The following is a 288358-nucleotide window of genomic DNA, read 5'->3' as shown; positions in this document are numbered from 1 at the left end:
TTCTGCGCTCTTCACTGTGATGTTTGTTTTCTTGTGTGTGGCAGCGAGACACATGACAAACTGTCATCTTTTATACCCTGTCAGCATGATACCGAGTTTGAAAGACATTATGTCATTGTGTCTGTTTCTGTCTAGACCATATTTTTGTCAACATAACAACTCAATAGGTACATGATAGTAGCTTCGTACTTATATAACAAGTGCCCCCTATAATGTAGGTGACCTTATCAGATTTTTGGAGTGCATTACCACATACATTTGCACAGTAAAGGATATATAGGATAACTGTTGATTCATTCTGTTGATTGGAGAGAACATGAGTACGTGCTTTCACCTTTTAAATCACAGCTATCTTCTATGGTATTGCTGAGATCTGATTTGATACTTGAAGCGTCTTACCAAATAGATTTGCATATTAATGAGAACAGGCTCAAGTGACTCTTGTTTTTCCTCCATACAAAATTAGATTGTCTCATCACAAACTTGTAAATGCTCATTCAATTTTTTTCTAGTGGACTTCTTGCAGACTGATCAGGTGGTCTGCCTCTAGTCGTATAGATGAATATTGCAACTTTTTCAATTGCCTCTTTATTGTCATCAAATTTGCTCATTTTTAACAGGGGGATTATAGTTTCGATTTAATAGAACTGCTATTAGGCTATACATATTATTATATATTAAGCATCTTAATAATGCTTATTGTGCAAGTTAGTTAGTTACAGTAGTTTTGATGGTATAAACTTTACCTTGAATAATGTAACTTTAGCAGCTGAGTGCGGTGCTGTCAGTGCAGGTTAATTTCCTCACGTTACCTGCTCCACCAAACATCTATAGTAAAAACGATATCTGTAGTCATGTCTCCACTAAAATATTTTGTTAGAGAGGTGGCATGGTCTTGGGGTGTATCTTCATCAGCACAGACACTACTGAATCATGAAGGTGACACTACTCTATAGAGGTTATAATACAGAATATAATTGAGTATTTATAGTATATAGTTTAGAGAATATTATAGATCCAAGATGAAACTGACAGAAGGGCGGGACTGAGAGAAAAGGTGCAATCACAAATACGTCTGCTCCTTCTACTGTACTCACAAATGTTTAGGTTTGGCATATTTTCGAAGCCCATGCATATAACCATTTTATTTTTCATTTTCATTTTCATTTCAATATATATATTTCATGTAATTCTAACACAAACATTTGGAGACTTGATATGTTCAAATTCTAAACAGAAAACAGGTAAAGCATGAACATTTTCCATATGTTATTTTGACCTGCTTCGAGGTGCATTATAATATTTATCTAAAATGTCCTGCAACATGCCTGCCTGACAGTCTGCCCAAGGTTGTTGCTCTTTAATTTGGCACAGACTGTCTAATCAGATCATTGTGTGAGAAGATGGCTGTCGCTGATGTCAAGGAAAGGACAGCTGACAGGGACACAGAGGTTGATAGACGACTGAAGTGAATAAATATTAGAGGCTTTTGAGAAGAAATATGAAAAGAAAATCCACTGCTAATGATCACACAGTACAGCTTGCAAGATTTATAGAACATATTGCTGTTTGAATGAATGTATTGCTGTTTGGGGCTCACCATAATTGCCATAGGTGCTTGTTAGCAAATCTGAGAAAGAGGTTCATTATTTTTTCATAGAAAGAAACACATTATGTCTTAGTTTTAATAGTTCCCTAGTGTAATTATTAGATGAGGTATAAGGACATATAATGTACATCATACTTTGTAAACATCCTAATTTCATTAATTATAGCTCTCATCACTTTTGGTGTTTGTGTAAATGGCTTTCAAGCATTTTGAGAGCCTCGGAAAGCAGAAATAAGACATTTCTAGATGGACATTTTGTTTGCACTCTCAGCGAGCAAAAGGACGGGCTGTTAAAACACTTCACAGTCTGAACTTGGGCCCGCCTCTCATCCAAAATCCTGCAGTTCTATCACATCAGCAGACCGTATTACTATCATCTGAATCATTAAGCCAAATTAATGATGCATAATATTCAGTGTGCTTCTCTGTCCAAGGTTCTTCCTCGTGGAGGTTAAACTCCTCTAATACTGTGTGTGTGTGTGTGTGTGTGTGTGTGTGTGTGCATGTGCAAGTTTTAAAAAGAAAAAAAAGTGGTCAAATCATGGATGGGGTTTATTAGATATTAACCCTAGGAAAGGGCTGATCTTAATTATATCTATCAAAGCAGTTCAAAGGATCTTTTTTTTTTGCTTGCTTTGGCCTATAGCTTCTTTACCTTACAGTCAGGACTATATTTTCAGTGAGTGACATTATATGTGTATATGTTTCTCTTTATCTATGTATCTGGTTGTGGTTTTACATTGACACATATACTCAAGTGACCTCATTAGCCGTGCAGATTCAGTAGTTATCAGACAGACTCCTTGTAAGAAATGTAAGACCCACCACCCGCCTTCATATCATCAGCACAGTTAACTTTGGAAATGCCCCTGTAGATTCATGTCTCAGTTTGCTTTGTGTGTCAAGGTCATGTCAATGATATATTGGACGGTGCTTTTGTGCCTGAATTTAGACCCTTTATCTCTTTAAATCACTGCCTTAAGGCTCCAAATTGAGAAAACAGTTAGGGTCTCATTTCCAAAACCATCTGAGCATAATAAGTATGAGCTGTCCAATGGCATTTATGTGTCGATCTGCTGGAGTGCAGAGATGGAGAGCAGGCGCCGCCAAGGACCCATTATTTCAGACCCCCACAGTTTCAGGGAATTGCAAAGGTGCCTCTCCACATACCTCAGCACATTTTCATTTGCTCCATTATCATAAAATGTGTGTTTTAACCCATTTGTACTCAAACACTATTTTACTAGACTTCATGAATGCAAACATGCTCAATGATATGTTATGCAGGGTAGATCTGGAGCTCTCCATCAGGGCAACAGAAACTCTGATGACCTTGTGTTTTCGAGGTAAAAGGCTCAAAAGAGTTCACATCACAATTTTAACTGACCTATAAATATGTCCATTATATTCTATACGATACTACCAGCGTAGTATTCCCCTGTATGTTGTCAGTGTTTCTCTAACATCAGTCTCCCATTCACTCTCAGTGGAAAACCTCCTCATGTTGTCGACAGGTGGCATACCAAAAGAGATATTTGAGATTTCTGTTCTCCTGTTCATGGCTTTGGAAAAGATATTGAATTTTGCAGATCTACGGGAAGTTTATGTTTTACATAAATGTGCTCACTCTTTCGGACATTTCCACCTCATTGCACAGGTCTCCAGTACTCCAGTATGGTTTGCTGTCCAGTGCCTTTTTCCTTAGCACCTTAATGGGTTAACAGTATCATATACAGGACAGAATGAAGAGTCAAGAGGCTGATCACATAATTCGTGCAACACAACAGATACATAATGACAAAATATTCCATCCATTCTGATATGAACTTTGTGGCTTCAATCAACTATCTACATCTATAATTCATCTCTGCTCTATTTAAAATAAAACTGAAAATCTCCTCCTCTATTCTTGGTAAGTCAAGTCCTTTTGTATTTTGTATTTAAGGGTTGTGAAATCTTTTTCCATTACCCATGGACAGTGTGGTGCTGTTACAATACTAACAACCCTAGATTTAATCTTGGATGTATTTCTTATCCCTAGACAAGTCATTGAACATCAATTCAACTTTAGATTTTGCTCAGCTTTCATTATGAGGCAAAGTGCTATGTGGGTTACAAAGACATATATTGTTATAAAGCCTGATTCAAAGTGTCTCACACATCATGAAAAATGGGGGTGTTAATGAGCACAATGTAGGCTGCAGTTCTCCAATACAAAGAATGTTATGATCTGCTCTCTTTGGCTGCTGCAGAGCCTTTGACCCACTCTTTGTTTATCCCATCGCAGTACACGATTCCCACCTCGCCTTGTTTCACGCCAGTGGGTTCTTCATGTTATTGATGACAGGTCTGGCCTAAGAGAGGGTACTTAACCAACAACTGGCATTTGGCACTGTTTTATCATTAGACACGCATGTCTCTAAAATGCAAGCTCCAAGGAGCAGAATAATTATACAAACCAATTCTCGCTGTTGTTAATTAGTCTGATCTAAGGTTGGGTTGAAGCGTCACCATTGCAGGTTGGAAGATGCAACTTCCCGGTGGTGGTTGATAGAGAATCTCAGCATGCTACTAAAAAGCTGGTAAGTGCTTCTTCAAGCCCATATGCTTCATGTAACCATGTCTGACTCATCATTGTCAAACCCACTTTGCAGGTGCATGTTTTCTTTGGTCTCGTGGGTTTTGAAGCTATAAACTCAGCATTCAGAGTGAAAATGCAATGTTTTGAACAATAAACAAGCGGAATGAGATTATATGGTGATAAAATGCAACTGTTTTCTGCATAGTTTTGTAGTTGCATGTATATTTAAGTAATACAAAGTAAGTTGGGTTTTTTTTTTTTTACAATTAAAGCAACATGCAGAAATATTATAACATGACAATGAGAAATATTGTGATGAATAAAGCTGGCCAACTGACCAAAGAAGACCTGATCATTTCATACGTTTTGTTTTCTCACGATTATTCATTGTGTATTTCAACAAGCTTTGTATTTATGTGATAATGAAATAATTGTTGCCTGATGTTAACATTTCTTATGCTTGTAAAATTTATTTTGGGGACCTTAAGAAATAAGTTGGTTATCCTTAGATCATGAAATCTGTTTTTTTGCGACCATGAGAAAACAAAATTTTAAACAACATGCAACTGCAACTGATGATTATTTTCATCATTGATTAACCTACTAATTTTTGTTTTGTTTATTCAATCAAATATTATGGTCTACAAAATGTCAGAAAATATTGGAAAATACGTATAATAATTTCTCAAAAGTGATGTCAAATGTCTTCTTTTATCTGATTAACAAAAATATATTTAGTTAACAAGGATATAAAAGAGAGAAAAGCAGTGAACCCTGGCACTGGAGAGGCTTGAACCAGAGAAATACTGACATTTTTGCTTATAAAACCACACCTTTAAACCACATCTTCAGATGCCCTTCTACCTTTAACTCAACTCAACTGTATTTATACTGTACTATATAGTATACACTATAATGTTGCAGGGTGCAGTTGTTTCTGGATTTTCCGTCAGAATAGGATACCAGCTATAGTTTGAATTTTGACTTACACTCTGTTCTTTTACCTAATATGAATTGTAACTTTCCGTTGTCATTTTCTATTCATTCATATTAGATATCTGAATGGCTGTCTTGGAACACCTTGTCCTGCCCACCTTTGTTTGATTATGAATTCAAAGCCTTAGTTGCTGAGCTGGTGTTATGATAATGCATGGCACCCCTCTGTGATATACAAAATTGGTTTTGACAACAGGCTAGCTTTTAGATTCACATTGCCCTAAGACTGTAGATTTAACATATAACACACATCACACGGACTCCTCTCCCCTGGTAAGAGTGGAGGAGGGGGGTGGGGGTGAGTGGGGTGAGGAGGGGGCCTAACTATTCCTGAAAGATGTGCGTGGCCAAGAAATTCATAAAACACTGTCGTTTTCACTGACACATACGCTCGCTCGCTTCTCCCTGCGGATCTCCCCTCTAGTTGAGGGAAATGTGCCCTTGACAGTCCTAACGTCAGCTGTGATTTCATCACTCAGTGGGCGAAATACATTGTGGTGCTGCAGACCTCCTGGATGCTAATAACTAGAGGTGCTAGTCTACCCTCCTGATAACTCCACAGTCTAGTGAGAGTTATCAGCTCTTTAACAACTTTAACAAAGAAACCCCGGCAGTCTTTCAGGTGAAACATTGTTACAATAGGCTCCTGTACATCTGACTCTCATTATATTATCCGTTGTAGGCCATACAGTGTTACACAGAATCTTAACTAGCTCATTATTTTTGTAGGTACAGTGAGTTTCCTCTTTTTAGCTACAAACAGCTGCGTACTGAAGAAAATTAAAGCAACAGCTCTCGAGTGCATACACAAAAGAGGTTGCTGACATCGGTGGAAGGGGATGTCTACTTCACTGAGCGGCAGAGGTGAATCAACAGATTTGGCTTCCAATCGAAGTCTGAAAAAAGACAGACATATACAGACACACCAACCTGTGAGAGGACATCAGTAATGGGCTCACATTTTCCTAATCTCCTTTGATGGATTCAGGCCATGATTTTCATTTAGTCCAAAAGAGATAACCAAACTGTCAGCTGTGCTGCTGCTTTGCTTTAATCTCCGCCTGCAGCCAATAATCACCCTGCAACCCGCAACCCTTTGTCAATTGTTAATCTTGTATTGAAGACATTTAGATGCCAGGATGGTATTCTGCATCCTAGGATAATCCAGGAGGCCACTGAGGAGAAGCAAATTGGATTCATTATTAAATTTTGCATTATTAAAAAGACAAATGAATTGAGTTCTCAAAAGAATTTGTGGAATCAATTTAAAAATAATCATTAACATGCAGATGCATGTAACGTCTCCTGCAGACTGGCAGACTGATTAGCAATCTATGCACTTTAAATACTGAGACAATCTTCCTTGTATTTAAATGACAGCACACACTGTGTTGTTCCTAAGGGGACGTGTTAAGATGAAGGATCCCATGGATCCCTACACAAAACATCTGGTTTTAAACAGATCTTTGGCCTTACTGCATTTGTAAGATATTTTACATTGCTTTTGAATGACAATTATTTGCAATGTGTTGTATATTATTATTAGTAGATGACAATAATAGTTCCTTACCTGAAGTGAAACGTGTGTGCGCAAATTACATTGTACAGCTGAAACACCCAATAGGACTTGAATGAATCTTGACATTCACAGATAAAAATCCTACAAGTTTAAAAAGTGCAGCCCATGCGCTTCAGTTAATGGAACAACAGTCTGGTTAAAATGAATCAAACAGAGATTGATTGGAGGGTCACTCATGGCAATTTCGTAGGTGATTATATTAGCAGAGGCCTTCACATTTAAATGAAAAATCTTGAATAACTTCCCATTTGCTATTTGCCTTCACTGTGGAGCATACAACACAGGATATGCCGAGGCATGCTCAAACACAAGAAAGGCAAAGGAGCCTGATTAAAGTTTATCTTTCAGGGCAATAAGTCTACTGGCATTCATTATTGCTTGTCAGATTGTAAATGGTCTGTGGGAAAGATATTATGCAAGCTCACACACGCATGTTAAAGGGAATGATTTAGTCACGCTGTCCAACCATACTCTAACCTGTTTGTCCCTGGGTGTGTTAATGATCAGTCTGACTGGAGACAGCATCTAACAAAACATTCTACATGGACGCTGTCTGCAAGATGTGCCGTACACATCTTTGTGAGTTTTATTCATGAGAGGAAATTAAAAAATCTCTCTGTAAATTGGGAAAGCTTCAAGGAATTAAGAACCCATCCCCAATGACCCTAAAACTATTATTTGGGAGAAAATTATACCAGAAAACCAGAAGCTTTATTATGACAGGATTATCTCTGTCAAACTATTAGGAAGTGCAAAGGGAATTTTTACACGTGGATGTCAACCAATGAGTGAAAGTCACACCCGTACGGTATAATACTGTACTCCGGATGTGGTGTGGGTGGACGAAATGTGTTTCCCAGAGAAAGTAGAACATCAGTTCATCAAGAGCATTGTTTAAGGTGTTCCCTGTTAGGAATATCTTGGTACTTTATTTAAAGCAGGACTATGGTTTTGTTTTCTTGCTTATCGTTGCCTATTCTTATATTAAGTCAATTTCTTTAAATCAGTTTCCCTTACACATGTGATACAAATTCCATTTATGTTACTTGTTCTTACTGCTGTGATTGGATGGTAAGCTGCATCACGACTTGAGTTGACAAGAACAACAAACAAGAACCAAGAATCAAAAAGGTTCTAACTAATTGTAGCATCTAAAGCACTTTAAAAACACATGAATAATCTGTGTGCTTGCATTATTGCTTGTACAACCAATGTACGGTAAATACATAATAATAATTGCACAGCTTGAACAAACAAATCCCACCTGGTCACTGGCAGTGTGCACAGTGCCCACGAAATATTAGATTTGAAATAACACATTTTCTTGCTGTGTGAACATACTTGTTGCTTTGCTGCGTTCTAGAGAGAACATGGTGACAGAAATTATAAAATCAAACCTGGCCTGAACTGACTGGTTTTGATTAGCTGTGTTGTCTGAGAAAAGAGAGCTCCCAGAGTACAGCTGCTCAATAAAACTCATTGTCCCCAGGAACATAATGTTGAAGTTTACCCTGCGCTCAGGCAGTCACTCGCTCCCATAGATTTTTGTAATGTAATACTAGTGGCAGCACACACATCATATTTGGCCTGGGGAAGTGACTCATGCATGTCTATCAAAGAGAGTCGTGCTTTGAACTTGTTTATTATATTGCCTTGTGTGCTCCTGCCTTACAAGCTTGGGACCAGCCTGCGATTAGTCTTGTGGATGCAGGAGTGTGAGACCCTGCTGAAGACCCCGGAGCAAGTCAATAAAACATACAAACAACAGGTCTGTGCTCTGATTATCGCTCCCCTGGCTTTAGGGGCATACAGTACAACACGATGAACAAATGTTTTGGTAAACTTTCACAGCCAAAGTGTTAGAACTGTGGGCAGAACATGTTGTAAAGAGCTACACCTATAATTTTTGTATTTTCTACTTATTTGAAGAAAAAATTTTGTTGTGGGACTGAATGTGATACAGGGATTTGACCTCAGGGCATTTACTGTAAACTATTGTATACAAGGCCGTAAGCCATGGTGTCGCTGGTATAACACACTGCACTCACTCCACATTCTTAGTTAACATAGTATGATAGGTTTAAAGGTGATGCAAAATTCAGACTCACATACTGTACACACATAAATACATACACATACACAAAATGTATTCATTTTAAGGCGGTACAATATGTTTAAATGCCTTTTAAATTCAAATATTTCATAACTGCATTGGGCTTCTGACCTGGAAGCATAAGGGCAGACAGCAGTGTGTCCAAACACTGGAAACTTTCCAGCAACCTCCGTCTGCAGCACACATGTTGGCCTCTAAACAATATCTGAAACCGATTTGCTATTGGTGTAGAAATAACCTTTGGAACTTAAACAAACTAACAATCCTTGCCGCTCGGTGTACTCGGCCCTTGCTTGTACAGCTTGCAATGTTCCACAAAGACAGCTGTATGAGATTTGAATAGGATACACTGACTGTCTTCCTCGATATCTTGTAGGAACCCATGTACAGTGGCAGAATTTAAATCAGTTCATGAATATGGAACGGTCCAGTTGGAATTTCCGTACGGTAAAGCAGCTTGTCACTCAGAACGTCAGCATCAACTTTTGCCCTCACAAGCCTGAAATACAAAATTCAGAGACTATGATAAATCTGGCAGGCCCAGCTTCCTGACAGCTATGTGGGGCTCCAGAAGAATGACCTGCTAACTGTGTACTGCATGTATAGGGGGTTCTGATCCACTGCCCCTCAGACAGAAGACAGAGACACACACAGACAAGGGAATTGGGAGGGTCTACATGCGAATACAACAAACCAAGCATGCGTTCAACTGCATCCCTTGGGCTTGGAGGTTGTCAATGGGCTTGTTTTTCACCCTTCAGGACTGTAGTTTACTTTTCAAGATTAGAGAAGAATAAAATGGTGCACACAGAGAAAGAAAAGTTGTATTTTTGAGTTGGGTTTTAATGTGCCAACTGCAATTTCTCACAGTTTGATTCTCCCCTTTTGGCTCAAGAATAAAACTGGCATTGAAAGAACATCCTTGATTTTGACTTTGTACCTTTATGAAGGGCAGATGATAACTATCAAAACCCCAGTATGCCACAACCGAGAACTTGAAGCAATGATCAGTTTCTCTCATATGGGGAGACACTGCTTTAACAAGATAAGTCAATCTCACAGAGTGAAACTACGGTACTTTCTTCTCTTCGTCTAATGCAGATTATTGTATTTCTGGTTTAGACTGTCATAATAATTCCTCATGTCAATACGATTACATTATGCAGCTGATCCAAGTTGATCCAGAAATCCTAATCCCAAAGCCCAAGAATGCTTGGTTTCTAACACCCCCAATCTTCTTAGAAGTAGTCTAGCCTACATCCGGGGCTGTAGCAGGGCTGTGGCTGCCTTGTGGGAAAGCCAGTGTCTTACTTGTTCTGGGTCTGAGGGGGGGGGGGGGGGTCAAAGCATGTTCCGCCATTACGTATTCTGCACCCATCTGTACCCCAATAATTAGACTCATTCCCCGCCCTGCGAACTCACAGTGACCTGTTTTTGCAGAGGGAATCAAGGCTGTAGGTTGTTCTTGGGATATATCCAATCCAATTGAGTGGATGAGAAGTGACAGAGGCATAAAAGCCCAGAGAGCCATGCTGCAGATTCTGAACACGTAATTAGCCATGTCCCAGGAGGACGTGCGGTGAGTCTGCTTATTCCAGACCATACATTAGCAATGACATCCTTCTCCAAGTAGACAAGTGCAAAAATGAACATTCCTGTACAGAATGGGGGGAAAAATATAAAATAATTAGCACACATTAGCATGAAATTCATTTCTTAGAGCCATAAAACTGAGCAAAGTTAATATGAATGGTTCTGTTAGATTTTTTTTCTTTCCATGGCGTTCCTTCATGAAGTGGAACATGGTGTCTGCGCTTACACCAAAAAATGTGAAGAGCATAACAGATTGATTAACTGAGTGAAATTAAATCATTGCTACAGGTTTGACAGCAAGCTTACCTCCGAGATATGGCTCATTCTAAAAGCAATCAATCCTTAATTGTTCCACTCCATGAACACATAACAAAAAAAAGAAGTGCAGATTAGCATGGCAGCAACAATGATTATGTTTTCATTAATTTTCTCATAAAACTATCTGCTTAATTAAAATGACTGGGTTTCTTTGCCAATCAGCCCTTCTTAAAATTATTTTTCCCCATGTTTGTTTATGTTAGCTGTATGTTATGTGTTTTCCAATGCGAGTCCATTTGAAATTGACTGAAGTGGTCTTTAATTTGTGACTATGTCTCAGTGCTCACTTAGCTATTTGTAATCTGTTTAACCTGTTGTACTGTGATCAGAAGGCTGTTTCTTTCTTACAGCTGAGGCTTTGGCCAAGCTAGGGAAGCATCTCTCAGTTGGAGATTATCCTTTACCCTTGAGTGGGATTCTTCACTGAAGGGATTCAAAGACGGGGCTTGAGGGACACAGATTTCCATCTCGTTTTCAGCTCTCCTGTGCCTCGTCTCTCCCCCGCTTTCTCTCAATTTTTTTTTTCACTTCCTCTCAATGTTGACTCTGAAACATGGAGCTTACTTATTCAACCCATACTGTATGTGAATATGTTTAAAAAGGTACATCTTTAATAATGCACATTAACATCTAATTGAAAGGCAGCACACGACAGAATTGTACTGTATATACAGTGTTCTGCTTAAATCAAAGAGCTCTAAATGCATGAGCTGTATCTCATTTACATACTCGTTTGGGTCAATGCCATTGAGAAATCTAGGCTGTCTGCCAATTCACAGCAAGAAGAAATCTGTTTTAGTGTGAATAAAGGTGTGAGTGAAAGCAAGGATATCAATGTGAAGAGCAAGATATGCTTTAGCCTTTCAAAATAAGCTCCCGCAAACTACTGCCAAGATCAAAACTGCCACAATGTTTCAGTAAAGCCATACTCTACTACAAAGCATGCACCTCATTTTTTTCCTGTTCATGCTAGTTCTCATTGCCTGGTGGCAGTTGTCGAGGTTGTCTCCTGTGTTGACGCTAATGCTAATCCTGGGCGTCAAACAAATTCAACTTACTGTCCACCGTACAGAGGAATAACTAAGAATATTATCTCTCAACACAAACGGAGGTGCCACGGTGTTCATCAGTGTGAGCCCTGCTTAAATATTCAGCTCCTTCACTGCACATGGGGAGGCTCGTTTGATGTTTATGGTAGAGATTTCGTGTCATGAACAGAGTATCAGAGGAAAGGTTGGATGTAGGTAGAGCATAATAATAGGCAGTATTGATTACGAGCATTTTGGTGGAAGTTTAAAAGACAGTGTACGCGTAATGTTTTTCTGAGGCAAAGACATCCAAAGATAGAAAAAAAAACATATACTTGATGCTCAAATAGTTTGGGCTTTACGCAGCAGGGAGCCGGAGATGCAAGACTTACAGACATACAAAGAAAATGCAACAGCCATGTGTGCGCTCTCACAAGACTCCAGCTTGCTTCTGAAGCCATTTTTAATGTGCATCAATCTGTGCAATCTCCAAAAAGTCCATCTCACCAAGCAAAGGAGATGAATAAATGAGTGTGTCTGACAGAGCAGTCATAGTCAAGATCAAAGGAGAAGGAGATAATTAACAGCAGACTAATTGGTAACCACCCCGAGTTTTCATCAGATATGAAAAAGACTGCAGCTTTGCTGGATATTAATTGGAGGAGAATGTGCATTAAATATGTTCGGGTGAGGCATTTTCAGTAGTAGATGGCTTGACACAATCAGACGGTGCTGCAAAGTATCAGGAATAATGAATGAATATAAATTAAAGTAAAAAAGAAAACTAATTTTCAATGAAATATGCCCCAATAACAGCAGTTTCAGATGGAAATAAATGTGACATTTTGTGTGCTGCAGTTGTTGGTTATGGTGACATGACAATATGTCTGTGTGTGCATATACTGTATGTTTGTGTTGGCAGTCTGCTGTAGGTATTAGGGCTTGAGATTTTTGAGGACTGTTGAGATCCCCCTAAGAGTATTTTATATATATATATATATATATATATATATATATATATATATATATATATATATATATACTGAATGATCTGTCATGGTCTTCATACTTTCGGCGAAAATTGTGTTCCAAGTCTTACAATGCCAGACCACACATTGCCAGAGCACTGAGTTCTGTCCAAAATTTAGTAGCAGTCATCATAAATATTTGATGAGAAATTTTGTAAAAATGTTAATGGACAAATGTTAATGGCTCTCATGAAATTGTTCACTTGAATTGTAGGGTTACGCTGTATTTACCTCCACCATTAATGTGTGTGTAGAAGCTTCTGTGCATGTATGTTCTGTCTGACAGGTCCTGTAGCAGAGGGTACCAGAGCTGTGAGCAGAATGGCAGCTAAATCAATAATGGACATGACCCATGAGAAATTTTACTTTTGTACTATGGTACTTTTGACAGCATGAGAGTATATTGAGAAAGTATTCCCTTTTACAGGGAAGTGTGGAAGACACAGCCGTACATGAAAGGAAAGATCAAGTATATAGGCTTGTAGTACTAATGAGTCAACACAGGCCTAATAAACACCATGTATCAATTTATCATTTTATCTGCAAAGACATGTAGAAATACAGCCTGGGGGAGGTAGGCAGGTGGGACATTAAAAGCAGTATTTATAAGGCTGAAAACGCCTCATTCGGCTATGAGATATGGCATTGTTAGAGGCACAGAGCAGTGGTATGCCCTGTGGTACTATTGTGAAGTAATACTCTGCAAATAAAATACATACTGAGATCTACTTAATCTATTATTACATTGTAAGGGAAAAGCTTATAGTATATCTTCACCAGTTCCCCCCCGAAAAGTACAACACATAGCTATGTATCAAGCTGTGTTTACTGCAAGCTTGACATTCTCCACAGGTCAGGTGAATATAAATCTCTGCATAATGACAAATAAGTCTGTCTGTGCTGGAATAGTACTGAAATGTTACTAGTTAAAATAAAACAATTACCAGTACTAACATTAATATCAGTGAAAAAAATACAGGTGCTTTAGTTACTATGATGATATATACACACATAATTTGTGCACACAAAATGTACACAATTGCACACTGGATAACTCTTCTGCACTTACACATAGTACAGCACAATATAACTTTTATTGAATGACAACAGTTGCTTTTGAATAATCTTGTAATATAAATGTGTAAGTTGAGTACACAGTCTGAAAGCAGACTGAGGACATGAACATTAACCAAGGACATTAGCCAAGTGCTTTTAGACTTAACAATATTCATGCTTTCATTGTCACATATGGATGTTATTGTAAAGTAAATAAAAGAAAACAATGACAGTGAACATCTTGTAGATCCAATATGGACATGTTGCATAAAGTGTGTTAAGCACAAAGGCATCTTTACAAACTGTTGAACTGAACACTTTGCAGATGCATTAAATATGAATGTTTTCTTGGTATGCTGATAAAAAATGTAATCTGCGCAGCATTATATTTCTTCTCAACTATTTTTAGCTAAAAAAAAACCCCACCTTTACCTGTGATAAACATTTAAAATTTGAGAGTAAAATGAGATATGAGTCAATCAGCAAAACACGTCCCTGACTGAACTGTTGTACAACTTTATTAACTACCAGGCCAAAGGCATGTCTTCGTAGCAAGACACCTTGTCTCTCATTTTCTTTCTTTCAAATTTGTGAATATGTATCCGGTATATGAGATAATTCTCATGTGACCTTCCATGGTGATGCTGACAGTGGCTGCGGTTAGGAAGCCTCTCAATTCCAGTTGCAGGCTGAATTTGTTTTTTGAAGTCTGAAAAGGCTACAGCCTTTGTAATTGGGCCTTGGAAAACTGTCATTCATTGATAGAAAACTATTGCCATGACATCCATAAAATATCTGATGGTTCCATTTGAAATTTAATCTTAACAAATATTACCTGAATAACATACCCAATGTTTACTTACTAAATGGTTATAATGCAGTTGTGCCTTATGTTAGTTTTGACAACATCAACTTTATATTATATTTGATAATCATAGCGATGTAAGCTGCATGTGACAATATAAACAGACATCAGGCAAATAAGAAACTGATCTGTTTATGCAAGGACAGTATGCGCTTAAAATGGCTCTATTATTATTTATCTTGTGGTCTTACTGCTTAAATACATTCAGCTACCGAATATCATTGACATTGCTCTCTCCTCGCCCTCCTCCCTTTTGCACCTGTTCATGGGCACAAACCAAACTGATGATCTATTATATGAAGCAATGTTTGTTTATGCAGCACATATAGGACAACTGCAACTTGTAAACAAATCATGGCTCTGTGTTCTTTGAAATGCCTTCGTTTCCTGAACAGTTGCTTACAAGCCAACAGTGTAATAAGTCCCCAGGGAATGCTACTTTGCCCAATTGTAGTGGTAAAAATGTTTTAAAAAAATGTTAAATTAGGTGTGTGGATTATTCAGGTAGAAGTGAAAGCCATTGCGGTCGTACTTGACAGTGAGTTATTTAGCTGCTGGTACACACAAACACAGAATTACACGCTTACAACCCCCACTGGGAGCGGTGGGTCTAAAAATGAAAGGCCTAACAACACACATTTAAATCTCGGAGGGACGCAGATGTCTCCAGTCTTTCTTGAACTGCGCCAGGCCTTGTTACATCTTCCTCTGAAGTTGTGTGAGTCGTTGTTTTGTGTATTATTCTGTGTTGTTCACAATATTGTATGGCATGTCTGAGCTGTGATCCCTGAAGTCCGTGAGACATGGTGGAGATAGGGCCTCAGGGACCTTGTGAACCAATACAAAAACATCTGCTTGTTTGCACAGTTCCATATACAATTTACCTTCCCTGATATACCCACTGAGATGTCATAAAAATTCAAGAAGAGAGGCAAAGGGGAAGATTCAGGACAGTAGTTAGGATAGGATGCTACCTAGTTCTAGCTAGGTCATTGACTTGGTTCTCATTATCAACAACAACCAAGTCTCTTCATGTACACTGAAACCACACGTACAGTATATACACTTATTATTAAGGCTGTGTGCTATAGATATATTCTCATCAAGTACTGTGGCTGTGGTTGGTCAAATAAAGTGATGTAAGGGAACAGCAAACAGAATTGGATCCATCATAGAAAAATATTTAAAGGAATAGTTCCACTTTTGGTTGAAAACGCCAGCGTTGCTCTGTCCAAAGTTAAGTCCCTACCAACACCTCTAAAGCTCACTAATTAAACATTGTATCTTGATTGTTTAATTCATACACAAACAGAAATGTAAAAATGACAATTTGAGGTTTTAGGGGGGTCACATCCTGTAACGACCGACAGCCAGGCACAGTGACTGAGGGGAGCTTCTCAGAATCATCACAGTAATGTTGCCAGGTCTGGTGCCATCGTGCCTGTACAGAGACCTATACCAAAACCTGTGCTCATTGACTTTATCTGGCAACCAGAACCAGAGACAGTGCACAGAAGTGGTAGGTGGACAGATAAACGTAGTTACAGCACAGTTCGTCTACGTTTATGGGCATTTTTTTGTGCGGAGATTAAACAAAAAGAATATAATTTGTGGCTTATTTTGTAACTTTGAGCAAGGCTAGCTGTTTCCCGTCACTGCCAGTCCTCATGCTAAGCTAGTCTAACCATGTCCTGGCACCAGGTCTGTACTTAACACATAGACATAAGATTACACTCTGACCACTGTCCTGGTCTTGGATTGGTCACGTCTGTTTGACTGCTTCTCCAATATCCGTTTTGATTTTCTTTCTCTCCCACCCTCCAGGACACTGTGGATACTTTATGAACACCAATCTTTCATTGGATATGAATGCAGATATTGAAAGCAGTATGCAGCAAATAATGTGGCTTATATAGATATGTTCTCTGTGGATCTTTGAAAATCCCCAGGACCCTGTCTTGTCTTTCAATCCATATCCCCGCTAGGCATATAGTCCATTTTTTATTTATTCATTTTCCCCCATATACTTCATTTTATTTATTTATTTTTTTGTCAATATATTTCTTCCAGATGAGCAGATATCATACCATACTATGAGTAAACAAGGCAGAACAACAATAAAGAATTGGTATGGTAGATGCCAGATCTACCCGTCGTCTCATTATTAGCAATTATGTCTCCAATTTTAATAGGCAGCACATTGGCTTGGCACTGCAAGTAAATATCACACATTCACAAAAAGCATGTGAAGCATCTGATTCCAAAGTACCGTACTATGCACAAAGAAAAGATAAACAAGCAATGAATCATTTCCTTTCTGGAGGTTAAAATGTTTGAAATGTATTTGAAATGTACCAATGATTAGATGTTGGTTTGGTGTTTATCACTGAATGTGAAAGTCACTTGTTGGAGTTAATTTGCAAAACTTTTTCTGTGACACATGTAAAATGTCACAAGTTGCAAGCTAAAATCCTTGTCCTATCTCGCCTACTACCTGGCAAACCTGAAATCAATCATCCAATCAAGCAGAACAACATTTGCCCAAAACTGGAGCTGATAGCTGGAGGGCAACTTTCTCTGCAAATTACAAACCTAGGCAGCACATCTGAGACTCGTGGAGTTGCTGCTCAGTATTTCCATTTAAATTCGTATTACTAATTGTTTTCTTTTTTTTTTATGTTTTTGTGAGACCTCATATTGCATAGTAATTAATAGTAGTTATTATCTACCCATACAAGTAATTCTTCATTATTTTGCAATTCCTTAATGGACTATATGAGGAGTTCAGATTAGATTAATAGTCATGCACTAAATGAATCAATAGAATGACCCTCAGATAGCCTGTTGAGAGATTTAGGAGGAATTGCCCTGTTACCAATCAACAAGACATAATATTTTTTAATGTCTTAAAATCTACTGGAATATCAAAATAAGAATGCTGCTGTAAAAGTTCAATATACGCAGACTGCTCCTGAAACACAGCATGAAATAGTTAAACGTTCACCAGAGATGTTGGTTTGAGCAGTGCGGTGGAACGTGCCAATGTTCACAGATAGAAGACAAACAGTACACCAAGGCATTGGTGTCAACAAAACGGCAGGAAAAGCTTTATCTTTTCAAATGCTGGTGCCACAGTGAGGACAGGGCAGAATATGGAATTATAGCACAATAATACAGATTGGCTGGTAACAAGGTTAGAGGCTGATAGGATTTGGGGAGAACCTTGTGCTGCATTTTTGCGCAAGGGTGACTGGAGTATCAAGCCCTGGTTAAGAATAATGGTTTCCCTTCAGGAGGATGTGAAATTGGATTGCTCATACAAAGTGCTTGCTGAGGATAAACCTGTGTTATCCAATTATCCACCTAAACTACATAAAAAAAGCGGAAGGTGTGGAGTCCTGGCAACATTGTTGCCCTGGACTGAAAATACACAGAGAATATACAAATAGAAAGCAAAGGCTCGTGTTTGCACATAAAAGTCATTGTGTTTTTATATAAACAGTGAAGAATTACCCTGTGGAGAATGTGCATTTACTTATTTTTCACATTAAATAATGTGACAGTGGAGGAGAGATGTCAGTCTGCCTCCTCTGATAACCTCTTCACTGCATGCCAGTACCAATGCAGATAGCACTGTTGCCCAACAGAGGGCAATAGTTTATTGCATAATGCATTTTACACCCAAGCAAAGATTTGTAAATTAATATCTCTTTAACTTAGGAATTCTTATCGTCACTTTCATAATGGTCATCTTTGCTGCAGCTGTGACAATCTCTGCAGAGATGGTCTTTGATTAGTGTTACACTGCTGACAAAAGGTTGCTGCAAACTGGCCTTGAAGAATCTGTGCTTTTGAATGCAGCTAGCACTTAATAGCAAGATGCTTTAAACATAGACATTTATGTGACACGACCTGGAGCATTGTTTCTGAGCTATTGCTAACAGAGCCTCATGTGTGCACAGCCTCTGTCCTGTTTCTCTGACATTTACTGACATTCTTTTTTTCCTGTTTTGATCCTTAGTAAAGCATCAGACATCAGAAAAAGTGACATTGTCTGCCAAGATCAATTCACATCTACACAGATGCACAGTGAAACCACATACATACCTGTTTGCACAGTTTCAAAGTCATCGAATCAAATCTCTTCTTTTATAACAATTATCATCATGTGGCTTCAAATGTGCAAATGTGGCACAATGATGTACATAGCAAGGCAGTTGTGAGTTGCTTTTGCAGCTCATTTAGAAGAGGAATTTCCATTTCCTAATGAGAGTGATTCTCAATAGGAAATACAAAAGCCTTTCTACTTCTAAAAGAGTCAGTCAGCACACATTTGCATAAAAAAGCCTTTGATTACGATAGATATTGCCTGCAGTCTCAAAAACAGTGGCCTGGGGTGGCTCTCCAGTCAGTTAGCCTCCAGTTATGGCTGATATTGTTCTCTGATATGAAAAATTATGCACCACATTGCTCTGCTTAAAAACATGGAAGTGACTCGTCTTACTCATGTTCAAATGACTGAAGATTACATACTAATTAGATACTAATCTAAACACACAAACACACAATTATATAACTTTTCTGAGCATTTGCATTCGTCCACATGGGAATAAGTTCAGAGATGAAATTCATAAAGTTCATAAAGACAGTTTTATTGTTTGCAGGATATATAAAACACCCAACATGGGACTAGGCATCCAGACAGACCGACGAAGTAAAAGATTAAAAGTGAAACTTCTAAAGTGGGAAATAAGATAAAAAAACCACTGGGTTCTGAAAACGAGAGAGGACCAATGAATTAGTTATCAACCATTACTGACAAACCCAGTCGACTTCATGCCTCTTAAAACGCAAAGAAGACGAGGGGGGGGTGGTGCTGAGGATATGGAGGAAGGGTAGGGTGGGGGGGTTGAGGGAATTAAAAAAATATTCTACATTTGCTGTCATGCTCTTTAGAATATATTATTAGGTACAAATGGGGAATGTAAAGCACTGCAATCCAAGGATGGCATCACCAAGGAAATGAAGGCCCAGTGCTGTAAGATGTTTTTTTTTTTTCTTTTGTCTTCCTAAGTGACAGTACTGTGGACCTCCCACTGTATAACGGATTGTCCTTAAATACAGTAATTAGTGTGTCTGACGCTGTGAATACACATTTATTAAAAGTAGGAGGGCTGTGTTACTGGGGAGCAGGAGTCTGGCCTTGCCTAGGGCTTTGCCCCCCCCGTAGGGGCATAAAGTGTCGGTAAAAATGCTCAGCAGGCATGAGAAGCACCCTGTGCCAAGTGGGGTCTGGTGGAGAAAGGCAGCAGCACTGTGAGGAGCTCTCTTTGAAGGGCGCGGCAGTGATGACCTGTCCTCATTGTGTGGCCTCCAGTGGCGCCGAACCCTGCCATTTTCGATGCAGCTTTCTGATTAGGCCGGCAACTGCCACCAATGCAAGGGAGGGGGGATCACAGGCTCCGGGTCAGTCTTGTCACACTGTTGCACCGGGATCGTATTGGGCCTCTGACAGGTCTGGTGTAAGCGGAGGACATAGAAGGGAGTCCAATCGCCCGTTGGCCCCCTGACACCCACCACCGTGTGGGCCCGGGATTCCCTGCAGCAGAGGGATGATTATCTGCATGACAGAGCCTGGTGCATTTGCAGCCAGTGACTATGATAGTCCCTGGCAGCAAGCATTTTTTAGTTCACTGTCTCATGCTCCTGTTAATTTGATGACAGTGAGTCCCGCACAGCTGCAGGAAAGGGTGTGTGGTTGCATTTCATAAATAATATCACTTAGTTAAACCGCTACATGGGATGGATGTAATGCGAAAAGAAAAGGATCACAACGAAACCCACCAGAATATGGAAAGGTGATTTAAATCTAATGCTTCTCTGTCGAGTTTTTTACTCTGTTGCTTTTACCCTGGTGGATAAAGCATACCAAAGGTTATGTGCTGTATGTGGAGACTATCATGATTCAAGCCCCTACAAACATGACATGAGCTCTCCAGAGGGGTGCACGACATCTTGGCAGCATGAAATTACAATGTAATGACTAATTTTCTGCCAACAGCATTGTATAAGATAAATATAATGGGGTTTTCATACTGTGAGGGACACTGGTGAGAATGCTGAAATCTGTTGGTTTTTACAGTTACAGTTTGTTTGATAAAGCACAGAAAAGTGGGAACGGATAACATTTGGTTCAAGTTTACAATGGTCATATTCATCTCCCATTCTGCATCTCATATTCTCTGATAAGAAAGAATTCATAGTGGCAAATCATCAAAAGTGAAATGAAGCGGAGGAAAAAAATATCATGTTCTGGAGAGTTATTCTGTCAGAATAAATGATAGCAATTAAATAATAGATTGTTGAATTTGAAAGAAAATGGGTTCATTGTGGAGAGGCCTCTCTGTGATTACAAAGAGATGAAATCTTTCTTTACATGTAATGTGAAGTGTCGTCACTTTGCCCAGGCTGCAAATCCTAGACAGGTCATAGCTGGAAAATTCATTTCCCCGTGTCCCAATTAGAGCCTAGAGGATCCTAAAGCCTACTGTGATGTGACATGGCTTCATATGAGCTCAGAGGCAAGGCCCCATACTGCACAACACTCCGGGTATGAACAAAGCATCAGCTTCTGATTATACTTTCTGGTATTGCCCTGAGACAAACTGCAGTTGTTTTGAGGAGTTTTCTGGCTATGCAGATGTTTCAGTGCGCACGAAGCCTGCGGTGATGGTGTGAAAGAGGACTGAGCTGCCACCAGGGATGTAGCATGTTTTCTCAGCTATACTTTCTCAAGCGTTATTTTGCATCTCAGCCACAGAGGAAAGTCTGGCGTTTTAGACTCCAATTCAAATGCAAGACCCAAGAAATCAGTCAAAATCAAATTGAGTATAATTTAACACTAGATCTAGATCACTTGTATTCCAGTTGAGTGCCACTCAACTGTTATTACTGTAAGAAACAATGATCAGGTTTCAGAGTTGAACTTGTCTTGTTGGACAATACCAATAAGGTTAAATGGGTTCTTTCTTTTTGTCCACTGGTTTTTCAACCCTTACTCACAATTTTTCTTTTGTTTGTAAAAGATTTCAAAAAACAGCTGAAAGATGTCCACATCATGACATCATCTCCAGCATGTGACCAGTGATGTCTGTGTTTCTGCTCTCCCCATCGATTGATCTGTGTCACTGTTTAGTGAACTGACAGTAACTCAGATCGTCCACAAGAAAAGGCATCGACAGCAGCAGCAGTGACTGAAGCTCTACGGTATGTGTTCAACAAGCACCTGCAATGCACAAATACATTATTCATTGTCTAGACATCTAAAGCAATTTGATTTACTGATGTGTTTTCTATAATCTTTATCTTTTCTCGCTTAATTCCACTGGACTGCTTTTCTTTGTTAATTTCCTGTCTCCATTGTGTGTCTAACAAGGCACGGCGCAAAACAATATACAGCAGAGGCCTTAACAAATCATATTCAAATTCCTGTGAATGTTCAGACGTTAAATCATAAAAAATATGATTAAGCAATGCCCAAAAGTGACAGGGCTTTCTTGTGCATTGCTCTCATGTTGGTCATAAATAAACAAGCAGCGCTGGAACACAGAAATCAGCTGGCCGAGGGTAAAAAGAGTTATTTGTGGCTTTCTGAATGACAATGCATCTCAGACAACATAAATATGATTAATGTGGTAGACTAAAAGGGACACTGTAAAATGGCATGCCAATAACATTTCAAAGCAATTTCATCCTTTATTGTGTAGGATGCTTCTAAATGCCATGACAAGCATATTGTAGGTCATCCGTGTTCGCTTGTGTGTTCAAGCGGGGGAGGGGGAGGTTCAGTAATATTCAATATTCAGAAACATATTTAACATATTTTTCATGGATGTCAAAGATGTACTCTAAACCTAAAAGTTAGAGCAGGTGAAAAAATGATTCACAACAAGTCGATTAAAGATTTAGATCTCTATTGTTTCTGCATAACCTACAATAATGTGACTGGAATTCACTCACTGCAGTCCATTTCATCTGCCGCATTTTCAGCCTGGTGTCAATAATATGTTGCAAATTTACTGGCTTATGGTGTTAGGAAAACAAACCATGCTGATCAAATAAAAGTCTTATAAATCTATTTCCTGGATTCTTTCTGGGAGGGATGTAAGCGAAGGACAGAAACAGAGTGCAGGGCGGCCATTGTAAATCCAGGACAGTTACTGCTCGATACTATCAGCAGGGGCAATGGAGGTATAAATGGTCCCAATAAAGGTTAGAGGTTTTTTACGGTTGTGTCTATGGCAACCAATTGGTTCCAGAACAAAAGGTCTCTCATCATCTATACTATAGAAATACTAGTTTCTGACCAAAGGGTTTCTTATTATTTCTAATACCAATTACAATCGTAAATACTGCGTGTTGCCACCCATACCTTTCAATACTACTGATGTTGAAATGTAATAAAGCGAAAACCTTTCACCGTGAAGCACTGAGTTGTATTACGCGTCCTGGCGTGATACAACACTTTATTGACGTATTGTCTGGTGAACTCTGCGGGATAATCTAGTGCTTCTAGCTAGCTATGTGGAAAATGTGGCACACTAGCTAATATTCTTCCCAGGGGTTTAAGTGGGATTTGGAAGGTTGGGGAACACTAAGAACCGTTGGTGGATGATGCGACGGGGGAAAATGACTTACCTGAAAATAACTGTCAAACTGGCTCTCACAGTGAGCTCTGACAATGCTCTAAAATATATTATGAAATGCTCGATGGGTTGTATTTATTAGAGTGCAGATCAAATGCTGTCTCTCTTGAAAAGACAAGTGTGGTGTGGCAAGTGACAGAGAGTATCATCACCCCTTTAATTTACTGTGGCTACTACCTGGTCCAGTCACAGCCACAGTGGTGAGGAAGAACATAACATACTTCAGTCTGGTATAACATAACACACCAACTGCATAAGTTAATATTTTCCTACCACGTGTGTGCATGAATATACAATATTAGTGACACATCACATAGCAGCATCACCAAACAATGCAAAAGCCAGTAACCTATACTCACTCACTGCAATACTTTTGCAAAACCAAACCCTGAACACTTGTGGTTGAGGTGTGTACAGGTTCTCATTGTTGTGATATTGTGATTTGCTGAGCAAGTAAAGCAGCCCTGGACTGCAGAATATGAAAAAAAGGAAAAGGACAGACATTATTGTGTATGAAACTGTTGCATTTTATGTGTGTTAATCAAAAGTATTGAAACAGCAACTGGAATATGATCCCACCTGTTTAAGAACAAAGTTGCCTATATGATGCAGGCCGGTGCTGCATTGCTTTTCAGCCCTTAATTGTCTCCTTCAGATTGAAAACCGATGCTCATATTCTCCCTGTTTTAAATGGGCCTTTTCTGCTGCACATCAGGCTTGTCTGTGCTTTCTACTCTTATTGGTTTCAGCTATTGTGGCTGCTATTACTTTTCCGCAGTCTCATCTTGATAGCCACAGCTCACTGCAGGCTGCGTCCCTATGACATACTCGCGTAGCAAATGGCCCAAAACATACCCCGAAACATCCCCAGGACTATTAAAAAGCCAATTCAGGCAAATGGGGAAACTTTGGCACACAAGGTGGTAATCAGACACAAAGTGCTAATGTATGATAATATTTTGAAAGAAAGTGGATAGTGTCACTGAACTTCTATCTATCTATCTATCTATCTATCTATCTATCTATCTATCTATCTATCTATCTATTCTTTTTTTAACTTAACTTCACTCAGTACCAATGGGTTGTTTTGACCCAGTGTTTAATTTGTGTATTTGCTTGCAAGACTTATTCCGACCAGAAATAAATGAGTCACAGAGAATTATGGAGGATAAAATCACACTATGGAGGTAAACTGAACAATGAGCAGGTCGAAGGTTAGGACAGAGCTTGAAAATCTCTTCTTTGGGCAGAATTATATTTATAATATATATATATATATAATATATTATTATAGAATAATAATATTTTCCTGTTGCTTTACTGATTACTAATTGCTCCACATTAGAGACATTAGATTAGAAGCCAAACATCATCTAACTTTAAAACAGAAAGTTTGGGTGGTATGATTGTGTGTACGGTGTACGGCCTAAACCTGACTCTTTGTGAAATTACATGAACTACCAATATTCAGCATGAACATAATAAGCATCTCAAGTGCCTAACATGACTCATTTGCTTACCACGACTTGAGTGGTGGCATCACGGAAAACATTAATTATTCGTAACACCTGAGCTGGTAATTTGTAAGTGGTATGTGTTTCTGCATCTGGATTATGCATGGCTGTTAAAAATACCTCAGCAGCTACACAGTACACACTGCAGGAGTGGATTTCATCAACATGGCCTGCTGTAAATCCTCGGCTCAGCAGAGGCTACAGTTTATCACAAGCACAAATCTGCTCCCCTTTCTTACTTGATCCATTCACTGATACGCAAAGGAATTCAATCAGGCCAAGCTTCCTGACATAAAAAAGGATTTCTCATTGCAGTGGCGGGACTATAGTGCTGAACTGACTTCAATAGCTCTCCGGACCTTTAAGGATGGGCTTTTGTTGCACAACATTAAAGGTGACCCCACACCTTTATCCCAGTGATTGAGAAAGTGCTAATACTCATCATAGGTCTGAATTGAAAGATTGCTTGGCGACATCATACTTAATTGAGAACAAAATGGGAAATATCCTCTTATTTTCTCAGTTCACCTCCAAAATGACTGCAGCAGAGTGTCTTCCCTGATTTGAATCTGCAGAATTGCAGTTAGGATGTATTGTTGCTGGGAAAAGCATTTTTGTATATACAAAGACATCAGCTGGAACACATTGTGTTGCCAGGAGGAAAGGTTGACAGGAATACACCTAAAGTTGTTTAAGAGTCAATACACAGACCTGTATGGACAAGATGGACTTAGAGTGATTTTGAGTATCTGTCCAGCAACCTTTGTCAATTTTGAGTTTTATTCAGCTGCTCTGAGTTTGCAAAAAGCTTCGAATTTTACGACCTGCAGTATGTTAATATAGAACGGATGTTTTGGTGATAAGTTATCAGCAAGATGCAACAAATGTTTACCCATTTTTTCAGCAGTTGAAGAACAAGATAATTGAGGCTATGAATTCCCAATCTTTAGGATATATTAGAGCTCCCCCTAAATTTTTCAAATCAGCCTTACATTCTGCCTCAGTACATATAGGGCACACTACTTTCTTCTTTGGTACCAAACATTTGTATAGACTTGTAAAGTGGAAGGAGTTATTTTGGGTCCCACTTCTATGGCTTGGATGGATGACTGGACATGAAACACTCCCGGTGGAAATATCATTGCAAAAGATGGACAGTATTATTAGAAAATATTTGGTTCTTTAATAAAAAGGTACCACCCTGTGTACATCAAAACTTTGGGGGAGAAATTAACTACAACTCCAAAGGTGCATTTGTGCAAGGCACATCCAATCACAGAGCTTCAAATTCCATTACGTACATACATTTGGTGAAGAAAGTCTTTGGTTGCTATTTTCAGTGTTAGTCTCAAAAGGAAAACGTGATGAAGATCTTAAAACAACACTTACAGATTACAAAGAGATTAATTTGAACTATACGACTCAAGTAATGTACCATGATATTTCTGTGTATCACACTCAAACATGCAACATTAACAAGCTTGACCGCCACAGAGAGAGCAATTCCTGTAACATTACTACAAGTTGCACTTGTGCATGTCTTACTATCAATACATGTGTGCTTTAATAGATATTTTGAGTGGTGGGTGATGCTTTCATAATGCTATAGTGAAGCAATTTCCTGGTGCAAATTCTGTCAGGAAGTAGGAAGCAAAACCTCAAATTGAATCAGCATCACAACAATGGAAAAACATGCTTCCATAAATATTGATTCCTCGACTGTGGAATTCCACAAATACAATTTAACTTTGGGTAGAATGAACACCAAACACCAGTTTAGTCCATAATCTTACACAGGCGAGGTAAACTGCAGGGTCTGAATGTTATTTGGCTGATGTTGGGTGACTATGAGATGAGCAGGTCAACAGAAATGTAATGCTTTCACTCAAACTCATAAAAAACTTAGACTTTTATGGTAGGTTCATCCCACAAACAAAGTTATGAGTTGCACTAACAACTCCCATAGGCAATGAAAGTGCTGTTACGACTCAGGTTCTCCTTTGTGTTCTGTAAAGAAAGTATTCCTATTATTGTTTTCTTCCAGGCAAAAAGGATACACAGTCTGGCTACATACCAGCAAGAAGTCCTGGCCTTGCCCACAGCTTCAAAATGAACATTTCTTTTCTTTCTGCTTTTCTAACCGTGGTGGCTTTCATTTCATGCCTCATATTTGGATTAAGCAGTGCATGGCACTACATGTAAATAAGTTTCTATTTCAAGCATTTCTCCCACTCACGACTTGTTAAAGTTAAGTTATTTTAAATTATTTTATTTCCACGCCTTCTGATGAGCCTGAAGTTTTCAACTTTGTATCTGCTCATGTTAATAAACATCAAGTTCTGATGAGCTGCCATGCATAAAGCCAGGTTTAGGAGTTCAATTCGTCTTGAACAAAATCATTAACGCAGAAGATGACTCCGGAGCTGCAATTGTCCACTCTCGCCTTTGATTAGACAGAATTTCCAATGATAAATTGGTGAAAAAGACAGATAATTTTATTACTTTTTTCAGCATTTTTTTTTTCTCATGTAGCTCCTTTGAACACATTTTTGTCATTGAGCTCAATGGTAAGCCAGGTCATTAAGAAATAGCAAGCAGTGCAGAGGGCACAATTTGAGTGCACATGCTGCAAAACAAAAATAATTGATGTTGATTGATATCAACTTTTCATTCTAACTCCTCCTAACTTTATGTACTTTTAATACTGCAGATTTACATTTGTGCTTTGACTCTGCTCATTATTGGGAGAAAACAAGATATGGACTTTAATTCCCATACTGTCCAAGACCTTGAGAGCGTTCTGTGCCTGAAGCGTTCCTCCTGTCTGTGGGGTGCCACAAATGCCAGTGCCTTGGACTGTTCTTTTGGCCACAGGCTAAATTCTGCATTAACACCCAGATTTATTCACAGCAATGAAAATATTTAACAATGGCAGTCATGTTGTCGTTATGGCTTGCTCTCCCATCATTGATCACGGCATTTATCTGCTGAAATGTTCCTCCATGCCTCACGTAAAAGAGGAACTTATCTCAGAAACAGCGCCAAGTAGCATAATTTGATTGCATTAGTGCCTTGGCATTTCCAACTGCTTTCTTCTAACTTTCCCCTAAGCGACTGCATGCTGTGTGTGCATCTGTAAAAAAAGATGGCATGACTTAATACAGCACTGCTGTTTTTCATTCAGTTGCTCTATTAACATGTGATTCATTAACACACCATTTACCCAGTTTAGTGGGTCTCGAATGTCACAGCACTGATGGTAAACCACTAGCTATGAGGATACTGGATGCACATGATGGTGGCACAAGTGTGTGATATAATCCTGCCATGATGTGCTTGAGAACAGAAAAGAAAGGCAAGAAGTGCGGCTGGGGCTGAGGGGGCTACTAACAGTAGCACCAGCCCCTGCTGTGGCCACCATGCTGGCTTTATTAGTTTAGCGTCTCAAGCTTCTCTCCGTAGAGAGTGTGTATGTGGCAGGATGGAGGGGAAGGAATGCTTTGTTTGCCTGTGCATATGTGTGTGTGGGCAAATGGGCATGTGGGCCTGTCTCCTCGTATGTCTGTTTGTGTTTGTTACAGAAGAATTTTTGCAGTATGCTGTTCCATGCATTTATTCTTCTGTATGAGTGTGTGGGCAGGAGTTTGTCTGTCTGTGCTGTGTGTGTGTGTGTGTGTGTCAAGCCCTGCGATGTTCCCAGCCCCGCTCTCTGATAGACATGATTCTCCAAGAAAAAAAACAGACGTGACGCAAAGCCCTTGCAAAGTAATAGCCTGTGAGGACCAAAACAAAACAAAAAATAAAAACCCTTTAAATGGCAAGTTCCAAAACAATGCTCTAATAAAGAAGGCTGACCTACTGAATTCTAATTATTGCTTTAAAAGGCCTAATTTGAATTTTCTGCAACCTAGAGGTTGTTTTCTAAGAATGTGGGGAATTACTGCAGCAGTCTATTCAGATGCATATATCTTTGGGGTAGAGACAAGGCGCAAGGTGCACTTCTTCAGGCATGAACACCAAATAAGAGAAAAGGTGGGGTAGGTGTTGCAAAATTGAACAGCTGCAATAGTAAATAAGGTTTATGTGGCAAGGGGAGCGCAGTCTTTCATCGGTCACCACGGTAACTGTGAATGTTGTTGATCCCTTGGGGAGGAAGAGGCCTCTCTTTCTTCACACCAACACACTCACCTCCGCTGCTCATAGTAGCACCGTGTCCAATTCTAATCTCAAGTGTTAAACAAGGGTTTCTTCCATAAACAATGCAAAGCATCTGCGCTCAATTAGATGAAGATTCAATTTTTTTTATCTATGCTGTGAGGGAATATAACACACAGGGAAGTGAGTTTCATGGGGAATAAGATTTTGGTTGTTGACCGGGTGGCAACAAAACTAAGAGACCTTGATTCAAGTGGGCTTAAAGCAGTCAAGCTGATAGTTAAACACGGCGTTGCTGCCAGGAGAGAAGCAGTAGGGAGCCAGCAAACTATCGTCTTTTTTAAGACATTTGCCAAGGAACTGGCTTTGGACCAAAATCCCATTCTTGCTATGAATCTGAAACAGCCATTATTTTCACTTTGCGGTGTGTTTTATCATGCGTACTGTGATATGTTTTCAGAAAACAGATGGAAAGAATGAACTGTTAAGGTTTTGATTTTGTTTGTTTCAGTGACACCTTCTTTGCTGTGATTTTTGCTTCTAATAATAACAACTGATTGTCGTGCAACATCCTTTATCCTTTATGACTAAGGGGGAAAACAAAAATGCCTTCAACAAATTCGGCAAAGAGAGGGGAAACAAAGTAGGCAAAAAGTTCCACTCCTAGAGACAAATTTGACATAAAACTATGTGAAGTTGCCTTTCATTCATTAAACGTAACAGTGTTTTGGGGGATCAGCATTGACTGTCAAATCAGTGCAGGGGAGAGCAGAGAATACTAGCTAGTACAACTCCCCGAGGCGGAAACGAATGCTCCTCTTGTTTCCCTGTTGATCTCTCCCTGGTTGACATGTCCTGTTTTCCTCTCCGACTCATTCAAAGGCTAACAGGCTCATTTGAGCCATTTCTACAGGGAGACATGGACGTAGTCATTTGAATAGAGTTGCTTGGACCAGACTCATGGTGGCATGGCTTCCTGCGCATTCAGGCCAATTCATGATTGCCGTGCAGGGAGCCATTGTAGATTTCTCCACTATCCTTTGCATCCAGGACAAATCAGCCATTCAGTGAGCGTGTGCTTTTGAACTTCATTTACCCTTTTAAAAGAATAGATGCTAGAGGAACGTGCCACAATAAAATTAACCTGTTAGGCTATTCTGATGTAAATGATTCATGTTTTTATAGGGAGGAGGTTGTGTGGTTTTATTATTACACTTTACCACTTGCTTGTGCTATTTCTCGTGTCTTCTCTTTAACTTTATGAATTCTGTCAGAGAGAACATCTTTTGTTAAGTGCTTTCAAAACGTGTAGTTTCTCTATGGAAAATAATTGAAAATGCCAATTTAAAAAAAGAATATACAATTCCGTCTACAGTGTAAAGTATTACTTGGTGTTGCCAGTATACCTGAATATATTATTTCAGGAGACCTTGCACTGACGGACCTAACAGTGCTTGAAGAGCCTTTCTGCTCTTTCTATCAGTTTGCATTTCATCATACACTATACAAGCAGGGTTATATTGAAAGCTGTGAGCATGAACTGACATCCTGCCATTCAAAATTAAATTTGATTTCTCAAGATGTATCTTTAGAAACCAAATAAACCACACTAGCCTCAAACAAAGCCTGTCACCAGTTCTTTTGAGAAATATTGTGTCTCTCTGATGTGTATGACTGAGAGTCTCTCGCTTTGACGCAAATAACTGAAGGGACATGACAGAAAATCATGCAGCAAGTTGTGTGATATTACTTATATGCAGTGCATGTCCTGCTGGACATAAAACAAGTTTCAACATGTGATGCTGGCCTTGTATTTTACCCAGGCAAAACAGTCAAAATATCAAGTGATTAAAAGTGTAAACATTCAACTTTTTGGAGAAAATATAATTATATCAATTCCTGGCAGAATTCCTTCCAAAACATAATCTTGTTTATACTGTTTTGCAAGAAAAAATATTGTTGAATCATAATATTCTCAGTTTATTGTTACACTTATCATTTGCATACTTTCCTCTTTTTTCCAAGGTAATATTTGCCATCAGGACTGCGTCAACTGTGTCTTACAAGGTCAAAGCTCTAGGCTACTCCTGTGCACTTAAAGCCACATGGTAAGTAATTCATCACTAATGATTCCTTTGAGATTACAAGCCAATGCATAGTTGAATTATTTATCATTGGTGATAAAATAGATGGCAATGGAACAACCACCATATTTATGCATTTGGTATAAGGACATAAAACAAGCTAGCTGTTTGGTAGCTTGTTTCTTGCGCCTCCGGCCATGTTTTAATAAAAGTCTTGGCGTTCTAAATATACGGTGAATAAGAAGTGTGGTGAAAAACTGGATTGTGATATTTCAGTCTTCATCTGATTTCAGGGTCTCCCCCACTGAAATGGACATAACATTTTGGTTCTCGTCTGGTGGAGCTCAAGGACTCAAAGTTGCCATGCTTTGGGGTAGGACACCACCGGTCAAAATTAGACACGAGAGGTCTCATTTTATTTTACTCCTCATCTTGGAATGTAGGTGAAATCATTCATTTTAAAACTGCTGCTACATCAAATATCCATCACAGAGCTTCCTCGGGATGTGAAGTGATGATCCTAGGATGGAGAGAGGTCCCGAAAGCTGAGGCATATTGATGAATTGGAGTGCTACATTTTAATAAAAAATCAAGTACTTTCAAGGGCATCTATTTATTTTCAAAAGCTTTTAAGGTTTTAGTTTTTAGGTTTTTTTAGTTTTTCTTCAAATCTACAAACTTTCAAGGATTTTCAAAGCCTGTGGAGAACCTGGGATATTAATGTCCTCTGCATTTGGAGAATTTTGGTAGTAATGGTAGAAATATGTTGCCCTCCAAGTTAATAAAACAAAATAAAATAATAATAAAAAGTTTTTGAGATCTGTGAAATGAGATGGTGCAGTGTGTCAGCATGCTTCAGCAGATAGGACCTGGAGCCTTGGAGATACCATAGTTTAAACAACTGATACTGTTTCAGTCAGCATTGTTGCAGTTAACATGTCATACTAGTTTTCACTGGTCCATCTCAGTTGTTTTATGCACAGTGGAAGGTCTATACAAACTCAGATTTGCCAAGCATATCAACTTATCTTAAACACATTCAGCAAACTCACTGGATCGTGCCCACGCTTTCATTATGGGTCTCAAACGGATTGCTGGAGAGAAAGCGGGGTTTTAAAGGGAGTTCAAATTCAAATGCAAGTTTATATCTTTTTGTATAAGACTTACTGTATGCACATTAGCATACCACAATACTCTGGGTTCTACTTATTAAGCCACTTCTGTTGCCCTCACTCCCTTCATTCCCACAAATATGACTGTAGGAATATTAATAATAAAACAAAAACACAGAAAATAAAATTATAGCTTATAATTGCATTGACTTTATCGCTGCATTGTCGTCACTTAAGTTGAAAGCAGAGTTGCTGCCGGTGCTTTAATAATAGGTCAATCAAAGATAAAAGGCAGTATTTACATAATTTAATCTGTCCTTTACTAACCATAGCTCGAGTGCTGGCTGTTGCAAAAATCTATATTGCTGCCTGCTATAGCTTGTTTCTTTGAAACCTTACAGACACTTCAGAGAAGAATGGCTTTGGTTTGCAGTATCATTTGGTCAGTCCTGTTCATCTCAAGCTAAAACACGATATGAGTAATTGGTTGGTAAATCTTTTAATGCAAACACAGTCTGATGGTGTTCACTCCACTCAACAGAACGAATTACATCGAGCAATGTCAGCCTGACCTGTGATTCTCAGACTCAGTGCTCCAATCAGCCTTCTCATTACTAACTCTCAGTACATCAAAGTAGCTTCACAGTCAGAGTTGAAGACAAAAACAACCAAGCAGGAACTTTCCACTTTCAGTTTGTATTGCTCTAGAAGTGCTGCACAAACTTTTCTTAGCAGTGAAATAAGATTTCTCGGTCCTGGTTTGGCCTTAACTAAGCGCTACTGTAGTTTTTTTTTGTGGCATGACACATAACAACAAAGCCACAGTGCTGCAAATAATGGTAAACTGGCAGAAGTGGCTGACATGCAGGGTTCCACTTCAGAAACCTCACTTCACTTGTGCCCTGAGGAAATTTTTGAGTGAAACTTTGGTTTGACCTGATTTAAGTGCGAGGGAAACAAGAACAGTGGAGCCGCTCTTGAAAGTGACCTCTTCCCTTTCTGCTTATTTTTTTTATGATCCTCTCTTGTGGAATTTGTTCTTGTCCCTCTCCACAGGGAGGTCAGAGTGCGGGGTCAGACATAAAGCCATGCCCATGTAGTTGGGGGGGGATTCAGTGTCTTACTGGAGACGCTTAAGCAGGGCAGGTTACAAGGCTGGTTATAGGACGGTTCCTCGTCACTACGCCACCCCACTGACCGTAAAGCTTACAATGACCTTTTAGAATGTCATATCCACAACACCACCACTGTGAGATAATGGGCCGCACTGTCACAAAACCCACCCTCAAATAAAAAAGAAAGCATCCCATATCCATATCATGAGAAGCATGCAGAAATGAAAATGAAGCTGTGCTGGAAATGATCAAGCAACACTTAATCCTGACATGAACTGATCAATAGTCAATCTGTCAATCAATTTTAGGCTAACAAGTCTATCAATATGCTGACACTGACAATGATCCAGACACTTGACCTTTTCCATGGCTTAAATCTTGGCATGGGGGGCTTGAGAGGGGTCTGACAGTAGAGTGCGTTGAGAAAGATGGGATGAATCACAATTTGGATTTTATTGGCAGGGTCAGAAATTAACAGCAGCGCCGGGGAAAAAATATCCTTGAACGTTCAGAAAATGCCCGTGAAATTAAAAATGAACATGCGCCCCTGATGGTAATGGACACCTTCTTTTGTATCTCACCACATCCACATTACATTCATTGAGCTGTCAAATATTCACATGAATGTGCAGAATGGGTCGTTCGTGGTGATTTCTAGCGGCCTGTAACAACGTGATTCTACCCAGAGCATCTTGGACAAGAATAATGGAGCTGTTCTTGATCAGAAAACAACCAAGCACACACATACAGCCTGCAGCAAACATTTGATTTTTACTGTTGATGTGAAGGCATATTGTCATTTAAAATGTGGCAAATCTTAAGTGTGCCAAATTGAGCGTTTAATTACCAACAACATATTCAGATACACTACTGCAAAATACACTGATGAAGTGAATACAGGTAATAGCCTCTTATTGATTCTCCTTTCTAAATTTACACACATCTCAAAGGATGGGATTAAGTTTAAGGGAAGCTGACAAGTTACAGAAAGACTTTGGGACAATTGACATGTGATTTAGCAAAAGGGTCGGCAACTTAGTATCAGGACAATTCCCCTAAACATTTGTTCAATCACTGTAGTATTTCATAGTTCGCACAATTTACCCCTGAAAATGATCAAAAGGGTGTGAACGGGGGTAGTCAGATCAGATCAGTGTGGGAGGGAAAAAGAAAGCCCTCTCAAATCAACAAAAAGCCTCGAGAAGAATGATTCCCAATGATTTACCATCACTAGTCAGGCAAACTGGGCCATCATGCTCATGACTTTTATTTTCACCGCAGTCAGATTTACAATCGTGTGCTTTGATTGTTCTTGTTTTTACAGCAAATTCTACGTGGGGAAGTGCATCAAGCCATTGCAGGTATAATTTATTTGGTGCATCCGCTGACAGATCATTTCACAAAACAATTCAAATTGCATCACAACTATGCATCGGCATGCTAAACAAATCTATTGAAAAAACGGAGGCAAACGTGTTCCTTGTAACAGCAAAAGATATATATATATATATATATATATATATATATATATATATATATATATAAATAACAGAGGAATAGGATGTTGACACAATTACAGTACACACATGAATTTGATCAGCTTTAATCAGGCATTGCTTTCCACTTGTTAATACATTGCTTCGTGCTGGAAAATTAACTTTTTGAAAAATGAAAAGAAATTTCTACCCTTTTGGTAAAAGGAAATTTTTTTCTACCCAAAAAAATGCTTTCAACACTTTCACAATCACTGTGAGTGCAAATTTGTTGTTTATTGGTGTGAAATGCTGTTTTTTTCTTACTTTCTTCCTTTTTGACCTTGAAAGTGACCACATGCCATGTGTAGAATAAAAAGTTATTTTACAACCATTTATCCTTAGAGATGTCTTATATTACGTGGACAGGCCGCCTCTATGAGCGCTTTGTTAGCTTGTTCTGTATTTTTCACCTGTGCAGTGTAGAATGTGTCATTAATGACATGTGCTACGAGTGGATCTCCTAGATTTATTGTAATGCACTTGCAGAATAATACCTAGCTGGTAGTATAACCTCCAACCAGTTAACACAGGGCCATGAGAACAATTTAAATACAATGGTTCAGTGGAGGCAAAGACACGCACACACCCTCACACACACAAACACACTGGGGAGCAACGAGACAAATGCAGGTAAATACCTGATATGACAGATCCAATCCTACTTGTGTAACACAAACAGGGATGGATAGGTGCAGGGCCAAACAAAATATTAATAAAGAGTTGTGGTTCTGAGATGTGACGAGAGCTCCAGCATTAGACTCATTCATCTTTCACTTTGCTTTTCCTCCAGGCCATAATATTTCTCATCAATCAGCAAGTTAGGTGTCAAGTGAGAACAATTCAGCACAAAGTGAATGTCAAGCTCTCTTCACTGCCCATTTTCCAATCTGGCAAATGAATGGCTCTCCGATGCTGATGAATATGTATTGATAGTGTGAAGATGGTATGCAACAGGGGCCAGACGACCTCACATGCTAATGTGCAGGAGACATCTTTCCTCAGAAGAGGAATAAATGAAAATCTTGTCCTGGGTAATGTGCGAATATGCATGCAAAACCACTTAACTGCTTATGCAAAAGTTTAAAGTTTAGACATACTAGCAATGTTCCACATTATTTTCATTGACAGCCTGACACCGGACCGTCTTTTCTTGTTAGTTTATCTCATATTTTCCACTACCTTTCGCTAGCACATAATTGCTGTTCTACAGTGTATCCATGTATAAATGCAAAGCAACACAAGTGTGGAGTTGCTGTGCTCATTAGCAACTTTGCCCTAAAACAGTCATATACACACTGTGATACTTGAGGGATTACATTGTTGTTTAACTTTTAAATTAGCAAAGCCGAGCTTGTTTGCGTCTCTGCTTGATCGTCACTTTTTAATTATGTTTTAATGTTAACAATTAGTACTGAAGTGGAGTCAGCAACACTTGATTGGAATCCTTCATAAACAAGGCACTCTAAATATGTTTTATTGTAAAGAGTAATTCAATAAGAAAACAAAAACAACTTCCTTAACTGTAGGAACAGAAGGATTGTGAGTTTTTTAAAAAAAAATTTAAACAAACTTCATGTGTTTCGTATTCATTCTTAATCCTCAAGATAAAATTTCAGTCCAGAGTGATAAATTAAGCCCCTCTAAAGATGAAAAAATAATAGCACTAAGTAGGCTTTGAACTACAAGATAACTAACACGCTGTGTGAATGACACATAGTCATGACTTATGGACTACCGTCAGCACTTTGCAGAGCATATGAATTATTGTGCTGTTTACACGTCAAGCCCTGACAAACATCAATACTTTATTACCTGGGAAATTATTTGCAATCCATTTTTATGGTGCTTATGCTGTCTGATTAAGCTAAAAGCTGCTGTCAGTGGACAACGGCCCCTAACATCTTCAGATGAAGCCTTCCATCATATATCTTTTGCATTGAGACCTGTTGTAACTGATCCTCAAAAATATATATCTTAAAACAAAGTGTAAATGTGTATCTCGGGATAGCCTTGACCGTTTCCTGCACGCCTAGCAGTACGTACCATCATTCTTGAATTCTATTTTAGGGATCATTTCTTGGCTGTCAGCGGCACTCCACTCTGGTTTCACTCATCACTCAGAAACACATACATTGGGATGGGAGGAGAGGATTGGTCATTTGATGCTGTCACTTTCTTTTTACACTGGCCGCTTATTTCTCACCACGTCACTCTGCAGAATAGCAAAGTAAGTGTCACCAGTGAAGTGTGTTCCTCTAACCTAACCGCACACCCACCGGTCCACCCACCAATCCATCTCATCCATCCATCCGTTCATCCATACAATATATGTCATGCACTGAGGAAAAAAAAAAGAGAGAAGCATCTGACAATGACATGCTGACCATCTGTTACTCATCTGTAAAAATGGAAAATTTGTTGTGTGTGACGATGGAGGTAGTTGTTAAAGTGGAGGTTATGTGGATTATCTCATTCCATTTTAAGACACAAGTCCATCCAAATCATTGTACAACATAAAATAAGAATCTATCTATCTATCTATCTATCTATCTATCTATCTATCTATCTATCTATCTAACAGAGCACGTTGAGGAGAGTCACATGTCTGGTGTTTGGTGAGAACTTCACACATCTCACTCTGTAGATAATGTCACTGAGTTTTGAGTGGAATCTGTTTGACTCCCTCCCAAAAATGGCTGGTGTTAAAAGACAGGCAAAGAAGTTGTTTCTTGTAAATTAAGTTAGACTTAACATGATGATTTTTAACTTTCTGGAATTTAACTATCAACTCCTAACCTGTCTACGACACCAGAGGTGTGAATTGGCCAACCCCCACCGCTCACCATGGAGCAAACCTGCATGAACAACAGACAGACATGTTCTCTTTTTATTTTGCTTCGCTTCGGTAAGTAATAATACAAATAGGTGCTTTTATCTGTGCTTATTATTCTAGGTTTCCTCAAAACTACAGTAAAAGAAGTTTTGTTTTCCACCATGCAACTTCTGTGGTAAGTCATTTCTAGTGAAAATATATTGGCTCATGTTCACTATATTCTTTGTCCTAAATTGATCATGGTAATAATCTGAATGTCTGTATGCCATGACAAATTTGATTAAAATGTTGCATATTTTCAAAAGATCAGTGTGGTGCATGTTTTAAGAAGATGTGTCTATAGTGTGTCTAATCACACACTACAATTCACCCGGTTTTGGTCAGTATAGCACTAACTAATACTTTATTGGTTGTTTTGACCCAGTGTTAGTTTTACTTTTTTATATTACTGTTGGGTTATTTAGATTTACAAAATAAAAGTTGGTACACAGGTTTAAAAGGAGCTAGAGTTGATTATAACAGTTTCCCAACCATGCCATATTTTATCTATCTAGATCATTTAGGGTCACCCCTGCCTATTTAGTGCCTCATATATATGCTGTTATTTCATCACATCTCCTCATTCCAGCCCTGTAACATGTTGGAGAAATGCAGTTTAGGTGGCAGTTAAAGATTAAGTGCAATGATTTTAATTCCACCAGGAAATGCTTGCTCTGTCTTTCTAACACGAGCACTGCCTTTGATGGCCCATTTAATTTGTCACTGTTTCTCTATGCTCAGCCAATTTTCATTAGACTGAGGCAGTGTGGCCCTGGTCGACACGCGTACTAACACCCATTTCTTGTTGGCCATCATGTCCGAAACATAAGCATCTAGTTTGTATTCCCTCCCTCTGCCTTGGCGTCTGCCTTACTCGCTCACTCGCTCAACCATGACAGACCAAATCCCTCGCTTTTTGCTCATCTTCTCCTCTTAAATTTAATAGTGTGAAAGAATAATTTGCATGTTTGAGATCAAGAGATAAGAGAGAAATGGCAAAAAAAAAACACACATCATTGTCATCTTACCCCAGAATACCTTGCTGTTGCCAGTCGCCAAGGAAATCTTCCTTCCCCTCTCTTTCCTCCACTCTCTTTGTGCTGTTGTCTGACAGAAGACAGGACAACTCTTTATGATGTTAACCTGTCAGAGTATTCATTAAAATCTGCATATATTTGAGGTTGTTTTCAGGTCATTTGAAGGAGAGTGGGTCAGTGTGTCTCGTACTTACATTTTAATGAGAATTATTGATGACCATACAGATGATATGTACACAGCTCATACGGATGAGTTACGTTTTTTATCGCAATTCTGTAAATAAGACCGCATAATTGTGCAACATCCTGCTGATCTGTGCTGCAAGTGTCGCCAACCTTTTACATCCAAAGATCACCATAGAAACTGTAACTATTAGAAACTAAAGTGAAATAAATTACATTAAACTTAAAGTGGCAAATGGGGTGAGGATCAAGTTAAAACTATAGATTTATGTTTGTTTGCTGTTAAATAGCCCATTATTGAAGCCATCCATAGTAATGTCCAATTAAAATATGTGGATACTTTGCATTTGGAGGAAATTTCTATGCATGCTTGTTTAGGAAAGGCTTGTTACTAAGTGGGGTTTTTATTTACAGTGCAAAATAACAAGCGTCAGAGATCCATTATGATCAAAAAGGAAGTCCGGGTAATTTATGTGTTGTATAAGCAGACATTTTTTTCTAATCAAGACGTACTACAGTAGCTACATGGCAAAGTGGAGTATTCACATCTATAGCCCCAAAGTTTTCCCCTGGGTTAGAGCTCTGTGAGAGTCAGAGACAATTTGGGTTTAAGATGGAAATTGAATCCGCAACAACAGAAGTTCCACTAATATATCGTAGTCTCCATATACACCTGCTATTTACCTGTTTAATTTTGATAATTTGATGATAATAGCATGACAAAACAGCATGCCTGTCTTTATAGAAAAAATACTGTGAAAGAAATTTACAGAAATTCTACTTTTTGGTAGAAGTCACCTTTATGCCAAAAAATGTATTTTATGGCATTAATGTCTTTGGCATGTAATCCTCTTTGAAACAGAGGAGAGAAAGTGAGGCGAAAGCATCTCATGAAAGCTAAGCCAATCCCATTGGGACTTTGCTTAAAGCCTGGCAGAAGTCTAACAAACTCTGACTAATAACTGCATCTTGCAGTTTGAGTTTTTCTAAGGACAGCGAGCGCGTTGAAGGAGAAACCCACATTCAGCAGATTAAGCTCAACTCTTGATCCTCAGTTAAGAGTTTTCATTCTATTCCAGGAAATTTCACACTGTAAAACTCTCTTTCAATACCTTCTAAAATTACTTTATTCACATCTATTGTTCAGACATAACCAACCATTATTGGACCGAAGTGTTTACACAAATTAAATGTATCTCTTCTATACAAAGGTCTGTAAAAGTAAAAAGCTTTAAAAAGGTGAGTTAACTTTTCCAGGAAAAGAAAATGCCTGCGTATTGTTTTGGTTTGGCACAGTGTTTATGCAGTTATACACCGTGGGCATGCTACTAGGCAAATATCCTTGGCTCCTGGTGCCTTCTCCATTGAGCACAGAGCATTGCAGCAGGCAAGGCCAGAGGCCAAGCAAATATTGCCCACCTCACCTATTCACATGAATTATAGAGTAAATTCTGCATGAGCGCAACTGAGCTCCCTGATATATAAATTTGATGGGTAGTTCTTGCAGGTAGTTGTACAGAGTAAGAAGTGCATCATTCATGACAAATAAAGTAATGGCCCGAGTATTTAAATAATTAAAGTTGCTATCATCTCAAAGCTTAATTTTGCTTCCTCAAAGAACAGTGAAGTTTTCTTTTGCCAGGTGCAATTTGTAATTGAAAATATACCTCAAAGAGTTTGTCAGAATAATACATTAGTGACATAAATTCACAAAAGGCTTTTATTAGAGGAAATAAATCAGTGTCAGCGACAAATACGTGTATGGTGAAGCCAGATAGTACGTCATCAGCATATTTCCATAGGGAAATAAAATTGCCTCATTCTTTGGAGTTCTAGGTGAGCAAAGATAGAACTGAAACCTTTCTCTCTTTCTCTGCTTCACTGGTTCAAGATAACCATTGTGGAGACCGATGCTTTTGAAATCACCCTGGTTGCCCAATACTGGGGAGTCTCTTGATTTAAGAGGTGAGAGATACAGCCAAGCTTCACTGTTCTCAGTGAGCCCAGAATAGACAGGGCGTAGCTGTAGTAAAGATGACCAGTTAAAGGGCTCATCAGCTATTTATTGGTTGTATTACAATAAGTTACTAATTATTTTCTATTAACTATTTGTACATGTTAGCTTTAGTGTCCATTCTTAAACTTAAATAGGGTGTGGCTGACACAAGTTTGACATCGTCACTGGTCACTTACAGTAGTAGTAGCTTCATATTTCAGTTCTGTACATGCACAGTCAAAATGACTACTAGAGGGAGGCACTGATTGGCCCCACAGATTTGGTGACGTGCAGTGAACAAAATAGTTTTTTTCACTTTATTTTTTCTGTAATCGTTTAACTCACTGATTGCAGTGGCTGGATTAAAACCGCATTGAACCACTGGGTGTTTAACAGCCCCAATCATAACAAAGCTGTAAGACCCCCATGTCCTTTATGCAGATACACCGAGTATGTTTATCATGGATCTGTTTGTATTGACACAAAAGGTAATACAACCATAGACCCTGCTCTGAACTATGCAAGTACTATATTCTTCCTGATTAATGTCTGTCTTCCTTTCTGCACATACAAGGACAGACTGACATGCCCTCACTCTGGGTGAACATTAGGACCCCCCGACTGTAGATCCAGCCTCACTGAATTTGAATGGAGATATAACCATGGCTGCTAACCAGCATCAAACGCTGATATTTTTCTCAAATGAGCAAATGAGCGAGTTGAGGAAGAGGTGAAAAGAGCTCCTTGAATTGTTCTTTTTCATTCATTTTGAGTTTCCCAACTTCAAAGAAGAAAAATCATAAAACAAACCCCAGTGCTTAAGTATGAGAATGGTGAAGACGAACAATGCTGTTTGGGACCTAAATTTAATAAATTCAAAAGCTGTTTTGTTGATATTTGTTCCAGCGATGCCAGCCCTCAACTAGGCTGACTAGGGAAAATGTCAGTGAGCCTCCAGTCCCTTTTTTAATGAAAAGCACAGTCCTGAAAGCCTATTATGATTTTCTAATGTGTCTGACAAAAAGCAACAATGTTGCATATTATGTGTATATGCATATTAAGAAATGAAATATTGCAATAAGCACAGTCACACTCTTCGCTTTGACTGACAACACCTATAAAGAAATCCTAGAGTTTGAAGACGTTTGTCTAGGAGAGCAACGCTGCTCTATTTCCTGTTGAATTAATGTGTCTAATATCAATTTAAATGTACTTAATTGTGTAATATCGTAACCTAATCGTTGTTGTTTTTATATATTGTGCTGTTTAACAATGTCAAATGGCCCAGAGGATCTTAAGATATAAATAAAGGCAGCAGTAAAAGAGTGCTGCATATGAGAATCCACCTGAAGGAAATTAATGACAAGCTCATGTCAATGTGTTGTTGCTGTGAAGCATAAACATAAGGGGAGAAAGAGTGGGAGAGAGAGGGAGACAGAGCGAGATCCATCAGTCTTTTTATGTGAAGGAATAAGGTTAGATTATAGTTATGTAAGGGTCGGACCTGTTTGTGTCATGTTTGTAAAGTGCCGCTCAAATGTACTGGAACACGATGAATGGCAGCCTGGTATTTATATTCTCCAGCACATACTGAGATGCACTCTGACGATGACGGAAGTTCTTAAGGTAACAGGGACACTTTGTCCTCACCCATTAGTGGGTGACTAATTGACTTCTGAATATACTGTGTAGAAAATCACCAGTAATGGGATTTGTGTGCCCGGTGTGTGTTTAAGGCCTATAAATGAATCCTTTTTTGGCCAGCAATGCCCACTCAGCCTAGCAGGTATCAGGGCAAACTGTCTGATTATGTGTGACAAATAAAGTAAAAATTCACTTAATAATAACTTTGCACAAATTAACAAAACAATCGGATAAAATGTTAAAGATGGCACATTGTTATGTTCAACACCTTATCTGCCTCAAGTGTCCCAGTGAGATTGTTCACGACCCGACAACTTTTACTGTTGGCTGCACCTTGCAGCCAAATCTGACCAGCGAAGAGTTAACCAGTGCCTAACAGCATGAGAGAGAGAATAGTCCAACTGAAATCACATTTAGTCATCCTTTTTTGTAGTCAAAATTAATCTCAACGTGTTTTTACATTTTTTTGTTAATAGTTTTTTATCATTAAAAGGAAGGAAAAAAAACGGTCTTTGGGGAAATATCAGAAATGCTACTTTTCGTCAGCCAGGTGGAAGGGTTTGTCTGTGCCATAGTTTGATTGACAGCTGATGGCAGAAGAGATGGGAATTACGGCTCTTTGAAGAGAGCCGGATCTTATGGCTCTGTTCCTTTCCGAAAGCCGTTCACCGTTCTTTTTTTTTTTAAACTAGGTTTATCTACGGAATAATCACAAGAATGTTAATAGGGTAAGATTTGGATCATATTCAAACTTCCATCAATCAAATCACCCCACCAACATAATTTCATCCTGCATGTGTAGACTAGGTTTAGCAGCACTCAATTACTCGTGTTTCCAGACCGCATTGTAAACACATTACACAAGGTGATACCATATCCTCTTTTTCTGCTTCGTCTGTGAATTTATCACTTTGAATTTACCCTCTATATGAAATGTATTATGTAAACAAAGTTGCCTTGCCTTGTATGCAATTCATACAACAATGACTGGCTGATTCTCACTACTCATGTAAAGGGGAGTGGATTTAAGGCAGGCAGTGAAATTTGGGCACGACGATAAAAAGAACGATTCTCACCAAGTACGACTCAGTTCCTTTTGTTCGTACCAAAACTGCTGGTGTTTCACCGCAGGGAACGAGAGACGAAATAAACAAACATGTTGCAGCTACATGTCATGTTGTTAGTGGTATTGAAGAGTGAGGACCACACCAGCATCTAACGGGACCAGAGTGTCATTTGCAGGTACGTTTACATGCTGTTTAATGTGCTGCAGCTGAGCAGTTAATTAGCTATCCAGCCTGCACACAATTTAATTTCAGCTGGACTCTGGCACTGAAAATGTGAAGAAATAAATTCAGTAACACACAAAAATGCAGCTGCTAGCTTAACGCTAGCACACTGCATCTCGCTAACTGTCTGGAATAGCTACTTGATGCTGTTAATTTGAGGGAATGAACTGGATTATCTGAGGACACAAATGATTAATTAAAGGGCACAAATTAAGTAATTCATGCACACAAATTATTTATTCACCAGACAAATTTACTAATTTGTGCACATGGATTTAGTTTCAGGGACAGTTTACTAACTTGTATGCACACATGATGAAAGTCTATACAGACTAACAGCATCACTAGGTTGTGGGAATTCATACCACTACATCAAATATAAATATTGTGTTTTGAATTATTAAAGTGCAGTGTTGAGTCTTGCTGTAGCTAGTAACATTATAAGAGATGCTTTTAAAGAAAACATACAGTAATATATAATTTGGTGAATCAATAGCAGCCAGAATATCCCAAGCAATTGTGTGAGTTGTGTCAAGGGGTTGAGAACTGTATGATTTTGTCATCAGTAATCAGAGAACTACTTTTGTTGCAGTTTGATTTTGAGTTTGTCTGCTTCTGTCAATGCTGCATAAACATCGTATTTTCTGGACCCAATGCATCACATGCCTGCACTGTTTCAATCTGACCTCTGCAGCATGGTGTGTATTGTACAGTGTAAAAGAATGACATTCATCAAACGTCCAAGTTACTGGACCAGCCTGTGTAGAATAAAAAAAGGTATGTTATGCTTGTTGTCAATTGAGCTTATAAGACATGTACCTGGAAGTTTGTAAAAAAAGTCACCAACCTCATTAGCATTAGCTAGAGAATTGTATTTTAATCAAACAGTGATTTATCATGAAACAATTCTGTCTGCATCCAGCATCCAAGATGCACTGAGGAAGATTTTTTATTATTACCATACCACCTTTAGAGGTGATCTGAGATGCATTTGCATTAACAACAAAGAGTATATACAAGAGAATCTTTCCCCAGTTCACACGTAAGAGCTACATAAACAGAACTAACAGTCCGGGAGTTTTTGTTCCAAAACAGAGCACGGCTTATAAAGTGAGTCCTTAATACTAGAAATCCCAACACCTGCAGTAATCATTGAGTCATTGGTATTGATCGACAACCCTATTAACACCCTGCAGGTATACTGTGGTCAGTTTGGGGTAAGTAAAAAGCTTGATGCAGGAAAATGCATGAAAGTAGTTTCACTTTGTTGCTCACAGCTGATGCCACTGATTCTTTCACACTTGTGCTGTTCAGAATTGTTCATTGCCTCTGGCTTTCCATTTGTTGCTAAAAGACTACCTTAGCTTAACGCCATGACGGGAATTAGGGTGGATTGATTGACAGACAAACATACTCCACTGGGTAATGACCTTAGATTGGTTACTGTGTGAAAAAGGCATGCACACTGTGTTCTGTTCTGCCATGAATTCTGCAAAAAGTGAGCCCTTGTGACAAATGATCAGGTGGTAAAATTGCTATTTATTCTTTTCCTACAGTTCCATAAAACCATACTTTTCCCCCCATTTTTATCCATTTGAACGTACACATTACATCCCGTTTGACACTCTGCCCCCCCCCCCCCCCCCCCCCCCCACACACACACACACACACACAACCCCCCCCCCCTCCGCACATGCTCTTACACACATGAGTGGAATAGAAAGTGACATTTTTTAGCAAGCTTTGTTACCCATCAGTCATTGTTAGTGTGTCATGGAGAAAAAACCCTCAGTGCGCTGAAGGAGTCCAGGCTGGCGTGGGGAACAGGGGCCTTTGAGTGTATGGAGAGGACAAAGGAGCAAGGCTGGCTTTAACGTGTGCACATGCACACATCCACCTGACTTTGGCTGAAACTGGCAAATCATGGTCACCAATGAAAATGCAGAACAGCATGCTTCAGTCTTAAAGTAGAAATGGATTTGCCTAAAACACATATTCTACGTAAAGACCAACAAACAACAAACTTGTTGCAATTGTTATAAACAGCTTGTTGATGTCTTGCTTTGTTTTTTAGCATCTTGAATAAAATTCACAGCTTCATTTTTAATTTTTCATGTCCAGTTCCAACCAGCACCTATTTCTTACAGTTTTTTTTTACAGTCACTTCCCCTTCAGGCAATTAGCCAATATCACACAATGAAGCTAAATTGATGTACTTTTGTACAAAGATTTTATGTACACAATTAGAAGCTGCCCTTGTTAAGACCATGCACAGTGTGATTACTGGTGAGGGGATCTAATGACTTCACTGGTTTATACAACCAGCAACATAATGGCAAGCCACTTTTTCGATTTCTTACAACTAATTATTGGTCTTTTGTTTGGTATATGATGCATAGATTGTAGCCTAAGATATACTGCTGTCCTTCCATAGGATGTATAGGCCTGGAAATAAGATTTAGAGGGGTCTCACAGGTTATACACTTGGTTGTTCTTCCACATTTATAAGTTCAGCTTATCAATATAATATCAATTAAATGCATCAAAGTTACAAGTCTTGTGCATTTAACCAGTACCAAGAGAATCACTGGCTCCCTGAAGTCAATGCTTGAGATGAGGAGGTTTACTATTATAAGGTCTTAATATTTCATGATATTTCCGCACACTCGGCCTACTGTATTTTAAAATTTGCATGAGACAAACCACATCTTGGCTCACCTAATCAGTGATTAACACTAAATGGATGCATTGCATGGGCCATTTTAATAAAGCATAACAGCTCTCACTGCTTTGTTAGCATGAACAGCATGCCTTTTCCCTCAAACAGTGGTAGGCTAATATTGCCAAGTAACTGTCAGCAAATATTGGCAGCTTGATTGCTTTGATAGCCTCTTGCTTGTTCTTTCTTTCTGAGGCGCTCGCTCACCCCTTTTCAAATGTGTATAGGTGTGCTTACCATATGAGGGAGAGGGGGAGAAATACATTTAAGGTTTGAACATGCAGGGAAGGGAATAGTCTTGTTTGCACAAATAACACGGAGGAGGAGGAGGGAGGAGGGTGATAAAGGAGGAGGCTTTAGAGAAAAAAACACGCCGTCTTTAGATTTGCACATTGTTATCACAGCGGTGTCAGTGCTGTGACTGTGACACGGAGAAGACAATGAAAATCTTTACTTCTAAGCACAGACATCCTTAAATTCAACTTGCCAGACAGGATTTTTTTTTGTCCAAGCACACAAGTCAAATTTCCATCCCTGGTGATAGCTACATTTTGTTGGAGGGGTCCTGTTATTGAAAATTAATGAACACCCTTCAGCCAATCAGAATAGCATATTCACCCAGGTCATGTTATAATATAAAATATGTTCTACAATCAATGCATATGCACACTGCAATAACTGTAATGAAAATGAAGATAATAGTTCAGTCTGGAATAAAGACGGTCTTCACATTGCTGCCGGACCAGATCCTATCATCATTATGACACCTGCGAGAGAGTGAGATTGAGGGAATGAGGGAGAAATAGATTTAGAGAGACAGAGAAAAAGAGAAAGGAAAGATGAGGAGGGGAAAAAAGGAGACCTACAGCATCGACATTATTGTTAAATACATACAATCACAGCCAGAAAAATGCCCAAAGACCTGCTGGAGTGGCAGTACTTGACTCACCACTCTTATACCCCTCATCCCTCCAGAATCACTTTCATAGCGGGTGTACTAGTGCATAAAGTCTTCCATGGCTGAGACCTGACAGCCTCAGATGCCAAAAATCCATCTTCCAATGCAATTTAGCACAGAGGGAGCTGGGAAGATGGGGAAATTATACAGGACTCGAGTCAGAGTTTTAAGGTAGCAGTGGAGGCCCACAGACACATTTGAAATGATGACAGGTTGCAAGAATCTGACAAGTCAAAAGTTAGTGACTCCAAAAATAAAATTTCAGTCACTTTCTTGAGACCCTTGTGACAAGGCAAAGTATTGAGGTGCTGTCGCGCTCCTTGTCTTTGTTTCCATATAGGCTCAAGATAACTAGCCGCCCGACCAATTTTCTTCTGAAGCCTTCTCATTCCTCACCTCAACTCAGGAAAATGACAGAGATAAAGTAATGCCAATTGCTGAAAATTGACTCAGTGGAATGGAATCTTATTGTACAGTACAGTATGAGTGAATTATGAAAAAAAACTGCATGAGTTTTATATGTGGATGCATCTTTCCAAACGACAATGTGTTTTCACTGTTCTGCATCTCTCAGGCTTTTGTTTGGTGCAAGCTTTTCTCATTTTTGAATGCACTTACAAAATTGGCGGTATGATGCTCAGTAATATCCAGACAGAAATATGAATAAAACCCCATTGAGGAAACTTTAAGGTTCACTTACGATGAACATTTACTGTTACTGTAGCAGTGAAAGAGGTCTTTTTTAAGATTCTATTCTAAAGGTCATTCCGTAAAATACGTTTGGATATTTGGGTTCAATATGCAATTTGAATCAAAACTCAAGCCCTTCCTCTCAGATACAAAGACACCTCTCACATACTCCTGAATTCAGCAGAAGTCAGTCTTTCCAGTAATAACAGTATCTCAGGCGGCTGATCTCCATTGCGGATAAACATTCATAAATCTGCTCACGAATTTCAGAAAAAAACACACTCCAGAATTTCAGATCTTGCTTCATTATCATCACGTTTAGACGTTTTCTTCAGTATTAAAAGTAATCCAGGTGATTAGCAGCTAATGCTGAATGACTTTCATGGCTGACTTACAGTCAACTCACTGGCTCCCCAGAAACATTGTACTTCCTGTTTACATTACCCAAAGCAACGGGAAGTGTAGTGCTAAAGCTAAAAACATGCATATCTCAAACAGTAATATGAAAAAAAAGAAGAAACAACAGGACTGACAGAATCCATAAATATTTGCTTTTTTTTCATTTTGTACTGTCTACTATTAGTAGATTTATTTTTACATTACCAAGGCACAGAGTGTTCCTTCAGTATGATTCCTATATCTCTGGGACACGGACATTCTCCTCTCTACATTTATATTCAGGTATTTGCTTTGTGTTGAAGTCATGTGAACATACAGGCAAAAAAAACCCTGGTTTTCATAAAAACTGTCCAACAACATGTTCAAAACCCCTGACATGTAACTTGATGGCATTTCTAAGCAGATCAGCTTATCCTGAAAACAACAATGTGTGACATGTCTAGCTTAGACATGTGACTACTGTATGCCATGAGAATAAATGAATACACACATTGTTGTAGTTCCACACAATGTTGTTTGCAATAGCAAAACCTGAAAGCCTGGCACATGGTAGATGTTACTTCCAGTACCAATAGGTTTGGTGTATCATATGACTCTCATTGTGTGTGTATTGGCCTTTAGGTGTTTTCACATTAAGTTATGTGACAAGGAAAAGACACACTGTCCAAACTCACAGAGCAATTAGTACACTTGTCTGTTCCTAAATATACTGCAATACTATATCCCCCTAGAAAAAAAGTAAATACCTTTAAAAAATATGGATTATTTCTGTTGTGGGAGAAAACTTGTTGATGTTCTGTCAGCTTTACTTCAATTTTGACATTTTCAAAGGTGGTACTCGATAGAGATTGAGGAAATTATCTGCTATTTTCTTATTTTTAAGCATTAACTTGAAAGTATTCTAAGAATCTTGGTGAAACGTCTGCACATAAATCCTTGTTGGTTGATGTGAGGAAAATGTTTTAAATATTTACCCCTGTGAAACGTTTTGAAGAGATCTCTTCATTCATTTAAACCTTTGATGCTAAAAATACCAGCAGTTGAATATATTTTGGAAATTAAACTCTTCCTATTTCGTTTCTGAAGGTACCAAAAATTATGTTCATTGCAGACAACAACTTAGCTGGTGTGAGTCAGGGCAATTACTGCAGATCAGAGCCAGGAAAACACATCACTTCACATAGTGGTGATAATGGCTGAACACAATTGGACTGGACATATCAATGATACAGCGTGGTGGTAAACAGATTACACAAAACCACTGAAAACAAATTGATTACCCTCAATGGGCATTAACATGCATTTCAATGGCGGTTAATTTGAACATAAAATACACGCTTTCCTTCTGGGGCTCAACACAGCAATCTGTGAGAAAGCCAAGTGTAATGTGGGCAAAGTGCTCGTGTCCCTCAGAGGAACACATGACCCAACTGTCAGATGCCAAAATGCCAAAGGCTTGATTGACAGTCTTGTGTTAAACTGCATGTTTGAACTCATTAGCACATTAAGGCCTTGCTACATGGAGGACCCAGTCATTGTGTATTAATGTTGTACTCTTGATTCTTTCAACTCGTCACTCAACACAGCACTCTTGTGGGAACGTGGAAATGTAACCGTAATACATTTTTAAAAAGGCTTCAAAAAAGGTTGTTTGATACTTGTATATAAGAGATATCATTTATTGGTGGAAAGAACAGGTTATATACTCTGTATCAACACAAAAGCTTTACCACTTACAGGCCATTTAGACTAGTGGTACAAACACATACATTTGCATACATACTGTTCATGCATAAAGTGATGCCCGTAGCACATCAGTCTAAAGTCAGCACGGGTTCTTTCTTCACAACAGCTGTAATTCCAGTCTCAATCATAGCACAGTGCTGAGAGCTCAACATCAGTCAAGTCCACCCACTCCTATTCTCACATCTGTCACATCAAACAATCATGTTGAACTTCAGGGTTCAAAAAAATCTTTCAAAGCTTTGCTACAAAAAAAAAATGGGATATGGAACAGTAAGGGACATATAAACATGTGTGCGTGCCAGGCTTGTATGTGGTGACAAAAGGTTAGCTCTGGGACGGAAGTGCAGAAATACTGGTACATCCTTGCTGCGATGTGTAGACGGTAATACCTAGGTACAGCGCAGGTTACAAAAAGGCTTTGCTTTTCAAAGACGAGTCCTTGCATTTTCCTTTTTAAGTTGTGACTGTCACCGTAATGCATCTTTCATAAAAGTGATTGACGTATGGTGTTATCATCCTCAGTGGCATTCTAAAGAGGGCTAGTGGCAGTCTCAATGCACTCTTCATTCTTAACTAATAGGGACAGCACATGGCTGGAAGCTGTCGCCTTGTTGGTCCCCGTTTGACAATGATGCATTTCTATCCCGACTGAAAATGCTTGGTCAATAGCCAGCTTCAGTATATGCTGTATATACTGTGCATATGGCTGCATTTTTCCTTTGATTTTCTTTGAGATAATGTGCTCTGTGCCGCATTGTGTCATATGTGCAGCAGAAAATCACAGTTTTCTGTTGTGCGAGACATTGTACCTGTGTTTTTTTGCAATATGAAATATTCTCATGATAATGATAGTCCTGAGGAGGATGCTCAGACAATTTAGTCCAGTGAGTGACAAGAAGATGCCCTTTAGCATAATGAGACTTTGACAATTAAATTCCACTCTGACACACTTTTCCACCCAGGTTATAAATAATTAATTTGAAGAAGTAAGCAGTCAAGAGAATGTCACGTCTCATTTGGTTGCGCTGAGCGACAATGACGAGACTGAGACACGCGGCTTACAGGATACTATTGGAGGGCTAGATATCCTGTTTCACAGTGACACAGACGTGTTAGTGAATCTCAGTAAGAGGAGTGATGTTCAAAGCAGGGATTTATTTTTTGTTAATTCTCTTAGCTCACATTAAGCGTTTGTTAAATTAAGTGCACTCTCACTTTTTGAACTTTTAAATCAATGAGAATGACTGAATATGCCATAGAGAATCCTTAAGGAAGCTATTAGTAGTTTAGGGGAGAGTGAATAGCAGAGGAGATACATGTCTTATTGAGTGTAGTCCAATGCTTAGTTATGAGTTTAGTGATAAAAACACATTTTCAACATACTTATTGTTATTCTTCATTCTGTTTCGTTTTGTTCTCCAAAACAACATCTGACCTCAAATGACAAGAAGACATAATCAACTGAAATTGCAAGAGTGACAATATACACTTGTCTTATGAGGCTTGGAAGTTGTTGACGTGCAATCAAAGGCATATCAGATGCAAATGGCTTGCACATTATTGTCTTTCACAGTGAATTGTCTCAGAGCAATTCCAACAATCATTCTTTGAAATAATCTCTTTCCCAAAGATTTTGGGAGTAGACTGACTGTATTGAGCCTTCAATATAGATGAACATCCGTCTAACCCACCATTCAAACTCACTGTATGATGCAAGTCAATGCAAGTCAATATTTTACGGGATTTCACTGAAATTACCATGCATGTCTTACAGGGTCAACATACTCCAAAAATCCTGAGCTTTCCCCGCCTGTGTGAACGGCAGATTCTCCCTGCAATTTGGTGATGGAAATATATTCCTCTTTCAGGCTGACATGGAGTATCGTACAGGTCATATCAGTCTTTTGATCCAGCAACCATTAATAATCATGGGGCATGAAAAAACTAGACTTGCATATAGTCAGTCCCATTAATAAATGATAGCTCTGATCCAATTAAAAGGCCTTGCAAAGGAGGGTTTCTCAGGGTGTCCTCACAGAACATTTTTTGAAGGCACGCAGGCCTGTAAATAATCAAGCCTGGGGCGATCCAGCCCTCAGTACCCAGGAGATGCAGGCTGTGTCAACAGTGTGGCACTGTGCTGTCACCACATATCACTCCTGAGCCTTCTTACAGCCCTTAGCCATGTAAAAACACCACAGCCCTTATCTTTTCCCTCCTTACCACGCCGCCATGTTAGCCGTAGAGCATACACACCGGAGCCAACCAACTATACAGATTCCCGTTTTGCTTCTTTTTTTTTAAACACCATGTTTGCCTGCTCCATTTGGCTTCCTTTCTGTTGTGTTTTGAGCTCTGAGTTTTGAATTGGTGGATATATCACCATGAATACAAGCAGATATATTGTAGAACTTAGCAACTTGTCCCGCTCCATTACAATTAATCCCTTCCAATTTTACAATAAAATGTGTTTATGCAATATAATGTTATCAGTCACTCATGAATAAATACATTGTTCTGACTGTGTCTAAGCCACTATTCCTGCCGATATCCGTAAGAGCTTTAACTATAATACAAGCTCGTCACTGTTCTTGCATCATCATAAAACACTTTTCTGTCACTGAAAATGTGTGATTAACGCCACTGCAGTTGTCGCTGGTTACACGTGTTTTTTATGCGCTGCACAGACTGTTTCTTTAAAAGGGAACGCATGGAGATATAAGGCTTTAGATGAAAATTCATCTGACTTGCCATCATTAGTGGAACGGACATGCTCATCCAGGTTGGCGTTTAGCTTTGTGCCTGAGGCTTGATGATGCCCTAAAATATGAGCCATAGTGTGTGTAGAGCAGGCTGTGACCTTCTTATACAGAAGCGTTAATACTCCAGAACAATATGACGGAACATGGGAACAAAATGATCTTAATTAGGAGAGGAACTCATTCTGTCTGACACCAGCAGAGTCACCAGTCTACCAGTCCACTCTGCAGCACCTTATTATCACGTAATGACTTCCATTGAATTAAACATGTCAGCCCAACTTTAAATGCAGAATCACAGACAATGCTGAATGTAATAGAGTGGTTGGTGACACTGCGTTCATGCTGAAGCTGGGATTTGAAATTATTAGGAATGAGCAGTTTTTGTGTATAATGGCCTCTCTCATTGAATGAAATGTTTAGCACAGAATTGCATTATTTAACCATGGCCAAATTAGCATTTCTCATTTACCAAAACATGCAAATCTACATTTGGAGCTGGGAAGGGCTGCCACTCATGCATCAATTTGACATTGTCATTACTAAGAGTGGCCTTGACTTTCAAGTGAATATAATTCCATTTTGATGTTTGACACACAAGCAAGGCATTACGTAAATGATAGCCCACAAAGTTTTTCATTTCTGTAATGTGCCACAAGCTGCTGAGCAAACCCTCTAAGGTAAAACACTGCGATTATTTTGCATTGACCTGAATTAAATTTAAAATTAATTTGCCCTAAACCCCACAATGACAATGTTATATAACAAAAGGTTAATAATGAAACACTTTGAATGGCATAGTGCTTATGATTCTTATGCTTCTATTATATTTCAATCAGTGTTGGTTGACAAGGATGCGAGCAGTGCGAATTCAGTGTTTTTATGGTTGAATACATTGAACCGTGAGCTAATGTTGGGGTTAATTAAAGCTTCTAATTCACTTACAACAAATTACAAAACCTTCAATGGCAAAAATTTGATTTGATTGAGGTGAAACTATGTCGACAACAAGACATGAAGACATCTTTTTCCTCCCTGTACATCCTACTTACACCAGTGTAAACTCATTGCAATTCATGTGATAATATACCTGATTACAAGCACACATAGTTGCAGGTCTCCAGTACAATTAAGATGCTTGTTCTTGATGACTTATTTGCCCCATACAATAATTGACATATCCCTAAAGTGCAAGCAAGGCATTAACTCAGGGACAAAAATAGATGCGAGTGCTATGTATTTATTGATGAAATAATCATCAAGCTGCAGTTCATTAGACCCTGCTTTATGTTTCAGTTTTAATTATTGGCCCTGGAAGATGTAACATGACAGGATCTTTAATCACCTGAGACAGAGGCTGGCTTCAAAAGGACACCTTGCTGACACGCTGAGCAGGGAATGTGTCTGCAATGCAGATTCACTGATCTCTATGAGTACATGTGTCACATCACCTTGATAATTAACAAAGGGATGTGTCAATTACCACCGGGCAATCAGGAAAGCCGTGCCAGCAGGTGGGTTCTAAGGACGGGGATTTCAATCGCAGTTCAGGCATCTCTGCTGCCAATCACAGGTGTACTCACCTCTCTATATAGGTGGGGAGAACACCAGCAGCATTCCCACAGCAAATATTCAAAGAAGGGCAAATTGGACTCAGTTCAGTGGAGCAAGGAGGGCACAGAGAGAACCCTTCTACTGCCTTGTTGTGCACATGCGTACTGCGTGTCTTCTTTTCCCACAGAGATAATCTGCATTTCAGCCTCGTATGACTCACCCAAGACTAGAGGTATACGACAAGACTTATAACCCTTAACCAGTTTTGAAATGCATTGCATCACGTAATGATAGATTTCACAGAGAATCACCGTGAGATTTGTTTTTGTCTTAAATATGCTTGCAACCGGAAAATGAGGTGTTTCTGCTGTCTGTACCTGTCACTGATGATCCTGCTGTGACTGTTGATCTAGCAGGAATGCAGATGATGAATAACATGAATAAGCATATATTAGTATGCACTTCAAAATGAATGGAGAAAGGGAATTTGGGCAAAGAGGTCCAGTCAAATGGACACTTTTAAGTAGAAATATAGGGGAGCAAACATAGAGGAATGAAGGTAATGGTGCTGCCGTTAAACCAGTATTTTATTAGTTTTAGAGAAGGAGTTTCCAAATTGTTCTCCCCTTTTAATGCAATCAGTGATTGGAATTGTGATTTAACATTTCTGGGTCACTTCATTCTAATCTGGGCTCTCATTTGCTGTTGGCAGTCCTCACTGAAATAAATCTCTCGTTCCTCCGCAACACAAGACCAGTGCAGATGTGGGCTGCAACGCTTGTGACCGAGGCTTTGATTGAACAGAAATACACAGTAAATTACTCTGTGGATCTGAATGTGTTTCATGTGAGCTATGCGCTCTATTGGCTTGGCCTCCTACTGAGTCTTTTCCTGAGGAGTGCTGCAACCCCACCCTGCATGCAATGTTCATCCAGCAACTAAAAGAGCAACACAACATTGACACATTCAACCCCAGTCAGGGATGACCTCATCTGTGGTTCATATAATCCGTATGATCTGTGCATGTTTGGTGCCGCACTAACTTCCCTCACCTCTCGGTGAAGTAGCTGCGGGTTACAGAGGGCGGCTATCAGGCATTATGTATCTCTCTACCGGGCAAGATGTATTACTATGGCGCCAGTAGATTAGAGTAGTAGCTGTGTGATGTCACAGTCTTCACACTGCAGGTTGAACATTGAGGGACCCTTTTGCCTCTTCCCATGTCTATGCTGTAAAAAGGTCTGTGGTTGTTGAGGCATTTGCTCTATCTTATGATGCAGTGCAGTTGAGGGCGAGCCTGTGTGAAATAGAGCTTGATTTTCAGTACAACATTTTCTGAAAGGCTGATGAATCTGTCAACGTTGTTGGACATCAGCCGAAACCCTGTCAATGCTTTCCATGTACCATTTAAAGTGACATGATTTATTCATTATTACTGGCTCTATTTATTAACAAATGTCTGGAATAAGTTTCAAGATCTCATGCTTCTATGAGGCTGCAGCATCACTCAGGTTTAGTGAAAAGTTGCCTCACTGAGCAACCGTGCCATTCAGCCAATTAAGCGAACATCATATCTGGTGTGATTTTTCTCAAAGTGATATGATTGCTGTTTGGTTACAAAGCTGAAAGTGTCGATTAAGTTGATAAATTTGGTGCCTTCACTTGTTCACTTGTCACAAACTCTGAACAGCATTCAATTAATGAGCTAGGTTGTCACATATTCTGCCTGATAAAAACAGTAAACATGCGTGTTATGACAAGGATTATGATTCACAGTTTTGTAGAACTACAACTTTAAATGAAAAAAATATATCAAATCAACACGACTGTAGTCACAATGAGTGGATTTCTGGATTTATTTGTATTAAATAGAAGTGAGTAGCTGGTAGATTGGATGGATCCATCCCTCTTTCTCTATTCCTCTCTCCATCTCTCCTTCTCTTTCTTTCAAACAATGTTCAATATTATTAGTTTACTGTCATGGATTGTTTTTGTTGGCTCTGGAGATAAGTCATTTTTATCAGTGGGCTCTTAACAAACTCTTGATGACAACTGAGCAGACTAAAGTCATTTACAGTAGCCATGCAAGTACATAGACTGGCAAGTAAAAGCTACATACATGGCCCAAGGCTGTTACACACATGAAATAAGCCGGTTGAGGACATGATTCTCATTCATCACTCAGTTTTTTATTTCCTTATCTGTTTTTTTTCAAAAAGAATGAATGAGACAAAAAAAAGCCTGCATATGGTTCATGAAATGAGAGAAAAGATACACCTAATAATTGAGATAATTGAATGACTTCAAAACAGAGAGAGATGTTGTGCTGTCATGTAGTCTGAAATATCACTGTTCAGAGAGCTGCCAGAACTGGAAAACATCTCACTCACAGATAGCAGGTATGTGAAAATTCATTAGAAATCATGTCAGTACCGTAGACCCAAAAAAGTGGCTTGTTTTATGCCATATGCCATATTAGTAGTAAATAATTTCTGGTGTTATATATATGCTAAAATGCTGAATATGAATAGAAAAAAAGTTAATCAAAATATGGAATGTTTTGCATTTCCCATCATTAAACCAGTTCAAATTTCTATTTCATTAACTAGAACCTGTTTTGTTAACTTACCAAAAAGGAAACAAAAAATAAGTTCAAATCTATGCCTATCATCATTTCATGTCTATAGGTTTTTCTGTACCTTTCAATACAACCACCTACACAAAACATAATAAGATTGTCAGCAAAGACTGCAGTCTTTAGAACAGAGCAACACTGTGGACCCATGCCCATACTACTATTTTTTTAAGTCGTCTCATGTAATAAACAATTCAGTTCAGAATATATAAACAAAAAACAATGGTGAATTCAGCATAATGTTGCATTAGTGATAGGATCTAGCAGGTCAAGGCATCAAATTACGACTGAAAGGGAGCTTGTGAAAAAGGTAAATATGTTGAATGATTTGACTCAGCTGTTAACATTATTATCATGTGTTGCCTGGCACCTGTCTGCATGTGAGGAGGCAGCATATATGATTACCATCCATGTGGGAGGACGTTGATGAACCTCCATGACATGTTTTTCACATTCAGTTAAGATCCGAACTAAGAAAAAAAAAAAATAATAATAATAACATATATATATATATATACAGTCATGGAAAAAATTATTAGACCACCCTTGTTTTCTTCAATTTCTTGTTCATTTTAATGCCTGGTACCACTAAAGGTACATTTGTTTGGACAAATATAATGATAACAACAAAAATAGCTCATAAGAGTTTAATTTAAGAGCTGATATCTAACCATTTTCCATGGTTTTCTTGATAATAACCAAAATCACTTAAGTTCTTACATCAATAGCTTTGGCATTGTACTGCCAAAAACAGTGCTTTTAGGCATTCCATGTTTTCTTTTCTGTCTGTTTTAGGCACATGATACACACAGGAGTTAGTACTTGATTGCATAACCATTGTTTTTGATGACTGCAGCCATGCGTCTTGGCACGCTCTCCACCAGCTTCTGACATTGTTCTGCTGTCACAGCAGCCCATTCCTGTTGCACAAATTCAAACAAATTTGCTTTGTTTTTGGGCTTGTGGTTCTCCATTTTGAGTTTGATGATTTTCCACAGGTTTTCCATTGGATTTAGATCTGGTGATTGAGCAGGCCAAGGCATGGTTCGAATGTTCTGGTTCTCCATCCAGGCTTTAACTGACCTTGCCGTGTGGCAAGGGGCAAATCCAGTCATTCGAGGCAGGAAAGAGTTTTCCAGCTGATGGAAGAAGACTGTTTTCAAGAGTAGCCCTGTACATGACCTGGTTCATTCGCCCTTCACACAATTGCATTTGCCCTGTTCCACCCATACTGAAACAACCCCAGATCATCACTGATCCACCCCCATGTTTTACTGTAGGGGCAAGACAGTCTGGTTTGTAGGCTTCTCCTCCTAACCAGTAAGTTGGCTGGAGTGGGCATCAAGTCAAAATTGGATTCATCACTGAAGAGAACCTTAGCCCAATCATCAACAGTCCAATCCTTGTGATCCATAGCAAAGAGTAACCCTTCCTCTGCCTTTCGTTGATGAAGAGCTTCTTCCGTGCCCTGTGTGACTTCAGACCAGCTTCAAGAAGTCGGTTTCGAACTGTCCTTGCCGAACAAGTCACATTTCTCGACAGTGCCCACTCATTTTTAAGGTCCCTGGAGGTCTGACGACGATTCCTGACACAGGAACGGATGAGTGCACGGTCATCTCGTGGGGTAGAAAGACGTTTCCTGCCTCGACCAGCTAGCAATTTGGTAGTACCATGTTCGGCTTGTTTTTTCTTGGTGTAATGAACGGCTGTCTTGGAGATCTTCAGTTTTTTGGCTACCTGTCTCTCACTCATGCCAATTTCCAGCAGTGCCAAGATGGCTGCCTTTGTGGCTTCACATAATTCTTTTGTTTTAGGCATTATGTGAGAGCTGACAACTTCTGAGTTGTGCTACGGCTTGAATGTAAGCAGGAAACCACTCCAGGCCTTTGCATGTGCAGTGCTGCTTATGACATGAAATGGCCTCTTATATACCCTGGGAATACAATTAAGCTTAAGCATGTCAAATAGGACATAAAGTATTATGTAATCAGCTGCATTTTTTGTCGTGTTCATTGTATTCTTCAGGTAATATACCTTTAGTGGTACCAGGCATTAAAATGAACAAGAAATTGAAGAAAACAAGGGTGGTCTAATAATTTTTTCCATGGCTGTATATATATATATATATATATATATATATGTGTGTGTGTGTGTGTGTGTGTACAGCAGAGTAGAGAGTGCACGGTGATGTCTGACAGTCAGATAAACAAATATAACTCGCAAGTCCAATAAAGAAAGTAGCAAGCCTTGTCATACCAACAGGCTATCTACTTTATTAATTGAGTACACTTGTTGATCTTGTTGGTGGCTGAGACACATTTCACTGTACCATATGTAGAGAAACATCACATTCAATCTCAAATCATTTAAATCAGTGTGAATCAAGGAAACTGCCTCTTCCAAGTGTTTCCTTCAGTTCTGTAATACTGCAGTGCGTGCTGTCCAATAAAGTTGAAGAGCCATGAAGTCATCTTCAGCATTTAATGTCACAAAGCATAAATCTTTCACTATCACATAGGATCCAAAATTCTAAACACATCCAGGCCTGAGATACATTACCCAGAGTCCCCAGCTGAAGGCCTGGCTGCTTCAGAAGTGGAAAGCTGTATCTTTGAGGAGAACACAGCCTCCTGTACTCATTCTGCTTCAGGGGACAACAGTGAGCTGATGCAGTCCCCCATCTGAAGTGACAATCCTGACAGAATAAAAGTAATGGCAGCCCTAAACAGTGGGCAATGGATCTGACAAACATTTAGATGCTATCTCCCAGTTACAGTGAAAAACTGCGCTGCCACTCCTACCACACCAGTGTAGCCACTGGCAACACCAGCCAGACACGTAATCCCTTTGGACAAGAGACCACCTCATCAAGCACAGGCCCAAATCAAAGTAATTGACAAAAGCAGGGAAATAATGAATAGACCGCGAGTGGATAACCAAGCGTTTGTATCGGAGTAAAAGCTTTAGCTGCGTGTACTGTGCCGTCCAACCCAAAAACATTGAAGGCAGTGATTTGGGAAGTTAACATGGCCAGAATTGTAAAAAAAACAACATTTAAATGTGTTTGTCCATTCATTTTTGCCAGACAAATTGTCTGTTTTATAGATCTGACGTTATATATATATGTGTTAGAATACAAATACAGATTCAGTGCTATATGTTTATTATAGTGTTGTCTGTTTTTATCTTTTTCATTGACTGTAGTCTTGATAAATGTAAACAATAAAGTATATGTGTCAGGCTAAAATGACTTTACTACTGCATTCTTTACACTTGTTACCCTTATTGTAGTTGTAAGGAACAGTAAGCCAAACAATATTTCCTCATCTCGTTTATGTCCCCTCTGGGTCACACTCAGTATCTTGGCAAAGACATCACATACACACACACTATTTACAGATGCAATTTCATCCCGGCTGCTGCGAAGATAATTCTACGTTGCTTGCTTGATCATGTGTTCATATCCATTTTCATGTCTGCCTGTGTCACCCACCCCCCTGTGTGTCAGCAAGGCTGAACCAAAATTTTAATGAGGTCGAATAGTGCATAGCCTTAGAAGGGGATTGTGAGGGTCCTACCCTAGAGACATTTTGGCCATTTAAAACCAATTTCCTGCAATTTTACAATAGATTTGCATATTTTATGTCCATCACAACCTGCACAATTGACTTATTGTGCAAAAGTTCTAATCATCACTGCAGCCCGGTGGTTTAGTAATTGGGGTGCCGATTGTTCCTTGAAATAAAATTATTTTTGGCACCACTCTAAGAGTTTGGCTCTGTGTGGTTACATGTTACATTTGTGTGTAATACTTTTGTCCAATACATAGTACTTTGGGCAATTACAGAATGTTCTCTTGACATGCGGAGATGAACCCATTCTCAGTCCCAGTTCTTACAAAAAATGCATTGTGCTTGTATACTGAACACCAAACCTCCTTCCCCAAAGAATTATGTTCATTTTGATCTATTTTGCACCTAAATATGTTCTGGTGGAACATAGGGGCACCTTGGCTATCTTTTATATCAACCTATCAGGCAAAACCTTACTATTGAAAGTATTGCAAAATGTTAATGTTTTTAAGGCTTTTTTTCCCAATTATATCGACTTGTAGCAATTAAAGCAAGATAAAGAAAGGGTTATAATCATCTACCATCCACCTTTACTGGCCTCTTTAGTCAGCAGAAATGTTTCACATCACTCCCGTGCTCATGCACGCGCACATGCATCCTTGTGGTCGAGTCTAAAACATTGTTCGAGAAAACATTCCTCAACCGCACCAATAGTGGTCAAAAACTCTACAGGGAACCTTAAGTGTAAAGTCACTCTGGTGCTGACCTGCAATCACATCCAGTTAAGCCAACAGACAAGCCAGTAAAAGGATGTTTCATTAAGTACAGTACATAAAATAAAAATTCAACTAAAGCTCGATTTTACACAACCATAGCTTAAAATACCCATCCAATTCTTTACTAGGGATATCTGGAATAGAATATTTGCTTCTGATAAATTAAATTGCAAGTGTCAGCTTGTTTATTGCTCGATTTTCACCACATCTAAATGTTTCACAAAATGTTTGGCATGTAAAATGGAAGTGGGACTGGAATGACACCCTGAAGGTTGCACCTTTCCTTCAGAACGAGTGGAAAGATGACAGGAAATAAAGTAACCTTGAAAGAGATAACTAAGTTTCCACTGTCAGCAAGTGTAGAGATCACAGGGGTCGAGGTGTCTCGCTTGTTTCTCTGCCTTCAGTGTAGCTTTCATGCAATGTTTCACCTCATTACTGTAAATGTCCTCTAACAACTCCAGCAATCAACCCATATCTGTCTCTCTGCACGCACTGGTACAGTAAGTTTGATATATTTCCCTTGCAAAAAGCTCATGTGATGTGGTTGCCTCATCTGCCCCAGTTTCAGAAGTATCACTTGATGGTCAGAAATCATTGAGGGGGGGGGGGGGGGGGGGGAGCAAAACAAATGAAACAAAGCATTCAGATTCAGCTCAGTTTTTCTTAAATGTACTTATGCAGGGAGAGCAAAGTGAACCTGACTTGCTTACATCAAATGTACAGTATTAGTGGTTGTCTTTGAGAAAACTTTACTAATTCTCCACGTACAAGTCACGAGACTTGCAGCCTCATGGCTCCACCAACAATCAAAATACCTGCTGCAAAGAAAAAAAGGTAACAACAAATTGTTTATTTAATTGCACTAAAGAGCATGTAGTAGAGGTAAACATCTAAATACTATCTTCACATAATAGGTTAAATTAGACCCATCATATGTAGTAAAAGCTGCTGAAATCATGATGGTGGAAATAGAGCACCTCATCAATATTGTGAAGTCTAATTTTGTTCCCATAATAGGATATTAATTCCAAAGTGGACAGATGGCACCATTTGCATGTCTACCAGCACTCTTAGGGATCAAGCAACAATTTTGCACTTCACTGCAACTGTCTCATAAGAAGGTCATCCATTAAGTTATGCGAGGCTTTAAAAGCCTTTTCATGTATTATGAAATTAATTTTAAAAGGGGGGGGGGGGGGGGCTAGCACATGTGTCTCATTCTTCACTGGACTAGCTATATCTGAATTAACACATTTAGTTGTTTTGCACAGAAAAAGACACAATTATTATAATGCAACCATTAAAATGTAGCTTTATTCCAGTAATGATGCGCTAGCAAGCTTGACACACAGTGGCTTTGCTCAGGAACAGAAAACACCAAACTGACCTTGAATAGTCCTTTCAGCTCTAAGTACACCTATTTGGGGGCAATGTTAAGGACTTTAGCTCATTGTCATTACAGAGGGGGGAAATGTTTGGGGGATCATCTACATCTCTGATTTAATGATGCATAGTGAAATCTTATGAGAGTCACTTATGTCCCATAAAATCCCTGGACAAAGCTGTAAAATCAATGACCTGTTTTGTTACTTAATGAGTAGCTCAACTGTGGAAAGGTTGGACCGCTCTGATTCTTATGCCCCACCCCTTAAAGTATAAACTTTGCTGTGTTGCATCAAAAACACATTATTTAGTTTTTTTCCCTCATGTTTTGCCTTTGACAACCCTTAAAGGCACACTGAACTGTAGTCTAAGGTAGCATGATTACACAATTCTTCAAGTGATAAGGTATAATCTAAGTTCTAATCATTTTCCCTATTATAAACTATATTATGCAAGTTTGGATATTTTGCTGGCCGCTGTACAGTACTGTGGATGCCTTCCATAATATTGTACCTGCTAATCTCAGCGGGGTATTAAAACTGGAATGATTGGTATGCAGCCTTAATGTGGGAGAGTTAAGAGTTAGGGGTGAGAGAAAGGATATAAAACCAACCAGGGGAAAAATTAATATGAGGCAAGGTAGTGGAACTGATAGTATTCTATAATGTGTTGGCACCGAGATTGGAGAAAAAAAAATGTCACCAAATATAAAGTGATGAAAGTTTGTAGATTGTTTGGACCATTTTCTTCTAGCACAACAGAAGATGCTATGAAGCTCACCATGAGAGAATCTTTAAACTCTTAAACCGTTTGATGATATTCAGCGAGTTTGTTTTCTGGAAATACTTTAAAACAGTGAATTAAATTGTTCTTTTTCCTCCTTTTTTCCAACTTTCTCTGGGAAAGTAACAGCACATAGTGAAGCTGTAGATCCAGGTGAGGTGTGATTATGTATTCTACCCCATCCTTGTAAATCCATAATCATTAACATCTGCTCCAGCTTTCTTTATTGAACTATTTCGCCCATGTGTGGTCCACTTATCCTCGTTAACTCCACTTTAGCCAACTCAGCACATAGATCGAAGGATAGATAGAAAGAAAAAAGAGGGAGAGACAAACAGAGAGAAGAAGAAGGGACAAGAGGGCACCTTTTTGGAAGATAAAATAAATAACTTCTGGCTCTATTTTAAGCTTTTAGGTCCAGGCATGCTCACTGCAGACATATCTTACTTTCCTGTATTTTGTCCCAAGGAGTAATTCCTTAGCCTACTGTATTTTGACAACTGACCCATGGATTTGCTGTCTGGTTGCAGGATGTCTTGAAATAATATCTATAATTGCCTCTCTACAATATTGATTCAGACAAGGATAAAATAAGAGCACAGCATGTATATTGAGAATTTGTTGGCTGCTGAAATTAAAAACTCATTAGAAATCCCATTGACCTTGTCCCCATGATAAACTTACGGTAAAGCCAGCTTTTTCAGTCCAATGCATGAACTGCTGTGCTGATTTGTTATTATTAGTACTAGCAATAGCAGCAGCAGCAGCAGCAGCAACAGTAGTAATGTAGTGCAGTGGTATGGTAAAGCATGGTGGGCCACCGAACATCCAGGTCTGTCAGATCTGTATGACCTATTGATATCAAGAGACACTAGAAATCAATATGTCCAGGCCTGTCAATATCCACAACACCCCGTACAGGAGATGTGTTTTAGTCCTAATAATTACATTCACATGCAATTATTTTGCACAAGTAATTACAATTTTGGGGCCTTTTGCCGACTCGATTAGATCTTGAAGGTCATAGCGTAGCTGAACAGTGCAGATGCTGGTGTATATGTATATGCATTTGCCTTCGACACCAGCGTCCTTTGTCTCATACTAGTAATCAGCATTGACATTTTTCTTGTTTGTCCATGACCCTAGATTTTGCCTGACCTTGACAAAGGGGTTTGACTGCCTAACCCTTTGAAGTTGCTGTCACAGATACCACAGGAATAACCAACTGAAGGGAATTTTGTGTTTACGTTGGATGAAAACATAATGTGGGTGGCATTCATTTTCCGCCAAATAACTGCGCATGTAATTTAGAAATGTGTTAGTTAGTAACACACCTCCATAGTGGTGATCTACGGAAAAAATATTTTCTTGAGTCTTGAAATATTCGGCTTTAAAAAATGATGGAGGTCACACAGTACTTCCAGGTGACCTTTGGGAAGTACAGAGCAAAACACTTTGATGTTGCTACTTTGATGTTGCTGGACTGACCAGCTTCGACACCCCCCAAACAAACAAGCATGGGCTGTTGTACTAACATTAGATCCTTAGACATCAACACTGCATTTACTATTAATGCTGCAACCTAGAATGAATGCTAATAACTATAATAACGTTGTATTCACTACAGCTACTACAACCACATATGCATTGATGCTCGGTTGTTGTGAAAGGTAATATAGGCGTTCATTCATTTGTAAATATTGTCTTGAATAGAATACAGCAGTTTCTATGTGATGGTGTATTTCTCCCAGGAAAGACCCGCTTGACACTGGGTGTTCAGAACTGCACACGTAAAAGCTACAAGTTGAATTCCTTCTGTGTTTTATTACTTGGGGATTGAGAGAATCAAACCGTTATTTATCCAAAAAGTATTACAAATGATCACTGAATTGTTGCACCCAAAACCGAGTTGCAAAAAAAGATTGCCGGAATTATTCATCAATTGCAATTACATTTTACAGTATTTTAGGGCACAGACCCTCGATACATCACAATTTTCTCTAACAGACAAAAAATGTTACACGATTCAACCTAAAAGGCAATTTCAGTATCATTGCACTTTCATGTACACACCTCTTAAATTGCCTTTCAATTCACAAAAAAAAAACAAGCTTTGAGCAAAACACATACGTGAGTTCTCTTTTAAGTAACCCACTCCAGCCCCTCTCTCTCTCTCTCTCTCTCTCTCTCTCTCTCTCTCTCTCTCTCTCTCTCTCTGTCTCTCACTCTTTCTAGCAGGTGATGAGGGCCATAACTAGAATATTATTTACTGGCTTGGCAATGTTAAAGTTAATGTTGCAAAAATTCCCTTTCTACAGTCGGATTCCGGCTCTAATGAGGCTTTACTGATACGGCGTTGATGGCTCTGCAGAGGAGACGGGCGCTTCTGGAGGAATGTCAAACACCTACCTCTACATTCTTGTGCGCCATCATTAGGGTCATTTCGCATTTCCATTGAATCGCTCAGCAGAAACCAGCAGCAGCAAAGAGCAAGAAGTCCATGAAAAATCACCTTGCGCCTTGCACGTGTAAGGGACTCAAAGTGTGTTTGCATGTTCGAGAGGGAGAGTGCAGGTTGTATCTGGCTTTTCAGCTCTTAGTGCACACGAATGTATTGATTTTAAAGTCATTTCAGTGATCAGAGTCACTCGCAGAGCCGCATTACAAACCATGAAAAGCTATTTTGAAATAGCAGAAGAAGAAGGATTCTTGTTGAAGTGTTTTTCATGTTTTCTAACTGCTGGTTGCTTTTAGTGAGTTTATATTCAGTGTTGGTGTTATGCTGTTTCCGTGGTATATTCTTTCACGAGAGAGAAAACCTTATGTGAAAAGTCTGCCAGGTATCATCATTTATGAAAATACCTCAACGTGTTCGCGTTAGGTTTGCTCCATTTGATTATGTGATGGCATTTTGAAAGTCCTTGTGGAAGGCAGTGCTTTGACATCTCAGGTCAGCCGGACTGTCGTGACATTTGCTGCTGACAAGTGTTAAACCTGTGAGGAGGATTGTGAGGCCACTGACTGACATTACAAATTAACAGCTGGAAGAAAACACCTCTTGGTGGAAAAGTTGAGTGGACAGTCAGGCAGTCCGCAAGTAATGTATTCTCCATCACTCCTTGCTCTTTTTTTCTGATTGACTTTGAGATTTCTTCTTTCTATTCACTTGCTTTTCATCAAATCCATTTGAGGACAGGAATGCTTCTGTGCTGAACTCCTGCCTGTGTGTGACCCATGGACCCTACAGTTCAAAGTACAGGAGGGCTTGAACGTTTTCTGCTTTATATTTTTTGACAGGTAAGATGTGATCTCAAGCAAAATGTAATTTTCTGGGAAAATGTCAGTACAGGTACAATGACACTTTGTGTTGAAAGACATGACGATGACAATGGCTTCCAAGAACCAATCTCATCAAAATGGAGTGAAAATAATCCAAATTATAATTATATAATTATATCTTATGCTCCTCAGATGTCGTATTCCTTTGAAAGTGGAAGACCTGGACCCCTCAGCCATCCATAGGTGATCCCCTCCCATCCTCACACTCACATTTTCCCAATTTCAATCCTCCCACACCTCAAAATCCATTGAAATTCAGCTTCTGATGTGGCACTACGGGTTAGAATGACCATTCTTGTTGAAAACCTGCCACCAACCCATCAGATGATACGAGTCACAAGTGATACATCCTGATGACATTTTTAATTTTAGAAATTCATAAACATAAGTTATCTAGAGTGTAATAGATAAATGTTGTTTAGGTCACATCTCTCAAATCACTGTAGGTGACATTTGATTAATGTTACCAATAATACTATTTCATATGTTTGTGCATGAATTACATGATAAGTCGTAAGCGTGTTAAATCTATATTAAATTCAAAATCCACAACTCGTGAAATTTTCATCAGAGACTTAATAATGAAGAGGGCTGGTTTCCATTGATGCAGAGCTTGGGATCATGTATTTCATTAATGATGATTTTAGAATATCAGAGGATTGTGCTGGTTCTGTATGAGGAAGACTTTGATGGAGGTGGAAATATATGCGTTATGATACAGTCTGGAAATGTTCCACCACCTTCAATAAAGCAGCTAAAACCCATATCCCAAAGCTCTCCAAACTTTTACCTGCTGGGATCTGTCAGAAGCATTTAGAGTTTTAGCTTTTACACTTCACAGAGAATTATACATTGGCTTTTCAACAGTGTAGGCTCAACATCATACAGACCTAATACATCTATGTTAAACAGTTGTCAAGATTAACACTGCCAAATATGTTTACATATCTTACCTTCGGCGGGTAGGGGAACATCTAAGCTAAGGTTTCAGTGTGTGACTTTGTGATGTCTGTGTGATATTGCTCGACATCATGGGAACTCTTCGGCCTGTTGATGAAAAACTGCCAAATCTTTCATTTTCCTCTAGAAATGCATGGGCATGAATTTCCCCCTCACTCTTTTCATGTTATCCGGGGGACTTGTGGCCAAAGTGAATGATCTTGCCTCGAGGCAACATCTTACACTTATGGAAGTTTGAAACTTTTCACTAGGTCATAATTTTGTTTTGGACAGGTTAATTTATACCCTTGTAATCAAGTTTAAAACCCATAAAAGACTGTAACTGTCAGCATGGTGTGTGTTTAATGTGCATGCGTTTGTGTATGTTTGGCTGTGTGATTGTGTGCGTAAGTATCCCCTACAAATACAATTCTCTTATGCCTCATATACCCAAAAGCCATCATCAAACTCTTTGTGTGTACTGCATTGTCTCTGTCATTAGTCATACATTTCTATAAATATTCAATCAGCTTGACTAGCAGCCGAACACCAAGTTTCTAAAAAACAATCTCACCACCCTTTACATTATTTATTTCTGTGCCCTCTTATGAATTATTTTTCTTCTTCAACTATCATGCCTTCGTTCTTTATGTTTTACTTGCCTGAATATAAACCTCGGCAAAATAAAAGCCAAATCTAAACCATGCTTCAGCTTATAAACTCAGTCATAAATTCACATGTCGTGTGCCTTTGAACGTGGAGGCTGCTCTGGAAGTTTACATTAACTTTCTGATGTACACAGGGAGATATTTGGTTTACAGGGACACAAGAAACAATGCTCCACTTTGACTTGCAGAAGAGTGCACATAATTAAAGAAAAATATTATTTGACTTTGGAATGTCTTTTTGCATCAGGTATACCATAGTGTGGAAGTAAATATTGAACTTTGAAGGGAATCTGAGTATTTACATATATTTTTTCTCATTCTTTCCTATCTAATTTAGCCAGGTCTTTTTAGAAACAAAGAAAGAAACAAAATTTTCATGTGTCATTTAGCTGGGCTTATAAATACCTTCCACAATATGTCAGCCTTTTGAATACTATTCACTCTTGTTTGCTTGTTAGCTCTGTGCTCCATCATCAGTGGACCACAAACATGAGCCCATTGTTTAAGGCTGATATTCAGCCTTGCAGGCCATTAGTCCCTGTCTGTGCCATTGCTCATATTCAAAAACCCATGTTCTTTTCATCATTCAGCCCATTTGAGCTCCATTTTCCAGAGTCATTTTTTGGTGATGAATTGGCCCCAACAGTGGCACTTCAATCAGCCTTGATTTTCTATAACACGTTAGAAAATGAGAGAGAAAATGATATGGAAATAAATCACATTTTGCCACTTGATCAGAACCACAGTCTGAGCCTGAGCTGCTCTCTGCCTTGAGTCAATTACTCATTACACACAGCTATTGACCTTTCTTCCAACAGGAAGTTCACTGAATATCTCTGCAAGGATTGTAATTGACAAGATGTCTCTTTTAATAGAAAAATGCCCACATTTCCTCACAAGTTAATTATAAATTCAATAGCGGACCCAACGGCCACAGCCACTGAGAAAGGTTAGTATAGACATTTGTACCTGCCAGGCCACCCATACATGAACACATCATTTATTCCTGACAGAGAACCCATTAACACATGTACTTTTATGCCATTTAATACTTGACAGTGTCACAATTTGAAAATTCTCATCCATATACAGAACATAATTCCAGGAGCATGTGACATAGAAAATAGAAATAGACACTTTTAAGTAATTTGTGCAGCATGAAGTAGCAGATATACTGTGGCTGTGTTGAACGTTAGACTGAGTAGGCTTGTCAGCGCAGCGCATACTTTACAGAGCTTCAATTTCCAAAGTGAAAATGATGTAACCGCCGAGCGATTTAGTCCCACATTATAGGACAATTTAGAAGTGGCAGCACATCCGTCAACATAAGGAAAACATGACAAGTCCCCGCTATGATGCACATAGATCTGCCCTTCATTTGCCCTGGAGCCTCTCCCTGAACTCGGCTGAGTAGTATGGCGATGATCAACATACAGCGAGTCCGATGGTAAACTATTTCTTTGAAAGCATTTTATTCTTATCTGTTGGAAATTTGTGATGCATCCTGACACATAAACTCCAGGGGTGCCCGTGGATGTTTCTAAAATCCCATCACATCAGACATCGCAACCTTCACAACCCTTTCGCTTATCTAAAGTGAGGCTGATGGGACAAAAGGAGGAGATGACAGCTTGTGCGTGTCTTCTTTCAAAAAACGACACACAAACACTAGCAAACACTTTACAATTCAACAATATTTACAAGCAAATTCAATTTTTTTTCTATTTTGTCTGCTTAAGTGGAAAGATTTAAAGAAGCACTTAATGGTATCATGCTGACCATAAAGGAAGTCAGCCTGAAGACTTACAACTGGGAGCCACTTTGCTGACTGGCACCTCTGAATTCTTGTGGAGAAGAGGGGCTAAATGGAAAAGAAAAAAGATAAGCCAAAAATATTTTCCGACAATGAATAAAAGCCACACAGGAAAGCATTGCATTAATCATCCTTTTTTGCTGTAATCACCTTAAAGGATGACACTGAGCTATACCGCCAATCTTCATCACTTCTCTTTTTGTGGCTCACTTAGACTTTTTCTTTTTTACAGCAAATGCATCGATTGATGTGAATTGGTCTGTAAAGTTTCTGTTGCCTTCTGCTTCTCACGTTGTAAGATTCAATTCTGCTTTATCAAGTATCTGAGCTGATAGATATCCTTGTCAACCCGCAGCCATAATTCATCCATGCGATGTGAACAGTGCTCCATTTTTGTAGCAGTGTGGTATGGTTTACCATTCAGGCAGTAATTTTGATATCTGGCAGCAAATTCCAACTGGCACATGAATCAAAGACAGCGGCAAGAATAATGTAATTCATTTTGGATTTGATTGCTGCATTTGTGACATAAACAGTGCCAAGTGAGCACAGATTGCCAGCTGTCCCTTGTAAAAGTGTGTAAAAGTTTTACCTTGTGTCAAATAAACCATCAACCACAATGTCTTTATATTTGCATGGATAGTTAAGGATATAATTTATTAACTGCAGTCAATAAACAACATACCCACCATATTAATATACTTTTAAGTTGGCTTTCCATAAAAAACAATAGGCTTTGACAAAACCATGTGACCCAATGACACAGTGCAGCCAGTGACCTTACAGAGTTCTACTTCTTTCAGCTGAAAAGGTTGCTGTGGTTTCGGTGGACTAAGGAACAAAACACTCCACTATATGATTGGAAATACAGATGAATCCTGGTTCCTGCTGTTCCAGACTGATGAAAAGACTAGAGTATGGAGGAAAAATCCACATGAGTACATGCATCAATCATGCCACACATTGGGCCGTGGCACGGTGATGTGTGGTCTTTTTTCCCTGTGGCACATATTTGGACCCTTGATAAAAGAGAAGCGATGGTTCAATGCCACGGGATAGCGGAGTGCTATTGCCAATCAGGTGCATCCGTAACAGCATGGAAGCACTGCAGAAGGATTTTTTCAGCAGGGTAATACCCCATGCCACATGAACAGAATTGTCCAGGAACGGCTCCATGAACATGACAGTAAATTCAGCTTACTGCAATAGACTGCCCAGTCACAAGATTTCAATCCAATTGAGCATCTGCTGGATGAGATTGAGCATTTGGAGAAGATATCTACTTCCACTCAACTTGATGCTACTGTGGGAAGCACTGAAGTCAACATTGGCTAGCATCCCTGTGAAACCCTTTTGACAAGATGTGGAGGTTGTTACCTAACATGCTGACACTGTGAAGGGGGCAAGATGGGATGTGAATCTAAATTAATATCTTCTAAGTGTATTAATCAAATGGTGGAAACATATCTTACTTAATTAAAGTGGAAGGTGTAGTTTTGTTCTCATTGTCGTTTTTACTGTACACATGTGTAATTCCAAGTGGAGTATTTAATATACTTGTGACGGCCCCAGAGGCCTGTTGCCTTTGTCCTAGGTACTGTGTGTGACTTGTGTGTTTTGCAGGCCCTTGGCTGGGTGGAGCTGAGGTCTCATTATGCTGACTGACAGAACACCTGGCCTGTGTCCCTTGGTGATTCAAGCCTGCCTGCTCAGTCCCTTCACCAAGCTCTGCATGCTTCTTTTTGTTGCATTGCTTTATTTTGTTCTACACTGATAACAAGCACCTCACATTAGCCACTGCATTCATGCACCCTCATTCACCACTGATCCAGACTTCCACACCTCATCGTAAGTATCATTGATTATTTTGATAAACTTCAGTTTGTTTTGGTAAGTTTGGGTGTATCTCTCCCTTCTTTGTCGTAACATACTTTAAAGAAATAACTTGAATTTTTGGGAAATATCTGATGCCAGCAGCAGTTTAGCTTGGTTTAGCATTGCCAGGCAACCAGTAGACATTCCAGGAAGTTAATGGTCTTGGCCAAGAAATTGTCCAGCATATAACCCCCTGTAAAATGACAAGTTTTAACATTTTTACACTTTTAGATTTTCATACAGATTAAACAAACAAGATATGACACATTAATTAGGAGTTTTAGAGGTGCCGGTATGCAGATTTTTGTTACCTTTGGACAGAGCCAGCCTAGCTGTTTCCCCCTATTTCAAGTCTTTGGGCTAAGCTAAGCTAAGTGGCTGCTGGTCCCAGCTACAAATTTACCTTACAAACATGAAAGTGGCATCAATCTTTTCATCTAACTCTCATCAAGAAAGCAATTAAGTGTATATATGTCAAAATATCCTACTAACATTTCATAAAGAAACTGCATGAAAGTGTTTCTTACAGATGTCATTGTGCACTTACATCTGTAATGGACACTCATATCCCAACCATTACAATACCAACATTTATTCATATACTAGCGAATACACTATGGCTGCATAATCTCAACAATATATGCTGTATTTGTTATTGCAATAACATCCAATAACCGAGACTAGTCTACTCTCAGAGTCATTTAAGTGTGGTAAAGTGATGATGCATCAACATTCATCTTTCTTTTCAATTGCATACTCTGGAAATGCATCTCTTGGGAAGTTGAGGGAACCTCTTGACACAATGTTCCTCTTCATTACCCAACCAGCTGTTGTTCCTAATGAGCCTAAAGGCAATCTCTCATTCTCTTATATCCATGGGTCTTGTGCAACTGGTGACATATCGTCTGTCCACAGAGTGAGGACCAGCCACCAGAAAATGAAGTTTGTTGTCACCACCAGTTTGCCCACATTTTCTCGAGTATTACTGAAGCGCAGCAAGAGCTTCACTGGACTACGTAAAACTGTTTCCAAGTACAAGCAGTGTGGATTTATTCAGATGTATTCAAATTAAAGTACACATCTACAATCTTTTTTTACATTTCTTTAAGAATTTAGAAAAACCCCTCTTATTATATTATTTTGAATTAAGCTTATAGATACGGTGTCCCTGAGAACGCAACACACTGCAATTTATGAAAACACAAGAGACAAATTCAGATAACGCGACAAACTACAGAGACGCACTGCAAATAGAGAAAACTCCAAAATAAGAACCGCTTTTCCCCCCTAAATGCATTGTCTGTCTTTGCAGTGTTTCTTGGTTGTGTTTTCTGTTTTTGGAGCACTTTTCTGTATTTGGTTGTGTTTTTCTCACTTTGCAGCGTTTTGTTTTTTTTCCAATGCGGCCCATGTGCTGTCAAGTTGATGAAGGTGTTTCCTCAATTTGCTTGTCTGTTTGTTTTCTAAAGTTGAAGTGTATTGAGCTTTCAGGGCCACCATATACATATATATACATATATATGTATATATATACATATATATACATATTTATATGCATATATACAAAGCTACTCTATGGTGTTGGAAACAATTCTGCACACAAATAGTTCCAACGTTATTGCAGAGTAATCACTTTTGCAATAGGACAGAAAAAGTTAATGACGTGTTGATTTGTATACAGTGTGCAACAGCCCATCTCAGCAGACTGAGACAGAAAATATATAGGTGCACGGCCCTTTAAAGTCAACATCATTCTGAGGCTTTCATACATGAATGAGATCACATTCTCAAATCAAAATGGCTTAATGCTGCATAGTCTTGTTCCTCCTTGTTTTGGTAAAAGCAGTACTCCCTCATTACTGCTTACAAAAACAAGAACAATGCACAAAGGGAACATTCTCATCTGTACAATTTAGCTTCTATGTCTGTATTGGGAATATCAACACCTGAGCAATTTATCTGTACATAGTCACAGGTCTTTGCAAATAATCAGCATCAGTCTCTGACAAGGGGCTGCAGGTGTAGATTAGCTCCCACTCAGATTACAGCCTCATGAATCCTCATAGATAGGAGTATGTACCCTGACGACAAGTGAGTGAAACTGCTTGTGGTGTGCCAGAGGAGAATTACTCCCCTGATGTATCACATTAATATGTGATAAACAACCTTGCATTGCTAGATTACAATAAATAATTCACTGCCCTTCAGAGGATGTGATATGTGCCTGCACGGATTATTTACAGCTTTGAAATTATTCTTTTAATCTCGTACAGCAAGCTGCCAAGGTGAACCCGGAGTAAATAATGCATGGCAAAAGTTTATTCCTGCTATATATTCTTTTTCGTCTGTTTTCTATTATTTCTCAGTGAATGGGTGAATGACTGGAGAATTGTGGGAGTGTGCACTGGGTGTTTTGTGTTGTTTTGTTTCTAATCGAGTTTGGGATAATTTGAGGGTTATTTAATATTCTTCTGTGTTACTCCACAGGGTTCATGCTCGGTCCACAGCTAACAGAAGTGTGGAAAGCTGAATACAGATACTCTCTCAAAGAAGAAAAAAAAATCGAGATTCTTTACCAGAAAGTGATTCTTGGGCTTATAAGAGTTCAACAGAATTTTGTGCTGCGCTTTAACCATTGCAGATATTTACTGTATGTAGGTTCAAGTATGGCATGCACACACCATCAGTAGTTCAACTGGTGCTGGAAGTAGTTGCTTTTTGTACCATCCTTATTGATGAAGTAATTTCTTAAAGCATCAAAGAATCTCTGAAGTGCTTCTGATTGCGGGGAACATGGAGCAAGTTTGAGTGCAAAAAATTTAAACATAGACACGTGAGTTGGAGGGGATCACGGATGTAGAAACTGGAAGCTCTTCTTTGTGCAAGCGAAAATGTTACCCCTTGATGGGCGAGCCGCACACATCAGCAGACTTTGCCCCCCATCTTTAAAAGACAAGTTTCCACCTCAGGAGTGCCTCTGTGAACATTTTGGAAAACAAAAAATGTTGTTTTGTCCCTGTTGAGTCCAGAAGAAGGAGGCCAGAGAACAGCTGCCGCCTGGCAGTATTTTCTAATCTCAAAGCTCTACTGCAGACATTATGATTCACAGCTGGATTGAAAAAATTTCAGCATTCTCCCAGAGTAATTAAGAAACAAGTGGAGTCAGATGAATTTGGATATGTGATGCCAGAAAGAGTACCAGAAAAAAATAAAAAGAGATGGTGACGCTGTTTCAAATATCAAAGACAATTGCAAAGGGTCGCAGTCTTTGCCCATTTATCCTCCAGTTATTCTTTATTTCACAACTGAAGGAAATGGTGGAGTAAGATGTCAAAAATATACGAAAGTGACCAAATGCTTATAAGTAGAAGCCCTTGTAGCCCTTTGGTAATTGCAGCTAATGGTTGGTGTGGGTTCTGCATGGCAACTGACAACTGGCAATAAAGCTGCGCAACTGCAAAGTGTGTGTATTTTATCTGAGAAGTAGATTATACAGCGCAGTATTGACCACGTTACCATGAAGTTACTTGTTCTGCGGAACTGCGAGCAGCTTGTTTATTGCTTGTTTTTATAAACTAATCAAATGGTGTATAAATGAACAAATGTAAAGCTTGTTTGTATATGGTTTTGCTATGAGGCAGTGAGGTGTATTGTTAGTCTTGCCCGCCTTCTCTTCGTTTGGTCAAGTTCCTGCCCCAGCAGTTGTCACTCATCATGAAAAGGCTTCTTGCGGCAGAGGCAAACAGCATCCATGAATCCACCTGAAGTGCTGAAGACAATAATCACATTTGGGTTCTTTTCAAAAAGCATGCTGTGACTGATGGTTGCTTTGATCTAACCTTGATAGTGAGCTCGGTTCACCTCAGGCAACATGCAAATGTTGTACCGCAAATATTACTGAAAAGCCAATTTTGGATTAATCATTTTTGTACATATGGGTGTATTCAGGTATAAACACAGCTAAAGAGGAAGGATCATTTTCATATGCCAAAAAAACAAAAGGAAAAAGGTAAAAATGAAAAAAAAGGGTGTGCAAAAAAACTGTATGTCAGTCAAATTTCTTGTGTGCATTAGTTAAATTGTAATACTACTAGTAATAATAATTTACTAAATATCTATTAGAAACGTTAACATTTTTTACATTTATGTTCCCCTATCATAAAATGAATCGCCTTAGAGAACTTAGGGGTGACAGGTGGATAAAATCAAGCTAAAGCTTTACAGCCACCAAACCCTTAGGCTACTTAGGCTACTTATATCATCCGCCCCATGAATCTGTAAAGCAAAGCACCTTTACTGTTGCCTTTTTTATGTACAACCACCTTGGTTGTTCGGTGCCTGAAGCTACTGTGTTTTAACTTCAGGAAACACTGCTGCCATGTTTCAAACCTTTCAGATGGGAAGATTAGTGTGTAAACGCCTGAGGATTACAGTCAATGCTCCATCAGCAGTTCTCTGTCTACAGCCATTTACTTGCATGCTATGATTGTTCCTCACTTCCACAAGAATCTACACAACAAGAGATTTTGAGATTTACAAAAGGCACAGGGAGGAAGCTGTGTTGCTTTATCAGTAAAGGAAAACTTAAATCAACTGCTTTAACAGCTTGTCAAAACTATATATGTTCAAGTTTACTATCATCGTCAACATCATCAACAATTGTTAAGACATGAAAAAAACAGCTTTTAGATTTAACATAATAACCTTTAATGTTCTCGGTGTTCTCAAAGGCAGGTATGTATGCATGCAATGAATGACAATACCATTAACTATTTTTCCTTTATCTGTTTTTGAAGCAATGTCATGCTTATAAATACATGTATTATCAATAAATAATTGCATCAAGTCCAGATGTCTCACATACAGTATTTTTTTCTCTGTAATTCAGCATAAGAAACACTGTGACTCCGGGCTGTGCTCGGCCATTCATTTGTAATCATGAAACTGCAGTGGGAGAGACACGGTTTAAGAGTTAATTTATTGAATGGAAAAGTTCCAAGGACATCGGCAAAAGATATTGTGCACGTCTCAATAACTCATTCAATTGCATTTCCAAATTTGATGGAAAGGCAATAAATGAAATGTAGCTAAATACAAATAAATTCAATTTGTGTTATTAAGAGTCATCACCATGGTGCACTGTGTTGTCATGGTGGCCTCTGTTAACACAAAAGGCAAACTCACAAAAAAGAATAATATCCTTGGAGCTTGCGCACTTCTGTCTTGTGCTGCCTGTGTGTTGTGTGAGGATAACAGTGTTGACAGAAATATTTTGTAATGACTGCAATAATTAGCTTGATCAGCTATCTACGTAATGTGATGTCTATTGTAAGACATTACAGAGGTAATTTTTTTAAAAGTTAACTTTAATTAAGATCATTTTCAAGACTGTCTTTACCAGAAAAACAACTGCATTGGTTGTTGTTTAATGCTGAAAATGACCTCTTGCGGATGTGAGAATGACTGCCCTTTCATAAGAATGAAAGGTGGCAGTAGTATGATGTTGTCACACAAAGTAAAACCTGTAAAAGGTCAGGGATGTTTTCTACCTCACATTAGCCTGATCTGCATGTGCTGCACCTGTGCAAGTTTAACAGATAGGTGAGATACAGAGAAACAATTAGACATGCCGGTCTTTGATACTTATTCATCAACTGCTGACATGAAACATCAATTCCCTTTGCCAATTTTAATTAGTCATCTCCCTTAGTGTGAGCTGCTCTGATATTACCGTATGTCTCTTTTATTAATTCACATAGGTTTCTCTAATGTCAGCATATAAAATCTTGACAGGGGAGTCATGTTTCAACTGGGAGTAAGTCAGACAATTATTAAAGGGATATCACTCATATTGTCAAGTGGTAAGAAATGTTAATTCAGCATTTGGTACATAATGGAGTTTCTTTTATTCAAAGGGCAGTTCTGTGATGATATGCTGCAAGACTTGCATCTCAGATAAAAACATACAGTATGCAGTGTTTTGGTGGTGTATTATGTATTTTTGTAGACATTATTTTTCAGAAGCTGCACAGGTGTATTATCTTCACGGGACGTATTCTTTGGCTCGGAGATTACTTCAGGAATAATGTACAGCAATTTCAGAATTTATTCACACCCAGATGCAGCCAGGCAAGGCCCTGCCACTTCAGAAGACAATTTGCTCGCCTTAAAAAGAGGAGAATGGTCCAAATCTCCAAGGGCTTGACTCCTCACCGTAACCCCCGAGAATGATGACACAGTAATCTATGGAAAATCCCAGACCTCAGCATTTTTCTCAGTGTAACTTGAATTTGATGGTAGCGTTTCACAGTGTGACAATACGGCAGGGAGGGATCCTTTAAGATATGAGCAAAAAGGACAAAAAATGGCCTTTCAGTGATGCAATAGCACATCTTTGCATCCAAACTGTTGCAGATTGATAAAATATTTCTTTTGTTTTTTGTTTTTAAATAACCTTTCAAGAAGAGAACTTTGATACCACAGTAGGTGAAAAGGATGATAAAGCTTCCCAAAACCACCATACAATTACTTGTCCAGTGCTTTGAATACCTATTCCAAATGCTGTGAGTAATGTTTTTCATCTATTTGTCATCCCATCATGTATTTCATGTCTCTTAGGCCTGAAGGCAGGTGAAGAAGACGGCTCTCTGACATGATTAGCAGTGCTTTATCTCCCATAAATCCATCTTTCTCTGATCAGGGTGAAATGACTGCTGGATGGGTTTACAAAAGGAGTCAATTTTCTGCTTTTTTCTGATTACTCTTTCAGAATCATTAACAAAATCTACTCTGGTGAAAACAATTATTCTGGAGACAGCATTGTCATTCAGTGTGTCGACTTCTACAAGAGTATTTTGTCTTTGTGTCTGTATTTTTGATGTCATTCACAGACGCTGCTCCCGCGCAACTGATTTTAATCACTGAATTTTATTGACAGGATCGTACAACAAATGGATCAATGTTATATGCATGCCAAAGCGAAAGTTTCTTCTCTCCTTCACAGTCACTGCCAGGATAAGACGGCTGACGGCAACAGCCATACAATCTTCAAGTACAAATACAGCTAAGCCGCTAAGCTGATGATTGGTGTGGGAACACAGTATGTAAGCAAATGACTTTGAGGAGAAGGAGAGGGCCCTGCTGATTTCTCAATTATACTTCCTCCTCAGGCTTGGGAGAGACAAAAAAAAAGCTAAACTCCATCATTGACAGTCAACTGGGCCAGACCAAACTCTTACCCTGAGGTATTGTGGTCCAACAAAAAAGGGTAATAGAGCTTGTTCCTTGTGAAGACGGCTCACGCTGCTGTGGGACCACAGAGAGCAAGGTTACACATTTGAACAATGCGACAACTGCACACATTTTTCTCTCGCTTTCAAGACAACTTTCTTTTGTGGTGCATGGAGATGGAATGATCTGAAGCTGTTTCACCATGAAATAAAAATGCACAAATATGTATTCCAGTGTTTGTATTGCACTGGGTAAATATGCCAGGTGATGCGGACACAAAAGAAGGAAACCATAAGACATACAATTACCACATGACATACCTCAGATAGCGGTAGGCACACACAACCAATTGTTAAAAACTGAAATATGGTCATTTTTATTTTTGTCTTTCTTTTTTCTTTCCTTCATCAGGCCCCTCCCGAACACAGCCATATGTGCTGGGAACAGACGTGTGAAATTCAACTAATGTTTTAAACATGCAGGCACACTGTAATAAACATCAGCATTTGCATTCATACTGTGGTGATAAGTAGGTTACCCTAGAATAGGAATACATCCTCTGCGGTGCACCATTGTTGTTAAATACTTAATGGTGCTGCCAGTATCTTCAAGGAGCACCTGTCCCGTTGTTTTGTTAGTCTGATTAGAGTGTGAAAGAGCTGTAGGGAAAAAGAATCAATAGGGAGCTCCGTGTTAAGTCAACTCTGCGTGAACATACTTTAGAATTGGCATATTTGTTTCTACAGATAAATGGCCCCACAAGTGTTTTTCAGCCATTATCTCATCAGGTACTAAACTACGTTAGCATTGTAAGTAAGAAAATGCTATCTGCTGAGCGATTAAAGTCCTGGAAATGATGACAAAGCAATAATAACAACTTAATCTTAGTGCCTCACCTGCATGAAAATAAACATGTCTTTTCAGTTTGTCAGTGTCACTTAGCAATGTTAGCTACCACTCTAGCATGTCCATGCTGTGGAGTTGCTGAATATGTTTTATGCTTGCCAACTGAATAATTACTGTCTATTGTTATTACTAAGTTATAACATTCACACCACCAGGGGATACATTTACATGCACAGAGTCGGCTGTTGGCCACGCTTAAGAGTCTTATTCAAGTTTAATTACACACATGTGCCTTTGATATCCGGTGATGGAGTGCACTGTTGCTATGAATAAACCAATTAACAGAGTAGTCATTTCTACCTGAGGTGCCCCCTACATGGATTCAACTCTTCAGCAGAAAAGTATGAAAAGGTTCAGCTCAAAGCTAGACTCTTTGAGCAGGAGCTTAGTCCTTATATTACATTTATAATCCCAATAGTAAAAGTGTGAATTGCTGTTGCAATGTTTTTGTTGACATTAAACTGTACCCATAATGCCGTGCGAATCTGATTTTACAAAGACAACAAAAGACAAAGTGAAAGAAAAAAGACTGTTCATGCCACAGTAAGCAGTTTATCAGAGAGAGATGAACGACTAAACCAGGTTTTCATAATCAAAGTATGAGTTGTTCTGAGTTTTGACCGAGCTTACTACAGTAACTGGGTTAAGAGCTGACTTTTCATGTAAATGTAGCAGCGTAAATGTAACAGCAGTGGCAACAATGAGCTCATATCTGAGATGTAAGCGGTAGTCCAACTGGAATCGTCTTTACATGTTTCCTCAGATTAATCCAAAACACCTCTTTCAGTTTAGCTCAGCCCGTTTAAGTGTGTACAGACGTGCGTTTGTAGCTATTCAACAGATCAAAATATCATTCAAGTGCACAGAGATGCAGAATGCAGAAACGCACCATTCAAACACCCGGTAGAAAGTACCTGTCATTCTCCCTCTGTGAAGGGTGTGGGAGTTCTCTCCCTCCCTGCCGAGCTCTTGTCTATTTTCAGTGATATGGTTTCCAAGCCAGCAATCACATAATTAAGGCCCTTCATCATATTTATTCATCCTCAAAGGTTTCTGACAACCTACAACTGTTTCCCACCCCCACTGCTAAACCTTGTACAAACACGAATACCCTTGGCAGTATCTTGATAATTTGATGCATTTTGTCTTTGGCTTGATTCATCTTTATGAGCGTGAAAACACTCGCTCACACTGTACATTGACAGTCCCAATAAATAAAGGAATCAAGGTTTTCTTTCTGTTGTCTCAGGCAATGCACAATGAAGTTGTGTCGTGTATGCATGACAAGACTCATCCATTCTCAACTCCAATGTTTCTGTTGGCAGAACCTGCTTCACTGAAAGCCTCACACTCAGCTGGCTGGAAATGGTTTCAGAACAAGACTAAGACCTAATCATTAATGTATAAATCAGGCATCCCATCAGAGTAATACACTATCATTGTGCTTATTATTAAAAGTTTATAAGGCGGTGTCTGTGGCCACCTTAAGAGCTTTCGTGGATTATTTATGCAGGACCAGAGAGCAATGTAAAGCCAAGCCTATCAACTTCACTCCACACAGTTGTATGGTGTCCATCTGATGCCCCTCGCATGTGAAATATTGAACTAAGTTTATAATAGACTTCGTGCAAGTCCCCAGCAACAGCCAGCTGAAATCTGTGCATCTTTTATGGCTGACTGCTGTGAAAACCGGGAAATAGAGTATGTGAAAATGTCTTACTTCCATTTTAGATCAATTTGAGGTAGAAATGGGGACATTGTATTAAAGGCAAAGGAGAGTCAACAGTGAAAGTGAAATCTGTTGGCTAAATGGTTTTAGAGAAAGCTCTCCCTAATGCTCTCCTCATCTTCCTTTTTCTTCATGGCCTCATCATGCAAATGTTCAGACGTCCGTCATCATTATCCATTTATGTGCTGTGTGGGCAAAGATATGTGGGATAGCAAGGGCTTTGTGCGTGCATGTGTTTAGTATGGTGGTTAGTTCTTAGAATAATTCATATTGGCCATCATACAACAGATGACTGTTTTGCAAGGTGTCAGCCAGTGTTTGTAAAGCTGCAGCATAATTCCTATCAAAGGACAATAACTGAGTTGGAGGTGTGGGACACCCTTGTTGAGCTATAAACCCAGTGCAGCTGCATTTCAGTGCAACACTTCAATCATCTGTGAAGCCGTCAGAGGAAAGGTCTCATTTATATCATCTAATGTAAACAAATTAAAACCCAAAGAGCAAGTTAGATATAATTAATCTGAGTAGATCACAAGAAAAAACTGCACACATAGCCCTAATGGCTGCTGGGTAAATGACTAAATAAATATGCAGCGTTTAAGAACGAGAGTGGGTTCACTTCCAGTTTTCTAGAGTAGTGCGCCACAGTTCTGGTGGCTAGGCATGCTGCCAGCACAAACTCATGAGGGTATTGTGTCGTTAACAAACAAGCCCCACACAGCTCCATTCTTTGCCTCCTACAATTTAAAACACAAGATGGGAGAGTGTGCCAATGACAGAGCAGGGAGTGATGCCAGAGACTGCACAATGTGGGGGAAGTGCTAATGATCAACAGTCCCTCCTAAAACACGCAGCTGGAGCGGGACGAGATGAGGGAATTGTAAAAAAAAAACTGTCTTGTTCTAATCTAAGAATTTCTTAAGTGTTAATTGTGAAAATCCCATCTATTTGCAGTATCTATCTATCTATCTATCTATCTATCTATGGGGATCCAAGGACTGAGGGTGTTGTATGCTGTACAGATTGTAAAGCCCCCTTGAGGCAAATTGTGATTTGTGATATTGAGCTATATAAATAAAATTTACTTGACTTGACTATCTATCTATCTATCTATCTATCTATCTATCTATCTGTCTTCCTTCCTGCCTTCCTAGAGTATACTCACTCTCCTTCTGCATGTGCGCTGTGTGCCACAGAATGGGCATGATAAGAATGGGGACATATCATTTAATATTTTACTATTTCAGTTGCCTCATTCTTCGAATTCTGCATTAACCTAATTTCAAATCAGATTAGATCAACTATTTTCTTCCACTCAGTTTCTTGTGTGTTGCAAATCAAATTCAAATCCATGAATTAGAAATTCAAATTTAGCAGCAGCCCAGACTCCTGATCTTAATTGACCCCAGTCTCGCCACATATCACTTGTGTTTAGCCGGCTCTCTCTCGTCTGGAACAACCTGCTATTTGAGGCAATTACCCCAGAGGACAAAAGTGTTTTCCAATACAAAAACAAAGTGAATTGCCATTGTTATGAACAAGGCACAATTTTCCAAAACATTTGATGCATAAACACAAAGTCCATGTATAGTCTTGGGCCACTGGCTATCCTTATGTAGCTGGATTAATTCATTCCAAACTTTGAGAGAAACACCATTTAGAAATATACACACTGAACAACCATTGTTCACATCCTCCTGTCTGGATTGCAGGGAAATTACTATTGTGCACTGAAGGCAAGTGTTGTTATTGAGATGAATTTAATTAGAAACAAGTCTTCTGTAAACAATTTTTTATGGTAACTATACTCTACAAGGGACAGCCTTCAGAGGAGAGGGGTTCCAAGTTTACTTCACCTCTCTAGAGAAGATGTCTGTCATGCTACTAGCGCAATAGAAATTATTATGGAATCTTCAGCTTCACACCAGCAGCCCAATAATGTGTCTGGTGATAAAGTTCTCGAGTTATAACATTATCTGTTTAGATCTGTATGGCATCTTGGTGAATCAATTCTGTGTCATTAAAAGTCACTCTGCGTGTTGCTGTGAGATGCAACGTAATATTGCATTTTAAAAGTCAATTACACAATCAATAAGGAGAAAATGTTTTAAACAGGATATTAAGAAAGATAAGATGCCATGCTTTCAATATTATTAATAGCAATTTCAGCTGTGTCCCCATGGATGCATTGTTAAATGCTCTGAAATACTCGTCTCCAAAAACGCCAAACAAGTGTCCAAGCTACGATTCTGAAACTTAAAAAAAAACAACACACAAGCAAACTTGGTTCTCTACAGTCCGTGTGGTGGCTCGGCATTGGCCATGATTGTTACTGAGGTTCATATAACTGCTGAAGTCAGGCTTCTTCCTGAGCATCAAGTTTAATTAGTTGGATGGACTGGGGATGAAGAATGAACTTGTGTTTAAGAGTAAGAGAGTTATAGTGACACACTCCTTGATCCCTGGCCCCGGTCATCACCTGAGGGAGTCCCTTTCTAAGACACAGGAGGTGAGAGAGTCTACTGATTGCCCTCAGGAGGATCACAGCTGCCTGCTTGCAGGACAGGACATCTTGTTGAGGCTCGGTGGCTCACAGGGAAAATGAATGGCCCCCCACACTTGAGTGGGAATTTCAGGATAGGACCCCGGCAATACCTAACAAGCCAATCACAAAAGCCAATTAGGGCCGAGGCTTTTCTTAGGGGATACAGAGATTCCAGGGCTTGGGGAAGTGATTCTAGGCTTGGCCTCCAGTCTATAACCTGGAGGAAAATTTCAGTGTTGTCGGCTGTAGAGCAAACTCCGGCTCTGGATCAATCTCACCAGTGGACCGAATCAGATTTCCCTTGGTCCAGTGTGCATGGACTGAATGCAACATTACTTTACTTAACTTAGTGTTTTGACAACTTTCCAAGGCTTGTCAACAAGATCTGCTCGTGTGTGTACTTGAGTTCTCAGTTGGTCCAATTTTTTTTCTTTTTTTTTGAAAGCACTGCTGAAGAAAGTGCAGTTAAGTTTACCTGATTTGATCGTGCAGAGTAGAAGATCAAGGAATGGATTATAATGTATCATGTTGATTATTCACACATTGTATGTCCACTTTGTAATTTTGTGTATTTCTACCTTATTTGATTTGACACAAGTCACCTCTATTGACAATTGTCATGAGTAACTTCATAGAGAGAAGTTGAAGTTGACAGCAAAAACTAAATGATCCTTTCAGGAAGTATAAACCTGTTTTCGTGTTTAGTGTGGCACACATCTGTATAAAGAAAGGGTGAAAGCACACAGCCTTTACAAGAGCTCATAAAGGTTTCCTCAGCAAATCAACAAAAATGAAGGTCCACTGTAAAATATTCCATGAATCTCATGGCTGTAAGGGTGAATAGTTTTAAAGGCAGATGAAAAGTCGATGAAGTTTTACTTGAGCACCATTTTCAGATGTTTGTATAAGATGTGAAGCAGGGTAAAAGGTGGCATCCTCAACTCCTCTGTTTGATCTCAGTCACACTGCACAGAGGTTAAGAGCATGCTTGATTCTCTTTAAAAGGCCTGCCCTCATAGATTTTTTTAAATAATAATCATTGAGATGGAAGTGAGGTCAGCTGGGCTGAGATCATTAAAAACCTTAGGGCAGCAGCTTTGTGGTGTTGATATTACTAAAGCCTTGTTACACAAAGATGGCACATGTTAAAGACTCAAGGACATATTACAAACATAAAAGAAAATGATAAGTCGACCAAACTGCTCAACACAAGACTTAAATGGTCAGTTCATCCAAATTATGCAAACGCATTCAAACACACACAGACAACGTAGAGTATAATTCCCAACTTTCCCTTGGTATCTATGCTTTCAGTTCTTGTTTTATTTGGCCAGATGTTAAGATATCTGTCACAGAGACTACTGCTGTCTCCCCAATACGACTGAGGTGAATGAATTTTGTGGTTTGTTCATTGAAAAATTACATTTGGAAAATTCAACAGCAAGGTGCCTTTCGAAAAACTCAGAATGATTCGCAGACCACCATTTCATTGGGAACTATTCTATACCGAATATAAAAAGTTGTCGTGGCCACAGCTGTTCTATCCTCTCCTCCATTCTCTGCCCTCACTCCTCTCTCCTTGCTGTTTCTGATTTTCTGTTTTTCCTGGCTTGGCCATTCCTCTACCTGTCCAGCAGGCATCCTATGTGTTTTCCCCCCATCCTGGACACCTGTTGCTCATTCTTATCAGCGTTGATCTGCTTCCTGCCTTCCCACCTGCTCCTAATCTCCAATTAGTGTCTGTGTGTATATGTAGAGGCAGTTTTTGTGTTGTTTGCTTGTCAGCATGCTGTTTTAGTGCTCAAGCTATTCCTGTTTTTACCCTGCCAGTTACCTTCTTCCCTGTTCTGATAACCTGTTGCTGCTGCCCAACCTTCCCGCTAATTTCCTGATGTGTTTGCCCAATTTCTGCCTGCTTGGTGCCGACTGTGAATCTAAACCTGGACCAATGTTAATTACCTTTAAACAAATCTTCTGTGTCAGTGTAGGTCCTCTCACCTGTTGCTAGGTTCATGAACTGTTACAAAAACAGTGAGGAATTTACCACAGTGAGGGCATTCAGAGTGCAATGCAACAGCAACAGTGGTAGAAAGCAGTGAATAACAAAACAACAGCTTATTAAATGTATTGCAGACAAAACATAGTCAAAGCCATAGGTGAATACCAGCATTTGTATTCATTCTTATGCAAAATGCAGGCTTTTGCCATCTGATTCTCCAGTCGTGGCTTTCCAAGAGCCACTTACAACAGGCGCAGGCAAAGTGATGAATGACAACTGTTGACCAACTGAGTGGAGGAGGGTGGAACTAACAAATGTACTATAGCTGCATTGAGTCAAAAGATTGAAAAATGTAGCTTTAGGTATACCATGAATATATCACCACCACCATTGTAGAGATTGCAGACATTCTTGGCATAGGATGCAAAATGTATGTAGAATTCATTAGCGTCCAAATACTTGCAGACTGCACGGTAGCATTCTTGAGCCCTTCTTGTGACGTATGATTATTATTATCTTTTTTTTTTTTTGTAGAAGTATGCTGTCGCAAATGTTTCGTACTTAAAAATAGAATTTGGCATGGGTCATCTGGGAAAAATAATTGTGTGAAGTGATGCTGTCAGAAGCACATAACAGTGATTTGCCACAGAAAGACAGAAGAAACAGCTAACTGAATAAATGAACATAACAGAAAACAACTCTAATAAAGTATATTGGTTTTCCAAGTATCTCTATACAGAATTTGTACACACCTCCACTTGACAGCATGATTCAATTTAATTTAGATAAAACTAATTCCACATTCTGAACAGAACTGAAAAAGAGCTAGTTGGTTATCGTGCTTCCATTCGTATATTATTGCAATATGCTGCACATGTATCTTGTCGTCTCAGGATGAACCTCTTTTGACGAAAGGCGGCACTTGTTTCTGTTTGGAATTCCTGAAAGTGAAGAGCATTTTTATGAAGGGATTAGAGGTAATTGAGTCATCTGTGCCTGCTTATATTTTATTCCTTCAGTTTAAGTTAACACTAGGGTAACATTTTCATTTTGTAATCTGCCGAACCAAGTAAAATGAGCTTGGAGCCCTTCCTGTTGATGCCACACCACATTACCCCTACTCTGTCGGTGGATTATCCAAAACTTTGTTGTTGACCATGAAAGCAACTCAATCTTGTTATCGCTTATGCACCAACATCTACTTAACAATAGACTTCCCAAAGCCCTTGCCATGGTTCAATCTTAATAGTCTTAGCAGCATTAGACTGAGAACAGCCACAAAAGGAAGCTCACTCTTCCCACCCCCACAATTAAAAAAAGATTAGGGCATGCCACAAATCCACTGCATGTTTACAACATGTGAGACCTGCTGAGATTGCCTGCTAAACAGAGGAACTTCACACCAAGATAATGTTAACGTGTTTCTTCTGAAAGAGATGTCACTATAATCTGATGTTTTCTAAGAATTAGCAAGGCATGTATTCACACTTGGTTTGATAATCACCACCTTTTTGTCTAAACCAATGGGGGATCATAACAAACACGAACAAACCAATGGACATGCTAGACTGGTTAGCAAACAGTGCTTCAAAATAGGAAAACAAAATCACCTCAAACCTGAATGATAAGGATGAATAAAAAACATAACAATGTTTATGATTACCGACATTACAGACAACTACACTTGAAACAGCCCTCTAGGACTTACATTAAATCATTCACATGCAACCTGTATAGAGAACAAAGGGACATTCCATACATGTCATTTACATTACCACTGATTCAAAGCAAAACTCTACAGTGACCCAAAATAAGGACAAATATATATTGACATATTTTTCAAATTTTTATTTCAGCATGCAGGCAATGTACTAACACCTACAAATGAATGCAATTTGTCTCAACTTGACTAATGTGACTGACAATGTAGATCAGCATGTGTGCATCAATTAAGTCTCTGCGTTGAAGACTGGTCTGGGACATCTGGAGGTGATGGCATAGAAGCAGGTATTTTTCTAACGTACCCCCACATAATATTATAGTTAGCTAAGGACATGCCCCTCGCCTTTGTAAATAACGAGCTTTCTACTGTGGAGAGTAGGCTAGTAAGCTGAGCATGCTAATGTTTGCAGCTTACTTCAGAGCAAATAATCACACTGTTTTGTCCGTTCCTTACACTTGTGTTTTGGTTTTGGAGAGCTGATTAAAAACGACACCATCGTCCAAACTCTTTGGACTTCAAGTATTGCTCTGAGAGCTCCTTGTACGCCATTTTGGCATGTGGAGAAAGACAGAGCTAAACAGGCTTGCCTTGCCGACTTTCGATTGCTAAACTACGACTGAACAATCGCTTTTCAGGGGCAGGGTGTTGTAAAATGAGATAAAGAAACTGAAAGATGAAAACTGACAAGCTCAAAATCACAAAGTTGCAGAAATAGTAGCAACAAGCTGAAATGACCAACACACAATTTTACCCTGTAAATGAAATGAAAAGATATGTTTCCTCTAATTCTGAGTAAATGAAAATCATCAAAATGATTCCAAGGAGGCAAGCAGCTACCAAAAACGGTATTTGACTTAAATTGAACTGTGCATTAATCATTCATTATGACTCAGAATTCAACGTCTTCAACATTTCAAAATGTTCCACAATGATAAGTAAGCTGTAAGCATGATACTATTTGTGCCCATTCATCATATAATGAATGTAGGTCCTATAGAGAATCACAAGTTGTCTTTTTTTCCTCTTTCGCTTTTATCTGAAGTCTTGACAGAAAACATTGTTTTTTAGTGGTACAAACTAAAAGTAGGTAATTTGTACTTAACTGACGTAGTGATTTTGTAAATTTTTTTTTTCAGCAAATAAAATCTGAGCAGTGAGTTCAGAAGGTCTCAGGGGTGAGATTTTTGATGATTACTACCATCAAATGTATTTGTGCACACACGCTTCAATTCAATTAAAGGTGTCAATGGGATCTTTAAAGGTTTCAGAGGTGTTTTGTCCAACACAATTGGCTAGGGGATGCATGAAAAGGACAGTGTCAATCCTTATTTAACTACTATACAGGGTCAACTATCTGTGCAGTCTGGGGAAATTTTAAGGTTTCTTTGTCAGCTTTCAACTGAGTGTAGTAGCCTCTGTCTCTCCATTTGAGCAATAAAAATAAAAATAAAAAATTCACAGTTTCTGCTTCTTTATAATCTAAGCCAGCAGTACAACAGAGGAAAATATGAAGGGGTGAGAATTGCGCACATTTATCTGAAGATCATTTTGACCATACATACTGAATAAAATATTTTTTGTGTGACACAGCATCAATCCCAGAGCAAAATCTGCATTTCTAAAAGAACAAAATGATTCAGTTTACGTAAATGTTATACTGACAGCATATTCATTTTGGTTAGTGCTATTATTTTACAGGTACTGCAAATAATAATGTAACACAACAAAAAAACTGTAAATGGCGGAGGGCTTAAAATAATCCCTCATGGTTTTCAAAAGCAACATTGAAATATGTAAAGAAATAGTTTACAGTATATTGTGTGGCAGTTCATATTTTGTTTAAACAGTGTGAGTGTGTGGATACTCTACTGCACTAAAGTAGCCTGAGTGGAGATGAATTGACACATTAGTGCCGGGGCTCTTTAACGATTTGTCAAAGGAAATTAGAGCGACTGCTCTTTATGATGGTGCTGCATAGGAAAGTAACTGGGGGAGAATAATTCAGTCTCAATTCATTTTACGCTGAAGGCAGGTCAGGGTTGAATTGCACCATTTGGCTTTCGAAACTAATGTCCATGCATATCTTGATTGCCTGAACAAAAGCGCAGGGTGGCCTTTATGGGTCCTGGAGGATGGGTGTGGGGAGGGCTTAGCCTGTAATGCTCATTGCTGGAGATGATCACTGACAGCTATAACCTTAAGGCACTATTACCACCAGCAGCAACCATCATTTGGTTATTACATTCAACAATGTAGTCTAATGGGTTTGCCATTGTAGCTGTGTTACAGTATGCTGCCTTACCAGGGTAGGAAATTCCTGACAACTTTGTGTCCTCTTACTAAACACTAAGTGAATTAATGATATCAAAGGCATTTAAATAAAAACAAAATCATAAATGAAGTCCCATATTATGAAAATAACATACTAATGGAACCCTCAACAGCTGGTTTGCTGCTAGCGTGGTAAAACCGTGCTCAGCTTGTGAGTCAACATAAAAATTAACAATTCGGTAGCCTAGAGGGGCCACTGTTAGGAATGCAAGTTGTAAAGCTTCTTGTGGAGACTTATGGGTTTTATATGTTGTTGGGATGAAACAGTCTTAAATGTTGTGGCATTATGCTTGACTAAACAATTACCCGGCAGAATCAGAAATAAAACTGAGAAACTCTCATGCATTACAGCCTAAACATTTTATATTAAGCCAGTAGATTCTCAAGCATTTAAAAAGCAATCGAAATTCTTCTTTCTAGTTCAACACATTTTATTTGGAAGATGAGGCATCCCTTAGAGGACCAATGCACCCAATGCAGTCTACGATTAGAGTTCACCCTTCACATGGTACAGAACAGGGTGATATTGACTGCTTCCACTTCAGTGGAGTTTGTCAAGATTGACACATAATGAAAGCACAGCGGGGAATAGAAAACAAGTATACATGCTTTCTGTGGGCTTTCAAACATCTGATTTCTTTACCATTTACTGTAGTTTTAAAAAAAAATGTTCACCATCATTGTAACTTTAGTTCTATGAGCACAGATAGAGCCCTTTAGCAGGCTATTAGCCAGCCCACCTGTTCCTGTGGAGCAGCACACTGATGTTTGCAAGTAATCAGGATGAACCAATCATGATGCAGACTGGTACTGGTTGTACAAATGGCCATTTCATCCACAGAATCAGCACCTCAAGGATGAGGATCTTGTAGAAATCGGGTTACAACTTAATTCACTTTGAAACAGGCCTCTCTCATTTCGCCTTGGAGGGGACAACAAGATAGGGTCACGCTAACAAGAACCACCACCTATTACTACTTCCAAAATTGGACAAGGTGCGGCTGGGACTACTTCTCTGGTGGTACCTGAAAAATACAGACAGGATGAAGTGCCTGGGTACTGGATACATACCACACCCAGGGGGAACCTAGAAACACTACCATCTTGGAGTGGAACATTCTAAAGATGGCCGCATGTGGCCATCAATCATGATGACTTGCAACAGGGAGGAGGCCAACAATTTTTGCTGATCTTAGATCAGTAAGACTGTACAGTTCTAGCAACCACAGGTCTCTTTGAAACACACAATCCCTCTTCCTGCAGTGGACGAAGCAGGTTCAGCTGACCACATAAGAAATGATTGTACCTTCTGCACAGAGGAAGGCATTACCTGCAGAGCTGACATAGATACATTGACCAGGTTCATGTTGCTGCTGGCTACAGCGATGATGAGGTAGATTTTATTCAGGTATTTTACCATCTCTTTATCACACTATTGCAGGAGAAGCAGAACATCTACTGTTTGACCAGCTAGCTGTAGTAGGGACAACATACTGTATACCACCACATCTTCATCCATATAACCAACACTAGAGTCTAATTTATCAGATTTGCCTGACTGTCTATTGAAGTCACAAAAACTGGAACCTGGGGCTTTTGCTGCAAGGTCTCCTGCCAGACTTGGTTGACCGACTGCCAAAACTTGCCCATGAAAGGAGCATGAAACACCAACTTTCCTGAAGTCTGTCTGAAGTCAAATGCACACAGAAACATGGGGCCAAGTTTGGGCAGAGATCTGTGCGCCGGCATGGGGAGGTGAGTGCATTCTGCCATTGCTGAGATATTAACTGGGAAGTCTTTTTGCAAGGACAGTGGGGGAAACTCTTTGAAATCTTCAATTCAACAGGAGAGGAAGGGTGCACTGCTACCCACTTCAAGGTCACCATCTTCTGAAGACGACTGGAGAGACAGCTGGATGTTGCCAGCAAGCACGGCTTGTGGAGAGGCAGGGAACTCTGTGTCGTCATCGTTATGCCATAAGATCTTCAGCCTCAAAATCTTTCCACTGCTGCAGCTGGTGAATTTACAGAAACAGCCTGCAGTCCAAACAGACAGGTTCTACACGAAAAAACTAGGGAGGCTGTTGGAGGCTGAAGCCTTTGTGAAATATAACTGCAATAATCATCTATGTGATTGACACTGGCAATGCACAGAACAAAAGGACACAGTGATACTCACAGGAAGTAGGCTGAGGTTATAGGCCTGCCATTGGCTGACTATTTCAGTCGTCAATCTCCTCCCCTTCTGCTATCTACCACTATCTATTTTGCAAGGGTACCGTTGCTGCATCCTGGGCTTAGTGCCGCCCAAGACGATTGTGATTGGTTTAAAGAAATGCAAGCAAGCCAGAGAGCCCCCCCCCCCCCCCCCCCCCATTTTACCAGAATGATGTAATGGGTTCAGCCAGACCTTTCTTCAGCGCTAGTGTGGATATAGCTCTGGCTATGCGAGACAAGCTCAGTGATAATGACATCAGAATCAAGGCAGAGCATTTTGGGCTCTAATATGTTAACGTACAATCAAAAATGATCATAACTTTACACTTACATAATCACCAAGTGAGTAAGATTGTGCTCAAAACACTGAATTCCTCAATATAAACAACTGGATGGATTCAATTGGAAGCCTTAAAAGAACGACATCTACTTTATCATTAATGTTTTATCACTCTATCAGGAAACTGACCTGCTGTCTCAAATTACTGCAGATGATACAGTCTGAGGTGTAATTAAAAAACAATTAGGAAAATGTGGCAGGCTAAGAGCACCTTCACCTCCCCTCAGTTAAATGAGGTCATTAAGCATGCTGGATATGACTTTTAGGCGATATCCAGGTGTGTGTGTGTGTGTGTGTGTGTGTGTGTGTGTGTGTGGGCAGAAACCATCACAGTCCCACAAAGAGCATCTTAAATTAAGTGCCGCAAAGCATAAAATGTTATAATATGGAACTCACAAAAACAGCATAATCAAAACAGTTGATGAAAGCATAATTTCAGAAATAACATTTTCTCTTTAACTTGTTTGGATAAAGAGATGTTTAATTTAATTGGAATACACTTGGTTTGATAACAGCAGAGCCAGTGCATTTTTAGTATAGATATAGTATGGTATTGTTTCTTGTTTTGGGACAAATATTCTTATTGTTCATTGCAGACTGTTGCACTGATGTGAAAAATTGTATTTTAATGTGTGACCTGTAATGTTTTTTTCCAAATGTCTGTGACCCTTCAGCAATCTAGATGTTGTTGCAAGCTTCTCATTGCCATATGCCCCAGCTAGTGAGCTAGTCATGTCAGACATGTACAGCTTGGGGTTCACACTAATTTGATTTTCATCAGTATTTTCATTAGCAATTTGAGATTTATCAGTATATTTCAGATTTTTTCTATTAAACACAAGCGCTGTTTTACCTTTTTACATTCATTAACCATATTTACAGGATAACAGGTTATTTTTGTCAAATGACAAATTATTAATTCAAGGGAGCAAATTAAACAATTAATCAACCACACACAAATTATCAAAAAGTTTACCACTAATACCTGCCAGGCTCTGTATTTTAATATATTATGCTTCTTTTTATAACTTCAGACAATGAAAAGCAGCTAAAAATATAAAGGTGCAATCATATTACTAGTCACTCTTCTGCATTGCTTGGAGGCATTTTAAGAAATCTTTGGAGACTTTCTGTTGAAACCTGCTTCCTTATTGCCCTCCTTGTTTAATTTTTCAACCCAAGGAAATGAAGAGTAAAGGTTTTTTCTTTTACTCCTTTTGTCTGTTCTTTTTGTCGTTGTCTTCATACCCTCCAGCTCTGGTAAGGTCCATAATTTCGCTGGTGTATCACACAGCAGCCTTCTCTGTTTACTGGCAGTTCTTTTTAAATTAAAAGTCACAATCTGGCTGTCAAGCAATTGTTTCTGCCTTGTGGCAATAAAATCATCAACTATTTTAAGTGAAGATGCACCCCTCTTCCCTGTCGGTGCTCTGTGCGATTAAACGGCAATTGTCTGCCAATATCACTTTGCATTAATTAGACTGTAGCCTGAATTTGGTGGATCACAACATATGTCCTCACACATACCCAGGCACAAATTGGCTCCTGTGTTTGTGTCCGTTGCACTCAATACAGTTCCTGCAAGATGCAGTTTTTCAATGTCACACTACTACCTACCGGCTTTAATGATGAAATATACTGCACAGTCTAAAACAAGCTTGAGCTTTTGTCAGTGATCTGTTCATGCCCTTTAAGCCAATATTCATCCACACAGTGTGACCTACAGTATACTGACATGACAGTGACATGGCTGGGTGTTTCACAGCACGACATAACGCCTTCGTGGAAGACAACTATACTCACTCTACTTTTGTTGTAAAACTTGATGATAATACACATGCCTGAAATGTAAACTGCTTTAAGTGCATTTTGGGAACTCTATGGAGTATTAGATAATGTAGTAATGATTTTTTTATTGAGAGGAGTCTAATCACAATAATGCAATTGGTGCATAAACTCAGGCAGTTGAATCCAGATGAGCAAAGCGCTTCACTTGTTACCATGGAAACCATGCAAACAGAGAAGCGCAGAGGAAGTGAGTGGGAACAAGAAAAATAATCTCATCTTCCTTTTTAATAGGAACCTATGGCAATGTAAAAGGTTGTGCACACTCAAGACACCTTCTCAAGGTCATAGGGTATTCAGAGGCTTCTCTGCAGTGTTGGTGAGCCTTGTCCACCCATTTGAGATGTACACTTTAACCCAACATCTGGAAAACTGACAATATTAGGACTAATGACGGTGCAAAACAACAGGTAGTAATTGTAAAGTCATAAGAACAGACAGGTACTTGTGTCATGTCCTGCAGTCCAGCGTAGCCCAAATTAAAAGTACATTTCCTTAGGAAACGAACATCGTTTTACTCAATCAATGTATTTTATTGTGAATTGTTCAATTGCCATTCTAGAGAAAGAAATGCTCCAAAATAGAATAGGAATGCCTTTTAATAATTGTGACTTTAAAAGCTTTACCTTGCAATTGAGTATCTCTGTATCAGAGGCAATATTTTGCTGCGTGTGCTTTTAATTCCCTCAAAATGTACCACAGACTTACCATATTAATGTACAAATTGGGTTATCCTTCTTTCAAGGTCTCCAGCCTTAAATTAATATGACATCTTTGGCAAGGAAACCGGAATGGCTTTTAAAAGAATTTAATAAAAAGCATCACTGATGAAATTAGCTAATGCCCATTGACATTTTATCCTGAGCATTATAAGAATAACTGGATCCAGTGATCATATTTCCCATGGTTTCTGATGCTACCGTCTGATAGATTTCAATTTAATTTGTAAGTGAAAAGTTAGTTTTAAGGTCATGTGTGGCACCAAGGTTTATTCTGAGGCAGGCGATAATGCAACTATACTGCATCTGGGGGGAAAAAAAAGATTAATTGTTTTCTTTGGCAGCATTATTCTCTCAGTAGCTGGTCCTGAAATATTGACAGGAAAGCATTTAGTGGGGTGATTGCCCGACTCAGACTGTAGATGCAAGATTTCACAAGATAGTCTCTGCCTGATATGATGATACAGTATATTTTGATCTCCAGTAAACATGTGCATGTCTTCACACAGACTGCTCACAGCAAAGTGCAATTAAAAACATGGGTTCCCTGCCATTAGTCGTATTTGAATCTTACATTTTCTACGCACCAGACAAAAACTAGTACAAATCCCTTTGCTTGTGTTATATCACATGTCAGCTATAATGATGGAGGCCCACACAGAAGATTCCAGCAGACAAAAAAGCAGTAACCGTATGTCTCGGTAAACCCACGAGAGCAGCAGCCTGTGAAACAAAGCAGCTTTCGCTTTTATGTCCTCTTTTTCTCTCTGTGGTTGTTGGTAAAGTTGCATTAAATTTGCCATTAAAATGGCAGCAAGAACCATTTGAGCTTCTCAAGCCATTTGAAGAATTCTTGTTGGTGTATAATGGTAGGAATGCTTGGCTTTTTCTATGCAATGTTGTTGCTCAAAGATGGATGAAAGTGCTGTGTTTTTAGAACATTATTTATTTCTTTCCTTTAAAAGTCTATTTTTCTCGCGTTATTTATACATAAAAAAACATGATGTATTCTACAGCTTGTAGCAGCTACTCTTCAAAGACACTATTGTTTTATTGTGATTAAACTAGATAAGGTCATAATGACAACAGTGCTGAAAGTGATACATTTAAAGATGCCTGCCCACTTTATGTGTGATGAAATATCATCTATGGCCTGTAATGATGCACCTTTGATGCCACTGTCGCTTTGGAGTTGGTGTATTGTTTCCATGCTTTTTTTGAGGCATGCCCAAACTTTTTTGACACTTAATACAGTATTGTTCTGATACAAATGACACATTGTCTCAATATAATACTACTTTACAACATCTTTTTGTTTTTTGCCTCACTAGTCATATACTGACAGTGTTAAAAAAGTAAGTTTGTCATTTCAAACACAGAGGCACAAAATCAACACTTTTCCCTTGTAATAGTCTTCAAGGAGACCTTATTAAAGCACACTTCAGCGGCATGGTTAGCTGACTTTGAGCCATCCTATCAAAGATTTTGACAACTCCCCTAAACCTGATTCCACAGTCACTGGCTCACTGAGCGTCCAATTAGTATGAGGGAAAGAATCCTACATCATACAATCAAAAACAAGCATTATAACATATTGAATGATAATAATACATATTGAGTTCTTAAATTTGTTGTTGCAAACTCCAGGCTGTGTGTGGTTATTAAACAGCAGTTATACCTTTTTATGTACATTGTTTCTACAGTACATGTAATTTACTGTAGAAACAGTAATTTTCTTTTCAACACATAGTATTCTAGTGCAGTGCAGTGCAGTCAAAATATGTCTGGAAGAGAAAAAAAAGGTGAATGAGAGTCAGCTGCCAGTCTGGCCGTGAACTGAGACGGGAACGTTTGAATGCCTTGGTTTTATTGACTTGTGTTGGGCTTCATTATGAATAACAAATATGCAAATATTAAATTAACACTGATTCCTGGCACATACTTTCTAGTTTGCCAGCTCTTGGCAGGTGAGCCAAAAAGCAAATTTTGAACACTTCAGGAACTTGGCAAGTTCATCCAATGCCTTTTATCATTATGGCTAATGTATACCCTGTGTAGGTTTTCAGATCTCTTAGATGCAGATCATTTGTGTAGCTGAAGTACATGGAGTATTTTATAGTTTGTTGGCCTGTTTTGTGTTATTTACTACCAACAAACCAAGCATACCTGTGTCCATTTTTCAGATTATGGTGATGACAAACTGGAAGGCATATATGGCTGCTTGTGTTTTACCAAAAATCATAATTTATCCAGTATCACATACTTCTTCTGAGCAAGATACACTGTTTTCCAGCATTTATCTATTTTCTTAGTAAGCATTCAGCTGAAACATTTACAGAAAGCACAGCAGCTCATCAACATTACAAGCAATTTGTGCAGGAACAGAATCCTCTGCTCTGATAACAAACGTAACACAATATTATCATGTAAAAGAGCTATGAATCATTTTGTTTTCTATTTTATATATAAAATATATAATATCGAAAAGGGCTGAAATTCCTATGTTCAGACCTCAGCTTTGTTGCTATCTGTGTTGAGTTTTCTTGTTAAGGATGTGGGTTTCTTCCCATGTAGCTCAGGTGCCCTCCTAATTGTCCATATGTGTCTGTCGATGTATAAGCCCTGTGATGGACTGGCAACCTGTTCAGTATATGTCAAGGATGTATCCTTATTTTCTGCCCCGTGCTTTCCTGGAATGTGCATCTCCAGCCCTTCACCAGCCAGACCCTGACTAGGAATGAGCCTGTAAAGGAAATAGAGGAGCATATGGGACATTGAGGTGCGTTTAATTAAGTTTCTCCTGAAGATGTTTTTGAGCTTTTTACAGAACAATCCTGCAAAAATGTGGCCAATGTTTGGCCAGACGTTTCCTATAGCCCACTGCCAGTTATGTTAGAATTCAACAATATATTTCTTTGCTTGTTTTGTTTGTTTGTTGTCTCTTTCCTTCCCTTCCATTAAGTTATTGTTGGACACCATCAAACTGGACTTCTCTTCCAAGTGTTTGTAGAATAATAAAACATGCTACATACAAAAGAGCAACGATCGTGATAGCCTTTAAAAAAATGCCCATTCATGTATTCATAGATAAGGTTCAGGTTTTTGTTTCCTTTTTGCAAGAAGAAAATTGCAGTCACACTGTGCATGTGAGCCCTTGTAGTAACATAAATCAGCAATAAATAGATTACCCTCCAGTAACACTTGAGCTCTGTCTAGCTCTTCTGTAGTACAAGACAACACATAATTAACACTAGTCACAGAAACCAAGGCACCCTTAAAGCTGTTATTATTGCTCATATGAGCACATGCACCTATCCAGACTGATAATGTGTCACCAGGGCAGAAATAAGTGGTGAAATGATTTGAGGTTCACAGCGAGGTAAGGGATATATTTCTAATTATGATGACCCAAAGAAAAACAGTCACATCGAAACTGCGACAGTCACTTTAAATAAGTAAAACACCTGTAGAGTCCATTTGTCCAAATATAATTATTTTTACATTAGATTAGAATTTAATCAGGATCACAATCTTTCAGTAACCTTTACCAAATAGTTTCAGTTGCACACATTTAAGGGAAACATTCTGCTGATGTGTCCAGCTGAGGAGGGTTCATTTTGGAGTGCACTGAAAAACAACCTAAAGTATTTTGTTTTTGTGTATGACGGACTGCTGCTTTTCAGAGTGAGACAAATATATATAAATAAAAGAAACATACAAAATAGAAGCAAAAAAAACTGTGGCAATATCTCCGCTTAAATTAAATGAACTTCAGATGCTCTGATTAAATATGGATAATCCCCAAACCTTGGTTTGATAATCCAATTAAAACCACTTGCAATTATGCTCAAGGGTAATTGGTTCCTTTTTGTTAAACATTAAGCATCGACTTAAACTACATGTTTCAGTGCACTTTCACTTGAGCAATTTTCTAAAACAGCACTTGTTACTGGAGAAAAAGCTAAAAAATAAAATCCTTTTGTCTGCATAACAAAAACCCAAGTCAGCAAATTTCCAAGAAAACAATGAAAACACTAAACAAAATGACACAATCACATGATACTGACATAATATATATGATTTTAAGTGCACTAGATGAATGTATTTCTAAAGGAGACATTCAAGCTTGGTGTTCATCAGATAATCTTTTCTTAAACTTAGGAATAGTCTATATCTTTAGCCCATTTGACTGCTATCAGGCGATTGAATAGGCATCACACATCTGTCCCAAATATATGTAAGGGCCTACTAAATCTATTAGATTCAGGTGGCTGTTATCACCCATTTATTTCAGTGAGTCATGTAGCATGATCAAGTTTTAAGTTACATAACGTTACTTACATGAGTTACGTGAGTTCACGTGTCACTCATGTGTCACATGACTCACATAAGACTCATCCATAAGTGACACCATGATCTTTTCCTAACCATAACCAAGTAGTTTTGTTGCCTAAACTTAATCCCTCTGAACCTACTAGTAGGTGAAGCAGGCCCCTTCTAACCCATATCACCATAACGCCCAATCGGGTGAGGGTCTATACATTTAAAAGAGTGAAAACTGATGTTTTCCTTGAAGGTTCACTTGTTTATGAGGACAAGAGGCAGTCCAGATATACTTGGATAGCACTTTTGAATTACTCATTATGTTTGTCTATTCTAGCCATGATATATGAATATTCAGGATTACAGGGCTTCTTTCAAATCTGGGAAGAATCTACTGAATGCAATGTGATGAAGTGCATGGGGTGAAAAAGAGTTAAAATAGTGTAGATATATAATATCTTACCAACATTGTAGCCATAATGTACTGTCTGAACTGGTTTTCAGATTTAATATTGTTTGGCTTGTGTACACCAGAGAAAGAAAAGTAGCCTGTGTCACACTAAGTAGGACGCCAGCATAGATGTGACCGGCCTCATAGTCAGAGGAACATTTTTGGACTCCAACCTGTATGTGCAAGTCAGTATATACTTTTATTTATTGTGTGTTTTGTGATTTTTCTTCTGTATTTTTTACTCTTTTTTTAGACATTTCACCTCCTTTGCAAAATGCAGAAGGCAGGAAAACTGTAACCGGACGTCCTCCGCATCACAGAATTTGAGGTCATCTTTCATTGCGCTCATCTTGCCCTGGTTTCTAACGGAAGCAGATGCCTTCAGAATCTGCAGCGAGATACCAGGTGTGAAGGTAGTAGTAGATTCCAGAACATAAATTACAAGAAAAATATCAAAAAAAAAAAAAAAAAACACGAAAAAGGCCTCTGGGCAAATGTCTGTTTTACACAGGCTGAGCCTCTGGGTCGCTGCTGGCAAGATACTTGACAAATGACAGCACTTGGTTGGTTGTTTCGAGGCTTCGAGGCCATTTGCCTTCATGTGACAGGTTTTGTATCCTTCTCCACATTCTCAAGAATTGACTGACTCTACACTTTTTTGACCACAATCAGTGGGTGATGAGATGGCACTTTGGCAGATCTGTTTTGTAGTTTGTGCTTTTGGAATTTTTTTGGGATTTTCAATGTACTAACACTACAGGTCTGTAATACATCCTACAAGGAGCACATTTCTGTGCCAATCAAATGAAGAACACTCAAACCTTCCATCTGGTAAAAGTATATTATTGAGATTATTTTATTATGACTCTGGTAGACCAAAGGGAACAATTCATTTGCCTTTGACCAATCCATCCCCTTGAGGCGTATTTTTAATCACCAGCTGAACAAAGATTGGAGCAGATGTTTGTATAAGAAACATCACATCTCATATTTCAATCAGTTCTTCAAACATTACAAAATCCAGCACAACATAAAGACAACACATATGGTGCCGTGAAGAACCACAAAACATGCATCAGGCTGCATGCACAAACAGCTAGACGCTTGAAAACTCCATAAAAAGCCGATAGCATCTCTTAAATGGGACACTGTAGACAGCAACAGTGACCATCCACCAGCAAAAAATTGAATCAGCAAGGCATTGTTCCTCAGAGAAAGTCTTTCTGCTCCTGTGCTTCTGTCTTTCTGGGGACAAACACTAGATTTTATGACCTGGCAAAGGTTCTGCAAATACCTCCCCTCCAGTGACTCACTTACACCCATGCTGTCTGCAATAAACAGGATAAACAACAGCATGGTAGTATTTGCAACAACATAGTATGTGCTTTGTTGTAATTGGCAGTAATCATAAAAAGTATGTACATCTACATGGGGTAACAATAATTTAGTACTCTAGCCTATGGACTAGCATACATGTGTTCAAACAAATTGCTGCACCCTTACAGAAGATCCTATTAAACAAATATATGTGAAGATATTTTACTTCAATATTTTGTTATTTTCAAAAATAGATGCTATTTTTTGGGAACTTCAGATGCTAATCCTTAACATTTAACAGCACACTCTAAAATATATTTCTAAAAATGACCTGTTCATATCTTTTAAATGTACATAATATAAATCAAATGCTGTTTTAAATGTGTTTACAAGTCTGAAGAAACTGACTCAGTGGCAGCATAGCGGTTGATGAGTGGCAGTGGAGTGAAGTGATAGGCAAGATTGGTCAGTGCTTTCATTTCTACAGTATTGTAGCTGTATATAGCCTGCAGTAGCTGGATAGAGAATTATTACCCATCAGCAGCCAGCTGCTACTCAGCGTCTGACACTGCGCTCCAGTCTTGTAGTGTGGATGATGTGCCCTCTCTATTCGCCGGGCTCTTCAGATGTCTATCCTCCTACATGTATATTATATTCATAAAGCTGAGGCACATGCATGAGTGCTCCAGACTGGCTTTTACACATCTGTATGTAAACCAGCAGGGAAGGAGCTCGGATCAGGCAGACACTCTGTAGCCACTGTCACAGCTGTAGGCCGGGTCCCTTAGGGAGCGCTCCACCAGCCACCCTGTAAAAAAGTGCCAGAGCACATCTGGGTCCCAGCAGGTGCTCTGCAGTCCCATGATAGATTGTCATTTGCTGCTAAACCTTTAGACTGGTGCCCTTGTGCATCACTACGAAGCTTTACGATCAGTTTGGAATACACTTCAAGCACTGGAATAAGGGACAGGTAACACACGACGATGTGTGCATAAGCGCAAGTACTGTAGCAGCCAATAGCAATTGTAGAGGGAAACTTATTATTAAAGTTGAAGTGATTGTGACTGATTGTCACTAGGATGCCTGATGGCCAAATATCAGTCCTGTAACAATTTAATTTTGTCTCAATGTGTTGTTTTATTTTTATTATTTTTTACAATTAAATGATCAACTTTGGCATGCTGTCTCCTACCATCCATCCATGTAAATTATAATTCTGTTGTGTCAGGAGTTTTTGGCCTTTAAGGGCAAACTGTAAACATTGTTTACATTTTTATTGAAGTGGGGAAAGGACAAAACAAGGATAGCCAAATGTCATCCTGTCTCATCATTATTCTGCGCTGCCATGTGCCAATATCATCATAGATAAGCAAGTGCAGAGTAATTGCAAAGATAACTTTCATTTAAGCAAGCTCTAATATAGTCTGTGGTTCTTAATTGTAGATGTGCTCTACAGAATGTCGCTGACCTTCGTATCCCCTATTATTTATCAGTGAAGCCATCGAAATCGTATTTGAAGAGAATTTGATTATCTGTGAGGAGCAATGATAAATGATTTGATTCTGGAGTCACAGAGTCTAATTACTTTCTATAAATGTAAGAAAACAAGAGGATGTTTTTGGGTGATATGCAAGATGCAATGCTGAAGTGGAAAATACACCCCTTCCCAAATGTGTTAATTAGCTAGCTCTTATTAAATGTGAACTAATGTGCAGCCATAGTTTCCATCTTACTGCATTTTATGTGATGACTTTTCTCTTAAGACTTTTCTCTTAAGGAGAAATTAAGTCTTAAGTCCAGAAGGGTTCTTGTAATCCCCTCATCAGTTCATGCAAGTGTTGTCTCTGTCATCAAATAATGTTTTTATACAAGAACTCCACTGCCATTGGGGAATTCTCAATGAAGAATGAGTTTGAAATCAATAAGAAATGCTACACACTCAAACAAAAAATAAAAAGACAGGGAAAGTGAAAACAAAACATTAGGAGAAGATGCATCTCTGGCAGATGACTTTTCAATCAGGAAAGACAAAACTAGTAAACAACAATGCAGATGTCTGATTTAAATAATTCAAAAGTCTTTTGGCATCAGTGCTGTTGATGAAATCATGCAAAGATCCCCCGTGGGAATCCATGGCCTTGAGCTTGACACTGGTGGGGTGAAGGTGGGGCACAGCAGCAATTACTGCAATGACAGCAAAGAGATGTAACAGTTAAGGCAGAGTTATACTTCTCTTGGGATGATCATCTGTCGCCAGAAGAGCCTGTGAACACATGCTCGGGAGTTCATTGTGTGATGACTGAAAGATGGAGACCCAGCGAAAAAAGGAAATCAGAATAAGATTTAGGATAGATTTGTCTATCTCTCGGAAAACAGGGCCAGATCCCTCATGGTTATTGTAACACCATTAAGAAAGATAGATAAAGATAATCAAACCGGAGGACCAGATACAGTTGGAGTCTTTTTATAACATATAAATAGAACGTTGTGAAAAAGACTACAAAACAGTGGTGCAATTTGAATAGAAATGTTAAGAGGTTTGTGATTTTGTGAACGCAAAAAGAGAAAAAAAATGTTAATGACAAGTCTGTCCTTTTCTTGTGACACGCCAATTCTGATATCTTAAAATGCTGCATACTTCCATTTTCAAATGACATGGTTATCTAAAAAGCATCAAACGGTGGCTTGTATTTAATATGATTGAGGCTCTATATGTCCCCCCCCCCCCCCTTTTAGAGGGACATGCATATGTATATGCATTTTTCTGAGTTGACATCATAGATTTACACAAGTGGGTCAGTTACAAGCTTGGCCGTCCCACTTTGAGGCAGAACAAGGTGTTGTGAAAAACAATTTTACATTGAGAGCAGACCCAAGTTTGAAAATAGCTAAGTGGAATTTGATTTGAGCTGCGTTCTTCCACCTCCAGGTCTGAGAAAAACACAGTGTATGTTTGTGCATCTGAATCCTCTCCCCTTCAACTTGTCTGGGCTTTGATTTCTTGACATATTCCCTTGCTGCTTTTTTGCTTCAATGCTCCGTGCACTATGTTGTCTCCCATCTTCTTGTATCCGTCTCCTATCTCATCCCACATGTGCTTCCAGGCAACGCAAGGCTCACAGCCTGCTTTCCATAAAGATAACATTGCTGAGTTAAACAGATGGGGTATAAATGTTCTCTCAGTGATAAGTATTGGCTTAGATACACCAAGAGATAGAAAAGATTATTCATAGTATCTTGAATTTTCAACAAATATATGAAATCTTGAGAACAGTTTGAGATTTGGAGATGTGCACAATGCATGTAAGACATGTTTCATGTGACTGTTTTCATCATGAATACAAGCCTCCATTCCTAATACGGGAAAACACTCTCTGAAATGTGTTTGTCATCATGAATGTGTCTCTTCTAAAGCTTAAAGCCGTTACAACATCACTGTCATTTTTGATGTTTTCTACCAGTGCATCTGTGGCGCCATACATCAGTTTGACATCAGATTAAAGTGGACTTTGTAGTGAATGTTATGAATTTTCTTTCAGTAAAGAATCCATCTGGCATCTTAACAAAAAACATGCAAGATCTGGTGATAGCCTATAGAATCTCTGTCTTTTAGAATATAATAATTACTAAAACAAATTCAAAATAAATCCCAGATTAGAAAATAACCCACTCACGCACTGTACAATGTGGATCCAGTGTCATGCTCCATTGTTTTTTTTTCTGAGACCAAAAAAGCAAAGGCATGTGATATATCTAAGTTAATGTAAAAATACATTCTAATATCAAAATGTGCAGATTAGAGGGTCACAGCGGTCCTGTATGGATTTGTTTATTTCAAACAGGACTTTTGCTTTAATTGCTCCATAACCAGATCCTGTAATGTGGTCCACCGCTTTAGAAATTTAATCTCAGCTAAAACAGTTATGTATTAAAAAAGTATGTACAGAGTGGGCCACGTAACACAACTGTCCTTTTCCTGAATCTCTGCTCTGGTGGCATTTTTATTCTATCCTGGTAGTTGCAACTTAATTCTAAGTGTTACTGAACTCCCTGTCAAACATTGTGTGTTGATAAATCTCCTAGTTATACTTAAATCAATATGGGGGCAAGGTGGAGGGTGAAAAACCTTTATAATCCTTGCCCTCAGCAATCCTTTGCACGCAGGCCAATTTCAGTCTGGTTTTATCATTTGAACCTGACAGTTTGCAGTATGTTGAGTGGACCCAATCCATATTGTTTGATACTACTCTTGGCCCAAACCCATAAAGTATTCCAATCAAAGTTGCTGGAATGTGATTTTAGTGTCGGAGGAAAACCTTGTTTGTTTATGCACTTGTAAGATTTCCACATAGCAATATCAATGTGGGAGGCAATCGAGCAAGTACTAATCAATTTTTACCAACATGACAAATGGTACAGTAGCCTACTTAACGACAGGAAATATGATTATATTCTTAATGTTATTATTTAATTACTAAAAGACAAACAGCAATGAAAGGGAAATGAGAATTATCTGTATAATTATCTATCCATGACTAAAAAACCTGCAAGAAAAGGCCACAGGATGATTTTTTAAAATCATCCTATCTGTGTGACAATGTAGGTCAATTACAGCTTTATTAGTTTACAGATTTTGATTTTATTTATAGTTTCCCAATCAGGGTCCTCAGTGTAATGTTTGTTAAGTACCACAACACAATGCCTCATCAGTTTTTATTACAATTTTATGAATAATCACACAAACAACTGATATATTTATCTAGTTAGGCATTTACTTCAAGCAGCTTATGTTAATGTCTATAGATGATATATTTTGAAACATGTTTTTACTGATCCTATTAGTCTTGATATTTTCACCTGTAACATGTTCATTATTCATTATTCATAAAATATAGTGCATTTGTAATGTTCTCTAGACAGTCCAACTAGTTGAAATGTCACTAGCTGCCAGCCTACGGTGTATCAGCAAAAACATGAGAGGCAAAACATAATGGTGGAGAATATTAAACAACAAAGTAGTTCACAGTTTACTAGCAGTTATCAAAGTTATCGGTTAAAGAAATAAGAATCTTTCCACTGCAGAAAGATGTAAAGTGGGGTAGGATTGATTGCAGAGTGACAAGGATGTGTGTCAGTTTGATATTTGAAGGACTAAAATGGGTCTTTAAATTATATATTTCACGGGACACAGCAGGTGGATCTGCAGTGACAGGAAAGCTGCAGTGGTTGAGCAGAGTGAAAATGTCAAAATGGAATAAAAGTGTTTCTCTTTAAATGTACTGATTTAGGGTCAGTAAGTCAAGTACATTATGAGGTATTCTGCAATCCCTTTAAATTGTCTGCAGGACAACCTCTGATTTAAGTCCTCCTTTCAGACACTTTAACACAAGCAAGCAAATGGAAGAATAAACTTCTTTGGAGGTTCAAAACAACATTTACGTCGTCGTTTTTCTACGACCACACATCACATTAAGTGACAAACAAGACAACGCTATCTCGCGGCATGTCAAAATGTGACCATACTCCATCTCTTCTGTCTTATGTAGATTATTTGCAATTTAGCCAGGCAGGTTTGCATGTCTTCAAGGTGCTATATTGAACATCATTGGGACATCTTGTTAGCATTTCCCCAAATTGAGGCCCATCTCACAGGTTGCAGGAGACAGAAACAATCTTGAAAAGCTCCTCCTAGGCTGCGAGAAGCAGCATCAAATGAGTGAAGGATCAGCAAACCAACAGTTAGAGGGAAGCCTCAGGGACATGTATAAAATTGGATCTGCCATTTTCTGAAAAATGTGCTGTTGATTTGATACTTTTCGAGTCCAGGTTTTGTTCCTGAGGATGTCCATAATAGTTGATGAAGACAAATTACAGGTGCTTCCTTCTAAAGGAAAAGAAAGGAAAAGAAAGGAAGAGAAAACAGTTCTCAGGGGAGGTCTATCTCATCTCCTTATATATTCAGAGAAGACTGCCCGTATACTGTACACAGAGCATAGCAGAATAGATCAGGAAAAAAGGCTTATTAAAGGGTAATGCCAGACATTTTAAGTATTCATAGATTATTTCGGTGTCCCAGGACAGTTCAGTCGATGTCTGTGAACTTGCATCAGTCTTTCCTAAAGCTAGAAATCAGTGGCAGAAGCCTTGAATGTCACTGGGGTGTAAAATCAGGGGGGCTGCTGATTTGTGCACCCTGACTATGTGCAGCCACACTTAGTTCACACCAAAATGAAATTAAAATTCTAGCTCTGTGAAGCAGAATATCAACCTCATTTGGGTGTAAAACTCTAAAAAAAATCTTATGACTGCACAAAGTCAACATCCCAGTCAAAGGCAGCTTCTGACTCCACTGTCCGAGGGCAAAAGAGTAGCATGCAGTTTGGAAATAGCTGAAATGTGTGGCATTCTTTGAAAATTACGAACATAAAATGAGTTTGTTGGCTGTTGAGTACAGTTGAAAAGCACTACGCTTCATTTAAACTAGTGCAGTCCAAGCCAATGGGGGTTAAAGAGAGATGATTCCCTTATGATACTTTAAGCTAAGACTGAGCTATTCTTCGGTAAGGGGTGTGTTTATACTCATGCGGGAAAGCCCAACCCAAGCCAGAGAGCTCTCAAATAACTACATATTTGTCTGCTTGTGCATGCTCGTGTGTTGTATAATTTTCAGTGCTGGAGTGTGTTTTGAGTGAGAGTCTGTGTTGTGTTGTAGTGGTGGCTGACAGCCTTATTGGCATTTTCTACGGTGATTTCTATGAGCTTACTCTATTAGAATCACAGAGGGCTTCCATCTAGTTCGCAGCAGCCTGCATGCAAAAGAAGTGTCCCTGGAGCCTCTGTTTACCAACCAAGTCGGATTTGTTGCTCTTATACGCAGCCAGGCTAAAGCTCAGCTACCCAGCAACCCCCTCCAGTGTCCCTCCCTCTGCCCTCGCCAACAACACCCCCCCCACACACACACACACACACCATCACCCCCACCCGCCGGTCCTTGAGGCTTTCATTTTGTCGCTCATCCTTAGTCTACTTTTCGCCAGAATCTGTTCAAAACTTTCCAGACTGTGGGCTTTTTATGTAAATCTTGTGGCACAAAAAAGTGAAGCCATGGTTACAAGCCAAATCTGCATCCTTAAAAAAAAAAGAGACACTTCAAACAGAATTGTTTAAGTCTCAAAATAACAAAATTGAAGGGGGATTGTATTGTGGCTTTGACAAAGTAGAGGGAGGGACTTCAAGAGCTTGTTAATAAACATTGAATGCAAGCCTTTTTGCCTGAGTGAAAAATGTCTTCAGTCTGCTTCAAAATAGAATACAAATATTTAAGTTATTTTTTCATTCATTCACATGTTTGAAGAGTTTGAGCGTGAGGCAAGTTTTGTCATGTGCTTTTATACTATTCTTTACTTTTTTTGTTTTGGCACTTTGATATTCCCAAACAAAATCTTTCTCAGTGGGTGAGTATGAAATAAATTGTTGTTGTCTCTAAGAATTGCTTCTTGATGATAAAGAAAACAATCCAAAGACGAGACAACAAGGGAATGTGTCTGTCTCAACCACACAGCTCTTCAGGGAAGAAACTTCTCACAGTTGATAAAGTTAGTCAACAACGCTGTACTTCTGCTGGGGTGAAGATGTCAGATGTTACTTTTTTCTTTCACAAACATACTGTACTGTATGTGCGTGAAAAGAAGGGGTGTTCACTTTGAAACTGTTTTTAAAGGCGTACACCAGCATTTTAGTGTAGAACTTCCATAAGGTTTGGGGACTCACAAGAGACAACTGTATAATTGTACCGTAATTGAAGCAGCCATATCGTTTGTCCTCCAAAGACACTGATTCTTAAATTTCCCATAGTGCACCTGGATAGTGTCTTTCGTTAGACACCCATGATGACATCATCAGGGTTTTGTTTTTTACTTTTGAAAGCTCCCTGCAGAGCCACAAAAGACATTTTACATCTGTTTTCACAGGCCTAGTAGTACTCCTTGTGACAAGTAAACAGGATGTAAAAAGGATGATATGCCCCTTTAAATATGAGATGTACAGTATGCTGTGATTATATATATACATATATATGTGTGTGTGTATCTATATATATATATATCTTGTAACTAACAGAAAGAAACAGCATAATGGCACAAATTAATTCTACACTTCACCATGATCCTCGTTCATCACTTCTATTTGGCAGCTAATATTTAGCATTTAACTTTGGAACACAAACTTGGCTCTGTGTTTATACGCCCTGCCCTCTCTATTTGCCCTCATTATAAAGGTCTGACCTGCCAACACATAGAAAACAATAAAAAGTAAACATCAACAGTCAATAAGCAACAGGGATGGCAGTGTACCAAACATGAAAACAGGACAAAATTGATACCATCATTTTCATTATTCTTAGTTGTTTTTTTTTTTTATTTCTTGGCAAGAAGATGAATGCGAATTTACACAGAGCTGTTGTCTTGGCATCCTCGATTGGCAGACTGCCACAAACTTGGCATACTACTCTCATTCTTCTTATCAAAAATAAGCTAGAAGATAGTTATCAGTTCAGTGATGCTACGTTAACTAGTTGGCACTCAGTGTTCGCATGACAATGTCAAGAATAAATTGTTCTCTGTCTTTACAGTAAACATCTGCTTGATAGTTTCTCTGTGCACCTTCAAAGCTGTTTCTCTCTCTGCTTTTGTCTGTCACCAAAACGGAGCTGAGTCACTGACTGTCACTTCCAGCTGCAGTCTGTAGGCTCTCCAGACATGAAATCAATACTCAACATTTTCCTCCTGATGGACACATACTGGGGACAGACAGATTCCCCTCACCAAGACTGCACTTGATTGAGCCCCACTTAGATTGCTAATGTGACTGATGGACTGACACAGACAGCTCTACAGGAAGTTACTGTGTGATCTATGGTGACAATCTCTTGCTGACAGCAAGGAAGTGTATTCGAAGTTTGTGCTGTTGTCTCCAACTGTTAAATGCTCTTTGCTTTTGTGCCTCCCCCTTACTTCCTTTTCAAAGGTTCACATCTTGCCACGACGGATGATTTGGTTTTAAATCTGAAGACACATCCAACGCTGTATTCATACTTTTACCATCGCTTGTGTTTAATAGACTCTAACATTAAAACAAAAGACTTGAAAGACAAAATGCTCCAACAAGAGGACATTTTTGGCTGTGTCTAATTGGTAATAAGTCCAACAATGAAGTAACTGCACACAACAGCGTGTAACAATGCAGGCCTTCATCTCAAGTGAAGAATATGAATTGCAGAGTAAAAATCCATTGTTTGAGGCATTCATTAACTACAGCATCTGGCATTGTGGGATGAGGCCATGATCATGGCTTGCAGTCAGTTGCTTGCAGACAACTCTGACACGCAAACACTGAAACTAAAATATTTTCAAAAATGATAAATTTAGCAATTAGCTTTTATGAATGTATTAATCTGGGAATTGTGGAGTTTTTTTGCTTCTTGCACTACTTCTTACAAATATTTATCAATCCAAAGCAATAGAAGAAAGTGATTTGAAAGAGATTGTATTTTATAACCAAATAATGTGTTCTATTCTTTGTGCCTCACCACACAGCAGCTACTAGATGAGAGGTTTCAGGACTCCATTATGCTGTGTAAAAAAAATACAGTCCCAGAAATTATCTTTGGGTTAGGGTTAGGGTTAGGGTTACAGTAGCAGCCCTGAGATTGACTGACAACCTGTTTAAGGTGTACTCCACCTCTCACCTCTTGCTCAATGTCAGCTGGGATTGACACCTTACTTTAACCCTAACCTTAAACAAAAAAAACCCTCTTAACTCTAAAATGTAATGGTTTACCTGGTGGGGACCAACTTTATGTCCTGAATGAGAGGGGAGTCCCCAAAATGACTCCATTATTTTGGCAAATTCCTAATTAAACAGTATGTAGACATTTATTTGGCCTATGGTGGATTGTCTCCCCTACAGCATGTTGTAAAATGTCACACAACAAAAACTTGTTTCCAGTTTGTCTGCGCTGTCTTGGGGGCAAACGATCTTCATACTGTTTTATTAAAGATTAGCCTAAAGCAAGTACACAAAATATTGTAACCGCCACAAAGCAACAGTCTTATAGTCCAAGCCAGTAGGCTTGTTTTTGGATCTTCATTTTAATTTGTGCCTTCCTTGTATGTAGGTGTGTTTGACTTCCATCAGTGTATGGTGCGGTACACTGATGTTGACTTCAGAGAGTGCAAAATATGCACATGCACATATAATTTATTTATTTTTACATAGGGCCATTTCACAGCATTCAAAGATCATCCTTTCATTTAGCTGTTAGACTTTAATTACAGTGCATAGCATGAATTCCTATGAAGGAAAGCAACACAGATGGCAGCAGTGGCACTGAAGCAAGTTGCTGTCTACCGCAACAACAATCTGCAAATGCCATTGATGTGGACACATTTTATTCATTTGGTCATCAATGTCCTGACAGTGGCATCCAGCCTGCTGCCCTCCGTCCATTCCGTTACCATTCCTCTCCCACTTCTCTTCTGTCACCCGCCTGCTATTAGACCATGTCACACTAATGTGGGTAGTTCTGAAAACATATCTTTTTCTCAATGATTTGGCCTTGGCTCTGTACTGAGCTGGCATTATACAACAGCGAATTGATCCAATGCAGGAGCTCAGGCATTACTGTGTGTCTTGGTTAGCAGGTTGTAACATAACATCCTCTGCGTTAGTCTTGTCCTATTGTCTTATTTTATGTTGTATGTTGCACATTTCCAGCATGATTACCTGCCCCGCCCTGATTAGTTTCACCTGTCCCTCATTAGTTACTCACCTGGGTGTATTTAGTCTGCGTTCCCCCCTCTTTCTGTGCCAGATTGTCTTTGTCCTCTGTGTCAAGCGATTCCCCAATGTTAGTATTTATAGTTATGTGGTTTTTGACTCACCTTTGCCCGATTATGCCTCTGCCTGATCTGACTGCCTACCTCTGTACCGAACTTTGCCTGCCTCAAGTAAAGACTGCTTTTACTTACGAATCCCTGCCTGCGTTGAGTTGTGCTTTTGAGTCCTTTCCTTGTGCACCCAGTCGTTAACACAGGTAGTGTTTCACAAAACAACCCATTAAGTTATTATTTGACCCTAAATTACAAAAGAAAGATATGTCAAGGAAAACATCTTTATTTGACATCACAGATATTTGACACGATCTTTGTCTATATCTTCACAATGCAAAAGCAAGAACAAAGACACAGAATGGAAGATAAACACTGCAAGGGCAAACAGAGAATTCAGCCGGGTTATGTTTCACCCAGGCTTTGCCATCTATTAGGCTCCATGGTCTAGACCACTCTCCTGTGTGGAGCAGTGTACTACTTTTCCTATATGGTAATTTTCCGAATCAAGACTAGCTATAGTCTTTTCTTGTGGTCTTCTCTCATTTCTATATGAAGAGTATTATGAACCAACAGGCATTCTCTTTGATTTAGCAACTGAAATAGCACCACCTTCAGATGACTTACTGCCAGTCAAGGAGGACCTTGTCTCATCTTTATGCTATTTGAAGCTGCCCTTCCTGTCCAGGTCTCATAATGGCAGGTGTTCCTCATCTGGCCAGCAACATCTGCCTGAGAGCTCAGCAGCTGCTGCTTGTGTCTGGCATCATTGAGGTTGCAAGATGCTACCCTTAGTCTCTTACTCTTACCTTAGGATCTAACTGTGATGAAACCTGCAGAAGCATCTTAACACTTGAGACTGCCTGGTCCCTGCCAACAACTCCAGCTCTATCAAAGAAATAATACCTGGGAGAAGGGAGAAGGAAGAAGGGTGCCTTCCATTCCTCCACCAGGCAAGCCTTCACCTTGGTACAATATGTTTTGCTCTTGCAGCTGGGAGTCTACAGGTCCTTCTATCCACATTCCTGAAGTTTGAATTGTCTGCTGCCCAGCAGGGGAGCAAAGTAGCATGCTACAGGCAATTAGCATTTAGTTTGGTGTGAGCTGCTCTTCTCCTCACTCTGTGCTAGACTGGGGAGCATCAGTCGGAGCAGGTGAACCCAGCCATTTTGTTTGAACCCCCGTCTTCTGACAAATGTCCCCAACCGAGGCAGAGTGTTGTACATATTCTGTGAAACAAACATGCTCTTTTTCTATGCAGGAGAATGTCCCGACTGCAGAGCGACACCCCGCTGTTTGTTTCACAAAGGAAGGCTACTTGGTTCCAGTGCATTTTTGCGGCCATCAGTAGTTAAAACACAAATTGACACAGGCAATGTGTGTCCCAGTCTGAGATAGCCTTCAACTTTATTTGGCAACTTTTTCTGGCTCTGTATTTCTCATCCTTGGAAAGTTTTCCTCTGAGTACTGATGGTGAGTACCCTCATTGTTCACTTAAATCCTATTTTGGCTCTCTGTTTAGCAACCCTCTTGCTTTTCTTTTTTTGTCAGCCAAGTATCTCAACTGTTTATCTTTGATTTGCTGGTAAACTCATGTCTTCCGCAACCTTCTTCTCCTTTCGTTCTGAATAGCAACTTTGTGTAGGAGCTTCCTTCCTTCCTGTCCCTCACGTGACGTCATGCCGTAAAGATTTCAGGAAACAAATCTGAATGACTGTCTTCGATGATATGCATAAGGCTCTACTGCCATGCCTACGATTCCCCAGTTCTGGCACAATGGGAAAGATGCCATGTTTGGCTCAGCCATCCATGGTATGAGACTTGACAAGCTGGGAAATCTGGTTTTTGTCCCCTTTATTTTTGTTGACAATCTAGAGTGCACCTTTCCAAGCTCTTTCCCAATAGCCTCAGCTCCACAATGTTTCTTTCTCATAGGGGTTTTCTTTCCTTTTGGAAATGTTTTTTGGCAATACTCTAAGCTGAATGGGTATCTACTGTATTGACTAGTAAAATGTGAATATCTCGTAATTTTAAGATGCATCATTCAACTACAGTACAGCTTCCACGTGAGGGTTTAATAGTGCACATTTGTCTTGTAGACTTGTAGGAGGTTGAATGTATGAGGTTGAATGTATGCTAACAAAAAGGCGTCAGTGGGGTCAGACACAAGGAAGAGGCCAGCACAGGTTGACAAAGGTGCTGCAAGACCACAAGTTTGTTTGTTATCTTCCTAGGTCAGTGTTTGTACCATTGAGGCCAGGGGGCCAGGCATGCTCTCTAACGAATGGTACATATTAATATGTCATGTTGATGCCACAGCTGGAGGTGCCAAATGTCAGTATTTTCCCCTAGACTACTAAGCTTGTTAAAGAGCAAAAGCTCAGTGAAATAAAATGACGCTTACCCATTGTAAGCTGGTCTATAAGCACATGCGCCAGCCACTAGTTTCTTTTGACTAGTGTCAAAAGAAAGGACTAGGCATATTGTTAGGCACATGCAAGTTTAAGTGTGGTCTCAGTTTGTGTTCATAGGTTTAAGGATGGAAAACATTTCAATATGTGAAAAGTGTTATTCCACATTAGTGTGGACATCAAAGTAAGTGAGTGAGAGAGCTGAGAAAGAAATTACTTCTTTCCACACATAGTTTTACTGTTTTACCTTGGACTGTTTTTACCAAGGTGAGTGTTTGACTCTTTCAAAATCTGAAAGAGTAAATAAATGTACTCTTCACATAAGGGGTGCATAAGATGCATGTTGTCTTTTATGAGATTTTAGATGGGAATTTCATTGACAATTTGAACCATTTTATTATCACTATTCCTGTTAAACACAGATATTACATCAAAATGCAAGCACTAAAGCCCATCATTACACTCCACGTTGAATTTAAGATTAATGGATATTCATTCTGCACATTTTAGCTGTGTTTAGTGAAACAATAAAAAAAAAACTGTCAGTTAAAGCAAACTGTGTCTCCTCTTCTTCCCACCCCAGTCAAAGAAATGTTAAAAAAAAATTGGTATAACTGATGATTAAACATGCTGATTCCCTCCTAACGACTAAGTGACAGCAAAGCAGGTTTGAAGAAGTGTAGCTTGACACACTTCTTCAAACCTGCTTTACTGTCACTTAGCCTTTCTGCTCCACCAGTCTCCTTTAAGAAAAGCCTGTGCACTGTATCTCCTTTATGTGAATTGTCTCAGACATATAGGGTGATTCTTCCAGTGAGATAACACCACCTCAACTGTACTTAGCAATAATTTAACATCCTTGTGTGACAGTGGGAATGGGAGAAGAAACCAGTGTATCACCTTGGGGGCCATTATTAACTATGCTTTGCATCATTAACATTTATACATTAGATCAAATCGGCCTCTACAAACATATACACAACATTACTCCAGATTTCTCAGGGAAACATCTTGTGAAGTGGGAGAGCAAGCTACTTGCTCCAAAGGGAGCATTAGCTAAAGTGGTCTGAAACCGTAGGAAAAATATAAACACATCTCAGAAATTCTGTAGTATATGTAAATTACTAAATGATATCGCGCCAATGATCAAATCTAAGCAATTGGTAGGCTGTAACAGCAGGAGCTGGTCAAAAACAAGCATACAATATTTATAGCAAGATACTATGGCACACCAAAAACTACAAAACAGCTTTGGAAATACAAAGATATGGTCTTAGTTTTCTAAATAAGTTGTCGTGGATGACTCAGTGTACTGTTAAACATTCATTTTGGCACTATATTTACTCTATGTTTACTTTTTCAGTGTTGGAGCCGTGCATTCAAAGTTACAGTTTGCCCAGATATTCTTTAGCAGCTGTTAAACTCTGACAAGAATGCTCTCGCTGCCTCAGTGTGGGATATCAAAGTACTGAGGTTTGGAGAGTTTGTATCTTGGTAACGTCTCGATCAATATGTCTGCTTTTTGCAGATGATACCATCTTCCTGACTTCACAGGAATTTGCATTGAATAAGTTTGGTGGAGTATGATGCACTGAGTAAGAATCAAAGTACAGTACTTGGGCAAAACTACGTGGACCCACAAAGAAATTATGGGAATACCAGAAAATTATACTTAACTTAAAACTTAACTGTAATTAAGGGTCAGGGTAACTGTAATGACAGGGTCATCTCAGTATGGAAAAAGGTGGCTTGTCCTCCATCATCTGGTGGACATATACTGTCAGACCCAGGACAAGCTAGAGGGACAATATCTGCCATCTGGGGAACGATGTTTGGGAAAACTGATTGCACTGTTTGCTGCTGTGCTGCCATTGTGACCCTGCCCGGGACAACAAAATGGATACATGAGTGGATAGATTGATGGATAAATGAATGGATGGATGAGTTAAGTAGTTGGACATTGATTGATAGTAGTTATGCTGTATGCATGTTTGATGCTCCTAAACGCAGCAGTGAGAATGTCTGATAAAAAATAAATAAAATGAAAGAAATGTTAAAGATTTTCTCTTCGTGGTGCTGGCAGAGGTAGTCATGACAGATGAGCAAATCTGTTCTCTGTCAACTGACGGAATAAAAAAAAAGAGTTAGACGTAAACTACAATGCCACCTAATCAGTGGCAAACAAAACCATTGTAGTGAAACTATAAAAGTTTTCAAGCTTATATAAGTTGTCTTTTTTTTTTCCACATATACAGTCTGCTTCCTCTCTCAAGCCTCAAGCTAAGGAGCATGAAGTCTCAAGAGTGCAAAAGAGATGTCTGCACACATTGTCTTTGCAGTGCCATGTCTTTGGCAATGGGGTATCCACAGTTTACGAGGCTTGCCTTCAATTTTACTCATCAAACAATGGTTGTGTACACAGCCCATTCAAGGCAGGGAAAATGCAACACAACGTGACAAGAACATCAAGCATTCGGCCATCTGGGGAGGAAGAGTGCCAAATAATGACTCCTTAGTGATTATGGAAGCACTATTCTTTTTCTCTCCTGTCACACCCCAAAAAATAGTGGATGAAGGAGAAATATGTGTGAGTATTGATCTTACCATGTGTTCCTGTGACAATGGCCAGATTCCCCTTTCCTGTGTGAAAAGAAAACAGCTACGTGAAAACATGGAGGAAAAAAAGCTGCCAATTCGAAGACGTTGATTGATTTAAAACCCCTCCTTCCACCCTTAACTCACTTCCATGCAATTTATTTTCCACTTGCTTTTGTTGCTACCAGGGCCAGTCTAGTTCCTGACCTCACAAAGGCTCGTCATTAAGATTGAAATCTTCACCACATAAAATGTTATTTGAAATCAATTCAGTGACCTTCACCATGCAAAGGCAAACACATTGTCAAACACATCCCGCTGTGAGGCACCGTGTTAAACAAGTGTTGCATATCTTTATTAATCAGTCCTCTGTGAGTGACATCGAAGAGGTTAAAACTTCATCATGTTCGTTTTTTCACTTTTAAGGGCATGTAGTAACCTTTGTAAACAAGCATTTTGATTGAAATATTTAATATTTAGCATGTAGAGTGATTAAAACCAACAGTCCAAATTGTTTTGCTCAAGGATTATCATTTTTGTCCCAACTATTGTGCGAATTAATGAATGCACAAATGCACATGAGTACAGGGTGGAACTTTATGTACAGTATACAGCCAAGCAAACCATTCTCGTCTGACAGTGTTGCCCCAGGCTCTGTTTCACAGTCGACAGATGGAAGGAAACATCACCACAGCATGTACAATCGCCTTCATCAAACAACACACAAAGGCTGTTTTAACACTCAGTTACTTTTTAAGAAAGAGAAAGCTTTCCAAGAAAGCAGAATTGAAACGGTTTAGGCATCCATCTTAAAAAGGAAACACTGTCACATTGATATCTGTTCTTGTTCCTCGTGTATTTTTGAGCATTTGTAATATTTGTGTTTATTTTGAGCAAAAAGACAGACAGATAAAAGTGAGCAGGTGAAACATTTGTTCTTCTTTTGCACTACAAATTGATCCTGCACTGTACTGTTACAGGAAGCAGATGTGTGATGTACATGAAACGGAGCAGAACAGCAACACTTCTACTGTTTCATTATTCATTTACACACAAAGCAAAGTCCCACCAACGTATGTTGTCATTAACTGACATTTTTCCTCCCATTCTTTATCATACAATGATCACATTTAGTTTGGACTATTTATAACAAAACATGGAACACATTTTAGCACACAGACCTTATGTTTTATAAATAGGTGATTCCTAAATTATGAATTAACATTGTTGATTTTGCGTTGAAAGTCTTACCCTGACTTTTTTAACATTTGTTTTTCTTTTTGGCCAAATCCTGTCATAACCACATTTTGCATTTAACCCTAAAGTGAAATGTTTTAGCATAGTAAGTACCCTTACTTGTTCATTTGCCAAAAGCAATTAGCAGTCTGGCACCTATCGAGGACAAACATGACATGACGAAACCACAGAGTAGTCAACCAAACCTGTACAATGCTTGTATATGCAATTAGTAGTTTTCCATAAGACATTAACACACATTTGAATCAGCCCTCATGTAACAATAACCTGTACCTCTCTCACACACACATATTAATTTGCCAGTAGAACATTAGGTGAGGACATGTCAACTGACAATAATGGTGGTTCACAGTGCTGGCTGTAGTCTAATTGGTGTGTTGCAAATACACGTCACTCAATGTTAGACCCTTCATTAGCCTCAAGAGTTCTGTGCCTTTTTGAAGAATTCTGCCTCATCCTGCTTTAGCCATGCTTCAACTTCATCTGACAGGATATTATTGACAGTGGTCCTTTCAGCGAAAGAATCCCATGTCAACTTGAGGCAGACTAGTTGATTGAGACCAAATATGAGGACGTGTATAATGTTTTATATGCAAATGAAACAGTGCTTATAGGGAACTTAAAGATCATGTGTTAATAATATGAATTAGAACAACAACTCTACCCTTCTGTTAATGTGAAACAATTTGGAAAAGAATGATCTATGATTATTTAAAATATTTATAGTCAGGTATCACATGACAAGCCAAGGTGTGGGTTTTAGTTCCTATATAGCATCACCCATTGGAGTGACAATAACTTACTGTAGGTGTCTTTTTAAGTACTTAATTGATGAAACCATACAGTGCAGATTCTGTGGAAAGTGCAATAATAACACAATAACTTTTGGTTTCTTCCTAAATCGAATAACCACTAGGGTGTGATTTGCAATTGAGAACTACTTACAAATTATACACAAATACAAAGTAGACACAAAGTATACAGTAAATTAATTGTATTTCTCAAAGTGATGCTTTTGGCACTCTGTGGGTTCAGGTACCAAGAGCAAAAATGAAATGTGGAGACTTCACATATTTTAAATAATTGATAATAATCAAAGCAATAGTCTGATATGGATGACACTCTGATGCCTTATCTCCCTGTTTTTAGCCATTTTGCCCCAAACATGACAGACTGTAATTGTCTTGCCTGAAGACTTTTTATCGTCCTCACTATCTACACCTCTGGATGAAACAACAGTCATGCATGCTGCATATTCATACTGTATGGAAAAGTTCAAATATTATTTCATTCAGGGTGTCTTTTTGTCTATCTTCGGTTTCTGCACCATTCCTCTGAAATCCTACCTCTGTTGCCAATAAGGTAAAAGCAAATATTGAATTGTCCTCACTCTGTCCACTCCATCTTTCTCAAATCTTTTTCTTTCTCCAGAGATCCTTGAGAAAGTGGGAGAGAAAGAAACAGACAGAAAGAAATGAGGCAATAGAGATAGTTTCAACTCATTGTGGTAAATCTCAGTGGTTCTTGAAAGTTGCCATGGATACCAACCCGGCCTGTATGGATAAAATCAAAAAAGTGTTTTGTCAGGATGTCGCCAACTCTTCGTAATTGTCTACTGTATTTCTACAGAATATTCTGGACATGTTTGCACTGATATCTTTCTGAGTGATATACTTTTTACTGCTGGAAAGATCAACCAATAACACTTTAGTGTAAAAATGCAAATGTTAAAAAAATAAATTAATAAATCCATGAAAACATTTGATGGAGTGCTGAACATCAACGGTGGTACAGCAGCAACGGCACTGTGGTCTCTTTGGACAAGTAATGCTGTTTAAGCTGAAAGGATAATGCAAAACCACAGAATGGCATTGAATGGAGTATGGTCAGCTAAGAGTCTTTCTTAAAACCTCTGGATGTTAATACATGGCGACCTTGCAATTTAGCTCTGCAACCCCTTCCTTCACCCATCCCCTTGCCCAGCTGTGCCTGACTGATAGGGTATATTAGTGAGGGTGCGCTTTCTTCCAATTATTTCTTTTACATGTGCGCATAACAAGTCATCGATTCAGTGGGAGGCCAACAGCAAGCATGATTAAAGACAATGTTGAGGAAAAGGTCCATTTGATCATATCTTTTAAAAAACAAAAGCAAGCCTTGCTTTTCTTTAAATCTGCCAGTGAGTCCCTCAGCATGGCATAGTTTTGATTTAACAATGTTGGAAACAGTTGTTGTATTTGACCGTTCAGACAGAAGACTCAGTCAAAAGTTTTATAAATGTCTTAGTTAGTCAAAGTTAGCATTTAATGTTATCGCTCATGATCTGATACAGTTTCTAAGGTCATGTAAGGGAAAAAGATAATAGTACATTCTCTGATTTTGATATAGCATGAGATATGTGATAGCGCTGTCACATCCCAACTTACTGTTGATGTTTTGAAAAGTGGACCTTTAAGCTAATCTTCTGCTCTGGTTAAGCTGCTGCAACTTTACAACTGAGGATTTTTTTTTTTTTACCATGAATAATTAATCAAGGTTAAAACAGTAATCTCCACCAGTATCAGACAACTTTTACACACAAATAGTTTTATTTCATGTTGATGAACTATAACAGCAACTTTATAATAAATTCTAATAAATTTGACAATGCATGTTGTAGATTTCTTCCAATTTATTAGAAATGCCAAAAGATTCCTCTGAAAGTTAATTTTGAAAATATCAAAATGGCCATATGCATCATGCATGAGGAACTCTGGGCCTTCTGACAGATAATATTGCTTTTTGGCTGTCAAATTCCTTAAACAGGTCCTTAGGAAATCCTCAGAGGCTAACGGTAAAATTAAAGAACACACACACACTGTAGTATGCTGTGTTTTCTCACTGGAAAAATAGACTAGTCAAGTATTATTTGGCCTAAACAGAAACAATCATCTGGCTCTGCCTCTTTGTCTTCAGGGATGAGTGTTTTGACATGAAATATTGTGGAAGGAAATGTTGAACAGGTGAAGAATGCTGTTGCTCTTGCCAGGGGCTAAACTTGTTAAAATGCAAAGTTACAGCCATTTGTTGTATGAGGTGAGTGCAAAGGGACAAGGGTAATCAGCTGTAACATGGTGGTGATGTGACCTTTGTGTGGCCATAACCCTTTATGACCCCCATAAAAGCACCTGTTAGAATCCACTTTAGGGTATTTGGGGACGGAGCACCCATTCAATTTGCCCACAGAAAAGAGACAGCTTGATGATTTGTGATCAGTGATTTTTGAGCCAGTCGATATGTTGGGTTGATGTCTGACATTGTGCCCTTCAGCTGCAAACAGATTTGTTGATGTTTCACCTCAGTAGGTTTTATGGTTCAAAATACACGCTTTTAAACAACTTTTAGCACTTTGCAGATACTAAATATCTAATTCATACTTTAGTATCATTTTAATGAGGTATTTGAGTTACCCTGTCAATTTTTATACAGTGACGTTTTCCCTCAATTTTCCAGGTAATCCCCTTGATGCCATTTTATAATTTCTTGCATTTCAAGTGCTCAGCGTGTTCGTGGGAAATAAACTGAACTGTGATAGGCTCATAATTTGAGACCATTTTAAACATGGAGACTGTGAACAAATCCATTATCAGGCTAATTTCTCTCCTCATCCCTGGTAAGAGCTCCGCAATGGCCTGTTGACACTCTCGGGAATGTCTGAAAGGAATTTGAACGTCATCATTATTCAGAGGTGCCCATGATACAGGAGACCTAATTGGGAATGAAAAGCAGAAACAAAAGCTTGGTATAAAAGTGAACAGTGCCCCCCTCTTGCTTTCAGGCGGATTTCTGGAGCAGTGTGGCTACTGCAAACAGCAGAGGCATCTGTGGCACACACATACCACGCCATCCACCTACATCTCAGTGCGAGCAGCTCTCCAACGCAGTGCGGCTTTAAGAGGACCGGGGCTCTTAAATCTGCGGTTGGCTCCTCCTTCCGCCATGATGTCAGTCGGAGGGAGAGCGAGAGGGAGAGAGGTGGGCAGTATTGAGGAACTGAGTTCATACAATACTACTGAGACATCTACAGCTTAGCAGACAGATACGGTGAACCGCCTATCCCGGCTCCTGTAAGTGATGCTGCACTGAGGCACACTTTGATCCAACTCCATTGGGGGGGGGGCGATGTGCTCTCTGCATCCCTCCTTTAAGACTTTTTTTGGGGGAGCGTGCACAACCTCGAATCAGTCAAAACAAGTCTTTATGAAATAAAATAGCTTTAAGATTCCAGATTTTCAGCAGAAGTCCTTTTTTTTGCGCTCTTGGATTGAAGTTTTACGCGCGGGTCAAGAAGCCTTTAACGCACACGTGTAAGTTCGGTGCCAGCGATTTCAAGCTGGTAAAATAAAGTAGGATTGTCAAGGCGAATGTAGGCTAGGGATACAAAGTTAGTGTAAAACAAGCTTGGATCAATGCGTATCTCCGCCCGTGGGATTGCGAGCCCGAGACATCCGAAGAGGAATTACAGCGTCCTTCTCAAACAAAGTTGATCGCTGTGCATGATTTTTCTTCTCTTGCACATGAGGACCTGCAGTTTTTTTAGCGCATGGATAAGTTTTTGTAGTGGATAACATTTTTTTTTTCTACTTGCATTGCATTTTGCTGCCGCTTCTGATGAGGATCCTGTCTCCCCCTTTCCCCTACTTCAGTTTAATTCGTGGCACTTCTTTTTTTGTAAATCAGTGATGTCTCTACGCGACGGTACTCGCGGTTGATTTTTCATCCTATTCGAGCGGAAAAGGTAAGCTTTGCTTTTGATCATGACTTTACTGTTGTAGACCAAAATGTGTTTTACTTTAGTGGTATCTGAGAATATACATGCACATGACCGCTCTGGCTCCTGAGCGCATTCAGAAACGCTGGAGAGCGCCCAACAGCCTAATTTATATGGTCCGTGTAAAATCAAATTGATGTCCCAATACCGGCGAGGAGCCGTGCTATATTTACAACCACTGAGAGCAACATAAGCTGGGCGAAAATTTAGTGATAGTCTACAAGGCACTTCAGTCAGTGTGTTGCGATAGTGGGTCATTTTGATGTTCCGTGGGTTTTCCTAGAGCTGCTCCAAAGATATAACAGGCGTCCCCGTGCACCTGATGTAAATAGAAATTATCCACGGACACGGTGCATCGTGGAGAATCTGAGCTGAGTTGTCGCATTATGAATGTGCACCGCGCGGTTGGTCACGACTTCGGGCGTTATTTAGTCTTGCTCAACACTGATCGCTATAGGCCTACTTTCCAAGAGCATCCAACTGCAGGGACTTGTCAGTGCAGGTTTCTCAGCAGCTTGGCCGCTAAGCTCGGTGCGTGGGTGCGCGGTATAACAGCGCGCTCCTGGTCAAGCGGCTCAGCTGTCACAGACCATAACCTCAGGGGCTATCAGTCTGTTCACGCTCAGACTCTAGGAATACTAAAGAATAAATAAATATAGAATTGTTTTCTACTAGGAATAGTTCAAGTAGTCACGATGATAATCCCCGCTGGCCTGAAGATAACCGCCACAGTTGGTTGTTTGGGTTCCTTAAACCTGCTCAATATGCAATAGCTTATTATTGGGCCTCTTTTTTTTTAAAGACTCCCAAAAGGCCTACTGAACTCAATATTTGCTGGAGAATTAAATCAAATGGTAATGTGAACCTTCCCAAGGTGAGCCGCATATTTGGGCTGTAGACTGAGGCATTTATATTAAAAGAAGAGCAAGCGAGTAAATGGGATCCGTATTTGTTTGACTTGAAAAACGCAATAAAACCATTTGCTCAAGCACATCCGCGTTGCATTTTCAAATTCACCAGTAGGTACAGGGCAATTGATCACAGTCTGCACTCTCCTGACGTACTGTACGTGTTACAACCATATCTCCAATTATATTATATGCCTCTGATAAATCCAACTAAATATTGACTGCAGAGTGATGGCTTTGGGAGTCATTAACTTGTTAGGAAACTGTATGTGCTCGAAAGAGTTCACAGAGTAACTAACCTGTAGTCTCAGAGAAGCTTCCCAGGTGTCAGATATGTTGTCTTTTTGCTTTGCTTTTAGTTTTCATCTCACAGCGTAAGTTTGGTTGTTCCACTGGAACACATTCATGCTCCTTTTTAAAATGTCTGTTTCCACAGTCACACATAGTTTATAGAAAAACCCAGCCAGTTAAGCGTTTGTCCATCATTTACGGCCATCTTTAGTTTTAGATCTTCTCTTGAGTAGCTTTCTGATATTCGTCATTTTATAGTTGTGAGATAGTCCTTTTCACTTCCCATAAAGGATAATATATTGAATATGACTACCCACATTGAATTTGCCTGTTTCTACAGCACAATTTTCACATATTTCAGTCTTTTTCCAGTATTATTATAAAAGAAAATTCAATTTTAAGTAATTATTCATAATAAACATGGTTTCCGACTACAGTTAAATTTTTTTCTGACTTTATTTTAATTAATTGTATGTTTTCTTAGACATGTATTTACTTGTCCACAATTTAGAGTTTTGTCACATTGACTTTAAAATCCATTATTCCTAATGAAAAAGTTAACATTCAAGATGACGTAAAGCTACACCGATATGATCACGCTTATATTTAGCATTAGGATTACATTTGCATGTATGGACTGCCCTCTTGAGGCCCATGATTACAACGTTGTAAATTAGTTCGTCATTTTGCTAATGCAGGAGGGTAAGAAATATTACTTAGCGACCATTTAATTACCCAAGTAGTACAACTCTTCATAATCCAAGTCTATCTAAGATTTAAGAGAGTGATTGAAATGTGAATAGCCACCGGGTTATGCAGCCAAACAGCATTGCCAGCAAACACTGTGCAATGAATTATGTGTCAGAGTTTTGATACATCCTCTATTTCCTTTTTCACAGATAAAACGTAGCATGATTTGCAAATCCCAGTGATATTTGAACTTGAATATACATCTTTTGTCAGTATTAAATCTATTATTAACATTGTCAACGTGGCCATTTGTGTGGAGCATCATTTTTCTCGCACTTTCTCACTTTCCAGTGCAACTTAGGTAATATAGTCATTGTTGAAGTTTCCCAAGAGAAAACAACTTTTGTTCCTCCACCGTGTAAAGAGAATTGTTCTGGCTGTGTGGACTGAAAAAGAACTGACTGATCTTGACAGAAACCTGGTCTGTCAGACTGTCAGCGATCCTTAAAGCTGTTAAAAGAGAAAAAGCCCAAGACAATCAAAAGTATTACTTCTACCAATGCCCTCTTTTGAAAATCTCTTTGGATCCACAAGCAATATTGACATATACAACAGTGGTGAAAACCTGCCTTTGACAGTTAAAGGACTCCAAATGTCTTGGGTCCCAGCCTCAGACTAACTACACTGAAAGTTTCCAGTTGATGGTATCTTTAGGGGTGAAGGTAGGGGGTGACAGTAGCTGTATGTCTCCCCTCTCGCTGACACCTTCAGCGGGTGAAAACACCGGGAAGGCCTGTCCATCACACTGTTGTGTAAAGTGATCCAGGGCCGGCCTGCTCCTCTTCACTCTGTGTCTCCCAAGAGGGAGGCTTGAGTTTGCCTACTGGATTCAACCTGCTGTCTGGGGCTCAAAATAGCATTTCAGGAGACTAGTGAAATGTAAGCAAAGGAGACACTCTGACTGACACCTAGGATTTCTTTCTCCCTCCCTCTTACTTTTTTTTCCCTCCAGCACAATCCCTTCTCTCACCTAGCCTATCCCTCATGGACAGGTTTATAAAGAGTTGTGACAAGTGAAAAGCCATGCAAATGTTGGAAAGTCTTGGTTATGAGGAAAGAACCCACATTAAGTTAATAGAATGAGAGGAGTAAACAAGTGTGGCTGTAATATGTTGAAGGGCAACATGTGCCTCTTGCCTATAAAATATCTTCATAATTTTAGCATTTTAGCGCTATGAGGGAAGAGAAATGGCTCTGTATATCTATCTACTATATATACATTTAGTGTATATATGTATATCTCCTATACTAAGAGAATTTGGTTCCTGAACATCACATTGGCATTGCCTGGGTGTCCTTTTTGTCACTACATTTGTACTCCTGCATGTACTCTGAGTTAAAAACATACTACACCCCTTCATCCTGCGGAACATTATTGTCACTTACAAGGGAGAGGGAATCTAGATCATGCTTTGATCTTTTCTGTTTTTTTCACCTCGGCGAATCACATCCCATTTAAGGATGTAATTTAAACTTCATTATGCGTTGTGCGAGCTCAGCCTTGGACTGCCAGGCGATCATCACAGTAAAGCAATTGCTGCTCACTCTCAGAAAGATGCACACTTCAAAGTAAAGTGTGTCACAGTTGGGATGGGATATATCTCATCAATATTTTGACATGACAGTACGGCACTGCCTGTGCTATATGTGTAGAATGAATAATCCTCACACTGATCAATGTCAGCCACGTACATTTTTTCTGTCCAGTTGTTCTGTAATGAGTCTCATGTGACTGCTTTATGAAATGTGTGAAAAGAAATCTGTCTTTACAGGCTGCATGAATGCCTTGCAATTGTTGCTGATTCAAAACCAGCTTAATTAAATTCTTATTTTTAATCAATTCCCCTTTGTCAGTAGGCCGAGAGCTTCAATGGCTATGAACGCTGTTGCCTTGCCAATTTAGAGGACCCCTGTAGTGCAGTTTAGGTAGTCATACCTTTTCTACTGGATATTGTTTGACTCATGTAAATGGATGGAAATTTCATAAAGTAAGAAATATTATGGTTCCCAAAGAGCTATTTGGGTCCCTTGTTACTGCAGGTATGTATGCACTTTTAGCACCGGCTGTACGTAGTTGTGATGGCTGTCGTACACTTTTGCCATACTTTGAAGGAAATGGACGTTTGATTTCAAGGCAGCTGCCTTATGAATATAAACCAATATCTTCAGGAAAATCATATGAGGTTGATAAACACTCAGGGGGTTGGTAGACCTAAACACACAGTGGGATATGAGCAATGAAATTATATTAGTCGTTAAATATATTGCGCTGGAATGCACATCGGGGGCTAGTATTATTATGAGAAGCAAACATAGCTGTGCGTTGATGGCTTTACCCTGATACGTCATTGCGAACTGAAAACAATCAAAAGACCAGTAATGTAATTCTGTTGTTCTAGTGAAAAAATCTACTGAACTCAAATATACTTTGATAATTACACTGCATTAACATCCCTATAATGTTAAAACCCCATTAAAGCCTGTGTGGGCAAGTCTTTATAGAGACCAGTGGGATTGTGGTGGAAATGGTGGAATTTCATTTATTAAAGATATGCGAGAGTGGATTAAACAAATGAATAAGACCAAATGTGAGCTAACAAACCACTTGAAGTAACTCCCCTAATAACTGACTAAATAACCTACCAATTAACTGGTGGAAAGCAGTCAATATTTTATGCTAGCATATACTGGCAGGGGAGGCATTGCAGAGTATGAGTCCTTCATCATCTTCCAATGACCTACTTGGGTTTTGGCAATTGGGGTTCTTGCCCTTTGGCAAGCTTCTGCGCATATAAAACACTTAAAGATTTTGTAGAACAACAGCATCAAATAAAGTGGCACCGACGCAAGAAAACGTATTAATGAATAATGTTTAGTGATAGTAAACCCATCTGCACTGCATTTTCAGTTAAGGGTTTTATCATTGGCATTGTTCAGTACAAACAGGAAAACTGGATGCTGTTTAAATTTGATGTTGGAGAAAACACATTCGTCAGGATGTAATAAAGTTATGATTAAATTTCACTAATTTGAGTGATGGCGGCTCCCACAATAAATAATTTCACATTGTCTCCTTCCACCGCAGTTACTCTAAACAGTGCTCTTATCATACTGTGTATGTTTACACACATGGGCGTTCATGAAATATCTCAGAGCTCAATTGTTTACATCCAGAGCAAATGAGGTTGTCCATTAATAACTGCGGTGCTACTGCAAGTGTGTGTGTGTGTGTGTTCATGCATGGAAGCACCAATGCTTAAGGCTCAATTCTGCTGCCTCCAAATCAGCTGAAGTCTGGATGTGAGGTGCAGTTTATGAAGACACCACTGCACCATATTGACTCACATTGACTCAGATATGAATTAAGTTCTTCTCTGTTCTGTGTTCCATTTTTTTCATGCATAGTAGTTTATGAACAAGCTTTCAAAGCAAACAATCTTATCGCAACTGTGAACTCAACTGCTTTCATACTTCTCAATAAAAATATGAAATGGTTCATTACGGCGATGAAATGGATTGATGGAATACGTGAACTACTAACCTTTACGTGTCCACTTGCTCAATGGATGTCATCAAAGGTTAATTGTGTAAAACTGACGTTAATTTGCTCTCAAAGACATGGGAAGGATGTGGGCTCATAACTAGTTAGGATGAATAGGTCAAGTTGAAAACGCTCCGTGAGGAAAAATAGTACTAATTACAGCAGAACTTGAATGCCATGTAATTTTGTGCACTGACATTGTGTGTTCTGTCTTTCTCTTCTCTCTGTCTCGCCTCTCTTGTGGCAGAATTACTGCTGTAGAAGTGAAGCTCCCATCCACTCTTGAGTATGGACTTAGCAAGTCAGGCTCAAGTGCTGGTGGTCTTGCTCACCTGTGTGGTCTTGCTATGCCGGGCCCAGGAGAGGGACTACACGGTGAAGGAGGAGCAGCCAGAGAACGTCCGCATTGGGAACCTGCGGAAGGACCTAGACCTCAACCTGGACCCCAACATCAGGCTATCCTCACCGTTGCAGTTCAAGCCTGTGTACAAAACAGGTGACGTGCCTTTGGTGAGGGTGGAGGCCAACACAGGGGAGATCTTTACCACCAATCACAGAATCGACCGGGAGAAGCTGTGCTCGGGGGTCTTTGCTGAGAAACGCTGCTACTATGAAATTGAGGTGGCCGTGCTGCCCGATGAGATCTTCCGATTGGTCAAGATCCGCTTCCTGATCGAGGATGTGAACGACAACGCACCCCTTTTCCAGTCCACTGTAATAAACATCTCCATCCCAGAGAACACAGCCATCAATACCCGATACCCGGTGCCCTCAGCATTTGACCCCGATGTAGGGATCAATGGGATCCAACATTATGAACTGGTCAAGGTGAGGCACACTCCTGTTTCATCTCTCACATGTATACAATGAAAATGCATTGGCATTTTGTTATGTTTCAGGGTGGCCTCAGTTATCTTAATTGTGAAGTATTGTCCAAACCCATAGTTTTTGAATAATTTTTCTAAATCACTGTGGGTTGATATGAAGCCCATTGCTGAAGGTTCATTTATGAATGTTGATTTTGCTGAACACCAGCACTGCTACAGTCTCTCAGTACGTGCCAATCAGGCTCCTATATATCCCTGTTTTATTTGATAGTTGCTGAATTGTCAGCTGTAATAAAATAGTTAATAATTAAAAACATCCATCTATCTCAAGATACATTCCTAAGTGAAGATTCATAAAGACTCACTCCACTAAAACTGAAGTTGATAGAGGCTATTACTGTGTGTCCACAATCTCATGTCGAAACTAAAAGCCATGCTGTACAGATTCATTCAGTGAATGAGTGAATGATAATGACAGTGAAAGATAACGGGCATGAAGCATCGCGAGACGAGTACAGTCTTCAAGTTACCAGTTTGCTTTATGGACTTAATAGAATAAGTAGCTTTTTGGAAATCCAACTATTACATCCATACATTTGATAAACCAAAGACCACTGTAGCAATCTATCTTTGGAGAAACAATAACAAAGACATAAAATGGGATAGAGAATATGAAATGAATTGTCTTTTCAAATCACCCAAGTGGATGACTGTCTCTAATGCAAGCAGAATATTAGTCAGCACACATATTATTGATGAATCTCTGACACACTGCTATGCCTGCAGCATGCCACCTGTCTACATCTGGTGTAGACTGTTGACTATTTTTAATCAGTGAGTCCTTACGACATTTCCTTATCCAGATTTTTCATGTGATGTGATTCAGATTTTGCATTATAGCTTCTCCTGTAAACCTGCTATATTGCTATAGAACCGTAGTGCTGTGGTGTATATCCATGTAGGAAATTGATTTTGACTTGTTGAAAATATGACCTACTTTTTCATAAAGTGGAATATGTCATGAAGCCTAAAATGTTTTATACCAGCCATTAATATTTCCATATGCTTTATTTCATTATGAGAGAAGGCTGTAAAGAAGGGGAAGTTGTCACCATGTACAGTAATATCAGAGAACACGCAGCAGGAAGTGCACACACAGCATATACTGCGTGTCCAATTTCCAGCAACAGGTTACATGTGCTGAACATAGTAGATTTATGCAAGTGAGAAGGAATGCACTGTATTATGTTAATAGGTATCTCGTGCCGAACTGGGGAAAAGCTTTTCTTCATCATCTAATTGATGCTTTATTAAACTGCCGTGCAATATTCTCGGTTTCCTAATGGAGTCAGCCCTAAATCCAGAAATGTAGGATAATATCATGCATTCTTCATTTACAGTCTAGACAACACTCCGTGCTTTGTGGATAGATGAATATTGGAGATGACATGAGCTCTTACAAATGAAGTGTAATTAAAGAGGGAGATGCAAGCACTCTGGAGGAAACCCTAAACATAATAAATAAAGAAAGGTTAGTGGATTTGAGGGCATGGTGCAAGACAGAAATGACAAGTCCATCTTGGAGTCTCAGATGAAGTTAACACTGGGTTGGAATGAACAGAATCGTTGCTGTCCGTGTCTGCCTTGAATACCAATTTGCATTTTTAAAGACTCCCACTGCCAAGGCCTCTCCAGCGCAATGTCCTGAATTGTTCATGCCTGGAAAATCACCAACCAAATGTTCTGCTCATTATGATGATCATCTGCAATCATTTTTTTTGCCCTTTTCACAATATGAAGCTTACTAAAATCCTCGCCTAGACTGTGGTTGTATTATCTTTTGCAGGAAATTCTTCTTAGAGCATCCTCGGCACTGCATGTCTGATTCAGTTCTTCTCATTATATTCTCATTGTACTCGAGATTAATTTCCTTGTGTTCCAGGTTCCATATAAGTAAAAAAAAAACAGGGAGAAGCATTAAAGGAGCCAGAAACATTTTCAACCTTTGGTATCTATTATTTCAGAAGTGCAGTAGAAAGCCAAGGGTTTAGTGGGGAAGGAATGTGCAAGCATTTCCTAGAATAGCGCTTGGCCGTTAAGCCACCCTTGGACTATCTTTGTATGGTCCTGTGAGATTTGTCTCAGAAGCTCCCTCAGAATGATAGTTTGCCCAGTTTCCTTGTGTTGTGCAGGGCACGGTGCTGAAATTACTACCGTTGTGTAGCACAGTGAGCCCTACTCAATGGTGCGCCACACCACATGTAGCATTCCTGAGTTGTCAATATACAGAACAAATGAAAGAAACATGGTAGCCTCTTCTTGTACAACTTTGTTCTTTTCCAAAGTTAAGAGGGACAACGGGTAATTTCATCCTACACAGTGCTCCAGCACCACACATAATGGTTGTTCACACTTTGAGTGAAACTCTGCCATCAGTGTAGTGCAGTGGTGTGTTACGTCACCTGAACTGCAGAGAAGGCGTCCTAAGAAATGGTCAAGGTCAGAGAAAGCAATCACATGCATGGATGGAGGAGGATCTCCAATGAAAGCAGATTCGATCACTTTACATATTCACAGGAAAGCTCAGAGGCCAACACGGAAACATACCCTGTTATTCTGCTATTTGTTTTGCTTGAGATTTTGGCAGAATCAGAATCAGTTCACAAACATTAGCCCCTGTCCTTATTCCAGTGATGTATGATTTAGCAGGATCACACACTACATTAATCCAAGCTGCATCTATGTCAACATCTTCAGACACATTTGAGGTGGGCGTCTTGTTCAAGTCATTTCATGTAGATCAGTGTTCTGCTGCTGGCTGGGCTATGCCTCACTGATAAACTGGATGATGAAGTGGGTGTCTGTATTTAGGTTGGTCATTCTGGAGGGCTCTTAGACTTAGCCTTTTGCCACCTACCTAGGTTTTTCTTGGGGTGTTTTGCAATCCATCTATCTGAAATATACCTAAGAGTTTTGAGTGCATGAGTGGTCTTTTTGCTGGTACTCCAAGTCTGAACTTGAATAATTTTATTCCTAAACTGAATCTAACTTTGCATTTGAAGATGCAAAATTTATTCAAGCTCCCTTCCCAAGTAGCAAGAAAAATTTGATTAATGCATTGCATGCTGCCTATAGGCAGTGAATAGGACTTTTGGGCAGAGAGCTCACTGTCAAGCATTTCCAGTTTTCATTAGCATCCTATTTTGACACATTATCCTCTTCTAGCGTTTGACAAAAAGAGACAAACAATTCCCAGCTTCTTTTGTCTTAATTATATGCATGAGATCATGGCCAGGGGCAAAAGTGGATGAGGGATGGAGAGAAAGAATGAGGGATGAATGAAAGAGAGAGAGAGAGCGAGAGAGAGAGTTTCTATCAGCATTATAAAGAGGTGCTATAGCTTGTGATGAATAGCCCTCCCCAGTTAGCCCCATCCTTGGGCATCACCGTGACTGGAGTCCTCCTGATATATTCACAGCCCAATCTCAGTCTCCTCTTAGTTTTAATAAGGTCATCAACTTGACTGAAAGATGCATCCACTGATAATCTGAGGTGCTGTCTGTAGAACGGGGTTCAGAGTCATCCTTCCCTCATCTTCCCACCTCTGCTTCTGTCAGTGTCCCTCAATCATTTTCATTTAAATTAGCCAACTCTGATTAGATTGTGTACCGCACACATCTCACATATACAGTGCCCTGATCCCTCTCTGGTCCATGCAGAGACCTGTGGCCCCTATAATGTGGAATAGATGGCAAGTGTTCAAAGTTTAAGCAGACATGTACCTGTACAATATGTGTGGTGAAAGAGTGAGGCATGGTATAATGTGCACACTTAGCCATTTAGAAAGCTTCGTCCTTGCTCAGCCTTAGGGTTTCCAGTGAGTGATTCATGCTAGTATTTGGCCTTTTCTTAGCCTGCCCTAGATCTTATCACAATCCACCAGACTAATTCTGCATTCAGGAGGATGCACAGCCTGAGAGATAGCTCTCTTCAACTTATTGAAATGCGCTGAGTGCTGTCTTGTCAGTTGTAAAATTGTGTGAAACCAAGACAAAAGCATAGAGGAAATGCTGGCTCATAAATCATTGTGCAGCATTCCCTTTGACACATCCTAACTCAACATCCTACTATTAACATCAGGCTTTGCCAAATATCAGTGTGCAGATACTCAGCTACTGTGCCGAATCTCTGAACTATTCAAACAACTGAGGATTGAGGAGCTTTGTGCGGATGGAGTAGTTCTTAGCAATAGAGCCCCCAGAATGTTGTCTTGGACCTTTCAGTTATGACAGAAATAGTTCTGCAATGTGCAAAAAGATTCAGCACTGTTCATCCATAAGGCAGTATCTCTACATTTCCACACATAGTTGTATATGCCATATATGCTTATCCATATGACTTTTGCTTGCCAGAAGGATCACAAAATAAGGTCTGAAAGATCATTGCTGCAGCATTTGCTGGTTTAAGTAGTTCTGTCAATCACTGACATGTTGACAACATTCCCTCAGCAAGCAGTTTTTCAGAGTACACAATAATTTACATGCTGCAGCTGCACGTTTCCTTGTGTCGGCTACAACACTGTGTTGGCACAAGGACAGTTTTAGATTTTAAAACCTACTGAGGACTCTTGTGCTCACAATTTGGTTGAAATGTTCCTTCCTTGAAGGAGGAGAATGTATATATCTTAATCTCATTTGATAGCTGTGCCTAGACAGAGTAATCTCTTCCAACATTATGTGCAGCATGAAGCTTATCTCTTTAAAGAGGATGCTTTTTCTTGTTTTACCATGAAACTGCTTCTGACTGAAAGAGCTTCAAAGGGCTTCTTTGTTTCATAATGTGCATGCAGCTCATTCATGGGCTTGATCTTCTTCTTATTTCCTCCCCCTACTCTCTCTTTCTCTCCTTTTCTGTCACTTGTCTCTCTCCCTCTCTCTTCCTCCCTTTCCATCCTCTCTCTTCTAATTTGAAAGCATGTATGGATCCTTACCCTACCCCATCTGAAAGTGTAAATATTAGTGCTATTTTTTGGGGTGGAAGGCAATTACTCTTAACAGCCAGTGCCAGTTCCTCCGGTTTCTCATGGGGATTACTTATGCATTTGTTTTCATTTTCCTCCGGCTTTACTTTTGCCTAGATTTAGCCTTTCTTGAGAAAAAAGCCTTTCTAATATGCAGGATTTTTCACTCCCCTCTCTTAATCTATGGTGATCTGGTGTTGCAGTGTATTTAAAATGGGAGCTTATTGGTGTGTCTCCATTTCCAGCTGCCTCTCTCCCAATATGAAGTTGAAATGTTGCAAGGCTGCCTGCTCTATTCTAACTTGACACAAGATAGGAAGGTAGAGTGAAATCTCATTTTAGTGAAGGCAGAAGAAATCTGATGAGGAGGCTAAAGAGGTAAATGAATCCCTTCAAGCAGCAGTTGCTAGGAGGGCTGCAGGGACTTGTTCTACTACAACAATTGGTCACATTTTTAAAAGGTTAATAAACTGACATTTGCTGTGCTTCTGGGGCATGTATTGCATTCTATTGTGTATGTAAGAAATTAGTAATGTTTCAAACAAGCTGATGATTAGCGTGTTTGAAAATGCTTTTGATTTACGGGTACCCAACTGAGCTGAGAACCAGCTACCTTGTTTAAGATGGGCCATTTAATTTGCTCTTGACATTCATCACTGCCAAAAAGCCTGATCCTTAGATGGGTTACAAATGAACCTGCGTACGGAAAGGAAACAAACACAAGGATGCTTCAGAATATAGTATACATCACTATAGTGATCTGTACCTTTCTTTATTACCCAAGTGAAAATGTGATATTATGTTATTATGTTTACTTTTGGTATTAATATGTTAGTGATGGAAAAGGACATACTATATGGGAAAAACTAAAATGAAACAACCAAAACAATAATCAAACAATTGTTGTTAAAAATGTGTGTTATTCACATTGAGTATTACGTGTTGTAAACAGAATAAACGTAACTCAAAATGTTGTCTTGTCTTTGCAGAGTGTCAGCGAGTTTGGCTTAGACATCATCGAGACTCCTGAAGGTGACAAGTGGCCGCAGCTTATCGTTCAGCAGAACCTGGATCGCGAGCAGAAGGACACCTTTGTCATGAAGATAAAGGTGGAGGATGGAGGCAGCCCTCCCAAGTCCAGCACTGCCATTCTCCAAGTCACCATCTCCGATGTCAATGACAATCGTCCCATCTTCAAGGACAACGAGCTGGAGGTCACAGTACCAGAGAATGCCCCCATGGGGACATCAGTTGCTCAGCTTCACGCCACAGATGCAGATCTGGGTTCCAACGCACAGATCCACTTCGCCTTCAGCAACCAGATCTCTGCCTCAACCAAACGTCACTTTGCCATCGACAGTTCTACAGGACTGATCACTGTGAAGCAGCCACTGGACAGGGAGGTAACTCCTGTTCATAAACTCATCGTCCTCGCCAGTGATGGCAGCTCCACCCCCTCCAGAGCCACAGTTATTGTTAATGTAACAGACGTTAATGACAATGTTCCCACCATAGACACCCGCTACATTATCAACCTGGTTAATGGGACTGTTCTGCTGTCTGAGAATGCACCTCTCAACACCAAAATAGCCCTAATTACTGTTACTGACAAGGATGCAGATCTTTATGGCAAAGTGGCTTGCTACACTGACCATGATGTTCCCTTTCGGTTGAAGCCTGTCTTTAATGATCAATTCTTACTAGAGACAGCTGCCCCCCTAGATTATGAGACGACTCGAGAATATGCAATTAAGATAGTGGCCTCGGATAGGGGGACGCCTCCTTTGAACACTTCAGCTATGGTTTTAATTAAAATCAAGGATGAGAACGACAATGCCCCCATCTTCCCCCAGCCGGAAATCCAACTTTCCATACCGGAGAACAATGACCCCTCTACACAGTTAATAAAAATCAGTGCCACTGACGCAGACAGTGGACATAATGCTGAGATTATTTATACTCTTGGTCCTGATGCGCCTGATGGGTTTAACATAGACAGACGGTCAGGAATCCTTTCCGTTGGCAAACGCCTGGACAGAGAGAAGCAGGAGAGGTACTCATTCACTGTCATAGCGAGGGACAATGGCTCCACGTCCCTGCAGAGCAATGTCACTGTCAGGCTAATCGTCCAGGACCTTAATGACAACAGCCCGGCTTTCACACACCCTGAGTACAACTTCTATGTGCCTGAGAACCTGCCTCTCTATGGAACTGTGGGCTTAATCACAGTGACGGATGCAGATGCGGGAGATAATGCTGTTATAACCCTGTCCATTTTGAACGGGAAAGATAATTTCATCATCGACCCTCAAACTGGTGTGATCAAACCCAATATCACCTTTGATAGGGAGCAGCAAAGCTCCTACACATTTATGGTCAAGGCAGTTGATGGAGGGCAACCTCCAAGCTCCTCCTACGCCAAGGTCACTATTAATGTAGTCGATGTGAACGACAATCGCCCTGTGTTCGTCATCCCATCCTCCAATTACTCCTATGACCTAGTGCGAACCACCACCACCCCTGGCGCTGTGGTCACCAGAGTGTTTGCCATTGACAATGACACAGGTATGAATGCTGAGCTGCAGTACAGTATTATCAGCAGCATCATCATCACATCTAGGGTCTCCCCTCGAGGTCTCTTCGCCATCGACAAAACAACGGGTAACATAACACTGCAGGAGAAAATAGTGGCAGCTGATCAGGGGCTACACAGGCTGGTAGTCAAGGTCAAAGATCTAGGCCAGCCTGAGTCATTACATGCCATCGCACTTATTCACTTGTTTGTCAATGACACTGTGTCAAATGCTACCTTTATCCAAGAGCAGCTACGAAAAAGTATGGAGACACCCTTGGACCGTAACGTAGGGGACAGTGAGGTAACACCTCAAGCCAACGGATATGTGATTGTTGTCATAGCTATCATAGCTGGGACGATGACTGTCATCTTGGTGATATTTGTGACTGCCTTGGTGCGCTGCCGGCAGACACCAAGACACAAAGTGGTACAGAAGGGCAAGCAGAGTGGCGAGTGGGTGTCACCCAACCAAGAGAACCGTCAGATCAAGAAGAAGAAGAAGAGAAAGAAGCGATCCCCCAAGAGCCTCCTCCTGAACTTTGTGACCATTGATGAATCCAAGCCTGACGACCCCACCCATGAGCATGTTAATGGTACACTGGACCTCCCTGTGGAGTTAGAGGAACAAACCATGGGGAAGTACAACTGGGCCACCACGCCCACCACCTTCAAACCTGACAGCCCAGATTTAGCCAAGCATTACAAGTCAGCGTCCCCTCAGCCTACATTTCAAATCAAACCGGAGACTCCAGTGGCCCCAAAGAAACACCATGTGATCCAGGAGCTCCCCTTGGACAACACGTTCGTGGTGGGCTGTGACTCACTCTCCAAGTGCTCATCGACTAGCTCCGACCCGTACAGTGTCTCAGAGTGCAGCTGTCAGGGGGGATTCAAGACTGCGGGGCAAATCACCACCCGACAGGTAATTCATGACTTCCTTTTTAAACCCACCCACACTAGTCCCCACTCACACTCCCCTTGCTGTCCCATGGTAGGTGATGTGAAAGAGGGAGGGTGGCAGCATGGAGCCAGGGGATTTCCCCACACAGACCATGACCATGTCTACATGAATGTCATTTGCACTTAAAAATGAGACTTGCGATGAAACTAAAGAATAAAACATTTGTCGCAATTAATACAGCAAACCTTTCACTGCACTGATTGTACTGTTATTAATTCATGTATTCACCCTCCTTCATAAGCAACCATAATTGCATAATCATTTACAAAAATACATGTGCAGGTTAATTTCATATTCAAAAGCTTGAGTAATGGCAGCAGTGCAATTATGATGGCTAGCTATTTTAAACATCAGTGTGAGTGGTTGGTGGCAATGTAGCCTGATTTAGAGGAGCTTGGGATAGACGGCAATGATTGAACTCTCTACTGATGTATTTGAGGTCAAGGGCGAATGTTGCTGTGTGCTAATATATTTGACTGACATGTTTAAACAAGGCGAGCAAAAAATAAATATGGCAGCCAGAGTGACAATTCATCAAGTATTCATTTGGGCAAAAAGTGTGAAGGTAATAGCACAACAAAAAAAAAATTCTTTTGACGTGCTAAAACAATTTGATAAATAATCCCACTTTTTGTGGCTTTTGTCCTCAAAATATTAAGTGCTGCCTTAACTGTGCCAGTGAGGCTTTGTGGGAGAGAAGCTCATTTGAATGCCAAGGTACAGCAAAGGGCTTATGATTCCCTAAGAGATATGTGCCAAATGCGAAGTGCCCCAATAAATAAAAGCTGGCGAGGGAAATAAATGTAAATCAGAGGTAAGGAGAGGTGGCCTTGCTTAGTGCTGACAGCCAGAGTCGAGCGCTATGGGGAAGACTGAGTACTGCTTGGGGCGGGGGAGGGGGTCACAGGGATCAAGGTGACGCAGAGCCTTGAGACCAATATACTTAAACACCAAGGGAGCAGTAGTCCATAAAAAAGCTTGCCAGGCCAACATTGCATTTAGCCCATAAATGCTCTACTTTAATGACCCCAATTATTGTTATAAATGGCATATGTAGATACATATTCTTTACATTCTTTTAATTAGCTCACATAGGAGAGGATGTAATGACATCACAACAGAGGTTTGCCGCTGTGTAGTGTTGTAGTTTGTGTTAGGGAGGACATTGAAGAATGTTATCCTTTTATCCCTAATACAAGAGTATGTACATGTTGATATTTTACCTGCTATCACCAGCACAATGGAACTAATTAAGGCTGGGTCGTCTGTGCACGGAGTAGCATTTTATTCATTCACTGATATGTGTGTATAACATTCACTCAGTGTCAAACATCCAGTTGAATTTGCTGGCTTTTTCAACCATTTTCATTTTTTTTTCATTTTGTTTCTTTTAAGGTTCGAGGGTTTGGCTGTTGCTTGGTTGGCTTTCATTTTCGTTTGTTTTTTGATCATAATTATCACAACTGCCATTCACCCAATTCTGGGTCAATTTCATGATATTGCATCAATAATTGATTTTGTTTGATGAGGTGCTTGCTTTTGTTTGTGTCTAGCCTCATATTGCACACAGTTTTCAGATCTTTGGTTCATTTCTGCCTTTTTCGCTCCCAGTACGCATCTGTGTGACATCTAGCAAGTGTAAAATTCCTTATGGCATAGTTTTGGTAAATGAGTGTTGATCCCGTGAAGTATTGTGCTTAGGATAATTTATGAAGACACCCACACAGAGTTGATAGTCATTCCTTTCATCCACCTTTTATTTGAGACCCTGGTTAAAAGCTATGCTCTGCCACGGTACATTATACATAAGCCTACTACATGCCCTTGGTACCAAAGATTTAATTCATAATGTGTTTATACGACACACTGACAAGTTGTCAGGATGATTTTCCCATCTTACCGGTAGTGAATGCCCTGAAATATGCAGAAATATTCAGTCTGTGTTCTACAATTCTGGATTATTATCCGTCATGAATTTTATGCATCAAGGATTTAAATTGATTTTTACTTATGTTGCTGATCAGAGTGGAGTATTTTTGTCTGACTAATTTAAAATCAATGAATATATGATTAGTAAATGTCCTCCCAAATCTTCAGGCTCTGTTTGTATCACATTATTTCTAAGGTATATTTACTCATTTCTCTAAGAGAGGTCAGGTTTAATCTCTATAATATACCCATATTCTGGTGTCACATACTCCCAGAATTTAAATATTGTCAAGAAAAATCTGTCCTCATTGGTTCTACTCACCAACCATATCTTCAGAGATTTTAACCTGATAATACATCACAATTTTTCTGTCCCCTTAAGCAATTGACAAGTGATGCCTCCCACTTTAGACATTAGATTTCCCCCCAGTTTTAAGTGTGCTTATTTAAAGCCTGTGTCATGGAAAAAAATAGCATGACGCTTTGCCTGATGAGAATAGGTGGCTGCAAAGGTTAATTAAATGCACTAAAGGGTTAATCACTCGTAATACAGTATGATTAAAATCACTGTAATTAGGTTTCGAATGAGGCTGATAAGAAAAAAGAAAAAAGACAGCCGTCCTTTAAAATAATCAGTGATGCCATGTACCATCCCTGGGTGAGTCACATTCTCAGGATCCGAAGTGATGTGACAATAGATGACCAGCTGTCCTGTTTGTTGAAGCCCCATTATAATTTCATCTCTGCTCGATTTAATCTTTGTGCGTCTTTAAAGAAAATCTATTTTCAAAGTCTGAAGGACACTTATGTGGTTGTTGCTTTTATCTGCGGAGGTAAAAAAAAAAAAGAGAGAATATTTTAGCACTCCTAGATTTTGAAGAGATCATTACAAGTGTGGCTGGTTAAAACAAAAGCTGCATTTGGTCTGTCATTGCCATCTATCCAGTCTCTCTTGAGCCTAAATCTAATGCCAGAAGTCCAAAAGCTCACAGATCACAGGCAGGTTGTCGTGTTTTTCCTTTTTGTTCATCAAAGTGACAGATGGTGCTTTAGTGCCTTTACAGTGATCTCTCATTGCCCCACACACTCCCACACACCTAAAGCAGCTGAAAATAAAGCAAAGACAAAAAGCCCACCCGTGGAATAACAATGGGGAGGGCACACAGGAGATGATTATGGTTTAAGGTCACCAAAATGTTTTCAGGGAGTTTACAGATGTAGCTGATAAAGAGTAAAGCTTGTAAAAAATACTTCAGAGACTACAGATTTGTGCCACCATATGGCTTCATTATACAGCGAGAGCCGCATTTGCAAATGCAAACCTCCTCCCTCCCCTCCCTTCTCTTCTCAGTTTTTACGCATCTCATCATTTTCTTTTAACCCCTACCCTGTGATATTAGAGGTCAATCTGCCTCCAGTGATGAGGAGCTCTTGTGAGAGTATGTGCTTTAGCGGAGGCAGATCAAATGAGTACCACCCTGCTTGAGTGATCTCAGACATCACAATGAATATGCAGGGTATGAAAAGGCTAATACATTCTCTTGTTTGGCTCATAATTCTGGGGCCACGGAGCATGTGGGGTCACTGCTTAATGACACTAACCTCCCATGACTCAATATAGGAGAGGCTATTGTTAGTGTTTTAGGAGTATCACATATGCATACATTACAGTTTGATTAAATACCCCCTAGACCGTAAGTGTTGCTGTTATGCCTCATTTATAATGCAATTTATGGTATTATTTTCATGAAAAAGATCATATTATAAATGCATTGGATAACGAGGGCAGCAGTGAGCAAAATTTTTGCATATCGCCATTTATTTGTGTGGGTGAAGGTATGGACCTTTCACACAAGCCACCCATGGTCTGATGACAAAACGCTTGTGCTGACTCATAGTGGGTGCACAGCCAGGGGTGGCAGCCATGATTTTAAAAGGCTAACTAAGCTTGTTAATCAGATCAGATGCCAGTATTACATCCTAGCGACTGATTATGGCTTTATTTTATTTTAATATCATTTTTGTTTTGTTTTTTTTGTTTTTGTTTTTTATTTCTGTTGAGTCATTGCATCTGTAATCACTGTGCCTTGCTGATGTAAGCACTATCAGGTCAGATTCTTACTGATTCAGATATTGGCAGATGTGTTGCTAACCTTCTTAGGAACAGCAAAATGTCATATTCTGTACATATCAGAGGACCCACTGGCAAGGGTTCGAAAGAAAGAGTGGGCCTAAATTGATCCAAATGGCTTTTTGAGGGGAAATGAAGAGTGCTGCACTAGTGTGGTGGGAGACAAAAAGACAAATTGGGAGTGATAATTGGATAAGATTGCATGCTCTGATAAGTACAGGAAAAATGCACAAGCTTGTGACACTTGTAGCATTCTTCAAGGAAACCTGACAAGATAATGACTTGATTGCCAGCCGTGCCTTGAAGAATGCTTTTTTTTTTATCTTCCACACTCTCTTCTGAGATTTTTTATTCAGTGTTCAGTGTAGCCTCGCACTGATAAGGCTACAGCTTAGGCTGCTCAGAGCTCGATGATATTGTAACTACAATCTCCCTATATCTGTCTGTCTCTCTATATTTCAGGAGACGGCACTGAAACCACCACACTATGGCACACTCTGTGGCACAGGTACAGCTCGCTCCCACAGGATTAAAATCAATCTCTAGCTCCCACTACCTAAAGAGAGAAAAAGAGAGAAAAGAGAGAGAGAGGGCAGAGGGAGGAAAGAAGGAAGGCGAGAACTGAAGAGGTGAAACAAGTACTTTACTGTCTCTACAGCCTCAAACTCCACCTCTTCATACAATCGGGAGAAAAGATGAACTTGGAGGGGGGAAAAAATTCTCAGAAAAAGAGAGACGCTTCATGTTGCCTGCCTGAATCTTGACAAAGCTCCTCCTGTGAATCTGTTGGAAGTTTGAAATGCTTTATTGAGTCCTATGCTATTACTTACCTGTGTCAGTGAGGATGATACTGTATGCCCTGAACCCTCCTCGAAAAATGTCCCACTCCAGCACCCACTCTGTAAAATAGGTGTCAAATACAGTCAATAGATCTGTAAAGTATGTTTATATGTATGTATGTATATCTATCACAGAGTTGATGGTGTTTATATTTATTGATTCCATTTCTTTGCCTTGTTTTCAAAACTGCCTGGTGGCCATTTTATTTTCTTACTTTCTGATTTTTGTATTATTTGACGTTGCTCTATCTGGGCTTGCTCATGGAACTAATGACTTATAATGTGTTTTTATGCTGCAAGGTCTACAAACCCGTAGGCTTACATTAGTATTGAGCCCACATCACAGTGTACCTTTTCTGTCAACTTTCGCCTCTTTCTGTCCCACTTTTGATGCCACTGATAGCATTGCTAGTGAAGAGTGTGGCTAATGTTACAGAAATATGCATGGACCCACAATACGACCACATCTGTTGTGCTTTACAACTGTGCTACAGATCGCCATGCTGTTATTACACTGGGAGGAATGGTAGGACAAGTTTAATACTTTGAGCTAAGCCACAATCACAGGGGACTAACTGCTGGGGTTATAATCAAAAGCTGTTTATGTAGGGCAGATTTGAAGAGCACTAAGCCTAACCTTTTGTGTGTTGCTTTCTATTCGGAAGTGATTTAACCTGTGAGATCCACATTAAAATGACTCCAGATGGTAAAAAAAGAGAATAATAATCCTCAGGCAGTCTTTAATATGAGTTGGCGGGCTTAAGCAAAAATGACTTGACTTTGTGCACTTATTTACACTGACAAAAGAAATTTTCTGATGAGAAGAACTTTGAACACCAAAATGAAAAGGTAATCCAGGCTTCAGTTGAAAAACAGCAATAAGTTAACATTTGACAGAAAATCCACTACGGTGCACTTACTACGTCCTACGTATTTTATTCAGAGCATCATTTTGCTTCTACTATCTCTACACCTATAGAATCATTATGGTACAGTACGTCCTGAATAGAATAATTTCTACAGTATACACCTGTAACTGGCTTGATGGGTTAGCAGCATTGTTGTTCAATAGTCCTGTTAATTGGTAAGCTGAAGACTGCTTTGATAGGTAAGGCCTAAAAGGCACCTACAGTACTTACATATGACCATAGAGTTAGAGTCATTAAAATGGACATAGCCTGTGTATTCAATTGGAAATGTACAGATGGACTGGACCAGAGGCTGTTTCCCCTCTTGTGAGAGACTATGTATAATTAAATTAAATTATTGCACGGACCGGAAGCCTTTTTGATTTCATCCCAGTCTTAATAGGTCGTGGTTCTACAGACTATGTCTATTTTAAAGCTTTTAATTTTATGTGTGTTACCTCTTTCGGAGGCAGGTTGTTATTATTGAAGGAGGTATATTCATGTAATTATGGTATCAAATGTATTCACTACTGCGTAGGAGCCACAGTATGACATATACATAGCATCCTAGCACTGTGTAATGATTAGATTTGCCTGATTTTTTGGGGAAAAGAAAAAAAAAATACTTATACATGGGGAGAGCTTTTGTCCTTGTAAGGGAGAGAGACAACCTCACTTTTATTCAATGTGAAGTACAATATGCACCTTACATGATCTTTGTAATTGACTTTGATTTGCCAGTGTGGAGAAAACTGTAAATGTTTTGTTTATGTATGTGTGCGCTTCTGAACTTTATTAAAGTCTTTTGCATCGTATTGCATATTTTGACGACTCTTCTTATTCATTGCTTTGAGCATTCAATATTAGTCTGCATCACTCAGTCAGTTCAGTTTTCTGCACACTATACTGCATCTGCTTCGTGAGAACAGTGAGACTAAAATGAGGCAAAACACGTTGTAGAATAATCATTTGTTTTTCTGACATACAGTTAGCCAGTAGGATGTAGTACATGTCAAACAGGCTGTGGCCTGTGGAAGTATGTGTGGCTGTGTTGGTTTGGACACCATTAATTGGCCCATTTCAGCCATAGAAAAACTGCCTATATCTCCTTTTCTTCCACATTTTGCAATAATGTAGCACTTGACTGGGAGAAAGAAAGGAAGAAATGGTTTAGATATACATCGCTCATTAGGAACAGATTACAGATAAAAAGTTATGGAAATTTGGTGGGAGCACATCCTTTGAAGTGCACAGACAGAAAACAGCAGAACAGAAGCTTTTTTTGGAACAATGGAACGTTTTTTTTTTTTTTTTGGTTTCTTCTCCATGAGAGCTGATAATGATCATTTGATAATGATAACCCTGCTATTATGACGTACAGTAGTGCACAAACACAGGGTTTTACACATCTGAGAGGAAGATTGATGCTAGAGGGTACAATAACCACCACTGTAACATTGTGTTATGCAGTGTTTATGCGGATTTGATCCAAAAATACAGACTTGAAAGGCATAAAACAAAGCCAGAGTAGAGACAACAGAAAATGTTTAATTGCTTATCAAAGTTACTTCACATTTTAAAACTGAGAAAGAGCTAATCAGTTCCCCCGGGAAAAGTGTCCTTGGCGATTTGAGGAAATGGTGCACACTCAAGTAGAACATTCTCATATAGAGAGTGGATAAATGTCAGCTTTCTATTAATAGATAAATGTAAACCTGCTAAATGCCTCCTTCTTACTTGAAGAAAACACAGCTTGGGTAGATCATAGGGTAGTTGTATCTCTTTGAGCTAGATAAATTATGATTTGATTTTTCCTGTTATGCATAATTAGGTAATGAAATGTTTTCAAATGAGCCACAAATAAATTAAAATAAACTCCAACAAAGCCACAGCATTAATGAGTCTTAACATGTGTGCGTGAAGACAGGGTAGGCGATAAATGGATTTCTCTTCCGCTTCGGATTGCAAAGTCAAAGGTGAGAAAGAAGGGATGAGAGGAAAGGAAACAGATGTAGTGTAAGCAGGAGTTGCCGGTCTGGTTTATATCAGAAAATGTCTTTGGTATGTCTTTGGACCATTTTGTTCTCACAATTGTTACGGGCCTCAGCGTGTGCTTGTGATTTTGGTCAGCTCACATTAAGTGCATTCCCAGTGATTTTTATCATCCATAAAATGTCATTTTAAAGGTTGTCCCATGGCTGTGTTACTGTATGACACTGAGGGAGGTGTTTCCAGAGTTTCTTTGCTGACATATTGATTCATGATTTATGAGGACGAAGTATTCAATTTCATCTAATAGGCCAGGAAGCTAGGTATATGTAGTACGGTTGATTACATTTAATGCAATCATATGTTTGCAGATGGAGCAACATATACAGACAAACTTACAAAGACACACGCAGCAATTCTTTGTGCTGTGGTGGTGCGGCTATCCATATGGTCTTCATTAATTGTATGTTTTTCTTTTTTTTATGATTTCTTTATTTGGCAGGGTTTCCTCTGTAAAGCTTGTTGTATGAGGCAGTTTCCTGTAATATAAAACCTTTAGATGCACTGCAGTAATCAAGAATACATGTTTGTTATCAGTTATGAATAATAAGCTCCAAGATGAATCAGAAGCATCACATAAAGTTTGCCCAGTGACTTTCCACAACCTTGAAAATGCAATCCTTGTGATCAGTACAGCACTCCTGTTATCAATTCTTTCCCTCTGATAAATGTAACATAAAACTGGAACATATTTGTTATTCATGTGGATAACATTGCGAAGGAGCTATCGAGATGGCAAACTCCATTTTTTCCTTCACATTACATTGATTTTTCAAGTCACTCACATTCACCGCTGCAATCACAGTCATCCGCTGCAGACAGTATAGAATGACGATTCAAGATTACAGATTGTTTAAAATGAAAGATCGCTGCAGTTGCTGTCTCAGCTAACTTTTTAAAAGCAATGTGCATTGAGTAATCTGAGCACCACTGTGGGTGTTTTATGACATTTCCCTGAACGTGTATGAAATCAGTGATTGAAAGTCTGTATGGATTTGTTTCTCCCTCTTTACAAGTTGTGAATTCGACTATGGTGATTTTGGCAGCCACTCATGCCTTCATAAAACTGTAACACATCTGTATGTTTTTAGTGGTGAAATCAGATACATGAAGGCACCTTAAACATGGAACTTGTATTGTGGGATTTTGTACTTTGTCTAAAAACCATGCCTCTTTTAAATGTTCAAATATAAATAGTATAAATGCTTTAAATGTATCATTTAATGTTAGGGGTGTCTATGGGGAGGTGTAGGTCAATTAGCCAAGCAGCAAGCATGTTCAGGGTATGACGTGAAGTTGTCCTGAAGCGATGCTGACTGTCTAAGTAGGGGCTATTTATGCATGTGTTGTGCAGTGGTGCAGGAAACAAGAAGATGCTGTCTTTCTGTTGCACTCCACTCAAGGCAACACTCCACACAATTGCTGCCAAATCTCTGCCAAACTGAATAATTCAATCATCCCCCATAGCTGCGGTGGTCTAGCTACCTTTGTGTGTGCAACAATCAAATCAGTGTGGAAGCCCGCCGAGTGGTTCTTTCTGAGACACTGAGTAGCTCTACAGCCCGGAGATTGTTTTCATTGAAAACAATTCTGTTGATTAAACGAGGTGTGACTGTGGAGCGGGGATCTGAGGAACATCGATTGCTTGTACAATTGTTTGTTCCTTGTTAAAAGTGTGATCTAAAACAGTAGTTGCTGATAGTGTGCAAGGAGCATATGGTTTGCTGGTGTGCCTGCGAGGCTGTTAGCGTGCCTCTGTCTTCCCTAAAATATCCCAGGTAGAGAAATCCACCTTGCTTGTTCGTGTAGGATTAATAATGCCCTCACGACTGACAGCCGCGCAAAATGTTTTGAGATGCTGGTGCTTTGGCATGAATTTGTCAGCGCTTGATTGTTTTGTTGAATATATGTTAGTCCAGTTGTTACACAAGGGATAAGTGAGCTTTACAAGCATTCTTTAGGAGACACCCACTCTCCCTATTTCCCTCTCCCCACCCCTCTTTGAAGTAATCACATGGTTTCAACCGTAGTTTTGCCCATGTAGATTTAACACTAATCCCCCCACCCCGAACACAAAAACAAAAATAGTAAAGAGAAGGTAACATTTATTTATCATTATAGCTACCAGGTCACTGGTGGTGCATTTGCATTCTGTGGATATCCGCAACTAAGCTACAGCCACATAGACGTTGTTTGCATTGAAATTTGTTCCTCATTTTATCCTCTTTGAAGCATTCAGTGGAAAACCTGTCCAGCAATCTATCATGCTGTTGGGGCTAATAAATGCAGTTTTTTAAACCGAGCCACATCCCACTGTGGGTCATTGTTCAACACTATGTGATGCTGTCAATGTTGTGTAAAGCAGAGGCTATTTTCTGAACTATAACTGAGCTCTATGACTAAATTAGTTCCATTTCTAACAGTCAAAAATGAATGCATTTGAACACTCACTGTTGTGCTGTACTAGATGTATTGCGTGGCGACATGGTAACCATATACCATATACATACAAAACCCTAACCCTAACCATTCCTGAAAGTGATATTTTAGCTCAAGTGAAGTAACCGGTGTTAAGGACAATGTCATGACAGGATGCAGTCATTGCATGTTTGCTAGCTGAAGGTAGCCAGATTGAAAGGCAGCGATTTAAGACATTGTCCAAGGAGGGCCATGTCTGTGTCCTCCTTAATCCTGGTAATCCTCGTACAGAATTCTTGATTTGCTTTTGTAAAAGAGATTGGGAGATGATAAGACGCTCGTCCGCCTCCTTAGAATAGCTGATAATCTGGTTTGAACAGAGGACTCAGGGGGTATTTAGCCTGCCTTAACATTTGCCCAAGCAGATGGCGCTGACGGGGGAAGGCGCAACCTTAGCCTCCAACCCCCCTCCCTCTCTGTATGGTCCACTTCGAAAAAAAAAAAAAAAAAAGAACAGTGGGATGATAATCAATGTTGTTTATTTTGCTGCTTGACTCTTTAAGTACTTTCAGCCAGATTATAGGCTTTTGCAGGGGATAATCGGGAAACCGCAGACAATTGCCTTTTTCCACCCTGACAGTATCCCCCCACAAATGCGTAAAGAAGGCGGTTTAAAGTAGATGCCGACTCTTAATTCCTGATTAGTCCCATTGCAAACCCTGTTAAAATTAACTGGACACTGCGCTAATCACTGCATTTCAAACACCCCCTGTTCTGGGCGCAGTGGACATACCATATCCAGCCTTGAGAAGACTTCCCATGAGTGATATCTCCATAAGTACTTGTGTTTGAAGCTGCCTGTTCCTCAATGGGATGACACACACACTATGAACCCGGAAATCTACTCCAGGGTAATTGTAACACTTCAGGGCTGAACAGTGAGTGTGCTGACCTCTAATGACTACCGACAGAGGCAAGCCCCCTCTCCTCAATGTTGTAAAGAAAGAAAGGAAGGAAGAATGAAAGACAGTTTCTCTTGATTAGCACATGGTATTGGCCATGTTGGAAATCACAATAGATGACAGCTCTTTTTTGCTAGTGTTGATTGCGTATCATTTCACTGTAATAACTACAAGATGCAGTATTATGTCTTTTAGCAACTGTGGCAATGCAATACCTCTGATCGCATGCAGTTGTAAGCATGTAAGCCACTAAGTCGTTTATATTGGTTTCCTAAGCCCACCTCTCTAACCTTATGCTTCTGGCAATCTTGTCAGCTCGGACCGGACACCTGCAACAAAAGCATTTGTCTAATGAGATCAACCCATTAACTAATTAGAGCCTGGCATAACAAAAGAAGGATGACTGTGGAAAGATTTGCACGTATGGAGGGAATGTTTAACCGAAGCATTTGGTGCTTTTCCTTCTTTCTTTTGTCTGTGCAGTTGTGTTCTATAACAGGGTATCATATGTAGCTGTCAGGCTCAATCTGGGGCAGAAACAGAAAAGACAAGCAGAGGCCCCCAAATGCATCCTGCTCAAACATGTACACAGTGTGAAGTTAATCTACACATACACAATAACATGCTGATTTCCTTTCTGTGCTCGCACTTCATCCAGTGACAAGCAAAAGGGTTCAAAGGGAATGCCTGGAAAAAGAAAAACCTCTGAAACAAGCATTTGAGGGAAATGTGAATATCTGATTACATTCGAAGCAGTTTGCATGAGACCCGCGAACGTTATACGTTATAATTGGAACTACATCCAGAGCTTGATATCTTTGTGTCATACTTGCTATGATTAATGCAGTAATTACAATTTTTCTTGTCATCAGTGTGGCGCTATGTAAGTGCTTCCTTATAATAGAAATACACTGCATGTCATGGGCTTGAGATATGTATGAAAACTGGTTGCATATCAGCAAGGAGGTATGCATAGAGACATTAGCAGAGAATAATGGATGGTGAACCACAAAAAGCTAATGCCAGTCAGTGGTAAAACACATTGTACAGCTCATTCTAATGGATCTTTACCTGTACCAATGTTAGGACACTATTGGCTCTTTGAGTCACAGCCACAGCATTAACTTGCACTAGCAAACAAAAGCAAACATCTCTAAGCCTTTAACAAGGTTTTGACCTAATCACTTATCTCCATCAGACGCAGCCCTGCTTTCCTTTACCTGAATAACACATTGCTTTTAATATACAGTAGGTAGTAATGTAAAATATAGTTGTAGTTCCTGGGATCATATTCCACAATAAAGTGGAAGGATAGTGAGAGCCTGGAACATGAAAGGATAATAGAATCAGGGATATTTTGAAGAGTCTTCTTAAATAATGCGTGTGATATTCACTGATGGTCATAAAGAATTTATGCGCATGCAGTCTTCAAAAAGAGCAGCAACTCATTCCCAAGATCAGTCAGACAGATTATTACATGTCATTTTTGTTGCAGAGGTCTCTGTTGCTTGACTGGTCAGACATTCATTATGAAGTGATATGGCCTCACGTCATGCTGCGCCATGAATTCTGAGGGGAAGTGGTGCTTTTCACACACCCCTTGAGACGCACCTTTTTTTAACACCCCTTTGCAGTTATGTCTTGGTTATGATTTCTTTTAAAAAGAACTCACTTCCTTTACAGTTTCTCCCTTTAGGTTTTACTTGTAAAAGATAGTCGAGAAACTGTAAACCCTGTGAGACAAAGATCGTTCCGCATTCACAATCATTGTGGTTTAAGATCTTCCTCTCCACTAAATAATGTGATAATGCAATTAAAATAGTTGAAGAGAACGCCTCAATCTCATTTGCCCATAATCACCTTGTTTTCTTTTTTTCTCCTTCTATTTATAAGAGCCCGTGTACACAGACTATACTCTGGAATCTTCCCTATGTTCTCTCCAAATCACTTTTTCTCTGCCTGTGTTTTGCTGTGAGCGGGGTTACATTTTCTGTTTTCAACTAAAGAGAAAGAACCAAGCATCCAGGAGAATTGCACATGTATTACAGACAAATTCACTACATATATTACCTATGCTCCACATATATAGACAGGCACTGCTTGTGGTGGAGCACATGTGTTCAGGCCCAGAGGTAATGGACAACACTTCAGTGAATTGTGCCGACCTTATTGTATTGTGTGGATGATTGTGTTATGCTCCCTCAGATAATGACTGTGCCCTACTTTGACTTTGAGGCAGTGACCTGAAATAAGGCACACAAGTGAAATCCGAGCCTGGATGAACCTGGAAGTGATTAAGGTCACCCAGACACACCACATTTGTTTGACCCCCCCCCCAGCGACTCACATCGACCAATGACTGCAAATCCTTTGGGAGTCTTTTGTGGGATTCCTCCTCAATGCAAACACTGTCCACTGGTAACATGTTTGGGAAGAGTGTCAGGATGATTAAATACACATATGAGAACAGTCCTTGATTTTTTTAGTACCCTATTGTCCTGGGAGGTGCAAGAAAACATGTTATTCCCTCCTTACATGACATAAGGTCTTTAGATTTCTGGTAACCAATCAAAGTTCAACTCCACAAATGTTTTATCCAAGTGTTTTTCTTCCTACACATTATTTCCTGGATGCAATCATTTCTTGTACATGTGAGCCACAAGACTCAATGTTTTTTCAGTTGGCCTCATTTGTTTTAGACTGGACAACAATATGATATACAGTGTAATCAATTAATAGTGCACAGTATGCTGCTACTCATGTGTCCAATATTGCTCTGTACTCGCTATGGGTGCTGACTGCACAAAGGGAGAGTCACTGAGGTCACAAATAGTTCAATGGCAACTATCAATGGAAGTGCGCAGTAATGCATGTCAGTGAGTCAGTGCAATAAGATGAATAAAGAAATATGCATAGTTTCTCAGGGAGTATGCAAATACATCCAAGTACTTATCTATGCTTCACATATAGGGAAAATAAAACATCAAGTGAATGAAGCTGAGTGCATCAGAAAAGATGATGCAACACTGAATCGTCTCAAGTTAAACTCCATTCGGCTCCTTGATACATTATTTAACATGGTGACTAAAAAGGCTGAGTTTCCTAGTCCAGGTCTCATTGACATGATGCATACATGCCTTAATGCTTCGGGGGAAACACGGATAACATGAGATCATGTCTGCCTCTTGAGGGTGGGATGCACTGAGTGGATCTCTGGCTTGTTTTTTTGTGTCTTGCGATTCTGCTGGGGATCAGCGCACAGCTCCTCGCCACAGCCATGACGCTCAGATAAAAATTACTCTTCCTCTGGTGTGCATGTAAATCAGAGTGGGGGGATATAATGAAATAATGAAGTGTGCCTCTGCTTTTTCCAAGAGGGACCATTGGGACCCACTATTTTTAGACACAACAAAGAGATTGCCAGGGGTGTCCAGTCTCTCTGGTTAAGTTATGGAGCTTTATTCTCTTGTCAATGTACAATCGCTTGTCTCAGGGCTTAGACACACGCTGGGAAGAAATGGAGGTCGGTGTCTTCCTCCAGACAATGTCAATTAAACCTCTGCGGGATTCATTGGATGGATGTGTCCATGGATGGCCATTCTTTCCACCCTAATAGATGATGGACATGGTCAATGAGATCAAGAGAGCTGATTTTGAGTTATGTACAGCACATATCCGTTGGCCACATGCATGGTAACCCTGTAAGATGACCCTCCCTGTCAGCAGGAAATGCTTTGTCACTCAGACAAATGTGGCAGATGAATACTCAGCATGATCCTGGGGTATTTGTCATCTGGTGTTCTCTTTCTAATGGGTTTACTGTTGATGATCCAGGTCAGAGAAGGACAAAGTGCTCCACACCAAAAGTTAAGAACAGATTACAAGACCCTAACCTCTCCACCTTGTAGATTTCAGTGTCTAAATGTTAATCTTATTCTCACTGCACCTTTAACCTTAACTCTGTCCGTACCATTCACACCAGACGTGCTGGGTTGTCCCTACTTTTATCACTGAGGTCTGTTCAACCATCGATTTATTTGGCTTATAACTGTGCAAGAGATGTATTCCCATAATTTATTGTAACACCATTATCTTCCACATTCTAGATACAACATTTGACCTTGAAAATGTGAATTTGCAGATGCAGCGAGAGTGGATCTTTGCAAAGTCAGATATTTTCTGGCATCCTTGGCAAGGAGGAGGGGGCAGTAATGCTGCCATGTTTGCCTTTTGGAGATAACACCTTAGAGGTCATTTGAATGACTTGGTGTAATGTGGGTCATACGGCCTTATAGCCTCAAACACATTGAGCAACCAACTTCCTGGCATGTGAGATATTTCCTCTCTAGCAGATTTTTATTATATGACTTTGACTAGTTGCTTATGTATGTATGATCGCTCTGTAGAATATTTCCAGAGTTCAGGGCCACACATATGGGACTGGGTGATAACACAAGGGCCAACCTGTACACATCAGGTTGGTTTAGGGTGAAAGATATAGCAATGTCTGTTCTACTTCTATAAGATTTGTCATAAAAAAGACTTGATGTCGCAGAAATGGAAACCCATAAATGTATCCTTAACATTCAGGATTAGAATGCCTCCAAAACTAACTGTCCTTGACTGCTTTAAAGGAAAACATAAAAGGCATTGCATGTCAAGACACACATTCCCCAGCAAAGTGAAAATTCCTGCCTCTTATCTGTTTGATTTTGCACTTAGGGATTTTTTTCTTCATCTTTTCTCTTCAAACATCAAGTACCAAAGTCATTTACATGTGCTAGGGGCAACCAGAGTTAAAACACAGACATACAACTTACTGCTGTCTAGAGGCAGTCTATGAAGAAAATAAGGAAGTTGTAAGGGATGGGTAAAATAAGGAAGCAGAGGAAGGGTAAAATGAAAGGAAAGAGAAGAGGAGGAGAATGAAGGAAATGAGGGAAATGAGGACGGTAGGGGGTGAGACCAGTGAAACACAGAGAGGGTAATTCAATTTGACTAAAACTCTCTGTCGCTTCATACAACAGGGGGATTGGCCTAACCACTGAAATGAATTAAAATTCATGAACTATTGGAGAGTGAGCTGCCAGTAGAAAGTGGAGAGCCTGATACAGTTTTAAAGCAGGATATTATTTTTTTTTTCTAATTACAAATAAATGAAGCTATTAGTTTACCTTAAATTAAAAGCAGAAGGGTTCCCACAGAGATATCTGATCCCATGTGTAACTCATTTAAGACTGATTTGGGCCCCTATTGAGCTGGCAGGCGAACTGAAATTAGGGTAGCAGAGCATCTCAACTGCATAGTATTGTCTAACTCCTGCTGGCTCAGTGCCTTTTCTTTAGCTTGGAGACACAGCTAAAGTTTCTGTACTTGAAAACCATATCTGCAAGGTACAATTAGGTAATAACAAAAAAACAGCCAACCTCCTGGCATGCTAAAGTTTCCCCACTCCAATTTGTAATTTTATACAGATTCATGAATGTGTTCTCAGTGGATTCTGGCAACGGGAAGAACACACGCAGCCCATTGTTCGCAATGCTTCCCAAACCAGACGAATCAAAAGAAAATCCAGTGTTTGACTTTCACCCATCCACAATATAAATAACTAATTTATCAATTGTGCTTAAAGAGGCATACAATGGGCAGAACAGAGAACATTGTGTAGCTGGGATAATCCCTTAGAAGATTTATCCTGACGTTGCCTTGAGGGGAATAGTGGGAGCAAGAAGCAGATCCTATTCCCTCCCTTTCTGTCTCTCTATCTCTCTCTCTGGATACATAGTCACTATCGCAGCTCCTCATCAGCCCTGTTTAGTTATATTTCATTGTGTTCGTTGATATTCCAGTTAATCCGTCAAGTGAAGAGATTTAGCCCAAGATTACAGTGATTCAATGAACTTTTGATGATACACTACTCGTGTCTGCAGCCCTAAGGCGTTTTCGTGATGCACATTTGTGCATTTGTATGTACGTGTGTGTGTGTTTGTGTGTGTTAAGTAAGGTGGCTGTCTTCATCTCTCTCGCATGGGCGACTTTGACTGTTACAAGATAGCGAGAGCGTTGCCATCGACAGTCTGACAGCCCCACAGCTTTCCTCAAGCTACTCTGGAGCTACAGTACTGTAGGCGGTTTGGATTCTAAACGTGAATGACAAAGCGTAGACATTATCCGGGAGAGCTTATTTTACATTTTTTAAGTTGGAAAAAAAAAAAACATCTATATGCTGGCAGTGGAAGAAAAATTGGTTCCAAGACACCTGATTCCCTGTTTAGGTGGAATGGAGCCCTAATTGCAGGTTCAGGCCTGAGCCAAATAGCGACCACCGAGTCGTGAGTGAATTAGCTTGTCTGTGGTCTTGGTAGTGAACCTGGTGACTTGATCTATAGGCAGAACTCCAACAAATAGACTACAGAAGTGTAATTACACCTTGGGACTGCCTGAGCCCGTCTTACAAATTTACTATGCATGTTTTAACCCAAGGTGAGGTGCGTTGCCTGGCAACAAAGCAAACAAGCCAGCATAGATTTGGATAACATCTGTTTTCAGTTCATGAATCCTATCAGTGGGAACATTTTGTATGTGCAATTACTTGAACCAATCACATGCAAAAGCTTTTTCAATCGGGCTCCTTGAGTGCTGTCACTAGTTATTACAGTGCGTGCTATTTAGCAAAAGTGCATTTGCAGTTTGAAGAGCATCCCAAGATATTAGTGGCATCTAATTCCATTACCTGAAGGAGACTGATGGCGCCAGTTAAAACGGCTGGCCCCAGTTCAGGCTGTGTTGAAGGCAAGTGCGTCTTTACAGGTTATACGTCATGTTTCTGACTGGAATCTTTTGTCGACTAAGTGATTTTCTGACAGCTTTAAGCCTCCACTCGCCTCACCAAATACCCCTATTCCCTAAGCAATCGTACATCTTACCATTAATCCACTTTCATCCATGTGAAACTAAAACAATGACAGAATGATAATGGCAGCTAATGCAGCCAAATTTTGATTGCACAAGTCAGATTTGTTCTCATTAACTTGTTCTGAATTGATTCATGTATTCAAGCTTGTTTACCTAGCAATAGTGTAAAATGTCCCAGCAGTGCAATCCATATTCAAGCAGGCCAGCTGTGAGGCTCGCTGCAGCACTTGTCCATTTAAGCCCTGAAAAAGCCAGATTTCATTTTTTTGCTTCTAAATAACCACTGATTGAATCTTTACATCTCTTTACCGACTCATTACATGGCTAATATGTTCTGCGTAATAGACAGAAATCTCCACAAAGCTCCTCTTTACCAAGGTGACAAAAATGTGCCACTTTAAAATGTACAGTTTCCATAGGAATAAGAAAAGCTATCTCATGGGCGGCTCAACATCATTTTCCAAAAGCCACAGGCAAATCTTGATGACTGAGAATACAATAAGGTGAAAACTGCCAAGTGACCCTCACAGGATATGTCTCTAGCACCTTCTGTCTTCCACTTTTAGATTTAGTACGGACTGGAGGGGTTTTTACCTCACAGTCCTCACGTAGTCCAGTGGGACTCTCATCTTGGGAATAGCATGCCAGTTTTATTGAGCAGGGAGTGGCAGTGGAGAGAGACAAGGGCCCTCAGAGACGCCTGGATGTTTTCCATATTAAACTGCAGAGAGAGAAGCTTAAGATCTCACTGGTGAAATGAATTTCATTTTAGATATCAAAATGCCAGTTAAAGTAGCCTAATTATGGAAACTGTGACATATCTATCTCCATTGTTGGTAAGAGATTTTATCCCACTTTTGCTCTCCCGCCCCCTCCCCTCTTTTCGCTTCACTTCTACCCCACCTACACATTCCTGTCTTCCTCTTCCCCCCCCGTCTCCCTCCCTTTCGCCAGTACCCATCTTACTAATTCCCCAACCTCTAACTCCTCCTTTTTTCCGCCTCACTTCCTACAGAGAGTAAAATGTCTATGGGCATTTATAGTCACATTAATATGAGCAAAGGATGTGGGATAATAAATCGCTTTCTTTCTCCCAATGAGCCATAAGAAGTGGTGATAAAAACAACTTTCCTGTTGTTGTGCGCTTTTGCCTTGTGAAGTGAAAAAAAGCTGTGTTTGAAGTTCAGATTAGTCTTCGGGGAGTCCCACCTATTGGGACTGTTAACCTTTAGCCATTCAGCTATAAAGCAAGTGAGTTCCATTAAAATACATAATGCATGAAGTGCCGAGATTGCATGCCATTGATCAGCACTTGAATAAATTGAGTTGAAATCCTATTAACATAACCAGTTACACATAAAGTGAGATGAATAAAGTGCAGTATAACACCTGCAAAAATTAGCCACCATCAGCCATGGTTTTGTGATGGCTGAAGTGGTCAGGCTAACTGAAGGCAATTTAGAAATAAACAGTAATGAACTATAATTCCAGCTATTTGTGCAATGAATTGCTCCCAGTTTACCCTTTTGTTGTCTTTCTACTGCCATTTTCGTACCAGTTTCCTTTTACCACAACAAATATCAGTGTGGGTTTGAGATGTTTGCATATACAGTACATTTGTATATCAAACACCCTCAAGCCCTCAGTATCCTCAGTCTCAGAGAGATCCTGTTGTGACCATTTCTTCTATTTTATACAGGACATAAGTGTCACAATTCAAATGTGTCACAACAATAAAAGATCATTTCTAGCCAGTTCAATTTATGTATTGTTTTTACCTTTTACTCGCTGTCTAACTAGAAATTCTTAACCGTTTATTGTTGCATTGTTGTTGTTGATTAGTTATTGACCATCTTTCTGGCAAAGTATGAAAAGTTGCCATGACAGACACATAAGAGCTGTTTACTGTGGTGCAATGTGGCATCCAAGGCAGCATCTTGACTCACGGCGCCTGTCTGCTTCAGTGTGTGTGTGTGTGTCTGTGGTCACAAAGATGACCCCCCCTCCCCCAACAACCACACTCCACTCTTCAGCATAAAGCATGTACATCTTCCTCCTTTTAAAGCAATTAAGAACTAACCTGTCATCTTGACAGGTAGCCTCCATCTTCTAACATGCATGCGTGCTACTGCAATACGTTTTTGTGGGAACTAGCATGCCATACCTTTTTTTTTTGTTTCATGTTTTTGTGTCTCTAACTCCCCTCCTTCTTGTATCAGGAATAATTAGGGCAATTAATTCAGGTGGATACCCAGTACAACATATGTGTTTTCAGATTAGGTGCAGAGGAGGCTCTGTCACCCGACCTCGTGCAGACTGGGAGATGACCCAAATTAAAGCATGTTTCCTCCCCACCCATCGCTCCCCCTTCCTCCTCAGAACCCCCCCAAACCCTCATCCCCCACCCCCCTTCCGGTGCCATGCCAGCCTCCCCACAACAATGCCAGAGAACGCCTGCCAATGGTAGCAGCTCCTTAATGAAATAGTAATTGTGACTGTGACTTGCATGCATCAGTTGCTTTCCTGTCCTGTTCTGTTTCATTGCACAATACAGAGAGGAGTCTACTGAGTTCCAGCTCTGTAATTTCATTAATGCTCAGTGTTGCACCTCTGCGTATAGTTTGTTTTCATTACAGCTTTACATAAGCCGTGATTGCCTTACCAAGTCTGTTGCCTTATTGTTCAAGGTCTTAATATCTTAACAAATGTTACGTAAAGTATACCACGTGTACCTATAGAATCGCATTAGCTAGAGATACACAGAATGAGTGAGATGCATGCAGTACACTGAATATCCCCTAAAGAAGATGCGTAACAAGATTTTTTGTGTGGTGGCAGTAACAGCTGTTCAGAGAGGCACAAGAGTGTGGAATATTTAAGATCAATATATCATTTATTTCACTGTGAGTCTATAATGGGCCTGCAATTGTACGCTCCATTACTGGACACAAGGGCCTAGACTGCTGACCAATCCCATCTAATGAAAACAAATGTACTGGCAGGCTGAAGAAAAGAAATACACTACACCAGTTCACGTTCCAGTGTCATTTGGTACGTGGACTGTGGCCCCGGTCTATGCAGAACGGCAGGCTTAACAACTCAAGTGTGTCATTATGTGTGGGCAGGGAAAGGGAAAGCCAAAAAGTGTCCTAATAGCAGTCTTCTGCTGAAGCTGAAAACCTGATTGCAGTCATTTCATAGACATGTAACTGCAGCAAAGAACACATTCATTACTACTAACAGTGTTCAAGGAAAAGCATATCTGTGGAATGCAATTGCTTGACTATCTATCTATCTATCTATCTATCTATCTATCTATCTATCTATCTATCTATCTATCTATCTATCTATCTATCTATCTATCTGTCTGTCTGTCTTTCTGTCTGTCTATCTATCTATCTATCGATCTATCTGAATTGCAGAATTCTCATTTTGTTACAGCATTCAAAATTTGGGATATCATGTTGAGATGTTTCAATGTTAGTGTCTTTTATAGCTCTTTCATCAGAGCACAAATGAGATCAGGACTATTATTTCCAAAGTGCCCATGCTGATCGAGCATCAACTTTAGCTTTAGATCATGCCGAAAATGGAAGAAAAACAAGGACATATTTAGTGATCCCAGATCAGCACACCTCCTCTGAGAGGAGTTTGATGAGCGCAGCTCCAGATTAGATTAGAGGCCTCACACTGATGAATGTAATCCATCATCTTGTAAGCAACGGAAATTTATGACAATTTAGTTTCAGTAACTCTGTCATAAGCCCTTAGCTTTTAGTTTTCAGAGTTGCATAACTACAAACAGAATAAGGAAGAACAAATGAGGGCTCGTGGGGCGGGATGTTTCATAAAACTTGGGGGATTTTGATTTGTGACCATGACAGAGATTGAAAATACATCTTTCTACGTTGAAAGTGCCTTTTTTTCTATTTCTTGCTTTCTTTGTTTCACCTTTTGCCTTTCCACTGCAGGCAAAACAAAATGTGTGGCGGTTCTATTTCATCAACTAAACTCGGAGATAAAACACGTATAAAACTGGATGTTTTGTGAATGTTTCACCACTTTATTCCAGTTTGTGAGACGACAACTTCTTTGAACTTGAATTTTCCCCCCATGGTGCAGCTACTGTGTAGCCCATGAAGTAAGTCTTCTTACTGGGCACCGAGGGAATGAGCTGATCAGCCTCGCAACACAAATCGTTTGTTTTTGTTATTCGTGTCACATTTCTGTCAGGTGTGGCAGCTCATCAAGCTGAAATAATGAGGCCATGTTCCATGATTAGTGACAAAACTCTTTAGATATTTATGTGATTATAAACTGTTTCTTTTGTCAAATAGTTGGTTGTTGTGATTGTTTTACCAAAGATCCTATTACCATTCCTTTGTAGTGTTTACATTTCGAATGCACAGTAAATTATAGCTTTTTGGAACTAACACAGGCTCAAAACAGTGAATTTGAAAAAAAACGCAGAAACTAATCCCTAAAAATGTCTATGCATACTGTAAAGGTTGAAACCATAAATTCAACAAACCAGTTTATAAGTGGGTGTATTAATTTAATTGAGGCAGAATCTGTTGGGTGACATGATAGAGGGATGTGGGTTGGGAATTTTAGCTACTAAGGAGCTAAAATGTTTATGCTTTTTTGGTTTCATAATTTAATACTCATTAAGTGACGTGAAATAATGTAATTTGACAGAGGAATAACAATTTAAGTATTGCATTACAGAGTCTTACTTTTCCACTTCACTGTGATTATGGCATACATGTTGTGCACATATAACATAATACACAATATAATAACAATAATACACATGTGCTGTTAATCACATTGTGCGCCATGATTCATATTATGCTATTAGACTGTTTAAACACTGATTAATGTTGGTTAGTGTTGTCTCAAACATATCACGAACAGCGTGATGAGAACAGCCACATATCCATTCAGGCGCTTCAAAAAAATAAAGTGCAGGTTTTGGATGAACTCTTTGTATGCTGCCTGCACAGACAACAGCTTGACAGTTGGTTTCAAAGAACGTCTCAGCACCTGAAGGGAGGTGCGCAAGGAAGGGGAGAATCACAAAAGTGGTTCAGTCATGCACATCACATCGTTCTTGTTTTTATTAATCCCTACTGTACATCTCCGCAGCACTTAAAACAGACTTTAGCTAGCACCCTCCAACTCACATCAAAGTCAACACTTGTTTGTTGTGTCATCCTTAGAAATAGACATTTGCCCAAACAACTGACAGTAACACTTCCTATTATGCAAATATGCAGGTAGGAGTTTGCATTGTTCTCAGCATAAGGTGCTACTGGTTTCACATCAGGTTACAGGTGGAGAAAAAGTGGTTGCACTGGGGGGAATGAGATTATCAACTCCAAAATTTGATTTAAATGGTGTCATTCAAAGTAGTTTCAACTGCTGAAATCTGACTTCTCCAGTACGACTGTTTTAGCTAAACTGTGATTGCATGTGAATGATATTGTACTAGGCCTCTCTAATCCATGCATATTTGTTTACATAGACTGTTTGTATTGTTTCGGGCACTGTCTGAACCATTTACCTTTTTCATTTTATATTGCAGAGGTGAATTTTTGGTATGTAATTTAACTGTATGTGTCGCCTCCTATTCCTGTAGTAGTTGATTTGAATCATATCTCTTCAGTTTGGTGCACATGTCACATTAAAATTTAATTTACTCTCCATCCACCATTATGAGGAGTGTGATGTGAGTCGAATGCCGATAACACAAAGTAGGGAGAGCTTTCCAAAGCATGGCGTGCTAAAATCACACTAATTTAAATAATTGACATTATACATGCTGTGTTGAATAAGTAATTAAATAAATAAATAACACCTCCGGATCATAGCTTGGGTTTCTCATTAGAAGGCAAGCTGTGCAACTTCGTGCTCAGGAATGAAAGTCAAGTGAAGCAATTGCAATAATTACAGCAGCAAGAAATAGTGTGCGTGCGTGTTGGGAGGGGTGGGGGCTTAACGGAAGGCAATGAGGAGGGAGGTGCTGACTGTCTACAGGTGCCTCTGATTAAGGGTAATCTGGGCAGCCCTCCCCTTTCTTATCTCTGCAATGAGCCCTGCTGCCTCTGGGTGCCTCGAGTGCCGTGGCTGCTTGGCGTAATGAGCTACACAGCCACACAGTGGATGCCCCGCAGGACAGTCCCTACAGAGCCATAATGAGCACTCCAGTGTACCAAGTCGTGCTCCCCACCAAGGGGCCCCCCAAGCCTGCCTCCCCTAAGACATGGGTGGGCACGGCTTGTTCGCCTCCCATAGCCACCCTCCACTTCAACTCCCTTTCCGAGGTAACGGCATCCCCTCTGGGTTCAGTGTGATGTGCGTGTGTGGTAGGAGGGATGGCCCAGAGCCCAGGCTTGGCATCAATCACTTTACATCGAGAGTGAGGCGAAAGGCAGAGGCGGCGATAGGGATTGAGTTGCAGCAAAGATAGAGGGGAGGCACGGGACTCCGGGGATGGAGTGCCGGGTGAAGAGCGAGGACAGCTGAAGTAGCCAGGGATGGAAAAAGGTAAATGATGGTAGAGGGATGGAGAGGGTGAGTGAGTGTGAGAGAAGCAACGAAAGATAAATTGTTTGAGAGAGGGGTGGAGAGACAGAGAGAGAGAGGAGTATCCGGATATAATGAGGTCTATGGAGGAGGGTGGGTAATGAGAGGAGGGAGAGTGTCAGAGTCCAAGGTGAGGAGAGAGAGAGAGAGAGAGAGAGAGCGGCTCTTTTGCCAAACAGCGGTCCCTCTGTTGGTGCTGGGGTGGATCTGTGTGTTTAAGAAACTGCACTGCTGTGCTTTTGCTCTCTTAAACAACCAGGAGGTGGGTGAGAGGATCGACGGGCCTGACCACGGAGCAGGGCTTTGAAGCTGCCTCATGCTGAGAGAAACTGTATTGGATTCAGAGAGACTGCCTTTCAAAAAGCAAAAGAGGAGAATGAAAGACAAAAAGAAACAGAAAACAGAAAGAAAGAAATATGCAGCATACACAAGCTTGACATGCCTCATACATGTACTTTTGCTCATCTATATTTATCTCTGTTTGAAAGATTAGCATAACAATTAACATTTTCCACAAGCCTGTATGCAGACGGCATGATGGCAATCTCGAACATGGTGTAGCATTCATTAGGATTATTCACCATCATTAATTGTGGTCATGAACAATTTTCACAGCAAGGAATGATTCCATCTGTTTCTCGAATTGGTTGCCTTTTGCATTAGAAAGGAAAAACATTAAGCAGCGTGTCTTCAGTCGTATGTTTGCCCGTGTTTTGCATTTGTGGATGCGTTTCTCTGTGCCAACGCCTGCGCATGTGTTCTTAGACTCTTGTGAAGTCCAGGATTAAAAAGGCACTCATCATCTTTCATCTGTGCTGCATTTATTCCACAGTAGCACTGCAGCAGCTGTTGCAACCATATATATATATTTTTTGCGTTTTTTCCCCCAAAATGTTGTAAACTTGGTATTTTGAAACTAAAATCTTGTGCTTCTTCAATTGCAGGTAGTCAGTTCACTAGTTGCAGCTACTGGCATCTGAAAAGACATTTTCATTTTCTGTAGAAATACACTTGGGGATAGAGTGAGAGTGCGACATTATATACTGATACACAATAGATACAGTAAAATGAGAAACTTTTGCACTACAATAGCTACATCTGTATCAGGGAGGATTAGCATGGTGGGTTGGATTGGGCAGCGTGTCTTATTTTAATTGCCGTGTATTTTAAATAACCTCCCATTGCTCTTCTTCTTGAATGGAACCTCTGCGGGCCAAAAACTGTCTTTTCAGAAAATGGTTCCATCTGGGAATAAGGATTACATTATTATTATTATTATCTTGTGAGGGATTAAGGATTTGTCTCAACCAGTGAGTGTTGCCCTGAAAAATACAAGTAAATCACAACACGGTCTCACAAAGTCTATTGTTCAGATCCTGAAAATATAAAAAAAGACAGACATTAAATCCTGAAAAGGAGAGGTTTACATCCTCTGAACAAGGGCAGTGTGCTGTTTTAATGACAGCATGTCATAGAATTGAGGTTTGAAGTGTTGGCAGCAGAGTTCAGCTACCAGTTTCTACAGAAGATATTGAAATTACAATACTGTGTACAATACAGTTTTTGTATACTTGTGTCACATATGAGTCTGTCATGGATGACAGATGAATAAATTCAGGATTCATTTGCAAGCTGGTTATTAAAAAGCTTTCTGACATTTTGTTTCCACCATCATCCTTTTTTTACTTTATGTTACATCAGTAGCTATTATCCCACTGCTATGTGCATGTTATTAAGGCCACAGAAAACAGGAATATGTCTAAATATTGACACACTGTAGTTTAAGTAAAGAACAATATTCGGTTTCTGTTAGATTTCATATTGAGGGCTTTATGCTAACATGTACTCAAAATTGGTATCATTACTTGTTTTCACATGTGTCACTTGGCTTCAGTGTAATATAAACAGAGAGGACACCATAACAAAGCACTGCCCACAGCCACAATTGACCTTTGGGGTTCTGATCCCTTAATGTGTTTCTCTGTGTTGGTGCTGATAAAGCCTTCCTTCGCCTCTGTCCAAATCTATAAAGCTTCTTCCAAAGATGCTGGTAATGCGGAGTGAGAGACACAAATATCCTCCCCATTCCATGGTCATAACCTCTGCCTCTGCCATCGATAGCTCTAATAGGTGTTTAGAAGGCCTTGTATGTGTCTCCATTTGATGGCCGTCTGATGGTTACGGCATGTCATTCAGAGAAAATGGTTTGTGCTGGGGGGGCGGGGCTGAAGCCAGACCACAATTTTTAGTGAGGAGGTCTGGACTGCAGAACATCTATTCAAAACCAATCTCTTGTACGATTGTAACGCCATAGATTTGCATAATTCATGTATGTCTACCTGAAACAGGAAAAAAAATAGATTTGCAATTTCATTTGTGATCATAACAACCCAGTTATTATGTTAGGAACATGTGGGGATTGACAGGGCAGCCTGAAGAGCGACTGGTTACAGATAGATCCCTGTTCAGCAAAAGTTATTGACCACGTCTTTAAGACTATGTTTCATTCAAAATGACTGCACTTTGAGTTTACTTCTCTTACAACATGTCCTAGAGCCCAGTTGTGTTATACAAAGGCACATTGATTGCAATGCTGATACTAAAATAAAAAAAAGCCACAGTTTAACCTTGTGATTATTTTCTTTTGAAACCACGATTTATAGAATTAGACAATTTCTGACTTTAGCACCACCCAGTGGTAGCTTCACAAAACACTGACAGACAGCCACAGACATTTGTGTTGATGAAAAGCTACTGTAGCCTATGTGGTGGTGTGTTTGGTTATAGGTTTAGTAATTCTCATCATGGTAGAGCTGCAGAGCATAATATTCTATTTGTTAAAGGATTGTGGTCATAAATTATGAACACATTTGTGTTTGTGTATGTGTGTGTGTGTAATTGTATTGTAATTGCTTTAAAAAGAAAGAAGAAAACTGTTCATCATGTAAATGATATACTCTGTATGAGTTAGCAAGTAAATTTTTATCACCACACATGTTGGTATTGGGAATGTGAGGTTCAGTCTTGGTTGGGCTGTCGAGAATGTAATAATACCTGAGTTAAAGAGACTGGTATGAAGTATTCTTTGTTACATATCATTGTCTAACTCTGGAGTGAATAGAAGATTTTATTTTCTGTGGAAATTTCCTTTGAAATAGTGAGGGTCATTTTATATTAAGACTAGACAGTTGTATTCAAAAAAGCAGACATTTTCCTGTTGGAGCAATTACCCATCAGCAAAAGGATAATGTGCTGGTTAATGCTTATTCAATATGAGATGGTTGAATGGAATAAAAAAAGCAAAAAAAGCATGTAGGCTAATGTTACAGTTTGTAATGTTTAAATGTTTTTTTATTCAATTGAATTTTTTTTTACTAGTTTGATTTTTATTCAAATGTGATGTGATTTAAAATATGTTAAATAAGATATGTCTGACTATCTTATTTCATTCAAGACTAAAGGAATAAAGACCTCTGCTGGTCTGGAATATGGAATATGAATACAAAATATAAATGGTGACTTCCGGAAAATGTATGACGGTGGCATCTAACCCTAACCCTTAAGTATGGCTTAATTGAATTCTTTTACCCAGGAAGAGCACTGGGATTCATAATATTAGTTACCTACTGTATTACCCCCTGTCTTTTACAGTGGGCTCCAGCCGCCTACTGCTGCTTGGCCAGAAAAACTCTCCGCTGAGGTTTAACACAGCCAATGAGATTATTTCTGCTTGCATAGCAGCTCTGTCTCTGAGAAATGTTTGTATAGCTAAATCCCCAATCTGCCCACATGTCCTGGTTCATGTGTGGCCCGTATATCCCCAGACTGGGGGTTTGGTCAAGGCCTCTCTGCCTGCTAGTAGTGTGGAACACATGCCTGGCACAACCAGTGCCATGGGGGGAATGGCACACAGCTGGTTTGATTGGGCTCTGGCCTTAATCGCCCATGTCTCTGCCATCAGTGCTCAAGGAGCAGTCACACACATGTTAACTGTGCTCATACAAGGGAAACTGATTGGAGCCTTCCAGATTCATTCCCAATCAAATACTGAATCACGCTCAGACAGATAAAAGGCTGGTGTTGCTTTGTGAGATGGGTATCAATGTCTAACGAGAAAGCTCAGGCTAGGCATTCAACAAGCTACTTCAAGTCTCAATTCTCATGCAGACGAATGAAGGGGTCTATTTTCAGAGAGCTGATTGTTGGGAGCAAAATGGTGGGTGACAGTCTATGCGCAAAAGATAAATACATCTACTACTGTGGAAATGCATTAGGCATGCATAGTTTAATCCTAAACACGGTTGCAAAAGGCTGCAACATAAAAACACAGGAGGTCTGAAAGGTCGATGTCGAGCTGAGGGGAGAATAGACTGCTCATCAAAACAGAGCAGCTTCTATGTAATTTGAAAAACAGAAGATGATTAGCATATGATTGCCACCTCTACTTACAAATAGTGTTACATTATTTTGTTCCTCAAATGCACTGTTTTGTATCACCTAAATCAAAGCTGCGGAGATTCCTGACCCTTTCTCTCAAAAAGGCAGTGAAATGAAAAGTCATAGAGTGGATTTGCTAATGCGTGGCACCAGCGCTGGATGATTTAACTTGATAAGATGGTATTTATTTTCATTTATCAAAATAAAGTTTTCCCTGACCGTGAGAAGCAGTCAATAACAATGTGCAGCTAATGTAATTTTGAATACACTTAATGCTCTGCTCACCCGACTAGAGAGAGACATGCAGTAGTAAATTGGTTGACTGTTACTGATAAGCTTAACAGCAAAGCGGCATCCAAGCATTTGAATGAGGGCATTACTGGTTGTCTAAAACAGGAATAATGAAGTGAGGACGACAGCGTTGTGTTGCCTCTTGCTCTTGAGAGCATGTCTGCCAATGGAGGACAATAGTGACCAGACTGACTTCTGAAGGGCATCAGCAGAGAAGTAGTAGGTCATCAGAACTTAGCGCATGCTATAACTGTGAACCAAAAAAGCTCAGCCTCATTTCAGGATAATTGTGTCTTTATATGAAAAAGCAGCTTCACACACTCCCATGCAAGCACACGCAGATATATTCAGCCATGCACGAACACTCATATGTGAATGCGTACACACACAGACCTCTCTTAATCTTTCTGACGCACACACATGCGTGGCCATGCGCACAAAATACACAAACAAGCACAAACGCAGTGCACAAACGCAAAGCGAATGTCCCCACAAAGTAGATGAGCTCCATTCTGTGTCGAATTGAAAGCATCTGCAAAGCCAGTTCCTCTCGGCCGTGGAGGCGTGCATCAGCCGGCAGAAGCGCCTGCTTGGTGTCCCAGAGTGGCTCGCGTAACACTTGGCCTGCTCCCTAGCCACTGCCTGGATCAGAGAGGCCCACTGCTATCATCTAGGCGCTGGCAGCAGTGAGGCTAGGCTTAGAATGACAAATTGGTTTGAGGGAGTGAGTGACGAGAGCAGGCCAAGAAATATACTTTGAAGAGAGAAATGCATTCCGGGTTGTGACAAGCATGCCACATTATATGGTCAAGTGTACAAGTCTGACTCCCGCCATGTGGATTGATCCGGATCCCAAAGACACTTAAATGAGGCGAGGCTCTCTCATCAAGACAATGCCAAAGTATTTATCTTAGAAAGTCACCCAAAATATTACTGGATTAGAGAGCTTTTCAGCACACAGTCTCTCGTCTCGTGGCCTCAATTTGTATCAAACAGCCCCTCCTCTCCAAACTACCCGAGCAACAATGTATTTGTAGTGTTTTGTAGTGTTTGCCTGTTAGCTCATGTTTTAGACTCTGACAGTGTTGTGATAATCATGGATTTCTAAACACATATATAATTATATCCAACTTAATCCGAGGAGTCTTCTCTCCTTATAAATCAGGAAATTTACATAACTCATTTAAGACAGTTACAGAAATAATCAGCTGAAATTCAGGTTGTTTTTATAATGCCATGCTAACATGATTCTCACTGATTAATTATTGATTCAGAATGTATTACTTAATTCACTATTTCAACAAACTGACATTTCCAACTCTTTTTTTCCCCATCATGATCTGTGCTATCTGTTTACAGTTTTACAGTCTGAAACACACTGTGAAAGAAATGCTATGTTTAATAAAAGTTGTTTTTGTTTAGTATTGAGGTAGAGCTTGAACTTCAGCAAGAGTGCATACAAGGTGTCGACATGTGACTTTTGTCAGAGGTCAAATATGAAAAAATAAATGAGGTCGGCCCATTTCTCACCTGAAGGTGATGCACTGTAGCTGACAGCCTCGAGTCGAAATAGAAAAGCTTGAAACTCAGAGAAAATGGAAACACTGCGTGCTACATAAACCTTTGTTGAGCCACTAAATATGCCATGCCTGTATTGTGGCACACAGCAGCTCTGTTGCTCAATTTTAAAACAGTATCAGCCTGTGAAATGTTGTTCTTGTGTGCCTTTCCTGTCGGTGTCAGGTTTCTGAAAACAAAAATTTCCTAATGCAAAGTCATAGCAGTTGTATAGGCAATAAAAACAATATTAAGCTTCCTCGACATGTTTTAGATTATCATAAACCCACATAGCATGAAATCCCGTTCTCGTTAATCCACAGCAATATTGCTCTTGTAGAAACAATCCACAGTACCAGAGACCGTTCGAAATCACAGGGATGAGAATAAAAATAAAGGAAACACTGAATCTCCAGTGAATGAGGACTGGCGATCGAGTGGATAGTGACTGGCAGCTTAATGTTGGAGGTGCATTGGATTCCAGTCTACCTGAGGAGAATAAAATGCACTGGACATTTTATACATACAATATATTCAAACCTGAAACATATATAATATAAACACATCCAAAATGCCCTCTGCAATTGCTTGATTTGAGTGTATAAAAATTAATGAAATCCAACCATTATACAGAATATAGTAGCATTACCACGTTTTAGTCATGCCCATTTGGGAAGACTGACTGATTTACTAGTCTGAGGTCCTGCTGTATTAAGAGTGAGTTTGTTCTAAACACAGCAGCTTTGTTAGTTGTAATTACATTGTTTTTCTGCAGGCTTGTTGGCACCTTGGTCAAAGGCAAGCTCCCGTGTGCCTCTAGGACTCCCTCTCACGTAAATTAGGCCCTCTTTCCTTGCCAAAGCAATCACGACATTGCACTGGTGCAATGCTAGGTCTGCAAATAAGCCATGTCACAAGCACACACACACACACACACACACACAAGAAACCGGATGTTACCCTCTTGAATTCCTTGTCTGAGCAAACAGCAGAGCCGTAACAGTTGGCATCTCCAGAATTTGGTTTGAAGTTGTTGAGTATTTTACTTTTGTTGTCAAATTGCTTTGCAAATGAGGCCCGCCCTGGCACGATTTCAAAGAGCTTGTGCTATATGTGCGGCTTCCTTCAGGCACTAGTTTCTGAACCTTCATCATTCTGTATGCATATGCACAGTACTCCACTAAGCTCACATGGAAGGCTAGATAAACATGCCAAGAAGGAGGAAGATGGAAGGCAGCATGCTTATGTCTTGTCAGCCTGTCTGCATGTTGTTTCTGTGTTCCTCGGCTTGACTGACATGGTCTATCTAATAACATGGCAGGTAGACAGTATGAAAGCCTTGTAGGTTTTTACCCATTAAAACGATATTAAATCATTTTTGATGGGCTTTTTTTTTGCCCGAAACCACGCCTTATAATGATTCAAGGTTCGAGTGCCATTCACATCGAAATGTCGTGTTGCTTGAAGCCACATCAAAATAATTGTTTTGATATGTCCCGTTTTTGTCTTGGCAATGACATTAATATGGGCTGATCGTACAATGAGGATAAAGAACACTTTTTGAGGTATGTTGACTAAATCTGAGCCACGGATCCCCTGGCTCACAGTTATAGGGTTTTAGTCTGGGCATCGTGGAAAAGGCATTGCTTTGCGATACAAGTGTTGCACATATTGCGTGTCCCTTTGATTGCATGTCCAAGTCAGCCACAAAATAATAATAATGCAGGGATTGAAACACTGCAAAATAGCCCAAGGCTCAGAAATTGCTAATGAACAGCAGCGGGGTGCAGTTGGGGGTGCGGTGGGGGGTTGAGGCATCTGAAACCTTACTTCCTGTTTCAAAGCAAATAGTCTATGGTCGTTTTCTTTATCCTCAAAACATCTGTGCCATTGCCTCAAACATGGGAAAATATTCAATGTATGAGTGGAAAAACTATAGGGCTCTATGAAAACTATCTTGGGCTACAATAAATATGCATCTTATTCTTCTTATATGTCATAAAAGTGTTAATTACACTTCAACATAAGGCAGCTTTATCTTACATAGCACTTGTTTTTTTACACTTGTTACACTCCCTTCTTTCACTGCCTGTCAAGAGGTCTCCTCACACTGCAGAGAACCATCAAGCAAAGGGAAATCCATGGAGAGGGATAGAGACAGAAGGCAAGAAAAAGAGAATATATTTGGTGCTATGTGCTGCAGATCAAAAACATGGCAGTCACATGATCAAAGGCATTTGATAATCCTTGAACTACATTGCTCCTTTAATCCTACTGAGAGAACTATATTTTATTGGCGGGGGGGGGGGGGGACAATGTTGGGGTGGCAAACAGAGCTAGGAAAGCAGTAACTAGCTAATGGAAATGCAGTTTACTAAATGTAGCATGGCACTTTTGAGGGAGCCGGGGAAGACGACAGTATAAAGCCTCCCTGTGTGTGTGGAGAATGGAGGCTGAGCTGATGGGGCTAGAAACACAAATGTGCCACAAGTCCCTGTCCACTCAGCACTGAATAGTGCTCTTGTTTTTTTCATGGGGTTTGTTGGGGAAGTTGGCTTGTCGAATGTGACCAGACTGCTATATACTACATCTGGCACATAGAAATAGAGAGCAAGTGACGCAAGGTTTGGGCTAATATTCTTGCTTCTTGGTTAGGTCTTTATTGTACTAAAGGTTCACCTAAATATGGATTATACAGTACATAATTTAAAGTCCCATATTGTAGAAAGTGAGATTTCCATGTCTTGTTTTATTATAAAGCAGGTCTAGGTGCTGTATAAATACTGTGAAATGTGTGTGTATCAAAATGCTCAGTCCATAGAGAAATTCATACAGTTCGTATCCAGAAACTGTGCCTTTAAAAGAGACTTCTGTAAGGTTGTGATGTCACAACTATACATTCACCGCACTCAGCCACACCCCCAGCAGGTCATCTGCTCCAGACACAGCACACCCACCAAGTACAGGAACGCTCATCCACCCACTCAGTCTAAGTTATTCGACCACTCTGCTCAGGACTACTCTTCAAGTTTTTGGAGGTTGTTCAGCCCCTCAGTTCAGGGTGAACTGAGGGGCTGCATAAAGGGCCAGTATAAGATAAATTAGGACTTTTTTGAACTGTGAATCATGCAAAGCTACTCTAGAGGAATCCCAGAATGAAAATATAGAGCTGAAATGAGCATAATATGGGACCTTTAAAACTTGGACAATTTGTAGGTTATGATGGTTCTCGAGTGAGGGTAAGAATTATGCTGAAGGAAAACAAACCTAAGGTACAGCAGAAAGGATCTTTGCTAAATCAGCGTGTCTCCAAGAAATCAGACAAAGAAACATCATGTTTCAGTTATCTTTCCGTTTCCTCTGAAAATATAGTTTGTTATCTATCATAGCATTGGGCTCTCTGGGTCTCATCAAATTACAATAACCACCCCAAGCACTCTGAAAAGACAAAAACATCAATATGTGGTGTAATCCAAGGCCCTCTGTTGCAAGCCTTGTCAATAGTGTTTCCCTATCAGATGTAAAATGTTCCAGACCAAAGGTGAGTTGAAAAATGACCATCCATGTTTTTCTATTTGTGATTTCTCTCCTGATTACATGATCGTCATCACATTTGTGTTTCCTGTAAAAACATGGAGTATTGGTTATTGCTCGCAAAGCAGAATGGTTTCCACACTGATGAAAAATTAATGACTAATAATTACCTTTTATGTGTGTGTGTGTTACACTGGAGTGTGACAAAGGAACATGGCATAAGTGAAAGTGATGTTTTGTTCTGCTCAAAGAATGAAATGAGATTGTAAGTTTGCAAAAAAAAAATCAAACAGTGATTACAGCCTGGGGAGATCTTGCAATGTGTTTCCAATGTGTGTCCAAGAAAGGGAAAGGGATTTAGATTATCTTTGAGTTTGTTTTTTTAGCAGCACATTGTATTTGTATTTGCAAATATTGCTTCTTCCACATTTTCTGTGCTTTCAAATTAAAATGGTTGTTGAAGATGTAATTAACACCCTGTTGAAATCTCTTAAGAAAACATTACATTTTCTGCTTAGTAAATTTAGAATACCATTTTGAACTTTACTTTTTGTATTGGCACGTCAAACTACTCTAGAGTCAACGGGTGAACGAGTCGTTAAGTTAACTTCAGCTTGCACTGAAAATGTTTGGTGTGAGGATTTTAAGCTTTCCATTTTCAAGGTATCAAGGTCATTTTACAACACAGGGTAGCACAATGAAATGCACTCATATAGAACATATATACAATATATTTAAATTTGAATAAAATAATAGTATTATTATTGGACATTATTGTTACTCTTGATCAATCACCAATTGTGGTCCAGAGCAGGATCAACTGCATATTCTAAGAGCTGTAATTTATGCTATGATTAATTGGACTGTCCTCAGTTTCCATCCATCCCAACTTAAATCAGCAATAAACAATATATATATACAATTTGGAGACATTGCTTGGAATCAAGGGCTTTCTATTTTGCCCACTAAAATCCTACCATCGACATGCGTGCCACATGCACCAAAACAAATTCCATTTCCTGCTCTTATCCCCAAAGAAAATAACTCATGTTTATTTGTCACATCAATTAAGATATCATGGTTGTGTGGCCTACTCAATCTGTAGGGAAAATTTTGTCTACTAATTCCATCATCCCAGCAAGGCCCATTTATTCATTTATATTTCATGACGTGGTGTTTATGCAGTGAAAGCCTGACTGTTTTTTTTTTTTCTCTCTCTCAGTTGCCTTGGCCAGTGAGGTGTTCTCCCTCTAAGTTGCAATGAAATATAGATGTTAAGAGTCTGGAGAGTTGAGTGTCTCTGTCCTGGTGATACCATAAGGCAGCCATTAATAGTGTCAGGGAGCATCAGACATACCACAGGCACATAATTGGATGTGAGGGCATAACTGAAAGCACCTGCTTGGAAATCAACAGGGCCTTCCCAGGAGGCAGGCCTTTGGTAGATTCCTAAAGAAGTTTGCAAAGCCCATCCACTTCCCTGCTGGGTTTGCCTCACCCATTGCTCTTTTCATTTCTCACTGAGGTCAGCTCAAGATGGCTTCTTGTTTTCTTTTTTTCATGGTGGCATTGTGAGTATGCAAATACTTTGGATCTTTGCATAATCACAAGCAGCGGGACCATCTGTTGTTGGCTTGTTGACTTACCTTGCGTCGGCTTTTTAATGGTGTTTTCTTGTATCTGAGTGATGTATTGGTGTATTAACAATGTGATAATCATTTAACCTCAAAAAATGCATTCAGGCGTGTATGCAAAAGTCTGAACATATGTTCAGTGAAATCTTCTGACAAAGAAGGATTAATAATCTTTGTGGAGGGATAGAAGGAAGGAGAAACCGGAAAACAAAATAAAATACATCACTATACCCACTCACATGACGTACGATAAGATGATATTGTCGAGATAAAGATTTAAAATATGATGGTCAACAAAAGCTGTGGTCTTGGATTAGTGGGCGGCAAAGACCTGCTTGTTGATTGAGAGTCGCTTAACCCATCTGAAATATATTGCAAAAATGCTAATGGAAAGGGCCAGGAAATAAGCTGCAACCTCTGTCACTGAAGATTTGCTGGGAGACGCCCTCCACTGAAAACATATCCCTGATCATGTGTTTTTCTTGTAGAACCTGAGCCAGACACCGGAGAAGTCTTTTAACTCACCGCCCCCCATTTGTCCTCATAAGGTAAGCTCTAACTCGCTTTCAGGCAAGGGACAAACAACATCATGTGTTTAAAGTTCTCATTAGAGTTTGTTTGTGTGTCTTTTAACATCTCACATTTGTAAATTAGCTCTGTATCATGTTCTCATCTTTTCACATGTTATACCCACCTTTCACAAGACTCTTTTCCAAAGGATGTTCGAATTCATTTGTTTATGAATGATTCTAAAAAGAACATTTCATAAACAACTGTTTTTTGAAAGCATGTCTTTTCAGTTCCTGCTATCTCTTTCTGTCTGCATTTCATTGTGATTCAACATTCATTTGACATGAGGTGAGAAGGGCAGATTTATTCAATGCTAATTAGTGCTGTACATGCACAGTCAACATCATCACTCTGATAGTCTCAAGTCATCTCCACACACTGGCTGAAGTTACCCCTTCCCCTTGATTTCCTGCTCCTGGTGCATGCCTCTTGCAAATGTGATAATGTGCTATGTAGTGAAATTCACACAATTTCAGTTCACTTAGCACCAAACGTGTCAAAAATGCCTGTGTCCTTTTCTGGATGAGTGGCTGGTATGGTGGAGAGTGGCTCATTGCAAGAGTGGACCTTGGTAAAAGGAGCCCAATGGAGGAAGGCTGTCTGACAGCCTGTCATCAACTGTTCAAAGCCTAACACCACTCTACATCGCTAATGCACAGCTATCTGTCTAAAATGACTTTGGTGGCGTTTGAAAGCTGCATACTGTGGTAGGACAGTAAATAATAATAAAATATGATACCCCTCTCCCTGTCATTGGGAATACACAAGGAAGGGAATCAATTTTTATTTGGAAGACTGTCAGTGCAAAACAACTCTGCATGTCCTTCACATTTCATAATTAGTTTGCTCTTGATGAGAAATTACAGTCTGATGGGATGTTGCAGAGGTTTTAATCGAGGAACACCTCTTCTATATATCTTCTTCTATAGCTCAGAGTCTGTCCGTCTATGTCCTGTTATTTCTGGCTGCCACATTTCCGTCTCATTCTCTCTTTCTCTGACTCGCTCTCTTTCCAGTCTTACACAGCTGATCAGGGCTGATGTAATGGGGGAACACCGTTGGTTTGCGGATAGTGTTATTCACGTTTTAGCTGTTAGCAGCGGAACATAATCTCCCTCTAGTCAGCTCACATTAGTCTCCATGATCCGCACCAACCCAATATGTGCTGCGAATGCAATGGGCCAGCTGGGCTAATTTAGTATGTCAGTCAGCTCAGGAGGCTGGTAAAATGAGTAAATGGCTGGATGTGATTTATATGAAAAGAATATTCAGATTATAATGGCTCTCAGAATAGAATATCCTCTGTCTTTTTACACTTCTCTTCATCTGCATTGTGTGCATCCCCCAGATAGATAGTGAAATGAACAGAGGGCTTTTAAACTGACTGCTCTGTGATTATATTAGTGTGAGAGTGAGAGAGCGAGGAAAAGAGGGGAGGGAGGAGATCGGGTGCCCGAGCACTAAGTATATATAATTGCTTCTTGACACATTGGCCAAATTCTGCAGTGCCAGGATCTGAGCGAAGATGATTAACGGCTGTCCGAGTGGGTGGGCACTGCAGGTCGTTCAGTGCCTTTGGTTTCCATAGCGATCCTAGTCTAAAGGCCATATATTGCATACTGAAAATCCCAGAGGTGCACACATTGTTAAACTACAATTATAACTCACATCGAAAGCATTGTCTGTCCACCGCAAACTCTCTTATTCATCCGCCAAGCGGCATGCTGCTGCTTCTTTTCTCTCCTTTCCTTCATTTTCTCCTCTATTTTTCTTAAATGGTCTCCTCTAGCTGGCGAGAAGATGAAGAGTGAAAATCTTGCATTCTGTGAATAATTGATGAGTGGGCTCACCTCAGAGCATCATTACAGTACGGCAGTCAGGGTAAGAGGTGAGGGTAAGATCATATTTCTGACACTAGGCTTCGGGCGGTAGGAAATTGTGTGAGTTTTTCACAAGGTTTTCTTCTGAATCTACAGCATGAATAACAGTTTCTCATTATACTGTAGCACAACAGGAGAGGAATGAAATGTGAAGAGGAATGTGTGTATACATACATGTTTCTCTACATAAACTGCAGAATCACATTTGTAGCACAGGTGGTAAACAGAAACGTTTCACTTGTAAGTGCATGTTTATTTCTGTGATTGACAATATAACTAAAACAACAACGAATGTTATATAGTAAACAGCTTGAGCTCTTTGCTATTGGAGGGCAGTTTTCTGGCCGATATGGTTGTGCTTGTGTCTGTATGTGTGTAAGAATGTGTGTGCATGCATGCATAAGTACATGTTATGCGTCTATGTGAACAGTGCAATCTAGTTAGGTGACAGATGGAGAGGGCAAGGATGGGGGTGGGGATCAAGCACCTCTGACAGTGTGGGGCCTGCACTGCACCCTGTTCCTGCCAGCTCTGAAATTGCTAAGGTAAACTAAAGCCGTGCAACTCCGGGATGCCATTTCACAGTTTTATTTTCCGCACAGAATGAGAACCTCTCCAGTGAAATGCCACCTAACAATGTAAAACTTGAGCAGTGGACATGCTTGACAGACACGCTGCGTCTTGAAGCACATTTTATCCTGTGAAGTTCGACCAGGATGCAAATGTAAACACGCTGATTACCACAGATACAATACTTGAGAGATCCTATGTGCAGCAGCATTTTTAAGCCAAGGAAAGGCCACTGAATAAGCACATCTTAATGATGATTCATTCTGTATAATAAAAGAAAATCCCTCTGGCATCCAAACAAGAGGCTAGTCATGCAGCAATTAAGCTTAGTTAAAGGCATCAAGCAGACTATGGGTGGTTACTGAGGCATCTTCCTCCACATGCACGTCCTTGCACATTCAAGCACACAGACACTCACATTCATTCACTCAGACCCTCTCACATACACACACACACAATTCATTTGAGGTAAATGTGATCTCAAAAGACAAGCAGCAACAACCCACGGCTCCATCAGGGTGCCTGGGGTTGCATTGGTGGCCATCGTCAAACAAATAATTCTTTGTGACTGAAAAAAAGACAATCCAAAAGGTCATTTGTGACCTCTGGGACCAGTGCTGTGCAGCATCTGTCACTAGCAAGCACCACATGTCCGTGTCAAATGGCAAAGGTATGCGGTGCTGCCAGCCTGCCGTGTAATAAAGGCAGTAGGCCTTATATGTACGTAGCATCACTCCTTTACAGTCTCCTGGCTTATCTGCAGAACATCCACCATGACATACTGTATACATGACCGGTTGGATAACTTGGAGGGCTGGTCACTGCATGGCTAACATCATGCAAGCTTTAATATTGAAAATTATTTTCAAGGCCACACGTAGAATACTGTATGAATAAAATAAAATATGATTGAATTCACATTTATAGTTGTTTTTGACAGAAAAATCCCTACATTGTATTTGATGTCATTAAAGAGTATGCTTCAAAAGTACAACATATTCAAACCTTCAGATTTATGCCTAACATAAAGATGGGTAACATATTACATTTCATATCATTCAATCATGTCTGTGTGCGCTCTCTCATGCACTGCTCTTCCTATAATGGTTTATGAGGTTGAGGTAATCCTCAGGGGAATCACTAGCCTCCACATTTGATGTTATCCCTCTTGTCACACAATTTCCACAACAAGGGTTAATAGCATCAAAAATTCAGGAGAAATTGATGAAGGAATATATAATCCATGCCTCCCTCTCAGCCAACTTGCCATGCTCATATATCTGCATCAGACCACACCTCCATGTGGAACAAATCAATAATATTCCATTTCTAACCAAATTCCTCTTTTTGAATGGTGAAATCCAATCTTCATGGACACACTAACAAATTGGATATCCTGACAGTTGCATTAGAAAAAGAAACAGAAACACAGAGATGACATGGGTGGTTCTGTAAAAAAAATATACCATGCATGTTGTGTGTAGAAATTGCATATCTCACGAAATTCTATTCAGAATTCTCTCAAAGTGCAAATGAAGTAGAGTTCTGTAGTATATTTCCCACATCTTCTGCACTGTACTCTCTCTCTTGCCGGCTGTCCTTTCCTCTCACTTGCCACTGCATATCTCCCCCCTACATCCAGCTAAACCAATCAGGGATTTGAGGGCCTCACTTCCAATCAATTACCACCCAAATCAGTGCAGAGGCCTTTGATATAGAATCATTTGTCAAATCAGCGCAGATGGCTGGGGGCAGGTACCCCTGTGCCATAGGCCATATCCACGTGGAAATCTCTGCTCAGGGTGGGCTCTCCTGACGCTCCCCAACCTACTAATGGGAAGTCATTGTGTGCTCCGTGACTGCAGTCCAGCTGCCTGGTCCCCTAGATTGCTAATGTATAAGCATCTTAGCCTGACCGGTGGATAATACCAACTCCCTGGGTCTACCATAATGATTTGGACTATTTTTAAGGCAGCCTCAAATGTGACTTTCACAGATCCTACCTGAGGTGTTCATATGGTTTTGACAAAGTCAGCAGGAAGTGTACCAAGGTGCAAATGAAGCAGTATCACAGTTGAACTACTGCGATAAAATATACTTTGGAGCATGGGTCAATTCACCGAATACGCAACAGAAATTCAGATTTTCATCCCATGCAGATGTTGACGTGTGCACCATTACCATGTTTTCTCTTGTAAACATGGAACAGAAAATATCCAGATAAAATGATACAACTGAACTCAAGACATTCACTGCAATGATTCAATAAAATTAAGATACAGTGCAATAAAATAATAAAATATGCACACAAAAAACAAGAACAAGTGTATCTGTCACAACCAAAGGTCAGACAGTAAAACCTGAGGAGGAGTAAATCTGGGTAAACAGTACAGTAATAGTGTGTGAATTAAATTATTCCAACTATAATTAATGAAATGCCACTGCAGAGATCTGAATAAACACACATTCATTATAATAAAATCAGCATATCAAGCAAGGGGAGGTAGTGACAGTTGTAACATAAATGAAGAGAATGTAAACAATAATGTCAACTTGCACCGTGAGAAGAAAAAGATGCAGAACAATTAAAATAACCAAATAAACACATTTTTCTTCCTGCACAATCACACGTTTAGGTGATATGTGTCTATATTGAGAAGATATTTCTGTGTAAAGGTCACTTGTTTTATTGATGCTTTCAATGTGAAATAATAATGTCCTGAGATACAAGTAAAGAATAGTTAAAGGCAATAGGAAGCTCAAAATCTTAAATCTGCAGCAGGATAGATGCTACACGTGCTGGAATCCATACCACTGACTACAAGAAATGCCATCAATAATTCCTCTTCCCTGCTGCTCACTTCTTTTTCACAATGTCAACAGGCAATTCTGCACGCACAAAGTGCGTCTTGATTGGGGAAAGTTTCCAAACATGGAAGACTCCTCCACTCCTCCATAGATTGTGCCATTAACGCGTGATTAGTTCATTCATTAAAGAGGCTTGGGAGAAAAGCAATTTGCCACCGTTGATGCAGTGTTGAATAGTGGGAGGAATATTAGACGTAAACTTTGCAGTGAAGAAAACAAAATATACATCAGCTCCTATTTGGACAGTCAAGTTTTTGTTATTTTGGCTCTGTACACCACCACCACAATGGATTTGAAATAAAACAATTAGTATGTGCTTCAGTGCAGACTTTCAGCTTTAATTTAAGGGTATCGACAGCAATATTGGGTGAACTCTGAATTTGTATGTATAGACCACACATTTCAGGATACCAAAAGTAATCAGACAAATTAAAGTGCAATATACAAGTTTTTTACTTTACCTCATCATTATGAAGTAAATATTGATTGTACAATGTGATGGCTATAGAATAATGACACCATCTGCGCTCAGTTGGCATTCTTTCTACTAGATCAGGGTGTCACGATTTTCCAATCCACGATTCACTTTTACTTTCGATTTTAAGGTTGCGATTCAATTTGATTTAAACATGTTCCCCACAGTGTTAAATATACAGGAACTGACTGCAAAAGTCCAACATACTGCAACACATCCCCAGATTCACTTGCTCAGTCTCATCAGTCTGTGTCAGGATGTACAAAAGTTCTCTGTTCAGTCAAGACTCTGCAAAATTGGAGTTGCCCAAATTTAGACAGAGTGAAACTTCTTGTCAGTGTTGCAGCTTTGTAATTTGCCCTGGAAAGTCCACCGTTACTTAACTGTAGTCTGGTCCAGACGAGGCGGCAGGCTCCCGGGAATGGACGGTTCAAGCGATGAAATGATGGTTAGAGGGTAAATGGCGTGGTGGGTGAAGAGAAGACAGATCCGGACTGTATAAGGACGGGCTAACAAACGGCTGACTTTTTAGATGCGCTGCCAGGCTAGCTACGGACATTCTGGGACTGACCACTTCCCTGTGTGTGTCCCTTGGTGTCTTGAAAAGTGCAGCTACAGGTGCCGGTAAGCTACGCCATGTCTGAAGTGTTTTTTTTCCATTTTTTTTTGGCGTGCCGGATGGACGGAAATAGGCAGGGGTGGAGAGAAAAAATAATACTGGGAGAAACCCTTCCCCCTCATTTCGATGGATTCGTTTTGGTGGGTTGTCTATTACCACTTTAACATAGCTAATATGAAATAAAGTAGTCATACTTAATAGTTGTTTACAAATCATTTGCAGTCACTGACTGTCTGAGGTCTGGAACCAGATGCTGGGTCTCTTTCCTGGTGATGCTCTGCCAGGCCTAAAGTTACTGCAGCTGTCTTCATGTCCTCCTTGTTTTTGGGGCATTTTGCCTTCAATGTTACAGGTGAAATGCATTCTCTGTGGGATTCAGGTCAGGTGGCCAGTCAAGAACATTCCACTTTTTGGTCGAAAAGTGTTTGGTTGCTTTGGCAGTATGCGTTGGGTCATTGTCCTGCTGCAGTGTGAGGCAATATCCAATTAGATTTGAGGCACTGGGTTGAACCTGAGCAGGTGGGATTGCTCTGAACACCTTCATCCTGCTGTTTTCGTCAGTAGTCAGTCATCGATAAATACAAGGGAGCCAGTTCCACTGGTAGCCATACATGCCCATGTTATAACATTACACTGTGTTTTACAGACCAGGTGGTATGCGTAAGGTAATGGGCTGTTGCTTTTCTCCTCCACACTCTCCACTTTCCACCACTCTGGTAGAGGTTTATCTGTGTCGCTTCAATCCACAAGATCTTGTTCTTGCAGACTCTGTAGGTTTTTGTAAGTAATCGTTGGTGAATTGTAACCTGGCCTTTCGCTTCTGCAGTTTTGATAGTGGTTTCCATCTTGTGGTAAACCCTCTGTAGTTATTCTGGTGAAGTCTTCTCCTTATTGTGGTTTTTGACACAAATATGCGTACCTCTTGGAGAGACTTCTTGATGTGGTTGACAGTTGAAAAGGGGTTTTTCTTCACGAGGGAAAGGATTCTTCTGTCATCCACCGCAGTAGTCTTCTGAGGTCTACCAGGCTGTTTTGTATTGCTTATTTCACCAGTGCTTTCTTTTTTTTTTTTAAAGAATGTAACAAACGGTTGAATTGGACAAACCTAATGTTTCTGCTATGTCTCTGATTGTTTGTTTTTCAGCCTCACAATGGCCTTCTTAAAGAACATTGTCACCTTTTTGGTCCTCATCATGTACAGAGCCAAAAGACCGTATGTAGAGTCTTTCATCTCTCTTATTGTCTAAATACACAAATACATACATGTAGTGGGCCTTGTACATTTAATGCAATCTGTAATGGGTTGCTAAGTTTTTTTTTGATGCATGTAACATACAGTTGGTCCCATTGGACTGATGCTGTGTCAGCTACTCACGTTTTAGTGTATGAACTTATTGTGCCATTCACTTTTGTAGGTCAGTGTGGCAAGGCCTGCTCTACATTATTTTTTGCTTAGGTGTTGCTCTGGCTCAGACATACAGCACTGCTGTGGGATTCTTGACCAGGTGCATGATCTTGTGTGTGACAACTTGTGGTCCCTTGTGTATTTATGTGGCCTTCTTGTCCTGACCAAACTAAACTTGGCTAAACTGTGGTAGAATGTAACTTTATTCAAGTACTGTACTTAAGTACAAATTTGAGGTAGCTGTACTTTTTACTCCACTACATTTGTCCAACATTTATTGTTATTAGTTACTTTTCTGATTCACCCTAACCCTAACCCTCTAAATTTGGTGTTTTTAAAAAGATGAAGGATAAATTATCTGACTTCTTAAGCTAAATAAACTATTAAAAAACAACTTGGATTAGATGGATAATGCATTGTGACAAAGCTGAAAACAGGACTGCTCATAAAGTGGACTTTTTAGAGAAAGCTGTTTCCCACAGGATAGACACATACTGTATGATGAACTTATAGAATATGATTAATTGCTGTAGGTAAACTTCCCAGCATTTCATAAAGTAGTTAAAATTAGCACAACCTTAAACTTCTACAGCAGTAAAATGCAAAATATACATTAATGAAGCAGTAATATTAATCCACAACATCATATATACACTGACAGGGACTGTTTTTCTGCATAATGAGAACTGATACTTTAAGTAAATTTTGCAGGACTCTAACTTGAAGTGGAATATTTTCACATTGTCATATAGTTACTTCTGAATTCTTCTTCCACCACTAGTGGTTTTTAAAAATATGTTCTGTATCACTTCATATGATAGTACATAGTACAAAATTTCCGTCAAGGGAATGATGACTGGTTAGAAGAGATACAAAAGCTGTAAGCTCACAGCCAGCGCTTACAACCCGTTTTTTAAATTTCTTTAAATTACACTCTTTAGCTTGTTGTAACTATAAGAGGGTTACTGTCTTAGAAAACATCTCAGTAGGGGCTGAAGGGATGAAATGTTTAGTCGACCTCTTCAATGGTTGGTCCAGAGGATCCATCGCCAGGTGCGGCGCCGCCAGCTCCAGGGAAGCCACCAGGCATGCCCTCAGGCATAAAGAAGGAAGAACGCCCAAAATAGTAGTGCACAGATTTGGGTTAAAAATGTAGTTTGTAAAGGAAAACACATAACAAATCTTTGAAAGATTATTAAGACCAAAACTTCTGCTTCATAAATGCTACAGGTGTTCAGTAGATGTATGAACAAATCTTTACCACTTAACAATCTTCTCCGTAACAATCTAAACTGACTATACTGAATCATCGTGGTCACTGAGTCAGTAACGTTTAGCAGTGGAGCTCCCCTCACTGGTGACTGAAAGCATCGTACTTCCTTGTTAAAAGCTTACTAAAAGACCACAAAATCTACAGAAGAAATTGCTTTATGGTAATTCTGTTGCAAGTAGGTGGCTGCTGAGCTATTGACCTCGCAAAAACTGCTTGTGTAGGCTTAGTATTTCAGTGAACTGAACATAACACTTTGAACCACCAACAGACTGAACTTATTATTGAGTTGTGAACAGCACTAGGATTGCTTCTCATGTAGGTACTGAAATGCATTAGAAAAACAGTGAACAAACTACAGTACATAGTCTGTACACAGCTCTTTGAACTGAACTGAATTGAAAGTGGTTTGTAATTTCCACACCTAAATGATGGATGGTAGTGTCATTTTATGTACTTAGTGTCTAAATGTGGGAATATATTGGCCAGCCTACTATTAAAGAAGTGTAGACAGAACTTTAAACTGAGTGACCCGATGTCTTTTTCAAAATGATAAATTGTGGGTGAGATTAATATTATGTCATATAAATCATCCAGTATCTTGTTGCCAATACTGTCTTACTGAGTCTAATTTGTATATGTCCAGGATAACGGATCAATTCTTTGAATTGTGTTGTGTTTTGGAAATGGTGCTCTTCTAGTACAGGATGAGACATACACAGCCATCACAGTTTCAAGTTGGCAAATGCTGGAAAAAATTAGTATAACAATGAGTATAACACATTGTATTTGTCCTTTAATGTAATAAATGAGACTGTTGCATTAGCAGTATTGACCTGTATTGTAAAGAAAAGACAATTAAATGTTAACAGAGAAGAGCATGTTGTTAATTTAGGCCCAAATTACTTCTAATTAAAAACTGATTTTGAGATATGGGATATGTGTGCCAATACTCAGGAAGGTTGGGAGGCTTGACTATTATTCCACAGAAGCATTCTTGGGGTTGTTCATGTTCTGAATGTATGAGCCTGTACACTAATAATGGAAAATATGAGAAGGGCCAGCCTCTTTCTCTAAATATTTTGAACACAGTGATACTGAGTTTTCTTTGAAATGAATGAAGAACCACATCTGCTTAATAGATGTGGGTGGGATCATATCAGTATGCCAGGGTTGCAGAGGCTGCTTTTTTATTCATATTTATTTTTTCCATATTCTTTTGACAATGACCAGTCAAACATTTCTAATAATTGGACAGGCGTGAAATTCCCCTTACTGAAACATAAACAATGCAACTATATTATTTTTCCACCAGCATTGATTTTCTTGGTCAGGTTGTTGTGATGTAATTGTTTGCCATTAGAAGAAAACAGTGTAGTTAGTTTTCCATGTTTAATGACTTAAACAAAGCCTTTGAGGCTTCATTAGTTTGAACAGTGGTGCAGCCCAAACTAGATTGTCTAAGAAATAGATCTCAAAAGTTAAAGCAAACTTGTGTCCTCAGGTGATCTGGCATGTCAAAACAGGAATCAAATAATAAATAACTAAAAATATAAATAAATATATAAATGAAAACCTTCAAAATCTAAAACCTTTAATTTATAGATGACGCATTAATCATAAAACGCTCAAGATTCATGGTTATGGTCTAAGTTATAAAAGAGCTTATTTTAATGATTTTATTCATGAGCAAAGTATTATTCAATACCGTCATGTTTCAGTGATGTATCCTGGCCTCTTATTTTTTCCTCCCTACCATTATAAATCAGTGCAGTGCTGTGGGATGACATGGATACCAGCCCTCAGTTCTTTGTGCAAGCATAAGACAAGTTCTCTGTAGCGTTTGATACACATTCTTTTAGAATCTGTCGTCAGATCAACACAGCACAACTGTGTCTCTGGCAGACAGAACAAAGATCGTCCAAATTAGAAATGAAAAAAAAAAAAAAAAACTCTCAAGGAGCCGGTGACCGCAAGCATACTAACTGAAACGACCTCAGTGGCCAGTTGATATCTGCAAACACATTCTACCCAAAGCCGTATTTTAACAGCAATCAACATAATCATCAGCAAGCTGCATTTGCAGATAGCCTAGTGGGTGTGTCATCTGTTCTCCAATTTCACAATTCATATTCATCATACAAGCAACACTTTCACTGTGCTAATCAAGCTGCATTTCTAATTCAAGTTAATATGTCAAGTGTTTCACTTGATGTCATCACCTCTTTGTTTTACTGATGGAAGAGGTTATTTAGGTTTTAAACACAACTCACACATAGCCGCACATCAGTTAGATTAACTGCAAACATGTGATGTCTTGTCAGGAATATCCCGCTATACTATGAGAGGTGTCAATGCGCCTCATTATTTTTCCTCCTGTTAGTTCAGCACACTGCGGTTTGTGCATCATTGCTGAAAGATTATTTAGACAATAGTGAGTGTCATCTCCCAATTTTGCACCAATTGTAAAGGACATAGTTCCTATGTTTTCATTCCGTGACACAGATTTCATGATCTCTGAAATGCCTTGTATTACTTCAGACAGAAAAGAAAAACAAAAATAACAAATGGAATAATAAGAGGAAATTGCAGTTTGGAAATGATTACAAGCGTGTAAGCTCTCTAGGCAAGAACATGCTGCATTGCTCAGGATATTTTTCTCACCCTCTGCCTTTGAATATTTCACACTGGCATAGTCTTTGGAGATGTAAGTCATACTGAGAGAATTTGACTCTGCATGCTAAAAAGGCATAAATATGGAAAAAAAAAAACATAACCAGCAGATGACCTTATTACGCTCCGTGTGTACCATGCAGTAGCAATATTGCCTTTATTTGTCATTATTACCACCCACCATTACCGTGAGTGGGAGGAATATCAATTTGACAAAGAGGGCCTCTGACTAAATGTTAAGGAGCCCCCCTGTCATGTGAGACTCATCCCTACTGTTCTGAGTGGGCAGATATGGCTGTGTTTTACTACTTATGGATATTCAATGGAAGAGCACAGAGCGGGTCTTGCTGTAATAAGGCATTTACCAATGCAGAGTAGCACTGTGCACTGTGAGAACATATGTTAATGCACTTGGCTGTGGCCAGAGAAACAGCAAGAGGTTTGGGGGGAAAAAGCACATGGGACTGGCCTCCTGGAGCACACATTTGCCTTCTACAAAGATATTAATATGACTGGTGCTCAGTGATAGAAGAGGAGGAAAAAAATTACCCTGGCAGTGAAGAGAAGTTTGTTTTGGTGATGGTGATGGACCCCAATTGGGTGAGGCAGGCTGGGGAAGAGAGACAGCTCTGTGCTCTGTGGCTTTTGAATTACATCAATGGCACACTTTTAACTGACTGCGCTGCCAGAAAAACTGACATCAACATATTTGAGGAAGATATACACTGTGCAAATGGGGATATGACTGTGAGCCTTGTCTCTGTGCTTTATCAATGTTTTACCAAGCCTGTGCCACTGGTGTTGCACGAAGAATTGTCTGTGCTCCTTCTCAAGAGTTGACAGTTACAGTACATAATGGAAAGAAGTTGTCAGTTGAAGAAAAAATATTTAATAAAATGTATGCTGTACATAGAAGTCACCATTAGGGAAATTTTAAAGGAAAATTATGCCCTGACCTAGTATTTAATTTTACTGCCTTTTATTGTGTTCAGAAATGGTTAACTTCCAACGACTGCCAACACGTAGATATAGAGAGTGTAGACAAGGATGTGCTACAACCAAAGATGGTAAGTAATCGTCTTGCTTGGCTTTCACAAGAAGTACTGTCTCTTCCTAAATATTGAGTATGTTGACTGTCAATAATTTATCGGTAGCAGCAGCGGTCAAAGTAATTCTTGTGTTCTGGGTGCATTGAATGTCGTAATTAAGCAGAAACTGCAGCCGCCTTCTTTGAAAAATCATGTCTTTCAGCCTGTTTTACTGTCTGTTCTTTAACTTTTATTGCCATTTCACTGGTAGAAGTAAACACATGACCTTGCCTGAGTGTCATGGGCTTTTTACGACCTGCACCATCTCTACTTGTTTTGCCCATAGTAAAGAGCAAATGATTAAAAAGAAAGGTGCTGCACAAACCTCATTTACAATATAAAAAACCCTACTGACAATCACACTTTTTTCACTTTACATCAATTGACACTTTCAAAAGATACTAATGAGGTGTTATAAATACAAAGGGGAATGCGTCGCTTATTCTAAAATTGTCTTTCAGTATATTAAACTTGTATAAGCGGCTTTGTGTCTTAGAAATATTCCCTACATTAGGTCATGGTAAGAGTTATGATCGCTGTTTTGTAAAGTGGAAAAATATAGTAAAGGCTGTAAGATGATGATTTATTCATGTAATTGGGCATTTAAAATATGTTTTCTTTAATCTGAGATACAGTAACATCTTCAAAAGTTAGAGTTGTGATCCACTCTGTAGGTAACAACAAGGACAGAACGGTAAATACTTGTATACACATTCCAGATCCACAAAAATAATGCAGTTACCCCTACGATAAATTTGATCTCTTAAAATAATAATTGATCTCTGTTTAGTGATTAGATTACATGTAACTGTAATAGCAACAAATGCAGCCTTTTTGAAGTGAGTATTGTCAACGCTTCAGCAGAGAGAAGGCTATTATTATCAGAGACATTTATAAAGTATTATCACTTCTGGTTCTGGGGTTCTCATGAAAATGTATAACAAGGCCACAGTCGTTTGGATTGTTAATGTCTCACAAGCTTCTTTGTGAAATCCTTATGAAAGTAGCTGAATGACATTACAGCTAACCATTTGGCTATCAGTTGGGTAAGTCAGAGGAAACTCCCAGTTTTGAGGAGATCGTCTTCTGAAAATCATTAATCGGCATCATCATTGCGCTTCATGTTTGTCAGTGAATGACAATGATTCTGGTTCTTTGCTTCAAACACGAGCCTGTGATACAGTATGTCATTGCACATCACAATCTATGGACAATGCCTCTGCCAGTCTCGATGAAGAAAACTGTCAGGTGTTTCAATGGGGGAAGAGATCAAACGAAGGCACAATTCACATTTCAAGCAAATGCTGATAAACTGAAGTTTTGACACATCAAGGGGCTTCCCATTCTCTTTTCCACCATGTTTCCTCGTTGACAGTACACTTAGTGGCCACTTTATTACACGCACCTCCCCATTAATGCAGCTCACTGCTCCAGACAGTGAGTCAACCCTTTGTGACTCAGACAGGATTGAGAGCTTTGCTTGCTGTCCAGCTGAACCTGTAGGCATGTGTCACCGACATCTACAGTATGTCTGTATGTTTAATTCCAGTCAAATGCTGCGCCTGATTCTAATGCAACGTGTCCTAATCAGTGAATGCACTTGCTGTAGTGTTGGGTTGATGTGAAAACCTTTGACACATGGAGGAAGACCATTGGACAAAACTTTGAAATGGAAATCTTTACTTGTCTTATTCTGTTGCAACACGCAGATGATTAAACTCCATGGATCTATCCAGCATGGTATCAACATCAGAGGGTGTTGTTGAGGTTAATGGGTTAATGTGGTGGAGAATGTTTTCTTGGCTCAATTAGGCCCATAAATATCAAGTATTCTTCAAGCCACAGCATACTTAACAGATTATTTTCAACCCTAATGATGGTAGAAATGATCAGTACAGTGTAAATTAAAAAAAAAAGATGTAGCTCATCTGTAAGGTGACCTCGTAGCTTTAAAACCTACAAAAGTCCTCCCTTCTGCCACTGGCAGCCAACCATGTAGAAAAAGGTTGTGAGTGTAGCTAAGTGTTTTGTCAGCAAGTAGTGAGTGTAACATTGTGGATAATATTTTAGTGCACTAGGGCCCAGTGAATATACTGTTTCTGAAGCACTTACTTTGTTCCTGTCCATCTTTTCAGTTTAGCTCTGAGCCAGCAGCGACATCTAAGCTTGGCTGCGAGTCTTCTTTTCTTGTAGATGCACATAAACAGGACCACATAGCAGACATATGAACCATAACATAGTATACAAAGTGAATATGGAGTGCTGCAGTTGATTCAGGAGTCTTTTTTTTAGAGTCACTTGGTTTCTCTGCTCTGTCGGGCTATGGCTGAACAGGAAATGTGTTTTTAATATTGTATTTGTAAAGCAGAGACTGTCACTTGTGAAGGTCTGGATATTGTTATGCATCAATAAGATTATCATCATCCATTGTGACAGCTACAGCTGACATGCTATCAGCAAACAACAGAATAATCAAGTAAAATCGAGGTACAGTAGCTGGGATGTTCTAATTGAGGGAGTGAATCTGATAAAAACAAGTATACTTTTGCAAGTGTCAACAGTCATCAATGCTGGAAAATAGGACAGTGGAATATTTTCTCACATATATCCACCCGTGCCAATGGGTGTCTATGCAGTGCCGGTGATTTTGAACAGAAAACAATTGGCATGACTGTTTTGTTGAGTTGACTATTGTTTAAGCATTTCTGTAAAACTATATCAACATAACAGTATAATGCCAATTTCTGCCAAATGTGGCTAATGCAGCTGCTAGCAATAAGCCAGAATGGGCATGTTGTTTCGGCCAACCTCAGTCACATAAAAGTACAGTAGCTGTTTAGTTGTTTTGTATTGTAACAGGAAATGCAATATTGTTGCTCATAATAAGATAAACAAAGCAAAAAGTGAAAAGCTAGCATGCTAAAACATTAGCCAAGGTGACCCTATATAAGGCGTAATCCTGTGTGTTGGTGCTAAGGAAGGATAAGGTGTTCATTTCTGCCATACAATGAATACTTGATATTGTAGGAAACAAATAGGAGCTCAACTGAAAGCAGAAAAATGCCTTACATCTGCCAGTATTTGGTGTATTTATGATATCGTTGCTTCTATAAATACAGATAACATTGTTGCTGAGCAGGTGCAACCCTTCATATTGACAATGTACTGTGTTTTTTTGAAGGGATTTTCTAGCAAGATAATGTGTCATTTTCTCAAGACGGTTCCAGGAAATTACTTTACTTTACTCCAATGGTCTGCACAGTCCCCAGATCACAGCCTAATAAAACACTTTTGGGATGAGGTGAAGTGGGATGTTCACAGCCTTCGCGCGACTGAAAAAAACTGCAAAAAACTATGCTGTCAAGTCAGTATAGATCAAAATCCCTATGGAACACTTCTGGCACCTTCTTGAATCAATGCCTCAAAAAAATTCTGGCTGTTCTGAGGGTCGAAGAGCGCCCTACACAGTAATACCAAGGTGTACCTAATAAAATTGTCTGTATGAGTGTATTTACAATACTGGTAAAGGACTACACTTCAGTCAGAGACCTCCGGCTGAAATATTTCTTCCCTTCCTTGGCTTCTTAGCATAGACACCATGACATCCTGAATTTGCATAGTAGTAAAGATCAATGTAGCTCTAGGAGGCTGGTGTGACACTTATTCAAAACAGCTCCCCTTTTTTTCCCTAGTGTAGCATGGAGCAAAAAGGGGGTGAGCAGGCAGTGAGTGATGTGGGTAAAGAAAGCCAGACACTTCCTCAGCCGTAGTCAACCTCAAAGAGCATTTTGTCATGTATCTTCACTTGGTAAAGTACCTGCAACCCTCTTCACATCACTACTGAATCAAGGTCTGTTTCGCACTATTTGATGCTGTTTGATGTCAGTTGAGATGTGAAACAAGTAATAGAAGAGCACCAAAAAAATCACATCTTCTCTAAAACTGGCAAAGCAGTTTTTGTTGCCTTTTTTTCTACATCTTTTAGCACATGAATGATTTTGGGTAAGCGATAATTATTAAGTTAGATGTCACTGCATTATGAAGGATGTCCTTCAAGCCGCGCCTGATTTCAAGGGACAGCTTGACAAAACTCACTTTGAATTTGGTTGAAAGCATGTCTAATTGAATTTTGATACGTAATTAAATCAAGCAATAAATCAGCCCAGATCCCACTGCAACCGACAATTCAACACTCCTGAGCACCACAAGCTAATTATGATGAAGTTATTATCTCAGCCAAAGGGAGTACTCTGAATGGCTCCTTCTGCATCATGTAGAATCTTTTCAACTAGAATGTACTCAACCTTGAGGAAAGGGCATCTCTCATATTAAGGATCCAGAAGATCCTATAAATGTCACTTGCTTGGTTGGTAATGGATCCGATGTTGAAACATTGTCCCACTTTAAAGCAGGTGATTACTTAAAGCAGCCCTGGTGAAATGTTTTTGACTCACTTGTACGCGTAAACACATTGATGCACCGAGGCAGAAATTATCTGATGTGTTGTAAGTCAGCAATTACAGCTGGTAGTAATTTCTCTAAATAATCCCTTGATGTGTAGGAAGTGGCTATATTGATTTAACATGGATTTAGAGCATCATCCTCATCATCTGGTTCCCAGTCTCATATGGTTAATCAATTATATTCCCCTGCGATTTAAGTATGCTTTAGATGCCATGCACTGCGCATGTAATCTCATGACATAAGGTATTAAATGAGGTCTAATTATAACTTTGCAGCTATGTGTCATATCATACTCTTTTAATACCTTCCCTAAGAAGACAAATTGGTGTGTCAGTAAAGAGGGGTGCCGCATTTTGATTCGGTGTAAAACAAAATTTTCAAGTTAGTTATGTCTGTCACATGATCCTTGTAAATAAACACGCATAAATGAATAAAATGTGTTTTAATGATCAGCATGCTTGAAGCTGAGCAACCTTTTACAAATACATAAAGAAGTGAAAAAGGCACAATTCTCCCAAGTCCCCAGACAACCATACCAGATCTAGCCGGTATGGTTTTCATAAATGAATCTTCTGCAACAATTACTGGAGTAGCCTCCTTCTGCATAATTTTATGAGCAAAGAGAACATTGATGAACTTTTTTAATTATTAAGCCACTTGGGATTCTGACACAAGCACAAGCCACAGAGAGGGAGGGGGGTCCACCACTACAGCTGATAGGGATTTTTTTTTTTCTCCCCTTTCTTTCTTTTCCTCTTCCTACCTCCCCTTTTTTAATTCACCCAATTTGTCGGTCCAAATGAAACAGCAAAAGGTTAGAGTGTGGAGTAATTAACAGCAGCTAGCCTAATGAAATCAGGAGGGGCCGGTACACTGGGAGGATCAATACTTCACTAAGAGTGAAGCAAGAGGGGGGATTGTCCAGGGGAAACACACATACACAGACAACTTAATAATAATAAGCTGATGAAAAGGCAACATGTTGTCCACTTGTAAATCAAAATTGGTTCGAACACACTGCGACATTATTGCTGTCTAGTAATTGTGTTAAAGGAAAGTTGCTCCTTGCGCACACTCAAGAAGTGTACAGGATTTACACCACTCTGCGTGGTTTGCTGAGAGGGTTTCCCTTTATTGAATGTCAATAAGTACATCAATACACTTTGGACAACTGAACACCAATGCAGAAGGAAATGGGGATTCTATTTATCTAAGGCTACACTTAAGTATATTGAAGACTTTATTAGCCCCTTTTGATGAGGAGGTGTTTTGTTTGCAACAGTTTTATCACGCTGTCTAAGGCATGCTGCGTCTGCCAGAAATACAAGGGATGTAAACTTGAACTCTGCCCACTGTTTCTTGGCTGAGGCATTCGCGTCTCTTGTGCCTGCACACATGAGCAGATGGCGTGCACGTCCAAGTTTTCCACTGTGAGTATTTTGTATTATGCGTGCATATGTCTGCATGTGTGTGATTGTGACACGGCCGCCTGACAAAGCTGTCATTTTTCTCTTATTGATGAATTCAGCCACATCCATCTCATCTGTGGGGATAACCGCTTGATAGCAGGCCACATGCTTTTCTCCCACCCTCTCTCTGCAGCTTAAGTCGAAGACTGTGGCACTGCCCTGACATTTCTGGAATACCGAGCAGTCCTGACAAGTCCTGCTTGACCATTATTTTCACAGACTTCATGCAGGGAGACTATAGCAGCACACTACAGTGAGCTTCACCAAGAGTCAGAGTCAAAACAAATGTGAAATATGCAAGGGCGAGCTTTGGCAGCTCAAGAGACTGTGGCTAGCTAGCATGCTTCCTGTCTCTTTGCCTCACTCTGCGCTTCTTCCCACCTTCAAAGGTATTTACACTACGAAATAAACTGTAAAGTGGGAGGCTGTAGAGATGGGAGCAGCACGTCTCATTAGTGTTAAACTATTAGGAGCATGGGGACCCCAGGGATGAGGGGTTTTAAGGCCTTCAGTGTAGCTTGAAGTTATCACATCATACACTCTTTACATTTATTTTCACAAACTGCAGCGAGGCGGCATTTTTTTTTTTCTAAAAACTTTGAACTTATTGCTAATGGAAAGAACTCAGCAAAGCTTTGGGTTGTGATACTGTCCTATTGCAGGCAGTTTTCAGAGGTCAGCCAACTCAGTTAGGACATATAAAAAAATGGTTAAACTCCAGGTTTATGATTATAATATAGTGGAATATGTCCTTGTGAAGCCATCATTTTGACACCAGCCTTAGTAATTGCTGAAAATGAGTACAAAGAGTATGAAGGTGATTGTTATTCCTTAGTAATCTCATGTTGACAGACCTCTGTTTCGTCAAGCTCACAGAGGTCAGGAGGAAGTCTCATCAAAGAAATTGGAATAACAAGACCATGGAAATCCAGAGGTAGTTATTTCATTGACTATGTTTATATAGATGTCTGTCTCTGGAAACAGCACCTCTGGCTATTTTTGTTTGGGTACAAATACGTTCTGTTAGTTTTACACATAGCAGCTGCCAGCTGTATTTTTTCAATTGTTCTTGAATTCAGGGATTGAAACAAGAGCTTCACGTCATGAACTCAACATTAGCTGAGACAGCTCTTCAATAATTGTCAATCACTTACAGTAAATAGGTTTGCCATGTTTGCTGTGGCTTCCTCATCACCTGTGATGAATGAGCTTCTGGGCAACATTACTTGTCAACTTTGCCAACTTTGCAGTTGGCTCAGCCTTTTATGCTGAGAGGCATGTACAGTAATAAATAAACTGGAACTGGAATAAGTCTTGATTCATTTAGATTCCTTTTTATAGTCTAAATGTAAATTGTATATGTACTGAGGCGGGTTGAGTTACTAATCTATGTACAAAAGCTGATGGGAAATTGTCTTTTTAATATCCCTGATATGCACACAGTGGGCTCATTGTTTTTCTCTTTGCACACTGCAGGCTTGGTTTCAACCGTAGATGTAATATTAGCCACCCTCCAGTCACCTACGCACAGCTGGAATGCACTCTTACCTACCTACTATCTATGCCTTTTGATTATTACCCAGTCCCTCTACCTCTGTGCCAGCCTGCCATGCCATCGCTCAGACCCTCACTAGAGAAAAAGGCTTGTTGCAGCACTTCAACCTGTCTCCAGTTCATACTGGAACTCAGTGCTGGGGAACTCAAAGACTGCACTGTTGTCAGAATATGCTCTACACATTACAGCAATATCAAATATAATTACTTGCATACGATGTGTCAAAGCATGCCATACAAGGCTACAATACGTACTATATGTTCCTTTCACTCCTCCCAGCACTCGCTATGTATTCATTGTGCAGCCACTGTGTTTCAAAATTGGGATACGTTTGGATACAGAAACAGAGCACAATAAGGTCTGGTGTTTTCAATCAATTATTAATCCAATATTTTAATGATCAGAGTGCCTGGGGTGATCAAAGGCTCAGTTCGAGCTCCACTGCCTTTGCTCGCTAAGACATCCCTCTGTACTTTGATGTGGTTCACCAACAAATGCACTTATCTTAAGCATAACTCTCTCCCAGGCTTGCATGTGGGTGCTTTGAAACTGATAGTTTGAGAGGCGTACATACAGAGAAAGTCACTGACCAATCCATACTGAGGAGAGAAAAAAAAAGAGAAAACTCACACATCTATGGTCTCCAGCAATCAGATGTACAACTACTATTTTGAATGTCATCTAAATATGAGACAACCACAGGTCACCTTCTCAGATCCCTCATGTACATTATCATATATTTAATTGGTTGGAAAGGGCTCTAACTTGAAGCATGTGTCACGAGACGTTGAATAAAACATTACTTGGATAAGAAACAACTGCCTGATGGCAGCCTCAAGTAAAATCATGCTTTAAATGACCAGTCAGTGGATGCAAATGAGGAACTCCTCAAACAGACTTGACAAATGTTGGTGTGCTCAAATATGCAAAAAGGAAAACCATCTATTTCTCAATTACATTTATTTGAATAATAAAGTGCATTTACAGAAATATTTTACATTAATTATCCTTATCAGCTCATTTGTAGGGGTTAGTGCTATAGCAGTTCAAACCATAATCATAATCAATCTGGTGTAGTGATAGGTATAGTATGAATTATGTTTACCATGACAAGGTTATAAGATCTGTTTAGACATAACCTATATATGTCTCCATATGCAGAACAGCCATATGTTCGATTATGTCTATATAGATTTGTGCACTTCATGTTCTCTGGAAATAATCTAGACAGCATAAGTTTTATATATCAGTCCATTGTTTATTCCTGTTTTTTGTAATTGTGATTTTTGCCACATTCTCATGCTTAATGAGTAAGGCGACTGGGCTTTTGGGAACATAGTTCATAGATTTAGTATTTATTTTATGAATGGACTAACAGATGCACACAGGGGTCTTATAGCAGGACGGTTCAGCTAGCAACAAAAAAAGTTTACTGAGCTGACTTTCAAATCTACCTCACTCTTTGTGCCGTATGTCGTAACATTGTCCTTCATCTATGTGTTTATCTGCATTTCGGACATTAAAGCTGCATTAACTTATGTTTTTGACATTTGGGGGCAGCACAAAAAGCTGTATATGCAACATTGACACATTATCTTACGTTATAAAGTTGATATCGCGAACATGTTAGCAAAAAGTTGCCTATTTTACACTTCAAGCAGACACAAAGCAACATTGTCATTTATTAAGAGTCATGTTTCTGTCCAACCGCCAAATGTAAGTCGTATGCAACGTTTACCCTAATTCTGTTCTCCACCAACTCCTGTGGGAAATATCTGGCTCTTTAGCTGCTAAATGCTCAATCATGTTCACCAGTTAGTTGCTAACTTTGTCTTCTGTTGCGTACTGGTTAGGTAATCAGTTTATCAGAGCTTTCTTGCTGAAAACAGCTACCCACTGCTGCCAGAAAGGGGGATGATGAGAGGAGTGAGCTGGGGGTAACAGTGGAGTCTGGTGATAATTATTGATGTGTTCGTCAGTACAGATGAACCCTTTCACATCACACATAGTTATTTGACCCATTGTTGATTTAAAAATATTGATTAGTTCAGCAGAGCAATGCCGTAATGGCCATCTTACAAATTAAAAAAAAAATGTAATCTTGACACCGTTGAAGACGAGACTGTTGGTGACATATTGTTGATATTACTCACAGAAAACATTACAGTATGCACGACTTGCAACTAGATACTTCATGGTAATGAGATCATGTAATGGTTACCTGCATGAATGTCTCCACCCAAACTTCACATATTATAAATTCTATACAATACAATTGTTTTACTGCCAGGCATTTGTCAGAAGTTTTGAGACCTTTTTACTTTTGTTTAGTTGTCCACCATGAGGCTCCATTTTGTTTTTGATGAATAGCTTTGGGTGCACTGCTCTATCGCTCAGTCAGTAGCATCCCTTGGTGAACAATTATGGCGGGATAATCTGTTGACATGAACTTGTTTCCTGTTCATTGTTTTACCGTTCCACCCCAGCAGTCCGCTCTGTTTCTCCCCTGTCTAAGTGCCTCCTCACTGCCAGATTTCTTCTATTTCCTTTGCAAATCAAGTCATGTACTCAGATTATTATACACAGTAAAAGAAAACAAAATTGGTGATTAAAAATTAAATACTCTTATCTCTCTGTGAGTTATCTCAGTCCCCAGAGAGAGGATGCTATTTTGCAGGCTTGCGGGTGTCTTTTGTTCCCAATTTAGAAGCTTGTCGCTGTTTATTGTTAATTTTTGATGCATCATTTGATATTCCGTTCACTTTCCTCCCTGACATGCAGAGAAACATCTTTATCAAAGTGTCAGTTGTATGGCTTGTGTTGTCAGGATGTCAGGTTTGCCCTATTCTTTACATTTCTGGCGAGAGGGTGTGTACTCTGCAGCCTGGTTTGTTGGCGTGCCAACTGAGCACGGAAATGTGCTGTACAAACTCTGCGTCTGAGGAGGAAATCAATATGTATCCAAAATCTCAATTCCAACCTAAAAAAAGCCCCCAAAAACCCCAAAATCTATAAGGTTGTCAATTGTGAACTCTGACTGACTTTAAGAAGACTGGAAAGTTCCAGTGCCGTTTCCTTTGTTGGCTCCAAATATCCATTTCCATAGTAAATCCTCTGTAGGGTTACAGTCAGACAATGATGTGATGTTCTTTTGTCTTTGCAGGAGGCCTGTCAACTTGGCAAGATAACCTCTGTGAACGTAAGTCGTACACACTCTGTTCTCTGCTCTTTCTTGCATGTGAGTTTCCATAGACATCATTAGAGCATGATACTGTGCAGTTATTTGGCCTATTGCTATATTTTATATAAGTTACACACAACAATAAATCTGCATGTCACCCCTACAACCTTTCATGCTAGAAATATACACATTGTCGTTGCCATTTGAAAACCTCAAAACCACAGTTTGTTTTTAATATTTTAACTTCAGTTGAAAGGTTCTGTGGGTCAAGTATTAAGACAATTCTGCAACCATTAGGGTTGTGAAACCCTTGAAATAACACAGTTTAATCTAAGAAATAAAAGGTTTTCATCCAACGGCAATGATTGATCTATTCATCTTGTTCATGTCTCGGCTGATTTTTTGCATCTTTCTGTAAAATTACTCTCTTACTGTCGTAACCTCATTCTACCATGACATTGACTGAAAAGTTGTGGGTGGCTTTTTTAAAACGCCACAGATTTTTTTTTCTTCTTCAAACTGTTTTGTATTTTATTGGAATAGCAGAAGTGTGTTCTCAAACTTCATATTTTTCCATTATGAAGACCGGCTATCGGAAGCTTCTTTTCATCCCTTTAAATTATTGTTTTTCTTTAGCAAACGTAGCTGCTCTGTAAAGTTTTGCTGAGAGTGACCTGGAAATGCCTTTACTTTAAATTCTATGTATGTTCAAGTGAAAATTATATAATTAAGTGGAAATAACCCAGCTCAAGGGTATTACGCACTTCCTCGTAAGACACCATTAACGTTAAATGCAATTTTGTTGTGACATCTGTCCGACCTCTCTTCCCTTTTCAGTATTTCTGTCACTCTTTTTTTGCAGCTCTTGTTGGCACACAGGCACAGAGTTCACGAGTCAATGAAAGCAGGACTGGCAGAGTTCTTCCTTTACTTTCCACAATAACATGCTCCTCAAACTTTTTCAGTTTCGGCAGAGACTGTTGCTACTTTGAAATCCTGCACACCACAGCGTGTGTGTTTAGTCCTAACTTTGTTGTGTATTTATAGCTAAGCCATTATATTGATAACATTTGTCCAGAGATCTTTAAAGTTTTTCACTGCTCAGAAGTGTTTGATCACAGTTCAGTGTTCACAGTTCACCCAGCTTTGCTAGGACTGTGGAATATCACCAATGCTGTCATAGTTCATGTTGCACGGAGAAAGATCATCATAGCAGATGACTCAATTACAGCTGAAATTGATCAAAATTCATTTGTGTCAAAAAACCATCTCTCAACCCACTTGCTAGAATCACCTCCTTCTTGCATGTTCCCGCTAACTCACCATTTCACACAAAGTGGCATATCACCTCACACATAATAGGCAGTGCTGGAACAGCATGTACAAAAAGAAAAGACACACCCACCCACCCAAGTAAAATCTCTAGCAGATTTTTGTAGATGTTGCGTGATCTTGCCATTAAGCAGAATAGAAACATGTGGGACAGAGATTCTTTTTTTTTGGATAAATACCCTGCCATTGCTGTTATTTTTTTTATTCTATTTTTTTTCCTCCACACAAAACATGTGCTACATGACAAATCACCATCTCCTCTGAACAGATTTATGCAGGTCTAGGTGTGCCCGCAAGCTGATCCTTATCTGAAATGGCAGAGCCAGTCTCCCCTGATTCACTCCTAAGTGGTCCCTGTTTATCACTCAAAGTGAGGTGGTTGTCAGCCAAGTCCTTCTCTGTGCAGCACTGACTTCTTTGCCGTTTCTAGAGAATGGCGGTTTGGGGAAAAGTACATGTAATAATAAAACTCAAAAGAGCTGTGGCCTAGCAAAGGACAAGGTGGCAGCCACTTGGCCTCTCCTCCTCTATATCTAAATATAACGGAGTTCTAATCCAGTAACCCGTGAATCCAGCCCCATCTGCCTATTGTCTGGGTGGTTACCAGAGGGGAGGGTTTTGGATTGGCTGGCTTGTTATATGGCAGAACTTGGCATGCGTCTCTCCTGTTCATTTTATCTCTGTGTACATACTTCTCAAGGCAGTGTTTTATCTGGCTGAACGGGCTTTGTTTGGTCTTGATATCTCTTACTGCAGCTTGTCTTTGCTTTATGGATTTCTGGCAGCTTCTTTAAATAAGTGATAATGCTTAGCAAAACACTCACCTTGACTCCTCTGTGAATGTTTGTTTTTGTTTATCATGTTTGCCTGTCAACATTAATGTTTTATTCGCATTAGTCATTACCACCGAGAGCAAAACTTTCATTTATTTAAGACCCATTAATGGTATTTAATTGTAATTAATATTGTGGCTCTAAACGACTTAGTATTGAGTGCATCGTGAAATCAAATTAGGCTTTTCTCGACATCTGGCACCAACTTGAATGGGCTTGAATAAACAGCAGTCTAAAAATGAAGACACTCCCTTATGCAAAATGATTATGTCCTAATTGTCACGGACAGCTGTTTGTTCTAAATGATTCTGGATGCCATTGTTGGAGCAAGTTTCCAATAATTAGTCCTGTGGAGAGGAAGCATGCTTTTTGTAGAGCTGCCAACCTTCCATAAGTATGCTCTTTCTTTTGCTGGAACCTGGACTTTGCTTTTGCGTGCATCCTCCAGTAATTTGAGAAACAGCTGCCAACTCTGTTTGAGAACAAGTAGATATTTAGACTACTTGAAGCGTGGGCGAACATGGCACAGAGAACTATATGATTTTGGCAACATGGTATTTGTCTCTCTGTCTTAAAACCACATGAAGAGGAGGGGGGGGGGGGGTATTCCTTTCTATACAGAACTTTAGAAATATACCTCCTCATTTGGCAGCAGAAGATGTCACAACACATGCAGTAAAAACAAGATTCATCTGAAGGAGTAATGCATCATATATTTTTATGTGGTACAGAAATTAGTAGTAGTATTAGTAGTACTGTAACTCTTTTCTTTCTTATTTTCTCAGGAACAAAAATCTTTTGTTTCTGCATTGTTATCTCACACAAGAGTTGAGGGTTGTGTGTGTTTGCATCTTTCACTGCATGCCCTTTTTCCCACTCCTTTTCTTCTTATTTCTCATCCGTCTTTTTCTTACAAGCGTACACTCGCACACAAACACTCAACACACACAGTGATTTGTGGCCTCGGGATCTAGATGAATCAAGTAAATAGAATATTTAGCTAGCTGTTTCAACATCACAGCATTGAAAACCACTCAGTTGTGCTTTCAGGGTGCTAATTGTGTGGATTTAGGTTAGTCAACCCTCTCTGATAGTTTTTAAATGAAGCTTTTTGTGCACTTGGTTTTTGGCAGTTTGTCCTTCATTAGTGCCAGACTTTATTTCACTCTCCCTCTCTCCTATTTTCCAAGCCGTATTTAGTCTTATCAAAGAACAATAAGTGCTTTATCTACACTCTATAGTGGCTAAGGAAAAATATGTTCGCACAGAGACATCTCCTCCTCCTGAGCTTAAAGGCGCATGAGTTAATGATGTTTTTAATTCAGGACTTGCATATTGCCTTTACTGATATAGAAATAAGAAAATCAAGATAGTTATTTGCACTGCAGTTGTATTTGCTCTGGAAAAAAAAATATTTTATCTGTTTGAATAATGGGACGAATAAAATTCACTGCAATAACGGAAGCTGAGGGTGTAATTATATTTTATGTGTTTTATGCCCCTATACAGTGTGATGCAGTATGATGCTACTCAGGGAATCATGTGAAGACATGAATTCAAGCTACAGTGTATATCACTGCGACAATGCTCAGTTGTACTGGTATTACTTCAAAGCCAAGTCAGATCTTCTCACTCCTCCTTTTTTGTCTTTGTCAAACTGTAAGCAAAAGACATAAAACAGCGAAGTAAAAAGTGAAATCAGCAGTGTCTACAGATTACCTCGTGTGCCTCATAATATGAAAGATTGTAAGCGTGTGGGCTGTTTTCTGGAGGAATTGCTAACATGTTAGCAGACACGACTACATACAGGATGTGCTTTCTTTTTTGGCTCCAAAGAAAGGTCGCAGCATGAACTTCTGTAAACCTCCGGAGAAATCAAAGAGGCCCGCACCTTTCAGAAGAAAATGCCCACACTCCTGTGATCCCCAAGACTTTACAAATCAAAGTCTCAGCCTCCACACACATTTCCACTCCTTTTGTGTCTAAACTGGGTAAGAGGGAAAACTAGGACATAGTTCAACCTGTTTATACACATCCCATCTATTATCAGGCCGGGAAGTCTCAATTATAAATCGTATAGTCAGTTTATTATCTGAAAAGTAATTCACCAGACTCAACAGACCAGAAATCATTTTTAGGTTATGAGGTCACTGTTTCAATTAGTCCCCCTGGTGACAGGATGCAATTTGGGCATATTTTCCAACTAAAAGCAGGTAAAGATGATGGATGCAGTGCTGGGCATGTAACAACAACTCTTCATATGCAATTAGGAGAGGATTTCCCTTGTAAATGCCGTCTCAAAGTACTCATTCACCCATAAACGAGCATTGCTGTCACCACTCATGATGATATTAATAATATTTGTTTGTCAGTGGTGGTGTGCCAAGACTCTCTTTAGGAGCAGAGATAATACCTCGAAAGGGTACTTTCTTCTGTACCAGGGAGATCATTTCAAATACTTCTTTCTGGTGACCAATAAATGAGTCAGTGTTTTGATAAGAAAACACAAAAAAATACAGTGCAGCAGTAACTGAGGTCAATGGTCAAACCTTGTATTGATGATTACATCGGTTTAGTGACTCTCTAAGGCTTTTTAAAAACAAACAAACAAACAAAAACATATTTTCTCTCTGTTGTGACATATCCACAGATACTTATGAGCAGAGGTGTTGAGATATCCGTCTCTGAGATTTCTGTCCTCGCCTCAATACAATAGAGTGGAAGGAATTTCCATTGTGGTGCTCAAAGCATTGAAATTTTAAAAAATTCAACAACAGCGGTTTTCTCCAGAAGGAAATGTCCTTCTTCCTCTGGACAGACCTCACTGTGTACAGATTTCATTGGAACTACTTTCTACAGCAAAAATAATCCCAGTCCCAAGTAGCCAAATTATAATTTAATGGTTTATTCCATACTCACCCACTCTACACTGCTGTACTTAATCATTTATAGGTTGTTGTTTTTTCTCTTACACTTTTTGGGCATTTTAAACAGGACAGAAAAGTTTCTAACAGAACAGTTCTTGTTTGTTGGTGTGCTCCAGACCCAGCGCCGTGTGACGTTCCATCTCCCAGACGGTTCCCAGGAGAGTTGCAGTGACAGTGGGCTGGGAGACCCGGAGCCTAGCAGCACGGCCAGCACCACCCAGCCTCTTCCCCTCAACTTCCCCCAGGAGGAGTACTACGAGCAAACATCACCTAACAGCCGCACTGAGGGAGATGGAAACTCAGACCCTGAATCTAGTGAGTCCTGAATTTTGCTCTGTTCAGACAGCAGGAAAATCTGTTATTTTATGTTTTTTCACTTTTATTATTTTTTTGTGATTTTTGAGGCTGACTGGTTTACAAGTGGCCATCTGTGTTTTTAGACTGTCAAATGATTTACCGAGATTACAGCTGTGATTGTCATAGAAACAAGACATCCTTGCAAACACTTAACAAGAGACCATTTTCTGTCAAACAACTAGTTACAAGCTATACACAAAATCTGGTTTGCTAAACATGCTGTTTTTGTGAGGTCACTCTTTAGGCACGTAGGACAACAGCTGGGTTGCACTGCTGCTGAGAGGGAAATAAACTGTGGGAAATGTACCGTATTCATCAGTTTTCCGTGTTGAGATTTAAACCCCAAAAAACATCTGAGTCATATTGGATATGCAAATAAATTAAATTTGATCAAAACAAGCAGTGTTGTCACGGGAGAACAGAATAATATTAAGTGTGTAACTCGCACAATGGTGCATTTATTGTTGACAATTAATTTTGTAAGGCTGAATTTTGTAAATGTTGTCCAGTGCTAAGCCGTTCAACGTGGGGGGAATTATACCTCAGAAGTTGGAACTCTGTTGCCGAATTTATTCAAATGATTCACAAGACAGCTGTCACTGCATGGCTAACTGCCCAATGATGTTCTCCATAAAAAGCTCCATTGAACACAGGGATGCACAACTCCGTCCTCATACATATACAACAGATTTTTAAAAATCATTGCTGAAATAACTGGCTGAGGGGAAAAAGAAGAGTGCTTAAGACACACCACAGAGGACCCTGGGCTTTTCCACCAGTGGTAGTTTAGATCCAAAGCTGTGCACCAGCAGCATGCCAATGATGCTGTTGAAATGATTTTGCTCCACCTTAACATGAACAAGGCTACTCTGAGTCCCCTATCAATGTGTCCTTGTCACATACCAACTCCCACTCCAAGCTGGATGTTCTAGTCCTGGTGATCCAGATTTTATTTCCTGTATCATATATTGCAAAGTGGATCGAGGCTCAGATCGGTGCACACCTTCACCCCTCCTGTGGCCTGTGTGTATCATTGCCAGATATGCTTTAGCCATTGCACGGAGTTGCCTGACAAAAAAACCCCCAAAAAACAAAAACGAGAGGATCCAGCAGAGAAAATCTACAGGACAGGTAGAAATAGATTGCTTTGCATACACCTACGTGCAGTATAGCCATTGTGTCATAGCTGTAAGTGAGACAACAGTCCCTGGTGCGTCAGCCTCCCCAGCAGCTGCGCTGACAGGTCCGGGGCTGGGGTGTCAGTGTGAGTGTGATTGTGAATGCATTTGTTAGACATTAGACAAGATGGGTGACATCTTGGCGATGGCTTCCTGTTCATTTACATGCAAGGGTCCGTCCCATTTGTGATTTTTCTATTTTTGACAAGAGGGTATTGCGAGCGAGGAATCTTTTTTTACACAACCACATGACCTCCGTATCCCCTCTCTCTCTTACACGCACGCACACACACACACACACACACACACACACACACACACACACATCTGTACACCAGGCACATGAATCAACACACATACAAACACATACATGTAATGATCAAACAGCTTCTTCCCCAGCTGTTCTCTTTAATGTATTCACCGTAGTGACAGCAGTGATTCATATATGTGATTCATTCATATACTGAGGCGATTGCTCATCATCTCATTAATATTCAGTGACATAAACATCTCATACTTCATAAACTTACTCAAATACTGCACTTATTACCCGCTTTCCCTCTGGGGTAATATTTGTTGAAGTGCATTAGTTTTAGATAGAAGACCATGCTAATGTAGTAAAGGCATGTGTACTTTTATAAATTGCTGCATTAAAAATTTGCAGCGGAGTGAGAGTGTTAACAGAATAACTGAGATATTAGTAGTTGGATATTAGAAAAATCATTTTCGTTATTTGACCACAAAGCCAGCTGTAATGCTCTGCTGTAACCTTATCACACCAAATGATATTAAAATCAATGTAATTCTTACTGATGTTACTGTTAAAATAAAAGACCTGATCATATTTTAGGTCGTGTAAACACAGTATCTGAAATGATTTGATTATGATTTGATTTATTTGGGCTTATACAGGAAGTCCATATTTAATATTTGTATTATTTAATTAAAAACACACTTTAAGCCCCCTATATATTCTCACTTAAAATCATGAAAGTTCTCTCATTTGCTTTTAGATGCTGCTGGTTTACACACACACTTGCACACACACTCTCATATCATTTAAAGACAGAGTGAAAGACTGAGTCCGACTCCATTTTCTCCTTCCAGAAGTTAAAAGATAAACTCTGATTCTGTGCGACTCAAAAAGAGAGATGGATCCTGCGCATGTTGACCATCGCTGAGATGAGTGCGTTGGTGACAGAGGGGGGCCTAAGATGGATTAGATATGGTTTTATCAACGAGCACCAGGCTGGCATGGCGGTGGCAATCTCTTATCATGTCGTCTCAATTTGTAAAGCAGAAAGAACAAGGAAAAAGGGGAAAGAGGGGAGAGGAGATGGAATGACTCCAAGTGAAGAGGAAGAACTAGAGCTGAGAGATTGAAAGACTCGATCGACAGTAGAAAAGAGAATTTCAGGAGTCAAACGCGGTATTGTTTCGTAAAGGTGCCTCAGCTTGGACCTGAATGTCAGCTTGCACTGAATAATTGTCTGTGCCAAAGGCAAGCCATGTGGCCTTCTTATGACAATGAATTTCTCAACTCCTCTTTAAACCTGCATCTTTATTAGACCACCCACTCTTGAAATAAAGTTCATATGACATTTTATGTTTCTATTATTTATGAGTTAGGCGGCTGTTCATTTTATGGGCTCTTGCTTCCCCCTCCAGGCTTACTTCACCACCCCGCCATCAGTCTTGTGCTGTCACCTCTTTTGTCACACATTGCTCCAAAGGTTTTGATATTTCCTCCTCTGTCTCTACAAATAGATAAAAGCTGCAAATTAATATCATTAGCATGTGTGTTTTTAGGTCCAACCCCAATACGTCTGACAGCGGGCTTTTACAGAACTGCACATCCAGAACAATTAGCCATGATGAATCGTACCTGTCCCTTTTGGCCAAATTGCAACACTTCATCAAAACATCAAAACAGGAATGCATAATAATATGCGATGCATCTCTTCCCTCGCATAAGAATATGTATGCCGCCATTTCAGCTGACATTCTTCAGTGACTCAGTCAAGTGGCATCGTCGGTTCTCAGCACAGTTGTTACAGAAGTTTCACCTCACAGGCATCACAAGTGACTGACTTTTCCTGGAATCACTAAGAGCACTGTTTTACATTGAATGCTAAAAGCATCCGCTTGATTAAAATGTCATTCTTGACCCATCTTGGCTCAGACATTGTGTCCTGCGGATTTTGTTGTTGTTGTCAGTAATGACTATTGGCCTTGTTCTTACTGATGGGACTGCACTTCAGATCAGTTAGGCTTTGTTGACATGGAATAATTAAATCCGTTTTTATATATTATTTTTATGTATTTATTAATTTTGGACAGCCTGCACTGTTAAGTTGATGTTGTCCTGAAAGGCTTCTGCTGAATGATGGGAATCATCATGTCACGAACAGCGAACAGCGCTAAGCCCTCAGACAAAGTGCAGCAAAGTGGGAGCAAATCCCTGAGTCCAAATCCTTCACATTTTTCAAACAATACACAATTTTGTTCTCTGGACGATTTGTAATATACTTATTTCTTTCTCCTGTTGTCGGAGTTGAGGGATTTAAGAGCTTGCGCTTTTGCCCACTTACAAGCAGCTCACTAAAGGCAGTTTTGAAGTAGTGCATGAAAAAGCTGTACAGTATAGTACCGTATCTTAATCTGTGGCATATGGCTTTCAAATGACCAGCTTACACCTTGTCTGTCTAAGATCTAAATCTGCTATTACGATAAGCCAATCCTTTTTAAACACTGCAAGTATAATAAGATTATAGTTTTAAACGTGCTGCGCAGTGTATTATAAAACGGCAGACTTTTTACAAAAATTGCCTCATCAAATAACAACACTGATTTTGTTTGATATTTATTTACTTATTTTTTCACTTTGTGAGATTTTTGCGTCTTAGGCTTTTATAGCATGTTATATAATCCCTGATGCCAGTAGACAAATAATCAGATTAAAGGCTTGCTGAGTTCATACTTTGAGGGGGTTACGTTCTCAACTCTTTGATTTCTGTAGGTCCAAAATTTTCATAATAGCTCTCAGACTGAGTTTCCAGTTGACTGATTTACAACATGCCCTTTTTCTTGTCTTTGGAAAAGGCCACTGAACCTGATCTAGTGTGCCACACTGGGACCACTTGAATTTTTAAAACCTCCCAAACCTCAGACTCAAACCAGTATGTCTGGCCGTCAATGCCAAGCTAAGATCGGAATTCAACTGTCTAGACACAATCTGCCCATGAATAAAGGGATTTCACGAGGAGGCAAGAAAAAAAAAAGTTGGTTGGTTGTGATTGGAACTCTCCAACTAAGCGGGATCAGCCTCAGCGCAAAACTTTAACACCATATTTTGTCATTCACACCAGTACTTTAGCACATCATTATGTGACGGCAACAACGCCATAGTGTTCAGTACAGTTAGCTGCATTAATTATTCATATGAGTCCAATCTCAGTTTCACTTTGAGGGTTCTCATATGCAATTAGAAGTAATGAATGTGCTTCTTAATTACATTCATTTGTGCAAATTTCCATTCCCCATTGAATTTTTCTGTGGAAACATTGTGACACTGACCAATGGCATATCATTTGCAATGTGACTAAATCCATTCAGCATAGAACAATTAGCTGTAATTAGTGTTACAATGTCATCAGCGACCAGGGGGAAAGACTAAGCTGACATGCAAGGAAGAAGAGGACCCTTGTTCGGAGTGTTAAAAATCCAACACTGTTGCAAGATCAGGATAATTGGCTGACCACAGGTTAGAAAGATGATGAACTGTTGTAAGACTGTTAGGCTTGATTTCTTTTCTTTTTTTCAACTTTTATTCATGTAAAGTTGGCTGAGCAGGCATTCTCTCTGATGGAACTGCCTTTCACCACATTTACATGCTTTTGAGCTGCCAGTGCAACCTTTTTTGTTGCCAGCCCACCTCATCATCTGCTGCTGACAAATGTGCAGCTTCACTAAAGTAATTAAGAATAAAGTGCCTTGCTTAAGGGTACATTGCTGGTGGTTGCTGAAAGACGGGAGGAAGCATTTCTCATTCATTTCCACATCATGACCTAATGACGTATTGTCATGTTATCAGAGATATTCTGGCTGCGGTGTGTATATTTAATTCATGCCGCACATAAAATGGTAATGCAGCCCATTCCTTTTCTTGCAGTTATCCCACAATCTACAAGATAAATTCTTCAAACTCCTTTTTTTTCACATCATTTGCACCAGTTTGCTTCCCGCTATATATTCTCCCTCATATAAATAAATAAAAGCCTTTGTGCCTTCTGGCTCCCAGAACTTTTTACAGCTGCCCTACTGGGCCTGCAATAGAGCTAAATGAAGCAACAGTGAGTATTAACCTACATAGATTGGACCTTTCCTTTTAAGATGATTTGAGATTTTTTTTTTTCCCTTTTTTTGACCGCCGGGAATCTAAAGCTGAGTCAGAAGGGGATTTAGATGGACTCATCTGTATCCTTCTTTACCGATTGGGATTTGGTGGAAGTGCTCAGTTCTCAGAGGTGAGGTAGAGGGGAACCCTTGTTTTATCTGGTTCAAATGCCACACCAGTTGTCTCGGAGAGAGAGACGAGCTATTGATCTGGAAGAGTCAACTCAGCTCGCTGAAATCTCTCTCCATCCTCCTTCAAAAGACTGAAAAGTGTCATGTTAGAAACCTCCTTTTCCAGTGTATTAGGCCCCTTCTTTGTTGCCCTGCCAAAGTGTATTGTGAAGTTGAGACGGGGAGCTTTCTGGTACAATCATCCAGATCTCAACAGGACAAGAGATATTAAAAGATTTCGGGACAATCAGTGCATGGCATTTACAGTTTTCATTCCACTAAAAGTGCTTTAGTGTCATGACCAGAAGAAAATACCACATATAATGGAAGTTGAACACATTATCACAGTGTTCAGTACTGACTTACTAACTCATTGAAACAGACAAGCAGTATTTAGACTGAAAACATAAAACCAAGAGCCCTTTAAGTCTACAGCACATTATGAGTGACGCATACTTGGTGCAGCAGAAGACTGCTTTAAGCTGTTTTGGTTTTGACAAGAAATATATCAATGAACCTTTTTTAAATAACATGAATTTATTTAGTTAGTTTATTCAACTATTATAGGATTGAGTAACATTTTAAACGAGAAACATATTTTAGTTGTTAAGACAGCCTTATATTACTTTCATTTTAGGATCTTGTCAAGGCTGTGTCCTGAGAGATGTGATTTGAATAGAGTGACTCAGAGTGATTTGAACTCAATCCTCAGAGTTCAGCTCGATTTTTAGGAGAGAAACACGGAAGTTGGCTGGATATACCATGTTTGACTGCCCAAAGTTGCTGCTTCAAATTCACTCAGCCGCACTGTGACTTGAGTGGGCTTTTTTAAAGACATGTACAATTAAAATACTCATTCCGACGTTGTTAACATGTTGAGTGAGTCTTGTGTCTGGTTTGGGAAGGGATCAATAGCTGTCAAGTTTGATCGTGTCTCTGGACAATGTATTCTGAACTCAGCAGGGATAGAGCGACTTCAAACAAGGATAGAGGCTCAAAGGCCCCAGCCAGCGATTCACTTTGTTCCATTTCAGTGACTCTGTGATTCCTAAACCTGGAATATGGCTCGGGCTGCATATTAAACCTGTGAAGTGCTGGGTTCGAGAGAGGTGAGCTACTTTGGGCCTTGAGCCCATCTAGCCGATATGATCTCAGTAACATCAAACATGAATCATTTAAAACAAAAGCACACCTGAAATGAAAAATGGGCTAGCTATTTTTTGGATGTTAGTGGTGTCTTTGGCATATGGTGCAAATATTTTTATACTAATTTGATTTAATCTGGTTGAAATCAAGCAGCCAATAAACACCACTAAAGCTAAAGTCAGAGCTCCTCGGATAATAACTCACATGAACTTTTAAACTTTTAAAGAAATCTCACTGCAGATCTGGACACAACAAACCTTCCAACATTTCTGAAGAATCACGCTGTCCTTTCAGTGTGATGAGCTGAGGTTATACTGTACCTTCCTGAAAGAGTAGAAACGTTCGCTCCTTTCAGAAGCAGGAGAAAAACATGGGAAGCTATAAAATATAGATGCGCTAATGTTTTATTCAAGGCCATTTGTTATAGATAGCTTTTTACAAAAATCCCACTCCTTTTCACTTTTAGTTTGAGAGGCTGTGTTTGCATTAACATTTTTCCCTGCAATTAACTGCTTCTGTCCCGCCAACCGCACCCCGCTCCCACAACATGTACACTAACACACACACCATATACACAATGTACCACTTCCCAGTTCAAACTTGAACCCAAAGCATTACATTATGGATATGTCAGACTTAATTTCTAGACATTCCACACATTAAATCTTTGAAATGGGGGTTTGGCTTACCTCTGTGTGTATGAAAATGTGTGTATACAAAATCTCCATTTTATGTTTGTCTATGAATTCTGTCGTGAGGTCAGAGGTCAGCCTGCTTCATATTTCAATAAAGCCATTATGCTCTGGCTTGGAGGTGTTGTATTTCAGTATAACCAATGTAATGGTTTATTGTTAACAGCTGCATTAGTGAGGCTGAGACGGGGTTAGAGGAAGTGCATCTCTCTCTTTAATTCTTTCCCTCTCCCCTCACGCTCCTTCTCTTCTCCCATCCCTTTTTCCCCCCTTTAAGATATAGCGCCACAGACAGATTAAAATGCATGGCCTCATCCCTTTCTCATTTTTCACATGCAGTCGGTCTCAAGGATAAGGATGGCCTCTGCTCAGAAGGACTTATTGACCAAAATAACTGTGCATCAATATGTCTCCTGAAGGCTGAGCAGACCACAGCATCACAAGGGTTGTATTTTCACCAACTCTCTCAGCCTTTAATGTTATTGACCTGGGTTGTCCTGATATGCTGCAGAGCGGCATGGCAAGCTAGAAACATAAAGCCAAAGCCATCTTTAAGCGTCATTGTCCGAAAAAGAGCATATTTATTGATGTATCAGAGCAAAATGAATATTGCAAATACGCTGACAGATGAGAAAGAGGAACGAAAACAAGAGAAATTTGCAATTTGAGAACGGCATGCTGTGACCAATGTGAAATTATATTGCTGCTTTTCCCTGGCTTATTTTTCAATAAGAAATCACTATGATATAAACTGCAGTTTTGATGAGATTCAATTTACAGTGATAGCTGCAGTATTGCTGCAATGACATCAATGATATGATGACAGACGGCTACAACTATGATGCCATCTGTCTATATTTCACGTATTAGCATATTTCAACTAAAATGTGTCATTCACGAGAAATGCAATATTTTCCTGTGAAATCATTAATTTCACAAGCACGGGCATAAAATCGCAATAAATCTCATGTGTAACAGTTCAGACACACACACACCCCGTACGCACACACACACACACACACACACACACACACACACACACGCTCGAATTCTGATGAAGTTACAAGCAGTTAATTCAATTGGTTTGAATATAATAAAGCATGCAGGTTACAGTATGTTTTTAATCTGCATCCTGAGTTACCGCTGTGATTTAATCCAGGTGTTGAATGCGCACGCATGGACAGCATTACTCCCCACTGTACTGTATAGGACCCTATCCCCACCCGATCAATGTATGCACTGACTGGTTGATAAATTGGTATTCACGGACAAATGGATCACTTCAGAAACCACTCACAGGCTGGTAACTCTGACAAATGGACTGAGAGTGTGGCAAGGAAAGGAAGAAGGAGTTGTGCTGAATGAGCGCAGGAAGAAAGAGGGAAGGAAGAGGATGGGGTTTTCAGGTGGGACATGCTGAGGGAGTAGATTTTCAGGGAGGCCCTGCAGGACATGTTTGGTCTAACAGAAAATGACAGGGGGCTTTTGAGGGGCTTGATCCTGAACACATAAACCTGGTTGTTGTGCATCCTCCTCAGCAAGCAAGCCGAGGCATTCATCACATTCGCCGTGGTCAAGTTCGCGAGGCACTTCTGTCTGGGCTCTTTTGTGAGGCATCTGTGGAGACCTCAAGGCAATGTAGCCCTTGTGAGGTCAGTCAGCTGTCAGCCATTCCATGCAGAAGCAGAAGCAGACCTGGTGCTCAAGCCTCGCCAAAAGCTCCGGCGTGAATGCTGACAGACTGTGTCCCTTTGTCCCCGTTTCCCCCAGACACCTGCGTGATTGCATTGATTTGTCCTGATTCCATTTAGCCAGGGGTCCCACTGGATTTCAAGTGTCAAACATCTGTCACATAGGCTCCCCCATGCCGACAAATTCATCTCATAAGAGCTAAATCTTCACAGAACTGATTGTGAATTGTATGAACAAAAGGAAATTGGATATTTCTAATGGTTTGTGGGTGTAATGTTGTTGGATTTATACATGCTATCATAACATAACATAAAGTTACACAGTATTGTAGTGTGGTAAAATAACAAGAAACACGGATTTGCCTTTTTTTTACTTAGACACTGAAGAATATCTGCTCTAATTCTTTTCAAAGTGTCTAAAATGTATGTGTAACAGTAGCAGCTGACGTCTTCACAGACAGAAATCTGGAGTCTGGATCTATCCCTTGGTATTCATTCTAAACAGAATGGCAAGAGAGGGAAAGAAATACAGAGTGAAAGAACGAGTGTTAGACAGAGTGAGTTCACAGTGTTCGCATAAAATAGACTGGAACGACTCCTGAAGCCAGTTACAGGCAGCAGCAGCAGCACAAGTCTTTGTTATGATAAAATCAGGGACCTCTGCGAGCATGCCCTTGATTCTGCAGTTGGCTTAACTCGGCAGGTCACCAAGGGGAGGCAGATGTTGTCTGGAGGCATGTCCCACCGCCTCGGCGAGGGCTCCGGCTGGTGTCGCTGAGCTTACAGGTGCAGAGGGGATGGTGGACGGGGGGTTGCAGATGAACTAAGCCGTCGCTCAGCCGCCACAGGCCAGCACTGTGGATGGTGGAATGAGCGGATATGCTCATTTTGATCCACTGAGGTATAATAATTGATGATCAGCCCTGCTGTCGCATCTGGGAGTCACTGGTCCATGCCATAATACACCCTTAATGCAACACATGGTGGTGTGGACAGAGGTGCCATGGGGTCTCCTGCTGGCTTCTATTTCATGTGGCATAAAGGAGGATTGAGGGAATACAAGTCCATATAACACACCATAGAAAACCTTAACCTTAACTTCTTATACTGTACTTTGTTGAATGTACGACTGAAGGAACTGAATAAATTTGATTACGAAAAGCTCTCTTTAAAAAGAAATGTTTTCCTAGAAGCTTTGTTGGACCTTTTATTGTTATTATGCCTGTTGAAACATGGAGAAGGAAAGTACAAATAATAAATGTTCAAGATGAAGGAAATTAGAAATAAAGAGTAAAAAGGAAGAGGCAGCCGCTAAAAATGTTGATGTCAATTTGGGACCATTTTAGCCTTAAAGTAAAAGAAATGCAGTTCACTGTCTAAAACAGGACTTACGGACCACACATGTGCAGTGTTTGTGTTCCGTAAAAAGAAACACTAACTGTTTCGTAATTGTTCATTTTAATGAATCTGTAGAGAATAAAGGAGAAAGGGTTGCAAGGAATGTTCTTTTTTAAAGTCCAACTTCATCATACTTAAAGCTTAATACCTGACCTACTTTTCTCCCCTCCTCCATATATCTGCTCTTGTTCCATAAAAAAAAAAAGTAAAAATCCTATTTGGTATTTGGTTACTTGATTAATCGTCATTATTTTCACAGATGCACAGTGCATGCAGAAACTTCACACACGAGGCACACAAAGAAAACACGTGTACACAGGCCCAAACATGCACATACACCTTGATCCGTAGCTGAACAAACCTCCCACGTTGTACAACTACAGTTAAGAACAGAAATGTCAAGCACAAAACGCTACCATTGACAACCTAAGGGTCTTTGAGAGCCTCCACTCGCTGATCCCTCTTCAGTGTGGTTCTCCTGCTGCAAGAGATCAAACGCAGCAGCCCAATACAAGAACATTCCATAACTCAACTTGCATAGTATCAATACCTCTTTTCAAAATTAATATGGAGCACTGAAAAAAAGTTGGGGTTTCAGAATAAATTCCAAAAAGATCAATAGGCTGCCATTATCGTGGCCACACTGAACAACATTTAAACCACTGCGCGGCTTTGTCTGTACAAAAAAAGGAGCTCTGTTCCATGTTTGTTGTCATTGTTGGTCGTCAGTGATCCGATCAAATTTTAATCACACTATTCAGCCTCATTGATTTCAGTTTACCACAGATTGTGTTGACTGAAATATTGTTCTTTTTTTTCTCCATCAGTGGCAATTACCCAACAATGAGAGCTTGATATCACAGTGTATTAGAAGCCATGGTGTTTGTGAAATGCTGGGTTTTGTGCTGTTTGTCAGCAGCTGCCAGGATTTGAATATAACAGGCATGCATGCATACATATTCGCATGTGCAGCAGACGCATGCCTGCATGCTTGCACCTTAACATACTTATACGCCCACACAATCACCGCTCACGCTGCAGACAAATGCAGACAGAAAGACAATCACACACATCATAAGCAGTGAAAGGAGGCCTTTTCTTATGTTATATTGTTTCATTGATTGCTCAGTGCAGACTACCGTGCTTTGTCTTCATTGTTCAAGACAAAAGAAATCATACATTGTGTACAAACTACAATCTCTCTAAACTGCAGTTTTCTGGACCGTCGTCAGTGTTGACTTACTTGTTTTTCCTTCAAGGTCGAGAAGGCAAAGAAGCCCTAGCCTCTGGTTATTCTAAAGATATGTGCTCCAATAAATTGGCTTGAAAGTATACTGTATTACCAGGCTCTGTACATTAACAGTTCCAATCTGTAATAAATGTGTGTCTTGTTTATCGTTGCATGAAATCTCACCTGGAAAAAGTTTTTGTTCGTCTTTTATCATTTCCAGCAAGGCATGACGGCTATTGTTGTTGCGATGTAAATGATTAATATTCATTCTTCCAAAGTGAAAAATGTGCATACTTTCACAGAACCCTGGCAAAATCCATCTGTCTTACCTTTTGAGCATCTGCCATCGCTTACAGGGCCGTCCACCTCACGAGTCACAGGGACTTAGGGACATCTGTCCCAACAGATAGAAAATCAGGATAGGGCCATCCATTCTGTTAACGCTCCACTGAACTCTGTGTTATGTTCACCATAATTTGCTTTTGGTTGCTGCAGCATCCCGGAATATTGCTTTGCAGCAGCTCAGACAAAGTCGGCTGGTTGTAATGTGTCCCTTTTCGGCCATTCTGCAAGCAGATAATTTGATAAACCCCCAGACGTAATGGCTATGCTGCATCCTGATAAATGTGGGTAATATGACAGGGGACAGAGGATTTCCCTAACAATTTCTGAAGAGAAGTTTGGCTATTAGGATGATTTGATATTTTCCGGAGAGAGTACATTTGATCTGAAGGGAATGTATTTTGTTGGCATTTAGTGTAACACTGTATGACTTTTTTAGTTACGGGAATTGATGCGTATATTGTCTGTTTTGTTTCTAAGCTTGTGTGTGAATGTGGATGTGGATGTTGTATTTGGATTTGTTCAGGTTATATTTCCTTTCAAATAGTTTTTGCAGTTTCAGATACAACACCCATATTCCACGGGGAAAAGCATAAAGTAGGGTTACAAATGCAAAGTGTTACACGATTTCCTATCTTCTGTTATAGCGCCATATGCTCTTTCACTTCTCCCAAGCAAGAACACTCTCCACTGCACACATTTTATTCATAATACCCTCTTATATATTCTTGAAAACACAAATCTGAATAAAGTTAGTGAAACTGACCGTGCAGTGACCCAAAAGCTCACTCAGCCATTCCTCCTTCTCTCATCTTGCTTTCTCTCAATCTTCTGAGGGTAAACGCGTCAGCTATTCCTCATATGGTAAAATATGCAATCTGTGCATGCCAGTCTATGAGAGAGTTTTGGGTTAATCCTCATGAATACGTGACTTTGTCTGCATGAATAAATAAAAACCTGCTCGCTGGGTAATTGAGGTGCCGTGCCACTAACAAACGAGGACACAATTTGTAAATGGGATTTTCCCCCCTCCCCTCATCTAGGCCCACGGTGTTTTATATCACATTAAAGCGCTTACCAAAATCATATTGATACACTATATAAAGTAGATATGACCTTGAAATGTCAGATTGTCCCCTGGGGAATTTGGAAAAGTTCTGTTTTGTTTATGTTATTTTAAGAGTGTGAAAATACCACTGAGTGGTGATGGCTAAATTTTGTACCTGGTAGCTGAAAATATTGAATAAGCCATGATTTTAAATTATTATTATATAAGTCTATATGAAGGGTTGACAGTAACTGAAACTCTAACTATTGAGTAGTCTGATTCCACATATACTTTTGATCAAAATGAATATTTAATGTATTTACAATAATATATCCAATGTAATATTTATGTCATAAGATAATATAAAACATAAACAAAAATGTACAGAGTGCAACGGAGTTGGAGAAAGAGAGAAAGAGAGATGCAGCAGTGAATGACAGAGTCGAGGTCACCCGTGATTCCATCATGGCTGGTTGCTTCTCAGAAAGTGTTCCATTTTGTATTTAAAGTGGTCCCAATTATGGTCAATTTAGTGTCATGTGCGTAACGGATTCCATATGTTGATCCCCTTTATAGAAAAAAAAGCTGTCTGGCTAAAGGAGGTTTTGTGACAGAGCACTTTGCAATTTCCCACAGCAGCGCCCCTGGTAATTGAGCCAAAAGCCCCAAAAAGGTTTCAACGTGTCACAAAGAACCTCAGCAGCCAGGTTACGTAAACATTTATAGACGAGTGTAGTGTTGGCCAATTTAAAGCAATTATCAGGCCTTCACAGTAATTTAGAAAATAAAGAGCATTACAATACATGCAGCATGAACAGTTTATTAAACTACTTTAAATGTGTAATAATTTACTTTTGCTCCTGTCTGCACAGTTTGACTAAATAATAATAGTTAAGTTATTTTTAACTGAATAATATACCTGATCACCTTAAAATTTTGGTAGCATTCTCTTCTTTTTCCACATACTTAGATAAATGTGTTCCACCATAATATGACCATACTAGTCAGACAAATAAGTGTCCAGGTTTGAAAGCCTGTTTTTTTCTGTTGAGATTATTTTGGCTGTTTGAAATTGATAATACTGCTCATATTAATAATGGCTAATTCTGCTATCCTGCAACTAACTTTCCTGGTTGACTGGTGGCCATGACAAAAATATGTGTACAATACACATAATTAGCAAATTCATCAAGTTTCAACCAATAAAGAACCTTGCCAGGTTTTTCTCTGACGGGTCGAGGCTATCTGCCAAATGGTGTCCACTCTTACCAATCAGAACAATGCTACATAAGAATGTGAAAATAAATGGAGGTCAGACTAAAATGTCAAAATGAATAATTTTTTTTGTTGTTTGCTATTATTATTATTTTTTGCTGTGAAGGCCATTTTGCATTTGCTCAGGGACTGACAGAACAATTAGCTCCTTTAACACCCGAACACCAGTGATGTATCACTGCTTCTATCTTGGGAGACAAGTGTTATAATGGCCGACAATTTGGGTAGCATTTACTGTAACAGCAAAAACACACAACTATTATGATACTTATCTTGCAAGATCTGATGACGAAGAATGCCCTGGGAATGATATAATCAAACTCAGATAGGGCACCTCCAGCTTTTAGCCTGTCATTTACCACCACAGTACACTTTTCTGGAGTTCGATATCCCACCAAAGCAAGCCTTGAGAAGTGCATTGATTTCAGTGGGGTCCTCTTCGCCAGTCCTGCCCCTCACGCCTCGTGCTTGACCCACTTATTTTCTCATCTTTCCCTGTTTTCTCATGAGAGTTATGCTTGCACGCTGCTTTCCCCATTACACTGTGAGTGGATGCAGGCCAAGTATGATTGCATTGCATAGTCTGTCTCTCTCCCTCTCTCTGTCTCTCTCTCTCTCTCGCTCATTGTCTCTCCCTATGACTCACACAAACACACACACACACACACACACACACACACACACACATATACTCTGTCTACCTGAATGAGTTAGGTGATACCAGCTCAGTTAACCAACAAATAAATCACCAGACAAATTGACATATATCCCACAAGAGAGACCGTCTTTAAAGGAGTCATTGAACACTGCATTTACTATCAGAATTTCAGCCATGATGGATATTGACAAAGCACCATGTTTAAACCAAGGGCCCATACTGATCCAGTAATTCCCCGAAGTATCACTGGCCATATAGAGCTGGACGGCGCCTTAGCCACACTCACTATGCCCATACAGTGCAGCTTAAAACCAATCAAATATTTTGCCATTTTAATGCATTCATTCAAAATCTACATAACAAGTCTTCAGATGTAGCTAACACTCATGTACTTGAGGATTGAACTCTGAGGATCTTCCTGTCTGCCTTCACCCAGTCAGAGAGATGCATGCTGGGTAAACAAGGCCACCTGATGGGCAGGGTTGTTATATCGCAACATCTATTCATACCTGATTGAATCTCTACTATAATTCATACCGAATCGCTAACAGTCATTACAAGGCACTGTTCCTAAAAAGAAAATGTATTATACATAACTCTGAACATAAGGTGCTGGATAGCAGCAGCAGAGACAGCCTTGAGCTGCAGTTTAGTGTTGGCATGTCAGCTGTAATTTCCCAAGCTAAAAAATATACTCCTTAAGTTATAACCAAGCAGAGGAAAGCTAACTTAGCCAATGTACTTTAATCACTCTTGTTCAAAACAAGCTAAGAGGAGGGTTAACTTCTGAATTAAGCTCACTGACACAGTGAGGGAAGGGCCGGATGCTTCTTAAGCACCAAAAAGTAAAGCACACATCTGCAATGCATTGTGAACCGGTATGAAGACCTTGCTACATGTAATGAAGCAGAGCCCCACAGTTTGCCCGAGGCAGCCTCACGTATATAGCTTGAAGCCAGGCAGAGCACTCTTCTATGCAGCACTGTTTTGGGAGTTGGTTTGGTAGTGTGAGAAACTGTAAGATCTGTGTTTTTCACCTTGTTGGAGGTACATCCAGGACCAGAACAACTTTCAGGCATTTTGCTGATCTTGTAAATCATTGTAAAAACTCACTGAAAGAAGTACATTTTGTGAGCTAAGGGTTAAATTAGGTTCCCAAAACAGGGTTAAGGTTAAGGGGGGCCTTTGGGTGCCTTATTATTGCATTGTAGTGTGATCATTGTTTACTTTGCTCAGATTACAGGGGAAATAATACCCAAAAAGGATGAATTACATCAAATTCCAAATAGAAAACAATGTTAAACTGTAATGTTTGATAATTTACTTATATTTGTATGAAACTCTGTCAAAGACAAATCATTCATTATCATTTATTTGTTTGACAGGTGTTCTGAGATTTTTATTTTGATACTTGCTCAGCCAGAGAGGATGAGGCCAGGGGAAGGCATGCAGACAGCAGAGTTTAAGACTGGAGTTTAGGTTTCTTTGGAAGGCTGCATAATATTTCTTAATAGGGTTGAAAGCAGGCTCGAGGCAGGCCTGTGGAGATTCTCCCTTCCTCTCCTGGATTATCATTTTTAAGCAGCTTCCTTGGGAGCACCCAGAATGAGCATTATAAAAACCAAGGTGGAAAAAAAATAGACCCTGCCAATTTAGTTATTTCACCAATTTACTTCCTTTCATAGGATTTTTGCAAAGTGTAGTGCTCACCCTCATCCAAGCAAGTCCTGGCTCTTTTGTCCCAAACGCAAAAAAAACATTGTGCCAGATATTACCGTAGCTTGGACATATTCTGTTTTCTCCATCTGACACATTCATTCTCGACACATTGCCGTCAAGTCTATGTATTTCATGAGGACTGAGCAAAAGCTGTCATCAGAACAACACAGTTAGAATCCTTTGCTCTTGATTTGTTTTTATTAATGATGAGGGAATAACAACAGCAATATCGTACCCGCATCTGATCCAGAGAAGTATGTTTTCATTTTCTTAAAGAATTCATATAAACTTCAGTTTGGAAAGAGAGACCCAGAATTGAACTCATGAGGGTACGGGGAAGAGTCTTTTTTTGGAAAGGAGTGTCAGTGATCTCTCCATGGACCCACTTTATTGTTTTATGCAGTTGACATCCATTTGCCATGCTGAATATAATACATATGCAGCATGGCAAATCCTTGAGAGCAAGTTGCAATATTATATTGAAATTACAAGTATTGCTATTGATCCTTGGTGGAAACCGAACTACAAAGGATCCATTTTGTGGAGCTGTTGCATTTTCAACCTACTGTGTCCACGACATACCTGTAAGACAGAGCCTATCCTTATTAGCTGGAAAATCTGAACTTCTTCAGGTCCGTCTTTCGGATTTTTCCCTTTCACAGCAATAGCATTTGCATTTTTCAACAGAGGCAGGATTTGAGCAAAGAGTGTGATTGCTCTCTTTGCCAGTTAAATGTTTAAAGAAGACATGCAATTTGAATTGCTGCAGAGCTCATCAATATGAAATTGGACTAGTGGAGGGAAACAAAATGTAAGGAGGCAGCCTAGCACTCGGTATACCCAAATCCAACACTCCATTTTCCACCACAGCAACACAGGACTAGACTTTCAGGAAAAAAAAAAAAACTAAAAATCCTAAGGCTACTCTACCTTTTGAGGGTTTTCTTTGTTATCAAAAGCATAAATACTTGCAATACATACCAGAGCATCTGCAGGGTAAATCTGGGAAGAAAACAGAATGGCTTTTAAGAGACAGAATGAATGATTAATATTTCATACATATTTAAAAACATATGCCAATGAAATGAAACCAAAGAATAAAGTGTTTTGAGAATCTATTGATAATGAATTCACTCTGTCAATCAATCTATTTCCACATTTATAGTCAGGAGATAATGTTTTTTAATGACAAGAATAAACAGGTCTGTTAACTAGCATTCTATATCCATCTGGGGAAAACGTCATTGGGCCTCTGAGCTTGTTATCTGTCACTCAAGAAAGGATCCAATAGCATTCATAATGCTGCTAAAGCCCACCCGTTGTTTTCTGTCCCCAAATCCCGCTGTGCTTGAAGATGTGTCGGCAGCAGCAAACTATTAAATTGTATTTTTCATTCTCAAGGGTTGTCAGCAGCCTTGCAACAAATAGAATTTCCCAATATAATTATGATTACTAGAGGGAAGGTGAAAAAGACAAGCTGATATGAGGTGAATGGGTATGCTCCCAGCAAACAAGGGGGCTGCACCGTGTGACAAGTATCACCTCCTTTAGTTCTTACTCTTAATGTCAAGCCAGGCCCGAATTTGACTGATAATCAAGCTCTGTCCTAACACAAACGTTGCTCAACGGGAAGAAATAATTTGTATGGAGAGACAGTCAGAGTTCAATAGACTTTCTGTCATCGACTCCTTCAGCTGATAAAACGCACAAGGCAGCAGAGCAAAAGGGAGCCATTTGCAGAGTTGACAGATTCCATCATGGATGACTTTAGCATACCTGAGCGCTGCTCTTTCCCCGCCTTCCACGTGCCCTCTGCGAGCGAAAGGGGTGATGAATCAGACTTTATGGGCCTTCAGAATGCCGGAGAGGTCAATCTGTGCGAATGGCTGTTAAAATCCGACATAACTTGACCAGGCCCTTTTAACAAGCTCGAAGCCATTCTACACCCACAGTCCAGGCTGCACATTTGTATCGTTTTCTAATATACTTTGCCCTGATAAGCTGCTCTCTGAGTTCCTGAATAACAAACTTGGCTGCTAGAAGTTACAGTGGAAAACAAATGTTTCTCCTTACAATTGAGTTCATGATCTGCCTTGACTTGCTCCCTGACTTTTCACTGCTGCTTGCAGTGATGGGAGAACAATAGCGTCTGATCGCAGGCTCAATTATGGTGGGTTTTTCTAAAAAACACAGTTTAGTTCATTGGCTGTTAGCCATTATACTGTCCTAGCCCTGAATTTTTCCTTCTAATAAAAGGAGACTACAAAAATGAATTAAAAAAAGAGCGAGGCCGAGAGAGAAAATACAATCAAATTACTCAACATATTCTTTCCTGATTTCTAAAACAGTGGCTATAACAGGAGGAGAAGATGATGTGCGATCTCATTGTTTCATTATTATCTGAAGCTGATGAGTTAATCTCTTTGAAGTTCTTTCCCTTTCATTACTAAAGCCCCCAAAGCACTGTAGGCAAGCAAAATATATACACGCACAAATCACAAAGTTGGGAAAATTAAAAATCTGAAAAATGGTAACTTAATAAAAGGAATTAATTTGAAGACCACAGCTGAGCAATATGCACGTAGCCAGTTCATAAAATAAGTCAGATGAAAAATGGACTGCTGTTGGTCATGTTTCCAGCAAAAATTGTAAATGATTGTTAACATTTTTAGTGCAGTGTTCTTTAGTATTAACAAGGTTCTGTGCTGAACACAAAACATCCCCATGCACAGTAAATAATGAATCATGCTTTGGTTGTTTTCCATATATGGGTGAGACAATATAGGAGTATGGGACACCCATGTTCTTCTTTTTTCAGATGCTTTTAGTTTTTTTGCAAAATAAAATAAATCAAAATTGTATCGTGTCAATGCGACTTAACCTGACAATCATAGTAGCAGTATGACATACATCAAGATTCTACCAAACCATTTCAATTGTCAACAACGTGGGCAGCTGCAGTCCATTTAGCCTATTTTGAAACTGCACACTGAATCCTTATTTCTGTCCCCTTTCTCCAGATGCTCTTTGTTTGCTTTTACAGTGACCTGTTTTTGTGACAGCATCACATTGAGAACTTGTAACTGTAAAAGCCTCTTGATTTTTATTTTTATATGTCCATCATGTTGCCTTGACAACAGAATCGGCTAATCCATAGTGTAAGGGGCAGACTGATGCACAAAAATGGTAATATCACCTGGACTTGGGTGTCTGATGTCTCTCCACTCTGATCTTCCCTGAATATTTTGTTGATGTTGTGAAGTCACATTTTCACACAGCCTCACCACGTGCACGTGTGTGGTTTGTGTGTGTGTGTGTGTGTGTGTGTGTGTGTGTGTGTGTGTGTCTGTGTACATTTTGCCAGTGGTCTGGCAATCATAGGGAATAACACAGCTCCATGATTGCACACTGCCCTTGAAAAAAATCTATTCCCAGTTGAACTCAAAACAGCCCGAAGCCTTTCTCACCAAACTCAGTATTTTTCTTGTATACATTCTGCTATAGGTGGACAAGAAACATAAACAAAAAGAAACAGTAGTATTTGTGGTAGTGAATTACAGTACGACACCTATAGTATAATATACTCCATCTGCCCACACACAAAGAAAATGTTGTTGTTTATAAAATAAGTCATTATTATACAATGAAGTGATTTGCTCTTCTTCTGAGAAATTATAAGATTGCAGTACCACATAAAAGAAGACTAAATATATTTCAGATCACAACATGAATTAGAACTAAGCTCTGTGTATTGAACAAATGCGCTTTAGTGCATCCCAGGTTAAGTGCTATTTTCATCCACATGTCAGCTGGTTTGGTCTCTTTTTTTCTGGAAGCATTTTAGATCTGACGTGCTTTTTCTTCTTGTTAAATGTCACTGACAGGTTTTGACATGAAAACTTAAGTTAGCAGTATCCAACCTGTCATACTGTATTTGTAAACAGCTTACGTTTCCTTCTCCGAGCTTAGGGGAAAGGAGGTGAAGCCTGACAGCAGACAAGGGTTTTTAACAAACATCCCCACATGCATACATAATGCCCCATTTCAAAAAAGAGAAAGTTTGCCGCTCCATTTAATACGTAGTAGTTCTCTGAGCGCCAGGAGGATACCTTCTGTCCACAGCTTCTATGGGCTGCATGCACTATACTTAGTAACCCTGAATCTCGCTGTATAGCAACACAGTTTACCGCTCCCCCTATCTATGCATCAAGGGAATGAGTGATTTAGTGTAATGAGATTATGCCTCCTGAGGAATCCATGTGCCCATGCAGAGTCAAAGTTTCTAGGAATAATCCATCTCATGATGAATTACCTTGGGTTTTTGCAGGATGAACTTTGGTTGGCTGGACAAACTTTGGACGTCATGCATTGGCTACATCGGCTGCTACATGCTGTGCCCATGTTGCATGGATATTGATTGATGAGGCTAAGTAGTACGATTGCTGTCCTACGCAGCAGCGGACAAGGCCAATAGAAATCCTGTGGATTTCTATGGCTCAAGCAGGTTTAAGTCATCAGCAGAATAGGAATCTCTTGGGTCTTCAGGGAGTTGGGTTGGGGATACATCAAGGGCAGGTGTGAGGAGACAAGTGACCCATGACCTTTGCCTCCCACTGCCTGACCTTGGAACGAGATTTCTGTCTCCGAGCTTGGGTTTAAATCTTCCTCACTGGATCAATTTGATGATGTATGGAGGGTTGGGCAGGAAGCTTGGGATAAGAGCTCAATATCTAAGTATAAAGAGACACATGGGACAGGGGGTATCTGTGTAGTCACCTCCCTGTTTTCTACACATTTTAGATCTGCTTAAGACAGCAAAATCAGCAAATGATCAGTACATCCCCATATATTATTTGCTAAACGAGCCATTTTTAGAATTGGCAGCTTAAATCAGCTGCTTAAATTCAAAAATTTACTACAAAGGGACTTGTGCTACAAAGTTGCGTATTGCTTAATTTAAAAATCTGGGCAACAAATTCAGAATTATGGAAATGTTCTGTTTCAAGTCCATTTCTCTGACATTGCAGAAACACACTGGTAGTATTCCAGTAATGCTGTTTCTGCTTTTATGTGGTCATTTAGTCCACCAGCTGAATAAGCAACTGTCATATGCACATATTCATAAAGTGTTTCAAAATGTGTTTTTGCATTCTGGTGTTTAAGTACACACAATTAAGTACAGATCAAATATTTTGTGGCAGTAATCTTCATCACTGAAATGACTGCACTATAAATCGTGAAACTTTTCTTTTTACAAGGAAACATAATGTACTGTACAAGATCCAGCATTTTCCAGACAGATCAGATTATTATATTGTGTGTGAACCCCACTGCCCACGCCCAAATGTGCTCACACAAACGCACACAAAGAGAAGAAATTTGGTCACATTGACTTGGCAACTGGATGTGACCAAGGATTAAGGATGGCTTGCTTGTCAAAACGCAATCTCTGAACACAGTGATGATCCACAAGCAACAAGACATCCGTTCAGGGCCTGAAAATATTCTTTCCCTCCGTGAGCAAGTCTGTGACCAGGGAAGAAGAGCAGAACATGAATGGCTGGACACATTATGAATGAGCAGAGTGAGCGAGTTATACATGGCCACTTGATTCATTTCAATCCTGCTCTGCTCTTGCAAATATATAAATAGTCATTTTGTTTGCACCAACAGAAGTTAAATATTAGGTAAATATTAAGTCATACATGGTAAATACATGTATGACAAAAGTGGAATGACAAGAGACACTTTTCCCTGTGTGTATGTTTCATTACCCACAGACATGAACCTTGTTGGTTACTTCAAATATTTTAGTTTTAAAAATCCTGGCAGGTGTAATATCATGCAAGCGCTTAAGTTTCAAGTGTGAATAAAGCATAAGTAACTCGAGACCTCTGTTTTGAAGAAATTCCACCTCCCATGCACATATCTTTCTGATCAGAGGCATAAATGGCTTTGAGAGCTCAATATTAATGTGCGTAGTTTATTAACTTTTAGCTCAGCTCAAATAGTTTCTCTAAAAACCTTAAGTCAGCATGTGAAATGTTCTTTTTACATTTTGAATTTTCATAAAAACTCAAGTAGAAAGATCTGAATTATTTGTTGTAAACCTTAAAGCGGTAATCTTCCCGATCACCCTGTAACCACAAATACAATTTCGATGGCTAATTATACAGCTAATTACATTTTAGCTGTTGACGTTCTGCAGAGTTCTTTTATTGCTTTTATTATAAAAACATTCTATTTTTACACAATATGTACATGGGTACTAGTGAGTAGGTGGTACGCGCGGCTAAAACATCAACCAGGTGGTGGTTTGAAATTTCTCACCTTTGGAAGGAGCGAAAGTAAGCAGATGGCAGGCCTTTAGGGTCCATAGCACATTGTCGACAACGAATTACAGTCCAGAGGGGAATGGGATGGCTGATAACCTCCATCCCATGGTTCCATCTGCTGAATCCTAAGCAAGGACAGTGCATGCAGACATGCAAACCCAGACACTGACATCTTGCTAGCCTGATGTAGAATCGTACAAAAGGTAAAAGGTGAAGAATTACTAATTGGTTCCAGGATGTCTTATATAGCTTTCTGGAAAATATGTATTTAGTTTTGGTTGTGCAGTACATCATAATGTACTAAATTTAAAATTGGCGGTCATCCTTTTGTTGCAATTTTGTTTTTTTAAAGTTGTTCAATGTTAAGCACTAAATTAAATATTTGTTAAATGAATATTTTGAATAGTATTGCTTTTTCTGAATCACAATAAATGAATAAAAGCTCATAATGAAAGAGTGATGATGATGATGTAACAAACTAAATTAGATGGTCATTCAGAAGGATTCAACCTGGCATTTGTACCTTCAGTACAAAGCAATCTCCCGACTGTTTTCAAGACATCTATTCAAAGCCCGTCTGTATGGCTCTTTGGGGTGATCTAGAAAGAAAAGACTTCGAAATCACAAGCAAAGGCAATTGTCAGGAAATACATGCCAAGCCTGTCTTTTGTCCTGTTGAAACAAAGTGGTTCGTCATGTTCTGTGCATTCACCAGGTTTCAAAATAGGCTTTCATCACAATGGAACTATCTAAATCCTATTGTGGCAGAACAAGGCAATGTTCTCAGAATCACATAGAAAAGGAATAATGTTGTATCTAATTGCAGTTCCTTCTCTATATTCTCCAACTGGGTTTAATCTAGCTCCATTCAGGCCCATGGTAATCACAACATAGTCTGTGCTGCAGAATTACCGCCAAACATAATTCAGGCTGTTATAATTATACACAACAGGCATTGGCAGAAGCCTCCAAAGCCACCAATAAAAACTACATAGATACTGTTGTTCACATTGATGTCTCAGTGTCTGAGGGCTGCAACGGAGAGTGGACATTAGAAAGTTACTTTATCCAACTCTATTGCAATTGCAACCAGTGGTGCAGCCACCCGCTCGCTCTCTGCAAAACCTGCTGCCTCCACAATATTGTTTAGCCTATTTGTATGTGACGGGAGGTCCCCTCTCCTGCCACGCTTCTATGAGGAAGCGGGTACAGTAAGAAATCAAAGCCTCTGCTGAAACAACAGCTGTTTCTACTTATGTAATGGCTGCAGGATGACATATCCTTCATATCCTGGCTCGTTGAAGCTGTCACAAATCATTAATCTGGGGCCTGTCTGTGGGGCCACACTGTCAAGTTGTTTTTGGACATCTGTGGCAAGCCAGAAGCAGGACACATCAGTTAAGCGGGCGCCTCACACCTTCGCAATCTTACAAGATAGTCTTAAAATAATGTGACCTCACCTGCAGCTCATACTATGTCATATTGTTAATTAAATGTCATTGAACTTCTTTTCTAGTGTGAGGCTGATGAATGCAAAAACCTGGCCCATGCTCCTCAGTGCGCTGTACTTTCCTTTTGTGGGCCCTGTTGAAGGAGGGCCACAAGAGGGGGAAAAAAATCCACATTCTGTCAAGTGAGCACTAAAGAAAGCCATTACACATTTCTTGATGGTGGGGTTTATGTATGTCTGTTATCCCCCCTTGTGCAATGCTACACATGTTGTAGGGTGGATGTATTGCTGGTAACACACTGCAACAGAGAGCCCTGCAGAGGTACCTCAGACCAAATAGCACATCAAGGGGCTTAGCTGCAGCATTAGTGAGGTCTTAAGTAACTTTTCAATACAGCAAGGCAGTGAAAAGAGACACTGAGGGAGACTTCATGCCCTCTACTGGTGGATACAAGCAAAGAATTCAGGAGAGTTTGGTTGAGACTTCTTTGTGTGCTCACTTGGCATAATGTGATAATGTTACTGTTTTAATACGACACAGATATTACATGTAAAGGCACATAGTAAAAGCTAATGAGTACTGCATATTGCATGTGCACATCAACAACCTTCAGAGCGTTTTGTTTAATTTTGCAATATGTTTCAAGTTAAAACATATAACATATAACTGTATTCACAGGGGTGATTACAGGTGAAAATGTGTTATGGGTTAAGTCGATTTAATAACTGCTAAATTGAATTGTAATAGGCATTTTGAATGGAACGTGGAGATGGAGGCACAGTGTACAGGACATAAAGAAAGTGAGATTTTTTTGTTTTATTTTTTTATTTTTTGATCTGCTTGCTGCTGATATTTTGCAAATTAGAACAAATGAATTATAAAAGCATTGAGCCGTTGAAGTGAGATGTACAGTTTGGCCCAGCTCATAATTGCTTTTTCAGAGACTAGCCTTGGAAGTAATTAGAGGTCGGAGTAAAAACACTAACCATTCAGATAATCAGCCTGCCATTAACACCTTGGGGGCTGTATTCCGTTATCAGCTTGACCCTACTTGGAAAATACACTCTCCGCGCAGACTTTACTCCAACAAAGTGTTAGCGGATTGATTAGTGCAAAGGTCATCATGTAATGCTCCCAGCATATTTGTGGCCCAGGAAGTTATTGACTAAACAAAATGGATGGCGTCATACTTTTCAGCGAGACTGTTGTTTCTCAGCTCCATGTCGAGCCGAGTAAACTAATTAGGCAGTCTCTTTTTTTTTCCTGAGACAAAATCTCCTTTTATTGCCTGACCTTTCGTGGTGACCATTGACAAACTTGTGATTGAGTGTGAATTTCATTATGGAGAGAAACTCATCTTTATTGATCAAATTAAGAGGCAGGTTGCGGGAGGGGGAGAAAAGGCTGACAGGTGTATTCTGGTGAATATAATCACAATCATCCAAACCAAACCACCATTTCAACTCGGCGACCTCTCATTTCTTAACGTTTTGTTCTGAATTAGCTTCTTTGGATAGGTCTGACTGGATGGAGTACATGATAATGTCGAGACTGAAAACTGTCTTAAGGACTACATTCAAACCATACAAAGCCTGTCAAAAATGTTCCGGCCCTTGTTGATTAATGTCTTGCATAGATTTTAAATAAGAAGGTGAGGAGGAAACATTTCAGTCTTATCGGACACACTTTTTGGTTGTTGCTTCACATATGGTCGATGTTCATCTGGCAACAGGTATAAGGTGCAAATAACTGTGAATAATATATGCCTGCTTTCACATGCCAGTGCCTTGACAGCTTTAAAGAAAAACAATACTTTGCTTTCAGCGGGAAGTCATGCCGTTTTATTTATGGTTAATTTAATTTATTTACAGTATTTCAGCTTCAATAATTGATGCACCATCCATGGATCATTCTTTTCACTAGGAGGGAAGACAGCATCCTATTTAATTTTGTTATTTTCCCATTAAAACCTGAGAAAACATCAAAGGCAGAATGATTTAATTAACAATGTGGAGAGTCTGTGTACAGCCGTCTGCATTTTGCAAATTACTCTTTGCCGAGAATAAGAGACTTATCAGGTCCATACAGACATCGCTGCACACCTCAAAAGAAGTTGTGTTGACACAAGGAAGGGGAAAATACATGTCTCCCCCAGACAGAATTATCCACTTCACAGGTATTTTCAGTTTACAGTTTCCAGGTTGGAAAATTAATACCCTTTCTTCTTCTGCCAGTAGAGTTTACAGTTCTTTGTTGCGCGCTCTGTGAAGTGCGGACCGGACGAGGAGTTAAGTGTCGTATATGGAATATCATTGTGATTTGTTCCTTATAGCATTTCAGTTCTTGATAATTGTTTTTGACTGGAAAGTGTTTCTAGGAAGCTGTTTCTTAATGATTATTCCCCCCTTTGCGACTTGGTTTTGGAAGCTTTCAGTCTGTTTATCACTACTCGTGGCTAAGATGTACAATATAGCCCAGCAAACCGTTCGAAGTGCTGTTGAAGTGATGTTTAATAGTGAAAATGAATAATATTTCAGATGAAAATGGAAAGAAATACCAGCTGGGGCATGTTAACCACTTAAAATGGTAATTGTCCCACCTTGCTCTTTAAAGACCTATATGAATCAAAGAGCAATTGAAATGAAGGGGATGGGTAGCCAGACACATTCCTCATAGTCTCTGAGCACTGAACACATTGTTGAGATTGTTTCAGCAGTGCAGATAGTTTGTTTAAAGGTCTCTCATACAATATTAGTAGCGCGCAGTAGAGTTTTTTCCCCAACACCTCAATGTTGTCTTAAGGTTAGGTATGATGTCTGATTATATTTCCATAATGAATTATGAATAGAAATGACTGGGGTCACATGCTTGCAAATTAGAAAATTAGTTTATTCTGCTCGTCAAAGAGATGGATGGTTAACACCCAGCCTTCCTTAAGTCTGACTTTGATGTGTTGACTCCCTAAGAGCCACTGTAAATAAGAGTGGATGTGTGGGTGAGGAGTGGAAGAGAGGTAATGAAAGAAATGTTACAAAACGCTGTAGGGAAGCATCGCCGGATGATGTCCAACATAAACTCTGTTTTTTAGACTGTATCCTCGAATGCCTTGTTTTGGTGTATGGACAACCTGCAGAGGAAGTCGCCTGATCCAACGCATGCTTTAACAATAAAGCAGAACGCCTGAATTTTCCTCTCAAGATGAGAATAAAATCTAGAAAAATAAACAGATAAACAGCAATAGGAGTGTGTGTAAGAGAGAGAATAATGAGAGATGAGGCAGACAGAGAGAGTGGAGGTGAAGACAGAAGGAGAGGGAGAGAAAATTATTTTCTTTTCTTTCTAGGGGTGACACTTCCAGCCAATTCAATATCATACCTATGTTTTGTTGCAGTGTTCCTCCTCCCGCTTGACATTTCTGGGTTAGAAAGTGCCTATTACAGCTCACCATTGCCATGTTTCACATAAATTCGCATTACAGATATTTCCACGGAAAATGATCTTTTTTGCTGTCGTGGACTGATCTTGCTCTCTTATTCCAGTCATGAGCGAGCCAACACAGGTGAGGGGAAGGAGGAGAAAGGCAGAATATTGTGGTGATAGAAATGTCACATTTGATAGAATCACTTTAATTACATGCGCGAACTAAATTGTTCTTCAATGCATGTACATTGTGTTGGCTAATGCCACGCTTTGAATGACACATTATTTCATGGGACAATGAAGAGAACGCATCTGGTGCTTTATAATTTATTTTAATAATAATTTTAATTATAGCTTGAATCAATCACAGACGACCTTTCGTAACTTTCGATCAGCAACCAGTTTCTTGGAAAGAGAAACAATAAAGCCATCAAAGCATGGTGACAGAGGCTTTAAAGCTAGTTCAGAACAATGTTAATCAAAACAACACTTTTGCTACTACTATTTCTTCTACAACAACTACTACTACAACTAATAATAACATTAATAATAATAATTTTAAATGCAGACCTAGCTTGCTTATTTCCCCTCCTGATTTTAGCTTGCACCCTGACTGTTTATTGCAGATGATGCTGAGGAGTGTAGAGGGGGGTTGGGTGAATGTCATCAATCAGCATTAACCATCAGCTCTGAGCTATTGACTGATGATTCACCACGGCAGAATCTCCTCTGACTCTAAAATGAAAGGCAGCAGCAGCAGCAGCAGCAGCGGCAACGTGAGGCAGAGACACTCGGTTGATTGGCACCTCATTGAGTCTGGCAGGGGAGCCTTTGATTGCACTCGCTGTCAATATCACGTAATTGTTTTTCTTACATACATGGTGCCCTCTGTTTTTTTGTTTTTTTGCAGCAGCTATTCCGTTTGCCTGTGTGGCACTCTGCAGCTACTTTGAGGAAGTTTTTTTTTTTTTTTTTGCAGAACTTATGATCACTATGATCCATTATTATGAAGTACACACATTTGCTGCACCTACAGTGACCATTTTATGGCTACATTTACCCTCTTGTTGATACTGAGAGCAAGAAATAGTGTTCGTAAACTACCATCACCCAATATGTCATCGTAACATCAGTGCATTAAGATTCACAACCCACACTAGACAGCTAGATTAGCTGCATATGGCTGTAAATCTGTCCTTCACAGCTACCCGAGGGTGTATCTGAGTAGCTAGTTATGCCTTGAAGCTTTAATTGGACCGCTTTCAATTATCACATTAAGTGTGTTACTGGAATACATATACTGAGCGCACTTCTGCCATCACAAGGATGAACTCAGCATGTATTCTCTCAAGTTAGACTAAAATTGAGTTTAAATTTCTTCTTAAATGGCACCCATAACTGCCAGAGGAAGTGTTCAGGGCTGAGAGAGCAACCCTGCTCCCTGCCACAAGGTCAGTGGAGAAGACGAGATTTAATTGAAATTGAAACTGTCTACCTGATAGTTTGAAATAATTAGCAACATCAGAGCAGGAAGAGGAAGAGTCGGGGATGACGAAAAAATAAAGAGAACATGAGCCCTAGATAAAAATGGCAGACTGGTGGCAAGTCATCAATTCGGGTGAATTGAATGTCACTGTGATTGACTGGACTTGACTCTGGATGTCACACGTGAAACTCAAACAAGTGAAGCAAACAAGACATTTGATAGTGAAACTTTCCCAGAAGTTTAGAGAGGTGACCAGCCAATTTTTATTTTCTCAGATAAGGCAAGTGTATCGTGGGAGCTTTGACCCATGGTCTCACGCAATGGCCGCTAAATGTTCAGGGAAACTGAGCCTCTTGTCTCTGGCAAATACACTATTATAGATGCATGGCTCTATCACCTACCCTGTACGACTAGCTTTCTCCTCCCACCCGTAAAACAAACTCTGCCACCCCTCATCTCTGAAAGACTTCAGAAGTCACTTCTGCCGGGCCCAACATTTCCGCACCAGTTAATAAAGGGGAAATGAATTGTATCAGTGTTGCTGTCTTTGCTCATGGTGAATAGGAAATTATCATAGAGATGGGTATTGGTGCCTTCACACACTGAATTACATAGAAAGCGAGCCTGTTTCTCTCACTGTCACATATTCACACACACACACACAGTAGCTTGAAATAAACTGCAGGGTGAAATTGGCTATAGTGATGTCATCGTAGCAGCGGTGGTGGTGGTGGTGGTGATGAGACAGAAAGCCCTGGCAATTTTCTCCCGCAGTTCTACAAACACCCGGACATGTTAGTGACATTTATGGCTTTTTTTTCTTGCAAACTTCCTTTCTCTCCATGCCATCCCCAGGCTCTGCTAAGACTTGTCAACATTAGAGTCGATACTAGATGCCAGGCAGAGGAAATGTGACATACCCTTGCCTCTTTGTGGGTGTTTGTCGTGTTAGAGGAGGACGAAACAACTGACACAAAGAGGATGGCACCCCGGGACAAACAATATATACAAGTGTCTTCGGGGCCTGACAGGCACACAGAATCAAAGATGTGGGGTGTTAATATCTGATAGTTAGCGCTCGAGGCTAAACAGCATGAAAGGCATCGAGGTCAATGGGTTGCCAGCAGTCTCCAGAGCAAAGTAGTTGCGTGGCTATTTTCACCATCTCCTCCTCTGTGGACTGTTGCAACCACTGGAGCATACTCTTCATCATCACAGGCGGAACACAATCAGCGGACCTACTTTCTGCTTTTGCCCTTTTATTTTATTATAATTCTCTCTTTTTTTTCTATTCAGATTTTTTAAAAGGCAAAGAGGAGCTGTTAGACTTGCCTCCCAAGAAATGAAAGCAGTGCTGAAGACACCCAAGGAGTTATTCAAGCCCAAATAGTGTGATTGCCTTGTGATGAAAAGTGCCACAAAATATATTCACACCAAATCTAAAACAGTGACAGTGAACTGAGACAAATATATAATTAACAGGAATCAAACAAATTATTTTTAGGAAGTAGGTATGGGTAATTATTCAGTATAAAGGATGTATGCAATTTCTAATTATGTAAGTATAACCAAACTAAATACAAAAGAAATTCCTCATTACATTCAGTTATAATTGCATTAGTACTTAATTTTGATAATTGAAAAATGCTTTAGTCGTAGTATTTCATAACCTCACCTCACATCTTTATTATGTGCTACAGTTAATCTGTGTCAATAGTGCTGTGTGATACCGGTAATACTGGCTGTAATGTCAATTAATTGTGTTTATGTAAGGGTAACACTTTTTTATGATGAGACAGCCTTCTGTTTATTTGGTCTTAGAGTGAAACTGTAATGAATGGTTTGGTTCACTTCGAGCGCTGATACAAACAGCAGCAACATGAGGCATTTTTCTACCGTGGAGAGACAGATATCAAAGTGTTTTAGGAATCAAAAATGTCTATCAATTCCTGCTGATTTGTTTTCTTCACAGATTTTGAAACATGTTCCTGTTTTTGTTGCATTATTTATGAGCTAAACTTTACACCTTTTTTTGCTTATGTTTCAGAAAAGCCATTTTACACACTCTCTCGTACTTTCTCTGCCCTCGTGTGTCTATCTGTATCCGTCGCTCTCAATGTTGTGAATGCTAGTTGACAATGCCTGCACTCAAAACACCCCAAATAAAGTGCGCATAGTGACAGAAACATTAACACAAGCCACTGAGTACCTCTGTGATTTTAGTGAGAGCATATCTGTCAGCAGGGCCTGGAGGAGTAAAAGGCATATATCTGAACTTTCAACAGCTGCTGTTTGGGTGGAGGATTGTGACAGTCAACATCAAAACAGTAAAAGTAAAGCTGTGATTTATTGAATGTGCCGCTTGTGTCGGCTTTCATGTTTGCCCGTGATATATTATATGACTTTTCTTCTGCTTTCAAGAACATGGCGATGCGGATGAATTAAACATGTTAAGCAGGAACAGGTCTTTCTCTGAAAGCCTTACCCTTTTCATGATAACCCCTTTTTAGACATTCAGTGGACTTATCACAGCGTATAAATAGGACAGAATTCATTATTCAGGGGAGGTTTCAGTGAAAAATTAATAGTTGTCCCCGGAGGAGGGTCTGTGGCGCTCCGGAAAAGGAAAACCTTTAAAGCGTACATGCACAGGGGGATCTGGAGAGAGTCTGCCCCTCATACTAAAACCTTAACCATGCTACACTACACACTGATATTGCAAATATAAGTTTGCTCAGCACTAATGACTGTGACTAATACTGTATACAGTCTGCGTTCATGCCTAAGCTATCCTCAAAATATTTTGAAGATGGAGAAAGAAAAGGAAACAGAAAAAGGGAAAGCAGGAGTGTCTGCTCCTGACATTGACACCTCATATAGATTACACATTTTCCGCATTGCCTAGTAGGACAAAACCCCGGGACTTGAGCTGCTGACATCTGACGAGAGACTCCTTTTTTGCGACTGCACTGAATGATTTCACTTAGAAATACCTCACTGTACAATAAACACACACCCTAGCAAAACACACTAAAGAAACTGTACGGCGGCCTCTCAGCTCATATAAGAGATTACAATTTTCAGCATGCCCAGATCACTCATGCACTGAAACCACGCCGCCGCTGGTGCTGAGTGGTTTTCAGCCTGCCAGTTATCCGCTGAAAGATGGGCTTCACGATGCCTTTGTATCCACTTCCTATCTGCCTGGCCATGGAGGCAATAACAGTAATGTATGGCTAAGGGAAAACAGAGCTAATCATCAATGACTGCAAGATATATAGCATATGCAGTGGCACCTTGTTTATTACCCTCTCCTCTCCTCCTGCTGAATCCATCGGCTGCACAGACAGGCTGCCAGATCTGAGAGCTTCTTCAATGTTAATTTGATTCATTCTTGTTTTCCATAATAATTGGGGGCAATGGGTCAGTGTGATGAATTTGCTTGTTACATGACACAGGATGTAGCACAGTGGTGGCTGCTGTACAGTTTGTCTCTCCGGTCTCTCCTCCATCATGTGAAGCAGAGGCCTCATTTTTATTAGCTTATTAGATTTTTCTCTGAAAACATCCAGTTGTTGTAACTGGCTTCTAAAGCAACAGGTTTAATTCTTTGAGGACCCGCTTACGCCTCGAAACAGCTTTTAATTTGATTCTAAAAGGAAAGCTAAGAGTGTTATAAGTGACATTTACATTTTTAGATCAAAGTCATTACCAAAAAATCATGATTGTTTAGATAGTATTCCTGCTGGCACAATCCAATCTCCTTGCAAATATCAGACAGCTTTGTCAGGTCCCACTTAATCAGCCTATTTTCCTTTCTTTCTTAATCCTTCAAAAATATTTTCACTTCCTTTTCATTCCGCACTCTTTATTTTCATTTCCCAGACCTCGCATTATCTACACAGTATGGAAATTTCCAGACATTCATCCATGTGCAATGAATTTTAAGGTGGATTCACACTTTTTTAATCTTATAAATATGCATTTATGTATTGCTTCCTTGTCGGTGACAGCACACCTACAGTATATCCACAGTACCGTCCAGCGTTTGCACAAGTACAGACTCACAAAAGAAGAGAATGAACGGCTGCCCTTGTATGAGATTTTAAACTGAGAGCACTAGCGTATGTGTATGTGTGTGTGTGTGTGTGTGTGTGTGTGTGTGCATCTACATGAGCATGTGTTGTGTTTCTACCCCCCATAGAAACACTGTGCCTCCTCCTCTGTGTGTCATTGTGGTGATGAGCGCTGATTGCAGACTGTTATGGTGTTGCACCTCTCATCTATCTGGCCCATGCTGGGTATTTGGCCAGGCCTGATTGTGTTGATGGTGACACCGGCATCTTGTCCTCGGGAGGGGAGGCCCAATAGTAGTCCAGATATAATGAAGGAGATGTAATCAACCAATGTCACACACAAAAAGTCAAGTGTCAAGAAGAAAGCTGTGTCTGTGTTCTACCTTCCCAACTGTGTTCTCTGTTGATGGAAATCACACATTTGGGGTTGTTGATGTCGAGGCTTGCTTTTTTGTAAACATTTTATGCTGAGGCGATATGAGAATTTGAGGTGTTTCCTCTCCCTTTGAGTGCAATGGTGACTTCGAGATGAAGGAATTTACATTAAATTAAGTCTGTACATTGTGTTGGTGTTGTATATTCAGTGGAGGAATGGGTGATTCAACCTACAACATACTTTTAATCAATGGTAACAAAAAGAAAGAAGCAAGTGCTTGGCACTGGGTTGTTCGAGATATCCTTTCTCTCTTTGTGCACTTTGTCCTCTGTCTGTGCTTTGTCATTTGTTTTGGTGTTCTAATCTCAGCCAAGTCAATAATATTCTTTGTTGTCTGAAATTGTGTGTCGGGAACAAAAAGGCCTCCTCCTTTTGTTGAAAGTACCTGTCTGTGACTTTTCACTCTCTTTCAGACTCCCAGATAAAGTAATCATTAGATGTTGTTTTCTGCCTGCAATTACTTTCAGTTACAATGGGTCAAACACTAGGAAAGCAAAAGGGGTCGAGAGTAGACAAGGCTAGATGGATTACTGGCGAGGAACTGTATAGGTCCCACAAGTGCTGATAAATACATATGTGGCTCAGAGACTCACCACGTTCAGCGTCGTCTCAGTAAATGCATCAAAAGTAATTAGTCTAGAGTATATATGAACAACCTTGCTCCCCTCTTATCTGCGTCACATTGTCTCCTTTAAAAGAGGCCATTCATTGCATGTGGCACTATTTGTTTTAAAAAGTAAAAAGAAAAAGACGAGCGATGGCCTTGCCATTCCTTATATCTCACTTTGTATCGCTGCGACACAGAATTGCTCTGAAATGTATGTTTCAGTGGAAAAATCCACTACGCCATTATCGTAGGTAACTCATTACCAGTCACTGGCATGCAATTCTTAGACCATGTGATCGCTGATGGGAATGGCCATTAGAAGACGACGGGCTGTATAGAGATATTTCTTACATATATTTTTTCATTCCACATTCTATAATAAAACCTTGTTAATAAAATTCTACCATAGCTGTCTACCCCGGCACGGTCCTGATAGATCTTAATACATGTCAGGCTACTACATGGCACCACTGACCTCTACGGCACAGTTGATCTCTGCCTTCCAAAGAGCACGCCAACTTTTATTGCTACAATGGAATATTTACTCCCTCCTCCACGCCCTTGTCAGCAGTGACAATGACAGCTCTTATTGCCTTTGCCAGGGATTATACTGTACCTCCTCCTGATAAAAGTAAAGAAAACCAAATAGCATTTGAGTCTGACGTGCCGAGAAAAGTAAATTTTCAGACCCATTGCCATAGAGACAGGCTTTTTCCAGAGAAGTCACAGACCTTGTATCTGAGCCTGCATATTCTTATTCTTATTATTTCATTGTTAAAGTAATGTGTACGCAGGACTTGCAAGTGTGGCATGTAGTTTTCATTCCTTCAGAAACCAGACTTTCACAAGCTCTGCGATAGAACATGAACTTAAACATCATCAAGGCCATGAATCAGTCATAAGTGTGCATCTTAAATATGAGCCCAGAGAAAGCAGGAAGGATGGAGAAATGCATCAAGCATTTAAGTGTATTTGTAATTCTGTGAAAGTGAGACATTAGTCTCTCCTTCAAATGATGATTGCCAGAGAAGTAATGGCATCTCTCTTTTCAGTGTAACACCAAGGGGTTTTAATAGCGCTATTATTATTAATGACCATCCATTTGCTTATCCAGATTGTACGTTTGGAGAGGGTATAAGGCCGAGTGAAGTGATAAAGTCTTGGTAATTACAAACCCAATTATTTCTACTGAGATTCTATTTGTTTGAAAGAATTTTCCATATTCTCGTGTTTCTCTCTTTTGGTCTCCCTCCAGACACGAGACACGTGCTCGTGTACCCTCTTTTCCTCTCACTCTTGGTCTCATCTCATCTCCCTTTCACACAAGAACACATAATATGATAATGATAATATTTTTGCACTTGTGATACTTGTAGTACTCCAGGTTGGTTCTATTACTCTTGACAAAAGACAAGTTCTCCATTTTAAAAAATCTCATACAGCTGAATATAAGCCTCTTTGCATTTTCCTTTTATTTTCTGGCACCATTAAACCCGTTGATTCCAAATTAATTGACATCGAGAGGGGAAGAGCTGTAGGTGATAATGCTTTGGGTGGTGAAAGTTTTATTTTCTTGGCATAGTTACATTTTGGAGTATGTATGAACTTTTGCACTTTTGTGAAAAACAACTTTTGAGCTTTATAAGCCTTTGCAGTGAATGTTTGAAGAAAACAACTATGTTGCATAGTGACAGCTAGTGTTTCACAACCTCAGACAGTAAAAAGAAGAAAAAAAGAGAAACCTTCAGTCTAATAGATCCCTGTGTAAAAAGAAAAGATTACAACAGTGGGGACCACACTGCAGTCATGGGCTGGACGTGGACCCTTTTAGATCGCAATAAAGCATACATGTGACACATAAAACAAACAAATATAATTTAAACGTGGCCGTGACCATACATGCTTACATGGAGCCAGTCTGTAGGATGTGATAAACCTTTAATTTGATACATGAGTTGGATGCGTATAAGTTTCAGGCTATAAAATCGAAAAGACTGCACCAATTAACACTGTAGGATGAGTCAGGGTGCCTAGTCCACCTTCCTGATGGCTGTTTGAGGAACTTAATGTCCTAGATGCATGCAATTATCCTTTTAATTAGCAATAATGAGTTTGTGCACGCTGAAATAATAAGTTGAATCGTGATATGTGTGCAGACCTTAATGTGAAGCTCATCAAGATGTAACTAGTTCTGTCAGTAAATATCATCAACTGTCATGTTAAATATCTCATACTATTGTAGTGAAAAGCCCAGATCAGCACGGCTAATATGCATCCTGGCTTTGTGCGTGCCTTTCTGCCTGTCAGAACATTAGTGGATTTCATGGCCATCAGAGAAGAAAACAAGTGAGATTGAATGCATACCAGAATAACACAAAGGCAAAATATATTACTTAGACACAGAACGTTGACATTCCAGACATTTGGTTGGTAAGGTAGCACTTGAACAACCTCATGGGATTGAGCCTTGCGCTGTTGATCATGCTTAAATCAAATCATTACGACATTACCTTGATGCTGAAATGTAAGCAATTATCTACATATTACAGGCTGTGTAATAACCTCGCCATTAGCATGCAGCAGCATGAGCCTGAAAATTTGAATTACTGCTTATTATTTCAGCATTGCAACCTGTATTAATATCCCAAACAGGAATGGCCATACACACAGCGAATGTAACCAGAATAAACCTACAGTATATTCACCACTGTTTTCTAACACTGTTTAATTGTTAATTGTAGAACAGTTGGTTTTCCGGAATAGTTCAGTATCAACGCTGCACTTAAAAGGACATTATTATCGATGAATCACCTGCACGCCAGCCTCTTGGAATATTATAAAATGTATTTGAACAGGGGCTGGACACAACAAGTTGAATACATGTACAATATAATGCAATCCAACACAATAGACCTGCAATTTTTGAAGGAGGTTTTGTTAAGACTGGAAAGGCTTTTTACTAGGCTCATGTAAGCGCATCTGCGTTAAGGTGAGAAATGTTTATGTGCTGACGTTGCTCATGTTATTTTTTTTCTGCTTACAACCATGCAAACTAAATTCCTAAAATATTTTTTAAAAAGTAACATAAGAGTATAAATGTTTTGTAGGGATACTGAATTGGAGTGGATTACAAGATATTGCAGGCTCGTGTCCAACCCCCCTTATATTTCTAAAGTAAAAGATTTCAAGAACTCACATTATGGAGAAGAATTTGCACCACATTAACCCCACCTTGAGCCCAGTCAAATTTCAAGCTGTAATTTAATAGTAATAAAAAGCAATTTTGAAGAATCCTTTGTGTGCCATGCAGCATTCTCATACCTCTCTCTTACACATGTCCAATGTTTATACAAGCTGTAATGTTTGACCGCATGAATGGAAGGTCAGCAGAAGGTGGACGCAGCGGTGTTCGATCTGTGGCGGGCCAAAGGATGTGTTGATGTTGCAGAACAAGATTGCTGTAGGCTACCCCTGGTATTGACCTTGCATATGACCATAAGACCAACTAAAAACCTGGAACTGTGGCTCTGCGGGGTATCTAGAAATACACAACAAGACCATGGATAATAGATAACCTTATGGCAGAGCAGTCAAATTAGCCTGCAGGCTGTTTTGAATCGGAACATGAATTGAATACCACTTAATTTCTGGAGAGTTTTGGGGGTGATTGCAGGTAAACTTGTATTAGATGTTCAGTCAGCTCTTCAGAGTAACTAAACAGGTATCACAGTTTTGCTTGAACTGCATAGCCACTGCTCAGTGAAGATGAATCATCTCAAATGAGAACAGTAGGTCTGATCCCTGTCGTGCTGTCTATTACACCCAATTGTTTGCCATTATCCCCACTTGTCTGCCATTCAAATTTCCTTGAAGGAAAGTAGAAAAGAATGTTCTCAGCATCAGGGGATCCATGGCGTCAGTGATGTGTGATCCCTCCCGAAAGCTCCACGGGGTACAGTACAGTTGTTTCCCCTGAATACAAAAGACAGCGGCATCACAGGCAGGCTGCGGCATACCTCTAGTTGACGAAAGCAGCCAGAGCTGTCAGCGACATCACTCACGCCGTGCTCCCACCCTCCCAAACCCGCCACCGCCTTTCCGAACTATCCCACTGGAATAGAAAATAGTACAGGCCCATGTCTTTTGGAAAGGCTGGATGTGAAATATTGCATACAGAATCTGGAGGCACTGAAGACTGTTGACACAGAACTGCTGTGAGTTCAAGCTGTGTGAAGTCACAGAGCTGTAGACTACCTTTCATTTGTAAAGTACGCTACGTTAAAGACAGCTTCACCTTTGGATGCACTGATCATTTAAAGTTGAGGAGGATTCAGGGTTGAGGGTTCACTTTTGAACGCGTGTTTTTCTGTTAGGACCAGGGAACATGTATTTGTGAGTCCGGGTGCATGCTTGTGGAAAAAGAAGTTCATGCATTACCTCATTAAAAACGGCAGTACCCCGAAAAAGGCATTACCGACACCAGAAAAACCCTTGGAGAGAGATTGAGTCAGGGCATGGCCGAGACTTGGCTCGGCCCTATTGTGCTAGCTCAGAGAATGAGAAAGCAGCATCCATTTTTGCCTTAATGAAGTTAGTGACCCTCTGAAAGGTGACACATTTACCGCCCAGGGGATTTATACACTCCTGCTCCAAGGCTTCAGTTCAATATGGAGAGGACAGATTTGACTCCACGTGGGCACTCCAAATATATCCTCACAATTTATATCAGGCGATTCATTTTCAGACACTGCTCTCATAATTAAAGTTGTGACGCTGTGCTCTTCAATCTGCGGTGGCACAGAAATACAAAAAAGTGAGTGCATCGAGCCGTTATACAACAATATAGATAGTTTTGGGAGGCCCGACTGGTATCACTAACGTAGAGTAATCAGAATATTCATTTTCATTTTGTAGAATGCCATAAAACAATAAACAAGGTGGCAAGAAGATTTGCAGATGTCTGCGAAATAGAATCACACAGAGCATGCAGAACTTGTGTGCGTGAAGGAAATAGTCGTCCCTGTGTACTGGGGTCTAAGACCGCTTAATTATTTATAGCATTCTTACTTATGCAAATATACTAAATAATTTCTACATGACAGCTTGAAGCTGAAGCCTAGAGGAGTGATGTGATGTTGAATGAGGACCCCTCTTTCCTTTGCATGGCCTCGGAAACATAACACTGCAGGCTCCTGGTTGCCTTGGTGCACACTGTTTTACATTCTAATTATCTGGCTTGACAGGCTTTATTGCTGAGGCTCAATGCTGAGGCCTCATCCCAGACTCATTCCACATGTGATGTCAGTGCCGGGATAATGAGATAAGATAGTTTGAGTGCTTAGCCTTGCCCAGTCGCCTCCTCATTCAGTTTTCTTTTTCTTTTTTTTTTCTTCCTTTCCAAGCTTGCAACCTAAATGCTGCCACAATTAACCATGTCTATTAAATGTACTTGGATATGCTAAAGATGCTCACAGGATCCTGGGATGATGGGATTTTCTCCATATTTGAGTTTTCTTATTTGAGCAGATTTATTTTGGATCCAAAGGGTTTAAGGTGTGCCACATTGACAGTGATTAAAATAAACAATGCTTTGTTAAGATGTTCATTAAATATTTAATACAGTAAAGCCAATCCGAGACACAAACAGCAAGACATTTTTTTCTAACTCTAATTAAGCTACAGGGAATTCCTTGCATATTGTAGGTAAACAGACAGAGTCATGGGAATACCAATGGAAATTAAATGCTCTGCTGGTGTTTTTCTCATTACAAGATGAAATGAAACATTTATCACTGACTTTCATTTTGCTAAAAGGCTGACATTTTGTGGGTCAACCACTGATAAGGCGACAACTTTCTTCTATTTACATTATGATTCATGAGTTCATTCAGCGCCTTTACAGCATCCCGGTAAAATCATCGCATTCCAGCTGCACTCTCTGTATATTCCGACCTGTTGGATTAACTATGTTGTTTTCTTGTTTCTCTCTCCCTCTCTCTTTTTTTTTTTTTTTACAGCCATCGAGGTGAACCTGCAGAAAGCCTTGGCTGAGGCCTCTGAGACCTGTACCCAGGAGTGTCTGATACTGGGCCACTCCGACAGCTGCTGGATGCCCCCAGCCCTGGCCCAGTTCCAAGGTCCTGGCAGCCCCACCTCCAACCCTACCACCAGCGCCATCACCGTTACAATGCCCTCTTTTGGCTTCCAGCAGAGCTTTGCCCGTGGAGCCAAAGCTAACATGGGCAGCATGGGGCTCATGGATGGTCGCCATACCCTGGGCAGGTCTGTGCCCAAAAAAGATGACCTGGACAAAGGGATCAACCGGCCACAGTTCTACAACACCCTGGATAGACACTGCAGTAGTAAGAAGGAGGACCCGGTCAAGGTCATCCCCCTGGCGAGCTTCACCTCCCCCGGGCAGCAGACGCCCACTGGCAGGGGCAGCAGCTCTTTCTTACATGAGCACCAGTTGTAAGAGTAAAAGACAGATCCGCATTGCCCTGACATACATGTGACTCAATTCATAGATGGCTTTTTGTCTGTGACTTTATGATCAGTATGTATGCGTACGTATGGAGGTATGCATAATTTGAATAACTATGACCAGCTCCAGCTCAGTTTTATTAATGAAGACATCTGAGAAAGGATTCGATCATGACGATGTTGTTTAGACATATGCGATCAGTCTGACAGCTAAAGCATTTGGAGGGAAATGTAAGTCTTCACATAGCAGACCCATGTATAATAAATAAAGGTAGTTCTATACCAAAGTAGTTCAATCACAGAAAAAAAAAAAGTTGCTTTCAGTTGTGATGTTTGCTTAGTGATGAGAAAGGACAATGTACGCTTTAAGCTCCTTGGGCCCAGCTTAGTGGAACTGTGTCCTAAAACACCACTTCCTCGCGCAGAAAAAGACATGCAAATACAGTACTTTATGTTGAGTGAGCTAAATTGGGCTAAATGTTAATTATGAGCTCTGGGTGGATGGTGTTTCTGTTCAAGTTCTAGTGAAGTATTGCTCTGTATAACACGCAGCACAAACTCCTTTGGTGGTGGAAGATGTTTCTTTTGTCTTTCCTGAACGTGTTTCAGAAGTCTATTTTGGTCAGGGGACTGCAGAAGGATAAAAAAAAAAAAGTCTACAATGCGTAACTAGGCCAATGGTAGACAACACCGGTAATCTTTTGCATTCTACATTTTCACCATGGACCAGTACACAAAATATAAAAGAAAAATAAAACACCTGGACATACACACACACACACACACACACACACACACGCCCAAGATGTTTTCCATATGGTGGTTGCTCCATCTCTGCCAGCTCTATTAAGAAAATGTTCACTCCTTGCATTATCTCAACAGCTTAGCCTTTGAAAGGTGCAGACAGATGCGCTTTGGAAACGTACCCTTTGTTTCCTTGCCTTTGTTTCTATGTCTCACATTTTCCTGCTCAGAAACACTCGCATATTAACAGCTACGGAGCCAATTATGAAATTCTCAGTCTAATTACGTTGATGTGTGATCTCAGCAGTGATCCTCTTTGTGGTTAGGAGGTCTGGAATGGTTCTCTTGGCTAGCCAGAAACATGCAAACACAGACAGGTTACAAGCGCTCAGAAATAGCAGCTTTATATGCTCCCTCTCTTCCCATCACATCATTAATTGTTTTTGCTATTAATTACTATTGTGTGTTTCCATACAACTCAGTTTGGCTGTTTCTATCATCATTTTTTTGTTGACACTGAAATAACAGACCAGGGTGCAAGAATTTCTTCAGGGCCCTGAGTTTAACTGAATTATTGATGTTATTATTTTTGCAGTTATCATAAGAATAAGTATTGGCACTGTTTGAAAGGACCTCCCTACAGGCTGCTCCTACCCATGGTTTCATCATACACACACTGCATCCCTGCCTGTGTGTGTAAATTGTACTGATGATGATAACTACTTCAGACTAACTTGCTGCTGTAACAGATTGGGTGCAGTATAATCTATTGCTACAGCAATAAGTGACTTTGCTTATATCCATTTTTCTTCCCAGTAACATCCAAGCCAGGTGTCTACATCATCAGGTATATGATTCATGCGATTCATTTTCTTGTACCATCTTGCAAATTGGGAACAGGCCTAAATCTATAATGCAACGTGGCATTCTCAAGGGAAGGTGTGAGGCAAATTGTGTTTGCATGCTCTTAGCTACCACACCTATTCTCTCTGAGACTCCGGGTCAGGACTCTTATCATTATAAAGAGGATTTATCGGAGACTCTGTGAAATGATCACTGAAAGGAACAGTGTGCCAAGGACACGGAGAGGGGGGCAATTCAATTTCAGCTCAGTCAATTACGAAAATGAAATTATTTCAAAACAAACAACTTAAATAAATTCTCCTATAAACATCCGTTGATGAAAATGTCCCTGTTTGGGAATCCAATTCCAGCTCATTTCGTTGTCATAGTATAGACATGTATCACCAAATGGTATAAACAATACATATTTAATCAAAGAAGCACATATCAAAGGGGAACATACATCATGATGTCACTGAAAATTGGAATTTTATCGCTCTTTTATGACAAATGCAAATCCAACACTTGTGATATGATCCAAAAGTTGCCTCAAAATCCTCACAAGTCTTCTCAGACTCTGTTTACAATTATGTGAATAAGTAGGGCAAACCAATTCCTGGTTTGATCTTTTCAACAAAAATAAATCTGAAAAATAACAATTAGGATTGTAAGAAACTTTCCCATAAGAAGTACAGACATGATCTGCTGTTGTGTGAGTGTTTATAAAAATGACACAGGAAATTGTGCCCTTCCTCCTATCATGGAGGGAGAGAAGAACCATGAAATATGTGTGGGATAATACACTGTCACACTGTAATAAAAGATTTGATTGAAATCATTTATCCAATCACATGTGTACAGTAAGCACAATATTACATATCTGTAACCCTCACTGTGTTTTAACTTACTCTGCCCACATAACTCCTACGTACTATAATGTTGCAGCAGCTACATTAACTGAAACACAACTTCTAGAGGGAATAGTTTAATAACTGCATGAATGTACATCTGTAGGATGTTGCTTTTGATACTAACATAACTTTTTTTGTCTACTGCAGTCCTATTTTATTTTACCATGTGCTTTTCTAGATGTAAAAGTAGTTGTGTTTTCTTTCTTTATTTTTCCAACAAAAAGCATACCATATGAATGTGCATTTGATTACTTTGGGGATGAGGCTCTTCTGAGTAGCTAGTGTCTCTCTGTGTCAAGGGTTTTCATCTTTCACAAAAACACACGATGAAATGAAACAAAATGTCAAGGGTGATCACAGGTTTTCACTTTGCATGATTCTGCTCTCACCGTTATTTTCATATTTTTGTAATTCCCTCTGCCCGAACAGTAAAGATAGTATACATAAAACTGAAGATTGCTATTTTTATTTCCTGAATTTTTCTATTCAAAATGTGTGTCATGATTACCATGTCAACTTGTGTCATGATTTGCATGAACTGTTTGGACTTCCACAAAGGCGTTTTGACACTTGACTATGTAGTTCATGCATCCATCATTAGATTCAGTGTCGGTATTGATGTTTACTGCTCTACCTGTTTGTTTGTCTGTCTTATAAAACAAAACAAATGTTACACAACAAATGTCAAACTTTGTGAAGTGTGCGTACCACATATGCCTCTATACGTACACACAAATATCTAATACTGTCAGGTAAACTGGATTTTAAACTGTACATAGCAGTACCCCTAAGAACTAGTAATAATGGTCACAAACTGGAAATACACATACAGTGAAGACTTAAGGCTAAATACTGGAATTCGAAATGTTGATCAAAAGGGAAAACATAAGAAGTGATGAGATGACAATCTCTGCTGTAATGTAAATGGATACATATGCATAATATTGATGAGAGTGTGTTTGAATGTGTTTATAGGTGATCTTGTATGTGTGTGAGGGAGAGTTGGTCTGTCTCCTTGCATGTATGAGTGTGTGTGTGCGTGCACATATGTGTATACTGGCATGCACCTTGCCAGAATATTTTATGTACACAAATGTATCTTGTACAAAAACTATATCAAAATATAAGACTTAAGTATATGCTTGTAAATTAGTCATCAGTGAGTCAGGTCAAGTTTGCTTCGAGAGAAGGCTTCAGTGCTTGCCAGCAAATCTGTATTGGTCAGTTAAAGCTATACAGTCTGTGTTGTCATGCCTTTGTAAAATATCCCATTTAAATCTATGAAAAAAATGACCTTCCATATGGTGAAATGATTTTTCTTGTCATTGAATTTTACTTGAGCCATTAAATATTGAGTCCTCAAAGTATGCATGGATTACGCTTGTCCTTCACTTTACATTGTTGTTCGGTTGAGCTTTTCTGAGAGCATTGTCATGTCAGTGATAGATGTGACGTGAGAGCACACTGTCACTGTATTCCAATTATGGCAATTACAAGCTAATGATATAAGACCCATCAAATTGGATATGGCATTTCACCTTCATCATTTCTGGAAATGAATACCGCTGGGGAAACAATTCAACCTATGACATATATGTGTATATTTATGGGGAAAGAAAAAAACGTAACCCTTATTAAACACAGGACTACCGGAGAGAGAGAGTGGGCTCATGCAGGGGTTTTACTTTCACACATCCACTAAAGGAATGGATATATCGCTGTGTGACTCTTTTGAGTCAGCTAAGGGTAAAATATGTTTTGCATTGTTTTTATATTTAGGACCTCGAATTTTTCGGAAAGCTGAAATTTTTCCAACTTTGCACTGAATCAAATAAACATGGATGCCTCAAGTCCATCATCAATTTTAATTAAAACTGTAATAACTGACCTTTTCAGCCACTTGCAGTCAGCAGAAAAAAAATCTGTTAAGGAAACATTGACAAAGTATCACCTTATAGATTTGATTTGGCAAAATTATTAGCAAACATTCGCATCCACATCCAGCAGATACGGATCAACATTAGCATTCATTTGGAGTCGTTTCTCCGGCCACCTGGTGGATGTAAGTCCAATATTTACTCTCCTTTTAACTCTGTAACTCCAGAGGGAAATATCTGAATCTTTGCCTGCTGAATGCTCCACTATGCTCACCAGCTGGTTGCTAACTTTGTCTGTCTGTTGTTTGGTGCTGGGCAGGTTATGTGCAGTGGGTTTTTCAGAGCTTTTTCATTTAAAGCATCTGCCTGCTGTGGCCCAAAACAAAACCGAGAGCAGTAAGACATCAACAGTAAACAGTAAATTGTGGGCAGGAAAACCAAAACAGAGCTTAAAGACGCTATAAAGCTCTGTAGAGCTGATGGGAGCTGCAGGTGATCATTTCCTGTGGGTCCCTCGACAGTGACCCCTAACACATCCAAGTAGTCATGATCATGTGATAAAATATTGATAATATCAGCGTGATTGGTTTAATTAGACATTTGCAAGTTGATACCATTGGAATCGTTCCCACCACTCCCCTCTGTCCCACATAATGTGAACATGTCATCTGTGTTTTTACATCATCCACGATATAAATAGCACCCTAAATCCATGCTCTGGATTTTAGTGCGCTCCATGTTTTTCTGAACAAAGTTATCCAGACAGCTCTGTAATATTTAAACACTGTAGCAGTTCTGATGAATTCAGAAAGAAGCTCAAACTGCCTATTTTTCAACTATATAGTAAGTCAAACTCTTCAATTATGTATGTCAATATACATCAAATGCATGTGGTCAAAGAAAAATAATGATTGGGCCTTTAAAATGTAGCACATGGCACCTTCAGAGACTAAAGGGCACTTTGATGGTTTCTGTTTAAGAAAGGGCAGAGCACTTATCGATCAATTCCTACATTTTTGATTTGGTCCAACAATACAAATCAATGAGCTTCCCGTCACAACGTTGCTCCTCTACTCATTAGACTGTCCAGCCATTATCATATCAGCATAGGCCATAGACTCTAGGAAGTAGCCTATAAATTTCAGAGGAAAATCAATAGAACACAATAAACCATAATTTTAGCCTTTTGATTCTAGGGCCGAGACGTAATTGTTAGTTTAAGCCGGGAGTAGAAAAAGGTATCTATTCATTCATGCTCTGTGGCTGCTCAGAATGACAACTTTGATTTACTTCAGACTCACTGTGCATCATCATCATCTCTCAGCATCTTCAGTGGTACCCGGAGGCTGTCCACTCTACCTGTGGCCATTTGGCCTCTTGTACAGTAAAGATACAGACAGCTTTGTACATGGCATTTTAGTTTTTTTGTGGCTTGTAATACACCTGTACTATGTATCTGTTTATATATTCATTCATCCATCCATCTATGTTACCCATCCATCCATCCATCCATCCATGAGCTTTGATGCCTCAAAGGCAAACTCTGCAACAGCTTCGACAATCCCCCTGGGCTATGTATCTTACCTGCCTTAATGCTTTATCCACTGTTCTCTTATAAATACACACAAGCCCTCAGAGAGGAAGCCTCAAGCTTACAGTATAGTGCAGGGGTTGATGTTCACGACAACAGGACATGACAGGATCTCCCGGCACTGACTCCGAACTTGTGCGACACAAAGAGCCATGTCATGTACCTCGTAACGCGCCAAAGGCTTGCTGGACTGTGTCATCTTGCCACATCTTCAGCATATGTTCAGTCCCCAATCTCCTTAAGAGAGCCGGCTGTGACCTGCCCCATTAGTTTTCCATGGTAATTGGCTAATAATGAGACAGTGACAGTGTGGAGGATGTCCACACTGTCAAAACACATGCATACCCAACTACACCAATCTGCATTTCCAGTAATTACTGCATATTTGAACAGAGAGGACTTTGTGATCTTTACAGGGCACTCAGTGCTTGTTTCTTTTCTCACCCACCCTACACACACCCTCCGTCTCCATGTGCTAACAAGCCAACTTATTGTAAACCTACTTAGTTCTCAAGGTGTCATCTGTTGAAGTGTCAGGAGAACATATAGAGATTGTCAAACAGTACACTCATTTCAAATTGTAATTAAACTGGCCATCAGGTACCTTGAGGCTGTTTAGTCAACAGCAGGGTACTAATTACTATAAGATGACCTTTGGAATAATATCTGGTGAATTATTCATAGTTGAGAAAATTGCTTCGGAGACATGCCAACGACATCCAAGGGACGGCTGAGTGTACACACACACACAGAAAATTCCACTCAAAGATTTCAGCCTGGCCATGAAAATGAGGTCAGCAGATGGATGAAACTGTAGATTTTTCTGTGCAAGAAAGTGCGATGGTTGCGATAAGCCCTGAAAAGACAAAATGAACATTTTTTCCAACACAAAGAGGAATGTTACCGACCAGAAAGTAGACTGACTCATGTAAAGTTAATGTAAAGGATTTGGGAGAGAGAAGATAGCCTGTCTCTGGGTGGCTTAAGAACCAATATTATCCTGCTGTGCAAGCTGACGCTTCTTTACAGTGGACTCAACTCTCTGCTGACTCTGAAAACCTTATAACTGACAATTCCACTATCATTATTACATATAAACCATATTATAATCCAAGTTAGATCTCACATCATGAATGACGATGGTATAAACACTGAAAACAACTACCAAGAGAAACATAATGCATATTACTTTCTAATTAACCTTTGTTTATCTATATTTGATGCCCCATTGAGATAAAAAATGATCTTTAGGAGAACATAAGAAGAAGGAATGTTGAACAAATGCATAACGTTACATAAAAGAGAGGAGATAAGATAAAAGACCAAGGGAAATACTAAAAGATATGAAGCAGTGGCAACATATTTCAACAGATTCATCCTCCTGCAGTGACTTTCAAAACCACTAACAGCATATACTCCCTCCTGCTTTAAATGTTTCTGTGGGGTATTTTGCACAGCGAGGGCAGAGGTCCTGAAGAGTTTCTCTCCCATCTCTTCCCAACCTTTAGGGACACTTGGCAGAAATTACTCCTGGGACCTTGCACAAAAACTGCTCTCCACATCTCTGTGCCACATAAATACATAAACAGCGGCGAAACTAGTCCTCAAAGCTACACCAACATGTGGAATTCAAGTGACAGCAGATGAACCTGAGCGAATGAGAAATCTGGGTGATACGTGGCCAAATCAGGGCTGCAAGCTGCATACTCTAATGCTTGAGGAATAAAATAGAAAAGGAAGTGGGGGTTTTTTGGACTAGCTTTTTCCATGTTGACAGTGCCTCTGTAACTGAGGCACAAGAAGTCACCCAGTGGACTGAGCACTGTGACAATGATGTTAACCATATGGCCAGGCCCTCTGAATAACCTCATTCAGTATGATCTCAGTTGAGTATTTATGGGAGGTTTTTGAAAGAGGGTCAGAGACAGCGCTCTTCACTGCCATCACACAGGACCCAAATGATTAGTCAAAATTTGGGGTAATTGGAAGTAATTAACATTGACCTTGTCCTCTTGGACATTAGAGAACCGAAGCCATGCCAGAAAATCTCCCCCTGCCATCAGAGAGCAATTACTGACAGGAGACAGTAGACCATACAGCAAAATACAATCTATGCAGCTGTGTCTTTATTTCAAAAAGCTTAGTGCACACTTCTGAAAACCTGATGCGAGAAGATTTGCAATGTAGCAAAGGCCATGGATCTCATTTATGAATTTTGTCCTTCAAGACATTAAACTACAATAATTTATTTTTTTCATTATAGTGATAGGCTGTTGATGAAGTGGGCACTTCTGAAGTGTTTTTGCTCTGCAGTGTAGTCTTTCCTCCTTCTCCTGTTCTTGGCTTGTTTTGGGTGAAGTTTTTCTTTCTAGCTTTTCTTTGTTGGTTTGGTAGCCATTGTGCTAACTTACTTTATACAAATTCTTGTTATACAGAAAAAAAACACTTCCTGCGAACCAGAGGATTTTCCCTGCTGGGAATGAGATATCATATAACTTTCATGACCTGAGTCTACCCGCTCTGTAAGGCTGTACAGCGGTACATATGCATGCATGCTGATGGTTAGCATGTGATATAGTTTCAACATTTAAGTTTAGCCAGTTAGCATGCTAATAGTTATATAAGCACTAAAAACAAAGCACAGTTGGTTGACAGAGGTTGATGGGAATATTATTTGTTTTGTAGTTATTTGGTTACATTGGGTAAATTTTAACTTCTACCTGCTGGTGGCGCTACAAGAAAAGAGGATCACCAAAGTCATTAAAATGAACCTCTTGGGGCCGACATTTAGCAAATACCACGGCAATGCATCAATAGTTGTTGAGATATCAATGAATGAATGAACCACGAATGTCTGAAATTTCATGACAAAAGTGTTTGAGATATTTAGATATTTATGTCTGGACCAAAGTGGTGACCATCATTGTCATCCAGCCACAGCCCTAGCATAGCTTAATAAAGAAAAAAATGAGTCTGTCTAAAAATGTTTGTTACTTTAAATTCATTAATAACAAGTACCATTCTCTTTAATTCTCTTAGGGTTTTCCTGACTAAGTAAAAAAAAAAGTCACATGCATAGTGTTGGTTTGCCTGATAGATAATAAAGAGAAACTAAGTTCAAATCATGCCCCTTTCGCAGTAAGGAAGTACATCTGAGAAACTGCTTTTACTGCGGGTTCTTTGTGTGAATCTAAAGACAGTATCACAGGGCAGCCACCGTGCCTGACAAGTCTGTTCACGTTCAGCACACACGCAGCTTTCCTGCAGTTAAGGCAGCTAGTCCCTGAAGCTCTTCCTCCATGGAGTTTATTGTCAGAGTCTCTCCCTCCTCTTTGAAATCCGGGAGATCAAACAAAACAACGGTGTTGACACAGGGTGTGTTGTGTTTGTGGTTTGAATATATAATCAATTTCCATGGTTAGAGGTTTTTATTTGTTGTTGTATTGTTGCTAGATTACTAAATGGATAATGAATGTGATAATATACCCTACTCTGCTGTATGTTGACTTTGCTTATGTGTGCTGTCTATCTATCTTTGCTTATTTTAACCTATTTACTCTATATCATGTATACTTTACATCGTTGTTGGACATTCAAGGCATTCAGGTATGCCAAAGTGTTTTTGATTTTTGCTAACTTCCAGACTTTCATTGCTCTCCGTTCCTTCTCCATAAACTTTTGAAAATCAAAATCAGTAACAAACCAAACTGTGTCGGATTAAACAAGTTTAAGTCTCAGCAAATTGGTTTTCATACAATAATGATGATAAAATGTATGATTTTTAGCCAGGGTGAAATCTTATAGTTATGTTCTAGTTATGTAATTATATTGTTTGCACTTCACTTTGTTGAATATCACTTTTAATTGTCACTGTAACCGATTTTTTCCCACGGATGCTATCACCTTAGGACAGCAGCTAGTGATATGGAGGTTGGCTTCTCGCTGAGTTCTACAAACTTTTTTTTCTCGCCCTGGACAAACTTTGAAATAATGAACTTCAATACATTCAATACATGCGACATGCTGCCAACAATCTTGGCCACCTCCAACCCGTCCCTTATCTGTCTGCCTCTTTTGCCTCCGTTGTCTCTTTTTGTGTACGCAAATAAACACACAAATCTTTTGTGATACGCCACTACGCTTAGTACAATGAATGCTGCCTCCACCTGACCGAGTGTGATTAAACACAGAAAAGAATGAGCTTGAACCTGTATCGATGGATGACAATTTTTTGTTTTTTTGGGAGGGGGGGTCAAATTTCCCTCTTTTGTACAGTAGGGTGGAGGGTACGTGTCCCCCGGTCCTCCAGTAATTACGCGCATGATTTTTTGTGATTGGGCCACAATATGCAAAGCACTGGTGTGGTCCTTTGATCCTTTTCCAAAGCAGTGTTATTCTAGCCAATCAACCTTTACTTTCAAGAACATCTATTGAACAATGGCAAGTGAAAGCATGGTGGGATGAAAAGAAAGAAGCAACAGGGAAAATCAATATAGCAATTATGTGTGCAGATAATGGACATCAAGGTGTTATTTGGAGTGACCGAAAAGAAGAGGTGACATAAAGCCAATTCAAATAGTGCAAACATTTCATTGTCTCACATCTGGCGCTCCTGGCATGGATTTAGTGTCACTGTGCTCTAGAAAACCAACAGTGTGATTTTTTGTTGTTGTTTTCCTGCATCGCCACAGCTGAATTAGCATTGTTTAGCTCTATCTAATCATTGGGTTCTTCTTTATGTTTGCACACAATCACCAGCCTCTGTTAAAACTCGGTTAGCTATTATGTTTTTTATCAGACGCAAAAACCCCGGAAAACACAAGCAACAATCACAGCGATTAGCTAATTGAGATCTTCAACAACAAAGAAAAACACACATGCACACACCCACACAAAGAGAGAGTGACATAATGCAAGTGCAGGAGGAAGAAGGACACGTACACACACACACACACACACACGCACACACACACACAACTTGTACATGCTTTTACCTGCTCCAAAGAGGTCACCTCCAGCTCTGTCAAGCTTTGCAGGTGGGTCAGAGATCTGGATTTGATAACTGGAGGGACTTTGGAGAGCAGACGTTTGACAAGCATGACAATGCTCTGACAGCCCTCATTGGGCCATGATTAATGACTGACATCCCTGTCGCCTGTCTCATACAGAATGCAAATGCAGCGCTGGGAGAAAATTACCCTAATGTGGCCCGTAATTGGATGCAGGAAGTATCACGTAAAGCAAGAGCACGGTGGGGCTTTTGGCTCCTGAAACAAGGCTTTATTATAGAGAACACTACAGAGATGATGAGAGAGATGCAGCAGCGTGATTGAAAATGACCGCCAGCAAATCCTTCTCATTTGTAGTAACACATTGACATTTAGCAGTGAGTCAAGGGATGAGCGGAGTCGATGTTTGGTGTCTTGAGTTGAAAAGTCACTCCTGAGCTGGCTCCATCACTTCATGCAATAGTCATTTTCCTTTCACTGTTTGGTCAGATGTTACTGAGTTAGGGCAGTAGGTTTATACCAGACATTTTACCAATGACGGGGACATTTTGTAAATTAACTCTACTTGAACCACATAGACATGAGTACCAAATATATTAATATTTTTGCAAAGGCTTGACATTGAGAAGGTGCTCTAGGTGCTCTGTTCAAACAGCTGGCATCAGATTTTAATGAATATGCATAATGGATATCATGCACTGACATTTGTCGTTGAGGGTTTTGACTAGAACAGCGAGTTCACTTTACCTTCTCAAGGGCACAGAGTACCTGGGCAATGGCTTTGCTAGACATGCAAAAGTTTAGTGTCAATAAAGTTATTCACAAATAAAAACGACAGTGCTAAATCATGTCAGGTGTTATAGATGCTCCATCACTTTGTTGGGCTGCGTTGCTATGTGCGTAGCCCTGATGTGGTTCCATTCAAGTATTCAGCAACGCATTGCTGAACACTACATCAAGTGAGCAAGTGCTTTAATGAAAGGAATGAATTAAAAGCACAGCTACACTTTTCTTTTAATGCTGATTGCATTAGAAGTGCTTCCACTGAAAGACACAGGTCCATTCTGACTACCCATGTGATCGTGAATGCTGTTTCACTCGCCAAATTTAGAATTACATTGAGAAAAAAAAGCTAGCATGTTTTTAAAAATTGTACAATTTGTTGTATAATTTGTACCTGTTGTAATAGTCTGCCTTAACTACTTTCTGAGTGGGTTTATTGAAATAATGCAAAAAATTACACCAAACAGAACCACGAAGGCGAGAAAAAGCAGAATAATATCAGTGCGATCTTCAGTCATGATTTCTCTTTGATCGTCTCATTTGCAATAAAAGAGAAAACTGTAAACTATGAAAACCACTGGGAGGAGAAGGGGGAATAATTGTCACAATGGGGGGGGGGGGGGGGCAATACCATGACACCCTCCCTCTGATGGGAATAAGTGTCAAAAAGCAGGACTGCTTTTGAAGTCTGCAGCAATTACAAAGACAAACAATTGTGAAAAATGAGGAAAAAACAGTATGTAGAGATGCACAGTAACGAGCAAACTTGATATTCTGTATGTGTTATTGCTAAAAGCAGGCTGAATGTCTCTTGTGAAGTTCCTCATTATCTTGATTGTATAATAGATATAATCAAGCAACAATGTTTAATTAGGAGTGCATAGGCATGCCTCTATCTAAAAAAAAAGAAAGGGTTAATGAACAATTGGCACTGTAAATTTGTTTGCATGAAACACTGGGGTTGCTCCCTCATCACAGAGATATTGATGAATCCCGGGGCTTATAAGAAAAAAACAAGCTTTGACGTACGTATATCTGAGATATGATGAAGGCTGTGGGATGTGAACAAACAGTCCTTTCCAGGTGGTTTGAGTGATTGCCTAATCCCCTGAAGCTAGATGATTGCAGAGCAAGGTCAGTTTGAAGGCTCAGACTGATTGAGTGCTGTCTGTGGTCGGGGGCTCGCTCCAGCCTCTGATGCCATTAGATGGACAGCGGCTGAAGATTCACTCTGGAGGACTTGAACCAAACCTGTCCACTAGTGTGCCAGCAATCATCAGGTGCATACTGACAGGAACGACATCAACAACAATCATTAAGGCTGTATTAACATTAATAATCAGAGGGACAGAAGGCTCACTTTTGAATTGTGGTACAGAGTTGGTTGCAGTCTCACAACAACATTCTGCATCTCTGTGTATTTTTAAATCCTGTCTTACTGTGTTGTCGTCTTCTTGCTTTTTATATACTTTCTATCACCCCGTCTCGAGTGCTGGGTTGAAAAATACATGATAACCATGTTATCATCCCCAACCGCCTTCTCCTAGTTCTGCCTGATTTTTATTTGCTTGGCATCAGATATCAACTGTTTTCTGCTAAATAAATCCTGTTGTCAGTGTTGTCAAGCCACATCTTGTACCTCATCGACACCCATTTATTTCTCAAGCTGTCATTTTGTTACTAAACTGGGTTTGTGGTAGGAAACGCAGCTTTTCCTGGGGCTGCAATTGGATCACCCCCTACCGCTATGTACATTCAAATACCGAGGGAAAGTGCTGTTCTGTATATCAAACTCCACTAGTCTGTAGCAGAAATCCTTTGTGCGGACATCTCTGTGACAGCTCCTTGGCAACTTGTACGCCTGTGTGCCACAAGCTCCCTAAGCTGACTGTTTGGATCAAGTGGGAAGAGGCAGCAATCCCAAAGAGAACAAAATAGCAGATCCCAGCAGCTTTCACAGCCGATGCTATGAGATTTACTACACTAGAGAGGAGCGTGTGTGTGTGTGTGTGTGTGTGTGTGATGGGGAGGGGCGTAGATGTACTTTGAAATCTTTTGAAATGTCAGACAAATAAGAGTCACAAGAGGCATTATGTTTCCATAATGATGATGCGGTGAAGCTTAAGTGTAGCGTCAACATGCAAATGTGTAAGATAATAAACCGGTAACACCTTTTTTTCTTTTAAAAGGCTTAGGAAATGGAAGACAGCCTTTTTTCCCCCCATTTGCCATGTGCACTTTGAAGTGTCAAGCTTATCAATTGTTGCAAACGACTAATACATTTGTTCTCAAAGCAAATATCTAATAAAATAAACAAGCTAAAAAGGTAAATAACCATGTAAATATTTTGAAAGTGTTTGATTTGATTATTTGTACAATTATTTGCTTTAAAGGTATTTATTATGTCATCATTACAATTATTTTCTTACATATGTACTGTACGATAACTAATCTTAATTGACTAAAAAAACACTTCATTCAAAACTTTTTTCCCATTTGACACCCAAATACAGGTGAAATCAAAGATGGTTTTCAGCATTCACAGCTTTGTTTACATTTCATATTTCATCTCCCCCCACACCCCACACCCCCCTCTCATAATCCTCTAAACCACACACGGGTACACGCTCTCCACTGCTGATTCTCAGGCAACTGAGCTTTAAAGAAACGGGCAGAATTGGTTCCAGTCCGGTGGACACTCCGCATCATTTAATGTATTCCAGTCTATTACCACTTTTGTTCTGACACCTCATTCTTTTCCACCAATATATGAGGGGGGTCATTCAATAACTGACACCTCTCTTCCATACCGTAGTCACATCTCTGTTGCTGTTTGAGCATGTGTCACAGCTGAGAGGCCTGAATTTCAAGAGATAGATTTGCTGACAGAGACATCTCATCACTCCTTGGGCTCAGGCTCACGCAGGAAACGCTGCACTGTAAAGGTGCAGTAGCCTTGTCACTTTCATCTGCGGTAATTGATCACAGCAGACAACAGCTGATGTGTGCAAGTCAATTGTAGGGGGCAAAAGGATGCTGCTTATTCAGATAAAAGATCTCTGGCATCCCCACCAGTCACTTCCATTGATAGGCAGACGTCATGATCGACAGAAATCAACCTGGCAGGAGGTTTCCTCTTCAGAAATACACTTACATTTTGGTCAGATATGACCATGCATACAGTACATTATACTTATTTCTAACAATTTCATCTCCCCGTTAGGGCATAAAATCCCTCACCACACACTCAACAAGGTGCCCACATGATGCACTGGAAGAGAGGCATCTAGCTGTCATAGTGCAGGTGCATTGGGAAAACCATTCTGAAAAAAACAAGCATACCCTGGGACTTCTCAAATGCCACTTAGCATTCAAGGGCTTTGTGATTCATTAGTAGCCCAACAGACTGGTTAGATGGAAGCATCTGTTATCTGGTTCCAGTCCTTATGCCATCAATGTCACAAATAATCACATACAACAGGTGGTTTTACAGCTACAGGTACTTTAGATTTCAGCCTGCCACATTACTTTCCATTAACCTGCAGTATTTGGCGTCATTTCTGAGATAATTGAGAATAACATAGATTTTTATATATGTGTATCATTTTATTAATGTTAAGCTTTACTATTTGGAGTTGAATTCATTCTGTAATAGATTTAAAGAGCACTGCCCATGGCTTGCAGCCAGAACTGTTATTGACAGACAAAGTTGCAATCAATGGATCTTCATCAGGTCTACAGACAAGTGACTGATGCATCACTGTTGGAGAGCAAGACGATTCACCATATGCTGGCCACCTAAGGCCTCAAAAATGAGAAAACATGTCATTGAAAATTGCATAACAGAATATTTTATGGGCTTAAAGGACAAGGCAAGCAATATTCTATATTTTTCCGAAACCAACAATTCATTGATGCTTCTTACAAGTACTATCTGTGGATCCAAAGCCGGATGTCCTTAAACTATTTAAAAAATATGAAGGGGCTACACTGTTGCATTGTGCTTCTTCATTATAATGAACATGGGCACTGTAGTTTACCAGTAGTCCACCGTCCTGCTGCCAGAAATACTCAATGGAGCAACAAATGTGTGTGTCTCTCTCTCTCTCTAGTTTCTCCTCCTTGTCCTCTCTTTTCACTCAGGCTTCTCTGTGATGGACCATTAGGACCATTAGCCGCCCTGGGACCTCTCCCTCTCTGTCCCCTGGCTGTCGGTGCCTCATTCCAGATGTTTTGGATCTGGATCTTCATCCTCCAGGAGATTCAGCCTCACCTCTTGTCTCCCTCCCTCCCTTGTGTGCATGTTGTCCTTGTATCTCTCTCCCTCTGTGTGTTTTTCTTTCCCTTCTCCTATCTGTGTGAATGATGTGTTTGAGCTTTGCCTCTTGTGTGTGTGTACACACATCTATTGCATTTATGTCTGTACTGGAAGGGGATCCCTCCTGCTGCTTTTCCAGAGATTTCTTCCATTTGTTTCCCCGTAAAAAAATTTTGGGGGAGTTTTTCCTCATCCGAATTGAGGGTCTAAGAATAGAGGGTGTCGTATTCTGCACAGATTGTAAAGCCTCTTGAGGCAAATTTGTGATATTGGGCTATATATAGATAAAATTAATTTATTAATCCAAAGCTGAAAATAGGCCCCGACAAATAAACTATTTACTCCTGTTTGATTAACATTTGCTAAAAACTACAGTGCCCAGCTGTTTTAGGAAATGACTGAGCCTTTTAAAATAAAAATGGAACTAAATATTTGTGATATGTTTTTTAAAGGTTTACATCTTAAATAGTAATTAGTGGGTTTGGAGGTGAGGGTAGGGAGTCACATTAGCGCATTGTTTGTTTTGGTTTTGAATGAAAAAATAGGAGTGAAAATATTTTTTTAAATTACACAATTACATAATATATATATATATATACTATCATAAACACCCCTATAATTTAATGCTATTCAATGCAATAACTAGCACCAGCGTAATATTCATTCCTTCATTTGATATGTGTTGTTCATTCAACAACATCACAATGTTTGTTTTTTTGAAATATAGAAGGATTCAGATCAATTCAATACACACTCTCTTGGTTGTGTCGGTTGATGGTGTAATGTACGGTTGACCTAGCTCTCCAGCATAAACACTCTCCATCTACAGAGGAGTGGACAGTTTGGACAGCTATAAATGAAGATGACGAATGAAGATTTTTCTTCAACTGTCTGTTGAATGTTTATTGGCTCCTGTGTCATCCTTTGAAAGATACAGTCTACCTTTCTTCTTTGTAAAGTAGCCCTGACACAGGTTGAGTTGGAGGTCTCCGACCCACCTCGTCACGTCCCTCCTGCTGAGAAAAGACATCATAATTACCAGAGGCTGTGAACTTGACACTTGTCCCCTTTGAATGGGGGAAATGATGGAAGTGAAGATGGATGTGGAAATCTCCTGTGGACATAATCACACCATCCTCAGAACCTACAAATTATTGTGAGAACACACAACAGGGAGCATCTGGTAGGGGACGGACAGTTCTGCTGAAATGGGTAGCAGGAATCCATTTTCACATTAGGTGGATGATCCACATTGCTGAAGCTTTACAGACATTTTCTCTGATGAACAAGATAAGGGAGGATGCTTTGTGGTAATTTGTGGAATTGGAAAAATGTGAAAAATTGATTTCTTCTCCATATTTGCAATTTTGGAATATTGTGTTCAGTCTGGTCAGTTCAAGTTTTTTTTTAATGAGATGATGAATGTATATGGTTTTGATATGTGGCATTCTTTGTTTACAATTCATGTTGTTGAATCAGAGATGTGACACATTCGTTCTTATGCAGCTTTAATCTGTTCCTCCTGATCACAGGCCAGGTTTATATGTGTTTATAATCGCTAACTTCCACATCAGTCAAGAAGCAAATTGTTCCACTTTAGTCGATACCTTTGCTTCACAGATATCCCCTCATCAATTGTAATTCATAATATCAGAATTAGACATCTGGTTGGTCCCGTCCGAGCTGTTACAGTGTTTTCAGATGTTTTGCTTCGAGTATCTTGTATCATGTATCTAATGTTTAATATACAGCTTAGACACACCTTACCAGCTGTGTGGATGCTTTTCTCAGAATCCATCACTTTTTCCCACTTTGATCCATATGTGTTGACATTATACAACTGCATTATGTAAACACATATTTTCCATTTATGTCAAATACAGTAAATACTGCAGATGTTAGATTTGGCCTCTAGATTAATGCTCAGTTTTCTTAATGAATAACAATAAAGCTGAGGATTTGTATATTTCATTTTTGCTGGTAAATTAAGACAAAGCTCATAAATACACACAGTTGAGGGTTATTTCCATAAGACACAGTAAAGGGTCTAGGGCAAAATTTGATTCCTCAGTTTTAAATTGCCGTGGACACAATAGCAATTTCAGGGTTGTTCAAGTTGAAACGGTGCAAGAGATCTCTCAGGCTTGTCGACCTTTATCTCAGCAAACATCAGAATCCCTATACAAAAAAGCAGAAAATGAGCTATTGATTTTCCGTTTTTCTTTTTCCCCCTCACTTTCTTATTCCCCTCCGGTATTGTCATTCCATAGTCTAAATGAAGGTCAGCATTGGTTTCCTTGTCACTGCCACAGAGATGCACAATAGAAATATAGCAATCTGTGTTTTTGAAAGAAAAAGGTCTTGCAAGACGGGAAGAGGTTGCTTTTGTCTTAAGGGATTAATTGGCTCAATAAAACTTTTCTCTTTCAGAGCAAACACAGTTTTCAGTATGTGCTCGATGTGTGCACAAAGCGTATGAGTATATGACAAACGTATGCGCACACATACATGGAGAAAAAGAATTTGCTTCGATAAAGGAAATTAGGCTTTAATTGTGCCGTTTAAAGAAGCAGTTTAACATGGGAAACTTGGAAAAGAAAAGGGATCTTAACTAATGTGTTAAATCAAAGAAATGAGTGCCTTGACCTCTGCCTCTAGCAATGAATGAGAGATTGATTTTTATCAAGTTTTTAATCTAAGTAAGCTCATTACTATCAGTTTCAAAGCTTCAAATCATGATCTACAACATCACAGATTAGGAGCAGCAGCTACACACTTCTGTCCTCTGTCTGTCTACGTGAGGACTCTAAATGTTCTCTAATATAGACTGAACTGTCCCAGCAAATAAGGATAACAGCTGAAACTCAGTCTCTTCCCCCTTAGGATGAGCCTCTACGTTTAAATTATCTTTCATAAGCTATCATATCTATCTGGAGTTACTCCCCTGTAGACGTACTGTAAGATCAAATGTTTGTTACCTGTCTTAGTCTTTTGTCCTGATGTGTCTCTAATCCTCTAAGCTTTCTTGCTATCTAAATCAAGTCGAGAGAAAAAGAACAAAAATTGATGTTTTCTTTCACACGTTCGCACCCACAGTGCAACCCAATCAACAGCACTGTGTCTCATTTGACCCAAGATTGTTTTGTTGTCGTCTAATAGATGGTGGCAAAGATTGCTGTCATGATGTTAGGTACATGCAGGATCAAACGCTTTCTTAAATCTGCAGTGACATCAGCGTGTTTGACTTGGCGTGCCTCTCTCATCTCAATTCATCACCTCCCCAAGGTGAGCACGCTATCTTGCCAAATCCAACTCAGTGTACAGTGCAGAAGTCTTTTTTGCATATTCTCCACACTTGTTTATGGTTTACTGAGCAGGTCACTTCCCCTGCTTGCTTGAACAGCTGCTTCAGTGATGACCCCCCTCCCCACCCGACCCCCCCTCTCTTCCTAACAGGGGTTGGAAGACTTCTCGTGTGCTGCTCCCTGTCAAGTCCTCCTTTGCTGGTGAGGCCTGCTGGTGACCTCATGCACAGCCTTTACTGGGGCCATATGAATAATTTATCTTTGAATTTAGCCCAACCCTGACATTTCGATGTTTGATGCCCACAGGCTTTGGCTTTAACAATATAGATAGTGCTCCTTTCCTCTGTGCATCATCAGATAAAGTCTGAAAGCCCAGCAAGTGCACTCGATATCAAAACCATGGCTATCCAGGATGTATGTTCCACACACTGAATTCCCCTATTCTATTAACTCTTACTGCAGTATCTCTAGCCATACAATTGGATTATATATAGGTTGCAGACATTTGAGTTGAAAATATTGTGTTCTGTCAATAGGAAGATAAGATAAACTGGAAATTTAATAATGCCCGTAGGGACGCACTTACGGAAGGAAATAGCAACAGGATACATCAGAAAAGAATGTTAATATAAATACGAATAAAGCTAAATTAAGTCATGTAAACATACACACACGATACAGACAGTTTGAAGCAGGTTGAAGTGTGGTGTGTATGAATTGCATGAATCAGTGTATCACAATGCAATCAGAGCAAAATAGCAGCAGTAGTTGCACTAGAAGTAAGTAAGGGTTAGATGTTAGTAAGATGTTGGGTGGACAGACTTTTCCACCAATATTTAATACAGCCTGTACTTAAACTTTTGACCTTAACTCCTAAAAGTATAGACACAAACAATGCCCAGGGCTCAGCTGCTGGATTAAACATGAAGAGCAGTGTGTTGCATAGACCTAAGCCTACTGTAGAGGAGCAGTCCACGCTGCCCTCTCTCTCGTACAGTGTGTCTCTCTTTTGTCAGATCGACCCCGTTTGTTGATGTACACGAGCAGGTACTTGTAGGTCCGCACCATCTCCACCTCTGCACCCTGAATGATGACAGGTGTCAGTAGCTTCTCGCTCTGTCGGAAATCCACCACCAGCCCCTTGATCTTACTGACATTTAGCTGCAGATGGTTCCTCTTACTCCACCAGACACCCACTATAACGAAATCATCAAAGAACCGCTGGAGGGTGCATGATCCAGAACTGAACCTGAAGTCAAAAGTGCAGCGAGTGAATCATGAAGGAAAGTGACCCTTGTGTATTTTAAGTGGGTAGTATTTGTTTCTTTGATGATGCATGCTGCTAAATGCGTTTTAAAAACAGCCAATTTCAGAGCAAAGGATATTTCGAGCACACTGCAGGCCATTATATTGCACCGCACACATAACGGTAAATATGCCTCTGAAGAGAAATTTTAATTTCCTAGTTCCATACTGTAGTTTTCTTTAATCTTATTAAATAATATCAGTACTGAAATAATGGAAAACAGCATAGGATCATCACTAGTCAAAGAACATCCACAAGTGTTCATTCCCCTTGTTTCACCGCTGTTTTATAAAAGACCTTAACTTCTATTTCACACAATTTGAACATTTTTAAATTTAACTTGTTAATTTGTTACTACTATTGAAAAGCACACTTTCAAACAATTCTCAACCTTCGTCTTAATAAATTCTTTCAGTATACCTTGTTAAAACCTTGGATGAGTTGTAATGAACAATTTACATTACATACCCACCTATTCAGCCTCTCGAACAAAGATAAAAAAATTCCATTGACTGAATGCCATCTATTAAACCAGTAGGCCCCTGGCTGACACAATGAAGAAGTTCTGTTTGCTCTCAAAGCATCTCGCTTGCATTAATATCAGGTAGCTCATGACAGGTTCACATGGAATCTTTTCTTCCTTGTTCTTTATATCTAATAAAACTCCCCCTCAGTTTACTTTCTGAAAAGACTTTGAGGGACGTTTTCTAAAATGTTGTACTCTGGCATTTTCTCAGATCTGACTTTTTTTTCTCCCCAAGGACATCTCCTCCCGCTGCCAAGACCTGTCAGGCAGGAGCATCTCAGAGTAAAGGGGTGAGAGGACACCAATTAGAAAGCCATCCTCGGCCAAGAGAGCCAGCGGCACAGCTTGCCACAGGAAGTGGGATGTCTGACTTCCTGCATGGGGTCACAGCTGTTTGCGGGGAGGTTACCGCTACCAGCCAATACGCGGTACCGTTTAGCGTCTGACGAGGCAGGCCTCATTTGAATAGCAAAGAACCGTCTCAATGTCACCAATAAATTTACATGATTTCTTCCCTGCTACAGCTGGGATCAGAGTGGGGACTTTGCTGGAATTAGGAGAGCGTGACAATGTCAAAAGAGCAGGACCGGCTCGTTTCAAGTTGGCTAGTTTTGAAGTAAAGATTATTACTTCATTTAGGTACAGTTAGGTAGAATTTGTAAACATAAAGAACCCTCTAATCACCAATGTGTAGACACAAGAATACCATATACCTGTATGTACTGTACCTATCGACTGAGAAATATATACTTTTTTTTCTCAAAAATTGCTCAAGCTTTACAGATGAGCTTTTTTTAACGCATTTTGCATTTTCAACCAGAAACATTGCAACATTTTCATGATATGCATCCTAAACCACTCAACCACCAAGACTCCTGGCTTTCTGATACATTTGAAAAAATATGCTATACTTATTTTATACAGCCTGTGTAATGGGTATTAGATGGCCAATTTGCTGTCAAATGTGTATTTGTATTTGAAATGAGGTTTTACACATTTTCCCAAAAAAAATGTTAATCAATATTACAAACAGCATTTCAAGTAATTCAATGGCCATTCTCTGAAATGTTATTATTTTTGCAAGTAGTTCTTCAGAGTGACGATAATAAGTGATTCTTTTTCAGAGCAGTTGTTAAGTCTCTGAAATAATGGATGTTTGATTTTGGAAAGAAGCTCTTAAATCATAAGACAAGTAATCAAGAATAAAATCTCAAAGCAGCTTCTTCAGTGCTTAAGAGATTCAAGTATCTTTACCTGAGGTGGCGAACAACTGGAAGCGTGGCAGGGATGGGAGCGTGTGATTGGCTCCTGCTATGAGCAGCTGTCTAGAATGCCCATATTTGGGCTCAACCCAATTACATCCTCTGATCCCCAGTCACTGGGCTGAAGCAGTCAGAACCATTAATCTCCCTGGCTGAGTACCATGCCATGTGTTAACAGCCAAGACCCCCAACCCCCTACCCCCACTTCACTGCCAAGCCCCACCACTGAGGTTGAAAGTCATGCCAATCATATTGACTCCTTTGACTCTGACGTCCCCTTGGGCTCATCGTGATTATAGACAAACCTCTGATGACTGTGGAAAACACATAATGTACAGTATACAGGAAGCACTCCATTCAACACGCCTGGTATTCCTGGACCGAGGTTCAAACAGAGGAGTTGCAGTGTGTGTTCTCAGATCTGTGGTGCAGGTGTGCTGTGCTGGAGAAGGGATAGGAGGTCAAAAACATTTTCGGATCTGGGATGTTAACGACAAAATATCCTGGAGCTGTGTCAGGGACCAATTCCAACAAATCATTTTCAAAAGGGACAGTAGTAAACAGTAGAGGGTTTTTTTTTTGCAACTGCCTATTTCAGAGAAACGAAAGGCACCTTCAGCTCATGGTCTACACATGGCACTCTGGACAAAGAGAAAAAGAAAGAACAAAAGAACAGAACCATTTTTCTCTTTACTTTTCTGAATTTTCAAACTATTTCAATAACAAAGAAAACCTTTGATCAAAACCTTTGGTTCCCTGTCTCAACAATAACCAATAAAAACGCAACCCATCAAATTGTTTTGACCTCTGATTGGCTTGTGTAACCGTGATTAATGCTCATAACTGGGGGAATAGAAAGCCAGGCTAATGTAAAATTAGGAGAAGTGGCTTAATCAGGGTCTGAATTACATGGACCCTCAGTTCCAGTTTAGTGAGCCCTTTTTGTTCTCAAAGATTAAGGGAGGAGTCAGGCAGTCCTCCATTGTTCCGCTGAGAAAAGAAACTCATTTGCTTTGAACGATAAATGTCTTTCGAGCATAAATCATGTCTCCTAATCCCTTTACCAATGCCACGTAATGCAAATTGTCTCTCATTTGCAGATCACACAAGAGACAATGAGGGAAGTTTGCACACAAGGCTCGTAGCATTGTCCTTCCTGCTGAAGAGAGACGGACTTTCACCTAAAATTGCAAAATTTAGAATTGTCTTAGGGCTTACATCATGAGTGCTCATGTTGCATTTCTCTTTCTACTGAACAAACACGTCATCTCAATTGCATCTGAGGCACTAAGGTCAAGATATAGTTTTATAATGTGTGAAATATGGAAAGAGCACTTAGACAAAATGTAGGTATGACTTTTTTTAATAGGCCGGCTACTTGGGTCCATTACGCACCTTTCTACTTCAGTCTCCAAACACCATATGAGTCATTTACCCAAGGGAGGCTGGTTGACATTTAGCTCTGCGTGTGCATGTACTCCATTTCTATTCCCATGACAATGGTGACTTTACAAAACATGCAAGCATCTGAATTTCTAAAGGAAAAGGGGATATTAAAAAGGAATTAAAATGGTCCCATATGAGCTGCTTTTTCATTAGGAAGAAGCTCCAAGATTTAGACATTTTTAGTGCATGCATGATTTTGAATTAATAGTTCTGCCTGGTTTTCTTAATTTGAAAAACAAAACAAGTGGAGTGCAACACGTCTAGAAAACATTATCTTCATGGAATAGGAATTCAGAATATATCCTATAAGATTACAAATGACATCAGTGTTCGGGATGTATTTGTTCCATAGGATTTTGCTGTCTGTAACATGGAGTGACCTTACCTTTCATACTAAAATAAACACTACAGGGCATGGTGAGCAGGTTTTATCGACAGCTCTCCGCTGTGTGATGTCCTCTCTGCTATAGCGGCTCTGAGAATAAAACGCAAACAAATAAAGCTTGGGTGATGTGCTTTTCGTGTGCCAGCTAAATCCCATTGTGTACCTGTGGCTGTGTTTGTGCAAGTATAAGGAGTAAAAGGAGTATATTTGTGTGTGTGTGTGTGTGTGTGTGTGTCTGTGTCTGTGTCTGTGTAGCCTACAAGCAGGGGGCACATCCATGTAATATATTAAGATCAGTGTGTGTTATTCTGTGTTTTGTTTGTGTCTGCCTGCGTGTGCTTTAGTTGGTCCTCGAGGATCACATTGTTTTCAGAGGGCCCTGTGTGTGGTGGCAACATCTGCTTTGAGCGGGTGATCCATCTCCTCTTAGCTGCCATATAACAAGTCAAGAGGGATTTTATTCAATGAACGCCCAACACAGAGGGCTCCATCATAAAATTTACCGTCTCACAAGGGCGTTGCAGAGGTTGTGCTTTTTACGTTCTACAACTGAGTGTTAATTCAACTGGTTTCTTCCCAGTAATTACTGTAAATGTAAAAGTATATTTTACAGAAACATGCTTTGCTTCTTTACAGTAGCTAATAAATCAGTCTCCGCTCTGTTTATCGTTAGTGTCATCTACAGTTGGTGTACATTTCAGCATGTTTGCACAGGACACAATAACAGTGTCAGCAGTGGACTTTCAACACTGGCAGCATAGCAGGAGTTAAAAGTAAGCTTTCATCCCTTCTTTGGATAGAAGACTGTTTTAAATGCCCCTGGCTTACTTCCAAGCTCCTAGCCTCAAGCCTATGGGTCTAACAAGCATGATGCTTTGAGGATTGACTTGTGATTCAACCCAAATTTACAAGCTGATTACTATGCAGACACTGAGTCCAGTCGAGTACAGAAATGTGCTCCTTATTTTTACCAACAATCTTCTGGATGTCCAGCGAATTAAATGGTGTGCTTGTATATTCGTATGTTTGTGTGTCTGTGTGAGCATGTATTTAATGGGCACCAGCTGAAACTTTGATGTAATTGATAAAAGAAGCTGTTCCCCTAATCCTAATGGCACAATTCCTTATGATCCTTTATGCACAGACTTGCAGAGGATCAAAGAAACAGAGTTTTGCCCCAGGCGATAAAAGATGTATTAAAAATGAGTTTGAAGGATATATTAACAGGATAAAAATCCTGCAATTTATTCAATTGATAAGTTCGGCATTGCCTGTAGTTCACAGACTATTTTCATCATTCACAAATAAAACTGCTCCAATAAACCAACTGTTTTTGGTTATAGCTAGAAACATACACTTTCCTCTGTCGCTAATGAGCTGTTTTTTCAAAGTAAAAGTCACTGTGGGCGTGGGCTCATCACATCATTTGTCATATGTTCTCAACTGGATGATTCGTGTGGGATTCATATATACTGTATATCAGCATAATTTGGCTACAATCTCTGCATGTGGTGATTTTTTAATCTCTGGGCTTTCATCACCCACGCGGACAAAGACTGATGTCAGACATAAAGCAGCTGAGAGCAGTGGTGAGTTTCTCACTCGTATAACAAGTCTTCCCTCCAATTAGCACACACTCATATCAACAGCAACCAAATTCACCCTCCTGAGTAATTGCAGATGTAATGACAGAGTATTAAGAGAACACAAAAGAAAACATTGCATTGTTTCTTCAAAGAAAAGTATAACTCCATGCTAGAAATTAACTAAAAGGGGGAAAGAGAATGAGTAACTCAAGATCACAATACATGCGCTGTATGCACAAAAAAAGTGGCTTCTATTAGAAATTAACTGGCTGTGTGGGTGAAAAAAATCCTGCAAAGTCACACAAAAGACCAGAGTTGTCGTTTTGTCTTGGGTAGAGTGATTCCAGTGGCTGAGGAATAGAGTAAGACAAGGCCTGGTGAAATAGGGTGCTGCTCCCTCACAGGTGATCTATAGTTTGTCAGCACCAATCAGCCTAGAATGGGAGAACAGTCCATTCATCTGCTCATGGCTTATTGAAGAGGGGGGGGCTGCTTTTGAATGCCTCTAGCCCTCAGCTCCTTCCAGAAGGCACTAGTGGATTGAGCCTATTTATCTTCCTCTTTATCAGTTGAGAATGCACTTTTTGATTTATACGTCCATACATGATTCTTCTCACTGTGAAGAATTCCCCTACACGCTGCACCGGGCTAGAGCTCCTGAGCATGAGAAATAGTTGCAATGAATATGTCTTACTGACATCGAGTAAATATCAACAGGAGGTCTCTGCAAAACAGATGTAAATGGCATCACCTCAGTAGTTCTTCCAGACTTTGGTACAAGTGATTAAGACACGGATGATTTTATGCTGAGAAAAAAATATGGTGTTTTAGATGCTCTGAAATGGAAAAACATATGCATATTACTTAGATTTGCATTTAGACAAGGTATCTCAAGGTCGACAGAGGATTCCAGTACAACATCATAATAGTACACAGTACTACCAGTAAATTTGTTTCAGAACCACATGGTTCTAGGTGTAATGTGGACGCACTCCAGGATGTTTAATTTTAGTTTTACTCCCAAAAATCTGTTGAAGATCCGTCTTGCCTTACTGCACCAAAGCACCTTTACTCATCTCACTGCACATTCAGTAAAATAAAGTGACACCTTTCACCACTGATGTAATAAAGGAGATATTAATGCAGCCCAAATTTTGCTGACTCATAATACGCGGTTAATACACTGTAGTATAATGTGTAGTTTCAGCCAAGTAATTTGGTCAAAGATTTGCTCCAGCTGAGCCGGTAATTCCCATAAAGCACAAATAGCCATGCTTTATTGTTAGCTATGCCAATTCTTGTGGAAACTGTGGAGCTTGTTAGTAATAATTTTTTGTGCTCCGCCTTTTCATTTTATGTACATGTGCTCCTTCAAAGAAAACCATTCACTTCGAACATGTGTTTGTAACCACTGTATCAAAAACACACAGCGAAATATTAAGAACAGTCAGTCGCTCTATATATAGCCATAGTGATTGCATTTCAAGTGCATTCTTTGCTGGGTTGGGTACAATAGCTGCTTCAACTTTGGATCCATTTCCAAACTGGTGAAAAAGACACTTCCTTTCAAATCAGATTCATTAATAAACTCGGATTAAATAAGATGCATATTAACTCCAACCCCAGCTGCACCAGTGTGGTTCAGTACTTATAACACCCGGTACTGTAAGAATAATTACACATTTAACAAAAAAAAGTATATGTCTTTAATTTTGCTAGCTCTCATGTTATTCATGAGAGGCACGCTTCTTATTCCCACTGTAAGCAATAATATTTATGGCTACAGTAAAGCTATAGGCAAGGAAAAGGTAAAGACGATTTGGACACCTGTAGTAAGCTCAATATAACTTATCCAGCTTTCCGTAATTGTGCTACGATTGTGTGTAGATATGCTGCCAGATACAAACATTATGAAACCATTTTTTAAATAAAAGTATAGTAAAGCAGTAATGACTAAAAGACAGCAGGCTATTGTGAAAATTGTCATGGGACCCAGAGCGAAGTTGGGAAATGAATTAGCCTATGATTAAACTGCTATCTTGTTAAATATGATATCTGGAGCTAACAGGCAATTGTTAGTTTGTAGGTCTCCACATAATAACATACATCTTGAATGCACAGTGCATGGCCGACACTTACAGGGACAATTAGATGCGACTGCTATGTAAGAGGACACCAGAAAACAACAAAATAAAAATTACAGGCTAGCTACAAATTAAATGTCAGTTATTTTGCTTTGTGTGATTTTCAAATCATCAGTAATTTATTCACTTGCATCTCTGTTTCTGTTGTAAAGGAACTCCAAAATAATAATTGTCCAAAAGAGCCACTGTTTGTAGTGAAATCTTATAAAAGCAGTTTCAGTCAAATAATCTAATTGGTCGAATCAGTTTGGTGTCTAATGTACGGTATAAAACTCCTAATTATCGGTATTTTAATGATGCTGTAGGCATGACGTGCTGCTAATACAAATCCATAATCATTGATCCCTTTCACGTATTAACTGCTGTCCTTTATAAATCTAGCATCATCAGAATCTGTAATGTGTTCATTTATGACATCAGGTGAAATGTCATCAGCCCTCATCAGTCATTTAAAACCTAAGGCACATTATAGTCACCTTTATATTTTATATGTGCGTGCTATAGGATGTTTCCAGCCAGAGCAAGACAACCAGTGAGTGCTTAAGTTTTATCAGTGTCATTATTGAGCAGCCATGGTGACAGCTTTTGGAAAGCACCTGGATCCTGTTGTGAAGCTCAACCGGTTTATCAGTTAAATAAATCCCACTCCACCAGACTTGGATCTTACATTCTGTGAGCCCGACATTAAACCACACCTCACCACACCGCATCTTCCAAATTTAGCCCTGTGCCCTCTGTGCTGCTCAGCACCAACTTTTTTAGAAGTAATTCAAGATTTCATCTTAAAAGAGTGGAATTTACTGCATTGCCATAAAAGCAAGCACTACCAGAGAAGCACAATGCATGTTCAATAAAACAATATGAGATCATAAAGGGTGAGCAATAATGCATCTCGGAGGCAGATTAAATGAAAATCAGGAAACCAATAAGGCTTGTAATAATGTACTCTGACAGGCTGGCTATAAAACGGGGCAGACACTCTTACATCTCAGCTTGGCATGCCATGTTTTTTCCAAGAATATAACAAATCAGCAAATGACTTCAGATAACATGAGTTAGAGAAAACATACATTTTAAATCAATAACTGTGTGGTTACAGACATACAATATTATTCCTTTTTCAAAAAGAAAGAGCATATCAATAGGTGTCTAGTTTAAAGTATAGAAAGTTAAAGAAATGTTGACACATTAAAGTCACCTTTTACATTGGTATTTGAATTATTCATGATTAGTTGTAATACTACAAAGGCTCTGTGGGTCCAGTATTGGATTTCAGACAGTACAGATAAAGCCAGTGGCCAAGGCCTCAGCAGGACATTGTGTTTGCAGCACATACAAGAATCTTTGTGAAATGTGGTTACACCAAAATGTTGTTCCATTGTCGAGCACAAACGTAGACATAACTGAGCCGATGACAAAGAGTAGTGTTAAAGTTTAGATTCAATAGGGTTGAAGGTTTCATCATAGACAGCAAGTATTTTAATGGCAGCTCTATTCTCAAGGTGCAGGACTGAGATGCAAATCCATGCAGTCTTTCTCTATCTTCATCATTTCATGCCCAGAGGTATAAAAACCTTTCTCTGTGTTGCCATGGAAACTTTTTAGCCTGTACATTTCCTATTGTCACTTGTGTTTTTGTGCTTGTCCATCTCAATGAGGCAGAATTCTGATGGCATTCACCATGAGACACTTACAGCTGCGTTGTAAGGGCTAATGAAGTCAGCGATATACGTCTAGTAAACCACCATGGGACCTTGGCTTAGGGTATTAAACCTTGATTCAAAGGGAAATTCAATAGCAAAGTGGTAAAGGAATATACATCCAGATGGGAAACAGGGCTTTTAAAGGTTATAGTGAGAGCTTTCAATAAGGTCAATTTTGTAATTGTTCTATGATGTTCCCTCAAAAGCTTGATAGTTGTATGATATTTTATGATATATATTTATATATGCTATGGCAATATGACATTGGCTTGATGTAAGCAAGGCCCAGAACCTGTCCATCCTACTGTATGAGACAGCTATTAGCTGGGCGCAGGCGTTTTAAACGTCAACACCTCTTCTTCCTCTGATGAAGTTTGATGTTGAAACGTTGGTTGCTGCACCCTATTAAAAGCTCTTACTATAACAGTGCGCTCCAGATCTCAATTGTCCTGACTGTTGAGGCACCGGTTTGAGCTTTAAGTCGGCTGATGTGTGGAGACTCCTTCACCTCCATAAGAGCATGTTGGAAGAAAGGTTGAATGTTGTCATGAATAATGTGACCAATATCGATCAGTGGACACATTCATGTAAAGAAATATTGATCTATCTTTTTGTCTATCTAACTTTCAGTCCATCTATACTACTTTTCCAGCTGTTTTTCCAGCCTCTGTGAATATAACATGGTGGTGACATAACTCTCAATCACAAAGGCTCCTAACAGGGAAGGGTATCATTTGGCACCATTCAGCAGAGCTCTTCTTGTTGTTTGCTGAGTGACTCATCGTTTTGTTGAAAATTGGCCTTCAGTTTTGGACGTATCTGTGTACGTGTGTATATGCTTTTGTTAATCTTTTGAAGAAAGAAAAAATATGTTATCTAGAGGTTATATATTTTCAGCTTTACAATATGTTAGCGCCATCTAGATGTGACTGGTAATAAAACTGCAAAGTGTCCACAAAACAAATCTGTGAAAAGAGTCACAGCAACACAGATGAAACAATGAGTTGGAGTGGAACAGTCCTTCATGTACAAACTTGGCAGATTCATGTATTTAAAGACTGCAACATCTCATCAATGTCTACGGACTTGCTGGTCATGGATTTGGTTTGCCAAATGGTCCCACTGATCACACCTATCCTTTCATTTTGCCTTAAAGCTGCATTAAGGAAACAAATATTTCACTGACCAAATGACTCTGTAACGTGAAAGAGCTTCTACTACTGCTTATTCCACTGAGTATCAACTTCCCGATTGGAAGTGGCAGCTTTCAACTCATTGTTTGTCATTTAATATAAAATAATGGGCAGCTACTTTCGCCTACAGGCTCACACAGTATTGCTGTATGCTATAGTAGAGATAAATATAATTTATTAGTTGGCAGGTAGCCAGAAAGAGGACTCCAATGAGATTCCTACAAGAATTAGAAATGCTAAAGCATCACTGCTGTGCCTTTCTTTCAAAGTCTTTCTGCACATTGGTGCTCAATACAGCTTTAACTCAACAATGTTTCATATAGACTTTTTGTTGGACTTGTCTCCTCTTGATCAACTTCAATAGGTATGTTCAGTGTGTTCACATAATGTGGATGTCAAATGAGTTTTGCTGAAATATATGCAGTGGAATTAAAATACTTCCACAGTTTTGAAGCCTCCACAATCACTCCTCTCCCAATTAGAGCTACAACCCCTTGTTTAAATTAATATCTGGATTTAGGTGAGAGAAAGGGAAAATAAGATAGCTTTAATGAAGGTATGGCAGGAAAGGAATTTGGCTAAAGTTAAGGCCAAGAATTAAATAATGAAGGACGTTTGAGGATAAGAAATATGAATCTCTGGATAAGACAGCCAGGACTAACTTAATTACTAAAAGCACTTACCTTCACCTGGACATCAAATATATTGTACAATGTGTTCCTTTGTTTAACAAAGCAACTCAAGCACAGTAGCTTCATGTAACTTGGACAAAAAGATCTCCCCTGCAGCTGTCTACCCAAAAAAAGCCATATATGCCATAGTTGGCAGTGAGAAAGGCATCATCAATGCAGCTTTCTTAGAACTGCAGAGCAAGAGAAAACTGACATCTTTAAGGGTCTCAACTATGCCGATTCATACACGGTCTCTGCAAAAGAGACACGTACTGTTAACAGGTGGTCACAATGGACTGGTGACCCGGTTTCAGTGCAAAGAAAAAAATGTTCATAGAAACTTTTCAAACGTGTTTAATCCACTTCTCCACTATTGGCTCATTATGTTTCAGTCATATTTTCACAAATGTATACCAAAATACACAGCTTCCATTTGATGCTTGAGAAATTAGTTGTTTCCGTTGCTTGCACATAATTATGTTTGCATTACTTGCCACTAATTTAAACATCTGTCTTGTTGTATTTCAAGACAAATGATTAATTTTGAAGAAAGCAACATAATGGGTTCAAAGCAAATGTAATGGTTCTAGCCAATGCCAGGCGCTTTGTAGTCAGCTATTTCAACTATTTCACTCAGCAGCTTCATACAAATATGCTTCAACACAGGTTCTTTATAATGCAAAATGATTTTTACCTCCATCAAAATAGTTTTTCAACTACTATAGAGTTCACACCACCATGTGAAACATTATGCAGTGTAATAATCATGGTATTTACTGTAAAAAACATATGAGCAAAATCATTGGTGATACATGCCATACAAATATAAACATATGCTGCAAAAAATACAAATAACATCCCATATTGTAATATTTTGAAAATTCATAACGTGATGGCCATTACTGCTCTATTAACAAAAGTGTGCCTCTGTTGCAGCTGCTGAAATGTCACCATCCACTCTGTCTTCTGTGAGGTTACTTTATCCATTTCTTCCTCTATAAGATTGAATGAGATTGAGGTGAATATAGAAACAGGGTTCTACAGCTAGAGCTTTGGGGAACTCAGCTGGAGGCTAGATGCAGACCTGGAGATAGGTGCGGGCAGGGGGTCTATTAGCGCTTAGGGGAGCCAAGCTTGACAGCTCCTTACTCATCTGGGCCCCACAGGGAAGCTTGTTCTTGCTCCGGCACTGTTGTGATGGTCAATACCGGTGCTTCCAGGGACACCTGGATGTGAGCTGGGATATTCGCTCATTGTAACGGTACTGCTCCATCTGGGATTTAATCCAGTGTAATACTGGAGCAGGAAATTCATTTCTTATTCCCCCTCTCTTGTTTTTTCTTTCTTGTTTTTTATTTTTTTTGCTGATCCCAGACAATGAAGGTCTTTGAATATTAATGTAAGTACAATACATGTAAACCTACACGTAGGCTTACAGTGTAACTGAGGGCTTGTGTATGCATAGCAATATGCAGTAATCATAGGACCATCAAGCACATTGTTCTCGTTATGCAGAGACTGCTAGGGGCTATGGAGCTATCAAGGCAATAATGTCAGTGCATGCTCAGTTTGGCCGTTTTGCTCTGGTTGTTAACAGATGTGAATCAAGAACAATGAGGCAAGTTCTTGTTAACTGTACAAAGTATCATGCTGCTAATGAAAAGCTATTGCTTTTTGCTTGAAGTGCAATTGCATGAGATGAGTTTGTACGGTATTTTACATCTTCTTTTTCTATTTAGATACATATTGGTATTTTTCCCAGTGAGAGACTCTGTTACAACAATGTTGATGTTTTCCTCAAACAGAATTTAGCGAGCTACCACATGATAGCCAAAGAAATTCAAAACGAGCCAGTGACTTCTTGTTGTAGATAATGAGCTGTAAATAAATAACTAACTGCTGCTGTAACATAATAAGTCAGATTTTATTTCACTCACCAAGGATGGGGATGCTGCCTATCATAATGGCTAACTACCTAACTAGCTTAGCTTGTGAACCTGGATATTTTGTTAACCTTCTTTTATTTCAGAGTGTAGCTAATAGCCGCAACCAGCTGGTTAATTCATAATTACCTTGGTGTGATACCAAAGATGTTCCCTATGGAAAAAGTGACAACAATGCTCTTGTGAAATAAAAATAAACTGCTTGACAGTTGTGGGGGAAGCAAACTCCATTATGAAATGCAGTTTATACCAAAATGAAAAAGAAAAAAAAAACAACAATCAAAAAATCAGGGATAAAAATTAATAATAACTGAGTTTCCATAAGTTATAAAGCTCTTTTACAATGTATGTGTTCAGTTAGATGTTTTGCTGTATTTATTCATATGATTATTTATCTCTCATTTATTTAATATTGGTCAGTTTGGCTTTCCTTATTTGTGTATTGTTCACCAGCAAAATATTCTTTTATTTAAATATTTCCAAAATTAGTAAGTTAAAACAGCAAATAAATATCAGGAGATTCAGTAACTCCATATATCTAGACTCTGTAAAGTTTCTCTGCAATGGCACATTTGAAAGAAGCTCTCAGACAATAACACCCCTGAAGAAGCAAAGCTGCCACATGACTGAGAAATATATAAATAAGTTTCTATGTGTGCCATTCAATATGTGTGTACATGTGTGGGTGATATTTTACCTTGAGCCAATGTGGCAGTTCTCGTCTCACAATGGATTCAAAAGGGAGTTCATCTTTGTGTCATTCCAATCCATCTCACCAAGCGCTTCCCAGAAAACTGATATGCCTATGAATATTTGCTCCCATCCTTATGTAGATGTGTCTTAATGGACTCTGACAGCTGTGTGGCTATTATTGATGTCTCTGCGCAGCATAATGAAAGTGAAATCACTCCTCAACAATAGGTGGCAGCTAAATGGTGAAAATATTCGCCCACTCTGACAGGTTAACATGCATCAAAAAATTACCCCACCATACCTAGACTGCAGTCATTAGTGAACTAGAAACATCAAACTCATTTTATGTGAGAAGCCTTGTGGAGATAGCTGTCTTGTACATGTAATGAGTCACTGCTGTATAATCCTCTGAGGATCTTGCCCATGCAGGAGGATTTTTAATGGCACATTCCTGGACAGACATTCAGAATTAAACCTTGCGCTGAATGAAACAATAATGGCAATTTTGTAACTAAAGTTGCTCATTTGTAAGTTTCCTCCATATTTCACCGGTATGCAGGTGGCAGACATTGAAATTCTGGGCACCTCCCAGCTATGGTCATCGTTAATTAAGGTGGCTGTGTTCTGACTTATTGACCCCCGTAGCTCAAGGGATTTTGATGGGTTATGGAAGAGCTCATGGAGTCTGGCCCGTGGCCCAAGTTCTTTCCGTTTTGGTCATCCACAGTGTTTGATGCATGGCAATTTAAATCCTCTCGTCTAATTAAATGTGATCTGCACTTGTGCTAAATGACTTTTTTTCGCTGCTCGCTGAGAGATATCAGCTGCCTCTCACACAAGGTGACATTCCACTTTTCCATTATGCAGGATTATAACAGGTAGGTAGGACTTGGAGGATATAGTGTATGTAGAGGGCTGCTACCACACTGGAAGTCGCTTTTTTTTTTATTTCTGGTGAATAAGTAATGGTGATGAGCAGACTGCCAGCCAGGGGGAATCGAAGGGATTTGGGGCTTAATACACAGCTTAGCTACCCCATCTCTGGTGTCAGCACAATGCAAAGTTCAGTGCTAAATCATTAATAAAATAATGCCATCAGTCAGCCAACAGGCAACGCAAAAATGTTGAATTCTAATACCCTCTGTGGTCAATACCTGAACTCTGGGATGCAGCAGAATGGAGTAAGAGAGAAAGTGACAGTTCGATTGATAAATGTGTATGTCTTCATACACAAATAAAAACAAGATTTACAAATACATAACACTTACCTATCTGTAATGTACTGCACTTTCATAATCACCAACAAATACCTCCCAACTTGAGTAAAGAGAACAATTTAAACCGCTCATTAGAGATAATTAATCAAATATCATCGCCTGAAAACATATGTACGTCAACAAATATTGTCATTAGATGTTTGGATGAATCAGTGTCTGACAGAGATAGACAGCATATGAGACTCATTATCTCTCAACCTGACAGTGCAGAGAAATCTGCACAAATAATATGAAATAATGAATAAATTAATAATAAAATACATAAACCTTCACTGTTTGTGCAAGCAGCAGATTGTTCTTTGTTCAAATGCAGAGAAAAAAAGAGATAATTTAGAGACTATGGTTGTTGCAATGCCACTAATGTTGCTAGTAGTGACATTGTGCTTTAGTCCACTTTCTTAGGTTCACCAGTTGCCTAAAAAACAAGAATGGCTCAAGCAGAGCTGTGGCAGTACACTGACTGCTGAGCCCCGTCGATGATGAGACAATGACATCGCTGGACAAACATTTAGACACTTTCAAGGCTGCAGCTACAACAATGCTTACAATGTAACACATCTTCCTCTGTTTCTTGTGTCCAAACATGAGCAGTGGGTTAACTGCCCTTCTGAGATTTCTCTCCACTGGCCTATGGTGCAGTGACCTTTCCCAGTAAACCTATTCCCGTTGCTCTTATGGTTAAGCTGCTGAGCAGCAAAGAGCAGACTACTGGGCTTGGCCAAGCTAGCAGGGCTTCTTCTCAAGAAAATCCACACCCAGCTGTACTGATGCATGGCTGGCAATGCATTTTTGCACCCTGAGGGCGTGGGCAGCGCTCCCTCACCTCTTATTAGGAAAGGTCATCAAGGCTGTTTATCACTTATGGTCAGAGCTGCTACTCAGGAGTTCACCTGTTGTTTTGAAGTAGTGAATAAACCAAGATCATCAATAGAGCATAAGTGTAAATATTTCAATAACTACCACAGGAGAACTGAGTGAAATGTTTGTATAATGTATAGTAGAAGTCACAACTCGTTTGTGTTGTTTGCAATCAGGTGGCACACAGAATGTTTGGTATCAAGGCTGAACATATTTTATGACCCCTGCCTGCTATCAGGTCAACATCTTTCTGTGCAAGGTACTCTCAAAGCCTGTGCTATTATTTCACTTTAGTTGACCTTTCATGTACTGTGTATATGCGTGCCTGTTTTGCTTTGTGTATACTTTTACCAGCAATAGATAAAAGACACATATACAGTAGATACTTACATCTTACCACCATCTGTCATCCACAACTACTTGTAGGCTGTATAAAGGCCCTCCTTTTCAGATGACTGACTCCATACAATCATCTGAAGGAAGCAGCACTGTTATGTGTATGCAATCAGCAGTCTCTAATTTTAGGCCACACATTAATTAATTGATACAATATCAAAAAAGGATTGATGAGTCCAGATAAAAAGCCAGGTGAATACATTCAAATCTGCATTCACCTACCACCCGCGTTCAAATCCAATCACACTAGCAACCTCTACCTTGGTCAGAGTGCCCATGCAGAGGGGGTTGCATGCCTACACTGAGGTTTGTGCATAAGAAAGGGAATTTGAGAGGTGCCACAGGGAAGAGCTGTCATATGGCCATTCTTATGGTCATGCTGGGAATGTCAACACAAGACGCTACAGAGTTCTACTGGGAGTGCAGAGGTGCCTGCACTGCATGGTACCACTATGAAATGACTTGGCTGAAATGTTTCTGCCAGAGAAAAAAAATAGACTCAGAATCAAAAAATGTGGGAGTTTGCATAATGGTGTGCACACGTCTCTTGGAGTCAGTGTAGATGGTTGCATTTGTTAAAGTGTATCTGGTCCGTGAGACGAACAAGTGACAGACTTAAAATAAACGGCTGGTGTGGATTTTTTGTGGTTTGCATAGAGGTTTTTTTTTCTGTGTTGATAATGATGATGACTGGTTGGTGTCTTTAGATGGATACATGGATTACTATATGTAAAGTCCACCAAAAGGTTGAACTCATGCAAGTTGTTTGTGGAAACCAATCCATTTTGTCTTATGACAAAGAACCAGTGTAACTTATGTAGCTTCTGCTGGGAGGAGGACTGGTACATTCTAATCAAATTCAAGTCAAATTGTATGCATCAGCAATCCTCTGTTGGCATGAGGAGTTTGGAGAAAGGACAGTCTGTCATGAAGCATTTCATTCCAGGTGTGAGGAATTGTCTGCTGATCAGTTTCTTTGTCCCTCACTGGGAATTCGCTTTTGGTTATTGAGGTTCATTCAAAAGTGTCCTTCGAGCACATTTGGCACATTTCTCAAGTCACTGGCAATTAAGATGGTGTAACTACTTGCTTTGACCTCAACAAAGAGAGTGAGTGAGTTGTGTACCTTTCGGTAAAGCTGAGCTGCATGTTTAAAAGAGCAGATCTGAGTGGTGCCTCGAACAGAATCCATCCCTCTTGCCTGACAGCATTTAGCTCTAACGCATCGGCACAATGCACTCAATCCTCCCACCCATGAGGATGACAGGGACAGTGACAGAGAGGTTGCATAATTTGTCCCTGGAAGATGGCATATAAAAACAGGGTCCTCCTACAGCTGTTTGTGCGCATTCCTCGAGAAGTGGTCAGTGCAGCCTGTCCACTCATCAGATTTACCTGCTGGATGTATCTGGGTCTTTCTTCGGGGCTGTATTTAGCATTAAAGGATGCGAGTGACTTGTTGTGTGCTAATGCATTGTTAAGAGCTCAAAGTGTTGTCCAGTGCCGTGGAGCTTGTGTGTTCAGCACAAGGGCCACCTTGTTCTAGGCTGATCATTGCCAGATCATTACAGGCCGACCTGTTGCACTGTGTCAATCAGGACGTGATGCGGTGTGTGGCGTTGTGCAGCCCCCACAGGAATAGCGGGATAGATAGATTTGAGTCTCTGTACAATATCAATGCAGCGGGATTTGTAGCCAATGGCCTCAGTACGGTCCCATTGGAGGCTGAAGCCTGGGCAAAATCAAAGACGGTTACAAACTGTGACCGTAGCTCTAAAGATGTGTTCAAACAGTGTGCAAAGTGAGTTTCAGATTAGGGCAAGTTGACAATGATTCAACGTATGGAGATAAGAAGATAAGGAAGGAAAATAACAGAAAGAACTGGGCAAATAGCCAGCAGTCCTAGAGCTGATGATTACTCTTTAGTACCACACACACACCAGTAGTGATGTATATATTGTCTATTACTGTGGAATACATTCAAACACCAGTAAATCAAAGCCTGTTGGAACCATGAAAAGGCTAGTCGTTGCCTTACAGCACATGTCAGTTGGCTTTAATCCATTTGAAAGAATAGTACATCACAAGACAGTATTTTCAAAAAGACACTAACAAAGCTTTAGTTGACAATACAAAGTCTACTTTATGATAATGAAGCTTAGTATTCTTAGAGTGTGTGGCACACCTTTCCCTCTCTTCCCTTTGGTTCTCCGTGATTGTCCAGCGGAAACTCAGTTATCTTGATCATACTCTCTTTTTCCCAACTTTACAGGAACAAAGCAGTTCTTTCTTCTCTTAAGGGGATTGAGATGTGCTGTCAGACACTCTGATGCTCTAAACCTACAATATAATGGTTACCTGATGCACAAGCTCTCCATTGTTATAAACCCATTCACACAAAGCAGCGAAAATGATACTTACTAAATGGAATGGCAACGTACGACTAACTCAAAGGAGACACATCAATTGAGTCAGAATGTGTTACTTTTTAGCAGCTGTACATCCGACCAGAAGCACTCGTAGCTTGAAGTGTGCTTAGTGTCGCTGCCAATTTTGAAATGAATACCCTCTCTTAGCGTCCGATACCAACATTAGCAGGCAATTGGCTAGAGTAAATGGGAAAGTGGATAAACATTAGCTATCCCTTTATGCAAACATAAACAGTCTGTTCACATTACTGCTACAATATTTAACAAGATTACAGCTCATCTCATAGTCATACCTTTGAATATTAAAAAAAGAGGCATCACTTGACGAAACGACGCTTAATAACGCAGATCAAAGTGTTCATTTTAGCTATTGCTGTAACTTTGAATGGCACTTGTTTCTGAGTGGTCAATGTCAGGTAAACAAAAGGAAATTAAAGTGATGAATGGTCAGGTTGATTTTAGCCTCACAGGATTTCCTCTCAAAACTAAACCTTTGGTTGCTCTCCAGGGTTTGATTAAACTTGGCTGACCTGTGTGCATACTAATGTGATGAAGTGCCCCCAAATTGTCCACACTTGATTGCAGTATGTATTTTGATTGCCATTACTTTCAGTAGACAGTCCTTTACAATTGAAGGGCAAAGTTACGTTTGACACATATTTATGTGATGTTTGGTCACATTGTTGCACTTAAAATGGCGCTGAGACTATTTTGGAAGCAAAGGATTTGAATCAGCACCAAGTGCCCAGGGAAACAAAACAAATGGTCCTAATTCTAACAAATTGTTGCAACGCCAGTGGGTTTCTTCCCAGTGGTTCTTTTATAAATTGGGACATAATGCGGCGGTAAGTCAAAGCATCCCTCATTTTTTATGGGACAAACTCGATCTGTGTGCCGAGTGTGGGCTGCAAGACACACACACACAAGTACACTCAGACTCTCACAGGCACACACAGACGCTACACCTGCAGAATTGTAGGCCTGGCTAGCTGGCAACAGTGGGAGGGGATATAAATGGCCCATAGCGAGACCATTCCCGGCGGACAGATAGCGATAGTCAAGCAAGTTCAAGGTATAATCTCTGTTGGCCCGTGAGGGGGACTAATGAGTGACTGGAAGAAGGGGGAGGAAGATGATTATACTTTACATACTAACCTTGGCAACTGGGCCTGTCCTTTAATGACGGCATAATTCAGCGTTCACCTTGGGAGACTGCCACGGGTTTTGGTTTATGAGGTCACCCGGGTAACCTCAATCATTCAAGTGCATGCTCTGTCTTTGCTTCAGTGACTTCCCTCAACACACACATGGCACACGCACACACACATACACACACTGCCCCTGCGTTGCAGATAGGCTGCCTGCCACCACCACCGGCGGCAGAACAGGTCAGATCACAATCTTCCTTTACTGTCCCGCTCTGTTTGAGATCCTTGTGCTGGACTGACTCGCAGTTATGAGTGGATTGATAGATGTGCATATAACTCAGGATTAATCTTCCAGTTTGAGTAACAAGGCAGAGTATTGACTTCAATATATGGTTTGTATATATAACCCATACAATAACAGTTAAGTGTCGCTCCAATTCTGCATGACAAGTTCATCCTTTTGACATCCAGTGACACTGTGTTGTTTTTTCCTTAAAAAAATCTAATTACTGTTTCATTTTTCGGAAAAAAAGTGTGTAAATATAGTATTTGGACAGACCTTAGACAACAAAGAATAACCATTGTGCATGCAAAAAGCCCTGTGATAGTGAATAAACCCAATAATTTTAATTACTGGATTTATTGCTACACCAGCAATCATTTTGTCAATGTTGACTCACCTTTTCAGTAGTTATCTTCTTACTGATGGAGAAGTCTTCATGCGCTGTAGGTGTGAAAGGAAAACCAGGCAGGCATAATTCCTTTGATCAATAGAGCGGTTATAGCTGAGCCACAGCGTAATGATGCAATAAATCTAAAGATTTCAATATTCTGCTTTCAAAATGGTACTTTTAAATCTTTATTGTGCGATTTGTTTATTCCTGGTGCTGCAGTGATTTTACTGCTCTTTTACTTACCTTTAGAGTTGCCGTCTTTCTGCTGCTAAATCTATTCCCCCAACAATCGCTAATTGATACTAGATCTTATTACATATTGATCAAAAACAGGCGGTGCCACGTCCGAGAACATCGTCTAATTAGGTGATGTATATTTCATATGGCTCTTTTGCAATACAATACAACACGCTGATGTATTAAAATACCCATTATTCATACAAAACGCCAATACATTTGACATATTTATTTTTCAGTCTGCTTGGCGGCCAAGCTATTTCAGAAGATGCTTGCATTTGACACTAATTTTTGGATGCATTGTGCGGGTGGGGCTAAGTGGCTCTGTTGTCTACATTATTAAAGGCCTCAGATGTGTTTTTCTTGTTTTCAGCTGATGGAAATATATTATCATGAAGCTGTGAAGAGCTGGAGCAGCACAAAAATGTATTAACAGCTCCTGACTTGCTCTGGTGCAAAGTACAGGATGAGTATGCTTGACTCTACAAATATTACCTCTGCTCCCCATGTATACAGCAGAAGAGGCGAAGCTTGTGTGTCTGTGTGGTGATCAGAGCAGAGTTTATATTTCAAGGGTGTGGAATCATCATTCGCACTTGTCATGTTAACTCTGTTAAGAGTACAGAGCTGCACATGACCAGCGGGTTAAAATATAAGGAAAAGGGGGGGGGGGGGGGGGGCATACATCTAATGGGAGCAGTAAAATAAGGATTCAACAAATACATTTTGTCATCTAACAACGCATTTTTCAGACGGCAAGGAATGTCCTGCAGTAGTTGTCGATATTTTTTAAGCTGCATAAGCGGCATTCTTTTTATGTAAAAAGACACCCATTTTATCAGGCTCATCACAAAGTGAGGCTGCATTAGAGAAGACAGCCCCATCCTCACTAATTGAAAATACATCGATTCAGCCTATGTTTGCCCAGATGAAATTGTGGTGCTGTTATGAATATTTCTTAGCAGCCATACCTCTGTCCAGAGAGAGGTAGACTTACCAGCAGTACATGT

General features: G+C 39.7%; 1 protein-coding gene across 1 annotated transcript; it reads left to right on the top strand.

The window, feature by feature from the left end:
* The first annotated feature begins 130029 nt into the window (after positions 1 to 130029).
* On the top strand, positions 130030 to 246082 carry pcdh11 (protocadherin 11). Its single transcript, XM_070913923.1, has 6 exons — positions 130030 to 130569; positions 136578 to 139041; positions 189364 to 189404; positions 203450 to 203455; positions 204612 to 204810; positions 245625 to 246082. Exons 1-6 carry the CDS (start codon positions 130030 to 130032, stop codon positions 246080 to 246082), a joined length of 3708 nt encoding a protein of 1235 aa, XP_070770024.1.
* The last annotated feature ends 42276 nt before the right edge of the window (positions 246083 to 288358 follow it).

Source organism: Enoplosus armatus, chromosome 10 (assembly GCF_043641665.1).
Source record: "Enoplosus armatus isolate fEnoArm2 chromosome 10, fEnoArm2.hap1, whole genome shotgun sequence".
NCBI classification, from domain to species: Eukaryota; Metazoa; Chordata; class Actinopteri; order Centrarchiformes; family Enoplosidae; genus Enoplosus; species Enoplosus armatus.
The sequence above is the reverse complement of the archived record's forward strand: the minus strand, read 5'-3'. Positions and strand labels throughout refer to the sequence as shown.

What these genes read in the sequence shown, in the direction of transcription:
- pcdh11 (XM_070913923.1), top strand. Translation starts at nt 130,030, where the DNA reads ATGGACTTAGCAAGTCAGGCTCAAGTGCTGGTGGTCTTGCTCACCTGT. An exon ending in AACATTATGAACTGGTCAAG is followed by an intron (nt 130,570 to 136,577) that starts GTGAGGCACACT and finishes TTGTCTTTGCAG; the next exon opens with AGTGTCAGCGAGTTTGGCTT. An exon ending in AAACTCAGACCCTGAATCTA is followed by an intron (nt 204,811 to 245,624) that starts GTGAGTCCTGAA and finishes TTTTTTTTACAG; the next exon opens with CCATCGAGGTGAACCTGCAG.